The sequence below is a fragment of the Mytilus trossulus genome, chromosome 2 (genome assembly GCF_036588685.1).
Source record: "Mytilus trossulus isolate FHL-02 chromosome 2, PNRI_Mtr1.1.1.hap1, whole genome shotgun sequence".
NCBI lineage: Eukaryota > Metazoa > Mollusca > Bivalvia > Mytilida > Mytilidae > Mytilus > Mytilus trossulus.
The window spans coordinates 11,089,921-11,355,120 of NC_086374.1; the positions used below are offsets into that span (position 1 = coordinate 11,089,921).

The window sequence follows — 265,200 nt, forward strand, 5'->3', positions numbered from 1 at the left end:
TATAAGGGTATCTAGTTTTAAATATGTTTCCGATTATCCCGTCTGCAAACAAAGATGGCCGACATGGCTATGAAATTGAACATACGGGTAAAATGCAGTTTTTTGGCTTATATCTCTGACACTAAAGCATTTACAGCAAATTTGACATGGGTTGAATGTTCATCAGTTTAAGATCTATCTGTTGATCTAAACTGTTGTTGTATTGATGCCCCTCAACTAGTTATTAAAGGAATTTTTGCAGTTTTTGGTTATTATCTTCAATATTATCATACATTGTAGATAATGATAACTGTAACCAGCAATCATGTTCAGTTAAGAAAGATCTACAAATAAGTCATCATGACCAAACTGTGACGGTCCATTGGCCCCCATTAGGAGTTCAAGTATTGCCCTGTAAAGTCAAATAACAATTTTTTGTAATTTTTTGTAATCTTTTACAAAAGTCTTCTCCTGAAACAACTGGGACAAATTTCACCAAACTTGGCCATAATCACCCTTTAGTGTATTTAGTTTAAAACGTGTGTCCGATGACTCTGCCTGTCAGCAACCTTGCAGTCATGGCTTAAAATAGAACATAGGGTGGAATGCAGTTTTTGACTTATCTCTGAAACTGAATAGAAGCAAAAGTATAACGGTTGCAGTATTTCATGCATCAATCGTAAATAAAAATATCAAGTGAGCGACATAGGCTCCTTAGAATCGCTAGTTAATATTTTTGGCAGTCCATCTCATCTAAGGGGGGTCATCTAAATAAACGATATCGAGTATTAAATACATTTTTAAATATCTATCTATAAAGTGTTTTGATATAAATCATGTGTTTATACGAGTCATTGCCTACTAGATATAAAATATTAGGTAAGTAAGCTATCGTAAATCAGTAAGATAACAATATTAATCAAGTTAAAAACATTTTCAAATGATTTATCAGCTATTATATATTTTGACCTTTCATTAATAGGTTTTGATCATTTAAAATTCTAAAAATCAACAAACAAATCTCTAATTATAAAAATAATATTACAGATTTTTTAATTATTTTAACGAATTAAATGTTATGATGGTTATGCGTCAGTTAGAAAACAACAAAACGACACGAAGGTCATATTAAGGGTAACACCTCGATATGAAGGTCAAATAGAGAGTAAAGTCATATATAGAGTAAAACAGCTACAAGAAAGTCATATTAAGAGCAACACAGCGACATGGAGGTCATACAGAGAGCAATACAGCGACATAAAGGCCATATAGAGGGCACCACTCCCTTTTCAACAAGAGGCAGGTCTCTGAACAATATTCTTGGCCTAAATTCCCCATAGCTGAATTCACATATATCAGTTCTATTGAAAACTTGCCCAAAACTTATGCTACAAAATTTAATGACCAAAAATCATAAAACATTCATTGTGTACTTTTTATTCATAAAAGAAGATTTAAGAGTGAAACTATAATGAGGCAAAACCACACTTATAATCAGATATGGCATGTGTACATGGAAAAGTGCAGCATGTAATTGCGAACATCTCTTAAAATCACTACTGAAAAATCAATCATAGTTAAGATTAATAAATAGGTAATCTACTTATCACTGAACTAGTATATATATTTGTTTAGGGGTCAGCTGAAGGACTCCTCCGGGTGCGGGAATTTCTCGTTGCATTGAAGACTTATTGGTGACCTTCTGCTGTTGTCTGTTCTATGATCGGGTTGTTGTTTCCTTGACACATTCACCATTTCCATTTTCAATTTTATTTTGTAATTTCGTTCATACTTTTTGATCGGTTGATTTTAAACAGTTTCAGTTAAATCAAAAATAAAACAAAACAATCATTAAGCAGTTGAATATTCCATACTCTAACATACCTAAAAAAAAATATGGTCATTACTGAAACAGTAGGGTCTAAATGTACTTTACATCTTGAACAAAAGTGTGTAATTGTCTTATAACTAGGTATCGGTTTTCGTTCATTTTGTTTGTTAAAGAACATTAATTAGTTTTCTCGTTTTAATTGTTTTATATTTGTCATTTCGGGGTCTTTCATAGCTGAATAAGCGATATGAGACTTTGCTCATTGTTGAAGCCGTATATATGTTTTTCTTAATTCAGGTCATTTATGTGCTTTGAAGTTTTAAATAGTATGTCGTGTATTTTGTTTAGGGGCCATGCAGATGAAGCCCGACTCCGGTTGCAGGATTTTCTCTTGAGTATTATACAGTGTACTTACTTCAATTGACCAATCAGGTATGCTCATTAATAAAAGGAAAATCAATAGACATACGATGGAGTGGCATACACTTTGGTCCTACTTGGGTTTTTTTCTTTGTTTTCTTATATTGTTTTCTTTCATATTGTATCTATGCTTATGTTTAGAAGACGTATAAATACTGTAACACTTTCTCACTTTTGATAAAATCACAAAATTTAACTTTAATAGATAGAAAGCACATTATGAAAATTGATAGATCTACTCGATACGTAAACAATTTTATTCTAGTGACGAATGTCTTTGAAACCCACTGGAACATTTAATTTAAATCAAACAAGATATATACGAATATAAAAAAAAGAAGGATTAATAGTTCTTGTTATGACGTAGGATTGTCTCCATAATTTGATTTGTTTTGAATCCAGTCTAATGGATTAAAAATATTTAAAAGACAATTCGTTTTATAAATTTATCGTACCATTCCGATAAGGTTCAACGTTTATTTTCCCCGAAGCAACTACAATTTATATTTAAGTATTGTTAATTAAATATCTGATGTATTTATCCATTTGATTTCAGTTAGAAGGTACGTTGATTAGGATACATTTGTCTTTCTTCGTTTAGAATTAATTTCTTTCTTCTTCTTTTTATAGCGTATTGACAATAATCATGTTAAAATCAACTCGACAAATTAATTTATTTCAACAATCTACAGATATGTCTTGTGATTATCTTTGTACCTCCAATTTGCTTGCAGCAAGATGCTTTAACGAAAAATTGTCAATTCGATGTAACAAAAACTGTTTAATTACTTTACAAAAAACACTTAAATAAATTTGTTATATTGAAAAAAAAACCCAGACATAAAGTTATGTATTATTTTAGGCATTTGAAGATGCAGCTGAAGTTATTGGTGATATTCGTTGCCTTGTTTGTCTTGTCAACAGCAAAGTCCAGACGAAAGACACATAAACAACTTGTGAAAGATTGTACTGAATATGGCAAGGAACAATTGTCACACTTTAAGAAGAAAAACCAAGAAGGAGAAGGTTTGTGTTTAATTTAAAACATGTAGATTGATAATAATAAATAAAAGTCGGCATTCTGCGAAATAAGCTAAATGAAAAGTTTAGGAAACTTTACCTTCATAAAACTAGCTCTGTCAGTCATTTTGGAGCTCAGAAAATAATTATATTTGTATCAGCAAATTTTATTTAAACAATGCACTGGCATGAACTTCATTTCACCAAAACATATATTTTGGAGTTGTTTTCTTTCATTTGAAACAATTTTTTGTATATTATATTAGCCACTCTTTCACTTGCTATATATTGAAACTAAGAATGGATGACAGACATATTTTTTTTATAAATTTGATTTAAATAAACTAAATCTTGGTATCATATGTTTAATAGTGTATCTTCAGCCGTTTTGTTTGTCTGAGCTTTTTTTATACTAGTATTTTTTTTCTCGAGTGTTACCTGATGAAGCTTTAAGGTTTTGCCAGAAACATATAGTGGGTGTCTGGACTTCAATATCCGTGTGATTGAATTGCATCCGCAGGTGATTGGCCTTCGGTATTATCCACTGGTGATTGGCCTTCGGTATTATCAACTGGTGATTGCATGGACCTCAGTATCATCCGCGGATGACGTGTTCATAACGGGAGAGCAATGGTTTAGTGGTTAGTGCATCGGACTCTTATCCTGTCGACGTATCTGGTCGCGCTTACTTTGTATATTCTAAATGGATTTACGAGATATGAACAAAGTTAGTACTGTTAATTAATTACTATAAATTGAACGCTGCTGTTTTTGCTTTAGGTTAGCATGGTTGAAGTTATTTAATTTGAGGATGATTTTCAATAGTAATTTCTTTTTTGATCTGATGCTATCAAATGTTGTATATTTTTTTGGATACCAAGACTTTTTTGTTTTGAACATTCAAAGCGATTGTTATTCTAAAAACCAAAAAAAAATGCTCACATACTACAAATAAAAATAATCACCGTGCTATTTTCAAACTTTCTAAAAGTATTCTTTCAGGTACAGCCAATTCTTTGTATATAATAAAATAGTAATTTGTAGTAACGAAATAATTGACTTTTTATTTATCAGTGATACTTTTATATAACGTCCATTGAAATAAAAAAAAATCATTGAAGACACGTGTCATGGTGAATAAGTTCGGATATCAAAACACCATAACATGGTGCCAAAGGAACCCTACCTGACTGTCGTGTTAAACTGACATATCTAAAAAAAAAAAAAAAAAAAAAGGAAGGAACAAACAATGCCGTTTATATTTGTTAATAACTTTAGGTAGTATATTAAGAGAATTCTAGATTTTTAAACTATAATGATAAGTGCTGGTTCAATTTATCAATTAAATGGAATTGAGACGGTCCTGTGATTCATAATACTAGCAGAACAGGTACAAGTCTGCTAACCAAAAAAGTGAAATTGGTGCTCATATGAATATACCTACCAATTGCAGATAAACTACGCCGCTGAAAAGTATACTTGAATTTTCATTTTTCATTTTTTTAATACAAATAAGGCCGTTAGTTTTCTAGGTTGAATTATTTTGAATTGTCATCGGGGCCTTTTATAGCTGACTATGCGGTATGGGCTTTGCTCATTTTTGAAGGTCGTACGGTGACCTATAGTTGTTAATGTCTGTGTTATTTTGGTCTCTTATGTATAGTTGTCTCATTGGCAATCATACCACATCTTCTTTCTTTTTATATAAAATGTTGTTTTGGAGAAAATGTTCAGTTTTTTTAATCCCTCATTGCACCTCCAGTATATATATCTTTCATTCACCTTTCGCGTTAAAGAAGAAAGGTTTATATGACTTGCAGCAAATAAGTTTGCAATCAGATTTTCGAGTGTTAATTTGATTAAGTTTGAAAACTTATGGTTGACAAAATTATGTGGAAGTGTAGTGTAAATGGTTAAAAATACAAAACGTGTCTACAAAATTGAAAAGACCATTAAAAGCACTACAATTGTTTAATACATCCAAATAATATTTTAAACTCCGAAAAAGTTAATGTCGCTTTTGTCACTTTTGTATATGCTTTATTACAAATTACAAAATAAGTTTTTTCGCAGTAGTTTAAAAACACTGAAGGTTTAGTTGTACTAGTAGATCAGATACTATAGAGGCCAAATGTGACCGTTTGAATTAAACTATTTACCGGTTTTATAATAACATGAGTAATACGATGAGTGCCTATGTGGAGCAGGATCTGCTTGCCGATCCGGAGCACCTGAGGTCACCGCTAGTTTTTGGTGGGGTTCTTGTTGCTTAGTCTTTAGTTTTCTAGGTTGTGTCTTGTGTACCATTATTAAAAACATGTTTTGTCTGTTTGTCTTTTTATTTTATATCCATGAAATTTTCAGTTTATTCTCTATCTATGAGTTTTACTGTCCCTTTGATATCTTTTGAAAAATGAGTTTAGTTGTGTGTCAATCTAGTTTCAATTGCTTGTTCAGGTGGTTTGATAAACACAAATGTACGTGATCTATATACTGTAAGTAGCTAGAGGTTATTTGATCTTGACTTTCATAAACGGTAAAGCTCAATTCTTCTTGTTCCATTCGTTAATTGTTATACTATCATATGTTCTGTGAAACGGAATGTCATTGACATTTTAAGAAGTTTATAATATTTATGGTATACCGTATATTTAGAATAACAACGATGTATATTGTACGATTTGGTACATAACCTCGGGTTTTCTTCTCATCCTCATAAAATAACATTTAAACTTTCATTCTTAATCGGCAAACATCGCCTCATATCCCTGTAAGAAAACACTATCCCATATTCCTCGCGTACGGTAGCCAAACTCACCATTTACCAAAGATATGAAAACATTACCTTCAAATATCCCTTGACATTTAGATAGTCTAGAACTAGATCACATAGTGCAGACAAGTCATACACTTTCATATTCGTAATAAATGCCAACCTCGGTACATTATGCAGATTTTTTTTAAACCCTTACATAGACAAGTGAAGCAAACCGTACGCAGACTTGAAGGCACACACGATCCCCCTAACCCAGGACAGTGGTGTAACAGTAAATGATTTAATAGTAAAATATGAGCACAAGTCAATTAAAAATGACATAACTGATGACTTAAATGTTGTTTCTTATCTTACTTATTCAAAATATATGTTGACAGGTCAGGCAAATACTATTTCTTGCCAGTAAACTTCTTACGTATCACAATAATTAAGAATAAGATGAAATGAAATTCAGAATCTTTTTAAAAATAAAATCAATTCTGGTGATCTAATAAAACACATCGTTGCTAAATGTGCCGCTTCACCGAGTAGTCAATTCTAATAAGAGATAATTCTATACTGTCTGACCAGATCATTTTTATGATTATTTTTACATGGTTTTGAGCGGTCAGTATTGTATAAAACCCTCTCTTATACATTGTAACGTATGACAATTAGTGATTTTTTTAAGACCCCATAGATGTCATGTATTTAAATTTGTCAATTTTGCAATTTTACCTTTTTATTAAACGTATAATGCTATTTTTATTTGAAATCAGATAACTTGCAGTGTGTACATAAATGTCAAAATGATTTACAAAATGATCTTCAACCCGATACTAATCAGATTTACACGTATTTTATATGATGTAATTCCAGTAGTGATTAAATCTATTGTATGTAGCTCTCCGCCTACTAACCAAGTTTTATAGAAGTACATTACGTACATTCGAAATCATATACCATAAAGTGAAGAATTACACATTCATCTTTTTCTTATACTGAAAATAAAATTTACAAATTAAAAAAAAAATGCTCACCCTGCTTCCTTCATTTAAGAATTGAATGCTTCTTTTCTTAAATTCATTGGGATGTAAAAGCAGTGATCGAAGTTCATTTTTATGAAGTTCGGAAGCACTTCATTATAAAGATATGCGCACGATCAACGCTATTACAACCCTATGAAATTACTAAAAGAAGCATTCAATACTTATAATTACATTTTTTTGCTATAATCATGTAAAATCAATTTTTATTATTTCTTTCTTTACGGCATAACCTGTGGTCTATTTTGTTATAGCACGTGTTATCATGAATGATAAACTTCATTGTGATATGAAGGTGAATTATAGTATGGCGTACAAGCGTTGTTATCCGATCAAAATAACGGATTCTTCTGAATCATACATGTAATATAATCAGTATATATGCATGATAAAATAATTCCGTTACAAACTAGATGAGAAATACAACTTTGAAACTCATACAGGACATCTAATGCATTAACGATTGTTATGAGCATCCCAAACCAATCCAATAGTTTATATCACAAGAATACACAGAAAAGCCAAAGAGGAAAACAAGTATTACATTATGACTAAAACAATATGAATACATGTTGGAGATTGAGTTAGCACTGACGCAAGTTTGTTGTAGTTTACTCAGTGATAGTTGTTACTAAATATAGTATTGTATTTCTCATTTCTGTAGATATACATGCGCATTCGTTTGATGAATTGAGATGGAGAAAGCAAGAGTCCAGTGAACTAGAGTATGCAGCTATTCTCACGTTAGAAGCCACAAAGAAACTTAAAACAGAGTAAGTACACGTGAACTAGAGTATGCAGTTATTCTCACGTTATAGTCCAAAAAATGAAACTCAAAACAGAGTAAGTACACGTGAACTAGAGTATGCAGTTATTCTCACGTTAGAGTCCACAATGAAACTCAAAACAGAGTAATTACACGTGAACTAGAGTACTAGTATGCAGTAATTCTCACGTTAGAGTCCACAATGAAACTCAAAACAGAGTAAGTACACGTGAACTAGAGTATGCAGTTATTCTCACGTTAGAGTCCACAATGAAACTCAAAACAGAGTAAGTACACGTGAACTAGAGTATGCAGTTATTCTCACGTTAGAGTCCACAATGAAACTCAAAACAGAGTAAGTACACGTGAACTAGAGTACTAGTATGCAGTTATTCTCACGTTAGAGTCCACAATGAAACTCAAAACAGAGTAAGTATACGTGCACTAGAGTATGCAGTTATTCTCACGTTAGAGTCCACAATGAAACTCAAAACAGAGTAAGTACACGTGAACTAGAGTATGCAGCTATACTCACGTTAGAGGCCACAATGAAACTCAAAACAGAGTAAGTACACGTGAACTAGAGTATGCAGCTATACTCACGTTAGAGGCCACAAAGAAACGCAAAACAAAGTAAGTAAACGTGAACTAGAGTATGCAGCTATACTCAAGTTAGAGGCCACAAAGAAACTCAAAACAAAGTAAGTAAACGTGAACTAGAGTATGCAGCTATACTCACTTTAGAGGCCACAAAGAAACTTAAAACATAGTAAGTATACTTGAACTAGAGTATGCAGCTATACTCACTCTAGAGGCCAAAAAGAAACTCAACACAGAGTAAGCACACACAAAAGGTTTATTGCTGTTAATAAAAATACTCATTAGAGTTACATTTAAAATGAATAGGGAATAATTGATATATTTGACATCAAAAAATAATTTATTTGTCAAAAGAATTTTATATTATCAGTAAAATTGAGAAAGGAAATGATGAATATGTCAAAGCGACAACCACCCGACCATAGAGCAAACAACAGCCGAAGGCAACCAATGGGTCTTCAATGTAGCGAGAATTCCCGCACCCGTAGGTGTCCTTCAGCTGGCCCCTAAAATATGCATAATAGTACAGTGCTAATGGACGTCATACTAAACTCCGAATTATACACAAGAAACTAAAATTTAAAATCATACAAGACTAACAAAGGCCAGAGGCTCCTGACTTTAGACAGGCGCAAAATGGCGGCGGGGTTAAACATGTTTATGAGATCTCAACCCTCCCCCTATACCTCTAGCCAATGTAGAAAAGTAAAAGAATAACAATACGCACATTAAAATTCAGTTCAAGAGAAGTCCGAGTCCGATGTCAAAAGATGTAACAAAAGAAAATAAATAAAATGACAATAATACATAAATAACAACAGACTACTAGCAGTTAACTGACATGCCAGCTCCAGACCTCAATTACACTGATTGAAAGATTATGTCTTCATCATATGAATATCAGGTACAATCCCTCCCGTTAGGGGTTTAGTATCATACTATCATAAAATATATGAGAAGAACATAACCCGTGTCATGCCAACAACTGTTTTTTTTTTTAAATAAATGTGTTTAGTTCCGATGCAAAGACCCTATCAGTGAATCAATGTTAAAGCCAAAATATGCAATCTTTAATGACCTGACAACAGTATCGTAACTATATCCTCTTTTAATAAGTATATTTAAAGGTTTTGTTAGTTTCTGAGGAGAATACTGACATTTTTGTGCTTTATAAAGAATATTTCCATAAAATTTTGGATGTGAAATACCTGAACGTATAAGATGTCTGCATGTTGAGTTATATTTACGAATTATTTCCTTATACCGGTGATAAAATTTAGTAAATGTTTTGACCAGTTTGTGATATCGAAAACCCTGGTGTAATAATTTTTCAGTAATACATAAATTTCTCTCGCTAAACTCTAATACGTTGTTACATACACGAGCGAATCGTACAAGTTGAGATATATAAACACCATAAGATGGTGACAAGGGAACGTCACCATCTAAAAATGGATAATTAACAATAGGAAATGAAAAATCATCTCTTTTATCATAAATTTTTGTATTAAGCTTCCCGTTTATGATATAGATATCAAGATCGAGGAAAGGACAGTGGTCATTGTTATCATTAGCTTTATTTAAAGTAAGTTCTACAGGATAAATTTTTTTAGTATACATACTGGAATTCCAATAACTTGACGATATACGGAATCTCCAAAGCGAACAAAAATGTTATCAAGTAAAAATTCAAGTGCATAAATAGTATCAAAGCATGTCCAATTGACATAGTTCTTTTGTTTATTGCTACTAAAAAATGATCTAAAAGAGTTTGAACATATGTACTCGCATTCCGACTTTTTAAATGCCCAGTTAATTAGGGATGTGATTTTTTTCTTAATAAGAATATGAGGCAAAGTGGTATATAGGGTAGAAAAATCCAAACTTTGAACAGATTCAAAATCACCAATATATGCATGCAATTTATCAAGTACTTCCAACGAGTTTTTGACACTCCAAAAGTAATTAATTCCACTATTTTCAAAGGCCTTATTTGAACAATTTATTATCAGGTTTTTTATTGTACCAAGTGTACTAGTAAGTAAAACAGACAATTTAGTAGTTGAACAATGGCTAGAAGATGAAATAAATCTATATTTGTAAGGTTTTTTGTGCAGCTTCGGAAGCCAGTACATAGTTGGGACTTTCATTGTGTTTGGTTCTGCTTGTAAAGAAGTAGCTAAAAGTTTATGTTTGTTACAGATGTCGTTTTCTGAAAATGAAGTCAGTTAGGATGTTGGTGAATTCGTGATTTCCTTTAGCAGAACCTCTATATAAAATTTACGTCAAACAATAATGATATTATTAGCAGCTTTATCAGCCGGGACAAAAACATATTCCTTGGCTAGTTCTGTTAGTTTATTTTTGATACGCGAAATAGGGTTTTTATAGTTTTTGTTGAGAGTAAAATGTTCTTCTTCATTTTCTTATATGTAAGTCGTTTTGTCGTTGTCTGATAATTGGTATACTGTCCTTGGACATTTTCTTTACAAACAAATACAAAAAAAAATAACACGACAAAAAGCATATAATGAATAACACTTATTTCTACATGAATTGTTCTATTATTTCTACTTAAATAATATAAGAAAAATGACAGATAGGTATTCTCAATCATAATTGGCTGAAGGAATGTCAAGGGAATCGAGCTAAAAAAATCCCTTGAATAACAAACGGACGGTTTCAGACAGATATAATGAACTAATATAAAAACATGACCAAACCTAGTTTGTTAATCTTTTCTAAGTGACTTTACGCCCACATCTCTTTTTATTTGTATAAAATTGGAATTAATTGACCTACCAAAAATCAACAACTACTTGGAAACTTCAAGGTTATCTTGTAATTTTTTGAAGAACTGAAATCTGAGCAAAAAACGATGAAGAAATTGAAAGTGTTGCTCTATTGGAATTTATACGTGCTGAAGATATTTTAATATTTGCATTTTTTCGTTATTATAAATATTTTTTTTGATAAATTCTTCGTGTTTACACTAATGCGATATGTTAATAAGTTATATTCACAAATCGTATTTGCATCATTCTGACGTGTCTGAATTGATTTTTATTGAGTATACAATTTAAGCAGTTTATCTTGTTATTGTGTACAAAATTTCATAATGTTAACTATAAGTATAAACATTTAATTACATTTTATATAGTTAAGGTGTAAGAAATAGAGATATGCATTACAATGATACGAAAACAAGGATATTTTTCTCAGATTTCTATTCAAACCTTGATGATATATATATGCCTGTTAACTTCTTTACTTTACAGTACTGGGATGTGTTTATCTGAACTTCAGAACGACCCTGAGTTGTTAGAGATCTGGAGCAGTCTTGTTGACTGTAGAAATTTCACGGGCACCTGTGATGAAAACTATCCATACCGCTCTGCCGATGGGTCTTGTAACAATGTTGATTATCCTGAGTGGGGCAAGTCATTTACACCCCAGGAACGATTTGTACCTGCTCATTATGAAGATGGTATGTATACCTAGTTCTTTGAGTGGGGCAAGTCCTTTATATCTCGAGCAATGAGTTATATCTTCTCATTACTGTGGATTCATTTATTTTCTTTGGTACCAATTTTTGTGGATTGCAGAAACCTTGCATATTTGTGGATATGTGATTTCGTGGTTCTGCTAAAGTCTAGATACAACTTTATAGAAATTTGTATTTCGTTGTTAATTTAAATTCGTGGTTCTCCTGTACCAACGAAATACACGAAACTTGGTATCCAACTAATATTAATGAATCCCCAGTATGAAGAGGGTACATAAACCCACGCATCTAAGTGGTGCAAGTCATTTTCACCTCAGACAAGATTTATACCTGCTCGACATAAAGATGTTACGTACACTGGCAGATCCAGAAATTTTTTTGTGTGGGGGCCGCTGACTGCCTAAGAGGGGGCCGCTCCAGTCACGCTTCAGTGATTATATATGCAACCTAATTTAAAAAGGGGGGCCGGGGCCACTGCCCCGCTAAATCCGCCTTTGCCGTACATGTGATTATAAGTATATCTTCAACTTTGTACTTTATTTGTCCTTTTTAATTTGTTGACATCGAGCATCACTGATGAGTCTTTTGTAGACGAAACGCGCTTCTGCCGTAAATATTTTAATCCTGGTATATATGATGAGTTTATTTATCTCTTTGAGATCCGAATATGGGGACGTATAATAGACATACACAAATAATCGTTTTTACATTTTAGCATGTCATTGAGATTTGTAACTCTCTTTGAGATTGTTCTTAGTAATGCTTAGATAAACCTCCATACCCCAACTATCTCCTTAATATACATCTTGAAATAAGTCACACAAAAATACTGAACTCACAGGCGAATTCAAAAAGGAGAAATCCAAAAGGAACTGAAAAAATCAAACGCTATATCAATCAACGAAACATTTTAATTTTCTGTATTCAGAACAAATAAAAATAAGCATGCACACTTTATTTAATGTTTTGATGTATGATTTAGATGAATGTTTTGTTTTAACCACTGTCTCGTTACAGGTACAGAATATCCTCGGGACTATGATCTACGTAGCCCTCGATTGATCAGTTATAAACTGTTCAATGATTACTTTTTTCATTTCCGGTATAGAATATCCACGTGACTATGATCTTCCAAGCCCTCGATTGATCAGTAATAAACTGTTCAATGATTACTTTTTCATTTCAGGTATTGATTATCCACGTGACTATGATCTGCCTAGCCCTCGATTGATCAGTAATAAACTGTTCAATGATTACTTTTTCATTTCAGGTATAGATTATCCACGTGACTATGATCTGCCTAGCCCTCGATTGATCAGTAATAAACTGTTCAATGGTTACTTTTTCATTTCAGGTATAGATTATCCACGTGACTATGATCTGCCTAGCCCTCGATTGATCAGTAATAAACTGTTCAATGATTACTTTTTCATTTCAGGTATAGATTATCCACATGACTATGATCTGCCTAGCCCTCGATTGATCAGTAATAAACTGTTCAATGATTACTTTTTTCATTTCAGGTATAGATTATCCACGTGACTATGATCTGCCTAGCCCTCGATTGATCAGTAATAAACTGTTCAATGATTACTTTTTCATTTCAGGTATAGATTATCCACATGACTATGATATACCTAGCCCTCGATTGATCAGTAATAAACTGTTCAATGATTACTTTTTCATTTCAGGTATAGATTATCCACATGACTACGATCTGTCTAGCCCTCTATTGATCAGTAATAAACTGTCTGTCTCATTTCAGGTATAGATTATCCACGTGACTATGATCTGCCTAGCCCTCGATTGATCAGTAATAAACTGTTCAATGATTACTTTTTTCATTTCAGGTATAGATTATCCACATGACTATGATCTACCTAGCCCTCGATTGATCAGTAATAAACTGTTCAATGATTACTTTTTCATTTCAGGTATAGATTATCCACATGACTACGATCTGTCTAGCCCTCTATTGATCAGTAATAAACTGTCTGTCTCATTTCAGGTATAGATTATCCACGTGACTATGATCTGCCTAGCCCTCGATTGATCAGTAATAAACTGTTCAATGATTACTTTTTCATTTCAGGTATAGATTATCCACGTGACTATGATCTACCTAGCCCTCGATTGATCAGTAATAAACTGTTCAATGATTACTTTTTCATTTCAGGTATAGATTATCCACGTGACTATGATCTACCTAGCCCTCGATTGATCAGTAATAAACTGTTCAATGATACTGGTGAAGGTAGTTATGACAAGAGAAAGACTGCAGAAATGATGGCATGGGGACAACTATTGGCTCACGACTTTGTATTAACACCAACGATAGGTATGTACTAATCGCTATTTTATATTTGATTTAAGTGCGAACTTATATCGGTTTTTTTCTTCTCTTCCAGGGTCCTCGGTGGCCAAGTGATCTAAGTATTTCTACTACTGTAATCACAAGCCAGTCAACACTTAGGTTGTGAGTTCGAAACCCGGTCGTGCAAGTGCACTTAACTCTCATCTTAATTGACTAGGATTGTCAGTTTTACTATCGAATGTCGGTGGTTTCACCCGGGCAATCCGGCTTCCTCCACTCTCTAATAAAGGCAACAGTAGTATACCGCTGTTCGAAATTCATAAATCGATTGAGAAAAAAACAAATCCGTGTCACAAACTAAAACTGAGGGAAACGCATCAAATGTAAGAGGAAAACACGACACAATAGAAACACACCATTAAAATGTAACGCACACAGAAACGAACTATAACATAGCAATGGCCATTTTCCTGACTTGGTACAGGACATTGTAAGAAAAATGGTGGATTGAACCTGATTTTGTGGCATGCCAAACCTCTTGCTTTAATGGCAATGTTAAATATATCATTAAAAAGTCAACATTTCATGACAGGGCTACCATAAAAATAAATGGGAGAACATATAAGACAGAGAAACACACGAAGAATAGCTACCAAACGGCACAAGGTCTAAAATACAACACGTCAGACGTGCGTCTCGTCCACACAAGACTAACCAGTGAGGCTCAGATGAGAAAAGTTCGAAAGCCAAAACAATAACAAAGTTGAAGATCATCGAGGACCAAAAGATCCAAAAAGTTGTGACCAATACGGCTAAGGTTTTTTGTCTAGGATAAGAACATCCTTATTATTTAGAATAATTCATACATTTGCACACAGTAAATTATATAAAATGGCTATATAATAGATATTTATGATAAAACCGAAGTGGTGACTAACTACATAATAAAAATGGATACATAGAAAAAATAGCCAAAGCCATCAACGCACTTAGTGATGTCACTTTTGATTTTCTAAAAATATTTCCCAAAAATAAGTTAGTGGTGCTTAAAAGGGGCGTTAAAACACAAAACCAAATCAGTCAAATCTTCTATTATGCGTTTTTCAATGCTGTGTATGCAATTTGTCCTAGAATTCTCAAGCAATTGAACTATGTTTGTTTGTAGCAAAAGTGGACTGTTGTGACCAGGCAAATGAAGACAAGTAAGTGAGATAAAAAGACATGTACGGTTTGAATCAATAAGTCTATTTCATGATTATGTAAAAAGAAATGTGTTATGAGTTAGTTCGTCAATTTGATTTTGTTTTTGGTTATTCATTGAGCTGTACATAGACAAATTGAGTAATCCTAGACAAATACCAGAAGAGCACCGATATGAGATACTAAAATCAAATCGAAAAATATTACAAAAAAAGAAGAAAAGAAGCAATGCATGGTAATATTCAAAATTTAGTAAGTTGATGTTCCCATTCCAACCGATTTACAAAAAAAGAACACACACGAAGCATATGAACTTGAGGGTATATAATATTTTTGTCACCAGTTTTCCTACACAAATGTTGTTTTAAAGTCTTGTTCTATCGTTACTTATGAATTATTGTAACTTTAGTCCTGCTTGCTTCACCATTGAGGTACCAGAAGATGATGCCCATTTCAAGTCTACCTGTATGAACTTTGTACGGTCGTCTCCAGCTACAGTAGGATGTGTTCCAGGTAAATACATACTTTATGACTCAAACAGACAATCAAGCTCATGTTAAACATATCCGTTTCACAGTTTAAAGGTATAATAGAAATAGGACCAGAAAAATGGTTGATTGGTGTAGACAAATAATTCGAATTATTTTCGACCAATCAAACAGTTTTAAATTACTATTGATCTAATGATCACATTATAAATGGACGGTACGTAAAGAACCATCATCTAAACGTAGTGCATATGACATCAACATTTTCCTTGTTGGTATTCATCAGGTTGATCCTATACTTGTCATAACATGACAGGTTTGTATATTAATAAAGGCAAACAGTTATATACATGTATTTAAATTGATGCCGGTTTTTGCTTTAAATTAAAAAGTAGAAAGAATATCTAAGTTTTATAGAAGTGAATCAAAGTCTTAATGTACAAACGTTGACAACGGAAACAGATAACAGTATGAATGAATTAACAAAAACCATTAAGATAGATGGGTCTCATGAAATGAAAAACAAATTTTATGCCGCTAAACAAAATAAATGTAACTTTATTTCACATTCCTTTCAAAAATACGTTGATATGAGTCAGGAACCCTAATATGAATGATAGGGGGAAAATTGTACCGAACAGAAGATATTCAGTATTTTTTTATATGATTTTCTTCATTTAGATTAAAGTCTCACAAAATGAGTTGCATCCCTCTCTCATCTAGACCGATTGTATTCTTCTATCTTAAAATTCAAGATGGTAGAACACAACCGAACCGATTTTTCTGAAATCGGCTACGTAAAATAATTTGAAACTAAGCGTGAGAGGGCTTTATAAAGTTGTTAAACATACTCATTTCTTTTCCATAAGTTTATCCTATACTAATATACAATAACTTGTTTCTTTTGAAGGACATAGGGAACAAGTAAATGAATTAACCGCGTACATTGATGGTTCTATGCTGTACGGATCTACTAAGAAAGAGATGGACGGTCTACGAGAGTTTTCCGGAGGTTGGCTTTTATTCAAATTAATGGTGTTTATATTTCACTAGAGAACATCTGTTTATATGTAACTTCAATGATATTGTAGCCAGTGTTTGCTGTTATCTGAAAATTAAATTCTATATTCTTTTTCTCTGTATATATTAGGCTTCAATATATATAAGAAGATGTGGTATGAGTGTCAATGAGACAATTCTTCATCCAATTAACAGTTCACAAAAGTAAACCATTGTAGGTAAAGATACGGCCTTCATTTGAATTTCTCTCATTTTCGCCGACAATAGGGGTTTTGTGAAGCGTATTTTGTATGTTTGTGTTTTGCGTTAGTACGGAAAGTTATGGTTACTTGTAGACTGACAGATAAATTACTTTCCTTTTGAATGAGATTCATTATAAGCTCTGTAAAGTTAACCGTTAATTTTAAATAATCATTTGTACCATTTATCAAGAATCATCATCATCATCATCGTATTTGTCTGTGTTGTTAACTATAAAAAAAAAGAAGATGTGGTATGATTGCAAATGAGACAACTATCCACAAAAGACCAAATGACCCAGACATTACCAACTATAGGTCAGCGTACGGTACATTGTTTTCTACCGATACAGCCGCGCTTAATAATACTATCATGTGTTTCAATGCCTCAAGTAAAGTTTTTGTTTTGAAGGTCGAATGAGGTGTACAGATACGAATCTGCTACCTGCAAATGCTGCTGGAATGTGTCTGAAGTTAAACCCGAATGATGTCTGTCAAGCTGCTGGTAAATATAGTTCTACAGAATCTTCTGACTGCTTCGATAAAAATTTACCGAAACACATCTTTATAGTTTCTAATGTTTATGTCGATCCGTATGATCGTCAAACATTTGTGATAATCATTGCAAAACTCCTTCTAGTTTCGGAGGTCAACGCGCTGTTGCAAATAATTGGTTATCAATCCTTTTAAAGTTTCAACGTCAACACGCTGTTACTTATTTGATATCAATCCTTTTGAAGTTTTGGGTGATCAACACGCTATTGTTAATTTGTTATCAATCCTTTTGAAGTTTCAATGTCAACACGCTGTTATTATATATTTCTAAGCAAGGAACATTTTTAGGAAACTACAAAAATAGGAAATATATGTAGATAAAACGAAAGAGTCGATTATTCTATTTTCACTTTGATACAATCGATATTTTGAACTCATTGTTTTCATATGAATTATGCTGTATTTATATTCTACTATAAATAGGCGATAGCAGAGTAGATGTAGTGCCAAATCTTGGAGGAAACCATATTTTGTTGATGCGAGAACATAACAGGATTGCAGATGAACTTACAGTTATAAATCATCATTGGGATGACGAAAAAGTTTTTCAAGAAACACGTAAAATTGTAGCCGCAATGATACAACACATATCCTATAATGAATATTTACCTGGTGTAATTGGTCCAGATGCTATGACCTATTATGACCTTGATTTATCACCATCGGGACATGATGACCCTTACGATCCAGATTTTAATCCATCAATCCGAAATGCATTTGCCGCTGCTGCGTTTCGGTTTGGACATTCCCAAGTCATGCCAGAACAAGCCTACCTGTTCCATGATTATGTCTCATTTGAACACTATCCCCTGGAAAAAGAGTTTATGAATACACACATGATACAAAAACAAGAAGGGAAAAAAGTACCAGCCTTGATGAGATGGTTGTCATACGATAAAGCCATGGATACTGATAGGTACATTTGTTACTTACAATTACTACTAAGCCTTGGATACAATAGGTACATTTGATACTTACCATAAATACTTGAGAGACTAGCAGATTGGTACTTTAAAACAATATATACGTTTGGTAATCTTGTGGTTCAATCAATCTTCATGTTTCGTTTGGACTTCCTTGGTTTGCTTCAGGATTACTTTGAAACGTTTCTGAAACAGTTCTTTGTGTACTGAATTTATTGGTTGCATTTACATCTATGTTGTTGTTTGTGTTCTTATTTTCTGTCTTTGTTATCCTCTGTATTGAAAACATGTGCATTTACGCTTCTTATTTTGGTACTGTCGAGAGTGAAAATGATATGTATAAATGGTTTATCAATAAAAAGTTATGTACAGATGGTTGATGCATTAAAATGTTATATACCGATAATATAAGAATGTATGAAGGTTTATGAATCGGTAATGTCTTATTATATAAGATACCAACACGTAAGATTGATGTTTTCACAGCTTATTAATAGAAATTAAGCTTATTATTAATGGTCATGAACTCAAAATTGTCATTCATTAATACTTTTAAAACCACTATTTTAATAACATAGGCATCGAATGTTTTAGAAAACCACATATTTTTTAAGTTTAAATTTTTGGTTTGAAATGAAATAGCAATGATAGATCTCACATGTTCAGAGAATCTATTTAAAGTAGAACGACGAAATCACATTATTGAAAAAATCTGATAGAAAAATCGAAAAACGTGTACATTTTCTCATTAATGTAGTTTTATTATTCAGGTTTATTTTAACTTTATCAAATGTTGCCACATTAATAAACAAAAACATCTTTCGTTTACAGGTTTTTCGTAAAAGAAATAAGAGATCTCCTGTTCTTGAAAAATGGCAAGAGTTCCGACCTTCCAGCCATAAATATTCAGAGAGGACGAGATCACGGCCTTCCATCATACAACGCCTTCAGAGAACACTGTGGATTATCGACTGTTTCACAGTGGAATCCTAATGCACACGAGGGGTTGGAGGATCATAGATGGAGTGTAACACGGATATTGAAAGATCTGTACCAGTGAGTTAACTGATGATATAAAAAGGGGTGTGGTATGTTTCCCCACTATCCACTTGAAGTGGTAGTAAGCAATTATAGGCTAGCGTACGACATGGAATTTCAATAATGAGAAAAATCCATGCGTATAGTCGGCTATAACAGGTCCAGAAATAAATGATATGAAACTTTTCAATTTGGAAAACTAATGGAACGGCATAACAAAATGACTGATGAAAAAACAAATATGACTAACCTAAACTAACAAAAAGATCTGTACTTCAGGTTCTTGACTTGAGAAAGGCATATAAAGAATATTTGAATAGTTGTCTTAAAATATCAAAAGTTTTCTAAGTCAATAGTTTGATCCCCGTGTGAAGTATGTTGTATGTATGAAGATTGGGTGATATGTATTCATGAGCATCAATGAGTTCGAATAATTCAAGAAACTAATGTAAGGTAACACATTTAATCTTGTTGTAAACACTTATGTGTGTCTGCGTCTGGCGTACTAAATTATAATCCTGATATCTTTGATAACTATGAACACCACTGGGTCGGTACAACTGATGGTGGACGTTTTGACCCCGATGGTATCACCCGCCCAGTAGTCAACACTTTGGTGTTCACATTAATATCAATAATGTGGTCATTTTTATAATTTTCCTGTTTACGAAACTTTGATTTTTTTGAAAAAGTAAGGATTTTCTTATCCCACGCATGGATTACCTTAGCGGTATTTGTTACAACGTTTTGGAATTATGGATCCACAATGTTGTTCATCACTTTGTACTTGTTTGGCTTAAACATATTTTGATATAAGCGTCATTGATAAGTCTTATGTCCACGAAACGCACGTCTGGCATACTCAATTATAATCCTGGCACCTTTGATAACTATTTACACCACTGGATCGATGCAACTACTGGTGTACGTTTCGTCCCCGATGGTATCTACCGCCCAGTAGTCAACATTCGGTGTTGACATGAATATCAATAATGTGGTCATTTTTATAAATTTCCTTTTTACAAAACTTTGAATTTTTTGAAAAGCTAAGGATTTTTTTTAATCCCAGACTTAAATTACCTTAGCCGTATTTTGCACATTTTTTTTGGAATTTTTTATCCTCAATGCTCTTCAACTTTGTACTTGGTTGGCTAATTAAATATTTTGATATGAGCGTCACTGATGAGTCATATGTAGACGAAACGTGAGTCTGGCTTATAAATACACCTTATCGCTATTTGTCCGCCAATACTGGAAATCACACAGGTTCCCGGTTTTTTTTTTACATCATAAAACAAAATATCTGACGCCACAATGGAAAAGTGATTGTTGTATGCGTCAAAAGGTCAAGCGGCCGGGTCGGCCGGCCGAGTAGGCTAATAGCGATAAGGTGTATTATAAGCCTGGTACCTTTGATAACTAATATGTGTGTCTGTTTACACTTTGGTTATAAGCAAAAAAATCAAAATATTATATCTTTTGGTTATAATGTACGTTATGACTTTTTGTTTAAAGGATTTCTTTCTTATCAGACTATTTCCCGCTTATTTCGGTATTCCTGTATATTTTCCGCTGTTTAATACCGGATTTCTTTAATATAATGTTGTCCCGTATATTTCCCACTGTTTACAATTTTTTTCGTACATTATATCACTGTTTTACAGGAATGTGGAGGACATTGATTTGTTTGCAGGAGCTATCACAGAAAACAAAATTCACGGTGGACTTGTTGGACCTACATTTGCCTGTCTAATTGGAGAACAATTTGAAGCTTTGAAAAAGGGGGATCGATTCTGGTATGAGACACCAGATTCAGCAGTTGGCTTCACTGACGGTAGGTTTGTTTAATATAAATATAGTATTAACGAGCTTTAATTGATCATAAAAACTGTCAGAAAAAATATGTCATAGAATAACTGTTGTAAACTATCAAATCTACGTATATATAACGAAAGATGGAGGATAATAGAGGTATATTCGAGTTCCTTAGGTGACGACAAATAACTGACAACGTCACGGCAATTTTTTTTTTGCTTAATCAGACCGTTAGTTTTCTCGTTTAATTTTTTCTTCTTAAAACTTTATCATATTGTGACCTTTATAGTTTATTCAACGGTATATGGTTCGTTCTGTTTGAAAGCTGTAACACGACTTATGTTTGCTTAATTACAGGAAATTTTATCTGTTTTGGATATTGTTGGAAATCATATCCCCTCTCTTTTTTCATTTTTTTTTTAACTATTCTAGTATTCAGAACAATCATAAGGCTTACTGTATGCATACCTTTGCATTGACCATTATCTAAGAACATATGGTGATGTATCCCCTAATTAACTTTCCATTTGATTATTTTTACAGGTTGAAATGTTGATTTTTCATTTGCTGTCTTTCAAACTTTCATTCCCTGTTTTTTTAGTTTAATTTTTCTTTTCAGTTCAACCTGTTTTTGATAGTTTTATTTAAACTGTTGATTTAAATAAATAATATCAAAGAACCTAAAAACTTAAATTGTTAGGAAAAATTTGCTAGAACGAATGTTACAAGTCAAAGTTATAGTAAAATTTACGCATTTTTGTAGGCATATTGTAAAAGTCGGGAGTTTCTTAAACTTAATTTATATGATTTTTTTTTCAATATTTATATGGAAAATAGAAAACAAAAATCTAGTTTCTAAGTTTGATGTTTTATATTTCAGATCAGTTGCGTTCAATAAAGAGAATAAAGCTATCAAAGATATTCTGTGAGAACTTCGGTTTACACCAAATCCAAAGAAACATTTTCAATGTAGTATCAGACTGGTAGGTACATTTAAGAAAATCACAGAAATTAGAACACCTATGACAATAATGTTGTAAACAGGTAAACAAATATAAATAGGAATCGAGTCAAATAGACAAATAAAGCAGACTTTGAAAGCAGGCCAAGAACTGGTTATATAGCAAGAATGAGTTTAGACTTTTATTACATGTTCAGAATTTCAGTATGTTTAGACTACAATCTAGTAATTTCGATTTAAATTCAAACCAATTAAGAATGTTCCAGTAAAACGTTAATACAGTCAAGTACAAAAAGTTCCAATTTCATACTTTTACTGGTCAGTAGAAGTGCAATTTTATAAAATAAAATGTGCGATGAACAGATTTGTTTTATTTCAAATGAATATTAAAAGGCAGAGGATTGACCGACCATATAACTTATTTTAACCTGCCAAATGTAGTGATTGTCATTGGTTATCACTAAACTGTTGTTTTTTTTTTTTTTTTAAAGAAAATAGGGTGGTGTCTGTATATATTTTGTTGTCTTTATGTCTTTTTGTTGATTTATTAAGTTACAGTTTACTAGACTCTGTGTTTCCTTATGATGGGCATGTTGTAATGACTCTTTTTTTTAGCTCACCTTGCCCGAAGGGCCAATGAGCTTATGCCATCACTTGGCGTCCGTCGTCGTCCGTCGTCTGTCGTCGTAAACTATTTCAAGAATCTTCTCCTCTGAAACTACTTGGCCAAATACTTCCAAACTTTAACTGAATGTTCCTTAGGGTATCTAGTTTATAAATTGTATCCGAAGTTCTGATCTATCAACAAACATGGTCGCCATTGCTAAAAATAGAACATGGGGGTCAAATGCAGTTTTTGGCTTATATCTCAAAAACGAAAGCATTTAGAGCAAATCTGACATGGGGTAAAAATGTTCATTAGGTCAAGATCTATCAGCGCTGAAATTTTCAGATGAATCAAACAACCCATTGTTGGGTTCCTGCCACTTAATTGGTAATTTTTAGAAAATTTTGCAGTTTTTGGTCATTTTCTTGAATATTATTAAAGATAAAGATAAACTGTAAACAGCAAAACTGATCAGCAAAGTAAGATCTACAAATAAGTTAATATAATCAAAATTGTCAATTGACCCCTTAAGGGGTTATTGTCCTTTAATGACAATTTTTCACAATTTGTTCATCATACTTGCTAACTTTAAAAAATCTTCTCCTCTAAAACTACTCAACCAAATTCAACCAAACTTCAACTGAATTATCAGTAGGGTGAATAAAATAAAGTTTGTGTTTTATTTTCTATTTCGTCAAAAAACATGGCCGTCATGGCTAAAAATAGAACACAGGGTAAAATGCAGTTTTTGGCTTATATCTCAAAAACTCCAGCATTTAGAGCAAATAAGACAAGAAGTTAAAGTATTTATTAGGTCAAGGTCAGTCTTGAAATTTTCAGCAGAATTGGGTAACTGGTTTTTCAGGTATAATGCCCCTGAATTGATGATTTTAAAGAAATTTTGCAGTTTTTTGTTATTATCTTGAATATTATTATAGATACAGATAAACTGGTAATAGCAAAAATGTTGAGCAAAGTAAGATCTACAAATAATTCATTTTGACCAAAATTGTTTATTGACCCCTTTTAAAGGAGTTATTGCCCTTTAAAGACTTTTTTCACAATTTATTCATCATGTTGACTTACTTTTAAAAATCTTCTCCCTTGAAACTGCTGTATCAATTTCAGCTAAACTTAGGCTAAATAAGTTTCAGAGTGTCTAGTATAAATTTTATATTTTATTTCCTTGTATGTCAAGAAACATACCTTCTATGGCTAAAATAGAACATAGGAGAAAATGAATTTTTTTTGCTTTTAAAGAAAATAGGACGATTCAAAGAACATTTAAATAAAATTGAAAAGCCAAAATAATCATTGATGAGAGATTTAACCAAAAAAATTAAGGTGAGCGATTCAGGCTCTTGAGAGCCTCTTGTTTAACTCTATATTGTTTTGTGGTTTTGTGATTTGGTTTACTCTTATTTGTTAATTCAAGAAACAAATTACAAGCGTATGTTTCTTTAAAATAGGAAAACAGACAAATTCAAGATGAAGTTATGTCCAGATTTATCAAAGTAGATTAATTATGATATCGCAAGTAACTACAAAGTTTTAATTGATGATTTAAATTAAAATAGTTACTTTGGCTTATTGTATAATCAAGCGAATACCTGAGATCACAGCTAGTTTTTGGTTCGGTTCGTGTTGCTTATTCTTTAGTTTCTATTTTGTGTCATATGTACTTTGTTTGTCTCTTCATCTTTTTTATTTTAACCATGGTGTTTTTAGTTTATTTTCGATTTATGAGTTTGACTGTCACTCCGGTATCTTTCGTCCCTCTTTTATAACATTTATCGATATTGTGTATATAATAAACATTTGTTTTTTTGTTATTAATTTCAGGAACGGACTAGTACTTTGCTCTGATTTACCCGATATCAACCTACAGTTATGGCGGGAACATTAGTGAAATCAGACAATATGTTGTATAACATATTTAGTGCTATGCTATAACAACTTTTCCCTGTTCATGTTCCACTGTAATTGATACTGTGATATAGAAAATGAAAATACTACAATAAAATCATAGTTTTCTAAATAATGAGTTCTAGTTTTTGAAGACAACTAAACGATTTTGTAAACAAACATGCGAAACCCTAACAGCATATAAAACCCAATACGTGATTCGTATTTTCCTGTCCCAAGTCAGACTCGGGAACCTGTTATTTAGTTGACTTCTTTTGTTGTTGTCATCAACATTTGTTTTTTAGTTTTTTACTGTAATGTCAATCAGGCCGTTGATTTTTTTATTTGGACCATTGCACATTTTAACACTTTGGCCTTTTTAATTTTACTTCATTACTGAAGGCCGTACAGTGACCTGTTATTGTTTTCGTCGTTTTATCGTAATAAAATGGCCGTACAGACACAATTGATTATGAATGAAAAACAAATCTGGCAAAGTTATAGACTTTTTAAGAAAAGTTACATAACCAAAACTTTTATAAATAATTGCTTGGGGTTTTGAATTATCGTATAATTTCTTATGTTGGATTACAATTGATTTTATTGCGCTAACTTCTCCCATAATGAGATAATAATAGAATTTGATGCATAATTACACCTTATGTAAGAATCCTGGGTTTTGATTGGTTGATAGCCAGTGAGCTTTTCACCAATTTACTTATCAAATGAAAATCGACATTTTTAAACAGCGCCGGGGTATATGTAAAACGGATATGCCTTTTTTACCCTCTCTGCCGTGGTATTTGCCAAAAATACTCTATCCGACTACACGCTTGTAATGTCAAGATCATCAATGCGTTTTGTACGTTTACAATTCGGTGTAATTAAACAGATACAGTATGCTCCTGAGGGGTATTTGCGAAAAATACCAGTCTTGAGAATGAATTTCCCTCGTGTTACGGCTCGCGATATTAAACATTCTCTCGACTGTTATTTTTTACAATATTTTTATACCCCTCCTAAAACATGATATATCTGTTTAATATCATACAAGTGAGAGGTTTAGCGCTATGAAACCAGGTTCAATCCCCCATTTTCGAATTAGGAAAATGCCTGTACCAAGTCAGGAATATTACAGTTGTAGTCCATTCGTTTGATGCGTTTTATTTTTTGACTTTGCCATTTGACTAGGGACGTTCCGTTTTGAATTTCGATGGAATTCAGTATTTTTGTTATTTTCCTGTCTAAACCAACAATAATCCGATGTCTAAACCAACAATAATCCGATGTCTTAACCAACAATAATCCGATGTCTTAACCAACAATAATCCGATGTCTTAACCAACAATAATCCGATGTCTAAACCAACAATAATCCGATGTCTAAACCAACAATAATTCGATGTCTAAACCAACAATAATCCGATGTCTAAACCAACAATAATTCGATGTCTAAACCAACAATAATCCGATGTCTAAAGTATGTTTGCATTTTTATATATTGAGTTATGTTTACATATTTATCACACATTTTTTGTCAGTTTATTATAGATTTTATGGAATTAAATTATAATTGAAAATTTTATAAATCGTACAATTGAGAATGGAAATAAGGAATGTGTCAAAGAGACAATATCCCGACCAAAGAGAAGAAAACAGCCTATGGCCCCTAATTAGTTTTCAACCGTCAGAAAATCCTGCATGTTGAGGCGAGCAACAGCTGGTCCCTAAACACAAATGTGTATTAGTTCGGTGAAAGCTTTTCGGACATTATTTAGGCTTTTTCCTGTTGTCTGTTCGAAATCAGGATATTTTTCAAAACGTTATATAATCACTTTTCTCACCTAGAATTACTACTTTAATATTGTAACTTCTAAGGTTGTCAAATTTTTCATGACCAAAGAAACTAGAGGCTCTAAAAAACCTGTGTCGCTCACCTTGGTCTAAGTGAATATTTAACAATGGACACAGATTGATTCATGACAAAATTGTCTTTTGGTGATGGTGATGTGTTTGTAGATCTTACTTTACTAAACATTCTTGCTGCTTACAATTATCTCTATCTATAACAATAGTTTCTGTGGAAAATGTTATTGAAAATTGTTAAAAATTGACTTTGACGAGCAATAACTCCTTAGGGGGTGAATTGACTATTTTGGTCATGTTGACTTATGTTTAGTTCTTACTTTGCTGTACATTATTGGTGTTTACAGTTTATCTCTATCTATAATAATAATCAAGATAATAACCAAAATAACAGCAAAATTTCCTCAAAATTACCTATTCAGGGGCAGCAACCTAACAACCGATTATACGATTCATCTGAAAATTCCAGGGCAGATAGATCGTGACCTGATCAACAATTCAACTTCCTGTCAGATTTGCTCTTAATGCTTTGGTTTTTGAGTTATAAGCCAAAACTGCATTTTACCCCTATGTTCTATTTTTAGCCATGGCGGCCATCTTGGTTGGTTGGCCGGGTCACCGGACACATTTTGAAACTAGATACCCCAATGATGATTGTGGCCAAGTTTGGTTAAATTTGGCCTAGTAGTTTCAGAGGAGAAGATTGTTGTAAAAGTTAACGCAGGATGACGACGGACGACGGACGACGACGGACGCCAGACGCCAAGTGATGAGAAAATATCACTTGGCCCTTTGGGCCAGATGAGCTAAAAAGTTGGTTATCAACTGGTCTTTTAAGAAGTAGCTCCTTCTGTTTGGGTTACAATTCGTAACGTATTCACGGAACCCAGTGTCTCGACTTCTTTCTGAAGCTAATAAGTGTGTAAGGAACTTTAACTGCAGACTGTATGTAATGTTAATTGGAAGAAAAAATTTGTCCATATATAAATATCAAATAGAAACTTGAGCTCTAAAGAGCCTGTGTCGCTCACCTTGGTCTATGTAAATATTAAACAAAGGACACAGATGGATTCATGACAAAATTGTGTTTTGTTGATGGTAATGTGTTCGTACATATTGGCCCACCCCTGTGACGTCATATTACTTTACTAAACACTCCTCTTGCTGCTAACAATGTATCTATCTATAATGCACTTTGCCCAGTACTTACAGAGAAAAACATTTTGTAAAAATTTACCAAAATTTATGAAAATTGTTACATTTTACCCGTATATTCCACTTTTAGCCATGGCAGCCATCTTGGTTGGCAGACTGGGTCACCGGACACATTGTTTTAAACAAGATACCCCAATGATGATTTTGGCAAAGTTTGGTTAAATTTAGCCCAGAATTTCTAGAGGAGAAGATTTTTGTGAAAAATTACAAAAATTAAAGAAAAATTAGTAAAATTGACTATAAAGAGCAACTACTCCTTAAAGGGTCAATTGACCATTTTGATTATGCTGACTTATTTGTAGATCTTTCTTTGCTGAACATGATTGCTGTGAACAGTTAATCTCTATCTATAATAATCTTCAAGATAATAACCAATAAAGGACTGCCCTTTAGCGCATGATACGCCCGTTGCTCTTTTAACTTGTCTTTTATGCTTTAAATGAATTTTTATGATCAACTAGAAATAGTGTGAGCCGTGTCAAATACCTCTTCCCCCCAAATAATAAATAAAAATGCACAAAAAATTGGCACTATTAAGGTCAATAGATATAAACAATTTATCAAAATTGCATAAAATTTTGTCTTTTACTGCCTTTTTTATTTGCCTTTTTTAAAGCATAAAAATTCATAACACGGAAATGTAAAATCTGAAATTTATAAAAATTGTAAGGGAACTTACATCAATAGATATAAACAATTCACCAAAGTTTCATGGACATTGGTGAAAGCCTTTTTGAATTATTGTCCGAAGTGTTGAAAATCCCCTCTTTTATGAATAAAGCCCCATAAATCCCAAACTTAAAATCTGAAATTAAAAAAAAACGAAAGGGAGCTTACGTCAATAGATATAAACAATTCACTTAAGTTTCATGGACACTGGTGAAAGCCTTTTTGAGTTATTGTCCGAAGTGTTGAAAATCCCCTCTTTTATGAATAAAGCCCCATAAATCCAAAACTTAAAATCTGAAATTAAAAAAAAACGAAAGGGAGCTTACGTCAATAGATATAAACAATTCACTTAAGTTTCATGGAAATTGGTGAAAGTGTTTTTGACTTATTGTCCGAAGTGTGGACGACAGACGGTACGACGGACAGACGGACGGACGGGACGGACAGACGGACAACGGTATACCATAATACGTCCCGTCTAAAAGACGGGCGTATAAAAACAGAAAAAAAAATCCTTAACATTACCAATTCTAGGGCAGCAACCAAACAACGGGTTGTCCGATTTATCTGAAAATTTCAGGGCAGATAGATCTTGGCTTGATAAACAATTTTACCCCGTCATATTTGACTAAATGCTTTGGTTTCAGAGTAATGAGCCAAAATCTACAATTTATCTCTATTTTCTATTTTTAGTCATGGCGCTGGGTCGTCTTGGTTGTCTGGCCAGGTTACCGGACACATATTTTGAACTCGATACCCCAATGATGATTGTTGCCAAATTTGGTTTAATTTAGCCCCTTAGTTTCAGAGGAGAAGATTTTTTGTAAAAGTTAGCAGACGACGCCGGACGACGGACGACAGACGACGGACGCCAAGTGATGAGAAAATCTCGCTTGGCCCTTCGGGCTAGGTGAGCTAAAAAAGGAAATATCTTACAAATTTTCCTTCTAGATACTAGCTTTTAGTCATAAACAAGCTTCTGTCCTAGGTTGGTTCAAATCCAGGATAGTTTAAGAAAGTTATTAAAATTTCTAAAATTTTAACCACAGAGTGAATATTTGTGGACGCCTCCGCATCCGCTGAGGACGTTTTGAACTTTCCTTGATTTAGGTATTTTTGCTATTTTTACTTTGAATACATGTGTCCCTTTATTCAACCGTCTACCAAAGACAAGATTATACTCATGACCCACGAAAAATTCAATCCATCGTAAAGATAGTAAATTAAATGTCAAGTTACTTCAGTTGCATTTTTTTTAAATAATTTTGTTTTCGTGAACACCATTCCTTTTTTTAAAATGGAGAAAGCCATTTTAGTATGCTCTTCAACATTTATTTTTTGTTACTGTAGCGTCACTTATTAGTCTACTTTAGACGAAAGGATGCCTTGCGTACAAAAGCCTTGTGTCCAGTTACTACCACTGCGTCGATTACACTGCTTCTGGAGGTGTCCTTCTGTATGGGATCACCATACTTGTAGTCAGTAATCAGTGTTGACATGATTCACTTTTAATATGATCATATTTATAAATAAACTGTTTAAAAAATAATAGTTCGTACAAACAAAGATTTTTATTAACGTTTTAAACAAAGCGTCATAGGGTTGTTTTTTTTTGTAAACGAATTGCGCGTTTGGCGTACAAAACTATCAGCTAGGTATCTTACACCCGGATATTTAGAATAGATCCAGTAAATATCTTAAAGTAACTCAATCATATTTAAAAAAAAAAACAGTTCCAAGTCTCTGGTTCTTTATTTCATCAGAACTACACCGGAATACATTGCAAATATACGTTTCGTTAAACTTATTCCTGCCACAAACTGAAATCCAGGCCAGTCAAGGACGAACAGTTACACAAAGGATTGGCACTACAAAAAAAATAAGCAATAAGTGATATCATTGAGATTGAAACATTTTAATTAACATTATTTATATTTTTAATTACGACCTCATAAACAAATGATTTTATTCAGGATATAACTTAGCTACGAAGTGTTGTGATGATATCCGGAATCAAAGTTACATTTTGTAAATAGATAATGCATTTACTGGTTATCTAAGATCTACCAGGGATTCCATAACAAAAATGTACACATCAAAATATTTAGTTTCCCAGAAATGTCGATCCTTGAAGGTTAACGAAGATAAAGAAGAGACAATCACAGTTTAACTGTGTAATTAAATTTTAACCGCTGATTAAAATTCTGTTTATATGCTGAGTGCCTGATGTTTGTCTTATCTAATGCGGGGGTCTAATTATATGACATTTAGGCTCCTGCTATACTTTCTATCTATAATTAACAAGCACAAACACATCCTTTTGAATCGTCGGCAGGTTTAACACGTGTGTGATCTTATATCTTAACAGGTTTCTGTTATACTTACTTATTATAATTAACAAGCACAAACACATGCTCTTGAATTGTTGGTATGTCAAAAACTTGGCACGTCAACTTTGCTAATTTCACCTGTTTAATAGAGTTCAGTTGATCTGCAAAATAAACACACATTATTTACCGGGTTTGTATTAACATGACCAACACGACATGTGCCACATATAGAGCAGGATCTGCTTACCCTTCTCAAGCACATGAGAACACCCCCAGTTTATGGTGGGGATCGTGTTGCTTAGTCTTTAGTTGTCTATGTTTTGTCTTGTATACTTTTATTTGTCTGCTTGTCTTTTTAATTTTTAGCCATGGTGTTGTCAGTTTATTTTCGATCTATGAGTTTGACTGTCCCTCTGGTATCTTTTAAGTAACAGTATGTGCCGCCGAAAAGAATTTAACCCAAAGAAATCATATGAAATTTCGAAAGTAAAGGAAAAGTATGTAAACGCATACATGTATATAAATGTCATGCTGACATGAAAAGAAATAATGTATCTTGATGGATTTTTACATAAATGCTACACTAGTGTGGTTTTGTTTTGTCAAAACTAAAAACATACAGCCTCAAAATGCGTGAATCTTTCATTTGTTACCAAGACCTTCTTTGGCAACATTTTTAGGAATGTTGGTTCTCAAAGCTCTTCCACTTCGTACTTTTTTGGCCTTTTTAACTTTTTTGGATTCGAGCGTCACTGATGAGTCTTTTGTAGACGAAACGCGCGTCTGGCGTATAAACAAATTTTAGTCCTGGTATCTATGATGAGTTTACTGATCCAGTGTTAACATGTTTGGTCTTTCATACCAATATCGATCACTAATTTGAACTTCTAACCAAGTGTACGCACGATTTGTGTATCATACCAAAACCTGTCACTAATTTGAAATTCTTACCCAGTGTAAACATGTTTGTTCTTTCATACCAATATCGATCACTCATTTGAACTTCTAACCAAGTGTACACACGATTTGTATATCATACCAAAACCTGTCACTAATTTGAAATTCTTACCCAGTGTAAACATGTTTGTTCTTTCATACCAATATCGATCACTCATTTGAACTTCTAACCAAGTGTACACACGATTTGTATATCATACCAAAACCTGTCACTAATTTGAAATTCTTACCCAGTGTAAACATGTTTGTTCTTTCATACCAATATCGATCACTCATTTGAACTTCTAACCAAGTGTACACACGATTTGTATATCATACCAAAACCTGTCACTAATTTGAAATTCTTACCTAGTGTAAACATGTTTGGTCTTTCATACCAATATCGATCACTCATTTGAAATTTTTACCCAGTGTACACACGATTTGTATATCATACCAAAATTTGTCACTCATTTGAAATTCTTACCCAGTGTAAACATGTTTGGTCTTTCATACCAATACCGATCACTCATTTGATTTCTTACCCAGTGTACACTCGATTTGTATTTCATACCAAAATCTGTCGCTAATTTGAAATCTTTACCCAGTGTAAACATTGTTGATTTTTCATACCAATATCGATCACTCATTTAAAGTTCTTACTCATTTTCTTCATTTGAAAATGCCTGTACCAAGTCAGATATATGGCAGTTGTTGTCCATTCGTTAGATGTTTATATCATTTGATCTTGTCAGTATTGATTAAGGACTTTCCGTTTTGAATTTTCTTCGGAGTTCAGTATTTTTGTAATTTTACTTTCTACCCCGAGTAAAAATGTTTGGTCTTTCATAACAATATTGTCACTAAATAGAAACTCTTACCCAGTGTAAACATAATTGGTCTTTCATACAAATATTGATCACTTATTATAAAGTCTTACCTAGTGTTAACATGTATGTTCTTTCATACCAATATCTTACACTTATTACGAAATCTTAACTATTATAAACATAATTGGTCTTTCGTACCAATATCTTATACTAATTATAAAGTCTTACCTAGTGTAAACATGTTTGGTCTTTCCTACCAATATCTTACACTAATTATAAAGTCTTACCTAGAGTAAACATGTTTCGGTCTTTCCTACCAATATCTTTTACTAATTATAAAGTCTTACCTAGTGTAAACATGTTTGGTCTTTCCTACCAATATCTTACACTAATTATAAAGTCTTACCTAGTGTAAACATGTTTGGTCTTTCATTCCAATATCTTACACCAATTATAAAGTCTTGCCTAGTGTAAACATGTTTGGTCTTTCCTACCAATATCTTACACTAATTATAAAGTCTTACCTAGAGTAAACATGTTTGGTCTTTCCTACCAATATCTTACACTAATTATAAAGTATTACCTAGTGTAAACATGTTTTGTCTTTCGTACCAATATCTTATACTAATTATAAAGTCTTACCTAGTGTAAACATGTTTGGTCTTTCCTACCAATATCTTACACTAATTATAAAGTCTTACCTAGTGTAAACATGTTTGGTCTTTCCTACCAATATCTTACACTAATTATAAAGTCTTACCTAGTGTAAACATGTTTGGTCTTTCCTACCAATATCTTACACTAATTATAAAGTCTTGCCTAGTGTAAACATGTTTGGTCTTTCATACCAATATCTTACACTAATTATAAAGTCTTACCTAGTGTAAACATGTTTGGTCTTTCCTACCAATATCTTACACTAATTATAAAGTCTTACCTAGTGTAAACATGTTTGGTCTTTCATTCCAATATCTTACACTAATTATAAAGTCTTGCCTAGTGTAAACATGTTTGGTCTTTCATTCCAATATCTTACACTAATTATAAAGTGTTGCCTAGTGTAAACATGTTTGGTCTTTCATACCAATATCGATCCCTTATTTTAAAGTCTTACCTAGTGTAAACAAATATGGTCTTTGAACCAATATCTATCACTAATTATCAAGTCTTACCCAGTGTAAACATGCCTGGTCGTTCGTACCAATATCGATCACTAGCTCTTATCAGCGAGAATTGTTTGATGGATAAGCAGGTAAATGTAGGTCCAAGGATACTTCCTCCGGCTGACTCTTCTGTCATAGCCCCTACATAAAGGTCGATGTCGTCGGCATTACTGAAAACAGTCAAGTATACTATTTCATAGAAGAACCTAGGTATCATGCTTATTGACGCATAGAAAAAATTTCAATACACACATGAGTAATTTATATAATTTCGAAAAAATAAAGGTGTAGGGTCCATTATTCCTGTACTTGTTTTTCTAAAGGGTCGAAATCTGATTGTTGCCAAATCCTACTGAAATTCGATGTCTGTATTATACTCTTAAAATACCTGTTCACAATTTTACACATACGTTGATTTATAATGCATATTCAATAAAACATATCTTCCTATATCTATGATGTCAAATTTGCATTGACGGACATGACTAAACACAATGCATTAATATAGCATCACAAAGACAATATTTAAATTTACTTCCAAAATTAAGTTGAATATGGTTATGTCCTTTCTATAAAGTTGTGGTTTTTGTAAATTCAATCGCACTTAACAATTTAACGGCTTGCTCTGAAATAAGTATAGTATTGTTAAAACCTTCACGAACCCACATTTGGCGGTAATATCATCAATTATTTGAAAGTTGAAAACGTTTGAAAATAATTGAGGAGAAATTGGCCACATTCTTTGAAGATGTGCTAGAGAATGTTTTAAATGGCATTTTAAGGTTTCTAAAAGTTTAGTGTCCATGAAAGACGCGTTTGTCATCAATAGGGAAATATGTGTCATGTAGCAGCTATATCTTAATATTAGGGGAAAACAGGACAACAAAACTAAAGGTACAAATGTAGAGGGTCATGTAATGAAATTTCGTCTGAAGCTAGTAAATCTGCTACACGAAGTCATACTCATTTGAAAGTCTTGACTATTATTGGCATAGAAAACTTAATTGAACCTTCTTATGAGTTGTATATATTAGTTTTGATGGCATGTGTGTCCGTGGAAATATTTTACAAGACCTTTATAACTGACAACAGATTGCACAATAGAAGAGGGGGGCCCTCATAGAACAAACCGGCTGTTGGGACCCATTCATTAGAAGATAAACAAATTGTGTTCATATTATTTAATTTACTGGTATAATTTAATAAATATGTCAAATGTATTATTTAATTTATAACTTTCTTTCAAAAATGCACACAACGGCTGCAATAAAACATACTGCATAATATATATGGTAAATGGGCAATCCTACATACAAACAAACCAAGAAATAATTGAATAATTTGTTTTGTTACAGAAAAGTTCGAATTAAAGGTCAATTAAAATATTATAAGATATCTCTTTCGTGATGAATTAATTCGTCATTAAATTTTCTTTATAAAAAAACAAACGTCTAAGTAATTTCAATGAGTTACAACCTGAGTTTTAAACATTATTCTACTGTAATAACCTGTACAGATTTCTGAGTGCATTTGACGATTCCCAGTCGTGGTCCTCCAGTATAAAATCATCAAAGGACACCGGTTTCAAGCCACAAAAGGTTCGGAAATGATTGTAAGTAGATATACCATGGTCTCGTCCTCTTTGTATGTTACGGGCAGCCAGATCTTCACCTCCAAACAGATAATTACGGTATTCGTCTTCCATAAATCTATCAATGAAAATACTAAAACATTCACAACATTACTAATCGTTATACACCCGACGACTTTTTCAAAGTTTTAACCAATGAATTGTCTTATAATAATACGATTTCAGGATGATAAAGTATGCTAGTTTTAAAGGGGAAACTTCAATTTAGACGGATTACTATAAAAATAGAATGGAACGGAAGTCAAGAATAAGTTTTAGCATTGCTGAATTTGCCATTGAAGTTGAGATTGTTATTGAATAATATTCTTCACTCGGTATGATATTATTCACCGTCAAATGCAGATCGAAATCGTTCACTGTTGCTGTTAATACGTTGTAGTGTTAAACCTCGTCCCAAATACTTGACGAGGATTTCAAAGTGTAAGTTGTTCCTTCTTTTCAGCAAAGGAATTTTTTTTTATCATTCTTTCATTTCTTGGGATAATTCAATTAAAGCCAACTGTTCAATATTTAATAATATCAACAACATTTCCGTTTTGTACAAATGAAAACGGAATATTCTAAATTAAAAGAATTTAAAAAATAATAAAAACAGATTATCAAGATGTTTGTAAATTCACACTTGTGAAGTACAAACACGTCAATGAGTCAGCAACCTAAAAATAAAAAAATTACAAGACACCTATAAAACAACAAGACACCTATAAGACAACAAGACACCTATAAGACAACAAGACACCTATAAGACAACAAGACACCTATAAAACAACAAGACACCTATAAGACAACAAGACACCTATAAGACAACAAGACACCTATAAGACAACAAGACACCTATAAGACAACAAGACACCTATAAGACAACAAGACACCTATAAGACAACAAGACACCTATAAAACAACAAGACACCTATAAGACAACAAGACACCTATAAGACAACAAGACACCTATAAGACAACAAGACACCTATAAGACAACAAGACACCTATAAGACAACAAGACACCTATAAGACAACAAGACACCTATAAAACAACAAGACACCTATAAGACAACAAGACACCTATAAGACAACAAGACACCTATAAGACAACAAACACATTAAGCTGTACATGTGAATAAAAAGTACTGAACACCGAGTAAAATTCAAAACGGAAAGTCCCTTATTAAATGAAAAAACTCAAAGCTGAAACCAATTAAACGAATGGATAACAACCGTCATGTTCCCGACTAAGTACATGCATTTCCTCATGTAGAAAATTGTGGACTAAACCTGGATTGTATGAGTACATAGTTCAAATCAACCAATCAATTATGGATTATATGAAACAGCTGTGATTTTCTGCAATTACATCTTTTATATAAATCTTTATAGTTGATGTCTGTATAACTAGTAAAAGCTTTTTGTCTCAGTTAAAAGTTAAACCCACCATTCTTCTTCTCTTCTTTCCGTTGGTTGATATTGTCGATCGTTTGGTTTGGTTAACTACGATGCAGTTCTATTTATTTTTAATTATCCTAGGTTTTCGGTATTTGTTAAAAAAAAAATAGAATAAAACCCCAAACCCATGAAGAAATCAAAAAGCACAGTTCCTTATTAAATGGCAAGATCAAACATAAAATCCAATGGAAAAAAACTGTCATATTCATGACTTGGTACATGCATTTTCTAGGGTAGAAAATGGGGGATTCAAACAGGCTTTATCGCTAGCTTTTAAGACAGTCACATAAAATGTCACCACCAATATTAACAACGATGTTGGAATAAAACAGAAATATAATACATTTTGATATTGTTTTGCATTATTGACATATTTGATTTGTCAGAACGACTTACCTATCGTTCTTCATAGATTTGTCAGGACGACTTACCTATCGTTCTTCATAGATTTGTCAGGACGACTTACCTATCGTTCTTCATAGATTTGTCAGGACGACTTACCTATCGTTCTTCATAGATTTGTCAGGACGACTTACATATCGTTCTTCATAGATTTGTCAGGACGACTTACCTATCGTTCTTCATAGATTTGTCCCAAGACATCCACCTAACATACGCAGTTAAATTCAGTCCACCATTAGCATACAACATCTCAGAACATTTAAACGTATCTATAACAGTATACCAGTCCATAAGACAATGGTCATCCAGCAAATACGCTTGATGAGCAGGCAGAATAGAGTGACCCCATCGAAATGCAGCTCCCAGAAATTCGTTTCTGATCTGACCATTGACTGTGGTGTTATAATCATCTTGATATCCAGTATCATTTACACATAGCTTGTTGTTTTTGGAAAGGTAAGGACCTAATACTTCTGGCAGATACTCTTTATAAACAATGTTTTGAAACAATGCTATGAGAATTTTTCTAGCCTCTTGATAGAGTTTCTCATCGTTCCAATGAGGATTGATTTCAGTTAAATTGTCTGCAATCCAATTGTGCGCTCTTACCATTAACAAATGAGTTGCTCCAATAAAGTTAATATTGTCAACCCTGGGGTCACCTGCAAATAATTATAACTATTTTACTTTGCATCACAATGGAAATTTGAAGCATGTGCCCTTATATACACCTTATCGCTTATCCCGGATGACCCGGCCGCTTGAACTTTTGACGCATAAAACAATCACTTTTCCATTGTGGCATCAGATTACGGGAACCTGTGTGATATCCAGTAATGACGGACAAATAGCGATAAGGTGTATTATTTTCCACCTGAGAAATTAATCAATTTAAAGTTGTAGGACAGATGTGCAAAAATAAACTGCATCGACTAAATTAAAAGTTCAAACATCTGAAACTAATGGAAAACAACTTTCATATTGCTGATATAAAAAAATCTGGTTTCATAGATAGCTAGTAACCTCTCTTTTTGACAGTCGCATAAAACTCTATATTACTGTAAAAGCAGAAATTTTCGTAGGGGATTTAATTTCGTTTATTTCGTGGATAAGAAAAGTACATACTAGTATATTGACAACAATGAGTATATACATGTAGTGGTCTAGGCCTATCAGACATTAAGGCCCCTCGGACAATCGGTTCAGCCGGGTGGGATGTTCGGTTTTTAGAGAATGTATAGAACGGTAACGCTCTTTAAAGTGTCCGTAGGTAGACAATTTTACGGCAACATTTATGTACAATGCAAATATGTTTTTTGTGGAAATAAATATTTCAAAGCTTTTATCACAGTTGATATATTTTGCACAACCCATCGCGTTGGTTTAATGTGGCATTCTCGAACTGAATATATCACCATTCATTTATAAAATCCAATTATTCCCTTGAAGAACTTGTGCCGTCAAGACAAACAGACAAACAATAGTACACATGACACAATAAAGAAAACTAAAGAATAAGCAACAAGAACCCCACCAAAAACTAGGGGTGATCTCGGTGCTCCTATATAAAACACACTTGTTCATTATATAGGATACCATTCATCTTTATCCGTTGGTTGGTACTTGCTATATATTTGTGTGTACACAAAGCCAGCTCAAATGCAAATTTCTATAAATGAACCATTGAAAAAATATTGTGTATCGTAAGAGTTTTTCGTTTATGTTAAATTCAACTTTAGTTTAACAAAAGTTGAAATTTTTTAAAAGAAAATAACGTTGATCATGTTTTTTCTAAACCTTTTTAGTCTCTTTTTTTTTCCGGCCCTGGTGACAATTTTGTCGCGAAAGATGGACAAAGCTTTCATCAACATTTAGGTTCCGTCTGTGATAAATTTGTTTTAAGACACCAATACCTTTGTCAAACCATCATGGAATTTTATGAAATATGGACAAGGTTTATGATTAAAAGATATTATCAAGAGCAAATCATAAATGAATATATTTATGTTTCATTTATCCGTATTGTACAGATAATTTAACTTTAGATTTATGAGTTTGACTTTACCACTGGTATCTTCTGACTCTCTTATACATATTTTAGTTGAAATGAAAACGGTAGTAAATATTAAAAGTGAGATAAGTTCTTTTTATACCTGTTTTTTGACAATATCCGCTTCCGTTTTTCTTTTTCATGGGACATTCTATTGTATCATTTCTTTCTGGTAAAAGATGTTGTCCTTGTTCACTTATTTTAACATTTAGTCTTCCTACAAATATAGCAAGTTTTGAAAGTATCAGTGAGATTCTCGGTATATCTTATTCGAGGTTGTTATAAATTACACCTATGAACCTGTGTAAACACTACGTTTTCACTGTGATCTACTAATGCACGATCGATACACATGCAAGGGGCCATAGGGGTTCCAAAAATTTGAAATTGAAACAAAATACATTAAAGCTTTGGGAAATGATTAAAATATGATAACGAATGTTTCTGCCTCGAATTGATAACATGTACACAAGCCATAATATAAAAAAAAAATATGTGGTATGATTGCCAATGAGACAACTATCCACAAAAGACCAAAATGACACAAACATAAGGTTGTTCTGAACTTTCATCTGTTTTGAATTGTCTCTTTGTTATATTGTCTGATTTTTGTCTGTTGTAGATTGTCAGTTGTGTGTTGCCTCTATCAGGATTGTCTCATTCATTTTTTGTTTTAACAGTGTCCGTAGTTAGCTTTCTTGATTTAGTTTCGCGATATTCATCATTCGGTTTATCAACACGTTTGTTACCTCCTGTTAGGTTTCTCAATTCCATCGCTTCCTCGTCAGAATTACCATAGGTAAGAGAGAGATCAATATAGGCTGTTTGAAAATTGTTGATTTCTTTATAGTTATCTACAATGGAAAATTATAGTTTAACATCAACATTAAGTTGTATTACGATCTAAAGGTGCTCATAATCATAAAAAACTAGTTCAAAGATAATTTTCAACTGTAAGATAGACAATGTTCTCTATATCTACAATGCAATCACCACTCTCTATGGGGAAAGACCTCATGAGCCATATGAGTGAAATTGGACCCTCTCCAACGCCAAATTTAAGTCCAGACGGGATTTAGGATCATAAATATTCAAAACTGGATGGCAATACAAGTTAGGGTCTTGTCCGGCAATTTGAAAAAAAGTAAACATGTAGAACTTTCAAACAGATAATGAAAGATCGACAAAAAATACATAGTAACCGATCTTATATCCGAAAACGGCAAGGAAACAACATAAAAAACGTCAAATTTAAAAAAAAAAAAAAAAAAAAAAAATCAACCTTAATGTATTCTGCAGTTTAAACATATCCTACATTTTTTTTCTATAAAATGTTTTTAAGGTATTATTTTCCTTTCTTCTATCATTTCCATGGGGTTACCGAACTCCCTTTCATTACATCAGCCGTTGAAAGGCTGTTGCTGACGGCGTTTAACCACTCACAACGTGATAATTCATCTGTGGTCCGATAAACTCACCTAGAGGGTTAGTACTATTTGGTAGGCATCCTTTAGTACCAACAATTGAACGTGTAAAATGTTTACACTTCACTGTGTAATACTGGTCCCAATCCGGTACAGCAATTGTCAAACATCGTTCACTGTAAAAACACGGAAATAATAATAACATGTACCATCAGGAAAATTCAAGCTAGGATAACCGAATTTCGAACGAAAAATCGAACATATTTTATCAGTCCAAATGCAATGGCAAATAAAACACTCTTCTTTTAATGAAGGCTTGAGAGCAATTACAATGCAATTTCCCATATGATTAATTTTTCTATTGGACATAAATCTTTTAAAAATAATTGATCGGCACTGATTTTCAAAGTTGCCCCAAATATTGTGCTTATATGAACTGGCAAGAATTGTACACGTAAGAGACATAAAATGCAATATTCCATAAAAGAGATATTTGGTTACTCTTTTAAGCATATTTAATCAGCACTGATTTTTAAATTTGTCTTGCTGATATAAACATATGATATAAGTTTCATAAAAATCTTTAAAAAAGTATACACAAGAGAGCGCTATCAAAGCAATTTTAAAAAATAAATAATATTTCCAAGGGGCATTTGTATTTAAAAATAGTAGGATGGCATTATTTTTTCATTTGTCCGAGACATTGCTGATAATTTTATACTTATAATATAAGTTTTGTGAAAATCTGTCATTTGAGAGCGGCCCAGTATTTATATATAGCCCAGGTGGTCGTGTGGTCTAGCGGGACGGCTGCAGTGCAGGCGATTTAGTGTCACGATATCACAGTAGCATGGGTTCGAATCCCGGCGAGGGAAGAACCAAAAATTTGCGAAAGCAAATTTACAGATCTAACATTGTTGGGTTGATGTTTAGACGAGTTGTATATATATATTTCTCTAATTCTATGGAAATTTATCCCTTTCTGAACCCATTGTATAACAAAAATTTAATCAACGTGTGGTTGCTGGTGATCTCAAAAGATCATTGGATGATTTTAAGGGTCATGACCTTTTTAGCTAACTGAATGAATCAAAATATGATAACAGGTGTTAATGAAATTGACAACTTCGTGCAATGTGAAAGGCACTCGAAGGGGATGTTCGGTTAACAAAAAAGAAAATGTCTTTTTAATCATTAGAGAAACAGATTCTTACATAGTTACTCGTGAATTATCGGATTTATCCAATCTCGATAGTTAAATTATCAATTTTAAAGTCCTCGCCGAGACGGCTCGGACTTTAAAATTGATAATTTAACTATCTCGATTGGATAAATCCGATAATCCACTGGTATCAATGTAAGAATCTATATATATTTATCAAATGACTAAATAAATCGATTAATCTTACAGGGCGATGGATCATGTACTAGTAATATGATTCAGTACACTACAAAATATAATGTATAACAAGTCAAAAAGGGAACAACAAAAAAAGTTACATAACCATAAAATAGCTATAAAATGAACAAATATCAGATATTTCGGATAACAGATATCCTTCTTCGGTAATAGCATGATGTCAATCATGTCAATATATTCAAATTGAGACACTATAAAAATCTTGAAAAGTTATACATTATACAATGTAAGCGAACATCACAGACGCTGTTACAATTTTAAAATTTCGCAAAGACTACAAAGATATGCCAAAATAAAAAAAGAGATTTTTGCGTTGTGAACTGGCTCAACTCTAAACATTCAAATGTGGTGACAGTTGAGATGTTACAACTGCATGTATAGCATTCCCTAAATAAAAAACAAAAAATGCCCTTACCGATCCAAGTTGATATAATATTTCAAATTTGACAACGGTAGAACAATTGCAACATATATCCGCCCCGCAATTCGTCGCTTGGGGTATACAGCAGACGAATAGGAATTTAATTGTATTCGTTAAGTCTTTCTTACAGTGACGGAGTTTGATATTTAATGTACTGCAGCGTAATGGGTTAAAATGAATAGTGTTTGAAATATTTGTGAACCAAAGTAACCAAATATTAAGTAAATACGAAAAAAATACTTACTCGCCATGATTAGTTACATTACAGCAATCTTTTGGTTCTAAAATACAAATATACATAAATAACTTTGTATTTCTCCCGTTTAAGCTATACCTATGTTAATTTTTTTATATAGATAAGACCGTTGGTTGTCCCGGTTGATTGGTTTTACACTAGAAATTCTGATCCCCTTATAGTTTGTTGTTCGGTGTGAGCCAAGGCTCCGTTTGAAGGCCGTACCTTGACCCATAATGGTTTACTTTTATAAATTGTTATTTGGATGGAGAGTTTTCCCATTGGCACTCATACTAAATCTTTCTATATTTATATTTAATTGTCGTTCTATATATTCAAGCAAAAACAATTGAACGATGTATTTTGTCATTGTGTACCATCAATTTCATTCATTATAAACATGTTTAGTCATAAGAAACCTCAAATTAAAAAAAAATATGCATATGTTTTTTATAACTAAATGGATAGTTTTCATTATACAACTTGTTTACATATACTTTTTTCTGCGGAAAATTCTTTAATTTGTCCACATTTAGGAGAAGTTTACTTCTTTTTAATTGCTTGCTTCCAGGAAGCAATTCGCCGACATATTTTCCGTATGCATAGTGACCCGAGCGTAACCCTCCTCGTACAAATCCGGTGACCACAATACGCATGGGTCTGTCATTGAAATAAACAAATATCTGATTAAACATGTTAAACACGTGCTCAATACCCATGCTTTTTGTGATTTGTTTACTATAAGGTGACAATCGGTAAAACGCGGCTTCAAAACACGGCATTTAATGAGCGACCATATTTGTTAAATCATAACAAACAGAGAGAAAAAAAAATGACGATTATATGATATTTTTGGGAAAAAAATGATAAAATCGTGCACAGAGGACTTAGTTTATGATGATTACATGCATTGGTTCAAGAATTGGAAAAACATTATTTTTCACCACTCACTCGTTTCATATGATTATAAAGTCATATGAAACGAGTGTTTGTAAATATGTCGGCGAATTGCTTCATGGAAGCAAGCAACTAAAAATAAGTAAACTTCTTCTAAATGTGGACAAATTAAAGAATTTTCCTCAGAAAAAAGTATATGTACATAAGTTGTATAATAAAAACTATCCATTTAGATATAAAAAACATATGCATATTTTTTTTTAATTTGAGGTTTCTTATGACTTAAAAGAATTGAATGAATTAGCTGGATAGAACCCTAGGAATATGATATATTAATGTTGACGAAAAAACTCAAGAAAAGCTCTATTAGTGTTTGTCCTTTAACAAAAAGTTTGATTGAGACATTCAACACGAAGCAAAAGCTCAAATTACAATGAAACTAAATTTAGTCTCCTAGTACTAATATGAAAGTATGTTTTCTTTCTTTCTGGATGATAATTACACAGCACATATGCGTTGAAGACTCCGGTATAAGATCAATAATATACCATAACCAGAATAGAAAACATATGAATACTGAAATAGTTAACTGAAAAATAATGCAAAAGAAAATTTACAAAGGCTAAAAAAGACAGACAAATTAAAAAAAAATACAAAACGGATAAATTCTGAAATACAAAACTCACAAATACTTAAACAAAAAACTGACAAATACAGAAGAAGAAAACTGACAAAAACTGAAGGAAAAAATTGACAAATACTGAAATACAAAACTGACTAAAACAGAAAACTGAAACAAAAAACTGACTGAAACAGAAAACTGAAACAAACAACTGACTGAAACAGAAAACTTAAACAAAAAATTGACTGAAACAGAAACCTCAAAAACACTGAATAGAAAATGAATAAATACAGAAATAGAAAACTCACCAATACTGAAATTGAAAACTTATCAACACTGAAAAGAAAACTCACAAATACTGAGATAGAAAACCTGCAATTACTGACTTAGTCTCACAAATACTAATAAAGAAATCTGACAAATACTGGTCAACTTGATAAAAAAAAATCTTTTTATATCAGAAGATATTTTTTAATATAGCCTAGTGTTAATGTATCTTCATTTGCATTCATGTTGTTTGACAGGTGGGTCTTAGGTCATGGGCTAAAAACTGTCCAAGCCTCAGAATTAATACAGATTTACCTTTATACTTTTTGATGAGTACTAAAAACTGTCCAAGAGAGAAGTTTGATATAGAAAATGTACCTTTAGGTTGTTTGGTGAGTCCTAGGTCGTGGGATAAAAATTGTCCAAGCCACAGAAGAGATGCAGTGTGCTTTTCAGACCAATGTTGATTATGAATGGCATCAAATACTTCGTTGCTGATCTCACGGGCACTTTTCAGGTTATCTGATCGTGGAATATTGTCGCTCGTGCTAGTTCCTAAAATACAAGTATTATATAAGAAATTAGAAAAAAAAACAAAGAAAAAAATATAGAAATTTTACTCTTTAATCAAACCAACTTTGTTACTACTGTAACACACATGACAAATATGTATCAGACGACGATTGTGTTTTAATTCAGACGGTGTATATTCCTTAATCCTGTATTAGTAAAAACGTCTCAGGACTTAAAGACATGGGTTCATAGCAATTTGTTAAAAAGAATTTCTAGTGTAGCCTGTTTCGTCTGTCTTTCTTCTGGTATTTCAGTGCCAATGTCCCTTCTTTGGATCAAATGAGTTTTCGAATTCCTTTTTTGAATATATGTGAGTACTAATTCTCATCCTTTTCATGTTAACGTTTTTAGTACCTACTGAGAATGACGCATATCTTACCACACACAGCTGGATATCTCTTCTATCACTTTGTTATATTACTGTTTTTACTTATAATAATTGTGAAATTGAAATTGATTACCAATTTACTTATCACACTCCGACGATTTGTTTTTTTCCGGTGGAATAATACGAAATATACAAAATTATTCCTAACATTTACTCTCTCTTGGATTGGAACATAATTTTTGACATTTCCCTTTTCTCGGTTTAGAACATACTTTGATATAGACAAATACGCGGGTAATTTATCAATGTGGGTGTCTTGCATGTTGAGATCCACGTAACTAAACCTCCGCTCTCATCCAGTGATTTATACCCGTATAGCGTTTCCAGTTACGATTCATTGCAGCTTAAATGTTAAAAACAAACGGGTATTAATACCATCATTAAATTTTGATATTTCTTATGATTTTTTTCAACACATGGTCAGTTTTTAACTATTCAGGATACAATTACGTCTATATATCTAGCACCAGAAAGAACAATGTACCAAGACAAAGCCTAAATTGACTATCGACTGCATGTCATCAATGATTTAACTGCGTGTAAACATTAGTTTTAATCCATAGTATTTTTTTTATTTGTGGAATAAAGTGTTCATAGATACCAGGGTAGAAATATTGTACGAAAGGCACGCGTTTCAATTATAGTTGACCTATCGAAGCTATCAAAGGATAAAACGTTTTCATGTAGTAATTTTTTTTCTGATAAAACCATTGCAACATAGACTTCAAATTTACAATTTGATACACAATGAAATCACATACCCGTTTTAAACATAGGATCAAGAAATCGTAACTGTACAGTGTCGGCTGCACCCCAGCTAGGATTGTCAAGATTATTACATGTACCATCAATTGTTCGATAAGGGGAATCGACACATGGTAGACCCTCATCGCAAGTTCGTGGAATGGTTGTCCCATCAAAATTACTACAAAATATTTTACATAAACAGCAATACAATTACTACCTGAGTGACAATTTGAATTGTAAAAAAAAACAAGATAGTATTGACTTCTTTCGTTTTGTTATTTTATGGTTGAATTTATATTTCATTAGTTATTACTCGATAAAGATGGCATTGAAAAATAGATCCTACAGATAGCCGCTTCTGACTCGATAAAGTGGCATTGACAAATAGATCGTATTGATGGTCAGGCTACACACTCGATAAAGGTGGCATTGAAAATTGGAGTATATTGATACTCAGTCTACTTACTCGATAAGGTGGCATTGACAATTGGAGTGTACTGATGGTCAGTCTATTTACTCGATAAAGGTGGCATTAAAAATTGAATAGTACGGATGGTCAGTCTACTCACTCGAGAAAGGTGGCATTGACAAAAGGATCGTGCGGATTAAAGTCATGAGCATCATAGTAGACAGGCTTCCATATTTCATTATTGGCATCCCATTTAGTATTTTCTGGGGGTTGATAAGAGCCAGAACCGTTCACTGTGTGTTCTTCAGTTACAACTCTGGGTTCCTCAGTTACAACTTCGGGTTTCTCATCTGCAAATACACATATAATTGTAAGTTATTAGATAGCCCATTTAAATAACAGTTTTATTAACAACAGTGTATATGACACTGTGATTTTTAACTATATGTATTACTATTGTTTTCGTTTCATCGAGGAAAAAATAACAAAATTATGAACTCCAAGGCAAATTCAAAAATTGAACGTCTATAAAAACCATATTCATCTGTCGTCTCGACTCTGCCTATACTGTTTGTTTTATATTCACCTTGTACACTGTGCTAAATTTTCTTATATTTACCTGTACACTTTGCTCATGTTAATTATATTTACCTAACCACTTTGCTCATGTTTATTGTATTTACCTGTCCACTTTGCTCATGTTTATTATATTTGTCTGTCAATTTTTCTCATGTTTATTATATTCACCTGTCAACTCTGCTCATTTTTGGTATGTTTACCTGTAACCTCTAGTCAAGTTAATCATATTTACCTGTCCACTCTGCTCATGCTTATTGTATTTATCTGTTGATTTTGCTCAAGTTAAGTATATTTACTTGAACACCTTGTTCAAGTTTATTATATTCACACCTGTCCACTCTGTTCAAGTTTATCATATTCACCTGTACACTCTGTTCAAGTTTAGTGTATTCACCTGTCCACTATGTTCAAGTTTATTATATTCACCTGTCCACTCTGTTCAAGTTTATTATATTCACCTGTACACTCTGTTCAAGTTTATTATATTCACCTGTCCACTCTGTTCAAGTTTATTATATTCACCTGTCCATTCTGTTTAAGTTTATTATATTCACCTGTACCATCTGTACTGGTTATTATATTCACCTGTCCACTCTGTTCAAGTTTATTATATTCACCTATACACTCTGTTCAAGTTTATTATATTCACCTGTCCACTCTGATCAAGTTTATTATATTCACCTGTACCATCTGTACTGGTTATTATATTCACCTGCCCACTCTGCTCATGTATATTATATGTACCTGTCCACTCTGATCAATGTTATTATATTCACCTGTGCACTCTACTCATGTTTATTATATTCACCTGTACACGGACTCCACTATGCTCATGTTTATCATGTTCACTTGTCGAATCTGCTAAAGTTTATTATATATACCTGTCCACTCTGATCAAGTTTATTATATTCACCTGTGCACTCTACTCATGTTTATTATATTCACCTGTACACGGACTCCACTATACTCATGTTTATTATATGCACCTGTCTAAATATATATTTACCTGTCCACTCTGCTCATGTTTATTATATTCATCTGTCAACTTTGCTCAAGTTTATTATATTCACCTGTACACTCTGCTCATGTTTATTATATTCATCTGTCAACTTTGCTCAAGTTTATTATATTCACCTGTACACTCTGCTCATGTTTAATTATATTTACCTGTACACTCTGCTCCAGTTTATTATATTTACCGGTACACTCTGCTCAACATTAATTATATTTACCTGTCAATTCTGCTCAAGTTTGGTATTTAGCTGTCTACTCAACTCATGTTTATTTTATTCACCTTTACACTTTTCTCCAGTATTATATTTACCTGTCTATTCTGCTCCAGTTTATTTTATTTACCTTTACAATCTTTTCCACAATAACCTTCATTACATACACAGAATATGAACCCAGTGTCTTTTTTCACACATTGTCCATGATTACAAAATGTTTCACCCTCTGTACAATCTATAATGATATATAATTATACAGTTTAAATATTTGAATAGTTTTTTTCTTCTTCAAAGAGCTGTTAATTAATAAGACATACATGACAAGAGTATAGGTCGTTGATGGTCTTTTTATGATTTGTTTAGTTGAATAAGCATTTTCAGGTGAATTTCAGTTTGTTCTAATGTTGTCTTTCTACTTCAGTGTCAAATGTTCGTGTAGGCTGAGGTTCAAGAACTTTTCTTACCCTGTCACTTTTTATGCATTGAAAGTCAAAACCATCATTTTTTTAAGATGCTTACATTTAAGGCATTTAGGTTATGGTTATCTCATTGAAAATCATACCATATCTCCGTATAAGTAAAATTGAGAATGGAAATGGGGAATATGTATTTGAAAGAGACAACAACCCAACCACAGAGCAGACAACATCAGAAGATCACCAACAGGTCTCCAATGCAGCGAGAAATTTCCGCATGTAAATGAATGTATAAAATCCAAACAGAGCGCCAAGAACGAGAGGTTAAATATCAAATATGATGATATGGTTTGACTCATTTACTATGTGTATCTATGCTATGCAAATATGCCTAGTGTATACAAACACACCCTTTTATATAAAGAATAAGACTATGAGCTATGATTGTCAATAAGTTTACTCTACACCAGAGACCAAGTGACGAAGCAGTTAACAACTATAGATTATCGTACGGCCTTTGACATTGAGCAAAACCCATATTTACATATTTACACCACTGGGTCGATGCCATTGCTGGTAGACGTTTCGTCCCCAAGGGTAACACCAGCCCAGGAGTCAACACTTTGATGCTCTACAACTTTGAACTTGTTTGGCTTTATAAATATTTTGATTTGAGCGTCACTGATGAGTCTTATGTAGACGAAACGCGCGTCCGGCCTATTAAACTTTAATTCTTGTACCTTTGATAACTAATTGCATAGTTAGCTATAAAAGTCCCCGAAATTACAAAAGTTAATTAATTCATAAAAGAAAAAAGTAGAATCACAAAAACTGTTTGATTTATGTATAAAACAATACCGACAATAGTGAGAAGATATTGACTGCTTACGATATATCTAAGTTGTATAAGATTTTCCACTGTGGTGTTATGAACCTACTTTGAATTTTGATATTGGTAAAATTGAGAATGGAAATGGGGAATGTGTCAAAGAGACACAATCCCGACCATAGAACAAACTACAACAGAAGTTCATCAATAGGTCTTCAATGAGTCTACATTTCAAACTGACATAATCAAATTATTTCAAAGTGTAATTGTTGAGGAAATAAAGAATTTGGCCGTCAGTTTCATCCTGCAAAATAGAATGACTTTTTGGAATGTTGTTACGCAAAATTTAGATTTTTACTGAAAAAATCTGCTCCTATGCGTGTTATATTTCCAGATGCCTTTTGTTTCATGTATATTTTGTCTATCAATTACTTACCGTTAGTAGTACTGCAGTTCGGATTCTCAATAAGGTTATTGCATACACAAACTGGAGTATCTCCGGAGTGTATCAGAACACAAAATTCATCCGTAGTACATCCAGGCTCATTTATAAGATGACAAGCTGAAAAAATTATTCATTGAAACAATTATAATATTTATACGATTCAAACGGAAAAAAACGAACAACATTGTGGTGGTATGCTTTCTTCTGGCGATTGGTACTCATGTAAATCAGAATACATATCTTATTGAAGTATGTGTGGTAACCACATCATTCACAAGCGAAGTCAACGTCCAAAGCGTCCACAAAGACGGCAGACGAAGTATACATATATATCAGAAAAGACGAAAATAGAAATCAATGAAAGTAATTGGATACATGATTGCTGAAAGGAGTCAAATATAAGTACTAGAAAATAACCTCACAAAAAATGAACTGCGAGAAATTTTCAAAACGAAAGTCCCTAATCAAATGTCAAAAAAAAAAACCTCAAACACATCGGATGGATAACAACTGATATATTCCTGACTTGGTACAGCAATTTTCTTATGCACAAAATGGTGGATTGAACAGGTTTTATAGCTAGCTAATAAACTCGTACCAGGATTAACATTTTATGTTTACCTTAGACCACGGTTTTCGTCTACTAAACGAAACCGTGCTAATCTGCGCTAATTAACTAAAAATATTGACTCTTGATTCGTTTATTTAAAAAAATGAAAAACTTAATGTTGAATTTCCGGTAAAATAAGGTAATTACTTACGGTTATTTTCGTCTGTAATGACGTCAGTTGCAACTTTGGGTTTCTCAGTTACATGCACAACATCTGCAAATATACATACAATTGTAAGTTTTTAGATAACAGTTTTATTAACAAGAGTGTATATAAAACTGTAATTTTTAACTATCTGTATTACTATTGTTTTGGTTTCATCGAGAAATAAATAACCAAATTGCCGAACTCCAAGGAAAATGCTCATGTTATTATATTTACTTGTCCACTCTGCTCATGTTTATTATATTTACCTGTCCACTCTGCTCAATTTTATTATAATTACCTGTCCAATTTGCTCATGTTTATTATATTTACTTATCAACTCTGCTTATTTTTATTATATTCACCTGTCTAATCTGCTCATTTTTAGTATATTTACCTGTAAACTTTAGTCAAATTAATTATATTGACCTGTCCATTCTGCTCATGTTAATTGTATTTATCTGTCTACTCTGATCAAGTTTATTATATTCACCTGTGTACTCTTCGCTCATGTTTATTATGTTCACCTATCTACGGACTCCACTATGCTCGTGTTTATTATATTCACCTGTCGAATTTGCTCAAGTTTATTATATATACCTGTCAACTCAGATCAAGTTTATTATATATACCTGTCCACTCTGCTTAAGTTTATTATATTCACCTGTCAACTCTACTCAAGATAATTATATTTACCTATACACTATAGTCAAGTTAATTATATTTACCTATCCACTCTGCTCCAGTTTATTATATTCACCTGTGCACTCTGATCATGTTTATTGTATTCTCCTGAACCATCTGTACATGTTTATTACATTCACCTGTCCACTCTGCTCATGTTCATTATATTTACTTATCCATTCTGCTAATGTTTATTATATGCACCTGTCAAATCTACTATTGTTTACTATATTCACCTGCACACTTTGCTCAAGTTTATTATATTGAACTATACATCTAGTATATTTACCTATCTACTCTGCTCACCTTCATTATAATAACCTTTCTACTCTGCTAAAGTTTATTATATTTACCTGTACACTCTGATCATGTTTATTATATTTAAATGTCTTTCTGCTCATGTTTATTATACTTTCCTGTACACTCTGCTCAAGTTTATTTAATTGATCTGTCCACTTTGCTCATATTTATTATATTTAACTGTCCACTCTGCTCATGTTTATTATATTTACCAGTAAATTGCTCAAGTTTATTATATTAACCTGTTCACTCTGGTTATGTTTATTATATTCACCTGTACCATCTGTACATGTTAATTATATTCACCGGTACAATCTGTACATGTTTATTGTATTCACCTGTACAATCTGTACATGTTTATTGTATTTACCTGTACACTCTGCTTAATGTTAATTATATTTATCTGTCTACTCTGCTCAAGTTTAATATATTTTCCTGTCTACTCTGCTCTTGTTTAGTATATTCACCTGTACACTTTGCTCAAGTTTATTATATCTACCTGTACACTCTGCTCCAGTTTATCATATTTACCTTTACAATCTGCTCCACAATAACCTTCATTACATACACAGAATATGAACCCAGTGTCTTTTTTCACACATTGTCCATGATTACAAAATGTTTCACCCTCTGTACAATCTATAATGATATATAATTATACAGTTTAAATATTTGAATAGTTTTTTTCTTCTTCAAAGAGCTTGTAAGTAATAAGACATTCATGACAACAGTATAGGGTCGTTGATGTTCTTTTTATGGTTTGTTGAGTTCCGCAAGCATTTTCAGGTGAATTTCAGTTTGTTCTCATGCTGTCTTTCTACTTCAGTGTCAAATGATAGTGTTGGTTGAGGTTCAAGAACTTATCTTCCCCTTATATGCATTGAAAGTCAAAACGATCGAATTTTTTTAAGAAGCTTACATCTAAGACATTTAGGTTATGGTTATCTCATTGAAAATCATACCATATCTCCGTATAAGTAAAACTTAGAATTGAAAGGATCTACATTGACAGATTCTATGATACGGATTATAATTGTTTTTACGTCCACCTACATCTATTTAACACATATGACTTAAATTCGATGGAGTCGATTGTTGAACTACTTCACCTCAAATGAATAATCTTCGGATTCTCAAATACATATTTAACAAGAATAAGTTTTAACATATTCTATTTGTTCAAAGCAAAAAGGATAGGACACAAGTGAAATATACTGTCACTTATAAAGTCTTCTCCACGATACAATATGTATATAATAATACACATGGAATATATGAGCATGCATTATATTATATAAACATCATAAACATTGCTAAACTATACGACAAAAAAGAAATGAAGAAAGCCTGAACAACAGAGATTAGGATGATGATGATAATGATGCTGATATGCGTTTTACCTATGTTGATATCATACTACGGTGGAGAGGGAACGAAGAAAGAATAACAGAGATTAAGACGGTGAAAATAATGATGCTGATATGCGTTTCACCTATGTTGATATCATACTTCGGTTGAGGGGAAACAAAGAAAGAACAACAGAGATTAGAATGGTTAAGTGCGTTTCAATTTTTTTAGCAATTTGGACGTTTTGGTTATAAGAAAAAGTTTCTTTTCCAAAAAAAAACATTAGTTTTAATTTCAAATCGCAGACTTCTTAAAGTCAGCTGAGACAATTAAACAGAACCGCCCTTTTGATTAATTAGAAAAGATAATCAAAGACAAAATGACGAAAAACATTAATTTTAAACCCCCACTTGCATGTTGAATCAGATAAATTATACTGTGAGCTCTAAACATGTCACAATTCCTGTAAACTTTGGTAATATTATATTCAATTAATAAGGACCATAGAAATAATGTTTCAATTGATTATCATTCCGAATGACGTGGTGTTTTGAACCTACTTTTAATTTTAATATTGATAAAATTGAGAATGGAAATGGGGAATGTGTCAAAGAGACAAAATCCCGACCATAGAACAAACTACAACAGAAGGTCATCAATAGGTCTTCAAACTGACATAATTAAATTATTTCAAAGTGTAATTGTTGAGGAAATAAAGAATTAGGCTGTAAATTCCAGCCTGCAAAATAGAATGACAATTTGGGATGTTGTAACGCAAAATTGAGATGTTTACTTAAAAAATCTGCTCCTATGCTTGTTATATTTCCAGATTGGTTTTGTTTCATGTATATTTTATCTATCAATTACTTACCGTTAGTGGTACTGCAGGTCGGATTCTCAATAGTGTTATTGCATACACAAACTGGAGTATCTCCGGAGTGTATCAGAACACAAAATTCGTCCGTAGTACACCCAGGCTCATTTATAAGATGACAAGCTGAAAAAAATATTTTATGCTTTCTTTTGGCGATTGGTACTCATGTAAATCAGAATACATAACTGAATCAAGTATGTGTGGTAACCACATCATTCACAAGCGAAGTCAACGTCCACAACGTCCACAAAGACGGCAGACGAAGTACACATATATATAAAAAAAATAAGAAATTATAAATCAATGAAAATAATTGGATACATGATTGCTGAAATATAAGTACTAGAAAATAAAATCACAAAAAATGAACTTCGAGAAATATTCAAAACGAAAGTCCCTAATCAAATTTCAAAATATAAAACTCAAACACATCAAATGGATAACAACTGATATATTCCTGACTTGGTACAGTAATTTTCTTATGTACAAATGTACAAAATGGTGGATTGAACTTGGTTTTATAGCTAGCTAATTAACTCATTATAAATACCAGGATTTAAATTTTATGTTTACCTGAGACCACGGTATTGTCTACTAAACGAAACCGTGCTAGTCTGCGCTAATTAACTAATAATATTGACTCTTGATTCGTTTATTTAAAAAATTGAAACACTGAATGCAGAATTTCCAGAAAAATAAGGTAATTACTTACGGTTATTTTCGTCTGTTATGACTTCACTATAGGCTGCACGAATTCCTATCGTTAGCATCATCACCAGTGCAATCATTATGCCTTGATCTGTACGCTTTCTAAGACCACTTATTTCAAGCAGCAAAAAATGTGTAAGATCGTATTATACAAATTAAACGGTATATGCTGACGATAGAAATGCAACGACAACACACAGAAACATCTGTCTAGATGGCAACATTTGTTTTAAACAGCGTAGGTTTTACAATATGTGACAAATCATTACTTCGTATAGTTACAATAGTAATCGCTGAGTAAGCAATACATCTTTTTTTAAATATCTATACCTTCATGTAATCAAATTTTATTTTTCTCATTTTTTTTTTTTGGGGTAACGTTAACTTACCATTTTTTTTTTAGAACATGCGTAAGCAATATCGATTTGAATAAGGTAATCTTTATTGCGAAACGCTCATATGTATTTCGTTATCACTAACTATATTGAATATTTGTATTCTGAATTTAGAATTACTAAGTAACTCATCAGAAATAACTGTTTCTGAAAAAATGTTTTCAAAAGATACATCATTGCGTAAAGCACTAGAATATAGTGGGTCAAAACTTACTGTATCAAATTATCTTAATATATTTGCATTGTAGTACAGAGTTCTGCACGTATTTTTGGGAAACTCTCGATATTTTCTGCTGACTGCTAGAAAAATAGGCGACAAATACCAAATGGATATTCAAACTCTACCGTCATTTAAAAACTTAAAGGGGCAATAGCTACGAGATATAAAATACTAGTTTTGTCTATGAAATTCCCATAAGACTTGTGATATAAAATATTATCCAAAATGAGTAAAAAAGGTAAAATGATTTAAAAGTGATACATTTACTGCATTAATTTGGTAGGCCATATCAAATACGAAGTTGAACGCCATTGAAAAAAACAGAAATTAAAACAAGTTTATCTTTGCCTCAGTGTAGATAAAAACTTTATAGATTTCAATTACTTCCGTATCCTTTAAATAGTAAATAATTAGGAAATGCACTGATCAATGATATTTAATACCATCAAAGAATTGCAGTTACTAAGTAAGTGATAACATGGGGATGGAACGTCTAACAATAGTGGTATCGAACAAGTTGTTGTTAAAGATATCAGGCTTTTAACCATGCAAGTCAGACGAGCCTTTCGCCAGAGTTTTTAGTGAAAAGGTTATTTGTACATTGCCAAAAAAAAGCACAGCATTTTATCTATAAGCCCCGAAATAGATGTTTTACTTATTGTTTTGAAATCTTTAATATTACAGTGATTGTTGCCTTTCAATTTAAATAACACCAGGATGTTCACAGGCACTTGTCTAAAAACAAAATGTTTTATATGTTGTGTTATATTAAGGTATATAGGATATATATGTTCTGAGACCGCTGCTGGATAACTCGGACTAAAACAAAGTCGGACTATAACAAAATCGGACTATAACTAACTCGGACTATAACAAACTCGGCCTACCATTATTTATATGCAGAAATATATTGAACAAACTCGGACTACAGTACGATTAGAAGATTGTAATAAAAAATACTTATATATTAAAATAAATATACGAATTTATGAGATTATAATGAATATTTTTGTAAAAAAAAATCGTATATAGAAATGATTAGTATTTGTTATATGAGTTGAATTAGATATGTCTAAATGAGGATAATTAACTTACATTGGAAATATTATTGTGATTTATGATGTTTATTGACAAAAGATATTTTAATGAGTGGCGTGTGTTCGTGTTTTTATTGTGTTTAATCCTTGGTGTTTATGATTATAGTAAATAAACAAAGAGAAATTTGATTGACAGTGAATGGCTTCATAACAATTTCACTAATCTGTAATGGATTCAGCAATTGAAAAGTAATTATATTCAAATGGTCACATCAAACAGATACAATATTTTTAATTAATTGTTTGTTGACATGTACATCTATTGAAATAAAATTTGTAAACCCTATGTTTTCTTTATTAAATAGTATTACATTGTGCAGATAAATCACACCAAGAGACCACCATACAAAATATGATCAAAAACCAGAAATGCTACAATTCACTGAATTGTCTTATAATAATTAACACAACATTTATAATAATAAAAAAAACCTGAAGTCCAGTCATAGCCAATACAAGACAAGACACATTTAATTGGATATTTAGTACCCAATTTCGTGTAATAACAGATAGATTTGTCCTGACTTGGGTGATTAGATAGGTGTCAACAGTACACGTGGCATGATGTCATAATCAATTAAGATATGCATATAATAAAAACATATTCTGAGAGGGACATTATTACAAAAAGTAATACTGAAAAGACAAATCAGTGGAAATTTTTATAAATGAATTTCAAAAAGATTTTTTTTTGTACTTTTATTTTAAAAATATCTTGTTAACGTATTTTTTTTATCCCCTTCAAAAAAGTTAAAAAATAAATTATTTAATTAATTGAAGATAAAAATTCGTTTAAATTAAGAATTGAAAATTAATTTCGAATAACAACAACAACCAACATTATACTTATATTCTTCTAGTAGTCCGAGTTTGGTATAGTCCGACTTTGTTATAGTCCGATTTTGGGAAGCCGAGTTTCTTATAGGCCGAGTTTGTTATAGTCCGATTTTGTTATAGGCCGAGATATCATGGATTCTCTGAGACAAGTGCCTATGAGGATGATATCAATGATAATGTGATTTTTCCTGTGATTTTTCCAAATTCGTTTTGGCTGATTCGTACTAATGTCTGTTGATCATTAAGTAGTTGATTGCTGGATAGAATATAAGATAGGAAAGGAATAATCCATGAATAGACAGATACAATAGAACTTTAAAATTGATGATAGTATCTGTAGGCATATTTTTTAGGCATTCTTACCAAGCACTATGTTGTAGTGTCGTCTGTATTATACATTTCATTCAATTCAGTGCTGAATGGTCTTTTAACATACATTGTATAAATATAGATTCCACAACTGCAACAAGTGTGTTCCGATATTTCTCCACTCGAGACAGTTAAATTTTAATAATTTAATTTTGGATGTAACGCGTCTCCTGATTGGCTGACGTTATTTTGTTACGAGTCCATAGATATAATTCAGTCATGTGACCCTGACGTCATCAACGTTTTTTCATGGTTTTGAGTTCAATGGTGAAATCTGTTTCTCTTATGATTTTATCCTTCCTTTTCATATATTTGAGGAAAGTTGTGTACTTTTGATGTGACGTCAGCAGGCATCTTCCTACCTATTATATTTTTCAAGATAATATGCAAAATGAACATAGAACAACTAATCAAAATAATTGACTGAAAGAATCTACCTTAAACATAAACTGTTATCATAGAGATTTGTCTCGCCTTTTTGAAATTTTAATTATGCAAATGTTGAAATTAAAATGACAATATTTTAACATGTTACATAAGTTATGCAATTATGCAAAAGTCAACAAACAATGAATGATTTAAGTGGCTAAACAATCGCAATGCAATTGAGATGTGCCAATGATCATACAACTGCATACCAATTCCATTGACTAATTATAAATCATTCCCCTTAAAACTTCCTAAACACAAACATATTAGACCGTTGGTTTACCCGTTTCAATGGGTTTACACTAGTAATTTTGGGACTCTTTATATCTTGCTGTTCGGCTCCGTGTCGAAGGCCGTATATTGAACTATAATGGTTTACTTTATAAATTGCTATTTTCATCTTCCGATACTTATTTGTAAACTATGGAAAAATTTCAGAGTCATTGAACCATGAAGAAGAGGTGGGCTAATATAATCTCCTTGGACATGGTTCTTGCAAATGCCAATAAATTTGCACACCAAATATCATTGACTCAACATCATCAGTTCATCTCTAACTGATCTTATCACAAATTAATACAAGTAAACTCAGCAAAAGTTTCAAAGTCAATAGATAAAGAAAGGCAACAGTAGTATACCGCTGTTCAAAACTCGTAAAGCTATGGACAAAAACAAAATCATGGTAACAAACTTAAACTGAGGGAAACGCATTGAATATAAGAGGAGAACATCGACACACCATTAAAATGTAACACACACAGAAACGGACTACGCAATAGACCGTAAGTTAGGGGGCAGAGCCAAATTATCTCCATAGAAATAAGATATGCCAATGCTTTCACAACTACATACCAATTAACATTGTCCAACCACTAATGGTTCCCCTTGAATTCACCTAATCACGAATTAATACATGTTAACTGAGCAAAAATTGCCAAAGTCAATAGACCATGACTCACGGGGCGGAGTCAAATTATCTCTATGGCAATGAGATATGCGAATGCTTATATAACAACATAACAAATATCGATGAACTACCACTAGTGGTTTACCATTAACTGACCTTACTTCAAACTAATACATGTAAATTAAGTAAAAGTTACATAGTCAATAGACCATGTCTGAGGGGGAAGGGCCAAACAATCTGCGTGGACATGAAATGTGCCAATGATAATGCCACTACATACCAAATATGATTGACCTACCACTTGTGGTTCACAATAAACTAAACCTTATCACAAACTCATACTTTGTTGACACCACCGCCGCCGACGACGGTAACAGCATACCTATGTTTCGCTTTTTGTTGTTTCTTTAAATTATGAAAAAAATCACAAACCAATTTTCACCTCAATTATAGAAAGTTGTAGGCTACCAAGGTTCAACTCTCAAAAATCGATTAAGAATAAACAAGTAAGGTTACAAACAAAAACTATTGGAATAACATAACTATAAAAAGTCGAATAAATAAAAAAAAGAGTAAGTTTCAAATTGGACATTCCATAATCGAATGTCAATATCAAAAGCTCAAACATATCAAACAATGGACAAACATTATCCTATTCATGACTTGGTACATACATTTTCTTATGTAGAAAATGGTGGATTCAAACTGGTTTTTATAGCTAGCTAAAACTCTTACTTGTGTGACAGTCGCATAAAATTCCATCATATTGACAACAATGTGTGAACAAAACCAACTGACAAAGTAGGTAAAAATGTCAAAATAAGTGTACAAAAGTAAACATTGTATTATTATCTAAATCACTATAAAAAGAAATAATTTGTTTTCAAAGAAAAACAAAAAAAGCATTTTAGTAAATACGAAATACAAAAATGGAAAACTAGCGAGACTGCTGCGTATATATATTCACTGGCAATAGTAATTATATAAGTATATAAACATTTAAGAGATGTATATAAACATATGTTGATATAAAACTATCTGAAGTTGATTATTCATTATGTCTGACAAAATATGTTGCATTATAATGATTTTACAATAATCCCTAATCGATTGCTCATCCTCAGCTCAAATTTTCCATATGATACTAGAAAGTGAAATTTTTATGTTTATAAATAGTTATCAAAGGTACCAGGATCATAATTTAGTACGCCAGACTCGCATTTCGTCTACATAAGACTCATCAGTGACGCTCGTATCAAAATATTTATAAAGCCAAACAAGTACAAAGTTGAAGAGCATTGAGGATCCAAAATTTAAAAAGGTTGTGCTAAATACCTTAGGTAATCTAGCCTGGGATAAGAAAATCCCTACTTTTTCGATAAATTCAAATATTTGTAAACATGAAATTTATAAAAATGACCACGATATTGAAATTCATGTCATTACCGAAGTGTTGACTTCTGGGCTGGTGAAACCTCGGAGAGTAAACGTCCACCAGCAGTGGCATCAACCCAGTGGTGTAAATAGTTACCAAAGATACCAGGATTATAATCTAGTCACCAAACGCGCGTTTCGTCTACATAAGACTTATCAGTGACGCTCATATCAAAATATTTATAAAGTTAAACAAGTACAAAGTTGAAGAGCATTGAGGATCCAAAATTTCAAAAGGTTGTGCCAAATACGGCTAAGGTAATATATGCCTTGGATAAGAAAATCCTTAGTTTTTCGATAAATTCAAACTTTTGTAAACAGGAAATTTATAAAAATGACCACATTATTGATATTTTTGGTGTTGACTACTGGGCTTAATAGTGGAAAATTTTATAAGTTGTACAACAAATAAGATGAAAACGGGATAGTTGTAAAAGTAAAATAGTTTAAAAGATTCGAATCTATTGCTTTTTACATATTTTTATATGGCTAATGACAACAATTTACATTCAGTTTTAATACTTTAAGGATGCTTTGTTCAACTTAAAGTTAACCAGCGTTATCATTAAAGGTCTTTAAAATACACTTGTCGATACTGAACACAAAGTTAATATCTTGTTTTGAGCAACTAATGATGTCGATAAAGAGGGGCCCTGTTGAGCAAGAGTGTCATTAGACTAAACAAGTCAATAAAGGGGGGCGAAAGATATCAAAAGGATATTCAATCTCGTAAGTTGAAAACAAAATTTTGTTTTAAATGGCCTTGAACTAGCTGTCAGTAACTACAAGTATTCTGATATCACTGCCTAGTGTGTTTTCCGTTTTTTGGATGAACAAGTAAATGTTTTCGTCCACTAATTGTATTAATTAGATGTATTTGTATTTGTATCAATCTGATGAGTTCAACCTTTTTCCACTGACTTTTGAAGTATGTTTTTATATAATACTGTTACACCACTGTTCTGGGTTATGTGGAGGGCTGGGCGCCCACGAAGATGTGTAACCCCACCACATTTTGTGTATGCTTGTCCAAAGTCAAAAGCCTGATGTTCAGTGGTTGTATTTGTACATGTCTACAAAAAAAAAGACATAATCGGTAAAAATGTCAAAAATAGTGGTACAGCAGTCAACATTGTGTTATAATCTTAATCACTATAAAAAAAAATGTAACAAACAAGCACAAAAATGCATATATACAAAACTCATTAGCAAAAATGAAAAACAAGAATACACAAATTAACCATAGCCCAATAACACAATAACGGGATGCAAAAGTACAGAGCCAGGTCATATATACCAAAGATAGAAACACAATCAAGATCGGTTCAGTTTGTGTTCAGACTGTTAAGTAATGTTTTATGCTTGGGCACATCATTATTCTACTAAATTGATGAGAAGCAAATTTCCCTCGAGTGATTCAATCAAAATCTCTCCTTATAGCATGGGGTATAATAGAAACAGGTATATGTCACCGTATATGGCTTTAAACAATCAGACAACCACATACTGTATAGATTATACGTTCACATTATACATACGTCCGACGCTATAGATATTGCAGAAATGATTGAAAGATGAACAACTGAAATCAACACAACCTAATTTGATATTCTGTATACATGATTTGTTATAATGCGTATCCATTTTTGGGGGTTTAGGAATACATTGTCCTATTAATGTTTACAAATATCCTTGTATGATATCGTTAAACAATTAATAAATATGGTTAGGCCTATTTTGTTTAACTTATATGAAGTCAGTGTAAACTAAGGATGATAACAACTGCTGTACAATGTTGATAAAATAGGTTATTTAGATGATAACAAAATCAACAGACAGTTTATGAATTTTATAAAATTTATTTCATGGTAAGTTCTTGTTTAACCCCGTGTGAAAGCATTGCATATGGTTTTTTTCTCAAAATATTCGATAACTTTGATTGGCAAAAGCACTCTGAATGCATTCTCAATGCATTCAAAAATTATCATTTTATCTCTCAACATATTCTTATCTCAAAATAAAATGCGATATGTATGACTGTATGTGCTCTCCTAGACAAAATTACAACACTGTATAGGAAAAGAAACAATCTTATCACGTTATTTTTATTGTAAAAAATGTTAATACAAAAAACGATTTTTTTTTCTTTTGTAATTGTATACGGTTTTAAAACCATAGATCATATATTCACGTTCTAGGTATGAGTACTCCATACAAAATGTGATTCGGGTAGCGCTTTTGGACCCAAAAAATTACACAAAATGATAACTCAGTTCTTAGAAAATGCCTAATGACCGTTATGAAATATATATAGGCTCTGCATGAATGAATACATAACTTTTCATAACTAAAATTCATTTATAAGGGATACACTTTTCAAAGTCCGTTTGTTTATCATATGTTTGTTTACCTATGACGATATAATTAATTTAGTATTCTAAGTCGTTAACACAATAAAACATGTCTTTTTATCTTGTTTCATATGTAATGTTTTATTTACTTGTCAACAAATCAAGATCTAAGTTATGATTTAATAAGTTTTGCTATATGCATGAAAGTAGCGAAAACTGTGACGTTAGCAGCTCCCGTGAGAGAATCGGATCTTTCGTAAATTACGTTTTTTTTTTAGATCGTTGAAGGATAATATAGCCTTCTAAGTGGGTTTATATGAATATCAAGATTGGTTTTAGTATGTTTTATTGGCCATTTTTCTTTTTGGGCCCATGTATTGGCTTTTATGTTCCTTCTTTAAGAAACCTTAATAGTTATCAAAAGTACCAGGATTATAATTTTATACGCCAGACGCGCGTTTCGTCTACATAAGACTCATCAGTGACGCTCAGATCGAAATAGTTAAAAAGCCAAATAAATACAAAGTTGAAGAGCATTAGGATCAAAAATTCCCAAAAGTTGTGCCAAATACGGCTAAGGTAATCTACTCCTGGGGTAAGAAAATCCTTAGTTTTTCGAAAAATTCAAAGTTTTGTAAACAGAAAATTTATAAAAATGACCATATAATTGATATTCATGTCAACACCGAAGTGCTGACTACTGGGCTGGTGATACCCTCGGGGAAGAAACGTCCACCAGCAGCGGCATCGACCCAGTGGTGTAAATAGTTATCAAAAGTACCAGGATTATAATTTTATACGCCAGACGCGCGTTTCGTCTACATAAGACTCATCAGTGACGCTCAGATCGAAATAGTTAAAAAGCCAAATAAATACAAAGTTGAAGAGCATTGAAAAAGAGATCTGGACGAATTATACGTAAAATAAAGGTTAATATTCTAAGCAATAAATGCTATATTTCTAAGGGACTGCTACATGGGTTTTTTAAGAAGAGGAAGGCATTTGAGCCTGAATCATGTAATATTTTATTTCTCCCGCCTTTGGGTCATTTAACGGATATTATCACAGATTTTGCTGTTTATTATGTGAAATTTAAAATCGTATTTTACATTTTAACTAGTTAATTTTGAACCCAAATTCTTGTCAGGTAAAAGTAGATTGAAAGAGGTCATGCTTAAAAATAATAATGTATTGTCTTTCACCGTGACTATACGTAGTCTACTAGTGGACAAATCCTTCCTATGGTATAGGTGTTAGAACAAGATCGCTTGCTGTCATTCTATCGACCTTTTGTGTACGGTTAATAGTGATAATCGGCATGTTATTATTTTGTCAACATTAGTCTATCAGGGTCACTTGGAAGTATGTTAACTAAAGGTAAGTTTTTTTTTCCGGTCGATCCTCCTTCGCTCAATTTTAATATGTCAAAATGTCTATAAATACATTTTTTGCAATCATGCATGGAATAATATACTTTTAGTTTGAGTAGTTTTTATCAACCATCAGACAGGAAGTAATGTTAACCTGTTAATAACCCAGATACATACCTAACAATTGACTATACTACATTTATACAATATATTTATACACGTACAAGAGGTACTTTTATAAGTTATGTTGCTGTAGGAAGGCTACAAGCAAACAACTTCATGAACATTCATAGATACGTCAAATTAGTTTACCACATCCGAAATTAAAAGACAGGCTATATCTATATATACACATGGAAAAAGTATTGCAACACCTTGATTTTTCAAAACTTGAAAAATCAGCCTCTTTTTTTGTATGATATACAATAAGATATTTGTAGAAATATTATTGAAACATAGTTTATGATAACATTGGCATTGAAACGAACAAAAAATGTTTGAAAAAAAAATGATTTATATAACCACAATTTTAATAACAAAATGAAGTGTTTTTTGTACAAAAAAATGCATTTTTCAACTTTGACTGTAGTCGAACTTTACCATGTCAGACATTTCAAAATTAATCTTCAGATGACTGTTCACATCATGGTTGATCGTTATACGCCAAAGAATTAGTACTTTGTGTGCAGCCTCCATTCAAACGGATAACCGCATCTTAACGTCTTCTGATTCCTGCCAAAAATCAACTAATTTGTTGCTAAGGTAGCAGCAACCATTTCCGATGAAGGGAATTGTTTATTTCATGATGTGTTTGAACTGGTGTGTCCTTTCGCGCACTTTTCGCCTATATATGCTCGATATGATTGAAATCTGGGCTATGATCCGTCCAAGGAAGATAATCCGAATTCCAATGGAACAATGAATCTTCCTCCACGATGCTAAATTTCAACTTAAGCGAGCTCTGCACTACATTGGATACGGAAAACTGTGTGTCTGTTCGTAAGCAAAGGTCTCCGAAATGGTCTTATCGCACGATAACCAGTAGGGATGAGTCGATCTCAAACAGTTCTTGTTAAAAGGCTCTTGTATGCCCACCACTCTCTTTTTGGGATTGTATTGTATGCAATGGGTTTCCTTCTGACCAACCTTTATTATGGCATAGGGGGTCTTCCTTATCTCGGAAGGTCTTTAACATCGTTTAGTGCCATTTTGTATTCTCAAAACGACTTATAGTGGAATGGTGATGACCAACAATACGTGCAGTTATTACAGCGACATCCCTGCTTCTCTCATGCTGATAATATGTCATCTTGCTGCATTTTAGAGTTGTCGAGGACCCATTACAGGGGGTCAATCACATAACTTTAAAAACTTGGTTATTTAAAATGTTGAAAACAATGAGGATGAAAACATCTGTTTTGCTGTTTATAGGTACAGTAGCTGCATGTGCAGATAAAAACTTACCGAGTCGATATATATTGATTAAACTCAGGTAATACATAAATAATGTTTAAGTAGTTCTATTTTACCAAATTATTTCACAAAAAAATAAAAAGTGTTTTTTTAATTTCAATTTCAATTTGGTGTTGCAATACTTTTTTTCCATGTGTATATAACATGTTTAATAAACGTAAATGTTTACTGATCATTCAAGATTTCCTACCGAGAGCCTTTAGTTCTCGTTGGATATTTCAGCTTCGTCCACCAATAAAAACTGACCGCCAACGAAATAGGACAATAGTATGGAAAAGTGGCGTTAAACAATAATCAATCAATCAATCAGACAATCTTTCCTAAAAACTGATTATCACCTGATCATATTTCAATCCGTATTCTGTTTACATGAATACTATGCATATAAAAATAAGGCTCTTATTGACATTGACCACATGGGTTTAGTTAATTTATATACTTCTTATCGCGGTGGTTTTTTTCCGTTTTACTTTCATTAAATCATTAAGCAAGTAAACTGTAGCTACAACATTTATATGTTATGTATATCGTGCACTAGTGAAGGGACCGGATTTAGGGAGTAAGGAGGAAATCACCCTCTCCCACTATGCATAGGACACCGTTGTGTGCTACACTATCTATGGTCGTATTGAAATATATTGTTGTTTCTTTAAAATTTCATTGATTGTTAGACAGTCGCGATCTATTTAGAATTGTTAAACAGTGGCGATCTGTTTAGAATTGTTAATCTGTCGTTGATAGAATAGATTATATGACCATTTGCGATCAAACAATTTCATACGTCTACTTGAGATCATGATATGGAATTAAATGTGACGACAACCAACTACTCACAAAATTACAGCCTCCTAATGTTGGTCAGGTTCATATATAATATGGCCGTGAACATGTTAACGAGCGTTCAATCTTCACTTTAACCTTGGACAATGGTGGAAACATAAGACCAAATTAGAGAGAACTATATTCCACATAAGTCTGGTCTTGCGTAAATTGAAAAATAGTCCTTTTTTATTTACAACATTTGACTAAAACGATTCAAAAGATCAATTTGTATTATTTCTGATAATTATATGTTGTTATGTTACAGACTTGATGACATAAGCCATGATTGTAAACAGTTTATCAAGAAGAAACAAGATTTGTGTTTATCTTTCACACTTTTTCACAACTGTGGTAGGTTTTTTCGAGTAGTTTAGTATACATGTGTGGGTTTGAATATTTGTTAGGAGGGCATTTAAACAACATCGAATGCAAGACAAAACAAACGTTGAAGCGGTTACACAGTGATGATTGAAAAATTGTTTGTAAGTTTGTTTCAATAATAACATTTTCTACATCACTGTTGACGGAGACAGTCATGTTCTAAAGCATACAATTATTTCAGTAGTAAAATCACAAACATTCTGTTCTGCGAGGAAAATTCAAAAACGATAGTCCCTTATCTAATTGCAAAATCAAACGCTCAAACAAATCAAACGAATGGATAACAACTGACATATTCTTGGCTTGTTACAAGTCAAATATGGTGGATTAAACCTAGTTGTTTTAAAGCTAGTTAAACCCTCTCACTTGTCGCATCAAATTCCATTATATTGACAACGATTTATGAACAAAAGAAACAGAAAAAAATAGTTAAAAATGTCAAAAATAGAGTTCAGCAGACACATTTATGTTGAAGCACAAAATGATATATCGCCCAAGCATATCAGCAAAAGAGTTAAGACAGGAATACACATATTTACCCAAATAGTACAATAACACAATGACGGGATGTATGAGTACAAAGTTACGTCATATATGTATCAAAGAAAGATAATAAAACATATGGACAAGGCATATTAGCAAAAACGAAAGACAAGACTACAAAAATGTTTTTTCAATAGCATAATAACGCAATTTATAAGTACAGAACAACGTCATAAGTATCAAAGAAACACCAAAAGGCTTATAGACATAAGGCATTTAACATGTACCTCTCTCTCTTATATATATAACAATATTGCTTCTGTCTCAAAATTCCTATGGAGATATGATATATGTTCTTTTCTATTCTTGAATTGCCACTATTGTCAAATGTAACATAATACATTTTCTCTGCATTCAGCACTGAAATATTAAAGGGCTGTGAAAAGCGAATCATTATTTCACTATATTTTATATTTTGTTATATATCTCGTAGCAAGTGCCCCTTTTATGAAACTCTGGACAGTTCAGTTCTATCACATCTGTCCATTAAAAAATATACACGTATGTTGTTTATTGATTTTTTTTTAGGGTGCACGCATGTGGTGGTTTGGTATTGGTCTATTCATTATAGAAGTGACTCCAGATTCATTGCAGTTGACTGCAATCTACGGGTTCAGTAATGGTGGTGCATTGTTACTCTTGTCGACATTAGTAGGAGATATCATTGACAGAACAGCAAGACTTAAGGGTATATTGGTATCTAGTCGTTTAAATACAAACCCAATGTGTTCTAATCTTCAATCTGATTTTAAAAGCTGTGTATTTATAAAATCTTGGAGGCTATCTGCTCTTTTTAAACATGCTACGGCTACATCTGTACTTTTTCACATTATTGCCTTCATGAACGTAAAAGTTTAATTGTGCCAGTTAAGCAACATGACTTCTAAAATAATTGTTCCAAGTAATCTTCATCTAAGCATTGTGTGAAAGACAGTTTATCACAAGACGTCATAATTAAAAAAATGATGTAGCTTCAAGGAAGGATAGTTCAGATGTGCTTAATTTCCACGCTACTGTGCAGAATAGAGGGACCTCATGGGTTTTTTGATTATGTGATTACTTGGCCGTTTTTTTAATGATTATTTGATTATTAAGCCAAATATTTCATGATTATTTGATTACCTAGGACTGTATTTTTAGTTTATGATTATTTGATTACTAAAGATAAGCAAATATTTAATGATTATGTGATTATATTGGCAAAAAAATGGTGATTATGTGATTACTAGGACCCCCCCATGAGGGGCCTCAGAATACAAGCACATTCGATATTATCTCTAATGTATGAGATAAAACGACATACTGTCATATCATTATTATTCATTGGATACTAATTTTCGTGGTTTTCGTGGGTACAGTTAACCACGAATTATAAATTTTCTTTAGGCTTTGTATTCAGAGTTTGGCAAACAATGAAATCTAATGTTCATAAAAAATTGGAGTTTTCCTGAATTGGCGAAAATTGATACCCACGAAAATAAATAATATAAACTTTATATAGCCAAGATCAAATGGCAAAATCAAAAGCTCAAACACATCAAACGAATGGAAAACAAATGTCATATTCATGACTCGGTACAGACATTTCCTTATGTTGAAAGTTGTGTTTGATGGTTAGCTAAACCGCTTGCAAGATAGTCGTAAAGAATGTCATTATATTGACAATAATGTGTGAGCAAAACAAACAGACATATTATGTTCCATTGTCAAACATAAGGGTACAGCAGTCTACATTGTCTTATTATCCTCGGCTTTTAATCGTTATCTCTATAAAATAAAAATAACTATTTCAACAAAAGATATAAAATTGGTAGCCTTCAGATGCAAGAAATCAGATGACATGCGTCAATGTTAACCTGTCATGGTTAAAGTTGAAGTTTGTATAGTGTAACAGTCTTGTGGTAGTCTAACTAATTACACCTTCTTTTTATTCGGATTTTACACCATATTTTCAGTTTTGATAAGCGCACTTTTGAAGGATAGATTTGTCTTTTTCAGCTGCACGCATAGCCTTGTTTCTAAATAATTTTGGGATCGCCTTGTGTTGTGTAGTTGTTATCTTTGTCTTTACTTTTCGTCCTGAAATTGAGACAAAGCTTCCAGAACAAGGACTTCTTAAGTTATGTTTCACACTGATTGTTATTCTTATGATATTTTCAAATGTATGCAATCTTGGAAGAACCTTGGTCATGGAAAGAGATTGGATTGTAGAAATCTGCAATAGAAAGACAGATAACATTGCTAGTAAGTTAACTAATTATAACAAAGTAAATAGATATAAGAAGATGTTGTATGGGTGCCGATGATAATGCTATACATCCAAGTCAAAATTTGTGAAAAGTAAACCATGATAGTTAAAAAAACATGGCATTCAACACGGAGCCATGGCTTACACTGAACGGCAAGCTAAAAATTGCATTGTGTGCGTATTAAAGATCATAACTTTGCAATATGGTTACAATCGTTCTTATACACGTTAAGATGACGATTAACCGTGTTTTTTTTTTTAACCTTGCACACGAAATAACATACCTAGAAAATCAAATTGCGTGTTTGCTATCTATTTTTATATGTAATATGTATGTTTATATCGGGTTATATGACCGTCGATTTGTGGCTGTCATCACGATGGTTAAACATATAGAGCATATATTAGAATATACCCGAAATGAGGACACTTATCATCGAGTCCATGCGCTGTCAACTGTTTAGACTTTCTGTAATTCAGACATACGCTTAATTGTGATATAAATCAAACTGAGGATTTGAATCAACTCGTGGACCTAATTGTTACATCAAACTCCCCTAAAAGCATCTAAATGATGTATAAAAAGGGATATCATCAATAATTTAAATATCGAGAAATTCCATACGTGGAACACTGAATAACAGTTGCGGTTGATGTTATAACACAATAGATTTATATTTACATGACATCTCGAATATTTGGAATCATTCAAATATTGTGCGCGGGAAAACATTTTTGAGTTAAGGTTACTCCAAATTGAATACTTGTTTGTTATTTATTTATTTTTTTTAACTTTTTTGGTACAAATATTTCAGTGATGAATACCAAAATTAAATGAAAATGTAGTTCACAACATTTGCAGGTAGTGACGATTATCTAATTCGAAGATGTTGTAGCTAGCATTTCAACTTAGAGTGACATTGCTTTACATTTTTTTTTATGCTAATGAAAATAAAAATTCGGCTAAGTCTTTTAATGAATTTCAGCTGTCTGATAAAATCATCACGAATTCTTTGATATTGATTAAACACTTATTTGTTAATATCTTTTAACTTACTTATGTAGTTTGTTTACGACCTTGCACTAAGGACTTGTTACCACGTTTTGAAACATATATTTTAAATGCATGATTAACACCTGTTTTTCGTGTTTCATTCAATTTCGTAAAGTATAATTTGTATTTAAAACTAACATTTTTATCTGATCATTTTGTAGCAATGAGTGCCACATTCCGTTTCATCGACTTATGCACGAACGCCTTCGCACCATTATTAACAGGCCAGCTAATGACATATGCATCTAGTATGTACGGTGCTGTTTTCATTGGTTCTTGGAACATCTGTGCGTTCTTCATTGAGTATTGGCTTATTGGAATGGTTTATAGAATGAACCCGGCTTTACATTCTAAGGATTCAACTATTTATGGTATGGTAAGTTTATTTCTTTTTGTAGGCAAACCACAGATTTCATATTTTGAATAGTTCCCCTTCCAAGCATATTAATATTGCAAAAATACAAATAATATGAAATTGTCGCCGGTTTACTCATACATTTTTCGATGGATTTCCTTAAAATTAACGAATTTGAATAGAAGTGTCATTCTTATGCCAATCATTTAGTTGATTTGAAAGGGGGTTTTGCATACATATGTTACATTATGTTTTTGTCTCTAGGAGAACCCTGTCTCCTAAGTGTTAGCGTTAAATGAGCGCATTGACCACATTCATCATTAAAATAGTAGTCGTTGTGAAACTCAAAATTACTTACGAATGAGAATGACAATATCAATCCATATTTTCAATGCAGTGTTTATTATAAACTATACTAGAAACAATAGTAATCAGTTTGTGTAGGTAACAATCGGATGCGAATCACATTTTATAAATTTACTAATATTAATTCAACTATTTTTTTTCTTTTCATAATACAGAACTTGAGGTGATACAGAATGAGGAATTAATGAAACCGTCTACAGGTCATCTGGAAAAAGAAACTTCTACTACAGAAAAACAACTAAAAGAGAATGAAACTTCTACCTCAGGAAAACAACTAAAAGAGAATGAAAATTCCGTGGAAAGTGTTCCAATAGCAGATCAAAACATGAACAAGAGCCCTCAGAAATCAGTGAAGTCTCCTGAATCAAATAAACAAGTGTCGTCTTTCGTTGGAAAATTGTTCTTCAGTTTTATTGCATTATATAGAGGGTGGCGCCATTATATACAATATAAAGTAGCAGTTGCAGGCCTAGCATTAGCGTTTCTTTACTTCACAGTGCTCGGTTTTGATAATATAACTATTGGTGAGTTTGTTTTAATAAATTCAGTAAGTATTAATTAAGGGATTGTGTATTTAGTAAGAGAACAATAGCATGCTTGTAGGTTAACTGTTTATTACGATTTTTGTCTAAACAGTAAATATTATCCGAGAGTCTAGACGTATGTTGATTCCGTCCGTCACTTTCAAATTTATGTCTATGCAAAGAAACTCATCAAAGTTAGGAGGCTTATAGAAAGTGTCGCCAGACGAGCGTTTTATCTGCATAAGCCTTGTCGAATAAAAAAATAAAAAAAATAATACTAAGTTAAATAGGATATCAAAACCGAAAATTTCCACAAAATAAAATTTTCGTAAGATGGCTTTTTTGTCCGAGTGTAGATTTTTTTCCTGGTTTTTTTTCGAATCATTCAACATTTTATTAGTTTATATTTACAAAAAAATTACATATCTTCAGTGATATTTCCTGCCAACATAAATAAAGGCAACAGTAGTATACCGCTGTTCAAAACTCATAAATCCATGGACAAACAAATAAAATCGGGGTAACAAACTAAAACCGAGGGAAACGGACCGAGCATCAGACAAAATCCCACGAGAATAACAAATATAACATCAAAACCATTAAAAACATGAATTTGGGATAGACAAGTACCGTGACACGTCTTATCGCAATGTGAATTTACACTAAAAAATAAGAGAAAACAATCGACGCAACGTTAAAATGTAACACACACAGAAACGGACTGCAATATAACAATGGCCATATTCCTGACTTGGTACAGGACATTTTTAAAGGAACAAATGGTGGGTTGAACCTGGTTTTGTGGCATGCCAAACTTCGCACTTCTATGGCCATGTGAAATACAACATCAAAATGACAACTCAATAAAATAAAATTGAGAATAGAAATGGGGAATGTGTCAAAGAGACAACAACCCGACCAAAGAAAAAAAAGCAGAAGGTCACCAACAGGTCTTCAATGTAGCGAGAAATTCCAGCACCCGGAGGAGTCCTTCAGCTGGCTCCTAAACAAATATATACTAATTCAGTGATAATGAACGCCATACTAATTTCCAAATTGTACACAAAAAACATAAACACCACAGGACTACAATATAGATAAAATGGAGAACACAATTGACTAAAAAACACACGAACAACAGCCAACAAAAGGCAACAAGTTCAGAATTTCAATACGCCAGGGTGCATTTTGTCCACACAAGACCTACTAGTGACGCCCCGATACAAAAGTTTGAAAGCCGAAACAAGTACAAAATTGAACAGCATCGAGGACCAAAAGATTCAAAAAGTTGAGCCTAAAACGGCAATGATTACTGTTTTGGTGATACATTTGGTGACGAAACGTCCATTAGCAGTGCATTAGCAGTGCGGTGTAATGCTCACCATATATACATGTCTTATAATTTGTTGCGGAACGAATGCAAATTGAAAATACCACAAAACTTGTAACAACTCTTTTGTTAAATATTGACAGGGTTTTAGCAGTTAAGTCTATTTTAAGTATCAAAATTGTAACATAAAGATTTCATTTTTAATGGCCCAATATTATGTTTATTCTTATAAAATGCAAAATGAAAAGGTTACGATAATAAACTCACTTTGCACATACTCTGCATTTGTAATTATATATACCTTTATTTTCTCAGGGTACGCTTATAGTCAAGGTATGACTGAGTCTATTTTAGGTATTATCAATGCAATATCAGCCTGTTTTGGTATTATCGCATCTGTTGCCTATCCATTCTTACGTAAACGTGTTGGGCTGGTGAACACTGGTTTGATTGGCCTAACTTGTCAAATATCATGTTTAGCGTTATGTGTTGTCTCATTATGGCTACCAGGTGGAACATTTGGACCGGCGTCTGACGTTCAGATGTCACGTGTTAATGTTTCTTGCACAACTCAACTGTATATCAACACTACCTTGCCAACCAATGAAACATCCTGTTTTGACACTATCGCCGATAAAGGTTTTGCAGGAATGTCAACTTCCCTTATTGTTCTGTTCTCTGGAATTTTGGGAGCACGATTTGGTGAGTAATGTACGTTGTTAGCCTTAAGATAAAAGAAAATCGATGTTTCTGTTGTTCCGATTGTTTTCCCCTCATAGCTGATATGTTTCCCTCGGTTTCGTTTAGTGACCCGGATTTGTGTTGCTTCATCGATAAATGTCTATAGATAAATGTCTATTGAACAGCGGTATACTCGTGATTTATTTAATTAGAAAATGGTTTAGGGTTAAATTGGCAGACATATATGAATTGTTAATTCATAGAAAACAGAACTTGTAAATATAGAACTTAAGGCTTGTTTGTGATACAACTACCAAATACCAACATGTACAGTTATATATTTATTATAACGTACATATCAATTTCAAACAAACTCAACTTTATCATCAAAGTTTAGTACCAACAATCATGATTAATATTTAAGACAGTCAAGTAAAATAGACAATGATGAAAGGATTAAGTTTATGGAAATGGATTTAGATATTTTTTTGTCGAAATTTATCATGAAATATCAGGCAACACGTTAATGTGATAGTGAAAGCAATCCTTGACTGCATAAGGCTGTATTTATATAAAGACTTTGCTTTTTGTTGAAGGCCGTACGGCGACCTGTATTTGCTTACATCTGCGTAATTTTATCTCTGGTTTATAGTTTTTGTATTGGCAATATTGCCACATCTAGTAATTTGTCATATACTAGTCATCAGAACATTATATTACTGTTGCCAATTAAAATAAACTTCAATTGGTTAAAGCGTGTGATTTCTTTATAAGAACTTTGGAGTTTGTGCGATTCCATCAATTTTAAGTTGTTTTCTTTACCTTTATTTGTATAATAATATTAAAGTAAATGAAAATTGGTGAACTGCTGGTGCTTAGACGTGTCCGACATTACCTGCAGATAATAATAGTTCTATCAAATACAAAAAGAAAGTCTCATATATTAATAGCAAGGATTGCATGCACATTCAGAGAAATCTGTACTCGAAAGACCTTACATATTCGATAAAAACCTACTTCGAAGGTAGTGAAAAACTCTTCAGTGACGATTCAAATTTATGAAAGACATTTTGAACATTTTGTTTGATATAAACCAATTATATGTAAAACGGTAGTAAATTCTATAGAGGCTGTTCATAATAAGGAAAGATTTAAAATCTTTGTGATTTAACGTGTTTTTCTTTGAATTTTTAGGTGTCTGGACTGCTGATTTAGTTATAACACAACTGTTTTTAGAAAGTGTAGACGAATCAGAGAGAGGTCTAGTGAATGGTTTTCAATCATCACTCAACAAATTGATGGACATGCTCAAATTTGTAATTGTGATGTTTATATCCGACCCAGCTATGTTTGGGTATCCAGCCATAGTTTCGTATTGCTTTATTTGCTCTGCCTGGTTGTTATATGCTGTTTATAAAAAGAGAACAACGGGAAACATACTGTGTAAAGGATGCTTGTAAATCTGAATGAACATCATTATACATGTGCAAAATATACATAAAGTTCTTAACATGAGGATCTCAGGCATACAGTTTTGTTTATCATAAAATATCTACGTAATAACTGTCTGCTTAGTTAAGGCAATTTAAAACATGTGTGCAGAAAATGAATTATTAAGCACCTCTGAATTTCGATAAAGGAAAATAAAAAAAAAAACACTTTAATATTAGACATCATGTCTTGGTATTAGTTGGAAATCTAAGGTTACCACTGCCAAAGAAAAAATTTTGCACATTACAGTTTTTACTCTGTTATTTATAGTTACACATGTTTGTCTATATTGAGCTTGTTTTAAAGCTCTCACCACGAAAGTCATACCATAAAATGTTACCTATTATGTCTGTTTGTTTGTTCACGCATCGTTGTCAATATAATGGAATTTGATGCGACTGTCATATAAGTGAGAGGTTCAGCTAGCTGAAAACCCAGGTTATATCCACAATTTTCTGCATAAGAAAATGCCTGTGTCAAGTCAGGAATATGACAGTTATTATTCATTCGTCTGATGTGTTTGAGCTTTTGATTTTGCCATTTGATTAGAACTTGTATCTAGAAATTGACAAAGAGGTTCGGTTGAAAACAAAATTTTACGACAAAAAAGAGGAATTCGGCTTCCCAATCGTGACCTTTATATTTTAAAACCAAAAGTTTCAAATGGTGAAGTTGAAATCATCACTTCGTAAATTTTCGGACGCCATCACGAGTTGGTTGACCGTTATGGAATAACCGTTTCACAAATGATATCGGATATGTTCCTTACGTCGTAACTACTAACCCCTTCTCTTTCATGAATTTGACCTACCGAATATACTTTTTACCGGATGTGTAATCACATAAGCAACACGACGGGTGCCACATGTGGAGCAGGATCTGCTTACCCTTCCGGAGAACCTGAGATCATCCTTAGTTTTTGGGGTTCGTTTTGTTCATTCTTTAGTTTTCTATCTTATGCCATGTGTACTATTGATTGTCTGTTTGTCTTTTTCGTTTTTAGCCATGGCGTTGTCAGTTTATTTTCGATTTATGAGTTTGACTGTCCCTCTGGTATCTTTCGTTATGACAGATGCATCACGAGAGGTGCAACATGAAGAGCATATCTGCGTACCCTTTCGGAGCACTTGAGATCACCCCAAGTTAAATTAGGGTTTGTGTTGCTGATGTACCTTTTTTTTTTAAGTATTTGTGACTTTTTTACTTATTGTGTCTGTTTGTCTTGTTCACACATCGTTGACAATGTAATGGAATTTGATGCGACTGCCATACAAGTGAGAGGTTTAGCTAGCTTTAAAACCAGGTTTAATCCACCATTTTCTACAGAAGAGTACCGAGTCAGGAATAAGATAGTTGTTATCCATTTGTTCGATGTGTTTGAGCTTTTGATTTTGCCATTTCATTAGGGACCTTCCTTTTGAATTTTCCTCGAAGTTCACTATTTTGTGATTTACTTTTTCCTAATATATATTGACAATCCGATAAATATCCTACTTTAGATATAAATCCAAAGTTCAAAAAGCATATTCCACAATTGGTCAAACGCTATTTCATTACTGTTAGGACGGTAATAAGTATCTTATTTTTAAACTAATCTATAAGAAGCCCCTTGTGTGGTTCATTTTTTAATAGATGCTTGCTCTGTGTTCAGTTTATTTCATGCGATACTTAAACAAAAACACGTAGATATTTGGCTGATGTTACGTATTGTAGTTCGTGGACATGGATTACATACTTATTTAATGTTGGTGGTCTCTTTCTTGTAAGCACAGAACAATTTTCTGGATGAAAACCCGATTTGTTTTCATAATTCCAGTTTGTTACCTTTGTCTTGATTGTGGATACAATGGTTGGAAAATTTCATGTCATAATTTTTCTTTTTGTGTTACATCTTCTCTTGATGAAAAATCTCTCGGAAGCCAAGAATTAATAATGAATTCCCTCCGATTGAAGGGGATTGTTATTATCGCACCTGTGGTGTTCAATGTAGCTTCTACGTGCAAAATACCATTGTTGTAACCATTCAGTAGAGGGTGACTTTGCTCTCTCTATATAGGTTTAGTTAGCTATAAAACCAGGTTTATTCCACCATTTTCTAAACAAGAAAATGCCTGTTCCAAGTCAGGAAAATTACTTGTTTTCCATCGTTCGGTGTGTTTTGAGCTTTTAATTTTTCCATTTGATAAGGGATTCCGCTTTCAGAGAAAAATAGTGGCATGATTTACATACAAAACCATGAACGAATTACAAACGTAATATACAGCAACAAGATATTCTTTTTCTTCAAATAGAAACCTTTAAACAAATGTTGATATTTCCATTACCAGATTCAGGGTGAGATTAGCGTTCCTGTGTCTTACATTGGGCAAGAAATTAAAAATAATTATTGAAAGGCATAATAAACATTATATAACTCCTATAATTATTCAAATCTTGTTTGATCATTTTTGATCTTTTAAGAAATAGAACTATTGAATAGTTTCCTTTGATATCTTTTGACTATTATCAAACCTTTTTTCCCCATAGCAGTGAGGCGAGTGGGTTAAGGTAACAAAAGTATATCCACTTTATACTAGATAAACCTAGGATCATTCAATCTAAATTATCATTAATAAAAATTGTGACAACAAAGCAAAGTGATGGCAAAAGATAAAACATGCCCAATGTATATAATAGTGTACACACAGAAATGTCTTGCCTTCTATACTTATCATTGACATTATGTCAATAGTCCTAAATAAAAACCTTTATTACATGTGTCACATAAACTTAACGTTGACAAAGAAAAAACATTGACCAATGAACTGTGAAAATGAGGTCAAGGTCAAATAAAACCTGTACGACTTACATATAGATCATACAATATTTCCATACACCAAATAATTAGTTGACCATATAGTATTAAAACATACCAAAACTCAAAAACTTAACTTTGACCACTGAACCATGAAAATGAGGTCAAAGTCAGATGACACCTGCCAGCTAGACATGAACACCTTACAATCATTCCATACACTAAATATAGTAGACCTTTTGCATACAGCTCAAGAAAAACAGACCAAAACAAAAAAACTCAACTATAACCACTGCATCATAAAAAAGAAGGTCAAGGTCAGATGACACCTGCCAGTTGGACATGTTTACCTTACAGACCTATTGCTTATTGTATCTGAGATATGGACTTGACCACCAAAACTTAACCTTGTTCACTGATCCATGAAATGAGGTTGAGGTCAGGTGAAAACTGTCCGACTTGCATGAGGAACTTGTATTCACATACCAAAGAAAGTTATCCTATTACTTATAATAAGAGAGAATTTAACATTACAAAAAATATTACATTTTTTCCCCCAAGTAGTCACTGAACCATGAAAATAAGGTCAAGGACATTGCACATGTGACTGACAGAAACTTGGTAACATGAGGCATCTTTATACAAAGTATGAAGCATCCAAGTCTTCCACCCTCTAAAATATAAAGCTTTTTAGTAATTAGCTAACACCGTCGCTGCCAAATCACTATCCCTATGTCGAAAATTCTGCAACAAAAGTCGCAGGCTTGACAATATACTCTTCAGAGATACAGGCATTTAAATTTGTACGCCAGAAGCATTATCATCATCATAACCCTCATCAGTGATGCTCAAAACAAAAAAGTTAAATTTACTGCTATTACTGGAATATACTGCTTTCATTTTATGCTATGGGAATTCAAATCACTAGTTTTAAAACATATTTTTCACAATATCAATAACACAGATATAATATAGATTTTTTTCTATGTATAAAGTAATTTAATACAAAATACAAATTTAGGTTTATTTTTATTTAACAGATCTATAACTAATTAAACAGAGAGTAAAATTCATATCAAGAATAAAATTTGGAACATGTGAATATATAAAACATTGGTAAAACAAAAGTTCTAATAAATCAGAGCCATTTTAACATTTTATATAAGGGCCATTTAAACATTTTATATATGTTAAACTCTATGAGGTGAACCAACGCCTGTGTGAATCATTTCAATAGAGTCTATTTTATATATGTTAAACTCCATGAGGTGAACCAACGCCTGTGTGAATCATTTCAATAGAGTCTATTTTATATATGTGTTTTACTATGGGAGAAAAGCTTTAATATGTCTAAATCTTTGGACATTAAGCTACAAATAATATACAAATAGAGACTTTTTTTTGTATTTGTTTGCTAGTTTGTTGATGGTACTTGATGTTTACAAGATCATATTAAACATTCAATAATCTATATATATAAGTTAATTTTGGATGTAACGCGTCTTCTGATTGGCTGACGTTATTTTAATTTAGTAATATGACCGTGACTTCAACGTTTTTTCATGATTTTCTACAGTTTGAAATGGAATTTAGAATTAAATTATAAGAAATGAATGTAATATTTTTTCTGTCTATTCAAAATAACATAAAAAAGGTGGTACACACTGTTAAATTACCAGCTACACGCGTTATTCAGTGTGCACCACATTTTTTATGTTATTTCTTCATAGACAGAAAAAATATTAGTCATTCCATTAGTAAATATTACTTTTTAACCATTCCAAATGTCAGTAATGTTTGTAAATGGGAATGCCTGTACCAAGTCAGGAATATGACAGTTGTTATCCATTCAGTTGATGTGTTTGAGCTTCTGATTTTGCCATTTGATAAGGGACTGTTCATTCTGAATATTCCTAGGAGTTTGGTATTTTAGTGATTTTACTTTTATTTCAGAAACTTGTAACATGGTTACTTTTTTCCTCACAACTGGTTATATCTTCATTGATGAAACAATAAAAGTATCTGTCTCCATGCATGTATTGATATATTATACAAAGTATGCCATTCTACATCTACAGTTTTCAATTGAAACAGAGGATTTATTTTAGCTTGCCAAGAATGATATGATATATATTACCTTAGTTTGCTCATAAAGCACTAATGTTATAAATTTGTAAACAATGATAATTTGAACATTAAGATAAGACATTAAAAATTGATTTCATTGAAACATGGCCAGTAAATACTACATTCATGCTTTTTTATAGCAATAGTATTGTTAAACATTCTTATCCTCGACAGCCTCTGTCTATTTGTAATTACTTTCAAAATATAAATAGACAAAACACTAATGATACCATAATATGGTAATAATATCTATGAAAAAAATGACTGATGAAGTTTAAAAGGAAGTATATTTGAATCTTTTTTCTTAGTGAAATTTATTAAGTTGGTTTAAATGTTAAAAAGAAAACTATGTTATAGGAAGCAGCAGAACAAATAGTGAATACATAAAAATATTAAGGGTTAAAGTAGCTCCAAGACCAATCCAACAGATAGGTGCAAATTCCGTTAAAACAAAGTCTTACAATTAATCAATTAAATATAAAATCAGGAAAAGGTAATGTAATCTGTTTCATACCAACATGTAGACTTTAAAATTATTAGAAAGACCAATTCTAAATGATCCATTATCAAATTGACTGAACAACTAGGTCAATTTGAAAAAAGTCACTAAAATTTAAAAAAAAATCAAGGACAATTACAGTGCATTGCTATATTAGCTTTTGAAATATAAGTTACAGATTAAAAATTGTTTTATATTATAAAATAAATTTTGAAATTAAAATTCTAAAGATAAAATAAGAGTTAGTCATGTTTACAAATAAATTATATATGATTTCACACTCTTAAAAAGAGCCAGTAAAACTAAAGATATAATTGCTAAACTATGGTTAAAAGTAAAATCAAATAACATATTCAATTTTACAATGGTGCTTTTCGACTCTCCTGCTATATCTGTTACTACACTCCCCTCTCATCTTCAAACTGAAATACAAACACAAAAACAATTATGTAACATGTTACAATCAGGGATTTTAAGTCTTGGGGCAAACATGACAACAGTTCAAATTAAGTTTCAAAATTTTAACATAAAAAATTCTTTGAGGATTAACATATTCACCTATATAAGTATATAAGTCAAATTTCTACTTCTGATTAGATTGAATACCCAACAAAAAGTCTTGGTTTTGGTTGACAACATACAAGTAAAGCTACATCATAGCTATACCCATGGGCATTCATTGCTCATCTATTCATTGACTTGAAACATTATTTCTAAACACTCAAGAAGAATTGAAATAAGCCATAGCACTTTTGTTTAACCCATTTTGCTCTAACAATGTAGTTCTTTGACTAGCATCTTCAAATAAAACAAAGCATGGCACTTTTAAAAATATTGACCATGAGCTTCAAAATGGTCCTTTCATCTTAACCTTTTCATATCAGTATTGAATACATTGGATGTAATAGTAAAGATATCAGCTGTAATATGGTCCTAATACCTTTACCATCAGATCAAATAATGTCAAGACAACTTGACCATCAGTCCTGATGCCTTGAATGACAATAAATATATACTTCCTTTAATAATTATAGAAATAAAATAAAATAAATACCTGATTTTCTTCGTTGTAGTCATCACCATCTTTTGGTTCAATCTGGAAAATAATGAAAAACTTTCTAATTTCAAAACAACATAAGCTTTTGACATATGTTTTTGTATATCAAATTATGATACACAAAAGTTGTCCTATTTTACTTCATACTAATATAACCAATGGTGTTTATAGTCATAATGAGGAATTTAATTTGTACGACTCCTGTACATGGCAATAAAAATATACACATGCCTTCATGAAACAGGTTTATACATGTATTCTAGAACACAACTTTGACATCGCTGGTAAGTGACTGAATTAAACTACATACGCCTTATTTTTTGGCCAGATTTTTTGAATTTGTTTTGTCAACTGATAAAATCACACTGATTTATAAGGTGCATAGTTTTCTCTGCTTTCAAAATTTATCTGTTTTAAACTGTACTGATTTTCTGACTACAACTAGAAACAACATGTGACACATACTATTGGTATCAATTCAAGCCTTAACTTTTTTTAATTAACTTCAAAGAATAAAAATAAATGAAAAACAAACTATTACCTTTATTATAACAGTTTGAATCATTTCAGCATAATTTTGGATATCTTCTTTGTCCGTCTCCACAAGTCTATCATTCATTGGTCTCTGGTCTTTGTTTTCTACTGAATCTATTCTTGTTCCTAATAATGTACTATCCTCTAACCTTTCTGTTTCTATAATTATATTTGCCACAAAACTCAATATGAACTATACTAATATTGTTTTCTAACAAACCTGTATTTGGAACTGATTAAGTTTCTTGAAGGTTTTGTATCTTTGAGGTGAGATATACTTTATGTTTGTTTATATTGGTCCCAATTTATTTCTTTACCTTTTACCACCATTTTGTTTTTTGTCCATAGATTTACGAGTTTTGAACAGCGGTATACTACTGTTGCCTTTATTTACATTCTAATAAATCTAAATCAACAATTATGTATTCAATATTTCTCCAATTTTTGTGCTAATTTTCACATTTCTTGAGCAGTGCGAGAAAAATATTTCTCATCATTAGTGAAATATCTGTTCTCAGCAAAAGATTCTCAGCAAAAGATTCTCAGCAAAAGATTAGTCAAAACTTGATTATGACGTCAAAATTTCTTGGTTTCTTCAGAATTTTTTCATTGTGACATCATGAAAAAGACAACCATGCCTGATAGGTCGCTTATAAAGAACACAACTTTCAGAAAATCCTTGAAAAAGAAAGGAAAAAATCATTACAGAAAGCTATTGTGCTTTGAGAGGAAAGTATTTTGTTTAGCATAGCACATTAAAGGTTGGCCTATGTTCATGTGCTGCTAGTCTTTACACAGCTCCAACAATTAATCGAATAATATCAACACTGCTTGGCTGAGAAAAAAAACCATATCTTTTAAAGGATACCATAGTAATGTTTTATTGTCTTACCTCGTTGTGTTTGTTCTGTTTGCTGAAGACTCTTTTCCTGAACGTTTTCTTGAGACTGACAATTTTTTATCTTTTTATGCTTTGGTACTACAGAAGACTTGTTATCCATACTAATTTTTCTCTTCTTTGTGCTGGTTTTAGCTTTATCAGCCAAGGATTCTCGTTTATTCTCCTTTTTGAAATTAGACTTAGGTTCATAATTAAAAGCATATTCTTGTGACCGTGCCGGTCTGTCCAGCTGTAGTGAAGTTTCACCTTCTTCAATAGCGATATTCAATGATTCTGCTCTGCAGACTGGGATTTTGTATAATTTTTCCAGCTTTGATTTTTCTGATTTCCTTGCACATTGAAGAGTTTCCATAACATACTCTTCAAATGCTCTTTTGCCATCAAACTTCATTGTTGAGGAACTATAAACCCAACCTGTCTCACAAGTATCACCAAAATACTGTACATGGTACATTCTAGATCTACCTATAATGAATAAATAAAAGTTACATAAAATTCTTACATCTACCTGTACATACCTGCCAACTTTCACGATTTAGGCGTGTACTACACGATTTTGACCCTTTGTTACGATTGCACGATCGTGTTCCTGAAAAACCCTTTAAAACACGATTTGGTGAAAATCTACACGAAAAATATTGTTGTTCCCGATTTTGAACTGTGTCCAATGGAGGAAAATCGTGTTCAGCCAATCAAATTGTGTGTTTCTCATGATCAAATAAATCAGCCAATCAAAAACGTTTTCTTTCAAGATTATTTTAACATACTAGATATTGAACTTGAGTTGTATTCCTCTGTTTGTTGGTCAGAATTGTAAAAAACGTGAACATGGCAAATGATTTTTCAACTGCAAGGAGGTTCTTACACAGAATAAGAATAAAAGCATGGCTGATTGACAAACTTCAATGATGCAGTACTACCATGAAGATAATAAATAGTAGTTTATTCACTAATTTATTGACATTACATGTACACTTGCTGTAACATAATTTTATTTATGTATTCAATCATTTAAAGTATAATGTACTATTCATTATTTTTCACATGGACCCCCACCCCCACCCCACCCCCATCAACATGAGGAATCCCTTAAATGAGGGACTACCCTTAGTCAAGGGGTCACTCTTGTAAAAAATAAAATAGAAAAATGTAGATTTATGAACTTAAAAATGGGAAATTCTGACATTAAATTTGGAACAGCTTTTCTAATTGAAGAGTCCTATTATTTTGAATAATAAAGAAGATAAAAATCCAAGAACATAACAAAATTCTTGGAAATGTGTTGACCATATTATACCAGATAGATCATGTTCTTTGGGAAAAGTTTCTTCAAATAATATGAATGTGTGCTCATTTGTACTTAAAATGTGGTTTTTAATGTCCTAACATTGAGGGGGGGGGATCCCTAGGTGTTGTTCCTAACCTGATAAAGGTCCTTCTTTGTGTATAATTTTAAATTGGAAAAGTGAACAACTATTTAGTATCCTTACACATGAAAATAATTCCTGGTCTTACAGCTACATGTTCATATTTTGTGCTGATATAATAACTAGAATCATGCAAATAAACTTAAGAAAAAGGCATGTAAGCTCATCTTACAAATATGACACTTTTTCTAGACTACAAAACAGCACGCGCAAAATAGTCGTCGCAAAGAATTGTAACCTTTGAAATTGTTGTCGCGCGCTAAAACCCCCATGGGCATTTTCAAAAGTTGGCAGGTATGCCTGTATTGAATAAATCAAAGTCACAAAAGATTTTGACAGATCTACAACATTTGGTCTCTGGTGAAGGGTTGTCCAATTGGATATTTTAAAGAAAATTCAAAAAAAAAAATGCATGTTTTTTTATAACTCAATGGATAGTTTTCAGTATAAAACATTTTGTAAAACTTATGTACATATACTTTTTTCTGAAGAAAATTTATTTATTTATTCATATCAATGTATCCCCCCCTCCCCCCCGGATATATTTTCCGTATGCAAAATGACCTCAGTGTGACCCATCTCGTAAAAATCCGGTGATCACAATACGCATGGATGTCTTAAAAATAAACTATTACAGCTAATACATTAATTCTAGCAAGACAAATCTTTGTTTGGCTTGCTTGCTTTGCTTGTATCAATGTTTGCTCAAGCATGGCAATTAAGATAGGCGGGGCTTCAGCTTGTATACATCATACTTAAATTTTATTGGACAATATGTTTTAGGTTAAGGACACTAAATTTTAAAACATCACAGGATGACAAATATAAAGCGCAATCGTAGAAATGGAAAGCAAAAAAATGATTTTTTTTTCGAAGATAATTATGCTTTTTCATCATTCAACTTAAAAGACTGTTGTCAAGTACTTTTAGTACAACAAAATAGCTATTCAAACACACCTACTCTGATTTTGTGATTCATTACATAGGTATTTCATTTGACCCATATATTTCATCTTTTAGTGCTGTGATTTTTTTATGTTATAAAGTCAACCTGTAGCTTTGCTATATAAAAATGATAGAATCTGAAGCGAGATGATGTATCAAATGTTCTTGCTTTGTACGTTTTCAAGACAAAATATTCATCCCAAACACACCCTAACATAAGAAGGTGCACTCGATTTTCTCTTTTTGATACAATTGTTACCAATTTTTTTATTTTTTTTCTTGAGTCACATAATGGAAGGGCAGATACGGAAATAACTGTAATTATAGATTGATATGTTCTCCGTTCATGGTAATTTTAAAAAATCGGAGGGTATGCATTTTCTTCATCCAACTTGATAGATAACCATGTCGTCGACTTGGACTTGATATCTTATTATTAACTTCTGTAAACGATAAATTGAAAACTTATGCAAATGGCTTTTTTTTTACAATAAAACACTTCTTATAATATTTGAGAAGAAAATTGTTATTTTATTTGTTTCTATTAGTTTTAAAAAAAAATTGTTACTATAGTAAACATTACAGAAAGCATTTATCGCCTTCTCTATAAACAAAGTATAATCAGTTTGAAGGTTTACACGCAAAATAAACTCATCATAGATACCAGGACTAAATTTAGTATATACGCCAGACGCCCGTTTCATCTACAAAAGACTCATCAGTTACGCTCGATTCCAAAAAAGTTAAAAAGGCCAAATAGAGTACAAATTTGAAGAGCAAGCAAAAATTAATCCAAAGTGCGCAATATTCAATAACAATGGACATAATAAATAAAAGGGATGAATTTAGTCATCCCTCCTTCTTAATTTATCCCTTTTATTAGAAAATCTAGTGCACCTTGTTATGTTAGGGTGTGTTTGAGATGAATATTTTGTCTTAAAAACGTACAAAGCAAGAATATTTGATACATCATCTCGCTTCAGATTCTATCATTTTTATATAGCAAAGCTACAGGTTGACTTTATAACATAAAAAAATCACAGCACTAAAAGATGAAATATATGGGTCAAATGAAATACCTATGTAATGAATCACAAAATCAGAGAAGGTGTGTTCGAATAGCTATTTTGTTTTACTAAAAGTACTTGACGATAGTCTTTTAAATTGGATGATGAAAAAGCATATCTTTAAGGAAAAAAAAATAAAAAAATTTGGCTTCCATTTCTACAATTGCGCTTTATATTTGTCATCCTGTGATGTTTTAAAATTTAGTGTCCTTTAACCTAAAACATATTGTCCAATAAAATTTAAGTATGATGTATACAAGCTGAAGCCCCGCCTATCTTAATTGCCATGCTTGAGCAAACATTGATACAAGCAAGCCAAACAAAGATTTGTCTTGCTAGCATTAATGTATTAGCTGTAACTGAATTTACATGTTAAACATGTGCTCAATTTATGTGCTTTTTTGTTGATTTTTTGTCGATTGTTGACAAACAGTTGACAATCGTTAAACTTCGGCTTCAAAACACGAACTTTAATTACCTGCCAATGTTTTCACAACAACACTGACCGATTGAAAAAAAAATTGACGATTATACGAAATTTACACGAAAAAAATTATAACTTTGTCCACAGAAGACTAAGTTTATGATGTTTGTATGCATTGGTTCAAGAATTGGAAGAACACTATTTTTCACCCGTCACTCGTTTCTTATGACTTTAATATTTTCCTTACTTTAAATTTACACGAAGAAGGTTTTGAAGGATCATGTGTAACCCCAACTTGCTCCACTATTTTCTGTGATTTACTCACTCTTCTTAACAGAATAAAAAAATCACTCAAAGATTTCAGCTGATCTTTTTAATTAGTAAAATCCAGACCATTCAAAAGTTCTCGATCCGTTCCCGAAAAACTACCAGATACGAGAAAAAAGAAGGAGAGATCTGGAAACAGAAGCAACCACAGAAACATACAAAGAAGAAGCAGTCCATCACTAAAGATTAACATTCCATACATAAGTACACAAAGTTAAAGTAATTTGGAATACCAGGCATTTTACTTAGAGAAAAAGGGAAGGAACCAGAACCAAGATGAACCACATAAACCAAAAACCATATTTATAAGGAAAAGCTTGATCCACGGATATTTTATTAGCAAAATTAATTTTTATGAACATATCTACCAAGATTTACAATTCCCAAAATTGCGGCAATCATACACTTCACCTTTTACTAACTCAATGGAAGCAGTACCTCCCTCGGAGCGAAGCCAGTTGAATTGGTACAGGATGGCCAATGGGGTGTTGTCTAATTTGGAAATGAACTGACATTTTATGAGCTACTTCCATCATTTCTACAATATTACCACTAGAAACCTCTATGAGAACCACTACACAGATGTGCAAGAATAGCAGCTAACCACATCGTTAATAACTTTATTGACTAACTTTCACTTTTAACTATACTAGATTTTTATTTTACTTTCACTTTCACTTTCTATTTATATCTATAATGTCGTCATAACAACCTCTATTGTTCGGCGAACCACACAACCGCCAAATTTGTACTTCACTGTTTGATTTCATGTATAATATTGTCCTGAAGACGCCACGCTTGTTGGCGAAACATGTCAACCACAATAAGTTAATCACCATGAGGTAATTGAGGGGTGTTGTTGTCTTTAATGTCGTTTAATTAGTAAAATATTAAACTTGCCTTGCATTTTTGTGTAATCCCCACACTGTTTCTCCACAGCTACCATACATGGCCACCAAGGATGTCCAGATACTTTTGACCACAGACAATCACCTATTGACCATTCTATTGGCTTGGTCATTTGAGGAGAAGATTTGACTATTGGTGCAGCTTTAGTGTCTTCTTTCTTAGTTACTGGGGATGTTTTGATATCATCTGGGAAAACTTTTGGTTTAGGCTGTCTCTTTTCTGCAACCAGTTTCTCTTGAAATATATTTTTAAATGTTTTCTTTTCAGGTGATTTCAGGCTTGTCAGTGATGAATTATCTGGTGCAGTCATAACAGCTGACTCCGATTTGGCTTTTGATTTAAACATTTTGACAGCTAGTTTGGGTGGTGAATTATCTATTGATTGTTCTGTATCATCTTCTTTCTCCTCCGTTTCTTCTTGTTCAGTGGCAGAGTCGTCTTGTGATATTATATCATCAGAGTCTTCCCCTTCACTGGCAGTGTCTGACTTTCTTCTTTTTACTCTTTCATATTGCACAGCTGCAAAACAAACAAACATCTGATTATGTAAAATGTACTTAACAGGTCTCGATGCAATTCAATCAAACCTTTTTTGAACAAACATCAATAGACCATGGTGCAATTGACAATTGACAATTTTAATTTATTGGTATTTGACTTTTCACGTCATGCAAATTGATCACAGTACAGGAAATTTAAAACTGAAATATACTCATCATTTCGGGGCATTTTATAGTGGACTATGCAGTATGGACTTTGCTTATTGTTGAAGGCCATATGGTGAACTTAATTTGTTAATTTCTGTGTTATTTTGACTCTTTTATGGTTACACACCATTATTCCGACAGCCCATTAGTCTGACAGCCCATTGGTCCGACAACCCATTAGTCCGACAACCCAATAGTCCGACAACCCATTGCTCCGACAGCCCAATACTCCGACAGCCCACAAGTCCGACACTTATCAAGTCAAGTATTAGGATATCAGGGTAAAATAAAACTTGTCTGTCTGTATTATTACGTTTAGATATGTAATAATATATTTTAAGAACGTATATATAACATAAGGCTGAGGTAGTTCGAATACTTTCTATACACTCAATTCGAAATCTGTATATAGCATAGAACAGAAAACATTATTTCACTTTCCAAATAAAAGTGTATATAAACAGCATATAAATCAGGAACAACCAGTGATGGTGAATGCTACTGATGATGCTCCCGCACAAATACTTCGTTGTTGAGTTGTGAATCTGAAAAAGCCTCAAATCGTATAGCTGACTTGCATAAGCCTTGAAAAATCATTGTATTGTAGTTCCTGCGAAAAATGTTACGAAAATTTTCACCTTGGCTGTCATTTGAAAAGTGTTCGGTAAACATAAAATTGTTGAGTAATGAAATCTGAAAACGTATCACACGATATAGCCGACCGTTCAATAAACCTTTCAGAAATCCTTGAAATGTCGTTCATGATAAAGATGCAACGAAAATATTCATGGGATGGACGCACGAACTGACGGACTGGCTGACTGACGAGTGGACGGTTGAATGGACGGACCGACAGAGGCAAAACAGTATATTCCCACTTTTGCGAAGCTGTGGTATACTGATTGGGTCAACATTAAGACTTAACAATACTATAAATATAATTATCTTTATAACACCGTAAGCCTCAGTCACAATCGGAGCCAATACAAAAAATAAAAAAAATAACAGTTAGTATCAAACCATGTACTACATAATTCAAAAGAACTAACAATATAATCATCATTTGTTTTCCCCTGTTATAGTAAAGTTTTTTTTTGTGTTTACATCGAAGATTTATCATATTTACTTAACTTTTCAAAGTTCTGACATGTGCTAGATTGAGTATGCTGAAAGAGTTCCTCCCTCAAATTTTGATAATGTGAGCATTCGATTGAAAAATGACGCGCATCCTCAACTTTATCAGCTGTACAATACGATTTTTTGAAAATCTGGCATTTTTAATTTTTAATGTAATGGGTGAACACCGATTCTTAATTAACATATGAACTTCCTTTCTTAAAATCAATGATATCTAAATATTTTTCTACTTGAAAACAATCTTTAAATGAAAAATAAGTGTCAATGCCACAAAAACCATAATGTAGTAATTTTTACAATTAGACAATTTGAGAAAGACACAAGCAGGATAAGAATGTCACACATTGTCTTAGATTTCTTACTAGCTTGTTATTGGCTTTATACTGCACTCGTTATATTTGAACAGTCAAAGTACGTTGACTGTATATTTCGGCTATGTCATAAACAGTCACCGACTCGATATCACTTTTCCTCATGAATATTTTTAAAAATAGAAGTTGCCGAAATGTTCATGTCCATCATATTTGTTTTTCGTAATAAGTTTTGTTGGAAATCATTAGTCCTGTACTTGCTTCAACCATTATAAAAGAGGCATATTTTTCTAGATCTTGAAATAAGCTCGGGATATGAATTGGTATCACTACAAATAAATTGAGTGTCATCTCTCAGACTATGTCTGATCGATCGCCTTTGAGAGTGCTGTGTACTGTCTCCGTATTTCGTGGATTCAAATTCCCGAACATGATACCGTATTCATAATTGGAATTGCTAATCTTTTCTGAGCACATATTTCGTCCTAGTTGTCATCTTATTTTTAAGGAATTGGGTATGTATTTGTCTCTTTGTTTTTCTCAATTTGACTGACGCTTCATTAGTCCCTTATTTCTGCGACAAAATTAATTTAAATAAAACTCAGATGAGTGAAACAAGGGGTAGAAAGTCACAGTTGCAACCAAAGAGGGCGGGTAGTGTTATCCAACTCCGATATATTAAATAATTTCTTTATGTAGCTAAAAGTGCTCTCCCTTGACACCATTTGCGAGTATGGTCTTGAGGAAACGATGATAGTCCGTCGGACGGGGACGATAAATGGCTGACCCGTGTTAAGAGAGAGCCATATCTCTTGCACGTTAAAGACACCCTTGTAGATTTCGAAAAAGAGTAGGCATATGCCGCTACAAGGCAGCCCTCGCACCCGCAAATTGGAAAGGGATTAATATAAGTTGTAAAACTTGTTTCCCAATCCACTATAAACAAATATGTTTAAACTAATAGTGATGAAACCTAACTCCCTTGATACGCGAAAGGCGGTAACCGACTATCTAGTGAAAGAAGGTAGATCAAGTCACACACACAAAACACAGCGAACTAGAGCAGCACAGACTGACAGTGGACACACAAATGATGAAATGTAAAGAAAAAGAAAATACCAAGACACGTAAAACAAAAGAAGGACAAGGGTATGGACTGAGCAGTTGCAATAAGCATGTGAATCAACTTCAATATACTGAGACTTATATCCCGCATGGAAAGAATAATTGGGATCAAAAGGGACAACCACAAATATTACAGAGAACGGAGTTTGTCTTTTTTAGAGAAAATTTACCCATACACATAAGAAAAATGCATTGTCGGAATGATGGGCTGTCGGAGTAATGGGTTGTCGGAATAGTGGGTTGTCGGAGTAATGGGCTGTCGGAATAGTGGGCTGTCGGAGTAATGGGATGTCGGAATAATGGTTGTCGGACTAATGGGATGTCACCCTCTTTTATAGAGATGTCTCATTGGCAATCATATCACACCTTCTTATTCTTATAAATAAACTGGAGCTGGTTTAGAGATAGCAGTTATGACCATGTTGACAAAATATAGCATAACAAAACATTCAAGAAAAAGAAAACGTAAACACTATCTAATGGAGAAAATTACATGAAAACAAAATGAGTTAAGTAAGCTATCCCCCTTGTTTGGAGCAAACAAAACTTACACATACATTGCTCCTTTGAATACTTCCACAAATGGAAATATAATGTATACTGTGTAATACAGATATGAGGAGTAATAAGTTTGGCTACAAATAATGAAAAAAGTGCTTTCACAACCATAGATATAAACTTTAGATTGATAATACTCCAGGCCTTGCGGTCATAAAACTTTCAAGCACGATTTTTGTACTCAGACTCAAGAATCAACCAATCAAAATGCTGGATTTCATGTTTCGAGCATGATTTTGTGCTCCGAGCACTGGGCAAAGGTTTATGACTTCAACCCCAGGAATCATTCTGATTCTTTCACCGACTTCTATGAGTCATCAAGGTACCTATGAAGGTTAAAATTGGCAAGAAATTCATACAATGAAAAGCTATCAATAAAGTCCATTTTTTACCCCATAGGCATTTTCTTTATTCAAAGTTGAAAAATTCATTCTGAACATCTCCAGAGATAGTAAAAGCAAAATCAAAATTTCATTTGTAAAGTATAAATGAGTTTACCATTAGACTTTCTATTCTGTAAGTAAGCATTGACATCACTAAACCCACTCTCTCTGGCTAAATGTACAAGGATTCCAGTACAAGCTTTACCAGCTCTCTTCCTACAGAAACTACAATTACAGATCCCTCTGCAAGGTGGGCATATCCAGTCCTAATAATAGAAATCATAAACAATTATAAGTTTACTTCAAACCACTCCATATCTATCAAACACTTGTTTATTTTACATTGTAAATTTGGAGACAATAAAAAATATTCTATCAATTTAAAACCAGGTTCTTAATGCTTAATTAGATTCATTTCATGATCATCACTAGTTGACCATTTCATAATATGTATGTTACAGATAAGGACTTATCAATTTGTTGTAATTACAATCCTGTTTTTCTTAGATTGTCATAAATGAAATAGGTGACAGCAATTGAACAGAAACTGGTTATCTTTTAGACATCATTTCATTTCTTGGTTGTGCTTATAAATACAATTTTTTGTGTAGTGTTCTATGGACTGTATTGTTTGGGATTTTTTTCCCCGATAGCTATGGCGTTTTTTCCGGAGTGTTCTTTTCAGTTTACATCCCTTATTGTTTGTGTGTATGTACACCGAAAAAAAACATAATAAAAATTCAAATGTAGAAATAAGGATATTTATTAGATTCTACCGACTTGCATGTTAATTTCCTCATAATGTATACCTTTTGGTATTTGGTCAGGTTGTTGTCTCTTTGACACATTCCCTATTTCCATTCTCAATTTTACTTAGTATTTAAAATACTACATCATGTTGTGTTTTTACCAAGGTTTTCTTATTTAAACCCTCTATGACTACAAATCTATTAAATCCGACTATACATCCAATACACTAGGAGTACTTACAGGATCTTTGAGAGCACCCTGTGCATCTTCTCCATATCTGTTTCTCAGGCAAGGTCCACAAAACTGGAAATATAACAAAAATATAATTATATGTCTTCAAATAAAGTAAAAAATTGGGCACTGTTTGTGGTAAGCTGCATCAGCACAAAGCAGGGGACAAAAATAATGTTAATTTTCAAATTACATGCATCAAACTCTTCTCAAAATAAAGCATGATAGATGCAATCACTAGAAATTGAAATTGAGATCATAGGTATTATATATGCCAATTAAAAACTCAATAAAGGTAAATGATGTAAGTAATTTCCGTAAGACAGGTAACTATTAATGTGAAGATTCTTCTGTCTAAAATCATATACATCTCTCTCTCTCTCAAAAGAAATGTTCTCACCTGACCTCTAACTCCAAAGCAATGACCTTTTCTACAAATTGTTTTCATATCATCAGTTTTCTGTCTACATTGATGGCAGGTTGTACCCTACAGTGAATGAAGAAAAATCAAATATCAAATCATATCAAGAACAAACATCAAGGTCTATTTTATTTTATATTTTATAAATATCAAACTTGCATAAGAGTAGAAACTTAATGTAGCTGAAATGCTAAATTTTCTGTCATCTTTTTAATATTTTAAAATTTCAGAGTTGCATAGGTAGAAAAATAACCATTAAAGAAAAATAGTTATGACCTTGACCTTTGATATACTAACCAAAAATCAACACTGAGGATAAACTTGCTCTTTATACAGGTATTCTCAAGCTTAGCTTGGTAAATGTTGGACATATAGTTCCAAAATATATAACTCTACAATTTATCAAATGTATATCAGTATAAGTTTAATCTTACATAAAAACTATCATATCTCTTATCACTGACAAACAATGCTACTCTAGATAAATCCTCGTCAGTGATTTCATCAGCTGACCGATTGTCACGATGAACACGATGTATTCTTTTTGGCATATCATACTCCTAAAAATAAAATAAGATGAACATTAATGAATGTATTATTTTCCTTTAGTTAAACAAATTTCCTGATCCTCCCTGATGATAACAATTGTCTTTGAAAAATGCTTATCTATAAAAACTAACAACTCTAATTCAACTTTATTTTCATTTTAATTGGGACAACATCCCTAATGGTAGTGTTGGATAATCGGTTGAAATTACCAACCGATTATCTATTACAATCGGTTGACAGCAACCAACCGACTATTGGTTATAATCGGATCATAATACTTTGCCCTTTTTTTTTTAATGGAAATCATGTATTTAGTCTCATTGTACATGTCTTATGTGTACATTCCATATCATTGCAGAGTTTATATATTCATATTTGATCTTTTGTTTCCTTTTCATATTCTTGTGTACTAAATTATAATTCTGGTACCTTTGATAATTATCTATTCAGCAGTTAAAACAATGAATTGTCTTGATAAGAATCAAGATTCATATTGAACATATTTTATCTCATAATTACAACATTTATTACCAACAGTGACACTAACATTTCTAAATTTCAATGGTGTAACTCACAAAACAATTTCAATAACATAGCTGTATGAACATTTGAATGCTTCTAATTAGGAAAAGATATTGTGTATAAAGTTTTTAATTTTTAGAAATTTAAAATTAACACAAAAAAATAAAATAATGCATTTGCATTATAAGATATACAGTATACAAAGGGTATTAAGCCATTGTCTGTTAATTCGTGAAGAACGCTTTTTTTCACTTTTGTGATCATTAATTTTTGTGAATTGTGTCATTCGTACGTCTGAACTTATAATTGTAAGAATGCAGAATTATTACATAGTTGAACCGTATCCAATTCGTGATTCTTATATTTCTATAAATGGCGGACAAATTTCGGAAAATTTACAACAATAAACGATGTTTGGAAAATAATTTGGAAAGGAATATGACGTTTTTGATGCAACACATGGATACACATTTCTAAAAGGCAATTTGCAACACGTTCTAATGAAGCAACGAAATTATTTTGTCTAAAATCAGAATGATTTGTACCGCTCTCAAGTAACAAGTACTGGAAATGAAAAAGTATTTCATACAAAGTTATTAATGTTAAATAACCTTCCATCAATCTGCAAATGCTTTTGTCAGGTTTATAAAGAAGGAAATTGGTTTATTCTTTAATTATTGGATGTTTGACATTGTTACTGTCATCGATTGGTTAATATTGTTTGACTGCGCATATAAAATGCAAACCGTAAAACAGACCGGAAGTTGACAAGCTAAAGGTCCGGAAACTTAAACGACAATCGATTGAACAAAATCCCAATCGATTATCAACATTGCAAGGCCCAACCAACTGATTTCCAACTTATTCCGATCATCGGAACAACACTACCTAATGGGCCTCGAAATGAGGAACTCAAAAGTCACGTGTAAAGAAAAAATATCTGTGTTGTGATATTGGACATGTTTCTATTTTTTACAAATGACTGAACTTAACTATTTGTGGTGATTAGGAAAATAGAGGAACATAGAATAAATGTGTAAAAACTATGGAGCTATTAAATGTGTTCAAAGTATTAAATTTTCAAAGAACTTCTTGTGTTAAAAAGAGGATATTTTACCACAAGGAGCTGCAATACAAAAGGATGATTTGGGTATGCTAATTTACGGAAAAAGTAATCTCACTTCGTACGCCGAAAATTTAACCACATATGTGAAAATGTCACAGCTTCGAATCAACCTATCATACATATCCAAGGTTTACAATATGGACTGAGCTACAGGAAAAAACTTTACCATTACCGCCTATGTAAAAACAATTAAAGATTTTGACCCAATTGATAATATAATCTAAATACATTCACTGTCTGTACAAGGAATATTTCTGTGGTAACATTATAAATACAAACCTCATCACTGTTTTCATCATTTCCTCCTGTCTCTTGATTTCTTCCTTTGTTGAAAAAGCCAAACCTAACTTGCAGGGACTACAAAATAAGACAAATCTCTTGAAAATTATTGGTTATCGTGTCTGTAGTGATTAAAGCATTCATTTTACCTTACTTTAAATCGCATATTAAACATAAAATGCTGTGTGCCACACTTTGTGTATTCAGAAAAATCTGTTAAATATTTTTTTTAACAACAACAATGCTTATATAATCCATCAATAAGGAACAACAAAGTCTCATATTTAGCCTCACTTTTTTAAAAGTCAGTATATTTGCAAGTGTATGCAAGAACATATCAAAACATGAACATGTTAACAGACAATTTTGTTGTGCAATTTAATATGATATATGTTGTAGAGTGCCCTGCTTTCCAGACAATAAACATCTTTTTTTGTGGTCCTCTGTGGTTTGTTTCAAGAAAATATTTATGTGCCTATCCAACATTACCATTTTCAGTGTCAGTCTTTTATTGACATTATTTTGTTCTTAACACTTACACTAGCTGATTCTGACGTAGAGTCTGATGAAAATGATGAAGCCGTGGACGACAGAGAACCACGTCGCCCTCTTGTTCGTGGTGGACTGTAGTTCATTTGGTTACATCTTCCATTTCGTGAAGGATTTCTCCGTGGTTCATAGTCAGAGCTATCTATTGACCTTGATTTTATGTCTCTGGGTTTCTGGAGGAAAAAATAGAATATCACTTTTCATATATGTACTGCAAAAGTAAAGAAACTCATGATAATTAATTTTTGAGTGATTGATTTCTTTTAGAAGAAATGTAAAGGTTTCAGTGAATATTTCATGTGAAAACTATTTCAATAATAGGTTGATGAGCAACAAAATACAAATGGGTTAACAAATAGTGTATAAGCATGTTTGATGCCTCTAGAAGCAGATTTATAATAAATAATTGTAAAAGAATAAAGTACAAGAAATATCACCAGGATAATTGATGTACATGTCTGATTATAATATCCGATCAATGACATCTTTTAAAATATTTTCTTTTAACAAGATGTTGCATCTGAAATGACATTCTAACAAGTCAATTTCTACACTGAAATAAATTATCACTTGTTAATTAAAAATCAATACACTTTCACAGTACTTATCTATAGCTATATGTATACATAAATACTCAAATGCTGTTGAAACATTTTTATTGAGGACATATTGAGATTTTGTTTTTTTATTTTAGTTTCAACACTGATATTTTAGGCAAAGTCATTCATATTTTGTTTGTAAAATCTGACTCCTTAACTGTAATCTAATAAATAAGTTAAAACACTATTCTGAGTTCATTGAAATCTATGCCAAGTCTATGCATTTGTTCACAGGCCTATCAGACTAGGCTAACAAAATGGTTTTAAATCTGTTAGAATTTCTACTACAGGCCAATCTAATACATAAACCTTCTTAGAAAAAAGCATCTGGTCTGTGCCAGTATGGCCTCCCAAGATTTATCATGAAAACTGAACAAGCTTTCCTTACATTATCTATTTATATGTGCAGTGGGGGGTCAAATCCTACTTTAACATGTTATTTGTAGAGTGTACACTCTTATGAAAATGTGCGCTATGTTTCAACTTAACTTGATGTGACCACAACCTCAGGGTATACTTTCTTCGCCAAAACTCTAACTATAGAATGTACTGTTTTCAAATTATTTTGTTCAGTGACCAATAAAATCCAGTTGTCAACTCAGTAATTTGGAATATAATTAAAAAATTCCACAATGATGGATATGTGTACTAAGTTCTAAGTTAATAATCATGATAATGTGACCACAATTTGGTGTTGAACATCATTAATCAACAAGTATTCTGAGATTATTGCATGGCAGAACATATTCCCCTGCCAATCAAAATTCATTGTACAGGAACAAAAATGACTTTTTTCATGTGAGAAATGACAAATCTTTGGGAGGCCTTTATGAAGACTAAAAAGCAAGATAGGTAGGGTAACTGGAACCACACATATATTTTTATTTGGCCATAAAGTACACAAGAAACAAAACTTATCACAAAGAAGAGTTTAAATGTCTTGTCTGCTTTACCCATCATGATTAAAATTTTAATGTATGTCTGAAGTGTGCAATATGAATGTTTAACTACAAGTATCATATGAGCTTAAAACCTATTTACCATCATACCTTAATTGGCTTGATCCTTCCTGGTACCGGCATCTGGTTTTTCAAGTCAGCCATCAACTTTTCCAACTAAAACAAAAATATAATCTTGAGATCAAATTTAAAGTTTTTGTAGATCTTACTTTGGTGAACAGTATTGCTGTTTACAGTTTATCTCTATCTATAATAGTATTCAAAATAATAACCAAAAATTGCAAAATTTCTTTAAAATTACCAATTTGGGGGCAGCAACCCAACAACCAGTTGTCTAATTCTTAAAATTTCAGGGCAGATAGAAATTGACTTGATATCAAATTAGCCCCTGATCAAATTTGCTCTACATGCTTTGGTTTCAGAGTAATAAGCCAAAATCTACATTTTACCCATATGTTCTAATTTTAGCCATGGCTCATTGGCTGCCATCTTGGTTGGTTGACTGGGTCATAGCACACATTTTTTAAACAAAATACCCTAATAATGATTATGGCTAAGTTTGGTTAAATTTGACCCAATAGTTTCAGAGGAGAACATTTTTGTAAAAGATTACAAAAATTTAAGAAAAATTGGTAAAAGATGACTGTAAAGGGCAATAACTCCTTTAGGGGTAAACTGACCATTTTGGTCATGTTGACTTATTTGTAGATCTTACTTTGCTGAACATTATTGCTGTTTACAGTTTATCTCTATCTTTAATAATATTCAAGATGATACCCAAAAACGTCAAAATTTCCTAAAAATGACCAATTCAGGGGCAGCAAACCAACAACCAGTTGTCTAATTCATCTGAAAATGTCAGGGAAGATAGATTTTGACCTGATAAACAATTTTACCCTGTCAGATTTTTGTAAAACGACAACGCCAAGTGATGGGAAAAGCCTTTGGGCCATTTGATCTAAAAATTAATTAGAATATTTACCATAACTCTGTTGTCTTCCAAGTTTCGATGTCGTAATTCTTCATATTCACTGGTAGCCATAGTGATCAGATATACCAACTCTACTTGTCTGTAATATCAATAGAAATAAGAATAACTGGAATAATTTTAAAGCAGAATCTTACGTAATTGATTTACTGTTTCCTGCATGTTTAAGTTGACATATATATTTATTTACTGTTTCCTGCATGTTCAAGTCGATAAAATAAAATAAGCAGATGATGTATGGTTCCCAAGCACAGAACACTTCAATAGTCCAAATGAGTGGAGTATAGGACTATCAGTACCATATCCTATAGTCAGTATTCTTAAACAATAGCTAAAATATTAAATCCCTAAAGTCATGATGGAAGTGACAATTGTAATTACAGATATTTTAAAGACTATTATATTATCATAATTAAATAGGTTTATATTTTCACACCTTTATTATTTTAAAAGGAAAAAATAATCAAAGCCTTAAAGGCTGCTAAAGCAATTGTTGCAGGTTTATTTTTTGTGTTACTTTTATCTTTCATCAACATGTCAAAGATTTAAACATAACAGAAGTCTTGTTTTAACTTTTAAAAATCTCGACTTATCCAGCAGAAAGTAATTTTCACAATGTTTTACATTTCCAAAGGAGATGACACATTTATTCGACTTAAAATGTTTAAGGTGGAGGCACATATATTCGCTAAAGCACAGGATTCCTGATGAAAATCATAAAGTAGAGTGTTTTTTTCTGAGCAATCATTTACATGACAACCAACCAGTCTCCATTATCTTTATTGTAGATAGTCCAACAGTTGTCCCCTTATAAGGCAAAAAAAAATATAGTCTTGTTTCCTGCTACCATTTTTAATATTTTTTCTCTTCATTTTCAGTCAAGGGTCTAACTTAAATAAGTTATTAAAGAAAAATAACAAACATGTCGTTATTGTGGACTAAAATATCAACATACTGTAATAATATATATGAATGTCATGTATGTCAGTATGTTACATGTTTCAAAGGGACAATATACACTACAAACTTTATTTTGTTAAATTTTTCACAAGTTCTATTGAACAGATATTATAATTTTCTTTATGTACACTAAACTTTGCAAAAATAACGCAGTTCATAGTTTACCAATCAGGCCATAACAAATAAAAGGTTTGTTTGCCCAAATGCTACCTACCCAGAAAAAAGCTGCCTACTCAAATTCTTTTATTGTCCTGATTTGAAGAAGTTTTTTTTAATCAAATAGGCATGAAGACTAATAAACATCTGATACTTCAATTTAAAAAAAAAAAAAAAAAATGCCTTCCTACCTACAAAGTCTGTGTAAGCCAAAAAAGTGTCCCATGAAATTGTGTCCTCTAGAACATTATTTCACAGTTCATCTGTGAAATTTTGTTCATGGGACAGAATATCACATTTGCTAACTATAAAATAGTGTCTCCCTTAGTGAAAAATTGTCCCTAGTACTTGCACATAATTTCATGGATGTTTTTTTAAAATATGTCACAAAGGACAATATTTCATAGTGTAGCTATTTTTTTCTGTCCCTAAAGAAGGGAAATAATTAAGCAATCATTGAAATTTTTTAATCAATTAGTTAAATCATAATTGAAATTAAAATAAAGACAACACAGATGTGAACAAAAATGGAAAGTGATGAATATAAACAGCTGTATGACCTTTCTGTGTGATGATCAATATCCTCCAGAGTTTGAAAATAATGAAAGAAGATCATTTAGAAGGAAGGTAAAGCAGTTTCAAATTAAAAGCAATGAAATGTATTATATACATGTTGACAAGAAAACACAAAAGAAAACATTAAAACTTGTAATTCAAAGATGTTAAAACAATTCAAAGATTCCTATAAAAAAAGAAGATATGGTATGATTGCCAATGAGACAACTATCCACAAAAGATCAAAATGACACAAACATTAACAACTATAGGTCACGTAAGACTTTTATGCAATATGCAATATGGACATGATTTCACTATGAAAAAATGTTCAACGAAGGTCACAATAGAATCTCTTGTCAAGGGACACTTTTACATAGAAGTGGACAATGTTTTATAATAAAATTATGTCCTGGACCAAATTTCATAGGTCATATCTGTGAAATTTTGTCCATGGGACATCATTTCATGAGGGACACTATTTAATCCTACATCTCAACCTTTGGGTAGGGTTTGGGCAAACCAAAATATTTTAAAGTGTGGCCTCATGCATAGTACACCTATGTTTTTACAGAGAATATATTCCTGCAAATAACCAAAGGGTGTTAATACAGCCTCTCTACATCTCTTTAAAGCCTTTGCTCAGACATATATCACAATGTATTTCAGATGATCAGAACTAGTAATGAGGCATTGCCAATATTTTATTTCTTTTAACAGAATGTCTAGATCTAGTGCCTGTGACAGGAAGGAACTCAATACCAATTTCATTTTTAATAGTTCTTTGATGCAAGATAAGATAAGATAAGATAACTTTATTAGCACTAGCACATTGACAATAAATAGTTATGGCAGCAAATAAAAGACTAACTACAATAACATATATACAATGAAGGAGTGACAGTGGATATAAACAATTGTAAAAAAATTATGAAAAAATTGCTACCTGATGATAATGATGACAAGTGTTTCTTTGTTTTCATTGAATTTGACGTCACAACTAAAATCCTTAACAACAGGACCAAAATCGGAAACGTTAAGGTATTTCTGTTTCTTTTTCAACAGATTTTGAAGTTAAAAAATGTTTGAATTAAAAGAAATAATTCATACAGACTCTGTCATCTTTCACAGACATAGGTTATGTCTGCCTCAGATGGAAGCTTGAGCTATAATGTTGGCATTGTACAAGTTCATACATTTCCTAGAATGAGGGGGGATAGGACCTTTATCAGGACTTTAGGATCGAGTTTTCAAGGTCGGGATTTCAGGTTTGACCCTTTCGGGATCTGGGAATTCTTATTTTCAAATTCATTTAAATTCGGGGTCTCAAGATTTCAGGGTCAGGGCCCCTCCTTTCCCCCTTTTTAGAATGCTTATGATGTATTGACACTATTTGCAACGGTCACTGATAATTAGTTCAGGAAGGATTTATTTCCCACTTATTTTCAACTGGCTAGTGATCTTGTAGCAGGGAAAGTGATAAGACTGAATACAATTGTCATTATTTCGATTGTTGTTATACCCCTCCCTTTTTTGCGGTAAGATAAACTTTTTTTGTCACGCCCCTTTCCAGCAAAAGCTTGGATATTACCGATAAAACCTTATTTAAAATGTATACTGTTTGATTCTACGTATATCGACAAGCAATCGATTTATTTCAATACTATTTGATACCTTTTAGTTTTACGAAAAACAACACACTGCACTGTAGAGTTAAAGTTGCACACGTGTGTCGATTTTCCCGGGTTAATATTCCAGCTGGTTACCGGTTTGTATGTACCACTGCAATCCCCAGCAAATTAGAGAAAAATACCAGTTACTGGCAAGACTAAGTTTAGACTCGTGTCGGTAAGGAAATGTCCAGTGTCCGGTATTCTTTTAACAGTTTACTCCTCAATAAATGCATCTTGCTTTTGTAAAGCAGCTAATTCCCATATGCTATAAGTAAAGCTAAATGTACAAGGATGATGCTATTGATTACATAATTGATTGTTTGAGAAAAAAAAATATTTTGAAAAAGAAAAATCACAAAAATACTGAACCCCGAGGAAAAGTAATAACGTAAAGTTCTTAATCAAATGGCAAAATCAAAACCTCAAATAACAACTGTCATGTTCCTAACTTGGCACAGGCATTGTCTTATGTAGAAAATGGAAGATTATGAATATGACCTACCAAACTAGATTATTTACCAAGTTTGTAATAAAATGAGCAACACAACGGGTGCCATATGTGGAGAAGGATCTGCTTAGGTAGCAATAAACAGTTAGGAAAAAATATTAAAATTTGCCCTTATAAATTTTAACATCCCCTTTTCATTGCTTTCTTGCAATATCAAGCTTACTGTTTGTGTCATATATGGGCATATGTATGTAATCACAATCTTCCATAGATTTTATATCCAGTATATAAAATGGTAAAGTATAATTCTTTTGGGTATATCCATGGCAACAAGTCTGCATTTATTTGTTATAAAATATTGCAAAAAAGGGGGAAAAGATGTCAAATATTTCCCGAAAATTTGACTTAAAGTAGAATTTCAATCACTTGAAGTAATACCTTTTCTGAAACTGTGTACATTTATCATTCAGCAAATCCAATGAAAACCATATGTCTTTCATCTCATTTTTTTGTAAAATTGCGTCAAAACCTTCGTGTAGAAAAAAGTTTTTGTAAACATTACATTAACTTCTGGAGCAATTACTGGTCTAGCTATGAAAATACAGATTGTCAAACAGAAAACAGCCCATAAAACATGTAAAAAGTAATCTTGATGCTCTTATAAACCATCTTTGAAGGCTAAATTAGCACTCAGCTGTCTAAAAATGAATTTTATTACACAATAACTTTCCTATTTGAAAAATCCACAGGGGCCAAAATGTGAAACTAATCTCCTAACTGTGTATTGCTACCTTACCCTTACAGAGCACCTGAGATCACCACCAGTGTTGGCTAGTTTATAGTTTTCTATATTGTGTCTTGTGTAGTGTTATTTGTCTATTTTTTTTTGGTTTTAGCCATGGTGTTGTCATTTTTTTTTAGTTTGAATTTCCCTCTGGTATCTTTCACGAATCTCTTATCCCTGGTTTTATAGCTGGCTTAACCTCTCACTTGTTTGACAATTGATCAATTTCAATTATATTGACAAGGATGTGTGAACAAAACAAAAAGACATTATAGGTAAAAATGTCAAAAATCATTAGAAAAATCTGGCCCTTACTTGACTGCAATCATCATTATGGCTTCCTGATTAAATTTGTTTTGATCATATCTGACTGTGGCTTTATAAGAGGTTCCACAGAACCCTGACTTAATTTTGCCCCCTATTGCTTCGGTTTGGTTGAAATTGTTTATTTTGACTGCCAAATATAAAAAAAGAAGATGTGGTATGATTGCAATTGAGACAACTATCCACAAAAGACCAAAATGACACAAACATGAACAACTATAGGTCACCGTACGGCCTTCAACAAAGTCGATTTATGAGTAACATTAAGGTGGGGAAAAGTTTTATTATTCTTCAAATGCTTTTTCATAAGATTGATATATTCTGCTAAAAAAATAAGTTTCAGGAAAACATTGGAAAAATCTTTTCAAAACTTTGGAAGGTCTTTTTATCATGAAAAATCTTGTTCCGAAGATTCATAAAATTAAAAAAGCTTTGAGAAAAAATTATAAAGGTTTAAAACTCTTTAACCAGACTGAAACTAAATGTTGACACAACCATGAAAATCGAACATTGACCAATGAAGCACCAAAATAAGTTCAAGGTCAGATGATACCTGTTAGACAGACATATACAGCTTATAATTACAATCCTTCTGTACAACAAATATAGTTGAGCTATTGCTTATAGTTTTTTTTTGGGGGGGACAAAAAAACTTAACACTTGGCACTGACTGACATGTACATCATAAACTATTTCCATACACTAAATCTATAGTTAAGGTGGTACCCAACACTTTCACTAAAATTAATTTGGCTTGTTTATTTTTCATAAAATTTTAACAATGTATTGACTTTGACCCTTTGAAAAAAATATAAAAAAATCAAAAATTTTGAACCAACCGTTTTGTCAGAAAATTTACACTGGTTATATAGAATTTTGACAAACTTCAATTTTGATCATTGAGAAGCTTAATATTCCCTTTACAACACAACGTAATTAAAATGTTTAGCTGACTTTACAGAGTTATCTCCCTGTAGTGTTAGGTACCGCCTTAACCTATTGCAAACTGATTTAGAGAAAAAGCCCAGAACGAACTTTGACCACTGAACCATGAAAATGAAGCCAAGGTCAGATGACATCTGCCAGTTGGACATGTCCTACACCTTACAATCATTCTATACACCAAATACATTAAACCTATTACTTATAGTATCTGAGATATGGACTTGACCACCAAAACTTTACCTTGTTCACTGATCTATGAAATGAAGTCGAGGTTAAGTGAAAACTGTTTGACCAACACGAGTACCAAACAAGATACTCGCATACCAAATATAGTTATCATATTACTCGTATTAAGAGAGAAATTAACTTTACAAAAAATCTTCAACTTTTTTAAATAGTCACTGAATCATGAAAATGAGGTCAAGGATAATGTTGATGGGATAGACAAAAACTTCATTACAAAAGGCATCTATATACAAAGCATGAAGTATCAAGGTCTTCCACCTTTTAAAATAAAAAGATTTTAAGAACTTAGTTAAGTCAGCGCTTGATAACTACCCCATGTCAAGTTTTTTGTGACAAAGAGTCGCATACTAGACTAAAATCAGCAAACCAAGATCTACATAAGGGTCAAGATAATTAAAAGAGTCCATGGTTTTCATTTTCCCCAAAAGTAAATTTCTATAATTTATGCTTAAATGATGATTTTTATGACCAAACTGCTAGGCGAGGAGGGCTTTCAGTGTTACCCTTGGATGTCTGTCCAATCAGCTTACTTTTGTTTCCCCACTCTTTCCTCATCCTTATTTTATGATACAGTCTTACTTTTCAGGTAGTACTTTAAATTGCTGATATCACTCAATTACAGTAATATGTTTGAATTCTTTTCCTTTTCTTGATGTTGTCTGTCTTGCTTTCTATTTATGGGTCTTGATAGCCCTGACATCTAATACTACTCCACAACCATAAAGTGACAATAATAGCTTACTAGTATCATAAAGTCGTGCAAGTTTACCATCAGAAAACTTCAACTCTCCCATATTTAGTACATGTCATTCTCTTTGCAGATATGATAAGCTTTTGATGCAGTGTAATTTGATCAATTTGTCAATGTTAACCAGATTAATTACTAAAGCAATTCAAGAACGTGTAAAGGTGCCTAATATTTGTGAACTTGTTATGTTGGCTTCTTGTCTCATTGACACATACATTATATTCAAGTAACTGAATTGTTGTGTATTGATATTTTAAATGTTTTATTCCATTTGCAGACAAGATCATGTATTAATATAACTAAAATAGCAATATTCTAAAATAAACAATTGGATCTCCATCATCTTTTATTATAGTATTTTATTTTAATGTTCACCAAGTCATAACAAAAGCTTATACTAGCCATATATGCTAACCAGATGCTCCGCAGGGCGTAGCTTTATACGACCGCAGAGGTTGAACCCTGAACGGTTGGGGCAAGTATGGACACAACATTCAAGCTGGATTCCGCTCTAAATTTGGATTGTGATTAAATAGTTGACACAGCAAAGGTTTCTGACACAGAATGAATGTATTCAAATGAACTTAAAATTTTTGTTTTCTCTTAGAGCAATTCACTATGCTGTTGAATATTAATCCTCTCAAAAAAATGTTTGAAGAAATTTTCTTTTTATTTATGAAATTTCAAATGAGAAAAATTGAACCCAATTTTTTAATCACATCCCCCTTTCCCTTATTCCAAAACTAATTTCAATTAAAATATTCTAATGGAGTTTGCAACAATTACTACTCATTTAAATACATCATAAAATATTAAGATGTAAAAAAACTGCTTGTTACAAATGTATCACTGAATGGTAAAGATTATTTAAATTTATCAGTTGGTAGTAAAAAGTGAATATACATTGTATATTATATATAACAAAGATTTAAGTTGATTCTGGACAAAGAAAGATAACTCCAATTTAAAAAAAATCTTGCAGATATTTCTTGCTTACTATACTGGACAAAGAAAGATAACTCTTAATTAAAAAAAAATTGCAATTTCACAATATTGTGAAATTAGATATTTCTTGCCATTGCACAATACTGTGCAATTGAAAAGACTTGCTATTGCACAATACTTAATATAATAATTTTAGATCCTGATTTGGACCAACTTGAAAACTGGGCCCATAATCAAAAATCTAAGTACATGTTTAGATTCAGCATATCAAAGAGGCCCAAGAATTTAATTTTTGTTAAAATCAAACTTAGTTTAATTTTGGACCCTTTGCACTTTAATTTAGACCAATTTTAAAACTGGACCAAAAATTAAGAATCTACATACACAGTTAGATTTGGCATATCAAAGAACCCCAATTATTCAATTTTTGATGAAATCAAACAATGTTTAATTTTGGACCTCGATTTGGGCCAACTTGAAAACTGGGCCAATAGTCAAAAATCTAAGTACATGTTTAGATTCAGCATATCAAAGAGGCCCAAGAATTTAATTTTTGTTAAAATCAAACTTAGTTTAATTTTGGACCCTTTGCACTTTAATGTAGACCAATTTGAAAACGGGACCAAAAATTAAGAACCTACATACACAGTTAGATTCGGCATATTAAAGAACCCCAATTATTCAATTTTGATGAAATCAAACAAAGTTTAATTTTGGACCCTTTGGGCCCCTTTTTCCTTAACTGTTGGGACCAAAACTCCCAAAATCAATACCAACCTACCTTTTGTGGTCATAAACATTGTGTTTAAATTTCATTGATTTCTATTTACTTTAACTAAAGTTATTGTGCGAAAACCAAGAATAATGCTTATTTGGGCCCTTTTTTGGCCCCTAATTCCTAAACTGTTGAAACCAAAACTCCCAAAATCAATCCCAACCTTTCTTTTGTGGTCATAAACCTTGTGTCGAAATTTCATAGATTTCTATTAACTTAAACTAAAGTTATAGTGCGAAAACCAAGAAAATGCTTATTTGGGCCCTTTTTGGCCCCTAATTCCTAAAATGTTGGGACCAAAACTCCCAAAATCAATACCAGCCTTCCTTTTATGGTCATAAACCTTGTGTTAAAATTTCATAGATTTCTATTCACTTTTACTAAAGTTGGAGTGCGAAAACTAAAAGTATTCGGACGACGACAACGACAACGACGACGCGGACGACGACGCCAACGTGATAGCAATATACGACGAAAATTTTTTCAAAATTTGCGGTTGTATAAAAAGTAAACAGTTCATAGAGATACAAAAAAGCCAATGATGGGAAAAGTTGACACTGTTATTTTAAGACAACAATTGTCATAAATCTAACACATCACTAAGAAGTTTTAAACCACAAATCTTTTGTAAGATTAACAGAAAACTAGAGGCTCTCAAGAGCCTGTGTCGCTCACCTGTTACTGTATTTACTGATGTTGGTCATCTTGGTTGGTAGGTGGGGTCATTAGACACTTTTTTTTTAAATAGATACCCTAGTAATGATTGTGGCCAAGTTTGTTTAAATTTGGGCCATAGTTTCAGAAATGAAGATTTTTGTACAAGTTACAAAAATGACGACAAGTTGTTCAATATTGACTATAAAGGGCAATAACTCCTAAAGGGGTCATCTAATAATTTTGATCATGTTGACTTATTTGTAGATCTTACTTTGCTGAACAGTATTGCTGTTTACAGTTTATCTCTATCTTTAATAGTATTCAAGATAATAACCAAAAACTGCAAAATTTCCTTAAAATTAACAATTTTAGGGCAGCAACCCAACAACGAGTTGTCGAATTCATCTGAAAATTTGTGAGGGGAAATATCTTATTCTGATGGACATTTAAATCTTGAAAGATTTGCCCTAAACGTCTTAGTTTCAAATATATAATTCAAAAACTGCATTTTACCGCTATGTTCAAAATTTAGCCATGTCGGCCATTTTGTTTGGTAGGCGGGGTCATCTGACACATTTTTTAAACTATATACCACAATGATAATTGTGGCCAAGTTTGGTTAAATTTGGCCATGTAGTTTCAGAGAAGAAGATTTTTGTACAAGTTACAAAAAATGACGAAAAGTTGTTAAAAATTGACTATAAAGGGCAATAACTCCTTAAGGGGTTGACTGACAATTTGGGTCATGTTGACTTATTTGTAGGTCTTACTTTGCTGAACATTATTGCTGTTTACAGTTTATCTCTATCTATAATAGTATTCAAGATAATAGCCAATAACTGCAAAATTTCCTTAAAATAACCAATTCAGGGGCAGCAACCCAACAACAAGTTGTCCCATTCGTCTGAAAATTTCAGGGCAGATAGATCTTGACCTTATCAACAATTTTACCCCATGTCAGATTTGCTCTAAATGTTTTGGTTTCAAAGATATAAGCCAAAATATACATTTTACCCCAGTGTTCTATTTTTAGCCATGGCGGCCATCTTGGTTGGATGGCCAGGTCACCGGACACATTTTTAAAACTAGATACCCCAAGGATGATTGTGGCCAAGTTTGGTTAAATTTGGCCCAGTAGTTTCAGAGGAGAAGATTTTTGTAAAAGTTTACGGACGACGGACGACGGACGCAGGACGACGGACAACGGACGCCAAGTGATGAGAAAAGCTCACTTGACCTTTCAGGTCAGGTGAGCTAATAAATGACATACAAAAAGGGTGAAACACACTTACATATTCTACCAGAGATAAGAATTATTCACTAAAATTTCTATGGAGAATTTCTAAAGATATAAATGTTCATTGTGGCAAACCAGGATTTAATGGACACATAGATGATTACTTCTCATTTCATCAGACGATTTTTTTCTTCTAATTCTACACAAGTTCAACAAACAAAAGAAGATACAACATAAAAAATTCAGATAAACACACATCTATCCTTCAAATACACTAATGTTCAAAGACTATACAACATTACACATGGTACATGGTTATGGGTTTTCATTTGATAGTTTGCTTGACAATTATAAGCTGCTCTTGTGTCTTATTTTATTCACTTTGTTCCTGTGAAAGTGTACGGTGGTGTTGTCACAGCTTTTCTCTGAAAAAGAAACATTAAAAATAACAATATATTCTTATAAAATTCTGAAAATAATAGTCATGTGCATTATCAAGTTTAATAAAATACTAAAAATGCATGAAATATTTGCCACTGGACAGTTAACAAGCAATAACCAAGCCTTACATTTTTTCTGGAGTGTTACAAATCTATAGTAAGTCCAATAAGAAAATAGCTTAAAATGTTATTATATGACTAAATTTTCCTTTTTCTTATTCAATGGCTTAAAGAATAGGAAATTAATTTAAATAAAACATTATATTCACTAAGGCAAAATTTACAAGAGGTTAATATAAGATTTGGAACAGCGTCTGTGTACCCAAATATAGATTTTCCCAGGCAATGTCAATGACGTAGGTTTATGATTTCAAGTAAATTTCTATTTTTTTTTTTTTAAATTTCTTGTTTTCAGTGTATTTTTCTTAACTTCTTGTTTTTGATGTAATTGTTCTTAGTAAACTTGTTTTAACAATTTCGACTTGTGAACATTAGCAACTGCAAAAGAACATGATATATTACTTATAGAACAGGCAGCAGTTCTAACAGTATCTCAAGCAAATTCTAGAAAATAGAAGGATAACAATTCATTCATAAAACAATTGTTGACTTTTGATTTCAGTTGATAAAATGATTTATCAATGCCAGAGTTATAATATTCACTATCAGCCGTTGGCCTCGGTGAATACAACATCTCTGGGTTGATAAATCATTTTATCAATCTCATCAAAAGTCAATATTACAAATTGTATATTGGCTTGTGTTTTGTTTTTTTGCATTGTTTTTTTACCCTGCAAAAAATATTTTTTTCTTCAACGAGATTGAATGCATACTTTGTTTTGTAAAGTTGTGATTCAACTGTAGTAATGCATCAAATAAAACAAATGATTTTCTATGATGGATGATGAGTGATGGTCATTTAACATTTAACATTCTCTAAGAAAGTATATCAGTCACTTAATAAACCTAAGCTTACCCATCTAAATTAAGACGATTAACTATGTCTCTTATAGTTATTATAAGACTTTGATGTTCTTGTGGACTTTCTACTATTATGTTATGTAGTTTGGCCATGTAGGAATCAACAGTTTCTACTGATGGAAGCTCATTTGAACCTGAAAATAGAAATGATAAATTATTTCATGAAGTTCATTTATTTTATTGGTTACTTTTTTTAATGGATTGTTTTCACATAGAGATTTAATTTCATGTCTTACATAAAGATAACAAGATATTTGTATGATTGCTAATTTTTTATGAATAATATAAATTAATCTAGCCAAATGCATTTTTTTTTCAAAAAATGTCATTATACAATGTTTAGTGTTAGCCCCGTTATTACCTCCCTTGTAACTGTATTGTATGCCATAAATAGCAATAAGAATCTTATAAAATTGAAAATGGAAATGGGGAATGTGTCAAAGAGACAACAACCCGACAATAGAAAAAACAACAGCAGAAGGTCACCATCAGGTCTTCAATGTAGCGAGAAATTCCCGCACCTTGAGGCGTCCTTCTTATATGACATGATTTTTTATAAAAAATCAATTTGAACAGTATAAAAAAAAAATGTAAAAATAATATTCTTTTGTAAATAGAAGTTTTAAACATACTTTCCACATCTATCACATACATGTATAAAATGATTGTCATAACATTAGAATGACATAAATACCTGGTATTGGAATGTCAGCAAAGTGTGTAGATAACGTTGACCGTAATGAATCAAGATGTTGTGTTAATGCACAATTAGAACTTCTTTGTTGTACAGCATCTATTTCTAACTTATCAATGGCTTGCTTCATATTTTCTATATGTTTACTGAGGATGGCATTTTGTTCCTCGAGTTCAGTAGCCTGTTTTCTAAACTGTCGTAGTTCTCCTTCTCTTGCTAAAATTGGACAAATTTAATATATAACTAAACAAAGCACTTTTACAAATACAGCTGAGCATGTTGTGTTTAATATACTGTGGATTCATTGTTATTCGTTGTATACCAATTTTCATGGGTTTTATGGGTACATGTGAACCATAAATTCAAATGTTCAACAAATATCATATTTTCAATAGGCTTTGTATACAGGGATTGGCAAAACCACAAAAGCAAATATCCATGAATATGCAAGTTTTCAGCAATCCACGAAAATTGATACCCATGAAAATAAATGAAATCACAGAAAATGAAAATAACTGTTCCTATAAGCAAGTTCAATAAATTTGTAATGGTTGCAGTGATCTGTTTCATTTCAAGAAATAGTTAATTTGTTATACCGTTAGTTCAATAAAGGTCTGAATTGATCTTGGCAAATTGTGCTTTAATAGGATTTTCCCTAATGGCTCTGCCTTTGGCTTTAATGGCTAGTGTAGTTTTGGCCTTGACCCTTAGATGCAGTGACCTCAAAATCATTAAGCATCCTAATTTTTTTTTATTCAATAGTATGGCACACACTGTTAACAATTACTCCACTGAAACAACTATCTGAAGTGAAGTTCCCTATTTTATTAATACCAGAAGTTCAGGGATTCTTCAGGTAGATAAACTGCATATTGTTAGTTGTTTACAAAATATTATATTACCATATATGAAGTAAGCTTGCAATCAGTATTTTATGTAGCAAAAGTGAAACCAAAATGACTGATAACTGATGAATAACTAATGGACTGGTTAAAACAATGTAACCCTGTTTTTGTTATGAGTGGTATTTTGTTATATAAAAATGAATTAACTTAAGCTTGGTAGGAATTGTTTGTCTACCTACATTTATTATAGTCAAGAAAATCCTCTGTAAATATTGGTATATCAAATGTTCCTGGCTCTGTTTCATCTTTAATCTGTTAACATAAAAACATTTATAGTATATTAAAAGTTGTTGTATTTTCATTAGGTTCCAATGGTCGAACTAGAAATTTTTGCTGAGAAACTTATTTCAGAGTTAAATTTTGAACAGCATTACAACAATCAATTTTTGTAAATCAGTATTATATTCAGCATCCAATTCAATCTTGATATACTGTATTCAGACTAAAACTCTAATGGTTCATTGTTTGCCAATGCCAATCCAATTTACAATGCATCTGTAAACATCCTAACAGGCAAGTGTCAAATATTTGTTATATATATTTTTATTCATATTAAGCCAAGGCATTACCATGGCACAGAAAAATATGCAGTTATACAACAGCTCTAGTCACAGTGTTGTCACATCAGATAACAGGTTTATTACATTTTTTCTAGAGGTTATTGATGTGTAAACCGGGGCGGTTAACTCACAAACTGTATAAAAGTCCGAAGGACTTTTATGTCAAGTTTGTGAGTTAGAGACCCGGTTTACACATCAATAACATCTAGAAATCAAAGCGCTGTAAGCACTGTAGGCAGTTAACCAAAAACCAAGGCAAACATAATTATGAAAACTGTGGCAATGTTACTTCAACTTTTTTTAAAGATTTAAAAGAACAAACATTAAACATTCATATATAATTGTGCATTTATGTTCATTTAATGAATTAAACATTAAGGCAAATAATTCATATTTTATCAAGGTTTTTAATAGCAACGCACATGATCACGAATGGTCATGAGTCTTTCGTGAGTCACAGTAGTACACATTTAATTGCAATGATTGCAGTTCTTCTAGTTGAGCGTATTTGTTCGTATTAGGTGACTGTTAGTAGTTCAAGTTGACTTTAGTACGAGCTTGTAAACGTATGAATGGACTTGCTTCCCTGGAAAGAAAACTGAGTTTGTGTTTTACAGTAAAAAAGTTATCAGACACAAATCAGACAAATGTTTACTACTACAGGGATCAATGGTGAGGTCTGACTGACCTGTCCATAGTAAATGTAAATGACTCCCACCTTCACCCCAAGTCCATGATGTCTAAGTTTGGAATACAATTTTAATAACAGGTGTTAGGGTCTAGCAAAGTGATATGCATATGTGTCGCCTATGAGATTGACCTTGTATGTCATTCAATCTTTTTGAAATGAAAAACAGGAATGAATATGGTTTAAGCGTTGGTATCTAAATCTTTTACAAGTTCTCAAAACACACACAAGAGGGTGTGGGGTGACCCTAGGGACTACCCCTATTTTTCATTTGATTTTTTATATTGTCCCATACATGAATATATATGGTTAATGGGTGGGGATCTCATCTGTTTCTAAGTATCAAACAGGAGTCGGTAGGGTGACCCTAAGGACTCTCCCTATATTTCATTTGATTAGTTCTCATACATGAATATATATGGTTTAATTTAAAGGTGGGGATCTCAACTGTTTCCAATTTCTCAAGGGACTCCCCCTATATTTCATTTAATTAAGAGTTGGGGATCCAAAATGTTTCAAAGTTTTTAAACATGAGGGGTAGGGTGACCACAGGGACTTCCCCTATAATTCATTTGATTTGTTATATAGTCTTTTACATGAGTATATATCGTTCATGTGCGATGATCTCGAATTTTTCCAAGTTCTCAAACATGAAGGTGTACAGTGACCATAGAGACCCCCTTATAATTTATTTGATTTGTAATATTGTCCCATACATAAATATATATTGTTTAAGATTGTGGATCTCGACCGTTATAAATTCTCAAACAGAAAGGGGTAGAGTGGCCCACGAACTTCACCTATATTTCATATGATTTGTTATATTGTCCCATACATGAATATATATTGTTTAGGGTGGGGATCTTGACCGTTACCAAGTTTTGGTCATTTTGTATTCTTGTGGGTAGTTGTCTCATTGGCAATCAAACTACATCTTTTTTTTATATAAGAAACTTCCAGCTATTTTAACTGACCTATCAAAATTGAGAACAAAAAAATACCCCTTAAAATTGCAGTAATATGTTTAACTTGAAAAGCATTTAACATGCATTACCAACATTTATCACTGATAAAAAAAAATATACTGTTACCAGGAACATATATATTGTTAGATAAACTGTTCCCAGCTGTCACTTGTATTGGATTTTAACATTGAAATTGGTGTACAAAATATTTTCTGCTTTTTCTTTCTTTTAAACAATTTTGGTTTTCAATTCTAGTGTTGATATTTATTTACCATGCATAGCTGTATTTTGTCACCTGTCTGGATTTTTTTAGTTGGTAGCCCAAAAACCCAGGATTACCCTTATCCGCTTCCGGAATCGGATCCGATATTGTAATATCGCGGCAGCCATTTTTTTTACAATATTGTTTTTGACAGAAAGTGAGATACGATTTTACTCGGATTTACACATTAATTATTGGCGATTTTCTGTATAGAGCTAGCGGTTGAACAAATTAAACATCACTGTCATGAATAGTAATGATGAAAATAAGTTTGAGATCATTTTTCAGGAAACTTTGGTAAAAATGTTTGCAAAGTTATTTTTTTATTTTCTTTCAAGGTCCGTCGTGCTTAGCTAGTAATTAAGTAGAAAGTCCGACTGCAAAAGTGGAAGGTCACAGATCCCCGGACCACCGCTAATTTGAACCCCTGCGTCCAAATTAAAAAGATACTTAAATTTCGTCTCAGTTCTAATTCAAAATTGCCGCCAACAGCGTGATCAGTTGAACTTATATAGGTAGTTGACTACATATTGACGACAAAAAATATTCCTACGAGTTTTGCAATTTGGGAAATCTTAACTACTTGTCTTTAGAGATTTTCGGCGATTGAATATTTCATACATTTGTTCTTAAACATCTTAGCCAAATGCTCAGGGAATAATATAAACTACATAAGGATCCCTAATGAGCTCTACTTCCTATGTGCAACTTCAAAACTTTTGGGAAAATCGACGATCATTTAAGGTTTTTCTGGTCATATTTTTTGTAATCCAGAATGAAAAGTATGAAAAAACTGTCCAATAAGTTATAAATAATATAGTAGCCAGCTAGATGATAACAATGGCACGTGTTTCAGCATTTATTGGGTAGCACACAAATCCAGAGTGCTCGCATAAGGCAGCTTAACTGCCTAAAAATGTGTTTAATCCTTATAATTCTTCAGCGAAACATATGCGATTATTAATTCACATTATTATTTTGATGGCTACTATATGTACCATCAGAAGCACAATGGCAAGTCGTAACTAAGGAGTACGCCGCCATCTTGACTTTCTAAAAATTTAAATGTTTGATAAATGAAACAGACTCTAAAATGAACTAGCACCTACCTCAAAAACTTCATTTTAATTAGATACTATCCAAATTTGAAGCATACAAGTAACGAAATAATCTTCCATCTGAAAGTTTTCAATCGTATGACGTCGTGTTTTGCCATGACATAAATTCGCTAAATCATTCGTGAAATTTCCTGATTTTATTCAAATTTTATTTTTATACATATTCGGAGCTTTAGTGCATTTATTTCATTTCTTTTCTTTTTTTGGGTTTTATATGCATTTAAATAGAAACAACTGTTATGCAATTGTTTTATAATCTCAACTTGCTGAAAATCCCAGCATCCTTGCTAGAATGTGTATCGCGCATGAATAGATTACAAAAGTAGTTTCGGAAACATGGTTTATCGAAGTGTAAACCAAGAGAAAAATTCTACTTGACCAATCCAATTCAAATATTTATAGATATGCAAATGATATAAGAATTATTTATATATGGTGACAATTTTGGTTGCATAAACTATTTGTCATGTGATCTGACTATCTGCAGCTGTTAACTGAACATCAATACTAATTTTTGGAAAATCTATCTAAGATTTTCCAAAAAATCTGCATAATATTTAGATTGTTATTCCCCATAATTACTCCTCACCTCAACTGTATTGTTGTAACTATCATCACTGACATCCTCTGTAATATAAACAAACATATTTGTTAACTATAACTTGGTTACTGTAGTATAAACAAACATATTTGTTAACTATAACTTGGTTTCTGTAATATAAACAAACATATTTGTTAACTATAACTTGGTTACTGTAATATAAACAAACACATTTGTTAACTATAACTTGGTTACTGTAATATAAACAAACACATTTGTTAACTATAACTTGGTTACTGTAGTATAAACAAACATATTTGTTAACTATAACTTGGTTACTGTAATATAAACAAAAATATTTGTACACCTTAACTTGGTTAATGTAATACACTGGTCACAATATTTTTTCACTAAGTACAAAGTACCTTAATTACTTTGAATGGCTCAAATGATCTTGCTGGTCAATAGCATAACACAATTCTTTCATAAAACTAAGTACTTACAACAAATATCAAACTCTTCTAAAGCATTTCAGTACAATGTTCTCGATTTTGCTTTTGATAGCATTCAGAAAATCTTTGTAAAGTCAATTATTTTTCAGAATCAGACAGCTACTGGTGTTTTCTTGAGGATTTAAACTTTTATTAAATTTTGATCAAATGATTTTTTTTATGAGGATCGCACGATTTAACTTTTTAAGTAGTATTCTTTTTAAAAGGTATGAATACCAAATATTTTCCTAGCCCCAACTGAACTTATTTCTCATTTTGAACTTTCTACTTTTGAAAAATATGGAATTTCCATAGGATTGAAGATTGCTGGTGGATTAAAAACTAGGCTAAATTCAGTACTCACCTTTTTTTAACTTCTTGTTTAGAAACGAAAATTTGCAGTAAATATACTGCTGATGGCCATCTATGGTGTGTAATGATTTTCAGGAGAGACAGAAATTTTACAGAATTTACATGACTAAACTATAGTTGCTTACATCAGATAGTTGAAAACATTGCATTACTATAACAGTACCTTTCATTCTTTTTTCTCTGAGTATTTTGAACTGTTTAAATGCTTCTGTTTTCTGATATGCCTCCATTTCTTTCCAGTATCTTTCTTTGTCCTTTTCTGCTTCATCCAGATATCTCTGGAAAAAAATTGAGGAATTTAGTTTTTTTCCTCATATTTTCATATAAAGGACAGAATACTACATCTACAAACATATTTTTTTCCCATTTGAAAAACCAGTACACATTTACAGCTTAAGATTTTGAAAGGTCATATACAAACAATTGTTTTACCAAAACATTCAATTAAGCTTGGACATTTTACTCTTCTGTTAAGGAAAACCAACAATACTTTTGACTCAATATATAAGGTAATCATTATGTCATGTATGTGTTTTTTTCAGTTGTTATCATCAATAAGTATTTTTCTTTAATGGTGATCAGATGTTATTAACCCAACAAATGCCATAGGTCATGTTTAGGAATCTGTGTCAGATGTTCAGACTCCTTGGTTATTTTAAACTATGATACAGGGTTGAATATTTTGCCCCATAACACTCAATTTTCTTTTCATGTCAAGCTTCAATTGCTCATAAAAAGTCATTACCAAATTTAAATCCATTTGAGACCAAAATCATACCAATGCAAACCTAAGTTAAAGTCCAAGTCAGCCTTAAGCTTTAAGCTTCATTTTTTCATAATTAAATATCTCAAATAGGATCATATGGTATCAACATTTTTAGCTAATTATAATCCTTCACTAATGTTCTTCTGAATTAATGTAACTATTTTAAATTCTAGATTTCTTTAATTTCACCTATAATAGTACATTCTTATGATATTACTATCTAACAACATTCTCAGGCATGTTTCACTTGTTATTAATTGGTGTGGAATGGGAGATAACTCTATATTCTCTGATTTACTCCCAAAAGTCATAGGACTGGCATATAACTGTGTTTCATGTTAAAAGTTATAAGTTTTAATTTATTTCAATTTTGAAGTTTATTATTCTAGCTACTTTTGACTTTATTAAACTTAGATATCAATGAATACCAAGGAATTAAGCTTAGATATAAATATAATAATTATTTGTTTCCATGTTGTTGTATTTAAATTTAGATAAAGTTACATTGTGTGTCAGTATTAATTGTTTTTCATGCTGTTGTATTTTAACTTTAATAGACATTTAAATTACTTGTTTTTCATGCTGTTGAAGTTTGCTCCATTCACTCCCAAGCAGTCTTGTTAGTTCAGAGAAAGACAGGTTTGGGTTTTCTTTTCTCATCACTTCTCTTTTCTCGTTCAGGAAGCGTATGTATCCAGATAGTGCTGGTTTTGGGGCATTACGATCTTTCAGTTTCTTTCTTTTTTTCCCTTTTGGCCATCCTCCTTTCTTTGTTTTCTGAAAAAGGAAAATCTGGCAAATACAACAATCATACATTTAATGCCTGTAATTCAGTGGTTGTCGTTTGTTGATGTGTTGCATATTTGTTTTTGTTCCTTTTTTTGTACATGAATTAGGCCATTAGTTTTCTCATTTAAATTATTTTACATTTGTCATTTTAGGGCCTTTTACAGCTGACAATGCGATATAGATCTTGCTCATTGTTAAAGGCCGATAGTGACCTATAGTTGTTAATTTCTTAGTAATTTGTTCTCTTGTGAAGAGTTGTCTCATTGGCAATCCTACCACATCTTCTTTTTTTAATACATCCATGTCCAGCAGACAAAGGATAAAATTTTACAGTTATATAAATATTTATTGCTTTATACTAGACTGACAGGCTGAATCATATTTTATTTGTCCTTATTCATAAATCAACGTGAAGAAATGTCAAATTACTAAGACAAATAACTCTTGTCTCTGAATTAAACATTCTTTTTTTTATCATCACTACAGTAAAAATAATAAACATCAAATATCAATTTGAACTTCTTTGGTATGTAATTACTAGGCTTGATACTAAACCCTGGGCCTCTAACACTACATTTAATGTTGTGTGTTCTTAATCATCATTTACAAGTAAAAGTCCTTTTCAGTAGTCATTTGTAAAATATGGTTAGCGCAATTCAACATTCTATCATTTGATGAGTATAAAAATCCTATCAACAATATAAGTTTACAGAGAAACATAGAATATAAGTCTTACCTCTGACTGTGTTTCATTTTCTGATGCTGGTATGTTTGCCACTGAAAAGACATTTATAATACAAAGGAGTTAAGTACAACTTATAAAGCTTTATTGATTGATTGTTGTTTGTTTCATGTTAAGCTGCAAATAGTTCATGCATACAACAGATGAAAACACATTATGTATCAAAGTCTGAAAAAACTGATGTATGATAAAGATATTATCTCCAAACAATTTTTTCCCCTATATTTTCAGTACATTTATAAAGTCTGCCACCTTGGCCGTTAATGCATTGACGTAGTCACTTTAAAATTCATAAAGACTAACATATTCATTTCCTAAAAATATCAATTAAATGTTTGGTAAATATTTGGTACTCAATTCAAATTTAATTTTCCCTAACAATTTTGCTCTTTTTTCCAAGAGCTGTTGATTTTCAAAATTAAACATAATAAAATTATTATTTACAACTCAAAAGACATTGTTTAAACACTTCAATGACTTTAAAGTTGGGAATGTCAAAAATTTATGAAAAGAGGAACGATCATGAAGATAGAACCAAAACCAAGCTGAGTCCAAGTAAGCATCATCATACTCTATGTAGTAACATATTACTATATATTAAGTTGTATGTTCATTTATATATAATATTAGTTCATAAACATTTACCTTGTTGTAAATCTCCAAGCTGTGGATTTGGAAGAAAACTGCCATCTTGTGAAGCAAACCTAAAAGAAAAATCCTTTAAACTTAACAAAATCTTATTAATAATACATAGCTTTATGTTTATCAAAAGACATAATAATTTGATATATCACTTGTCTTTACATTTAACACTACATGTGTATTCTCATTTCTATTACATTACAACATGTACAAGAGTACAAACAATCAAAGCATTTTGTTTAAAATTAATTACTCAACATAATCAATAAAACATGAGTGCTTAATTATAGTCACCATTACTTACAAGGATGTACATGTATCTGATGTTTTGCACATTTAAAACAATAACATCATTTATACTGGTCATGAAAACTCATTTGTACAAGAACAAAATGTAAAAGCCCTTTTTTTTGTGTTCTAGCATGTTATCACAAACACGTAATTCTAACTGCTAGCAACTGCAGACAAATTTGCTCTTACTCTAAAAGCTATATATGCAGACAAGGGGTAACCATAATAGTACACAAGACCATGCATGCAGTTATGTTTATTTAATTAAACATTAATTAAATTATGTCATTAGTTTTCTCATTTGAATTGTTTTACATTTGTCATTTCAAGGTCTTTTATGGCTGACTATGTGGTATGGACTTTGCTCAGTGTTGAAGGCTGTACTGTGATCAAAAGTTGTTAATTTTTGTGTCATTTTGGTCTCTTGTGAAAAGTTGTCTTATACCACATCTTCTTTTTCAAATGCACCTTTCAATTATAATATTTCTGTAGTAAACAAATGTAACAATGAGTTGGTACATTGTATATTTCATGTTGATATTTTAATGTGATATTTACTAGAAAACTATCTGGTTGGTCGTCATTTGTGTCATTGTGTTACAGAGGTAGAAAAGTAGAAATCAAAGTTGTATATTTAGTGGTACCAGTATCAAGTGTACAGTTTGACAATAAATGCTATTTTAATATCATTTCACAAAAATACAAAAATTCCAAGTGAAATTTGAAAACATATTTATAACTTACGATGCATCAACAGTTAAATCTGTACTTTCTTTAGACACATCATCATCAAAGCCTTCAAACCCAAGCTTCAAACCAGACAAATTACCTGGCCCTGATCCATAATCCATACCTGTAAATATAAACAGAGGTCATGCAATTCTTTCAAATTACCTGCCCCTGATCCAAAATCCACACCTGTAAATATGTACTGAGGTCATGCAACTCTATCATTTTACTTTTCTTCATTTCAATTTTCCATATGAATAGATGATGTTGGATTAAGAACAATATCAGGGTTAACGTTCTAGCTAAGGAATTTTGAAGGCGAGTCCAGGGACTCGTCAATTTTTGCCATGGTGAGTCCAACAGCAAGAAGAATATATTTCATTGCAATATAATGTTATATTTTAGTTTCCATGGAATAACAGAGCAATGAAATGACATTACATTTAGTTTACTTTTTAAACTTTTGCTATAAAATGATGATTTTTGTGTTTAACTGTGTTCAGTGTATACAAAATATTTCAATATTGATGTATCTGTGGATTCACCAGTTTTGAAAATGGTAAGGCCAGACAGAATTTGATGAGTCCAGGACACATGGACTCGCCTTAGCGAGAACCCTGCTGAATATACCATATGAGAAATCTAAATTCAGTAATTTTTATGATTATAAAGGGGCATTACCCAAGAACAGTTAGCACTATCTGTATTATGTGGTAATAAGCATTGTGTATAAGTTTCATAACATTTGGTTGATAATTCAAAAACAGTAAAAGTGAAGCCACCAAATTTCCAACTTGATCTGTAATATGTGATAATATTTATTGTGTATACTTTTCACAACCATTGGTTGAGGCGAACAAAAAAAATCTGTATCTGTATTAGGAAATCCCTCCTTCAAAGGAGCACTTTGTAATGAATAAGTCTATATACACTTAGTTTGGGAATATAAAAAAATAAGAAAAAAATATACGCCCTGTGGGGTGTACATAGGCTACAGTTTCTGACCATTACGCTTGCTGGACAGAGAGGTCTTTAAGAGTTCATTTTTTTTTAGCATGCAAAGCATAGCACAGTTTTCTGGTTATATTTACTACCATAAAGCAATTGTCAGTGGATTTGCATCTACAACCACAAGCACATAGCAGGGGCGGATCCAGTCATTTAATAAAAAGGGGGGTTCCTAACCCAGGACAAAGAAGGGGGGGGGGGGGGGGGGGGGGGGGGGGGTCAGTCTACATGTCCCCATTCAAATGCATTGATCGTCCCAAAAAAGGGGGTTCCAACACCAAAACCCCAACCGCCCGGCCTGTGGATCCACGTCTGCAAAGCGGGTCTAAAATGAGTTGTGCGTCTATTTAGGGGTGACATCAAAAGTTCAAAGAAGGATAAAAGACTTAATACACATAGTTTTTTCACTGACCCCCTACCCCCCTCTTAACTCAATTTGGGGAAAAATGATTGACCCATATGGATACATGTAACAAATCAATGTTGGATAACCAAATCTTGCAGCAGTTCAACCCCCCACCCAAACTATTTGAATTAAGTTTTTTATCCTTCATTGATCTTTTGATGTCGTCCCTTACTATGTTAGTAAAATTTGAGCATTTCATACTTTCTACAGTTACAAAAAAACTTTCCAGTTCATGCTTTAATGCTTTGAAGATAGTAGGTTCCTGTTAGAAGCTTGAATTTTGTTTGAAGACAACTTATATATCCTGAGTTGATGTGCAAACCGGTAGGTCTTTTCACCACCGAACACCCCAAAAGTTTATTATTTTGTCTTTTATCGTTGTCAATGTGAATTAAATATAATATTCAAGTTATTAATTCAACAAATCAGAAGATTTAAAGTCCAAATATCTACAGAAAACAGAAAGGAAGAGTCTTAAAACACCCCACTTTTTGAACTCTGCTGACCCTCATGGACACCTCAAATATAATTTTTCCCCAATTTTTCTTCTAACTCTTCAGCTATAAAATAGTTGTACTATTAATAATAAAAGAGAAAAATATCAAAATCTAACCAATGAACAGAGATCCGGGATACTTGAACTGATTAATAATTATGATTATCGCTATTTTGTGCATTTTTCCTTTGATCTTTTTTTGTGATTATTTTCCATTTCATGCTACTCGCTTGAGATGGAAAATTATTGCTAGAAACTAAGGAGGCACGTGGCTGTTGCTAATGAAATTGACATGAAATTGACAACATCGTCAAAGGTAAAATAGCGATAAACAGATTATCATTGGTAATCTCAACTCGATTGCTTTCTTGCTTTCGCCATCTTGGCTCAAGCGAGAATATCAATCTCGTTGAGATGATCAACGATAATCTATAAATATATTTGAATTTAATAACACACACAATGTAACTGGAAAGTGATGAATCCGGAGACGTTTTTGCTAATATTGATTTTCGATTTTAACATACAAATGATGCCCAAAAAAATAAAAAAAATGATTAAAATATATGTAATTTAATTTATTTTATCGTTTTATTGTATAATATCAAACTTTTTCTTAGTGGTGTTTCAAGTGTTCAGCAGTGTTCGGTGGTGTTCGGTGGTGAAAAGACCCACCCTGTGCAAACACTGGCAGAAAGGATAAATGTTTCGCCAGAGTAAATTATTAGTAGATACTGCCAACTGCTTTTTTGACTAGTGTTTTCCATCGATTTTAATTGACCAGATTGAGCATTAGATTATGTGCTAAAGGTAGATTATATTGCACTAGAATGCATCTTGTTTTTGAGAACCAGCTTTGAGGGTAGAAAACCAGACACAACTTCACAAGTTTCCACTTTCCATTTTATTTGAGGAAGGCTAACTTTTTGGTATTATGACCATTCATCTGTTCATGGCCAGGCTGGGGAACAGGGTAGTCAAATGCTCAGTGCCGAAACAGTGAGTGACAGTACAGTGTAAGTGTGCTAAATCTTTAGTAGATTTATAAATACAGATACAGCAAGTAAGTATTGATGGTAAAGGAGTGTAACACCCTGCACACTTTCATGTTCAGAGCAACGCAGATATGCATGTCATATCATATTCTAACAGTACATACCTTTTTATAATAAAGAAAACGTTCAAAAATAAAGTACGGGAACAAAAATTATAAACAATGGCTAAAATGCTTTCTGAATAAAATGTTTATGGTAAACCCCGAGACACCCCGAATATGGTACAACAGAATCCATGATATCTCGGCCTATAACAAAATCGGACTATAACAAAATCGGACTATAACAAACTCGGCCTCCCAAAATCGAGTTATTAGTATACGCATAAAAAGTGGTTGGACTGAACTGAAGGACTGCAACGTCACATTAATTTTAACCAATGAAATGTGCTGTTGCAATAATGTACTCTTCAAAAAAGAAAATACAAAAGAACTAAGGTTAATAAATAGAACAACTATATAGATACGAAGTTACTATACACATCTATTCATTAGTATTTATGAACAGGTAGGTTCTGTAGATAGATATATAAATATGCACGAATATGCATCTACTACAATGACAAAAAGGAAGGATTGTCTTTGTAAATTTATATGTTTCTGGCACATATCCATTAATTAATCCCGAATGGCAGTGCACAAGGACTTCACTTCACTCTCCCAGCTCATAATTTAGCTGTTCTTTTGATATCGGAGGAATTTTCGCCCATTCACGTTCCAGTGGAGGATCAAGGGGAGAGGAGGGTTCCAGGGGTTGGAAACCCCCTTTTTGAGACGATCTATGCATTTGAATGGGGACATATAGTTGGACCCCCCCCCCCCCCCTCACCAGGATTGGGGTTCTGGGGTTGGACTTCCCCTTTTTTGGGACGATTAATGCATTTGAATCGGGACATGTAGTTGGAACCCCCCTTTTTAAATGGCTTGATCTGCCCCTTGCATCCTACATTCGAACCCAAAGTCTGTTCACGCCCAAATTTTATTTTAATTATCCTATACTATGAAATACAAATTGCACATTGTAATGTCATATTTTATTTGTTTTGTAATAAAAATGATCGGCTCAAAATTTTATTGGTTCTGTTTTCTGGAAAGTGTATTGTTATAAATCTTTTTTTTTACCGACACATGCAGTAAAATGTAGTAAGATCATTATTATTATTATTATCTATTGAATTCATTTTACGCACACATGAACCACTTTTGATATGTGTTAAATTGCTAGTTGATCCCAAATTTTATAAATAACGTTTAAAAATATCCGGTTACAGGAAGAGTCAAAACCTAGTTATCTATGGCACGCCGTTTTTATATTTATTCAAATTTGAAGATATTTTATTTATTTAACAAGATATCTTATTAAGTATTAAGATATGTTTAATTTTTATAAGATATCTTATTTAATTTGAAAGTAAATAAGATATCTCTATTAGTTTATAAGATATCTATATAAGTTAATAAGATATCTCTATTAATTAATAAGATATCTTATAAAGTATATAAGATATCTTACTTCTTTATAAAGATATCTTTTAAATACATACTTTATAAGATATCTTATTAATTAATAGAGATATCTTATAAACTAATAGAGATATCTTATCAACTTATGGAGATATCTTATAAATTAAATAAGATATCCCTATAAGTTAATAAGATATCTCGAAAAGTTTATAAGATATCTCGAAAAGTTTATAAGATATCTCTATAAGTTAATAAGAGATCTCTAAAAGTTTATAAGATATCTCTATTAGTTTATAAGATATCTCTATAAGTAAATAAGATATCTCTATTAATTAATAAGATATCTTATAAAATATATAAGATATAGATATCTTACTTCTTTATAAAGATATCTTTTAAATACATACTTTATAAGATATCTTACATGTATTAATTAATAGAGATATCTTATAAACTGATAGATATATCTTATTAATTAATAGAGATATCTTATGAACTAATAGAGATATCTTATGAACTAATAGATATATCTTATTAACTTATGGAGATATCTTATTAAGTAGATACGATATCACTATTGTTAACTATATAAAAGATATCTTATATAGTTAATAAGATATCTTATAAATTAATAAAGATATCTTATAAATTAATAAAGATATCTTATATTTCAAATAAGATATCTTATATATTTAATAAGATATCTTATTTAATAAATCAAATATCTCAATTTATATATAAGATATCTCATTTTGTTATTAAGATATCTCAATTAGTTTATAAGATAACTTATTTAACTGAATAAGATATCTCGAAATTGAATAAATATAATAACGGCGTGCCATAGTTATCATTGAAAAAACTCCAAAATATCTTCCCTTTAACAAAAATGCCTTTTTTTGGCATTAAAAATGAAATATTTTTTTAGAATTAATAATTCTATTTTATTTTTAATAAACATGTATTCAGTAGAAAAGTATACATTAAATTGACCAATATCTAAAGGAGAAAGAGGAGTCTAATGATGAGGCAGTTGAGCCTCAAGTGGCAGATCCAGAACTTATCCTAAAGGGGGGGGGAGGGCTCTGACTGACCTAAGGGGGCCCTCTCCAGTCATACTTCAGTGATTCCCTAAATATTCAACCACATTTTTCCCACAAAAAGGGGACCCAGTCCCCCCCCCCCCCCCCCCCCCCCCCCCCCCCCCCCCCCCCCCCCCCCCCGCCCCTGGATCCGCCTAAGGCCTCCAAAGAAGGTATTGTTTTTAAGTAGAAAAGGCAGTTCTAAATCACTAATTTTAATCTTATTTTACTTGTTGCAGTCCCATTATAAATAACATGGAACTTTGTACCCCAGTTATATGCCAATTTTTGTTTTGTATACAAACATTTTAAACCTCATCTGGTCAATGAAATTAGTTTAATTGAAGTCTGAAGCTTGATTATCAGTTACTGAATAAATCAAAAGCTCAAACATATTAAACAAATGAATAACCATACCACTGAACCATATGCCTATTATTTTCTTAATTTTTTTTACTGTATGAGTTATAGTTTTCGTATAATTTATTTATAGGCTAGGACTTGGATGAGTCTGTTCAGAGAAGAAGAACAGCCAAGTTTTATATGTATGTACTTAAAGGGCAACCAAATAAGATTTAAAGGTTAGTTTTTAACTTGTATACTATAATTTCTTATTATTTAACATAAAAGGATAGTATATTAAAAAAAAACACTTAAAATTGTTTGAATAATGATTTGTTTACAAATAGACCATCTAAGAATTGAAAAATTATGTTATATGTCAAACTGCTTTTGTAATTTTTAATGGAGTCAATTACGAATCTCATTATTTTGATATCTTAAATTTTGAGTATAGCAATAAGAGTATATACGCCCTCAGGTATGATCATAAATGATAGTTTTTTATTCATACTATATTCTCTCTATTAATTTAAATGAGCATTTGGTATTGAATTATTACTCAATAATCATTTCATTTCTTTTTCAGTATCCAGTGAAGGTCTTACAAAGATAGATGATATTTCACTGTTATAAAGTAAAGGGACAAAAGCTCAGAGCAGCTATATTATGATGTACCATCAGTGCTCTTTCAACAGCTGCATATCAATAAACAGATAAACATATGAACAATTTATTCATGATAAGGGATATGCCCTTGAAATAACATTTTATAATATTTTGTGATAACTTATTGAAAATGTGAGACTTGATTTGTCAGAATTTTGATATAAATCAAGAGTTTAAAATGATCTTGGTCTTGAACATTAAAAAAAAAATTGATTTGAAAAAAGTTGAAATGTTAAGCAAAGAACAATAACAATTTGCTAAGGAGAGAAAGAAAATTATGGATAAAATAAGAGATATACAACAATGCAATAATTTCCAAAACTGATGGAGAACTGCAAATTGAGTTATTAGATATAGGAAGATGTGGTGTGAGTGCCAATGAGACAACTCTCCATCCAAACAACAATTCAAAAATTAAACCATTATAGGTTAAAGTATAGTCCTTTATGCAACATTTTTAGCTGTATTAATTAGCTTCCAATCATGTATTGCTGTTATGAAATATTTCTGAAGTAAAACTAGTGAAAATGTTATCAAATATATAAACTCTGTATTATGAATGAGATTTTCAGTAAAACTGAATAGATTTTAAATTTAGGAAGCTTGTAAAACAATGGAAGATTTTGTTAAAAAATATTTGAAATCATGAATTATAGATATGTTAACAAAGTAACAATCCTTTTTCATCTTTCAAATTTCGAAAACAAGTTTCCAATTCATTGTTTCAATTTCCTAATGGCTAGTCTGATTGTTTCTTTATAATTTGGTATAGATTCAAAATTTAGAAGTAGAGGTGTTTTCGAGGTGTTTCTGACCATTACCAAAATAGATATATTCCCTTTGTCTATTTCTTGATTTTTTATGATGTGTATATATTGTGTCTGACAATTTTGCATATGTGAAGAATGACATTTATAATGTATTCATATTTTGACAAAAAAAAACACATTCAGAAATTATTTAGTACAATTTTGTAACATTTGTTAATTGTAAAAATTATTAAAAGAACTTAAAAATCATAATCTGTCTCAACATTTCTGTACAAACATCACCAGTCCTTAATATAGTACCTAGAACATCTACTTTCCTTGGTCAGTGATATGTAAAGATAAGAAAGACTGTTGTTAAGTTTAAGGACCTAGAACATCTACAGTCCATGATCACATAATATATGATATGGACTGAGGGACATAAATATGTAAAAATAAGATCGACTGTGGTTAAGTTTAAGGACCAAGAACATCTACAGTCCGTGCTCACATAATATATGATATGGACTGAGGGACATTGATATGTAAAAATAGAATATACTGTTAAGATTTAGGACCTAAAACATCTACAGTCCATGGTCACATAATATATGATATGGACTGAGGGACATTAATATGTAAAAATAGGATAGACTGTGGTTAAGTTTAAGGACCAAGAACATCTACAGTCCGTGCTCACATAATATATGATATGGACTGAGGGACATTGATATGTAAAAATAGAATATACTGTTAAGTTTTAGGACCAAGAACATCTACAGTCCATGGTCACATAATATATGATATGGACTGAGGGACATTAATATGTAAAAATAGGATAGACTGTTGTTAAGATTTAGGACCAAGAACATCTACAGTCCATGATCACATAACATATGGTATGGACTGAGGGACATTAATATGTAAAAATAAGATAAACTATTGTTAAGTTTTAGGACCAAGAACATCTACAGTCCGTGCTCACATAATATATGATATGGACTGAGGGACATTGATATGTAAAAATAGAATAGACTGTTAAGATTTAGGACCTAAAACATCTACAGTCCATGGTCACATAATATATGATATGGACTGAGGGACATTAATATGTAAAAATAGGATAGACTGTTGTTAAGATTTAGGACCAAGAACATCTACAGTCCATGATCACATAACATATGGTATGGACTGAGGGACATAAATATGTAAAAATAAGATCGACTGTGGTTAAGTTTAAGGACCAAGAACATCTACAGTCCGTGCTCACATAATATATGATATGGACTGAGGGACATTGATATGTAAAAATAGAATAGACTGTTAAGATTTAGGACCTAAAACATCTACAGTCCATGGTCACATAATATATGATATGGACTGAGGGACATTAATATGTAAAAATAGGATAGACTGTTGTTAAGATTTAGGACCAAGAACATCTACAGTCCATGATCACATAATATATGGTATGGACTGAGGGACATTAATATGTAAAAATAAGATAAACTATTGTTAAGTTTTAGGACCAAAAACATCAACAGTCCATGATCACAAAATATATGATATGGACTGAAGGACATTAATATGTAGAAATAAGATAGACTGTTGTTAAGTTAAAGGACCTAGAACATCTACAGTCCATGATCACATAATATATGATATGGACTGAGGGACATAAATATGTAAAAATAAGATCGACTGTGGTTAAGTATTAGGACCAAGAACATCTACAGTCCATGGTCACATAATTTATGATATGGACTGATGGACATTAATATGTAAAAATAGGATAGACTGTTGTTAAGTTTTAGGACCAAGAACATCTACAGTCCATGATCACATAATTTATGATATGGACTGAAGGACATTAATATGTAGAAATAAGATAAACTATTGTTAAGTTTTAGGACCAAAAACATCAACAGTCCATGATCACAAAATATATGATATGGACTGAGGGACATTGATATGTTAAAATAGAATAGACTGTTAAGATTTAGGACCTAAAACATCTACAGTCTCTGATCACATAATATATGGTATGGACTGAGGGACATAAATATGTAAAAATAAGATAGACTGTGGTTAAGTTTTAGGACCAAGAACATCTCCAGTCCATGGTCACATAATTTATAATATGGACTGAAGGACAGTGATATGTAAAAATAGGATAGACTGTTGTTAAGTATAAGGACAAAACATCTACAGTCCATGCTCACATAATACAAGATATGGACTGAGGGACATTGATATGTAAAAATAAGATAGACTGTTGTTAAGTTAAAGGACCTAGAACATCTACAGTCCATGATCACATAAAATATGATATGGACTGAAGGACATTAATATGTAGAAATAGGATAGACTGTTGTGAAGTTTTCGACCAAGAACATCTACAGTCCATGGTCACATAATATATGATATGGACTGAGGGACATTAATATGTAGAAATAAGATAGACTGTTGTGAAGTTTTAGGACCAAGAACATCTACAGTCCATGATCACATAATATATGATATGGACTGAAGGACATTAATATGTAGAAATAAGATAAACTATTGTTAAGTTTTAGGACCAAAAACATCAACAGTCCATGATCACAAAATATATGATATAGACTGAGGGACATTGATATGTTAAAATAGAATAGACTGTTAAGATTTAGAACCTAAAACATCTACAGTCTCTGATCACATAATATATGGTATGGACTGAGGGACATAAATATGTAAAAATAAGATAGACTGTGGTTAAGTTTTAGGACCAAGAACATCTCCAGTCCATGGTCACATAATTTATAATATGGACTGAAGGACATTAATATGTAAAAATAGGATAGACTGTTGTTAAGTATAAGGACAAAACATCTACAGTCCATGCTCACATAATACAAGATATGGACTGAGGGACATTGATATGTAAAAATAAGATAGACTGTTGTTAAGTTTTAGGACCAAGAACATCTCCAGTCCATGGTCACATAATTTATAATATGGACTGAAGGACAGTGATATGTAAAAATAGGATAGACTGTTGTTAAGTTTTAGGACCAAGAACATCTACAGTCCATGATCACATAATATATGGTATGGACTGAAGGACATTAATATGTAGAAATAAGATAGACTGTTGTTAAGTTAAAGGACATAGAACATCTACAGTCCATGATCACATAATATATGGTATGGACTGAAGGACATTAAAATGTAGAAATAGGATAGACTGTTGTTAAGTATAAGGACAAAACATCTACAGTCCATGCTCACATAATACAAGATATGGACTGAGGGACATTTAAATATTTAAAAATAAGATAGACTGTTGTTAAGTTAAAGGACCTAGAACATCTACAGTCCATGATCACATAATATATGATATGGACTGAAGGACATTAATATGTAGAAATAGGATAGACTGTTGTGAAGTTTTCGACCAAGAACATCTACAGTCCATGGTCACATAATATATGATATGGACTGAGGGACATTAATATGTAGAAATAAGATAGACTGTTGTGAAGTTTTAGGACCAAGAACATCTACAGTCCATGATCACATAATATATGATATGGACTGAAGGACATTAATATGTAGAAATAAGATAAACTATTGTTAAGTTTTAGGACCAAAAACATCAACAGTCCATGATCACAAAATATATGATATAGACTGAGGGACATTGATATGTTAAAATAGAATAGACTGTTAAGATTTAGAACCTAAAACATCTACAGTCTCTGATCACATAATATATGGTATGGACTGAGGGACATAAATATGTAAAAATAAGATAGACTGTGGTTAAGTTTTAGGACCAAGAACATCTCCAGTCCATGGTCACATAATTTATAATATGGACTGAAGGACATTAATATGTAAAAATAGGATAGACTGTTGTTAAGTATAAGGACAAAACATCTACAGTCCATGCTCACATAATACAAGATATGGACTGAGGGACATTGATATGTAAAAATAAGATAGACTGTTGTTAAGTTTTAGGACCAAGAACATCTCCAGTCCATGGTCACATAATTTATAATATGGACTGAAGGACAGTGATATGTAAAAATAGGATAGACTGTTGTTAAGTTTTAGGACCAAGAACATCTACAGTCCATGATCACATAATATATGGTATGGACTGAAGGACATTAATATGTAGAAATAAGATAGACTGTTGTTAAGTTAAAGGACATAGAACATCTACAGTCCATGATCACATAATATATGGTATGGACTGAAGGACATTAAAATGTAGAAATAGGATAGACTGTTGTTAAGTATAAGGACAAAACATCTACAGTCCATGCTCACATAATACAAGATATGGACTGAGGGACATTTAAATATTTAAAAATAAGATAGACTGTTGTTAAGTTAAAGGACCTAGAACATCTACAGTCCATGATCACATAATATATGATATGGACTGAAGGACATTAATATGTAGAAATAGGATAGACTGTTGTGAAGTTTTAGGACCAAGAACATCTACAGTCCATGGTCACATAATATATGGTATGGACTGAGGGACATTAATATGTAGAAATAAGATAGACTGTTGTGAAGTTTTAGGACCAAGAACATCTACAGTCCATGATCACATAATATATGGTATGGACTGAGGGACATTAATATGTAAAAATAAGATAGACTGTTGTTAAGTTAAAGGACCTAGAACATCTACAGTCCATGATCACATAATATATGATATGGACTGAAGGACATTAATATGTAGAAATAGGATAGACTGTTGTGAAGTTTTAGGACCAAGAACATCTACAGTCCATGAACATCTACAGGACACATAATATATGGTATGGACTGAGGGACATTAATATGTAGAAATAAGATAGACTGTGGTTAAGTTTAAGGACAAAACATCTACAGTCCATGCTCACATAATACAAGATATGGACTGAGGGACATTAATATGTAAAAATAAGATAGACTGTTGTTAAGTTAAAGGACCTAGAACATCTACAGTCCGTGATCACATAATATATGCTATGGACTGAAGGACATTAATCTGCATTTCCATTGTCAAAATAGCGGGACGTTTTATTTGTCTAAAATGCTCGTCTCTCAACCCACAAGAATTACAAGATACTTCACAAGAACCTATTAACGAACATCTAAAGATTGAGTTTACTGCACTTAATTTGGTCCCATGAACAGAGGCTGGAATGAACTTTTGTCTTGGAAAAGATGTTCAGTTAAGCTTCTGCAGTTCAACCAGGGTCTTTCGTTAAGAATTTGGCCTTTCATCAACCAGTATCATATGAAGTGACATTCATAATACCACGATTTAGATATTTTTCAAGTCTTGTGGACAACTGTTACAGTAACGAATAAACGAATAACCTATGGTAGAAAGGAATTTTTATAAAAAAAAAAATAGTTGTACAGTTCATGTTTTGAACAATAAATGCCCTAATAAACTTGGAAAAATTGTTGAGGTAGGAGTACAAAGATAAGACACCTTAAAGGAGCACTAGCTACGATATATATAAAAAAAATAAAGTATATTTTTTTTAGATTAATCATTAATTAAATTGGAATAATGAAATAATAATTTACTTTTAGCAATCAATTTGCTTTAATTTTGTTGAAATAAGCGATTATACATAATTTTTGACTGATTCACTTGCAAGTGAAAACGTCATCATCATTCTAACCGGTATTCATGTGAACTTAATTTAACCCCCTAGCTAGAGACTGACCACGCATGCATTGTACGTGAACTGGTTATTTAAAGAAAAAAAATGTCAACAATGAAAGTGAAACTACGGTAAATCATTTGATTGCTAATTCGATCCACATAAATCATTCTTATACGGTTAAAAACAATGAGAAACTTATATTTTTAATCTATAAATTCAAATCAAACAGACCTATAAAAATCCAATTGCACGTGCTGGTTTAACCTATTCATATCTTTATTTGTGTTTACATCGCTTATATGGTCATCTGAGGTCAAATGATAGTTAATTAGATGGCGTCTGGATTTAAATACACACGAAACGAACCTACATATCATCTACTCCATGCTCTGTAAACTGTTTATTTTAAACGTTTGATAGATTGGATAAATGTTTTATATTGCTATTAATCAAATATGAGAATTTGAGTCAAATTGGTGACCATGAATTTGACAGCTAGTGCCCCTTTAAGCGTGAAACTATTCTTGAAAATAAATTAAAGACCGTAACTACCATGAAGACAAGGGCCCAGGCAACTACCTCACTAAAATTTCAACATTGGCCTTCTTTCGTGTATTTTTTTTACAGTAAAATACGAATTATAGTTTTTTGTTGTTCTGTCTCAAATTTAATTTCTATATCTTGTCATCAATATAACTCGGCATCTAAACGGTCGATGTTTCTCGAACAAACACAATAAAGGTAATCATCATGATTCTCTGGTTAAAGCAGGCTCTTGGAGGTAAGGCCAAAAGCAATACTGAAGGTGAGGAAGTCATTGTTCTATATTGAAATAACCAATGTTGTAAGTGATCACAAAAGGGTAAAGAGTTTTTGTATTGTATATAACTTCATTGGAACTAATCCAAAAACTATAAACAGACTGACAAATCAAGTACTGTCGAGCTAAACGGTAATGCGTTCGGATTCAAATAACGTTATAATATGATTTTAGAACAGCAACCATTTGCCAATAAAGAAATAAAATCACCAACATCCACATATCTACAGAAAGGACCGAACGTGTTTTTCTTATTTCAAAAGATAATTCTATAAATTTTTGCACCATACATTTATTTTATTGAACTCGCAAATCTTACTGACTTTTGCGTAAAAAATTGCATGTCCGGCGTAACATTTCAGATTAAATCAAATGCATTTCTTTATGTTCCGTTGTTATTTAGCACATACAATCTGCGAAATTTAGTGTGTCAGTTTCCTACTAGATTTAGATTATAACACCATACCCGTTTGTTGTATTGGCTGAAATGTGAAGCAAGCCTACAACGAAATATTCAGCAGAGGAACCTGTTAATGAGTTTTAAGGAAAGTTTATCAGAACTTCAGTTTTATTATTATCCATATAAAATAATCAAATCATATTAAAACTATACTCAATAGAAAGTGCAGAAAAAGAAAAACATTTTCAAAGTTTCAAATATAAAAAAAAACTTTTTCTTGAAGCAGAATTTAAAAAAAACCGAATGTCTAGCCACTATGTCCAAACCGGCGTTATTTTTGTCCATTCCTTAGGTGAAACATGTTGTATTAATACTAAATGTGCATTTAGAAACTGATTAGAATCCGAGTTACAATCGGTAATTATCTTTCTATAAAAGAATACTTGATTAAGGTTGAAACTTCGATATAAATGAATGAAATGTGCTGTCAGAGTGAACATGAACTGAATAGTCATGAAACATTTGCCACTGGACATGAGACAAAAATCAACTACCAATCATGTATTCAAACCCTTATGTCCATGAATGATGACACAAACAACAATATTTGTAATTGCATATTCACAAAGCAACACACTTTCTGTAATTATCGGTTGTCTTTTAAACAAACCAAATAAACATGCGACATGAAAATAAATCTATCAACACACTCCATTTCTCTAGACATGGACACTGTCACAGTAATGTACTTGTTTTCATTATTTCTTTTTACCAGTACATTTTTGGCGGATTCTTTACGGAGAACACACCAAACTATACAAAATTCTGTTTGGTTCACCCCTATTTTAAGTGTTTAATGTATTTGCTTTAAATAATTCACACTTCAATAAATACAAAAATTGTTGCATGAAGACACACAGAACTCAAATGTTCTTCCCAAACAAATTATGTATGTACCACACCGAATCAACTTAAAATCTTACATACAAACTTTTATTCAGTAAAACCTAATTGGAGCCTTAGGTTTATTATTTCCCTCCTTCGGGAGAAACACATAGTAGCGTATCGCCATGTTAGTTATTCGACAAAACTTAAAAAAGTGCATTTAGTTTTACAAAATGTTCGCTACTCGGCACCTCAGTCAGATTTTCTGAATTTGGTTTGAGTAAATATATGCCATTATTTCCACTAATACCAACCAACCTTGATATTCCTAAGTTGCATTACCTGTTCTCAATCATTCAATGGACAAAGCCAATGAGTTTGATATCTATTTAAAATTAAAGTGGGAATAGAATTATGGTAACTTTTGCCTTTACAATTAGCAGTAAACCCTAGGTGCATGGGACGTCCGTTTGTTTGGTCGAGGTATATAATTTTCCACAAATGTCAGAGTGTGACGTTTTATTCGATGCCTCGTGTAGAGAGAGTATCAGGCTCTCTGCAGGTTATGAAATATTGCAACAAATCTATGAGGGGTGGTCGGTAGCCTTTTGCAAGGCAAATGTTTGTCCCTATTCAATATACGTTTATCATCCAGCAGCACTTCAAGTTTCATTGACCTTTTTCACCCCGGATGGTATCTATTATAGTACCTGACCGTTGTATTTATTGTTAAATTGTTTACACATGTTATATTTGTCACTGGACATTAAGCAAATTATAATATTTTAAGTACTTCATGAATTATGTTATTCTAACTATGAAGACTCACATGAGGATAAGTTTTAACTAATGATATTATTCTCTTGAAATAAAGATAATGTATTTCTTCGTTCATTTTTCTTAATTTGCTTTGTCTATTATATGCCTTTTCAGCTCATCTGGCCCACCACTTGGCGTCCTTCGACCTGCGTCGTCCGTTATCTTTTATAAAAACCTTCTCCTCTGAACCTACTGGGCCTAATTCCAAATTCAACCAAATTTGGCCACAATCATCATTTAGGTATCAGCTTAATCAATGTGTCCGATGAACCGGTCAATCAACCAAGGCGGTGGCTGGCATGGTTAAAAATAGAACATAGGGGTAAAATGTAGATTCTGGAATATATCTCTAAATCCAAAGGATTTAGAGCGAATCTGAAATGGGTTTAAATTGTTTACTAGACCAAGATCTATCTGCCCTGAAATTTTCAAACAAATCGTACAACCCGTTGTCGGGTTGCTGCAACTGAAATTTTAAGGAAATTTTGCAGTTTTAGGTTATGATCATAAATATGATAAAAAATAGAGCTAAACTGTACGATCTACAAAGTCAAACATGACCAAAATTTTCAATTGACCACTTGATTTTTCTTCTCCTTTGAAACTACTGAGGAAAATTTAACCAAACTTTGCCACAATCAGCATTATGGTATCTAGTTTTAGAAATGTGTTTGGTGACCCTGCCATCCAACCCATATGACAGACATGGCTAAAAATATAACAAAGAGGAGAAATGCCGTTTATGACTTTAATGTCTGAAACTAAAGCAAAAAATTAACGGTTGCATTATTTCATGCATCAATTAATCAAATACAAATATCAGGAAAGCTACACAGGCTCTTTGTAGCCTCTAGTTGTGTTTCCTTGTTACATGTTTGTTGTTATAGAGATTATAACACACTTTTGACTATTGTACCCCTATTTTTGACATTTTTAACTATCATGTTTGTTTTAAAATGTTCACATATTGTTGTTAATATAGTGAAATTTTATACGGCTGTCACCCAAGGGAGAGGTTCAGAGAATATGTACATTATGTAATGAGGGAATAGGGATGAGTTACAGTACATATATTGTTCATCTGTAAAAATGCTGATGCAACTGCTCTTAAATCAACGTTTATACCAAATTATTAGGTTATGAATCCAAGCAAGAATATATTTACTGGCTTGCTGTCTATATGCAACGTACAAGTTCAAAGGAAATTATGAAATATTTAAACTTATTATACCAATTGTCCTTTGTGATATACTATGTATTTATGTTTCGTCTGTCCTGTCTCGCTATGTATTATCTCATGTTTGTATATATTGTCCTCTTGTACATCTGTATGAGTCTGAGGTTATGAATAAAATCTTCAAAAATCTTGAATCTTGAAACTATTTTTATAAAACCAGATTTAAACTACCGTTTTATAAGGAAATGATTTTTTCCAAGTCAGGAATAACATGGAAGTTGTTATCCGTTCATTTGATGAGTTTGGGCTTTTAATTTTTCCATTTGACTAAAGACTTTCCATTTTCTTCGGGTATGGTATTTTCTTATTTTACTTTCTATATTGTTCAATTATATCCGTGTCGGACTAATGGGGTGTCAGAATAATGGGGTTTCGGACTAATGGGTGTCGGAATAACGGGCTGCCCCGATCCAGGGCCAGCCCCGTTATTCCGACACCCCATTTTGGATCAATCTGTTCTATGATCGGGTTGTTTTCTCTTTGACACATTCCCCATTTTCATTCTCAATTTCTTACGGATAGATTTAACTGTTTCAGTATATCTCTGACAGTCAAAGACATATATAATGTGTATCTAGGACTGCTGAGTTTGTCTCCCCTTGATGTACAACACTGTCTACGGAAAGATTGAACTGTTTCAGTATATATGTCTGACAGTCAAAGACATATATAATGTGTATCTAGGACTGCTGAGTTTGTCTCCCCTTGATGTACAACACTGTCTATGGAAAGATTGAACTGTTTCAGTATATATGTCTGACAGTCAAAGACATATATAATGTGTATCTAGGACTGCTGAGTTTGTCTCCCCTTGATGTACAACACTGTCTACGGAAAGATTGAACTGTTTCAGTATATATGTCTGACAGTCAAAGACATATATAATGTGTATCTAGGACTGCTGAGTTTGTCTCCCCTTGATGTACAACACTGTCTACGGAAAGATTGAACTGTTTCAGTATATATGTCTGACAGTGAAAGACATATATAATGTGTATCTAGGACTGCTGAGTTTGTCTCCCCTTGATGTACAACACTGTCTATGGAAAGATTGAACTGTTTCAGTATATATGTCTGACAGTCAAAGACATATATAATGTGTATCTAGGACTGCTGAGTTTGTCTCCCCTTGATGTACAACACTGTCTACGGAAAGATTGAACTGTTTCAGTATATATGTCTGACAGTCAAAGACATATATAATGTGTATCTAGGACTGCTGAGTTTGTCTCCCCTTGATGTACAACACTGTCTATGGAAAGATTGAACTGTTTCAGTATATATGTGACAGTCAAAGACATATATAATGTGTATCTAGGACTGCTGAGTTTGTCTCCCCTTGATGTACAACACTGTCTGCGGAAAGATTGAACTGTTTCAGTATATATGTCTGACAGTCAAAGACATATATAATGTGTATCTCGGACTGTTAAGTTTGTCTCCCCTTGATGTACAACACTGTCTACGGAAAGATTGAACTGTTTCAGTATATATGTCTGACAGTGAAAGACATATATAATGTGTATCTAGGACTGCTGAGTTTGTCTCCCCTTGATGTACAACACTGTCTACGGAAAGATTGAACTGTTTCAGTATATATGTCTGACAGTGAAAGACATATATAATGTGTATCTAGGACTGCTGAGTTTGTCTCCCCTTGATGTACAACACTGTCTACGGAAAGATTAGACTGTTTCAGTATATTTCTGACAGTCGAAGGTAATCTATATATTAGTCACATTGATGCTCTTGATAGTTTTCTGTTCGGTGTGAGCCAAGGCTCCAGGTTGAACACTGTACAATGACCTATTATGGTTTACTTTTACAAATTTTGACTAGGATGGAGAGTCATTTCATTGGCACCCATATGACAGCTTCTAATAATTATCTTATAATACCTTGATAATTAGCTTAAAATGTGTTTTGTGATTTTATTTCAATTATTCATCATCAATTTCTTTGTCGGTTTAAATCTATAAGAATATTTCTCAACACCTTACTGTTTCTTTAAAGAGATATATTATTAATTTGTATATTTTGACTAATTTGATTCATTCCAGAATAAAGTCACATGTTTAACAATTTATTCAAAGGTTGACTGAAAAGGGCAAATTAAAAAAGTGATATATTTGTTGACTTTAATTGTTCTTAAACTGTAGTCTAAAATGCAGATCTATTTGATATTTTTTAGTGTTGGATGATAGATTGTTCCAGTCTTGTATAGTATCATAGACAAAGCTGTTTTTGAACAGTTTTTAATATTTGGTATAGAATAATCAGTATGTGCAGCACTTCCAATATTATGATTATTCAAATAAAAATTTTCACATAAAGACTGTGTATTAGATACATAATTTAATCAAAGTTGAGTAACTTAATCTTTTACACATAGCATATTAACATTATCTAAAAATCACATGTAATTCTAAACCCTGGACCCAGACCAAGGAAGTATCTCACCAACTTATTCTATACAACTTGCAATTTTCTTGTTATCCCTCAGCCCACACTAATATACCATGAAGAACAAGATTAATCGAAATAGCATTGTATCGGAGTCGATGCCAGAGTCATCCTTGATATAGTATGGAAATATTTGGCATTCTATAGAAAAAACTCTATATTGTAACACAGTAATTTTTTTGATGTTGGAAACTATTTGTTCACAATATTAAAAAATAATAATTATGAGAACTCCTAAATATTTGATAAAATCTGACAATCTTATAAGGTGATCATTACATTTTACATGAAAATTGATATTTTGTCTATTTTTTTTTTTGAAATGCTGTTTTTACTAGAATAAAGAGTGTATATCTTTTTATCAACTATGTGGAAATAATGTCTGCATTTTTATGAGTATGTTAATAAATAATCAACATAAAAAAAATCATTTATGTCTTAATCAATATTGATTGACATATCATTCATATATGTTAAAAATTACAGTGGTCCAAAGATACCTCCTTGTGAGACAGTTCCTGTGCCTATCATGGATTCTGAATTTTTGACATAACATATTTAAATGTACAAATTAAATTCTATCAATAAGGTAAGATCTTAAATGGTCTACAGATTAGTCTACAGATTGAACACCCATAACTTCAAGTTTGAACATAAAATATTCAACAGATAATATAAATATATACTTTTCAAATTCTTGGTTTTTATCACATTGAGAGATTTACCTTTTAGGATTATTAAAAAACCAGGAACTTTAAGGTGGTATCTAACACTACAGGGAGATAACTCTGTAAAATCAGCTTAACATTTTAATTACGTGATGTTGTAAAAGAATATTAAGCTTCTCAATGATCAAAATTAGTGTTTTGTCAAACCAGTGTAGTTTGTCTGATATAATGTTTGGTTAAAATTGTTTGAAATTCTGAAATTTTTGTCAAAGGGTCAAAGTAAATACTTTGTCAAACTTTTAAGAAAAGTAAACCAGCCAAATCAATTTCAGTGAAGGTGTTGGATACCATCTTAAAAAATTATTGCAATTATCTTATCAAGATATAAAAAAAAACAGACTAAAGATGACATAGTCAACATTTAACCATATTGTTGTAATCTTATGATGAATGATATTGATAAATAGTCCTGAAAGTAATAGATGTGTGTTTTTGTTCATTACATACTAAATAATAAATTGATAAAGAGTCTAAACAGTACAACCAATTTATCTTTCCAATGCATTGTTGTTTTTTCCGCATACAAATAATTTAATATGGTTAAAAAAGTTATTTCTTGTCATGTATGACACTGTATCCTTCAGTTTTTTTTATCTGGCTATTAAATTGTTCTACCACTTGGCTGCTTAGGTCTTTGTATTGTGGAAAACTTCTCATTTCATAGCTATCACTGCAACCTGCAATACAGGATTATAGTCCAAAGTATAGAAATTGAATGTGCTTCTGTTGACAATATAATAATGAATGTGATTATTTGAAATGTACAATAAGTCATGTTTATGCTATGATGAAGCTGGCTATATTGATTTTTATTAATATATTTTAATGAATTTCAAGAACAGAATATAAATTTGAGCCATCTTACATTCAAATCATTTAACAAATATTTAGCAAGTAAGCATGAAAGTGAATTTAAAAAGAAAAAGAAAAGAAATAGCTTATAAAGCAAAAATATATTATGACAAAACAAGTGCTTTTCAAAAAATGTCTTGGGCTAAGGCTATTAACTTACCAAAATGATTATCCCAATGAAATCCATCAACTTTGAACTGTGTATTTTTGAAAAAGTGTGGATCAAGATTTAAGCAGTATCAATGAAGATTGCAGGCATTGTCATAGATGATGAGTTCAGGAGCTGAAATAAAAAGTCTAGCTTTAAACATACAGCTAGATTAAAGAAATGAGTACCACATTTTGCAAATTACCTTCCAATTTTCAAGCATTGGGATAAATAACAACAATTTCTAAAATTAACATATCATATTGCATATAAATACCTACAACAAATATATTGTTTGAAAAGCAGGTTGTGACTAACATTTAATATGAAATGGAATATTAATTTGTATGGTGTAAATAGGTAAACATAGAAGGGAGATAATATTTACAGTCCTACATACATATTTTATATGTAGAGAAGACTGATAACCTTAACAAGAATCTGTAAATAAGTAAACATAAAAGGGAGATAATATTTACAGTCCTATATACATATTTTATATGTAGAGAAGACTGATAACCTTAACAAGAATCTACAAACAGGTAAACAGAGAAGGGAGATAATATTTACAGTCCTAGATACATATTTTATATGTAGAGTAGACTTATAACCTTAAAAAGAAACAGTATATAGGTAAACAGAGAAGGGAGATACTATTTACAGTCCTACATACATATTTTATATGTAGAGAAGACTGATAACCTTAACAAGAATCAGCAAACAGGTAAACAGAGAAGGGAGATAATATTTACAGTCCTAGATACATATTTTATATGTAGAGAAGACTGATAACCTTAACAAGAATCTACAAATAGGTAAACATAGAAGGGAAATAATATTTACAGTCCTAGATACATATTTTATATGTAGAGTAGACTTATAACCTTAACAAGAATCAGCAAACAGGTAAACAGAGAAGGGAGATAATATTTACAGTCCAAGATACATATTTTATATGTAGAAAAGACTGATAACCTTAACAAGAATCAGCAAACAGGTAAACAGAGAAGGGAGATAATATTTACAGTCCAAGATACATATTTTATATGTAGAAAAGACTGATAACCTTAACAAGAATCAGCAAACCGGTAAACAGAGAAGGGAGATAATATTTACAGTCCTAGAGACATATTTTATATGTAGAGAAGACTGATAACCTTAACAAGAATCTACAAACAGGTAAACAGAGAAGGGAGATACTATTTACAGTCCTAGATACATATTTTATATGTAGAGTAGACTTATAACCTTAACAAGAATCAGCAAACAGGTAAACAGAGAAGGGAGATAATATTTGCAGTCCTAGATACATATTTTATATGTGGAGAAGACTGATAACCTTAACAAGAATCTACAAATAGGTAAACATAGAAGGGAAATAATATTTACAGTCCTAGATACATATTTTATATGTAGAGAAGACTGATAACCTTAACAAGAATCAGCAAACAGGTAAACAGAGAAGGGAGATAATATTTACAGTCCTACATACATATTTTATATGTAGAGAAGAATGATAACCTTAACAAGAATCTACAAACAGGTAAACATAGAAGGGAGATAATATTTTCAGTCCTAGATACATATTTTATATGTAGAGTAGACTTATTACCTTAAAAAGAAACAGTATATAGGTAAACAGAGAAGGGAGATAATATTTACAGTCCTACATACATATTTTATATGTAGAGAAGACTGATAACCTTAACAAGAATCTACAAATAGGTAAACATAGAAGGGAAATAATATTTACAGTCCTAGATACATATTGTATATGTAGAGAAGACTGATAACCTTAACAAGAATCTACAAACAGGTAAACAAAGAAGGGAGATACTATTTACAGTCCTACATACATATTTTATATGTAGAGAAGACTGATAACCTTAACAAGAATCAGCAAACAGGTAAACAGAGAAGGGAGATAATATTTACAGTCCTAGATACATATTTTATATGTAGAGAAGACTGATAACCTTAACAAGAATCTACAAATAGGTAAACATAGAAGGGAAATAATATTTACAGTCCTAGATACATATTTTATATGTAGAGTAGACTTATAACCTTAACAAGAATCAGCAAACAGGTAAACAGAGAAGGGAGATAATATTTACAGTCCAAGATACATATTTTATATGTAGAAAAGACTGATAACCTTAACAAGGATCAGCAAACAGGTAAACAGAGAAGGGAGATACTATTTACAGTCCTAGAGACATATTTTATATGTAGAGAAGACTGATAACCTTAACAAGAATCTACAAACAGGTAAACAGAGAAGGGAAATAATATTTACAGTCCTACATACATATTTTATATGAAGATAATCTTGATAACCTTAACAAGAATCTGTAAATAGGTAAATACAAAAGGGAGATATTATCTACAGTCCTAGATACATATTATACAGGCACATTTGTACTTTTGACATTAACAATAACCTTTACATATATAGTCAGGCATACAAGGGAGATAATATTCACAGTCTTAGAAATATATTAAAAAATTCTGAAAGTTAATGTGAATTTTTGAATGCAAATAATGTGATTGGACCTTTACCAGAACCTTTAAACACATATAGATATGCAAATCCAGATTCAAAATTGTGCCTAGACTCACAAGGATATTTATCTTGACATTATCATAGAAAAGTAGATTTAGATCTTTCTGTTAAGTTTTTTTGTAAATATCAATTTTTATGTATACATGTAAGTGTCAAAAAGGTGGTTTATATTACTTTGATAAATGTCTTTTTAGCCTTGTGAGTTTCGTCCCTTTCTAAAATAAATTAATGTAAGTTCATATGCAATTGGGACTCATCAGTAGGCATTGCATATGATTTCAAAAAAAAATATTGAATGGGATCAATTTTAGTCTGTCATCAGTGCCATTCTTGTGTTTGTAGTCATTATCCCAACTATGCAGATTTCAGTTAATGTTAGTCCTTTTCCAATGAAATCCCTAAAAGATCTGTAGTTGTACAACAATATGCCCAATAACTTGAATAGCAGCCCCAGACAAAGAAAAATTATACAAAATAAACAATGTTGTTTTGATCTGAGCGTCACTGACGAGTCTTATGTAGATGAAATGCGCGTCTGGCGTATTAAATTTTAATCCTGATACAAAATGAGCGTCTGGTGAATTAAATTTTAATCCTGGTACATTTGAACCTTTAATAACGATTGTACATGATATTGCGAAAAAAATGTGACATTTTTAATGCAAAACATGAACAACAAATTACTTCTTGGAGTGCGAAAGTGAGTTGGGCGCGAACGGACATGATACCTTCTGACATACACCTTTATATCACTATTAGCCTTCCCAGCTGGCCGACCTGGACGCTCGACCTTTTGACGCATACAGCAATCACTTTTCCATTGTGGTGTCACATATTTTGTTTTATGACGTCAAAAATTTACGGGAACCTGTGTGGTATCCAGTAATGGCGGACAAATAGCGATAAGGTGTATTGACTCAAGATGCAGGATTTAATGCATCATTGAAGAACACTTAATAGCCTTCTGCTGTTGTTTACACTTTAGTGTGGTTATTGTCTCATTAGCATATTCCCATTTCCTTTCTCAATTTTACTATCGGGAGAATTTTATCAGGGAGTTGTTTACAAAGCAAAAAAACACGGTCATATATTATTATTACAATTAATTATTTTTACATCCAATGCTTCCTTGGTGTCAATCCACAAATTATTTACCTTCATTTCAGCTTGAAACCATAAGAGTCAATAGGTGAAGTTACTTTCTTATTATATCGTTTTTCAAATTCAATTTAAAATCAGTACTCGATAGTTCTATTTATTAACCCAAGATTAAAATTCTTATTATTTTATCTCACCTCTGAAGAGTACATAATTGCAACAGCGAATTTCATTGGTTAAAATCACTGTGACGTCGCAGTCCTTCAGTTCAGTCCAACCACATATTTTACGCTTGCTAATAACTCCAAAATCGGACTATAACAAACTCGGACTATACCAAACTCGGACTACTAGAAGAATATAAGTATAATGTTGATTGTTGTTGTTATTGGCAATTAATTTTCAATTTTTAATTCAAAATGAATTTTTATCTTCAATTTATTTTTGAACATTTTTGAAGGGGATAAAAAAAAATACGTTAACAAGATATATTTAAAAATATAAACACAAAAAAAGAATCTTTTTGATATTCATATATTGAAAAGTTACCACTGATTTGTCTTTGTTGTATTTATTGTAATAATGTCCCTCTCAGAATAAATTGTTATTATATGCATATCTTAATTGATTAAGACATCATGCCACGTGTATAGTTGACACCTTTTTAATCACCATAGGTTAAACAAACAACTGGCACATGTACTGTTGACACCTATCTAATCACCCAAGTACCTGTTATTACACGAAATTGGGAACTAACTATCCAATTAAAAGTGTCTTGTCTTGTATTGGCTATAACTGGACTTCAGTTTTTTTTGTTATTATTACAAATCTTGTGTTAATTATTGTAAGACAATTCAGTGAATTGTAGCATTTCTGGTTTCTGATCATATTTTGTATGGTGGTCTCTTGGTGTGATTTATCTGTACAATGTAATACTATTTTTAAGAATAAAGAAAACATAGGGTTTACAAATTTTATTTCAGTAGAAGTTCATGTCAACAAACAATTAAAACATAACAATGATTTCGTCATTCCATAATCTCTAATATTTGACCATATTTCTTATGAAAAATATGAGGCATATATAAAACACAAGCACATTTTAAAGTCAAAGGTATTTTGTCATCATCTATAAAAGCATGCAGATATGAATGGTCATTGTCAAAGCACACTTAAAGCAAACATAGCACATTTAAAGCACACATAGCACATACAAAACATACAAAACATGCATAGCACATACAGAATTCTGAGTCATATCTGAGATAACATGCAAAAATGAATGTTATTGTCAAGGCAAGACGAGTTTAAACATCGACAGGAGCAATTAACAGCTAGTCATTGGACGGACCGTAGATGTTGCCACAATCACGAAGTAGACGGGATGCTGTGATATCACCTTCTGTATACTGGTCCCATAACTTATGAAGACGACCTTCTAGCTCCTTGTAGCGTGTGCGTTGGTTCCTGAGGACCTGTTCTTCTGAAACTAATCGGACTGTAAGAGACACAAGCTTGGCTTCACGATGAAGTGCTGGCACTAAGATAATGGTGAAACTTAATTAATATAAATTATATTTACCTTGCTCAAAGTCGGCTACAAAACCCTGAACTTCTGCTGGTCTGAGAAGTACTTCTTTCAGCCTCTGAAAAACCTGTTATAAAAAAAAAAAAAAACGGTAATTAAATTCATTCTAAATTAGATATCAATTGAGTTCAAATATGCAAATAATAAACTGTAAAATGTACTACTTATACTAATAAATTAAGTATAAATTTATATAATTAATTGCAGAAACAAAACAGAATTAAAATGACAAGTCTTAATCAGTCAATACTTATAATAGTTGTAAAAATTCATATAAGATAATGAGTAAATTAATGTTATCAATAGTTATATTTATATTGTTATATAAAATAAATAATCAGTATTGTTTATACAATCATTATCATATTCCTGGAGGATATTGTAGTCTATGCTAATTTCATTTGATCTGGGGTTTTTTTGTGTTTGTTAATTCATTACTATAATTTAAAACATATATAAGAAAATTATTGATTGTACTTACAGCAACATAATCTCTACCTTTACGCCGGGACATAAGGCAGAAAACTAGAGGGATCTGCTTGTAACTGTCACCTTTGTGGATGAAGGCATGGATCGACCAGAGCTGGGCAAAGGGATCTGCAAGGATCTTGAAGGTGCCGTCACAGAACCACCGCTTGGCTTGTTGCAGGATCTGCAGCTGGTTTGGGGAGGCAAACATCAAATGTCGCTCGTTGTCGACGTGTACGTCACGGCTATTGGTACTTTACGGAACGGAACGGAACGGAACGGAACGGAACGGAATTTCATTTAAGGTATCCAAAGGGGGCATTTATCAAAATTTCGAAAAATCTTTAAAACAAAACAAACTTTAAAATTTCTGTGTTTTACGGTTTTCCATATACAAATAACACAAATGAATACTTAATCTCATCTTCACAGGTGAAATGTGTAATAATGTATAACATCGGGAACTATTCTGTAGATGAATATGTCGGATTGTCCTGATAAATTATCATGAAATTAACGCATTTGCAAGTCATGCATTATGATATCTAGACTGACCTCACGTCGTCCTTTCCGACGATGATTAGAAACATTGGTTCTGATTTTAACTTTTTAAATTTATTATTCCGTTCCGTTCCGTTCCGCAAAGTACCAATTGCTCTGAGGAATTGGTATTTAACGGAATCGAACGGAACAGACATCTTTAATGTAATTAAAGCAGAATGATAAAAAAAAATTGTCTGACACCTCTTTTTGCATGAGTGGTATGTGTTTTAGATAGCATTTTCGACTTGATCAATAATAAAAAATTTAACACAAAGGCAGGTTACACAAAAAGTCTTTCTCCTTCCATCGGTAATTATATTTTTTAAAAGAGGCCTTCCACCTCTCGTTCCGACGATGATTAGAAACAGTAATCAAGTTGAATCTGATTTAAACTTTTTAATTTATTATTCCGTTCCGTTCCGTTCCGCAAAGTACCAATTGCTCTGAGGAATTGGTATTTAACGGAATCGAACGGAAACAGACATTTATAATGTAATAAAAGCAGTATGATAAAAAAAAATGTGTCTGACACCTCTTTTTGCAGAAGAAATAAGTGTTTTAGATAGCATTCCCGACCAGATAAATAATTAAGAATTTAACACAAAGGCCGGATAGACAAAAAGTCTTACTTCTTCCATTCGTAATTATATTTTTTAAAAGAGGCCTCCCACCTCTCGTTCAGACGAGGATTAGAAACAGTGATTAAGTTGAATCTGATTTAAACTTTTTAATTTATTATTCCGTTCCGTTCCGTTCCGCAAAGTACCAATTGCTCTGAGGAATTGGTATTTAACGGAATCGAACGGAAACAGACATCTATAATGTAATAAAAACCTGTTCTTTATATTCCTTATAAATTTTCTATTTGTAGACTGCCTACGGATTTATATTGCTCTGATGGGAACTGAGATTAAGGGGGCCAATGGGGGGGGGGGGCCTGAAAAAATATATTTGTTTTTTATTTCAAGTCCGATTTTGATGAGTTTTTTTTACATTAAATTCCTGATAAAAAGCCATGCCTGCCGGGCATTTTTCACATTGCACGTTCCGCAAAGTTCCAATTGGTCTGAGGAATTGGTATTTAACGGAATCGAACAGAAACAGACATCTACAAATGTAATAAAATCAGTATGATAAAAAAAGGCTGACACTTCTTTTTTGAATGAGTGGTAATTGTTTTAGATAGCATTCTCGACCTGATCATTAATAAATAATTTAACACAAATGCAGGTTACCCAAAATCCATCCATTCCTTATTATATTTTAAAATTTTCGGGAAAAAAATGATGAAATGGGCAAAAAAAAGTTGTCGTTAATTATTAAAGTTCGGAATGAGATGCTACATTTGTATGTCTAAAGTAATGTTGATCCTCTTGGTATTCATTTGAATGTAAGTTTTAAATTGTGCTAATGAATATCATGCATGTGTATTTAAGTTAAAAAAAAATGGAAAAAAATGTCTTGAATAAAAACAAAGCTCTCGTCAATTATACCCGGCGTCATTACAGTGGTTACAACTTAAAATATCAAAATCAACCTTTTATTAAATTAGAAGTCCGCAACTTTGACAATATACAGTGCGAATGACATAAGCTTTTGATGTAGAAATACAAGTGTACTTAAACTATGACAGTGTCAAATTTTTAATTACTGTAACGGTTATTGGGTTCGGGATTGTGTACTTGTTTTTATGTTGTCCGTTCTATAAATAAAGTTTGAGTACTGCAGACGTCTTTTTGTCACAGCCAAGCTTTTTGTAGATCTCTGCTATTTGTGGTGCCAAATAGGACCCACGTTGCTTGAGAAATGTTTCAGGCATCACACTGGTGTCAGAAGTGTCGACTATTGTGAATTTATTCGACTGAGAAGTTTGGAAATTCATCGGAAAGTTGCCAGTTTGGAAAACCACGTGAGTTGACGATTGGGCGATCCAGATGCGGATCCCTGTCAATCACAACCCAAACATAATTATTCCGGTGAGATCGTATGATTTTTATACTTTAAATACTGAAAATTGTTTTAATTTTACAAAAAATTTAGCTGACGAAAATTTGCATTTGAAAAAAAATAATTCCGGTGGCTCCGACCTCGTCACCAAATTACCGGACATACAAAAACATTTTTATTTTTTAATTTATTTTTTTTTAGTCAAGATTTGCATTTTGTATCATAATGATTTGCATATTTTTTGACTGTTTCATGTAATACGTGTTTTTTAAGTATTACAGATCGAATTTAGAAAATAAAGGACTTATGAGTGAAACTGTTCTACACAACTATCTCAGGTCTATTCCACTGGTCATCACACAACAGACAAAATATTAATTTTCACCTGCTAAGAGACGGGCTTCATCCTAAAAGAATATGGGCACAAAAGTGGTTCAGAAAATTACCACTTGACATATGCCAAGAGTATTGGTTAGATAGGGAATCATTTTCAGTACACGTCGATCCACAGGATTGAAAATTACAATCTTTTATAAATTGCAATTTAATAATAAACAAGAATGACGATACAGTAGTAGAGACGGGTTCTTATCGAAAAGTCAGCGAAGATTCCCCGCCAAATGGTGATCAGTTGGGTATAAAAATGCTTAACGTGTTAGAAAGAATGGGGAACGACATGGGAACCTTGGCTGACACCATGACATATGTTTAGAAAACAGGATGAGGTTTCTGCCAATACAATGCAGCTACTCTACCAACAAAGTAGAAGTATAGAAGAATTGAACAATACGTTTTTGCAGAACCGGGAGACATCGAAATCCGACATTAAGAGCACAGGAACTAATACTTCCGGTTACACAGTTGACGATTTTTCTGGGTCTTCTATTTGTCCAAAGTATGGATTATATGATGGAAATAATGAACACCTAGACCCTAAGTTAGGCGAAAACAAACCAGTTGACAGTTTCGCGTTGGCCAAGAGAACAGTCACCGACAATCTCTGTTCGGTCAAGATAGCAAGCCGAAATCGGATTTACAGTTCGGTCGTGGGAACAGTCCCAGACCACCTTCATTTAGTTTAGATAATCAACCAATAGGATATTTGCAGTTCGGTCGAGGGAACAGTCCCAGGCCATCGTCCCAGAATACAGATGATGACATACAGACCGGAAGTTTGCAGTTTGGTCGCGGGAACAGTCCCAGACCAAATGCAAATTCACACACCATTGTCATCAACACAGAGGGATACAACAACACAGAATTTAGATGATGACAGACAGAACGGGAGTTTGCAGTTTGGTCGCGGGAACAGTCCCAGACCAAATACTAATTCACACACACCATTGTCATCAACACCAAGGGATACCACAACACTCCCCCCTTTTAAACCGTTGTTAAGCACTATAGAAAGATGGGAGTCTAGGTCGAGTTCTATGAACACAAATAATAGACAAGATTTGATAAGAAACATACAACCTTCGTTTTCTAGTGATATTGAAGCTACAGTAGTAACAATACACAGCAGACAAGACAAAAAGTACCAAAGAGTGACGTTCCCCACCAAAAACTTCCAACATTCGACGGGAAGGATGATTATGAGGGGTTTATTATCCCATTCAACAGGGCAGCTAGGAGAAACGAATGGACAGAGGAGGAAAAGTTAGATAGGTACATTGAATGCCTGCGAGGACAGGCGAGTAAATTTATGACCGCAATTCCTCGACAGGAAAGAGATAGTTTTGAATCCATTTCGCGTCACATGGAAAACAGGTTCAACCGAAAAGAGCCCCCATCCACTGCACGAAAAAAACTATCTGATTTAAGACAACACAATGAAAAGAATGAAGAGCTTGCTGAAGAATTAAGACGATTAGTCTCAAGAGCATACCCAACAAGTAGTATCGAGTTACAAGAGGAACTTGCAGCGGAACACTTTTTGAAGGGCCACAAGTACGCCAAAATAGCATATGAAGCTTTAAACCACCAACCTAAGACTGTATCTTCAGCACTAGATATTGTTGTACAACTACAACACAATTATCATGCAGGGATGTTGATTATAATACAAAACAAAGGACCAGACGCGTTACGTGGAAAGATGAAGAGGAAAACAGTACTGACCAATATGAAGTGATGGACAGCGTTAGGCAGTTGGTAAATTCATTTCGGAAACCAGATAATCAAACATTACAGAATGAAATCAAAGCACTAAGAGATCTTTTAGAAAGGGCCATGCTGCATGATTCAAAACCAGCTACCTTGACAGCACAGTCAACGGGATGTTATTTATGTGGCGATAAAAGCCATTTCAAACGTGATTGTCCCAAAAGATCACGATCCCCCAGCCCTATGAGAAGACAAGATACTGGTGCTGATTGTGAATGGAGATATATTATCAAATTGGCAGAGGACAAGATTTACTCATTCCAATTCAAGTCAATGACAATAAGGTCGATGCTATTGTTGATACAGGAGCAGATGTAACGGTACTTTCAAGATCCTTTGCAAATTGTATTGATTTGAGCGGTACTACCGGTATAAAAGCTTGCTTATTTTGCAGAAAATGGGAAAGAAATGGAGGCTGACATGAATAGTGTTGCAAAGCTTCAACTGGGTAAAAAGGAGATAATTTGGAAAGTATGTATTGCCCCCATAAGAGATGATATTTTAATTGGAATAGACTTACTGAAAGAAGTAGATGGTATCATAATGGCCAAACAAGGTGATCTGCTGATAAATAATGAGCTGATACCAGGACGGTATCGAAAAGAAAATGATTGCCAAATATCAATAGTGACGGCTGAAATGGAACCCACTTTAGATACTTTAAAGCCCATGGACGAGACAGATGTATATGGAGGAGTTGAAAGTCTAAAAGAAAGTATTGTTGATGTTTTAGACCCAGCTTCCTTACAAGACAATAACAACACTGGGTCGGTTTTAGTGGAAACTCGCCTACAGGATAATCTTGAAAAAGATAATGTTTCAGACATGGACGAGGTAAGTGCGATTGGTTCAAATGTGCCACATGAGCCGAGGACACAGGCTCCAGACTCAGGTGGGTTTGAGAACAAGAATATTAAGCTTTCGCAAGAATTTGTTGTCGAAATTTCAGATGCTTATGATGCGGCTAACGACGATAAATCTGATAGTTCAAAGAAAGAGAATTCACTATTTGAAGACTATATCATATGTTCATTAGAACAGACGATACAAAGTTTAGATTCGGGCAAGAATTCAACCAAACAAGATGATGAATCAGAACAGAAGGAGATTATATCACGTGATTCGGGGACACTGAGTCCAGTCTCAAGTGGTAGTAAGACCCATGCAAACGTAACCAAGAAGATAGGGTCTCTCAATGATGCTTTAAATCCAAAGATTTCACCCAAGATGGATGACAGTTCAGATTCCAGTGAGTCGAGGACACAGGCTCCAGACTTACCTGGGAATCATCAGATGACAAAAGAAAAGCACCCACCTAAAATCAGTCGATATGGACGCAAAATAAACCAACCCTTACGTTTCAAAGATTGACAAAAACATTTGTGCAAAAAAATAAGAGATATTCTTATTGAGAACTGTCTGTTTATGAAGAAAAGGGGGAATAGTGTAACGGTTATTGGGTTCGGGATTGTGTACTTGTTTTTATGTTGTTCGTTCTATAAATAAAGTTTGAGTACTGCAGACGTCTCTTTGTCACAGCCAAGCTTTTTGAAGATCTCTGCTATTTGTGGTGCCAAATATGACCCACGTTGCTTGAGAAGTGTTTCAGGCATCACATTACATTGTGTTAAACTCGCACGTCAATCTTTTGTCTGTCAAGTTTTGATCACTGTTTCTAATCATCTTCGGAAGGCCCCTTTTTTAATTTATAATTACCAATGGAAGTAGAAAGACCTTTTGTCGAACCTGTCTTTGTGTTATTTTTTATACGTCCGTCAATTTTGACGGGACGTATTATGGTATACAAATGTCAAGTGTCCGTCCGTCCGTCCGTCCGCCCGTCTGTCCGTCTGTCCGGTGTAAACATGTCGCACCGTAACTTGAGAACGACTTATCCAAATTTCATGAAACTTAACATAGTTGTTTCTTATGATGGTCAAATGATCTATAGGTTACAATACACCATTAGATTTTATGGGCGCAGCCATTTTATGAGCATAACATGGTATTCAGAATTAAGAGTATGGCGAATCCTGATTGGTCGATATGTGAGCCCGTTATTTTTTATTATTAGAGACTTGGTGCACTCTGCTTCATACCAAAGGCAAAATCAAAATTATTCCTTAGCCTTAAAGGCACTGAGATGACTTTTCAACGCTAGGACAAGACACGTATTTTTAAGGGCAAAATTGATAGGCATGGGCGATAAGTAGAAAATACGCTAAGAAAAGCAACGCGAACCTATATTTTTTGGACCAAAAAATACTGTCCTAATAACTTTTCTTTGATTCTAGCAAGGTTTCGTTAACAAAATCAACTTTCTAAAGTCTGTATCTCGAAAAAGGCTACCATTGTCGCCTATGGGGAAATTAATTGTTTATTTCAATCTGTATACTTTTTTGTGAAAATAAGATTACAACTTTCTGAGTTACGGCACTTTGTAACTAACACAGGGGTGTGTTTTTTCACATGTCGCACCGTATCTCAAAAACGATTCTTGATTATGGCTTAAAACTTTAAATACTTCTTAGTTATATTAATCTTAATATCTGTATACTTTTTGGTGATGATTAAAAATTTAATTTTTGTGTTATTGAGTTATTAAGGGGGGGTTTACATGTCGCACCATATCTCAAAAACGATTTATGATTATTGCTTAAAACTTTACACACTTCTTTGTTATATTAATCTAAAGATCTGTATACTTTTTGGTGATGATTCATTTTTATATTTTCGAGTTCTTGAGTTTTTTGTAAAAAAAGAGGGTTTTTTTCACATGTTGCTTAAAACTTAACAGGCTAATGTTGCGTCGGGTTTCCAAATACATCTTGTACAATGATGAATCTTCCTATTGAGCGGGAATAAGGAAGGAGTCAGGATATACTAAGCATGACATCCTGTACAACCCTGTGTTATTCAAAAAAGATTTATGTTTTTTCACAAGACGACGGGCGTATCATGCGCTCATGGCGCAGCTGTTTATTTAAATATTGATCAAGTCGAAATGCTATCTAAAACACTTACCACTCATTCAAAAAAGAAGGGTCTGACTTGTTTTTATCATACTGCTTTTATTACATTATAGATGTCGGTTTCCGTTCGATTCCGTTAAATACCAATTCATCAGAGCAATTGGTACTTTGCGGAACGGAACGGAACGGAATAATAAATTAAAAAGTTTAAATCAGATTCAACTTGATTACTGTTTCTAATTCTCGTCGGCACGAGAGGTGGAAGGCCTCTTTTAAAAAATATAATTACCAATGGAAGGAGTAAGATTTTTTGTTTTTGTCTAAGCTGCCTTTGTTTTAAATTCTTAATTATTTATCTGGTCGGGAATGCTATCTAAAACACTTATTTCTTCTGCAAAAAGGGGTGTCAGACACATTTTTTTTATCATACTGCTTTTATTACATTATAAATGTCTGGTTCCGTTCGATTCCGTTAAATACCAATTCCTCAGAGCAATTGGTACTTTGCGGAACGGAACGGAACGGAATAATAAATTAAAAAGTTTAAATCATATTCAACTTGATCACTGTTTCTAATCCTCGTCGGAACGAAAGGTGGAAGGCCTCTTTTAAAAAATATAATTACCAATGGAAGAAGTAAGACTTTTTGTCTATCCGGCCTTTGTGTTAAATTCTTAATTATTTATCTGGTCGGGAATGCTATCTAAAACACTTATTTCTTCTGCAAAAAGGGGTGTCAGACACATTTTTTTTTTATCATACTGCTTTTATTACATTATAAATGTCTGGTTCCGTTCGATTCCGTTAAATACCAATTCCTCAGAGCAATTGGTACTTTGCGGAACGGAACGGAACGGAATAATAAATTAAAAAGTTTAAATCAGATTCAACTTGATTACTGTTTCTAATTCTCGTCGGCACGAGAGGTGGAAGGCCTCTTTTAAAAAATATAATTACCAATGGAAGGAGTAAGATTTTTTGTTTTTGTCTAAGCTGCCTTTGTTTTAAATTCTTAATTATTTATCTGGTCGGGAATGCTATCTAAAACACTTATTTCTTCTGCAAAAAGGGGTGTCAGACACATTTTTTTTTATCATACTGCTTTTATTACATTATAAATGTTTGGTTCCGTTCGATTCCGTTAAATACCAATTCCTCAGAGCAATTGGTACTTTGCGGAACGGAACGGAACGGAATAATAAATTAAAAAGTTTAAATCAGATTCAACTTGATTACTGTTTCTAATCATCGTCGGAACGAGAGGTGGAAGGCCTCTTTTAAAAAATATAATTACCGATGGAAGGAGAAAGACTTTTTGTGTAACCTGCCTTTGTGTTAAATTTTTTATTATTGATCAAGTCGAAAATGCTATCTAAAACACTTATTTCTTCTGCAAAAAGGGGTGTCAGACACATTTTTTTTATCATACTGCTTTTATTACATTATAAATGTCTGGTTCCGTTCGATTCCGTTAAATACCAATTCCTCAGAGCAATTGGTACTTTGCGGAACGGAACGGAACGGAATAATAAATTAAAAAGTTTAAATCAGATTCAACTTGATTACTGTTTCTAATTCTCGTCGGCACGAGAGGTGGAAGGCCTCTTTTAAAAAATATAATTACCAATGGAAGAAGTAAGATTTTTTGTTTTTGTCTAAGCTGCCTTTGTTTTAAATTCTTAATTATTTATCTGGTCGGGAATGCTATCTAAAACACTTATTTCTTCTGCAAAAAGGGGTGTCAGACACATTTTTTTTTATCATACTGCTTTTATTACATTATAAATGTCTGGTTCCGTTCGATTCCGTTAAATACCAATTCCTCAGAGCAATTGGTACTTTGCGGAACGGAACGGAACGGAACGGAACGGAACGGAATAATAAATTAAAAAGTTTAAATCAGATTCAACTTGATTACTGTTTCTAATTCTCGTCGGCACGAGAGGTGGAAGGCCTCTTTTAAAAAATATAATTACCAATGGAAGGAGTAAGATTTTTTGTTTTTGTCTAAGCTGCCTTTGTTTTAAATTCTTAATTATTTATCTGGTCGGGAATGCTATCTAAAACACTTATTTCTTCTGCAAAAAGGGGTGTCAGACACATTTTTTTCATCATACTGCTTTTATTACATTATAAATGTCTGGTTCCGTTCGATTCCGTTAAATACCAATTCCTCAGAGCAATTGGTACTTTGCGGAACGGAACGGAACGGAATAATAAATTAAAAAGTTTAAATCAGATTCAACTTGATTACTGTTTCTAATTCTCGTCGGCACGAGAGGTGGAAGGCCTCTTTAAAAAAATATAATAACCAATGGAAGAAGTAAGACTTTTTGTCTATCCGGCCTTTGTGTTAAATTCTTAATTATTTATCTGGTCGGGAATGCTATCTAAAACACTTATTTCTTCTGCAAAAAGGGGTGTCAGACACATTTTTTTTATCATACTGCTTTTATTACATTATAAATGTCTGGTTCCGTTCGATTCCGTTAAATACCAATTCCTCAGAGCAATTGGTACTTTGCGGAACGGAACGGAACGGAACGGAACGGAATAATAAATTAAAAAGTTTAAATCAGATTCAACTTGATTACTGTTTCTAATCCTCGTCGGCACGAGAGGTGGAAGGCCTCTTTTAAAAAATATAATTACCGATGGAAGGAGAAAGACTTTTTGTGTAACCTGCCTTTGTGTTAAATTTTTTATTATTGATCAAGTCGAAAATGCTATCTAAAACACATACCACTCATGCAAAAAGAGGTGTCAGACAATTTTTTTTTATCATACTGCTTTAATTACATTAAAAATGTCTGTTCCGTTCGATTCCGTTAAATACCAATTCCTCAGAGCAATTGGTACTTTGCGGAACGGAACGGAACGGAATAATAAATTAAAAAGTTTAAATCAGATTCAACTTGATTACTGTTTCTAATTCTCGTCGGCACGAGAGGTGGAAGGCCTCTTTTAAAAAATATAATTACCAATGGAAGGAGTAAGATTTTTTGTTTTTGTCTAAGCTGCCTTTGTTTTAAATTCTTAATTATTTATCTGGTCGGGAATGCTATCTAAAACACTTATTTCTTCTGCAAAAAGGGTTGTCAGACACATTTTTTTTTTATCATACTGCTTTTATTACATTATAAATGTCTGGTTCCGTTCGATTCCGTTAAATACCAATTCCTCAGAGCAATTGGTACTTTGCAGAACGGAACGGAACGGAATAATAAATTAAAAAGTTTAAATCAGATTCAACTTGATCACTGTCTCTAATCATCGTCGGAACGGGCTGTTGAAGGCCTCTTTTTTAAAATATAATTACCGATGGAAGGAGAAAGACTTTTTGTGTAACCTGCCTTTGTGTTAAATTTTTTATTATTGATCAAGTCGAAAATGCTATCTAAAACACATACCACTCATGCAAAAAGAGGTGTCAGACAATTTTTTTTTATCATTCTGCTTTAATTACATTAAAGATGTCTGTTCCGTTCGATTCCGTTAAATACCAATTCCTCAGAGCAATTGGTACTTTGCGGAACGGAACGGAACGGAATAATAAATTTAAAAAGTTAAAATCAGAACCAATGTTTCTAATCATCGTCGGAAAGGACGACGTGAGGTCAGTCTAGATATCATAATGCATGACTTGCAAATGCGTTAATTTCATGATAATTTATCAGGACAATCCGACATATTCATCTACAGAATAGTTCCCGATGTTATACATTATTACACATTTCACCTGTGAAGATGAGATTAAGTATTCATTTGTGTTATTTGTATATGGAAAACCGTAAAACACAGAAATTTTAAAGTTTGTTTTGTTTTAAAGATTTTTCGAAATTTTGATAAATGCCCCCTTTGGATACCTTAAATGAAATTCCGTTCCGTTCCGTTCCGTTCCGTTCCGTTCCGTTCCGTTCCGTAAAGTACCAATAGCCTACGTCACCAATGATGAAGTCATTACACTGCAAGTAGTCAGTGTCCAACTAAAAGAAAAAAGAAAAATTAATCAATGTTACAAAAGGAGTTATTTTAACGAATAATGTTAAGTTAAATACCGCAAAGCTTAGTTTATGGACGTATGAAATAACGATTAATCAATGTTACAAATCATCTGTACTGTATGCCGATCTATGCCTTTTTTCCGTATAAATATGATTTTCTTGACGTATGCAATTAATAAATTTGTTGCTTTCATTTATTCATTTTACAATATACGAATACCTTTAAAAAAATCGGTTAGTCTGAAATAAACAAATAAATCTACTCACGACAAAGGTAAGGTCTTGTGGTTCATCTGGTCTGAGCTCTTCGCGTACGCTGTTCGCCATTCTTTCTAGGTTCTTGACATTAGGTAGCTGGTGATCTTCAGGCTCTATGTGTTCTAACATCTGGCTATCTACTATACGTCGTGCTGACTTGTGTATGTCTCGAAGACTTTCTGCTTTAACCTACAATAACAAATATCAAGAATAAATAAATGCACAAAAAAAATATTAAAATCAGCTATAAAGTCTTAAATCGTATTAAGTTTGCAAATTCAATTATAGTTTTTATATCGAAATTAACCGTCATATTCAAATGATAGTTTTTAACGACCTTGACTAGCTAAACAGCCCTTGCACAGTAGGTATCAAAGTTTTCATTATGAATTATATATAGTTATAGGAAGATTTGGTGTGAGAGACAACTCTCCATCCAAATAACAATTTTATGTTAATGTACGGCCTTCAAGACTGAGCATTGGCTCACACCGAACAAGTTCTTATATCAAATAAATCAAAATAAATCTTAACTTATAAATTAAGCTTTCATATTCAGACATACCTCTTTTCTTACTACTACTTTCTTCAATGCACCCTTGTCAGCTTGGTGTATGTGTTGTCTGCTGTTCATCTTATAGTCATTGCCTTTCTGAGAAACTGTTGCTGGGCAGTTGACAGTCTTGGAGCGCTTGGAACACCTCCAGTACGTGAAGTCACCCTTTGACGACTGAAATTTGAAATTAAAACATATTAATGTTAATCATCAATACAACATTTGAATGAATGAATGAATGACATACCATGCAGCTTTTACATAATAACATAATATGATCGTAAGAGACTTAAAAGAAGCCTGTAGTTAATTTAGTAGTTTGAGATTATTAGGCCAATGACAATAATACTTTGGTAAAAATTATGTTCGTACAAATCTGTAAGCTGGACAAACAAGAACAAAATGTTATTCATCTTCAACAACACATATTTTACACCATTCGCATATAACACGATTTTCTCAAGGAATATTTATATAACGGCCAACTATCTTTGTCATAAACTTAATAGTAAGATGTCTTACCTTTTTTGTATATTCATACCCATCACTGCTCACCAACTTAAAACGACCACGCTGGGAACCTTGGTCAACCAATGTGAAGGTTACTGGTATGTCTGGCAGAATGGTGTTTGGTAGGTCTGGCTCAAGTAAGGAACTACAAATAAATTTCTAATTAGATATCAAGTACATAAATTAATTGATAAATAGTTTATTCGAGTGCAACCTGGAAATTATACTCGTTTGAATTGTTTTACATTGTCTTGTCGGGGCCTTTTATAGCTGACTATGCGGTATAAGCTTTGCTAATTGTTGAAGGCCGTACGATGACCTATAGTTGTTTATGTTTGTGTCATTTTGGTCTTTTGTGGATAGTTGTCTCATTTGCAATCATACCATAGATAGTGAAGGTTCTGTTGAGGTTGTTGGTAGAATTTGCTGCGGAGATGACAGAAAGGTTGAAGGTACCGTAGTCTGGTATTGGTTGGTCGGAGACGTCTGTTATCACTGTAGAATTTACTGGACCACTGAAAGAGGATAATAAGTTATTAAAGATTTATATATTTAACAGATACAAGTTCATTAATGCATTAAAACGTATACCAACATTACTTATACAGTAACATATAGTTGAACACCCTGCACCATTGATCTCTGGTTGGGTGTTTGGTCCTCGGCAATTATACAACATTTTCATAGAGATTTCTATATATACATACACTAATGAAATGCTATGTTTGAAAAAAAAGGTATCCACTCTGGTTAAATATGGGGTCTTTGACAATCATATAACATCTTCATGTTTCAAGTTTTTATTAAATGTAACGCCAAGTTTGTTTTAATTAAACATGTATCAACTTTAAAATTTCAACATAAACACACTATTACAATTGTATTATACATAAAGAGTGAATGCCTACCTGATGGTTTCTTCTTCTTTATCATTGCACTTGGTACAGATGAAATTAACGGTCTCTTCACTTTGCATCATAGAGCGATACTCTTTCATTGTAATACCTGAAATGTTACAAAATAATTTTATTACCAGAAGTCACATATACAACTAAATATTATTTATAATGTAAACCAAAGCTTCTTTTTTAAAAGTTTTTAAAACATTTATACTTTAATGTTTAATGTTTTTGTCATTTTGGTCTTTTGTGGATAGTTGTCTCATTGGCAATCATACCACATCTTCTTTTTTATATTCAAAAAATAAAAGAAAAATTCCAAATATTATTAAACCCTTATAAGCATCTTTTATTTTTGTAATACTTCAAATAAAGTCGTTGAAATATATAATACACACACATGTATAAATACGATAAGTTTTTGTTGTATAAAAAATAAATAAAAAGCCTGTTTATATAGGAAGCTAATACAAAGAAGAAGCACCTTACTGAATATTTTAATTTCCTTATTTAAAAAGAATTTTCAAGCAAGATTTTTATGCATAGTAATACAACTAAAAATAATTTTTAATGGAAATCAAAGCTCCTTTTTTAAAAGTTTTTAAAACATATATACTTTAAAAATACTTCAAGTATAGTCGTTGAAATATATAATAAACACACATGTACAAATACGATAAGTTTTGTAGTATAAAAAAAATTATGGGTTCATATAGGAAGCTAAGAATCAGCTAATACAAAGAAGAAGTATCTTACTGAATACAATTTTAATTTCCTTATTTAAAAAGAACTTTCCATCAAGATTTTTTTATTTATAGCAAATAAAACGTTTATGAGTAACAATTATGAACAAGAAAAATATATAGAAGCACTTACCAGTATTGCAAACTCTGTGTTGCCACAAACTACAGGAATCACACTGTAAGGCATGTTGCTTTGTTGTAACTTTTCTAGAACACTCGACGCAGTGGTCGGTACCCATGTTGAAAATGATAATGGATTTTTTTTTCATGTTATTTTATAGAAGTATTTGGTAACTAAGATCAAAGAAATCTCTGTTGTTTTTTCAATTTTACTCCAAATCTATTTTTGGATACATGTATAATAAATGTTTGCCTCGGCTTGCCTTTCTAAAAACATTGTATCTGTTTGATGTGACCATTTGAATATAATTACTTTTCAATTGCTGAATCAATTACAGATTAGTGAAATTGTTAAGAAGCCATTCACTGTCAATCAAATTTGTCTTTGTTTATTTGCTAATCATAAACACCAAGGATTAAACACAATAAAAACACGAACACACGCCAATCATTAGCATTTCTTTTGTCAATAAACATCATAAATCACAATAACATTTCTACAAGTATAAGTTAATTACCCTCATTTAAACATATCTAATTCAACTCATATAACAAATATTAATCATTTCTATATACGATCTTTTTTATTCAAAAATATTCATTATAATCTCATAAATTCGTATATAATTTTAATATATAAGAATTTTTTTTATTATATACAGAAAAAAAACAATCTTGTGATCGTAGTCCGAGTTGGTTCAATATATTTCTGCATTTGAATAATGGTAGGCCGAGTTTGTTATAGTCCGAGTTAGTTATAGTCCGATTTTGTTATAGTCCGACTTTGTTTTAGTCCGAGTTATCCAGCAGCGGTACAACCAATAACATTTTAAATTTATAAACTGCAACGCACAAGAATGTCCTAGAAAAAAATGTTATAGATCTACCTTTCCTTTAATCCTTGCCATTATTATATGATTTAAAAAAAAATCATATAAGAGATGCTTAAGGTGGTACCTAACACTACAGGGAGTTAACTCCGTAAAGTCAGCTAAACGTTTTAATTACGTTGTGTTGTAAAAGGAGTGCTATATAACCAGTGTAATTTTTCTGATAAAACGGTTGGTTCAAATCTTTTGAAATTTTTATATTTTTGTCAAAGGGTCAAAGTAAATACTTTGTCAAAATTTAAAGAAAATTAAACGAGCCAAATTAATTTTAGTTAAAGTGTTGGGTACCACCTTAAGTGAATTTCTGTGGTTCAGGATGACGCCCCCAAATGAGAGTTACTGACTATGGTCATTTAGTTGATCAGTATGGTTCAATTTGATAAAAATAAACTAAGAAACATCAATGATGAGTTATTAACTTGCAAGTGAAAAAATTGTGCTCATTGTATCTGTATTCATGCTGAGATTACTATGTGTTATAGAAGTCTCAGATTTGTGTGACCATCAATTAACCCCCTAGAAAGAGATGGATAACTTTGAATTATGCATGTTAGTTAAGTTATAAAAAGGAAAAGAATGTCAACATTGAAAGTGAAACTAAGGTAAACTACTTGTTTGACTGATTCCATCCCCCAAAACTCATGTTTAAACAGATAAAAATTATGAATAACACATTTTCTTAAACTTCAATGTGAAATTAAACAGACATACAAAAATCTAATTGTGACAATTTCACTTTCTATTTATATCTAAATATATGTTTATATCGCTTATATGACAATTGAGGGGGGATAGGACCTTTATCGGGACTCCAGGATTGGGTGTTTTTAAGCTCTGGATTTCGGGATTGACCCTTTCAGGATCTGGGAATTCTTTTTTTCTGATTTTGGGACGTTCTGATTTACTTTATTTAAATTCGGGACATTGGGATTTCGTGTTTTTAAGCCCAGGATTTCAGGATCAGGACCCCCTCCTATCCCCCCTCACAATTGGCAGTCTTCAGAGATCTTCAATAGTTAGATGGCCTCTAGACTAAAATATAAACAACACTATGGTACATATTATTGAGCTTCGATATATTTTTGGTAGGGGTGTGCCATTTTTGCCTCAAAAAACGTACCCATTTTAATATAACATTCACTGAAATTTAGTACCTATAGTTATATAAATATTTAAGAAAGAATGACCTATACTTATATACAATATTTAAAATATGACGTTAAAACGTTATTGAAGATCAAATCAGGAGACAAATTTCCAGGGTTCATTCGGGAACTTATTTGAAAGGTGAAATTAATAATTGACCATTAATAATATAAGATTCTCAATAGCATATTTATATGATATGTACATTATACCCCAAATCAATATACAGTTTTCAAACGTAAATGCATTTTAATATAGGATGTCATTAAAAAGGAGGGTCATTCTTATATAAAATCTCGCAAAATTATGACCCATATTTTTGGCACATCCCCGTATACCCAATAATTGGAAGTTACCCCCCCCGTGATTTGCTACCAGGGATGGATTTTGGATTTTGAAAAAGGGAGAGCAGTCTTACAAGCCAACGTATGGAGTGATAATTTTGAAAAGGTTTATGCATTTATTATATAATTATGAACCTCCATAAGGGGACCAGGCCCCCTGTCCCCTTCTTACCTTCAATAGACTGGTGTCTTTACGCTATGCCATGCTCTTAATCATTAGTGGTAAAATAATTTCAAAAAATTAAAAGACATTAATAAATATCTATCATCCACTACCAATTAAAACAAAACGACATTAAGATAAGACAAAAGACAACTAGGTAAAGGACAGATAATGAAGGCAGGCTCAAAGGACAGCAACATCATAAACAGGAACATAGGATCTTTTTCAAATGCCAAGAATAAATTTACTTTTGAAAGATTACATAATATTTTCATTTTGCTTCAAACTACAAATTTGCAAGTTGTTTATCAGCAACACCAGACAAAATTAATGATCAACAACAACCCCTTTATAGTCTTTGTCATAAGAGAGTATGTAATACTATTAAGCTTAAATAAAAATTAAGGACAATTTATGAACTTGATAGCTTTATAAATGACGTAAGGTTATTGTAGATAGTGTAAGTGACATTTGTTGATAAAAAGTTAATGTGCACAAGAAAATGTAAAAGGTGTTTTAAAAATAAAGGTGAAGTAATGTCTTAAAAACCTTTATGAATACCAAAAGCAATTTGTTGTAATGTAGTCTTGTGGCTGAATGTATTTTTCAAGCTTTTACTGGCTATCATGTTATCTATGTTTCTGTGTAAAGTTTTGTTTATGTTTGTCTTTTTTTTTACTGGCTATGGTATTGTCCCTGTAGTAATGTTTCTTCTTTAACTGATCTTTTTTTAATTGGTTTCTTTTCATCTGTGCAATTATACTGTGAACTTATTTCATCTTTACTTTTGTAGCTGTTATATAAATTGATATAAAACGAAGTCAAATTTATCTTAAAATATCATTTATTGTAAATAATTCATTAAAATAATTCTTTAATCATTTAAAGCAATAAATCAAATAAATATTATAGAAATAACATATCACATTTATTAGTCTTTCAGTTAAATATTGTTTACAACATAATATCACTTCGGGTCAGACAACATATTTAAGGTTTAACAAATTTTTTACAAGTTGAATTATAAGAGAATGTTTTTAACATGTTCAATAAGTATTATTGGCACAAAATGAGAAAGATTAATACATATTTGTTTAAAGCACTACAATTGAAATCCACATTTACTATACACAAAATGTTAAATTAATAGCATGAAATCATATCTGGGGTACTAAGTTTATATGGATTTTGAGATAAACATTAACCAGAAGTTGAAATGTTCAACATAGTAAAATTTCTTATAGTCTTGTTTGCAGAATCTGAGGAAACAACATAATCATACATCAAGGACAATTTAATTTCTCTCTGATTCAAGAAAACTGGTATCAATAAAATAAAATTAAAGAATCACAATATCTTGACAATCAAAGTCCTATTTCTCTGCAAAACACATCAAAAATGTCATCAAAGCAAGCCTGAATATCATACTCCTTGCAATGACTATGAAAATCATAAAATCAATGCATATAGATTTTCCCTTTTTGAGGAAAAACAGAGTACATGTAAGTTTCATTTAAATCATTTTGATATGATCCCTATGCTCTTTGTTTGTAAGTTAATTACACATTATAGCTATTAACATTTGATTTCCCCAAGATCATATATTAAGTTTATTCAGCAGTATGATGTTCAGCAGTAATAAATGTATATCACAGAAATCAAAATATATCTATAAAACATTCTGTATATAAACTATGAAACACATGTAATCATGAGCAGTCACTCTGTGACAAATGTAACAGATTTCAAGTACAGACATTACACATTATAAAAATAAACAAAAGGTTGCAATTTATGTACTTGCACTAGTTATACTCCTATTGTAATTCAGAGTATAAAAAAAACAAGCAGAAAGGCTTCTCACCAAAGAAATGAATGACGAACATAATCAAATTATTTATACACACAGAATAATAGTCGACAATATATTTCAAAGGCATTTAATTATAGAAATATAAAATAGCTCTGTGGATAAACATGCATGATGCTACCATTTATCAAATTAAATTGTTTATTATTTTCACAATTTCTAAAAGAAGTATTATTTCTTATAATTATGTAAATTCTACAATAAATCAATCTAAGTAAACTCAAGTTACTGTATAAAAAAAATCTAAAATCTTGCAATGAAAGTCCCTGAACTCTGGAGTTACAAACATTGAAAACCTAAAAAATCAAAATGGAACTTTTATCAATCCCCACATAATTATTTGGAGAATATCAATCCAAGTTACTGAAGTTAGTGCACTATTTGTGAAAAACAGCCTTAAATGTTATTTAAACTCTGGAACAACAAACCAGAAAATAAAAAAAAAATAAATAAAAAGAAAGTTTCTTTTTCATCAATCCACAAATTAAAGTGAAGTTTGAAGGAAATGGATAGTTGACGAAGTGCACAATTTGTGAAAAATTGCCTTGATTTTAAGGGTCTAAGTTCAGTAACTCTGAAATAAAATAGCCAATAACAAAAAAATTACAAGTGAGTGTTTTCATCCATCAATTCTAATGTTATGTTAAATTTATGGGAAAATTGGGAGAGGCATATTTGAGTTTATTCATATGAATTGTTGTCACACAGACATACATCATATGGACAAACATTGGCATACCATAATACATCCCGTCTTTTATGCTCATATATTTAAACTTATCAGCATCACACAGTTAACCAAATATGAAGTCATTTTTCAGAAGTACTTTAAATATTCTTGGGCAAACTGACAAATAGACCAACACGAAAATTGCAAAAAAGACAATTAAGGAATAAAACAATTTCTTTGATAAACATTCTTTCATTATACATAAAAGAAAATCACAAGTAATTTATGGACGGACATCTGAAAACAAATCTAACCAAGACATAAGGGTATGACATTCTATAATAATTAAATAGGCTTTCACAATTTCATTGATCAACAAAAACACTACATTAAAAAATAACAATATTATAGACAGAAAATATATAAAAAAAACATATTTTTTCCAGAAAACTTGACTATACCATCAAAATATAAAACTTAAGCATGATAAAAAGAGTGTTTTAATACAACTTTACCATGGCACAGTTTTCTTTTTAGTCAGAACAGTGTCAGAAAGTAAACAAGAATGTGTCCATAGTACACGGATGCCCCACTCCCATTATCATTTTCTATGTTCAGTGGATCGTGAAATTGGAATAAAAAATCTAACTTGGCATTTAAAATAGAAAGATCAGAACCTTAGGAACATGTGTACTAAGTTGATTGGATTTCAACTAAATCAAAAACTACCTTGACCAAAACATTTAACCTGAAACTTGCACTATCATTTTCTATGTTCAGTGAACTGTAAAATTGGGTTCAAAAGTCTAATTTGGCAATTAAATTAAAAAGATCACATCATAGGGAACATGTGTACTAAGTTGGAAGTTGATTGGACTTCAACTTCATTAAAAACTACCTTGAACAAAAACTATAACCAGAACAGACGGACAGAAAGACGGACGAATGGAAGGAAGGACGAAGGGAGGGATGAACGAACTAATGGACACACAGACCAGAAAATATAATGCCCCTCTACTATCACAGGTGGGGCATATTGTAGGTGGGGCATAAAAATCTGATCGAAATTAATAGGCATAGCATTTAAAAAGATATCTTTCAAATTCAGGAAGACAATTTGATAAATAAAATATGAGGTGCAATATGGTATATGATACTTGCTGGACTCCTAATAAACCAGTCATTCTTTAAAGAATGAGTCTAAGTACAAATGGCAGACATTTTGAGCACACAGATGAATGAAACAACTGACAAAAAGGTCGCCCAACCATGCTTCTCTTAGCAGGGGAATAATAAAGATAACACCATGACTTTATAAGACCTTTTAAAAAAGATAACCAAAATTCTTAAAAAAATGAAGATTTTTTATTTTCAAATTTGATTACAAATTAATCTTTCCATCACCTAATGATTTTTTGTGCACCCTTTCCCAAAAACCAAACAAATTGCAGTATTTCAAATTGATACAATGAATAAAAATGTTAAAATAAATTCTGCAAATAAAAATATCTTTACAAGGATATTATTTCTGGAAATTCAACACATAAACAGTTTCAATCCTCAATACATTTCTCTCAAGTTTACAGTTTCAATCCTCAATACATTTCTCTCAAGTTTACAAAGTTTTCTATTACATTAAACAGTTTCAAACTTTCAATCCTCAATACATTTCTCTTAATTTTACAAAGTTTTCTATTACATATCTGTAAAAAGTGTACACATGGAGAAAGTATTGGATATAAACTGACAAAATCTTTACAATATCTTGTAGAGTGGTTGACTTTAAAGGAGGTTAAGGATTTGGTTATTAAACTTCAGAGATGGAAAAACATGTGAATTAACTATCATTAAACATGATCAATTATGTTTCTTTTTAAAGAAAATCAATGATGTGAAAAATTATTTATCATTTCTTGTAAGTTTTGTAATATTCTGAAAATAGAAAGGTAATCAAATAAAGTCTTTTCTATGCATTACAAGTTTTGCAATTACCTGTTACATTATTTGAGAAATTGTCCACATAAAAGAAAGGATTTTTTATGCATGTGTAAGAAACTTACTCTTCAATATTTACTCAGGAAAGTTAGATTAATATATCTCTTATTATATTCTAATGTAAGGAAATGAATGAGATAAAGTTTTAGTGTACATATATAATGCAAAAAAATCAAATAAAAATTAATTTACAATCAGTTTAAAAGTAAATTGGAGTATCAAAAAATGACTGAATTTCTTCCTACTTCATATTGAACTGTAAATTTCTTTATACAATAAAACTATCCGAGTTATCTCCCCTTAATCAAGATTTTAAAATTTAAATCATTCACGCTTAGTGTATTATACTGTATTTGTTGTTGCTAGTATAAGAAAGCCTGACAATAAATAGTATTCCTGTATACACATGCAAGGTTTTACAATTTGGTTTTGATTGGTCCCTGTATTATATACAAAAAAAGAAAAATTTGCTTGATATCATAACTAATGAAGTTTTTAAACATTCTAAGAGGCACTTTTGAAAAAATGTTAATATAAGCCAAGCCTTTTGTCCCAGATTAGGTGGAGAGTTGGGAACCCTTTAAATTTTTAACCCACCACATTCTGTATCTTTTAGCTTAATTATCATAAAGTACAAGCATCACCCAAAATGACTTTTAGCTAGTTAATTGATAAAAACAAAATACTCTTTACTGTTTCAATATCTTTTTTGGCAACTGTTGTGCTCTATAGTAATTGTATATATGTTCTAACCATGTTCAAAATCAAATAGTCAACTTTCACCATTTTACAGAATTTACTGTCATTTCATGGCTGTCAAAAACATAAAAGAGTATATTTCTAATTGAAGAAACACATTTTTTGGTTAAAATACATACATAGTTTCGAATGTATTGGCCCCCACTCATTAAATTGTTTTTTGCTTATGATATTTAAATAATAATCTGTACCTATCATTTGCTGTTATTTCTGACTCAAGAGAGTAAACAACTGTCATACTACCTTTATCAGTAATATTTCATTCAAATTTGATGTCTAGTTGTACTATTTGATATGACGTCTAATTGTACTACAAAATGTATTTGATTTGAAGTTATTCCTTATCACTGATTTTTTACAAATATACAAGATGATGCATTTTATAATAGCAATATCTTCTTTTTCTAATTCAATAACTATAATAAATTAATTTCTCCTTTTATCCATCCATTATTGGTACATCTTGTGCATATATTTGTTCATACTACTACATTTACTATTCCTCTACAAATTAATCTCAGCAATAAACACCTAGGTACAAGCTATGCAGCTAAATGTCTTAATCTCTCATTCAGATCTTTTTCTCTTTGTAATAATGTCTGAGAGTGCTTTCTGTAGGCTTCAAATTCCTGCAAAATAAAAATATAAGTGTTAAACTTGCATTATAAACAAAGTCTTAAGGTAAATTCCTGCAAAAAAAAATATAAGTGTTAAACTTGCATTATAAACAAAGTCTTAAGGTAAATTCCTGCAAAATAAAAATATAAGTGTTAAACTTGCATTATAAACAAAGTCTTAAGGTAAATTCCTGCAAAATAAAAATATAAGTGTTAAACTTGAATTATAAACAAAGTACAAAGGTATTGTGAAAGTAGTTATATTTGTCAGTATCAATTTTCGGGGTGTGAGAAAAATTGACATGATCCTGGGTTCTTGAATTCATGGATTTTAGTTTTTGAAAGAAATAAAATTGGGTAAAAAATATTGTAGCCGTCTGTAAAAAATAAATTGTGGAAACAAGAAAAACTGTGAGGTACTGACTTCTGCTACATGTATCTGTTGATACCCCCTCCGAAATATTAAGGTAAAACAGAATTTGACGAGTGATGAATCTCAAAATCCATTGCCCGATAAAGCTGAATTTCAGTAATCTTTGTTAAGTTAAATTTCTGAGAAAAATGTGACGAAAGTTTTCAACTTGGCTATCATGTGTAAAATGATACAAGTTTTTGGTAAACAGGAAGTTTTCGAGTGGTGTTTCTCAAAACACATCACACAGTATAGCTGACTTATATAGACCCTGAAACCAAAATTCAGAACTCCTTGTCAAATAGTTCCTGAGAAAAATGGGACGAAAAAATTTCAACTTGGCTATCATGTGTAAAATGATACAAGTGTTCAGTAAAAACAGGAAGTTGATGAGTGATGAATGTACAAAGGCATCACACAGTATAACTGAATTATATAAAACCTGAAAACAAATTTCAGAAATCCTTGTTAAGTACTTCCTGAGAAAAATGTGACGAAAATATTCATGGGATGGACGGACTGATGGATTAAACACTGGATGGATTGACAGACAGAGGTAAAACAGTATACTCCCACTTTTTAAAGCAGTGGTATAATAATCATATATTGTCTTATGATAATTTGTGGGACATTGTAAAATAACGTGTTTTTTTCTCTTACTCCTTTCATTACTAAAATATATATATCTTGCATTCCCGCATCGAAATTTGCTGATTTAATTGAAAATCTAGACCTATTGTGTTCTGCTATTGAATAACCAAGATGAAGTACCTCCCACAATACCTTACTTTTGGAAATTTTAAAATGGAAGAACAGTAGCAATATATATTACTTACTTTGACAACTTCTGTATATTTATGACCAGCATCGGACGCCTCTTCTCTCAGTCGTCTCACTTGAAGGTTGGCATTAACTGCTGTTGCCTCTCTTCTGCAAGGGCAATTTGAAATATAAATTCATAAAACAATAACAACAAAAACAGTCTCTTGAAAGCCATAACACAATAGGAAACATCATGAGTCACTGTAAGGGAGACAACTTCAAGGAAGTCAATAATTGACTATGTTCACATCATATTAATATAAAGATAATAAATCTTCTTTAATATACTTTAGGACCACAATGAAAATATTTATAGCAAATAAAAGAGATTGACTTGATTTTTCTTTCATCTCATAGTCACAGTCAAGCTGTCACTGTCTGTTATAACATATTGACTGTATTTTCACTAGAAGATTCAACTTACTCAAATTTTTCTTCCATTGTTTGAACAGCTTTCTCCATGTCTTCAATCCTTTTTTGTAATTTCTTATTCTCTGTTTGTTCTCTCTGAACATAGATTTTATATATATATATTAGTATGACCATTACAAAATAAATGGGGAATGTGTCAATAGGACACAGATGATGCCCCTAATTGTATTATACATGTATATAAAGTTGTAAATGGACATAACTCAGAAACTTTGAAAGTGATGCTACTCATATTTGAGTTTTGTGTTAAAAAGCATTAGAGTGGGGTGCGCATATTTGCCGTTTTATAATTTTGAGTTGTAAATACTTCAAAAGATGGCTGAAATGGAAGAAATATGCCGGTAACTAAGATTTTTATAACAAATATGATTTTTTTTAAACTACGACAAAATTGCAGCACTTACCGCAAAGGACTGAAAAACCGATAACGATTTTGGGCCAATTTTCTTAATGAATAACAATATTTCAAAGTTGTATTTCTTAGTAAATCTTTGACTGATTGCCCTAAATTTCAGTTCTGTACACCTTTAAAATGTCTGCTATTGCCATCTATAATAAATTGATTTGAAAAATGCCACTTGTGGGGCTATGCATATAACCGTACAATTTAACATTAGATGAATGGGAAATGGTTTTGTGCAGGAGAAAAGTATGCAATTAACCGAATTATGCTATTAAGCAGTATGCAATTAAGTGGAATCTACTGTACATGTATTTAGTTTAAGCAAACTTAAATAAGACAATGGAAACGAAAAATCCTGCATATTTTCTATTTGTAAAGGGGCATAACTCTAGAACTGTAAAAGTGATGCCACTAAATATTTTTTGGTAATAAGCATTGTGCATAAGTTTCATAACATTTAGTTGAGGCAAACGAAAGTAGAGAATGGAAAAGAAAAATATAGCAATGTTTCCATTTGTAAAGGGAAATAACCCTAAAAAGGTGGAAGTGACACCTCCAAAATTCAAACTTGATCTGATTTTTGTGGTCATAAGTATTCCATATAAGTTTCATAACATTGGCTAAACTAAAGATAATGTCAGGATCGAAAAATTTGTAAAGGGGCATAATTCTAGAAAAGTAAAAGTGATGCCACCAAAATTCAAACTTGATTTGTGCGATTGTATCAGTGACACATACCAAACATTTTTCTTCAAATATAATGCATGGTACTTATATGAATGCTTATCAATTTTATACCTGTACTATCTTTCCTCTCTGCATAGCAAGATCTAACAATTCATCCTTTTCCTTGGTTAGTTGCTGTATTCTATGTTGAGACTCCACATCTAAGGATTTTCTACCTTCAATCTGATTCTGTAGTTTGTAATTAGCACCTTAAATAAAATTAATCAGCTTCAATTTATATCTTTCTTTTATTTCTATATCTGAAATACTGTATTAGGTATATCAAGATCTGTTTACCTTATGTTTTTTATAAAATGAAAAGATATATTTCTTTTCCTTAATTTTACCATAATTTTTAATATTTTCATAATTAAAAAAAAAATAGGAGAAGTTGTTTGTCTATTTGACTTTTTCTTTTTGGCCATGGTGTCAGTTTATTTTCCACAAGTATGAGTTTGAATGTCCCTTAGGCATCTTGCACCTCTCTTTTGGTCAATTCTGTATAAAAGAACATTCTCAAATTTACAGAAATATGACAAATCTGAAAAAGTTCATCCCGGTAAGCTTATCATCAAGTGTTAAATACCCTTTAATCTTTCCTCTGAATCTTGTAACTTGCTCTGTAACATTTTAACTTCAGTTCTGTAGTTTTCATTCACAGTTTTTATCTCATTCCGTAAACCATCTTCTTTACCTTTCATATCTTGTTGTAGCTGTCTGATAATTAAAGGGCACAAATATTTAGAAAATATGACTATGATGACTTTTCTATATTTTGAACATACATTATGGTTTAAAAGATAACCAAGCACATTACTATAAAAATAAAGATTTTGATTTTTTTCATTTTATATAAGTTTGATCTCAATTCAAGTAAAAAAAAATTGTGACTTTGTGCATCTCTCAATTCATACCAGTCTTCAGTTGTCTTATTTTGAAGTAATCAGAAAAATTTATGTTCGGATAAGCAAACTGCTGCAAAGTGTAGGAGAATATATAAGATAAAGTAAGTTAGCTTACCTGTTTTCAACTTCATAAACATTTGTATTTGGGATTTTCTCTCAAATATACATGTACCTATCTAATATCTATTATGTGTAAAAAGAAACATGTGAAGTAAACCAAGTCCATCAAAATATACATGCTTATGTAAATTTTATAATAATAAAAAGAAAATGAGACAAACAAGTGCTAAAGATGTCAAATGAGGTTGAACTATTGACCAGCAAGCTCATAATACATTATAGATTTAGTGGGGAAACAAACTCAAAAAGACTGCTATATATAATATCAAAACATACATGAGTATTTCAAACTAGACAAAAGTCACTACATTTATTAATATACATGCACATATTGACTTCAATTTTTCATTACCTGTGCTTTTGTTCCAGCATATTATACTGCTCTTTAAAACTTGATAATTTTCTTTCCATTTCTGCAATTTGTTTGTCTTTTTCCAAAACAGCACCTGAAAATATTCTTTCATTTTCTTCCCTGAGACGAGAATTTTCTATTCGTAATTCTTGATTTGAACGTTTGTATTCATCCTTTATCTTAATTAGTTCTTGATGATTAGAAGCCAAGTCATCAAATCTTGCATTTAATATGTTATATTTTCTGATTTCACCATCCAACATTTCCTGTGCATTTTCTCTGAAGTCCATCATTTCTTTGTTAATTTTATCCAAAGTTTGTGATTTTCTTGACACATCATCCGCTCTTTGTTTTAATATCATTATGAGTTGTGACTGTTCATCTATACGAGATCGTAACATAGCAGTTTCTGTCTTGTCATCTTCTGACAAAGATTTCAACTTGCTCAGATTTCTCTGCATATCTGACATGTCCTGAAATGAATGAATTGTTTATTACCAATACATGTAACATTTATGCAAAATACATACATTTATGATTGAAGATTCAAACAAACTGTTATGGCAAAGCTATACATTAAATATTATTGACCTATCATAAATGATTCCTGTTTTAATAAAACTGACCTAATCCCAATTTGAACATGACACTAAAGTTGCATGAACAATAGACCATGACTGAGAAAGCAGGTTTTTTACCATTAGTATTAGATTAAAGTGACCTAAACACAAATTTCAACAAAATCTTGACAACCAGCTGCTTCACCTGAAATGGCATATACTGTACATGTAGTCCAACTGTGGCTGAAAAACAAGTCGCAAGGCCTTTGTTTATATGACTTATTTGTAAAAATGTTTCATTTTAGATAACAGACATAGAATTTGCATGCAGTTAACTGAAAACAAAACACACAAAATCTTAAGAACAAACAGTACATGTATATGTACATTTACATTACATCGTACATATAAAAATATTTAACTTCATTATGTTCATCAAAAAGCATGGTTACAAAACATATTTGTTACATGTATACATATGCTTCATACAGCAATTATTTGGTTAAGTGTAAAATCATAACCAAAAGATAAATCAATACTCACAGTAAATTTTCCATAACAAGATTTTGTCTGTCAATCAAAAGCAATACAAACCGTAGTAAAACAAAATCTGGTTAAATGTATATATTTTTTGAACTCCTGCACTTCATGTACATTTGAAAGTGGTCATTATAAACATGTAGGCATGATACATTGTAATGATAAAGGCTAGAAACTTTATATACTTTTGCTTACAAAGTTTAGTCACAGTACAAGAAATCTGAAATGTATTTATGTACATGTATGTATACAATTTAAGGTTTAGAAATAAGATCCAGATGAAAACAAAATATATGAAGTAATATAATATTTTATAATTATAAGATTTAATATAATAGTTATATAAAACACATGTTATGTTAGGCTCTGATCCTGTCAATAACGTTATAGCATTAGTTTGGTATTAGTTTTCTGCTTTGCTTTTTCCAATCATATTGTGTTGTAAAATATGCCCTTTATGAGTTCTTGATTAGATTAATAAAATTCTTATCTTATCTATCTTATCTTATACGTAGGCCCCTAGTACTACTACAGGACGATTGAAACTTCATTCTCATTCCTGCAGCATACAATTATTCCATAATTAACTGATAAATGGATTTATTAGCCTGAATGTCAAATAAATATCTCAGGAAAATCAGACATAAAGGGTTTGGCACAGACTGTCAATGTAAATTATGTCCATTAGGACTACATGTACAGTACATGTATATTGTATCAGACATACAGGGTTTGGCACAGACGCTCAAATTTTTCAGTCTAGGGCTGGGCAACAGTCATAAAACAGGGGGTTTTGCCAACCCTGCTTGGGTTCCTATAAAATATTAACGTCATAATAAAACATATCTGTTACACTGCTACATTTTTTAACCACGGAAAAGGAATAGTTGTTTAAAAGATGTCAACAGTTAAAGCATCACCAATTCTCAGGAAAGTGTCGCAAATAGCAGGGAGTTCTATGGGTTCTGTTGTAAAAAGATGCACCCTAAGGCCTAACATGATTTTGAAAAAATTAACTTGGGAAGACTAATAGACATTTGAAATTGATATTGTACACTGATACATGTACATGTACATCCTGTTTTCACACTTAAATATTCGACTTTCGCATATCACGGTTTAAGAATTCCCAGATCAAGAAAGGTTCCATCCCAAAATCCTGAGCTTAAAAACACCCGATCCCAGAGTCCTGATAAAGGTCCTATCCCCCCTCTGCCAATGGCAATGATACCCACTGCAATAGTCCGAGATTACTGTGACGTTGAAGAGCTGTTTTGCCAGACAAGCTGGGGCTGTGGGACGTCAGAGGTCGTCCCATATCAAAAAGTGGATATTTGCCCACCCAGGTAGGTGAAACTTACATAAATGAAGAGATAAATGAAAAATGAACAGATTGATGGCCAATTTATATAATTCCAAGGCTGTCAGTCGGCACCAGAAGCAACGAAGCAGCGCATCTATTTTTTGTAGGGCAAATATCCACTTTTTGATATGGGACAAGCTCTGACGTCCCATGGCCCCAGCTTGTCTGGCAAAACAGCCGTTCGACGTCAGAGTAATCTCGGACTACCACTGCAAATATAATATTAATCTGACTTGGTCCCAGATGAAAACAGTATTCTATTTAAAAGTTTATCACTATCATTACATACAAACAAATATTTTACCAAACATAAACACTACACTTTTATTTATTTTGTTTTTTTCACCTTGTTACTGTCAGAAACCATTTCTCTAATTTCTTTAGGATTCCTTGTGTTTGATGCCATGTCTTGTCCTAGTAAAATACTAGAAAAATTCTCATATAGAAAGGTTGTTTGGTGAGCAAGAGATGATTCCATAATTAAAATTAAGCAACATATTCCACTTTTCTGTTAAAAACAAGTACGAAATAAAAACGGCGAAACGGCTACCACAGAAACATGACGCCGGAAATGCCAGATATTTTTACGACAAACAGTTACGATTTGATAAATGATAATATTGAAAAAAGTTATGTAATTGCAGCAGGATATACATACAATACTATTTTTTACCTAACCAATTAAATCATGTTATTTTTTTTTTAAGTTCACCTACATAAATATTACGACACTGCATGGGAGGTTACTCCATCTGCTTTCGTTTTCGGAAAAAGAAAGTCAGAGATGTTTTTTTGGTAAAAACTGGGGCCAATAGGGATCAATTGAGTAAAAGTGGGACCAATATTGACAGCCCCAGGTAAAAATCACGAACTCAAATTATGAGCAGAACAAAATGAAATATTGACAGAAGAATATATTTTTTTCATATGATTATGAAAAATTTACACTTTACAGTAATTTTTGGCTAAAAAATATTAAAATCAATCAAATAACACTTATTAAGCAATACTTTATTGACAGTGTCTACACGTTCCTGCATGTGGGGATGTGTAGACAAATTGGCCCTTGTAGGCTACGCCGATCCGCATTTGATTTTATGACAGGCACTTTAGTCTTTAGTCTTTAGTAAGTGTCCCAAATGACACTGTAAACACTTGCGTACGTTTCCTCTTTTGTAGTTTCTTCACATACATCATGTATGTAATGTTCACTCATGTAATTAATTGAAATAGTGGCTGCTGCATAAAAATTTTTGACTTAATTTAGATTTGGAATTATAGTGTTTTTTACTGTATAGTGTCTTTGAATCTACCAGACTCCGTCAAATAATTTTTCAGATGGCACAATATCTCATTTCGATTGTCTCTATTAATGTCTTCTTCATCGATTCCTAGTAAGGTGTCTAAATCCATATGTATATTTCCTGTTATAAAGTAAATAGATGTTCTCGTCCTCTCTCTAGCCTCCTCATAGTTAGAACAATGTAAAAGGTAGTGTTCTACAGTTTCTGGCTCTCCACAGGAACAGTTTTTGTCTGTTGATGGTATGATTTTGGATTTATAATCATTTAGATCACAATAACCTGTTCTCAAACTAGTAATAATTGAAAACGACCATTTGGATGGTAAATCTTTTGGAATTTTTTTACAAACTTTTTAATGATAGTTATAATAATTTCTGCCATGTTGACTTGATTCCCATTGGTTCTGCCATTTTCTTAAAACACTTTCTCTTGCTGCACGTTTTATATCCTGCCTGGTTACTTCTGATGGTTCTTCTATTTTTTCAGCTTCTTTAGCTCCTTTTTTGGCCAGTGAATCAGCAATGTCATTTCCTTGGATATCAGCATGACCAGGTGTCCATTCAAAATTTAATGGAATTTCATTCATCTTTAATACTTTCATGTTTTTCTTAATTTCTCTTATGACTTTGATGTAATTTTCTGATTTCCAGTTTAAAGTTAAAATTCCAATGGAGGTCTGACTATCTGAAAAAAAGTGTAATTGAGTCTGTGTTTTGTCTTTTTTCTGATATTAAAAAGTGGTCAACAACAAGTTTAATGGCGATCAGTTCTCCGAGTAGTATTAATCCTTTCTTGGATACAGCTTTACTAATTTCAATTTGTGGTTGATTATTTGATGGAAAAATGACAGCACCTGCTCCTACAGGGACAGGACTACCAAGACAGGACCCATCAGTAAATGCTATACATGAATTTGCTGGAATGCTGGAAGATGACTTAGTTTTTCCATTATTATGTGTTTTCCAACATTTTTTTGGTCTGTTGATCTTGATTTGGAATTTCCAAGGTTTTTCCAATAATCTGGAGGAGATTTATATCTTTGTAACCCATTAAACTGAAATTCTGCTTCTATACCATTTACATCAACACCTGTACATACCTTCATGTCTTCTGCCTGAAGAATCATTTTTCCCACTGGAGATACATATTTTTCAGGGATGTCAATTGTTTTCCAATCATCCAGGATTTGTTTTATTGGAATAGAGATATCATATGAGTTAATTTTTGCAAGTGTACGAGTTGCAATTTCTTCTCTACGCAGATGTATTGGTAGGATTCCAGAAACTACTTCCAAAGTCTCTACACTTGATGTTGGGGTAACATTAAGGCATATAGCTAATCCCTTTCGTTGAATTTTGTTCAGTTTGTCTGTTATATTGGTTTCACAGGTCAGCCAAACACTACTTGCATATTCTAGGGTGGAAAGGACAATACTTTGGTAAATTTGAAGTAGAATTTTTGTAGAGACTTTTGCAACTCCTTTCATCCTTTGATCATTCTAAGTAGGCTAATTGCTTTATGTGCCTTTTGTTCCACATTTTCGATGTGTTTGAGAAATGATAGTTTTTCATCTCACGTGACTCCTAATATTTTTGGATTACAGTTATATTTAAGCAATTTACCTTCTAGTTGTAAATTCATTTTCTTTATTGGACCATTCCTTGAAAATATACAATATTCTGTTTTCTCAATACTCAAATTAATTTTCCATTTTTTGGTCCAATCCTGGATTATGTTAAGATCCTTTTGTACCAGTTTCTCCATGTCATTCAAGTTCTTTCCATTTATCCATACAGTACCATCATCAGCAAATTTACACTTTTTACATGATAGGTTAGCAAAAATGTCTTTGATAAAGATATTAAAAAGAAGTGGAGCTATAACTGATCCTTGTGGGAGACCTATTTTGGTTTCAGCTACGGTTACATGGAAATGTAACAATAATAAAAATATTATTGTTACATTGGAGACTAATTGCCGGAATGCATTGTTGGGTAAAGAACCGATTAATTACGAATGTAACAATAATTATTGAGGCTACGGTTACATGGCGTTATTGTTACATGAAAAACAGCAATGTACGATGGGGCTATAGTAATACATGAATATGTACTAATGATTATAAAAGTTAAAGACATTTATTTTATATACAATATATACAATAATAACATACAATTTCTTGATTTTTTTTTATTTACAATGACAGTTTCTACATATCCAGCATTTTTTGTGTCCAGTCATTGAAGTGTTTTTGGGAGCATGTTCAAGTCCGACAATTTTTTTATGAAACAACTCCAAGTTATATTGGTTAAAAAAGGGGGGAAAATACCTTTGGTTTGGGTGAGCTCCATCTGATTTTGAAAAGAAATTATGTCCTCCATGGACGAGATTTAGGATGGATACATCACCGTAACATGTATACAGAAGTTCATAGTATTTAAGTTCACAGTTAGCAAACTTTGCTTTTGATGTATATATGAAGTTGTAGGTTTGTGTCTTGATATTGTTTCAGTTTCCTTTCAAACGCATCCCAAGTTTTAATGTTTTCACCAAATACAAAATTGTTAATAGGAATCTCTTTGTCCATTGTTCAAAGTATAATGACAGTTATAAAAGTAGCTGTGCAGTTAAAGACTTAGAAGGGCACACTTTGTTCAGCCAGAGTTCTCAACAACAAACCATCATTAACTATATTTTTCGCCTTTGGCACTACTTATCTGAAGTAGCATCTTTAAGAACATCAAAACCATTAATACTTAAAACCATTAAAACACCATTTGTTGAATAATGATATTTATTTTTCATCATTATAACAAGTATTATTTAGTAAATATGAAAGAATTAAGCAACAAAACTATAGAACTGATTTAAGTTTGATAAATCTATCGTGCATTGCTGTTTTTCATGTAACAATAACGCAATGTAACTTTAGCCTCAATACTTATTGTTACATTCGTAATTAACCAGTTCCTTACCCAACTTTGCATTCCGGCAATTAGTCTCCAATGTAACAATAATATTTTTATTATTGTTACATTTCCATCTAACCGTAGCCAGTGCCTTTATGATAAACTGTCACATGATCCAGAATGAAACATGAAAGATACACGAAAATTATCAGTTATTTCTTGATTTTGTGATTCAGGGAACAGTCAATATGTTCCTGTGCCAATTCCATGAATTCAGTGAAGAAAAAATATATAATAAAAATTTGTATTAATAAGTGGGTCTCATTAGGGTCTAAGCGTGACGTGGGAATTCCGATTTATTGTAAGCGTGACACGTGAAAGTCAAATTATTGTGCCGTTAAAACGGGAAATAAAGTCTAGCGGGACACGGAAAATTTAAAAAAAAATGAAAAATGCTTACATACATAGAATAAGCAGGATACAGGAATCTAACAGTAAGCGGGATCTGGGATTAGAACCCCCCAATGAGACCCCTAATAACTGTATTAGTAATTAGTGTGACAAAAAAGTTTAGTATGGGACTTGAACTAAAGTGTGTATCTGTGTGTGTGTGCTTTGTTGTTGGGTATATAAGTTTCAGGTCGTGCCTTTCACTTGTAAATGGACGATATATGCCAATTATACTCTTTAACAGGGTTGCACTTGAAATCTACTGGTAGTGTGATTAAGGGAATCCTGGTCACATTTATAAATAAATAAATGGATCCTGGTGCAGTCTGAATGAAGTGTTGTAAGTGAACATAAACACGAAGTCGAATAAAAGTTCAATACTGTATTATTAAAATCACATGACTTTGTATAACACAATGTACATCCAACTTCAGGCTCAACAATACAGGTCTCCTCTTTACCATATAAACGTTACTGTCCTCTCCTTACTTTAAATTCTCTCTCCCCCATATCTCACACTCTTCCTCTCTTTTATATGACTCTTACAAGCCTGGAAACAAATATAGACTTCTAGGGCAACCAGGCTCCTTGTACTCCATGCTCCAGAAATCCAGGTGCTCCAGTAATCCTGGTTCCTAGTGTTCCATGCTCATTACAATAATTTACTAGGCACCATATGCAAATCATTAGAGCTCATAAGTCAAACAAAGAAATGTAAATGTAACTCTTAATTAATATAATTTTTGATGATCTGTATTAAATGGCTATGTGTGAAAATACAGATGCATGTTAACCTGATACAATGAGAAAACACACTCGACCTAACATTTAAAAATGTTACAGTAGTAAGAAAAATTGAAATTAAATATAAATGCACATTAAAAGAATAAAAGTATACCAAATTTGAATAAATATATTTTTAAAAAAAGAAGATGGGAGTGTGAAAGGTATTTTCTATTGAAAAAGGAAAAGTAACAAAAAATTTGAAATTTATTTAAGAAAAGACACTGACTTTTTAATTTGAGGCATGTTTTAAGATCTGGAGCAATTTTCTGATTTGTCTGGCAAATGGGATGTAATCGAAAACATTTAGCCTGACAATAAGATTAATACAAATAGTATAGCTGTTTGTTCATGGTCTAGTGGTTAAGACCAATGGTTTACCAACTTTTTCACACACTTCTCTGGTATCCAGACTGTTGTTTTAAAATAGAATGGGTACTTTGGGGTCTCTGTTGGTCAAATTTGTCCCCAACTTTGACCTGGAGATCAATCTACTGATATGTATCTCTTTGGTTTGTCTGTTCCCACCAAGAGTCCTGGTGGTACTCTCCAAGTACCTTGGCTTCCTCCGCCATGATAACAAACTTCCCAGTGTCCTTGCACCCTCTTTGTGTCGGGTTGGGATTGTCCGAGCACCCCCTCTGTGTTGGGTTTGGATTGTCCTAGTACCCTTTTGTTTTGGATAGGGATTGTCCTTGTAAATACTGTTGTTAATGCGCAAGTCCATTAATCCTGTAAAAGAGTGTACATGGATTACTCTATACTCTCACAGCTCTAGGAGTGGTTCTCTGGATTGTGGAGGACTCTATCAGTATATGCATATGTGTTGAAGACTGTACTTTAACCTATAATGATATACTTTTACAAATTGTGACTTTGATGGAGAGTTGTCTCATTGGCACTCATACCACATTATATCTATATATATTGTTTTCAGGTGACGTTCTTTTTAAGTGTCTGATGAATGACCCAAATGTAACCTTCAAACTTTTATGTTTCCTTTGGATATTAATGTACAGAACATGGCTGAAATCCGTTAGAACTATTTTCATTAGCACTTTGATACTTAATCTACCCTTCAACCTTTAAAAGATAGTGCTGTTACTGTACAATAAGCTACAGCAATGATGGCACCCTTAATATCCCTTTTAAGCAAATCATAAACAATCAGAAATTTGTAACTCACAGATTTTATCAATGCATCAGACATCAGACTCAGACTTCTCTTAAACTGAATTTCAATGTGTGTATTGTTATGCGATTACTTTTCTGCATTGGCTAGAAGTATAGGGGGAGGGTTGAGATCTCATAAACATGTTTAACCCGCCACATTTTTGCGCCTGTCCCGAGTCAGGAGCCTCTGGCCTTTTTTAGTCTTGTAATATTTTAACTTTTAGTTTCTTGTGTACAATTTGGAGTTTAGTATGGCATTCATTATCACTGAACTAGTATATATATTTGTTTAGGGACCAGCTGAAGGATGCCTCTGGATGCGGGAATTTCTCGCTGCATTGAAGACCTGTTGGTGACCTTCTGCTGTTGTCTGCTCTATGGTCCGGTTGTTGTCTCTTTGACACATTCCTTATTTCCATTCTCAAATTTTATGTATATATTGTATGAGAGATTTTTAATAAAACAAAACATACTTTATCATTTGGCCAAATTTAGAAGTTAGTGTGCTTTATAATTTCAGAGGCAAACAGAAAACTGGCAAATCATGAGTCTTACAAAAGTACTTTGGTCACCAATCAATAGTGATAAGTTTCTGAGCTACTGTGGAACCAAAATAAATCTTTATAATGTTATAAAATATGAAGAAAAAATAGGCTCGCATGGAACACAAGGTTTGTATAACTTACTTTTCTATTTGAAAAATGCTTTCTTGATGTGTTGTAACTGTTGTTGGGTAGTAGTGATCTAAATGTTGTATACTGCATACATCTTCTTTATTATAATTTACAGGAAATACTTTTTGCAGCAAGAACGAATACTTATAATTTAAGGTATTACTATAATTAGATATCATATTTGTTTTAACATATGAAATATCTGAGATGTTTATTTGTAGGAAAAATATTATCAGAAGATTCAGTGGCTATACCTCAAGGAGAACAGTTGGAAATTAACTTATTAAAGGTAAAACTTTACTATCCCCTGAATAGCTATACCTTAGGGAAGACAGTTGGGGATTAACTTATTAAAGGTAAAACTTTACTATCCCCTGAATAGCTATACCTTAGGGAAGACAGTTGGGGATTAACTTATTAAAGGTAAAACTTTACTATTTCCTGTATAGCTATACCTCAGGGAAGACAGTTGGGAATTAACTTATTAAAGGTAAAACTTTACTTTCCCCTGTTAAGGGCATACGATACAGTTACAGGGGAGGGTAATGCCGTTGCTAACGTAAAATGTTATTTTAGCGACGTCAAACTGTGATATATCGGGAAAAGATGCATTTTTCGACTGATTTTTATCATTCAAACTGATTTAAATTGAAAACTAGTTCATGGACCCCCATTTTTCAAAAAAGCAATTTGTTTCATTTTGCAGGGAGATTATGTGACCCAAATTTTATAAAACTGTAAATAGAGGATTTTTTTTAATTTTGATAAACATGCAGCAAAAAATGACGTGTTTTCCTCAATTCATGAACATTTGATAAATATGAGATATTTCTGAATAAAACATGCATAATTTTTTACGATACTTATAAAATACAGAAATTACAGATTATTGAACAAAAAACAATTTGTGTTTATCTTTTATAACAAAAAAGTTATGTCTTTCCTTCGAAAAAGAAATTACGGCCACAAATCTGAATTTTGAGCAAATATACAAATTTTCGACCTCATTTTACTCAAAAAGTAGCACATGAAGGTATATTTTTTATTACATATTTGATTTAATCAGGTAAAATATAGCCTATATGCAAATTTTCACGAACTTGTAAATACAGGATCAAAACTGTATCGTATGCCCTTAAGCTGTACCTTCGGGAAGACAGTTGGGGATTAACTTATTAAAGGTAAAACTTTACTATCCCCTGTATAATTGTATAGCTATACCTCAGGGCGAACAGTTGGGGATTAACTTATTAAAGGTAAAACTTTACTATCCCTGTATAGCTATACCTCAGGGAAGACAGTTGGGGATTAACTTAATAAAGGTTAAAATTTTATCTTTTTTATTTTAACATGCAAAAAAAGATAAAACAACAGTACTAGATTTGAAGTCAAGTTTGTTTCTACTTATGTAGCATTTAGAAAACAGCAACAATCGTGACACAACATTTACACAATTTTGGTTAGAAAGAAATGCGGCCATAATCTAAATTAAAATTCAAAATTAGATTTTTGATCCCATTTTCACAGTCAACTGAACACAGAAAATTATAGTGTAAGTGGGGCATCCGTGTACTTTGGACACATTCTTGTTTATTATGATTGAATAACTAAAATAAATATTGTTTTACAGACAGTTGAATGGTGTCCAAAACCAGACCATGATGACATTATAGCATGTGGACTGGTCAATGGTAAAGTCCAGTTAAGAAGGTATATGAAGCCTATTTAAACATGTTAAATACGAAAAGTCTACTTTTTTTATTGTCATTGACTGTTATTTAACATTTCTCATAATTCCAAAACTATATAATAATAGAATACCATGCTCTCTGCATGCTAAGCAACTCTTGCAGCAGCCTTTTTTCAAAGGTCTCTTTAAATGAAATGTTGCAAAAGAAATCTTCTGCCTTATTCAACATCTCTCCTATTTCAACTGGCAAGCCAAATGTCCTAGCCTTCCTCCAGGATAACATAATTTGAAGATCATACTTTTTGATAGTTGAAATATTATTTTAACTATTCACATACTAAATAGTTTCATATGGAATTATTTTATTTAGATATATATATACAGTGCCTTCTTTATCTGTATTGTTTCCTTTTTCTTTGTAGTTTTGATAAGGACAGCAATAGTGACTTGGTTGACAAGGAATTTGGTAAGAACTATAACACACATTAACTTTACTAAGCAAGTCCAACGTTTATAAAAGTAGCCTTTTATTAATTATATTACATGTACCTCCTCACATAAAACAAGATTTTTTTTCAAAAACATACAAATGAAGATGCTTTTAGTTGCAGATTAGAACATAATTTAAGACAATGATTATTTGTTTTTCAGTACCAAGACATCCAAGGCATTGTTTATATTTATTTTGGAACCATATGGACAGTAGTTTGGTATGTATATGAATATAAAGTGAAAAACAATATTTAGTGATTTTTTTTCTTCTATAAGATATTAACATGTGTTGGCTTTCTGCTCACATATCTTGACAAAAGAACCATTATATCATACAGTACATGTATTAGTATATGAGCCTTACAAGTTACTTGAAAATGCATATGAGTGACACAGGCTCTTTAGAGCTTCTAGATAAATTTTTCAGCAATTTTATTTTGGACGTGCCTCCCAAACATTGTGGATTGACAATATTTAGTGGAGCATTATAACATAAATTGTCTTAAAAGAGGGACGAAAGATACCAAAGGGACAGTCAAACTCGTAAATCTAAAACAAACTGACAAAGCCATGGCTAAAAAATGAAAAAGACAAACAGAAAAATAATAGTACACATGACACAACATAGAAAACTAAAGAATAAGCAACACGAACCCCACCAAAAACTTGGGGGTGATCTCAGGTGCTCCGGAAGGGTAAGCAGATCCTGCTCCACATGCGGCACCCGTCGTGTTGCTTATGTGATTACAAATCCGGTAAATAGTCTAATTCGGTAGGTCAAATTCATGAAAGGGAAGGGGATTGTAGTTATGACGTAAGGAACATATCCAATATCATTTGTGAAACGGTTATTCCATAACGGTCAACCAACTCTTAATTTAGTCTATAACATGATTAAACAGTACTACATGTATTATTATTTTAGTTGGCTGAGGGATTAGACAAGTCAAGAAATGATAGCTGTATACTGATCTGGAATGTTAAGTCTGGTGGAGAATATGAACGACAGAGATATAGCTCTAATACTAGTGAATCTTCATCTATCTACAAACCATTCTTAGAAATAGGTAAACAAATTATACATTACATGAGATATAGCTCTAATACTAGTGAATCTTCATCTATTTACAAATCATTCCTAGAAATAGGTAAACAAATCATACATTACATGAGATATAGCTCTAACACAGTGAATCTTCATCTATCTACAAACCATTCTTAGAAATAGGTAAACACATTATATATTACTTGAGATATAGCTCTAATACTAGTGAATCTTCATCTATTTACAAACCATTCTTAGAAATAGGTAAACAAATTATACATTACATGAGATATAGCTCTAATACTAGTGAATCTTCATCTATCTACAAACCATTCTTAGAAATAGGTAAACAAATTATACATTACATGAGATATAGCTCTAATACTAGTGAATCTTCATCTATTTACAAACCATTCCTAGAAATAGGTAAACAAATCATACATTACATGAGATATAGCTCTAACACAGTGAATCTTCATCTATCTACAAACCATTCTTAGAAATAGGTAAACAAATTATACATTACATGAGATATAGCTCTAATACTAGTGAATCTTCATCTATCTACAAACCATTCTTAGAAATAGGTAAACAAATTATACATTACATGAGATATAGCTCTAATACTAGTGAATCTTCATCTATTTACAAACCATTCCTAGAAATAGGTAAACAAATCATACATTACATGAGATATAGCTCTAACACAGTGAATCTTCATCTATCTACAAACCATTCTTAGAAATAGGTAAACAAATTATACATTACATGAGATATAGCTCTAATACTAGTGAATCTTCATCTATTTACAAACCATTCCTAGAAATAGGTAAACAAATTATACATCACATCAGATATAGCTCTAATACTAGTGAATCTTCATCTATCTACAAACCATTCTTAGAAATAGGTAAACAATTTATACATTACATGAGATATAGCTCTAATACTAGTGAATCTTCATCTATTTACAAACCATTCTTAGAAATAGGTAAACAAATCATACATTACATGAGATATAGCTCTAACACAGTGAATCTTCATCTATCTACAAACCATTCTTAGAAATAGGTAAACAAATTATACATTACATGAGATATAGCTCTAATACTAGTGAATCTTCATCTATTTACAAACCATTCCTAGAAATAGGTAAACAAATCATACATTACATGAGATATAGCTCTAACACAGTGAATCTTCATCTATCTACAAACCATTCTTAGAAATAGGTAAACAAATAATACATTACATGAGATATAGCTCTAATACTAGTGAATCTCCATCTATCTACAAACCATTCTTAGAAATAGGTAAACAAATAATTCATTACATGAGATAGATTAATATGTGTAGTACAAATATTCAAGATGCATGTACAATATGTTTAATCATTGTTATTACTCACAAAATTGGTGCACATGACCATAAATGAATCCACAGTTTTTTATTTCATGAATGAAAGTCTGTATACAAGCCCTTTGAAAATATGTATTATGTTGAACATTCAGATTTGAGGTTAAGCATTTCTAACCAAATCCTTGAAAATAGGAACCCACGAAATGATAAAGAATCAATAGTATGTAATGATACAATGGTTAATTTATGGTATGAATATTTGTTTCAGGTAATTACAATGACATGACTGCCTCATTTAGTTGGTTCCGTAAAGATAGCAGATTATTTGTATGTGGAATGAACAATCGACATCTTAGGATATACGATCTCAGGGGTAAGGCATTTATATATTTTAAATTTTGTCAAATAATTCGTATGTGGAATGAACAATATAATAATATCCGGAAGCACAATATTTCAACATGATCATGGGATACTGTACAAGATAATTGGTACTATGCATGTGAAATGAATAAAATTAAGAATGGAAATGGGGAAAGTATCAAAGAGGCAACAACCCGACCATAGAGCACACAACAGCCTAGGGCCACCAATGGGTCTTCAATGCAGTGAGAGAAACTCCCACACCCGGATGAGTTTTTTTGAGATCTCAACCTCCCCCTATACCTCTAGCCAATGTAAAAAAAACAAACACACAACAATACGTACAAATGTAGATGTATCAAGATATTTAATCTCCAAGAATAATCAGTTTAACAAATGGGTTTGATAGTTGTGTTGGTGGTTCTGCCAGTTGTTTTTTATGCTTTCACTGTATAAGTCTTATTTTTATTTTTTTTTACATATTCTTGAATAAAATTATCATTTTATATTTGTAGATGCGAAAGAGCCAAAACAATCAACAACAACAAAACTTATCAATGGTGTGGTCACAGATCCTAAAAATCAGAACAGAATAGCTTCTTTTCATGAGGTAATTTTATGTATAGGGCTTTGTACAGATCCTAAAAATCAGAACAGAATAGCTTCTTTTCATGAGGTAATTTTATGTATAGGGCTTTGTACAGATCCTTAAAATCAAAACAGAACAGCTTCTTTTCATGAGGTAATGTTATGTATAGGGCTTTGTACAGATCCTTAAAATCAAAACAGAACAGCTTCTTTTCATGAGGTAATGTTATGTATAGGGCTTTGTACAGATCCTAAAAATCAGAACAGAATAGCTTCTTTTCATGAGGTAATTTTATGTATAGGGCTTCGTACAGATCCTAAAAATCAGAACAGAATAGCTTCTTTTCATGAGGTAATTTTATGTATAGGGCTTTGTACAGATCCTAAAAATCAGAACAGAATAGCTTCCTTTCATGAGGTAATTTTATGTATAGGGCTTTGTACAGATCATAAAAATCAGAACAGAATAGCTTCTTTTCATGAGGTAATTTTATGTATAGGGCTTTGTACAGATCCTAAAAATCAGAACAGAATAGCTTCTTTTCATGAGGTAATTTTATGTATAGGGCTTTGTACAGATCCTAAAAATCAGAACAGAATAACTTCTTTTCATGAGGTTATTTTATGTATAGGGCTTTGTACAGATCCTGAAAATTGTAACAGAATAGCTTCTTTTCATGAGGTTATGTTATAGGGGTTTGTTCAGATTCTAGTTGCACCAATTAACTTCTTTTTTTTAATCAGATTAACTTACTGTATGCTTAATTCAGTTAAAATATTACAAAATGCGAGTTATAATTATTGCGTTTACAAATCTGTCGCATTATTCGCAATAATAAAAACATCGCAATAATTTCTGAATTTACAGTATAAGTTTGGTGTAAAAGATAATTTGAGCAGTGCAGGTTTAGGTTGATGGGTATAGTACTCAAATTATACTGGAGTAAGAATTGTGTTCTTAATGTAACAGCAAAGTTTAAACATGAATGTTTTGTTTTTCAGAACAATGTGTCAGTTTGGGATACCAGACATTTTGATAAACCTGTATCCTTTAGATATTACAATGATTCACATGGTTTTTATAGGTTTATGAATTTTCTAGAGAGTAATATTCATAGTTATTAGACAATTAGGCTAAAGAACCAAGATATTGACAACTTGAACAATGAGCAAACCCAATACCATCTAGTAAGCTATTAAAATCATTTCACAATAAAATGTGGAACAATATACAGTCAAACCTCATTGTGTCGAACTTGGTTGTGTCGAAAACTTGGATGAGTCGAAGTAATTTCTCGGTCCCGGCATAATTCCCGTTTGATCAATGCATTTTAACCTCTGATGAGTTGAACTTGGATGATTCGAATTCTCTGTTAAGTCGAGGTAATTCTTAAGTCCCGTCGATGTAAAATTGATGTAAATTGACCTTGATGTCTCGAAGTTCAAAAATAAAATAAAATCGAAAGAAATAAAAACTTTACAAATAAAATTCATAACGGATGTTTTTCTTGTTAAGCCTATTCATTTCAAGAAGTGATTTAAGCTGTGAAAACACACTTGTTTGTAAAACAGTTAAAATGACATGTTTATGATGACCGCTAATCAACACCTTTGTTGATCGTCCAAACAAAACTTGAATGTGCTGAACCTATTTCACTTGGTATAAAAACGAAAGGAATTTTAAAGACCCAAGCTGAGATTAAATTAATCATTAGAATAAGAACAATAATTAAAAGGATTAAAATATTTTATTAATTATTATGAGTCGGTCTTTCTAATTATAATCTATGAACACTGTTCACATTCTTTAAAGATTAGTTATGAAAATATTTTCGCGAATGATTCCATAATTTATAGTGACTGACCTTTGTAAATATTTGTGTATTGATTTTATTTGTGAATGTTGTGTGTTGAATCTCTAAAAATACGGAACATAAATACACAATCATATATTATCATATCAAAAAAAAGCACAATGCTCAATAAACGTGAATCTAGTTTAGAGATATCACATATTGGTTTTTCATACATTTCAAATATATGACGTCACACTCGACCTTGGATGAGTCGAATACTTTCGTCTGGTCCCTTCGACTTCGACACAACGAGGTTCGACTGTAGGTGGAAAAAACAACAAAAAAAATCATTTTTAAAACAATGGGAAAATATATATGACAGACAACAAACAACACTGAATAATAGGCTCCTGATTTAAGACTGTATATGGTTAGATAAAATATATTTGGGTTTGCTCACTGATTTGTAACAGTCTAGTTTTAATGTATCAAAATTGTCTGCTTATTATCAATATTTTTTTGTTCTGTACTCTAACAGTGCTTATGATTCATTTGTATAGTATATTTCTTAACTGCAAGATTTTAACATTGCAAGAACCCAAAAATATAGTCAAGCTGAGATGGTGTCCTACAAGGCAAGTATTGGCTTATTTAGTTACAATCCCAACTTGATAAAGCTATTCTGATTTTCTTTAAGACAAGTATAATCTATTTGGTTCCAATCAAAACTTGATAAAACTAAGATGGTGTAAGGTAAGTATAGGTTTTGTTCATCCTAAACGTGAAAAAAATGAAATATAATAAACTAATATGTATGTTTTTTTATCACTCGAAGGTATAATAGAAAAAATACATGTGCTCTGCTTTCATGTGAGAATGAAATATACCTTCAGTTGGACACAGAAACAAACCTTCTTTCTATATTCTAATTTCTCTGAACAAATTTCCCCACTATCTACACAGTAAGAAACAGCAAGCAATAAAAGGCCCCAAAATGATTAGTGTAAATCAATTCAAACAGGATAACCAACAGTCTTATCTATAGAAAAAATGAGAAACAAGAAACATATGAACCACACCAACAAAGGACAACCACTGAACAGGCTCCTGACTCAGAACAGACTCATTCAAATGCTGTTTGTTTAAACCTTTTAAAAGGTGCCAGCCTTCAACCTAACCTGAAACAGTAGTGTAACATTACAACATAAAATAACACACTGTAAAATATCAATTAAAATGCATAATTATCTCGATAGAAAAACATAAACAAGTAAATATATGTGACTATACTTAGAGATACAAACAATGTATACTCTTTACTGTATTGTTCTATTTTTCCAGGAATGGTTTTCTAGGAGTTTTATATCGAGAAAGTACTTCAGTCAAATTATATGACATCAGACACACTCCTCAAGGTAAGTACAATAATAAAAATAGTTCTGGGGTTTACCATTAAACTCTGGGTCAGATGGAATTTACTGATGTTTACTCTACTTAGGATTTATATTGTACATATTTACACTGTATATTTACACTGTAACTACTGTTGTACACAAATTCACTCTACTAAATTCAAATGATGATATATATCCTAAAAAAAAAAAAAATCCCCAGTTTGAAATTAACTTATCAAACTAACAAAGATATGAATTTGGATATAAATGTATCTATATAAATATACTGAAGTGAAATATCCAGGTAATTTGATTGGTCACCTTGACATGGTATAGAACCTATATACCCTGTAAACAAAAACTAAATTATGTTAGATTAGGACACTCCAGTATGAGATAATTATTATTTAGGCTTCACAGAGGATGTAGGCCCATATTCCATGTAAAGATCCTGAATAATATATCTGCCACTACATAGAATACTTGTACAATACATCTGATTTCTATCTGCGCACTGTCTTATTATAGAAGTTTTCTGTTACTCTAGGTATAGATGAACTTGAACCTAACTACATTGACAGGACTATATCTCGTAAGTAGAATCTATCTGTAATGTTTATGCACTGTAATTTGTCATTGCGCTTGTTAACAATATCTTTACCACTGCTTATTCATAGTCTCAAGGTTTAGTTTATGAATCTGTTTTTCTAATGGTTTTAAGAATTTTTTCTTTCTAGAGTTTGTAACTCATATTTGCACCATAATTCCTTCATTTCAACTTCCATCAGACCTACATTCAAGTTTTTGGAACTTGTTATTTAGGTTTCAGTACTTTTACTATATGAAAAAAATGTTGATAAAAGAAATTATCTTTAAAACGTTGGTTAATTATTCTAAAAATGAATGCGACGTCAAGAGGAAATCAAGTTGTTTTTGTACCATGGGGACACATTTTCGCCACAATGGCTGGTCATTTATAATTTTACTGAAGTACTTTCTTGATATGAAACTCCTAGAAAACCATTCCTGGGAAAAATATAACATATGTATGATATGGCCATCTTCATTATCTAGGTCTTTTATAAAAATGAATGTTTGTAATTACTTGAAAAGTTAAGAGATCATTTCTATACAATTCATCTCACTTATTTACTTAAAGACTGCATGATTGCCATATAAATCTGACATAAAGCCAAAAATTGTTAAAAAAACACCTGCTTATTTCTTTATATGTACGAATAACCTTAGAAATGAGGTAAAGAGGAATATCAATCATTCAACATTACAAACAGCCTTCATCATATACTTAGGCAAGTAATGGGTAGAGTCATACACATTTTACATAAAAATGAGAGGTGGATTTAGGGGGGGGCCCGGGCCCCCCCTTTTTGGGAAAAAAATTGTTTGCTTATATAGGGAATCACTGAAGCGTGACTGGAGCGGGCCCCCTCTTAGGTCAGTCAGTGGGCCCCCACTTATGAAAATTTCTGGATCCGCCACTGAAAATAGCAAAATGGCAAAAATGTGACTACAGCAATTATGCGCCACCCACTCTAGTTTCATACAGTTCTTCTATAAAATCATGCAAAACAAAACATTGATCAAATTGCTTGCTATGTTTGATTGGTTGTTTGCAAACAATATGTAGGCAGAGTTTCTGTCTGTTTTTTTTATATACCGAGATTTGATTGGACAATACGAATTGAAATAATGAATTTAATGTTGATTGTTCAATAGTATTCCAGTATATAGTAAACAGACTGAAATAGACTACCTACCTGTTGTTTACAAACATCCAAACAAAGATAGCAAGCAAGTTAATCAATTATTTGCTTTGCATGCTTTAATAGAAGAACTGAAGATGTGTTCTTTTATGTGGGATGTCATCATGCATGGTCACATTTTTTTGCTTGCACAATAGGATTGCAAGAACATTTAATGTACAGTTGAATTTTGACCAATGAAGAATCAAATTGGGAGAGCATAAATTGCTTAGAAGAAGAGAACAGATTCTTAATCATGTTTCTTACTAGAAATTCTGTATTTATGAGAATAGAATTATATGATCATGTCAAACTCAAATATTTTTTTGTAAAAATAAAAAAAAAAAATAAAAAAAAGTTTCAATGTAACTTTCTAATTTCTGTATGTTGGCTGTTTTGTCTTAATTTTCAAAACATGATTTTATTTCAGCTAACAGTGGTGGACAATATGTGACTGCCTTCAATTGGCATCCCAAACAAGAAAACAGACTACTGATTGCATGCGCAAATGGTGCTATCAAAGATATGATAGTACATGAAAGAATTCCTGTGGTAAGGTTTAGATATTTCAAAGTGTTAAAACAGTTTAAGGTGGTACCCAGGGTTTTCGCTGGCGGTCGCCATTTTTGCAATTTGCGAGAGAAAAAAAATTGGCGATTAAAATTCGTCATTGGCGAAAGAATTTGGCGAAAAAAATATATATCGATTTATTTTCACCCATCTTGTTTATTTTACTTTTTTCGGGTTTCTCTGACTTAACCGATCAAACAATACTCGGAATTCACCTTAAACTCGTTTGACAGAAAATCAATAATCAGCTGATTGCATTCATAGCTATCGACATCAAAGGACTAATTAATAAAGGTGTTGAGATTGTATGATATGACAAAATGATAGGGTTAAATGGCTTCTGTCACATGTCACAATAGGGATTTTATTAACCAATTTGCGACGCACGTGTTTGAAGTAAAATTTTTACGCTTCCTCTCCTTCTTTTAATCAAGGATTTGTATAGTAAGATCTAACTATACAAATCCTTGTTTTAATGAAAGTCCAGAAAAGAAAATTGTTGTTATGACGAAAAATGTCCAAAAGCAAGAAAGGTCTCTGATTTAAAACTTTATCATTTAACTTTCATTTAGATCTTTGATTTGAGTGGGTATTTCAAAGTCGTTTCAGTGACACGTGTTTCAAGCATATAGTTTTACTTATTTATTATGGTCTAGAAAAGCAAACTCGTTATGAAGAAATCTATTCAAAAGGTTGACATGAGAGCAAGCCTTAAATGTAATGACTACACCTTACACGAGGGATCAATTCCAAGTGATAAGATGCTTAGTTTTGTTATAAAAAAAACACTTCTAATTTAGGGGGGGGGGGGGGGGGGGGGGGCTGGAAATAAAGGAAAATTTTAAAAGAAAAGTATATTTGTGTTACTTGGCAAAAAAAATTATCAAGTGGCGAAAAATATATTGTTTTGGCGAAAGGGATGGCGAAAAAAATAATTGACCCAGGGGAAACCCTGGTGGTACCTAACACGAAAGGGAGATAACTCTAAAAAACCAGCAGAATGTTTTAATGACATTGTGTTTTTGATATATTAAGCTTCTCAAGATCAAAATAAGTGTTTGTCATACTGCTAAATCACAAGTGTAATTTTCTGATTAAATGGTTGGTTCAAAATTTTTGTAATTTTTATATTTTTGTCAAAGGGTCAAAGTAAATTCCTTGTCAAAATTTTAAGAAAATTAAACGATTCAAAATTTTAAGAAAATTAAACGAGCCAAATTAATTTTAGTTAAGGTGTTAGGTACCACCTTAATATATGATTTAAGGTGGCTCGGGTGTCTTCCTCCATCTTGGATTTTAAATAAGCAGATATCTTTGGTCTATATATTTGATGAAATGTGCAAATTTTGAGAGTTGTATGTAAATTATGTAAAAGACTTTTGATATAAATATAGAAAATTGTGTGTTTTAACATAACTTCAGTTGTAATTTTGTAAAAACGCCTTGTTTGTGTTTGATTAGATTTTTTCAAACTTTGCCAAATAAGGGGAGATAACTCCGATAAAGTAAATTTTACAATAGAAAGTGTTATGAATTTACCTATTTTGATATTTAGCAAGAAAACAAGTTCGGTGACCCCATTTTTTCTTTTGTTTATTTGAAAGCATGTTATAAGAGCAATATTCTCACATTTTATCTTAAAGTTCTTATAGTATGTTTTCGTTTTATCACACAAAATTTAATTTTCCATGAATAATCTATACAAAATCTGACAATTTTGCGCAACCTGTAGCGTGAAAAAAAGTCCGGTGACCCATACTTTTTAATACAGTTTTGAAAAAAGCATGATAAAAGCTTTATCTTGACAAGTTATCAAAAAATTCTGTCAGTTTTAATTAAGACGCCCCAGCCACCTTAAGGTGGTATCCAACACTTTCACTAAAATTAATTTGGCTCATTTAATTTTCCTAAAATATTTGCAAAGTATTTACTTTGACCCTATAACAAATTTATAAAAATTACAAAAATTTTGAACCAACCGTTTTGTTAGAAAAAATACACTGGTGATATAGCAGTTTGACAAACACCAATTTTGATCATTGAGAAGTTTAATATTCCTTTTACAACACAACGTAATTAAAACGTTTAGCTGACTTTACAGAGTTATCTCCCTGTAGTGTTAGGTACCACCTTAATATTTTTGGAAATGCAAAATACCTATTGGCGTTCAGTACATAAGAGATGATGATTGGTTAACCATTGTGATGCATTAACTTCTCCCATTTAGGTACTCATTGGATGGAAATAAATAGATATGTTTGCATGTAGTTAGTAATTAGTCTTATATCATGTATATTTATAGATCATATCCCATACACAGAATACGTTATACTCTAACTAACTAACCAGGTCAATGTTTACAATCTATCTTGTAGATATGGTCTCCACAGTTTCATATAACCTGGGGTAATGGAAAGAAATTAGTAGACCAGGAACTCAAATCTACAGACATATCACTTCTGATGAAAGAAAGAGCTTCTAAAGGATACGGGTTACAGGTATAGCTACTGTGTCTGTCTAAATCATACTTTAATCAAGTGTTACAACAGATCTGGAATTGATCTTACTTACAAAATTCACCTACATTTTCTCACAAGTGAAAAAATATCTAATCTTCTAATCTGATATATGGAGTGCCATCATTATACCTTAGTAAAAGAGTGAGAATGGAAATGGGGAATGTGTCCAAGAGACAACAACCCGACCATAGAGCAGCCACCAATGGGTCTTCAATGCAGCGAGATACTCCCGCACTCAGAGGAGTCCTTCAGCTGGCACCTAAACAAATATGTATACCAGTTCAGTGATAATAGATGTCATACTAAACTCTGAATTATACACAAGAAACAAAAATTATAAATCATACAAGACTAACAAAAGCCAGAGGCTCCTGACTTGAGACAGGTGCAAAAATGTGGCAGGATTAAAATGTATCTTTTTCAACATTTTGTCTTTGGCAATGCAGTTATATAAGACAAAGTAGATAATGGATTGACTAAAAAGCTAGGGCTTTAATTTTAGTTTGACATTGAACCATGTAATTATACAGATTTATAAGAATTATAAATAATGACCTGTAAGTGTCATTCACATCCATGATATATATATATGAGGAAATACTTTATCTTATTTTGTAATATTTTGATAGTCTTTACATTGTTTTCTGTAAACTGTCATTTAGTTACAACTGTATTTTACAGTCTGATCATGTTTTCCACAATGTACAACTAGTGAAAGAAGATGCCAAGCTGTATGGTATGTGGAGATGGTTATCATGTATCCTTTATACAGTCAGGCTATAACATCTATTTAACTTGTTTGAAACAGTATGGTTTAGGGAAAGTACTTAAAACAAACAAATGAAATAAAATAATAAAATAATCGGAAATATGATAGATGATGAATTGGATGATTATAATTAGACTGCATATTCAGGCCAAGAACAGGTTAATGTGATATGAATATAATTCCTTCTTTCTTCTAGACTGACAAGCTGAGCCAATTATGATGTGCTCCCTATAAATTTTCTCCTCAAGAATACTTTTTCAGATCATTGATTTTATGGACTAATAAACATTGTGGCTTTACATGTGTATAAGAAAAAGAAAACAGGAAGAACATTTGGATGCTACCTTTGGATTACCTTTTAAATTAATCATGTTACACGTAATTCAAATTACTTACAAATTTTGATTGGTAATTCTTTGAAGTCAATAGCTTATCATTCCTTTAACTGAAACCAGTATCCCATGATATGGTTGAAGAACCCAAATCTCAGGGTCAATCCTATAAACACAGTGGTGTATATCATCTGATGGACTTCAACAAAGGCAGTACCATGAAATATCAGTCATTCCAGTATACAGATGGTAGTACTGGTACCAAATACTTTATGAGACAGTATCTCAGTGAAGAAAGGTCAGTATTACTTGTACCAAATACTTTATGAGACAGTATCTCAGTGAAGAAAGGTCAGTATGAGACAGTATCTCAGTGAAGAAAGGTCAGTATGAGACAGGATCTCAGTGAAGAAAGGTCAGTATGAGACAGTATCTCAGTGAAGAAAGGTCAGTATGAGACAGTATCTCAGTGAAGAAAGGTCAGTATGAGACAGGATCTCAGTGAAGAAAGGTCAGTATGAGACAGTATCTCAGTGAAGAAAGGTCAGTGTGAGACAGTATCTCAGTGAAGAAAGGTCAGTATGAGACAGGATCTCAGTGAAGAAAGGTCAGTATGAGACAGTATCTCAATGAAGAAAGGTCAGTAATACTGGTACCAAATACTTTGTGAGACAGTATCTCAGTGAAGAAAGGTAAGTAGTACTGGTACCAAATACTTTGTGAGACAGTATCTCAGTGAAGACAGGTCAGTATGAGACAGTATCTCAATGAAGAAAGGTCAGTAATACTGGTACCAAATACTTTGTGAGACAGTATCTCAGTGAAGAAAGGTCAGTAGTACTGGAACCAAAAACTTTGTGAGACAGTATCTCAGTGAAGAAAGGTCAGTAGTACTTGTACCAAATACTTTATGAGACAGTATCTCAGTGAAGAAAGGTCAGTATGAGACAGTATCTCAGTGAAGAAAGGTCAGTATGAGACAGTATCTCAATGAAGAAAGGTCAGTAATACTGGTACCAAATACTTTGTGAGACAGTATCTCAGTGAAGAAAGATCAGTAGTACTGGTACCAAATACTTTGTGAGACAGTATCTCAGTGAAGAAAGGTCAGTATGAGACAGTATCTCAATGAAGAAAGGTCAGTAATACTGGTACCAAATACTTTGTGAGAAAGTATCTCAGTGAAGAAAGGTCAGTATGAGACAGTATCTCAATGAAGAAAGGTCAGTAATACTGGTACCAAATACTTTGTGAGACAGTATCTCAGTGAAGAAAGGTCAGTAGTACTGGAACCAAAAACTTTGAGAGACAGTATCTCAGTGAAGAAAGGTCAGTAGTACTTGTACAAAATACTTTATGAGACAGTATCTCAGTGAAGAAAGGTCAGTAGTACTGGTACCAAATACTTTATGAGACAGTATCTCAGTAAAGAAAGGTCAGTAGCACTGGTATTAAATACTTTATGAGACAGTATCTCAGTGAAGAAAGGTCAGTATGAGACAGTATCTCAGTGAAGAAAGGTCATTAGCACTGGTACCAAATACCTTACGAGACAGTATCTCAGTGAAGAAAGGTCAGTAGTACTGGTACCAAATACTTTATGAGACAGTATCTCAGTGAAGAAAGGTCAGTAGCACTGGTATTAAATACTTTATGAGACAGTATCTCAGTGAAGAAAGGTCAGTATGAGACAGTATCTCAGTGAAGAAAGGTCATTAGCACTGGTACCAAATACCTTACGAGACAGTATCTCAGTGAAGAAAGGTCAGTAGTACTGGTACCAAATACTTTATGAGACAGTATCTCAGTGAAGAAAGGTCAGTAGTACTGGTACCAAATTCTTTATGAGACAGTATCTCAGTGAAGAAAGGTCAGTATTACTTGTACCAAATACTTTATGAGACAGTATCTCAGTGAAGAAAGGTCAGTATGAGACCGTATCTCAGTGAAGAAAGGTCAGTATGAGACAGTATCTCAGTGAAGAAAGGTCATTAGCACTGGTACCAAATACCTTACGAGACAGTATCTCAGTGAAGAAAGGTCAGTAGTACTGGTACCAAATACTTTATGAGACAGTATCTCAGTGAAGAAGGGTCAGTAGCACTGGTATTAAATACTTTATGAGACAGTATCACTGTGAAGAAAGGTCAGTATGAGACAGTATCTCAGTGAAGAAAGGTCATTAGCACTGGTACCAAATACCTTACGAGACAGTATCTCAGTGAAGAAAGGTCAGTAGTACTGGTACCAAATACTTTATGAGACAGTATCTCAGTGAAGAAAGGTCAGTAGTACTGGTACCAAACCCTTTGTGAGACAGTATCTCAGTGAAGAAAGGTCAGTATGAGACCGTATCTCAGTGAAGAAAGGTCAGTATGAGACGGTATCTCAGTGAAGAAAGGTCAGTAGTACTGGTACAAAATACTTTATGAGACAGTATCTCAGTGAAGAAAGGTCAGTATGAGACTATCTCAGTGAAGAAAGGTCAGTAATACTGGTACCAAATACTTTGTGAGACAGTATCTCAGTGAAGAAAGATCAGTAGTACTGGTACCAAATACTTTGTGAGACAGCATCTCAGTGAAGAAAGGTCAGTATGAGACTATCTCAGTGAAGAAAGGTCAGTATGAGACTATCTCAGTGAAGAAAGGTCAGTATGAGACTATCTCAGTGAAGAAAGGTCAGTATGAGACTATCTCAGTGAAGAAAGGTCAGTATGAGACTATCTCAGTGAAGAAAGGTCAGTAGCACTGGTACAAAATACTTTATGAGACAGTATCTCAGTGAAGAAATGTCAGTATGGGATTATATGGCCCTAACCCCTAATCATGGTTCATTGACTTAATAAGTTTTGCTTAAATCAAATGTGTTAATAGGTTAGTTTAAAGAGAAATACTAATGATTAAACAATGGTATTAAGTATGCAGTTCTTTACACATTGGCATTTCTCACTTTCATTGAGATAATTTGGGACTGCACCTTCAACATGTTTCTTTGACATTGAATATTTTGCACAGTTAACATGTTTAAACATTGCCATTTTAATTTCAACATTTGTATTATACTATCAAATTTACATATAGGCGAGACATATCTAGGTGTCAGCATTTTATTTAATCTTATCATGTGTATTAATACGTAATTTACCTATTTTTAGAGACAAGGTTTTACAGTTGTGTGGCTGGGGTAACAGTGATAACACAGAAGGGTTAAATCTTTTTCTCAAAGAGTAAGTGTGTTGTTCAATATTGAGTTAAAAAGCTTTTTAGCATACCAGTAAACCTTTTCATACCATTTTAAAGATTCATCCCAAAATGCTACTTCAATTTGTTAGTTCTTATTTTTTTTAATTACAATTATTAAAGAAGAAGAAAGTAAATCTTTCTAATTTTCAAAATTCTCCTGCAAATTTTCATTGAGAATAGAGATAATGAATGTTTTGGTTTAAAGTTAAACCGTTCATTTTATATTCTATATATTGACCAGTACTATTTTAGATTACATAAGAATGGACAGACATCCAAAGCTGCAGCCATAGCACTGTTTAACTTGAAGTTTGGACAAACTATAGAAATACTCAGCGGAAAATACAAGCATCAAACAGAAGGTAGGGTTCACTCTTCAAACAGGATGAAAACTTTAGTTCAAAGATAGATTTTTTCTTCTATTTCCTGCCTCTTGCCATATGATCCAGTTACATTCCATTGTAATAACTATAATCAGATCAAATATTTTGTGGGTCGGTGCAGTGCATGCTTTTTCAATTATTATGATGTCAATCACTCAAGAATTCTTAATTGCACAATACTACAAGGATATTACATCATTATATACGACTAACATCACACCAATTCTGAAATAAGCTGAATTACATAATCATAAATGCATTTTATTTTATGTGTTTTATTTTATACATTTATTTTAGTCTTGCTTATATGAGGATATTTAAAATGATTTTTTTTCTTATCACTTTTTGTGCCTACTAGTTGTCTAGAAATCAGCTCATTTTAACAAATTATTTTGTAACTCCCAACCCAGACCCCCATTATAGATGGTGAAACTTTTACAAACAGAAAGTATGGGATGAATTATTATTTAATAAGTTGTATAATTTTCTATTTTACAGACAGTACAATGATGAATGCTGTTGCCATGGCTATATCAGGTTACTCAGAAGATAAACAAACATTATGGAGGAAAACCTGTTCCGCATTACTACACAAGTTAAATGATCCATACCTCAGAGCAATATTTGCATTTTTATCATGTGAAAAAGACAATTATCAAGAAATTCTGGTATACTTTGAATATGTTTCATGCTAAAAGGGAATAATAATTTTCTCATTAGTAATTAAAGTTACTAGTGCAAATGTACAATAAAAGTAAATGAATTGACAGTTACTGTTGATTTCCACAATATTATAGGTTAATTTGTGTTTCCAGCTATGGATAACTATTCCGGTTTCTGTTTTTACATAATATTATATTGATATTTCTTTCAGAGAGTGCTAAAAGTGGGCACTGGTGTTAAACACCAAACAATCATTCAAAAAATGTATTTCAAAGATTTGGGGATCTACTACTTACAACAGTCGTATAAAGTATCAATGATGAAAACAAATCACAGATTGAAACATTTTTTTGTGTCTAAAAAGAATAGGATATAAGATTTTTAGAAGTAAACAAGTGCTCTTGAGAAAAGATATTTATGAAAATGACTTACTGCTTTGTTTAGTATAACTAAAAAAGTGACACATTTGGGAAAAAAGATATACATGAAAGCCTCGTATTATAATATTATATGATATTTTAGGATTTGATTGTCTACAACGATTGTTTCCTTTATTTGTAGGACATGAAGGATCTTAATCTATGTGACAGAGTGGCTTTTGCTGCACTATATCTTTCAGACAGTAAGGTAGGCCATATACATACACTATAAGTGATGTCTTTTTAAAACTAGTTTCAGAAGGCACCCTTTTGAAGAGGCAAACTTTTAGTCATGAGTTCTATATGTGGAGCAGGATCTGTTTAGTCATGGGTGTTACATTTGGAGCAGGATCTGTTAAGTCACAGGTGCCACATGTGGAACAGGATCTGTTTAGTCAAGGGTACTACATGTTGAGCAGGATCTGTTTAGTCACAGGTGCTACATGTTGAGCAGGATCTGTTTAGTCACAGGTGCTACATGTGCAGCAGGATCTGTTTAGCCTGTGACTAAACAGATCCTGCTCCACATGTAGCACCTGTGACTAAACAGATCCTGCTCCACATGTAGCACCTGTGACTAAACAGATCCTGCTCCACATGTACCACCTGTGACTAAACAGATCCTGCTCTACATATAGCACCTGTGACTAAACAGATCCTGCTCCACAACTAGCACCTTTGACTTAACATATCCTGCTCCACATGTAGCACCCATGACTAAACAGATCCTGCTCCACATGAAGCACCTGTGTCTAAACAGATCCTGCTCCACATGTAGCACCTGTGACTAAACAGATCCTGCTGCACATGTAGCACCTGTGACTAAACAGATCCTGCTCAACATGTAGCACCTGTGACTAAACAGATCCTGCTCCACAACTAGCACCTTTGACTTATCATATCCTGTTCCACATGTAGCACCCATGACTAAACAGATCCTGCTCCACATGTACCACCTGTGACTAAACAGATCCTGCTCTACATATAGCACCTGTGACTAAACAGATCCTGCTCCACAACTAGCACCTTTGACTTAACATATCCTGCTCCACATGTAGCACCCATGACTAAACAGATCCTGCTCCACATGAAGCACCTGTGTCTAAACAGATCCTGCTCCACATGTAGCACCTGTGACTAAACAGATCCTGCTGCACATGTAGCACCTGTGACTAAACAGATCCTGCTCAACATGTAGCACCTGTGACTAAACAGATCCTGCTCCACAACTAGCACCTTTGACTTAACATATCCTGTTCCACATGTAGCACCCATGACTAAACAGATCCTGCTCCACATGAAGCACCTGTGTCTAAACAGATCCTGCTCCACATGTAGCACCTGTGACTAAACAGATCTTGCTCCACATGTACCACCTGTGACTAAACAGATCCTGCTCTACATATAGCACCTGTGACTAAACAGATCCTGCTCCACAACTAGCACCTTTGACTTAACATATCCTGCTCCACATGTAGCACCCATGACTAAACAGATCCTGCTCCACATGAAGCACCTGTGTCTAAACAGATCCTGCTCCACATGTAGCACCTGTGACTAAACAGATCCTGCTGCACATGTAGCACCTGTGACTAAACAGATCCTGCTCAACATGTAGCACCTGTGACTAAACAGATCCTGCTCCACAACTAGCACCTTTGACTTAACATACCCTGCTCCACATGTAGCACCCATGACTAAACAGATCCTGCTCCACATGAAGCACCTGTGTCTAAACAGATCCTGCTCCACATGTAGCACCTGTGACTAAACAGATCCTGCTGCACATGTAGCACCTGTGACTTAACAGATCCTGCTCAACATGTAGCACCTGTGACTAAACAGATCCTGCTCAACATGTAGCACCCATGACTAAACAGATCCTGTTCCACATATATCACCTGTGACAAAACAGATCCTGCTCAACATGTAGCACCCCTGACTTAACAGATCCTGCTCCACATGTAGCACCTGTGACTAAACAGATCCTGCTCAACATGCAGCACCTGTGACTTAACAGATTCTGCTCCACATGTAGCACCTGTGACTAAACAGATCCTGCTCAACATGTAGCACCCATGACTAAACAGATCCTGTTCCACATGTGGCACCTGTGACTTAACAGATCCTGCTCCAAATGTAACACCTGTGACTACAAGGATCCTGCTACACATGAAGCACCTGTGACTTGGCAGATCCTGCTGCACATGTAGCACCTGTGACTATACGGATCCTGCTCCACATGTGGCACCTGTGATAACTGATCCTGCTCCACATGTGGCTCCTGTGACTTAACAGATCCTGCTCCACCTGTAGCACCCGTGACTTAACAGATCCTGTTCCACATATATCACCTGTGACAAAACAGATCCTGCTCAACATGTAGCACCCCTGACTTAACAGATCCTGCTCCACATGTAGCACCTGTGACTAAACAGATCCTGCTCAACATGCAGCACCTGTGACTTAACAGATTCTGCTCCACATGTAGCACCTGTGACTAAACAGATCCTGCTCAACATGTAGCGCCCATGACTTAGGTAGTAATACACAGTTAGAAAAAAACTTAAAATTGACACTCATAATTTTTAAACATCCTCTTTCCCTTCCTGTCTAACAAAGAAGGCTTTATATGTGTGTTATGCATGTATATACTTGTAGAAAGAAAATCTTCCATAGATTTGATTTCTAATGGTTATAAGGGTGAAATATAATCCCTTTTGGGTGTAACCATGGCAACAATCTGCATTTCTTAGATACAAAATATAGCAAAAAAGGGGGGTGAACATGTCACAAAAGTCTCCAAAATTTGGTCTAAAGGAAAATTTCAATGAATTACAGTGATACCCTTCCTGAATCCATAGGTTTATATCTATCAAGTGGTCCAAAAAAAATCATATGCCTTCCTGCTCGTTTTTCCATAAAATTGAATTGAAAAGATTGAATGCAAAATCTTTGTTGATAAACACTACAATAATTTATGGACCTATGAACGGTATGGATAGGAAAATACGGACTGTCAATCATAGAAATGGCCTATAAAACATGTTAAAATCAATCTAAATGTTCATATAAACACTCTAAGAAGGCTATATTATTCTTCAATTATCTAAAAATCAATTTTATTGTAAAAAAAACTTTCATATTTAAAAAATGGACAGGGGCCATAATGCGAAACTAACTTCTGTGTATTGCTACCTTAACAGGTGCTACATGTGGAGCAGGATCTGTTTGGTCACATGTGCTATATGTAGAGCAGGATCTGTTTAGTCACAGGTGCTACATGTGGAGCAGGATCTGTTTAATCACAGGTTCTACTTGTGAAGCAGGATCTGTTTAGTCATGGGTGCTACATGTTTTTCTTTTCTTGCCATGGTGTTGTCATTTTATTTTCAACTTGAGTTTGAATGTCTCTTTGGTATCTTTTTCACTTTTAAATGTGTAATTGATGATTTGTATGTTTAAGCTTCAAGAGTTTATGGAATCATTGATAAAGGAAGTGAAAGAAAATGGAGATTTGGATGGTTTGTTGTTAACAGGTATAGTCTTTAATAGTCTAATGAGTTACAACTATTCAGGCACTAACCTTAATCTTATGGTGACTTATAGTGGCTAATATCTTGAGATAGGTGAAGTGAAGGAACCGGCTAAAATTTCAGGCCGGTGTGGCAAATATGAAAGACACTAATGATTTTCAATTTTAGTTCTGACATCTTTTTGCAAATGAACTATCATATATTATACATTGAGTGTTTTAATTCTAAATGTATATTGCAACATAAAATTATAGTACAAAGCCAAAGAAATTCTTCTTACACTTATCTTTGCATATAGCTTTAGTGTTGTTTTTGCACTATGTCCTATAAGAGTATTGTTGCTTTTTTTAATAAAAAAAAAATGTTTTGTGAACTGCTGACAGTGAAGTAGACATGAACTGCTGACTGTGAAGTATACAAGGAAGGAGAAAAGATTTCTGAAACAAATTCCATAGAAAAAGATTATCATTAAAAAATATCATAAAGATTCTAATAAAATGATTTTTTATTTAATTATTTAGAAACATAAATAACTCTTAAATAAGAGAACACAAGTTTCATATTACATTTTGGTGTATTTAGGTTTAACAAGTGATGGTATAGACCTATTACAAAGACACCTAGATAGAACTGGTGACATACAGACTGTAGCTTTAGCCATTGTTTATAGCTTGCCTTGCGATATTACTAAAGAAGACAAAGAAAAAGTGGTCATGTGGATCCAATGGTAAGACTTTATGTGGATAACTATTGCAAAGAATAAGTAATGTAGATTATTTAGTGGATGTGATGTGTGTTTCTTTATATTGGATACGTAATGTGGATCTAGTGGTAAGATGTACGGTAATGTGGATTATTGTTGTATCAATTCGTGACCTCAAACTGAGACAAATTCAAAATTTCGACCTCATTTTACTCAAACAGCAGCACATGAAGGTATATATTTTTTTACATATTTGATTAAATCGGGTGAAAAATAGCCTTCAGCAAATTTTCATCAAACTTCAATATGGGATCAAAACTGTATCGTTTGCCCTTAAAGCTTCTTTTATAAGAATAGTTATCAAAGGTACCAGGATTATAATTTAGTACGCCAGATTTACGTTCCATCCACATAAGACTCATCAGTGAGGCTCATATCAAAATATTTATTTTAAGAAATTTGTTTTGAATTTTATATGTAAGATGAGCGTATATTTCTGTGAAAAGTGATAATACATACATATGATATAATGAAAGATAACTTTGGTCATGCTTTTAATTACTACAAGATATCATTGAGTTGCTGAAACATCATCTCCATCCATATAAGTAATCTAGTACTACAAGAAATATCCACCATTTACTTCCAGCTACAGAGAAATGTTAGACAGGTGGCAGCTGTGGCACTACAGGTGAGTTATATTTATTTATCTAGTATAAGACGGGTGGCAGATATGGCATTAAGGTTAAATATATTTAGTTATCCAGTCTTACACAGGTGGCAGTTGTGGCAGTGCTGTTGCACAGCATCGGATATTAAGTATTCTCAGTTTAAACACATGGCAATTCAGGTGACTTATATTTAGTTATCTAATGTTACATAGGTGGCACTTGTGGCAATACAGGTGAAATATATTTAGTTTTCTTGAACAAGTATGTCAGGAAATGGAGAAAAACAAATCGTATTTTTGTTGTCGGGTAACATTGATAAGACTGAAATATTAGTACTAGAAAGTGTTTCTTCAAATTTATTTGTTATTCTGACATGAGATTTCTGATGCCATATTGGAATATTTTTAGGGACCATTATGCTTTTGGTCAATGTGTCTATCATCTGTCAGTCTCTGTCCATTGAGATGATTTCAGGTTTGTTTATCCTTCCATCCATGTGTCTCCTTGTTCATCTGTACATTCCATGTGATGATATCAAAGGTTAAAGTTTGGGTTAAATGAAGTTGACAATTCAGTTGAGGTCACATATATGTGGTTGCATATGTTCATTATGAAGTTAACTTCCAAGAATAAAAATAAAGTATTGCTTTTGCTAGGATTTCACAGTTCTTAAGACATACACATGTGCTAACAAAGCAGAGTGTCCTAGAACAGAATATTTTTAATTTTCAGTTAAAGAATTTTAGTTCCAAAGATTTCCGTTTATAATTATAAAATTCCTTTATTACAGAGCCAAACTTGACATCATTTGGCACCATAATGATATTAGTACCAGAGTACCATCGCAGGCTTTCATCAGTTGTAATTTCTGTGGCAAAAGTATTGCCTGTAACCTGCCTATGGTACAAAGATCTTTACCTTTTATGTCAGGTCCTATGGCAGCTAATTTTAACAGACCAAAGGTATGTTGAACTTGTCTCTCTTTGTACACTGCTAAATAATCTACTGTTATTATTTATAGAATTTTATCAGGATCAAAGTTCATAGTCATGGACAATTACTTTTTGGTTTTACAAATTCTGCAGATTCTTTTAAGTGCTGAAAGAGACACATCCATATCAGATTTTTTTTCAAAGATAAAATTACACACATTGTCATAATATTTTTATTATTTGCTAGTTACACCTTCATCAGGCAATTGCATATAATGGCCAATCTTTGTGTATAAATGTATTAAATATATATATTTCTCAGGTAACAGGTACATGTTATATTTTACAGGTAACCTGCTGTCCAGGATGTAGGAAGCCATTACCTCGTTGTGCACTGTGTCTAACAAACTTAGGCACCCCTTCAGGTACAGGGTTGTACCATCATAAGGAAAAATTGGGTAAGTCAACATCCATATCTAACAAACTTAGGCACCCCTTCAGGTACAGGGTTGAACCATCATAAGGAAAAATTGGGTAAGTCAACATCTGTATCTAACAAACTTAGGCACCCTCTCAGGTACAGGGTTGTACCATCATAAGGAAAAATTGGGTAAGTCAACATCTGTATCTAACAAACTTAGGCACCCCCTCAGGTACAGGGTTGTACCATCATAAGGAAAAATTGGGTAAGTCAACATCTGTATCTAACAAACTTAGGCACCCCCTTAGGTACAGGGTTGTACCATCATAAGGAAAACTTAAGAATGTCTGTATTTCCTCTTTTGTTATGAGAATTTTAAATTTAGTTTTGAAAAATAACCTCTTAAGAAAAGATGGAGAAGATAATTATAGAGCAATACAAAATTTGAAGGAGAACAACACCATGGCCAAAAGACAAAATATAGTTTTCAAACACCACAAAGGATAACAAAGATTTATTGAAACAAGCCAAATTAAATGTTAGTATCTTCCAATATTCCATATTTATTATGTTGTAATAACATTATTTAATAAACCTTGTGTATTTTTTGTGGTCTGCTAATCACAAAATGTTAGAACCAGTATCATCCTTGAAATAATGTATTTATAATTTCAGGTTTAGACAGTAAATTATCTCCCTTTCAAGACTGGTTTTCTTGGTGTCAATCTTGTCGTCATGGTGGACATGTTTCCCATTTATTTGAATGGTTTGATGAACATTCAGAATGTCCGGTAACAGGATGTACATGTAATTGTGTATCCAGAGATCATCTAGAAAGACTAAGTTTAAAAGCAGTGGTGTGACACAAAATAAAATTTTATATATTTCTTGCAATGTTCTCAATATGTCACAAGCTTTAATATCAAACAGTTGTTGTTATTTCAAAATAAGTATAAATTATGGAAACTTTCCATTGAAGTTTATGACTATAAAAATAAATGTAAGTCTATATTGTATGAAAGAGAAAACTATTCACCAAAGATCACCGACAGGATAAATAATATCTACTTTTTTACATTTAAAATTGATAGATGTTAATAAAAAAATCACCAATCCCAAAATCTGTTGGAAATTTGCTGAAGAGTCCTTTATATATCCATCCTTCTTCCTTGACAGTAATATTTGGTGGCTTTACTTTCCACTCCTCCTGTTTTGTCATTTTATTAATGGGAAAATGCTAAATTTGCGATTTTCATTTCTTACTTTTTTGCCTTGACCAAATTTTGTATAAATTATACACAGTACTTTTTTACACCTAACACAAATCACTTTTGACTCTGATGGCGACACTTTCACCATTCACCAGACCTATATGTCTCTTTGGTAATGGAATTAATTTTTTTTAGTTTACCTAAACCAATTGTTATTTTACACAATGCTTAATACCACCAACACAGATCAATTTATGTCCCTTTATAGATAGAAAATGATGAATTTGTGGTAAATTTACAATTAGAGGCATCTGTGTCCCACATTCTTCTTTTTTTTATTTTGAGAGGGGTCAGCTTGTTGTTTTTTTGCCTCTGTTTGTGCATCTTTTTAATCCCCTTCCTCATCAGATTGGGTATTTAAAACTTCACTTATCCATCCATCCAAAATTGGTTTCCATTTTCTTACTTTTGTTTGCCTTAACCTATTATTATGTAACTTATACACAATGTTTATAACCACAAAATACAGATCTTGGTCAAAACATTAGTAGTAAATGAGATGCCAAAGATTCCAAAAGACATCAAAACTCATATAAATTGAAAGCGAACTTGACAATGCCACGGCAAACAACAGAAAATGATGAAAAGGCAAACAATATTACACATAACAGTATAGAAGACTTTACAAGTGAGCAACACTAACTGCACCAAAAACTAGGCCGTTGTTTTTCTCCTTTGAATTGTTTTACATTGTCATAGGCGACTATGGGGTAGTGGCTTTGCTCATTGCTGAAGTCCGTAGGCAAAGCTATAGTTGTTAACTTCTGTGTTATTTTGGTCTCTTGCAATTATACCGCATCTTCTTTTTATATCAGGTGCCCCACACGGGTAAGGGTCATCAAGTAAGTACAAACCTGGAGATAAATCTAATTGAAAGGGTCACACTAGACGGGATTGGGGTAATCTTAATCATAATGTGCAACCATATTTATAAAAATTGTGCACACACTGAAATGTCTCACCTGCTTTAATTATCATTCAATTATAACAAGTCTGTAATATGAAGATTTTACTACAAAGAGAAGAATCACAAAAACTCAACAATATCAATGTTTTATGAAAATGAGGTCTCAGTCAGATAAATCATGTCAGGCAGACATGTCCATCTAACATTATGTCTTGCACCAAATATAGTTAACCAATAATGGCAACTGCTTATAGTATCTGATAAACAAATAAAATTACAAAAACATTATCATTATAAACCAATTAACCATGAAAATTAGATAAATTCATACAAACCCTGCCAGACAGACATGTACACCTCATAATTGTTCCATATGATGTCTGAGAAATAGAACAAACCTCAAAAACTCAAAATTGTCCAATGAACCATGAAAATGAGGTCAAGGTCAGGTAAAACCTGCCAGACAGACATAACACTTCACAATGTTTCATACACTTAAAAATAATTGATCTATTGGATACAACATCTGAAAAATAGAATTACTTAAATAGTAAGCACAAAAACTAAAATTTGTCCAATGATCAACGAAAATGTGGTCAAGGTCAGATGAAGCCTGCTAAGGCTACAAGACGAGCATGTTCCCCCGACAATCATTCAATTCATCAAATGTATAAGCTCTTTAGCGTATGATATCGACCAAACCATAAACTAAACATTTTCCAATAAACCATGAAATTGAGGTCTAGGTCATAAGAAACCAGAGTTGGCCAGTCACATGTTCACCTTACAATCTATCCATACACCAAAAAGTTGACCTATTGCTTATTGTACTGTTAATTCAATTATTATTGCAAGGTTTTTATTAATGAGGATAGTGCGACTCTCTAAGTATCACAATAAGTAGAAGTGAATTTGTACATGCTAACTTTTAATTGAAGAAATGGCCATCATTGTAATTACAACACATAACAACAGAATAATCAAATTTACATAACTTCATTTAATTCAAAAGAGATCAACAGTGCAAAATCAATAAATAAGGAAAAACAGTAAAAAATAAAGATCGTTATATTCCTAGGAATCAACAGGATTTGTGGAGAAACTAACTCTTATATTTGTATGACAGTTTTCCACTACCAGTATTGTAAATATGCCTCTGTATCAAAATAATTAACAAATGTTCAGCAGCAAGGTTTTTTAGTATGGACCTGCTTTATTTCTCTGAGAAACAAAATACTAGTAGTAAAAAATAAAATTCATGATTGCCTGCAATTGAAAAAAAATAACATAAATTAAAATAAATTAAACCTTAATCACACAGTGTGCTATTGATCTCATATAATATGCAGGAATTGTATCTTGTGTCTGAAGTTTTATTATTTACCTTCAATTCAGAACTCTGATCCATCTTATAATCTGAATGCTGGATCAATTACTAATAAATCACTTATATATATCAAAATCTTTATCATAATTCAGATTAAACTAACTGTCTGGTTTAAAAAATAAAAGCCATAATTGCACCATAAAAGTTACAGATATATTTATTCATTGTTACAAAAGATCAGACAGTTTTACCATCTCTACAAGGTATATAATACATAATCCAATGTCACATGTACTTCACATGAAAATAACTAACCATAGTCCATTACTACTACATGTAGTAGATACTTGAAAAGTAACATGCAAATATACATGTATATGACAAATTATCAATATCTATTACACAGTAATGATAAATAACATTTTTTAACCTAGATGTATCATTTTAAAACTAGGATTAGAAGAATAAAGCATATGTGGTGCATTAAACACTGCACAATAAATGGTAGTTATTCTACCAATTTGATCAACAAAATATTAAAGCTACAGAAATTAAACCATTTGCCGATTTATTTTATTTTTTTTAAATATTCTGACTAGATTTATAATGGTAGATCAGAACTATCTTTTGAATATAATTATAATAGACAACAATGTTGTCATTGGTCCTTGACAAAACAAAATATGTTGCTAAATTCAAAAGATTAGAATCAAACATCCAAGGTTAAATTCTTGTTTCATATATAAACAAAATATAGTATCTTAACGTAGGACTGGATAAATATTGACAGAAATTAAAAATGCTTAACTTATGCAAATTAAAACTTAAAAATGCAATTTTTTACTTCAAACTCTAATGCATATAGCAATAATAAAAACATCGCAATAATTTCTGAATTTACAGTATACGGAATCTGTTGGAATGGTTTTTTTTTAACATTTATATTATTGTTTAAATCCAATGAATCATGGTCTTGTAATAAAAGTAGGTATTTTGTTAGTGTAAGACAAACATATTTTTGTGATAAAACTTATTCAATTTTTTTTCTAGAAGGGTAAGAAAAGTCAAAATCTTAAATCACAATATTTGAAAGATTTTGGTATTGGGCCTTACTTATCAATATGATCAATTAATTTAAATCAAAATTCTTATGCCATATTTTTTATGCCAAATCAGTCTCTTAATGCAACTTGGCCTTTAATGACAATAATAAAACAAAATCTATGTACCACTACTAGGAGGTGTTTAACAACCTTGACTGGCTATCATGCCCTCCCACAGTTGGTTTGTGAAATATAAACATTATGAAATACACCTAGATAATTTAAAATTCTACAATCCAGCAGGTTTTTTTTTTGCCTACTTCTACATTGCTGTCATACTGGCATGAAGCCCTTTTATAAACCTGGCCAAAACTTTTAAAAAAACGGTGTATCAAAGGAACCAGTTTGACTCTTAAAAATTTGTTGTCAATAATAATAATTTCATAATTTCTAACATTTTTAAACAATTTAGACATTAAAGATTGGAACAAGTTTTTAACTTATGGTTCCAATCGCTCAAACACCCAACCATCTTCTCCTATATGAGTTAATTTCTCATCAACTTTTTCTCCAGGTGACTGTCTTCTGAAACATATTCTGTCATGAAGTCTAGTTGTTTGTCCTTGCCAAAACTCAAATAGATCTGGAGTTACTAGGTATCCACCCCTGTAGAAAATATCATATTAATTAGCATTTATCTGATGTATGAATCTCCCATCCCTGTCTAAAACAGTATACATGTATAAACAAGCATACAAAAAGTAATACATAATGATAACTTAAATCTATAAGATGAAATGTGTGTCTTGCGTAAAATAAAATTATAATCCTGGTGTCTGTGAAGAGTCTATACTTTTGCTAATCCAATTCAATGATCTAATAGTTAATTTGGCATGGTAAAAACTGTCATGAACATTGATATATAATTAGAAATGAGACTTAGGTATAATCTCTGGGTAACTTACCAGCAGTCAGGTTTGGGTATTGTCTTATCTTCATCTTTATACGTTTCCGACAAGGATTTGAATCTATCACTTATTGTCTGCAAAACATTTATTCAAAATATTAATCATCAAAATATTGTTTACAATAGCATGCATTTACTCCAATTTTAGCTCAGCATATAACAATATTACTACAGCATAGTGAAACATTCCAAGCACTACATAAATCAGGACTTTAAGTAGGTATCACAGGTCATTTAGGGATGATAAATAAAATATGACCAAAGTCCATAACTACAAACAAAATGGTCAAATCAAAAAGATGGTACAATTTGGTGAATTGCACATGAGAGCAAACAATCCTACCAAGTATGAGAACCTATTGTCCTTTGGTCTCAGAGGTGACACTCTAACAATACTCATAACAAAAGTCCAATAACTCCTGTTAACCCTTACCATGCTGAGTTGTTTTCAGAAATTGTCTAAATTTCGAGTATTTGCAAAAATATGCAAATGAGCTGTACCCTGATGTTGATGCATACTGATTGCAATAAATCTGAAATAGGGGATCACGGGGTGGGGTGGTCGAGGTCAGGAGGCGGGGAAGCGTGGGATGGAATTTGCCCCAAAGTTGGTCCTCAGGTGCAAAAAGCGTCAATTTTGACGTTTTTCTGTTCTTTTTCTCGACCTGTAAGTCAGAGAGATGCCAATAGATGCATCCATCTGTAGTTTACAAGTAGCGTGGACACCAGTGAACACTTTTATCACAACAGTTGTTAGGTCGGAGTGAAACTGATCTGGGTTCATCAGTGTAAAGAAGGTCATTTGCACCAAAATTCACAAAATTTTTGACTTTTTTCCAATTTTGAACTTTAACTGGATTTGCAACCGGAAGTAGTCGTTTCCTCGGCGTATTTTGATAATAAACACGACCAGTCGTTATGTGCCTTTAGGTTAACAGTATTTGTCAAGGTTTCAGTCCTCTGAACTCCGTGATTCAGACCTTGAAGGTAAGCCCACCCCTCCAAAAATCCAATTTTGTCCGATATCAAACTTTGAAGTTAGTATTTGAGCTCAAAATGAATATTAAAAGTGAGAAACATGACATGAATAGTTTCAGATTGAGTAAACGTGCATACACTACGAATTAAATGGTATTACGATGACCTCTAAATGTATGGAGCGCCATTGATGCCAAAATAAAGGTAATCTGGGTACGGCCATAATATTACGGCCCCCGCACGACAAGGGTTAATATGGTCGTATCAAAATGACAGTATAATATGATCAACTACTCAGTACTTCAATAAATGGTCAAAATCCCTTTACTCCATTTCTAAAACTAGTCAAATATAAAAAAAGTACCAAGTATAAGAGCTTTCTGTCAAATGGTTATAAAGGAATTCCTTTCACAAGGTGTTGTTGTTACATTACGCCAACAAATATTCTTAGTCCCATAACACCTGTAAAATTGGTCAAATCAAAATAGTGGTACAATACATGTATGTTCAACTACACATGATGGCAAACAATCCTTCATAATACAAAAGTCAGGTGTCATTGTTTCAATACCAAAATCTAATGGTTGAAGTCCATAATTCCTGTAAAATGTGGTTCATTTCTGCATTGATCAGTCTTTAAGAGAAACTACTGCATTTCCAAGTAAGATGAAGAATATTTTGTTTTTTATTTACCTTTCTGCTATCTACAATACTGCCCTGGTTACTACTTAAAGCACCAAGCTGACTTGGTCTTGGTCGGGAATTAAAATATTCTTCAGATTTTTCTTTAGACAATCTGGATACTGACCCTTCAACTCGTATCTGTAAACAAAGTGTGTAAAATTAAATCTACAGAAGGAGCGCTAGTAAATTACACAATGGAACCATGTTTGAATGTGTTGAAATTTATTTTAAGAGTACATGTCAATGATCAGATTATAGAGTGACTCCAAGGTTACCGTATCACAATTGAAATAACTTTTTATATTGCATATCTACTCTCTGCGACATATTTGCAGTACTCATAAAACTGGTAACATTACAGCATTATGATTTTAGCAGAGTATATACATGTATATATATATTTCTCTAATTCTTTGTCAATTTATCCCTTTCTGCACCCATAGCATAAAAAAAAAATTAACATGTGTGGTTCCTTTGATTTCAGTACTTCATTGGTTAAAATCTGATTATGACGTCGAAATTTCCTTTGAAATTCCTATTGTGACGGCATGAAAAAATGCGACTATGCCTGATGACGTCACATAGAAAGAACACATCTTTTTGCAGATCATTCGAAAAGAAGGAATAAATTTGCCTGCATAATGCTAGAAAATCATTAGAGAAACAGATTCCACCACCAAATTTTGTGTAATACGATATTTTTCCACTCGACAGTTAAATTTTAAATATTTAAAACACTTGGGCAAGCCTCACGTTTTAAATTTGAAAATTTAACTGTCTGGAGTGGATAAATATCATACTACACTGGATGCAGTGGTAGAATCTGTATATATACCCTCTACACTAAAGGAGTGAAAAACTCAATTAACAAAAGCATGAAATGACACAAGATATACCAGATATATATATATATATTAGCGAGTCTATATTGAAAACTACGTTCAAACTTATGATTGCGTTGGATAAAAACAGCAATTTTTATTATATGTGTGCGTGTAAAACAAATTCCATTGTAGAAGGGTCTAAAAACAGGCTTAAACAGCACAAACAATATTTTCCAAAAGACCAAAAAAGTGATATATATATATATGTATATACATGTTTCCTTCTATAATTATGTAATTTAAAATTCAAGCAATCATTTCATGAAGAATTAAACATTAAACTCAGTACACTTTGCTTATATACAACAGGTAATACTTACACTTCTTTTTAATTGTTCCCAATAAAACATGCAAGAACATCTTGGGTTTTCTTCCTGAAACAAAATGTAACATTGTACATTCCAATTACAACAGCATTACAAAAATCTCTTAGCTGTATATTAAAGCTTTCTTTAACTAAAACTTAAAAGTTCATTTCTGTCTCTAGAAAATAAAAATGTGTAAGGGTTCTACAGAACCCAGTGTCTCGCCTTAGTTTGCTGTTAATCGCAGGCTCAACAAAAATAAGATGAAAAAATTAAAATATTCCTCTTGATACTATCTTTTGATTATAAGAGACTTCTGTCCAAGTTTGGTAAAAATCCAGGTCAGTTTATGAATCTAATAAATATTTTAAAACTTTAACTGCAGACACTATGTAATATTAACTGGAGGATAAACTAAGTCCATTTATAAGTAAAATACAGAAAAACAGGAATAAAATAATAATGTAGCAGTAAGACATACCAGCTCTGACTAAAATATATATAGCAGTAAGACATACCAGTTCTGACTAAGAATAAAGCAGTAAGACAAGTCAGTTCTTACTAAGAATGTAGCAGTAAGACATACCAGTTCTGACTAAGAATGTAGCTGTAAGATGTACCAGCTTTGACTAATAATGTAGCAGTAAGACATACCAGTTCTGACTAAGAATATAGCAGTAAGACATACCAGTTCTGACTAAGGATGTATTAGTAAGACATACCAATTCTGACTAAGAATATAGCAGTAAGACATACCAGTTCTGACTAAGGATGTATTAGTAAGACATACCAATTCTGACTAAGAATAAAGCAGTAAGACATACCAGCTCTGACTTAGAATAAAGCAGTAAGACATACCAGCTCTGACTTAGAATATAGCAGTAAGACATACCAGTTCTGACTAAGAATAAAGCATTAAGACATACCAATTCTGACTTAGAATATAGCTGTAAGACAAGTCAGTTCTTACTTAGAATGTAGCAGTAAGACATACCAGTTCTGACTAAGAATGTAGCAGTAAGACATACCAGTTCTGACTAAGAATATAGCATGCGCAGTAAGACATACCAGTTCTGACTAAGAATAAAGCAGTAAGACCTACCAGTTCTGACTTAGAATAAAGCAGTAAGACATACCAGCACTGACTTAAAATATAGCAGTATGACATACCAGTTCTGACTAAGAATAAAGCAGTAAGACATACCAGTTCTGACTTAGAATATGGCAATAAGACAAGTCAGTTCTTACTTAAAATGTAGCAGGAAGACATACCAGTTCTGGCTAAGAATGTAGCAGTAAGACATACCAGCTCTGACTCTGACTAAGAGTGTACACATGTAGCTGTAAGATGTACCAGCTCGACTAATAATGTAGCAGTAAGACATACCAGTTTTGACTAAGAATGTATCAGTAAGACATACCAGTTCTGACTAAGGATGTATTAGTAAGACATACCAGTTCTGACTAATAATGTAGCAGTAAGACATACCAGCTCTGACTAATAATGTAGCTGTAAGACATACCAGCTCTGACTAAGAATATAGCAGTAAGACATACCAGCTCTGACTTATAATGTAGCAGTAAGGCATAACAGTTCTGACTAAGAATAAAGCAGTAAGGCATAACAGTTCTGACTAAGAATAAAGCAGTTAGACATACCAGATCTGACTGAGTATAAAGTAGTAAGACATACCAGTTCTGACTAAGATTAAAGCAGTAAGACATACCAGCTCTGACTAAGAATGTAGCAGTATGACATGCTTGCTCTGACTAAGAATGTTCATTTTGTAGCAGTAAGAAATACCAGCTCTGACTAAGAATGTAGCAGTAAGACATACCAGCTCTGACTAAGGATGTAGCATTAATGCATACCAGCTCTGACTAAGAATTTAGCAGTTAGGCATACTAGCTCTGACTAAAAATGTAGCAGTAAGGCATACCAGTTCTGACTAAAACTATAGCAGTAAGACATGTCAGCTCTGACTAAGACTATATCAGTAAGACATACTAGCTCTGACTAAGACTATAGCAGTAAGAAATGCCAGTTCTGACTAAGATTGTAGCAGTAAGACATACCAGCTCTGCAGCTTTTCTGCTGTTGTAGTTAGTATAAAATACAATTCCATTCTTGTCAAAGCCTTTCATAAGTACCATTCTGACAGATGGACTACCATTTCTGCAAAATACAATTATAATTAAACACCTTATTTAGATGGTGTCTACTATACACAAAAAAATGCTGATACATAGTATCATAGTCATTGCATGGAAAATTGTTTAGATTAGGAGGCTGTGAGTCAAATTGAGAATTTAAATCAAATCAATAAACAAGAATGTGAAAGGTAATGACTGTAAAATTTTGATGTCAAATAAATCAAAAATATCTGACGCCACAATGAAAAAGGGATTGTTGAATGACGTCAATAGTTCAAGCAGAACAGATTCTAGAGTCAGCCATGAATAGCAATAAGGCCTAAAAAAAATCTGTGTTTCCAGTAACATCATTTTGAAAAATAGGGTCAGTAGGTCGGAATTTCTGACAAATTTTTTTGACAATGTAACCAAAACCTGGAAAATTATCATGGTTTTTCCTAGTCCTGGTCCATAATTAGTTTCAAAAACCGGAAGTCTGCCATTTCAATGTTTTTAAAGCACCTGCTGTGCAAATTTCTTGGATTTTAACCTATTTGGAATACCATTTGACATTAATAAAATGTTTTACTGGCTTTCTGTGCCAGTAGAAGCAAGATAGATGAATTATTATGTCAATTAACAGAAGCCTGTGTCAAAAACAGGGTTGGTTGATACCCTTTTTTTTAAAGATCCAATAAAAAAATAAGGGTCAGGGCTAAAAAAAACAGGGTCTGTTTGGTTACCGGGAAATCAGATATTTTGTTCTCGGCCTAAGGTGTATAGTGCTTCTTACCATTGTGTATAAGTGAGGTGGCGCTACCAAACTTCAATCTCGAACTGTATTTTGTGGTTATAAGTATTGTGTAGAAGTGTCATAACATTTGATTTGGTTGAGGCAATCTTATGTTAGAAAACGGAAACCAAGTTTTGGATAAATGGACATCCAGATGGACCCACTTAGTATTAACAAATGGAGGTACAGTCAGACAAGGGTAAAGTCTGAGATTATTCTGACGTAGTAATCTAGGATTAACAAGGGCACTATACACCTTATCCCTATTTGTCCGCCATTACTGGATATCACACAGGTTCCCATAAATTTTGATGTCATAAAACAAAATATCTGACGCCACAATGGAAAAGTGATTGTTATATGTGTAAAAAAAGTCAAGCAGACGGGTCAGCCGGGATTAGCGATAAGGTGTATTGCATCCTCCCCTTTGTCAAGCCATAACTAAATTCATGTTTACTTTGTTGCTGTTGCCAGTGCCATTGCATTTGCTTCCTCAATATTTGGTTCTAATTTGGCTTCCTCAAACCAGTTCTTAAACTGTAGAAATGGTTCTCTGGAAACAAGGTCGTCAACATCAAAGGCATCCCCATGAGTTCGATATGGAGCACGCATGTCTGAGACACCACTAACCTCTGCCATTGTGCGAGAAAGATAAATCAGCGGATTTGTAAAGTGAGCTAGTAGAAGTTGTGGAGATATACCCCTAAACAACGCCAGTTTCATCCAGTCTAGAACGTTACGAAATCATCTGTCAAAGTTGAAGAGAGTAACTTCCCTTGTGAATTTTATTATAAAATGTAGAGTCAAGTCAGGGAATAAATTGAACAATAATCCGAACCGGTCTCACTAATTAGCGACAACAAGAATTTTAGCGACAACAAGCGTCAACAAGCGACAAGAAGCGAGAAGCGACAACAAGAATTATTTTAGCGACAACATGCGACAAAAAACTATTTAGCGACAGGAAAACATATTTTTTTTAATTTAAATTAATTACTGCAATAAATATTAAAAGAATATTATGCAAAAGAACATAATTTTAGCCACAAGAAAGTTCAAATAGATAGAAAAAAATGAAACATTATTTACATATTTATTTTATCATCTATTATGTATAACAGCCAGTATTACGTTTAATTATTGTAATATGAGATTGCGTTTTCTTGTGTTTTAGAACATATTATTTATATCTTATAATTTGTTTTTTAAAACTCTTTTCGTGCATTATATATTAAGCCCGCAAAATGAATAATTTGTGCATCATTGTCCTGAAAATATTGACACAAATTGTGAAATACAAAAGACTGAAATCAAACAAGAGGAAAAGAAAATTGTAATGTTAATGTTTTCATCTTTTTATTTGTTTATTGCCTCATTAAACGATATTTATCATGTTTATGCATATTGATTGAAGATGAAAGGAAATTAATGACAATCTTGAGTTTTCAACAGGTGTTCACTATTTACAATGATTGTATATTCTGGCGTATGTCATTGTATAGTCTCACGCATGTACAAAGTTGAAGGTGTTAATTGGATGTTATTGTACGCGCGTCGTTAATCTCATTTGATGTTTGCTTTGTCACAACAACTGTTTTCCAGGAAAACAAACTTAAACGCAAAGGGAAAAACACAAACCCAATAATAATGGGACCAATTTATTTGCATTGGAATGGTGCTTGCCACACCTACCAACGTTTTTTTTACTCATATTGCCTCAGTGCTTGATACAACAATAAGTGATACCTTGCTTAGTTATAGCAATCTTGTGATTGGTTCAGATGAGGAAAAGGCTTTAGTAAAAGCTATCAAAGACAGTTTTCAAACATCTGAACTCACATTGTGCACTTGAGTGAAAATGTTACAAGGCATTTGAGAACAAAGGTTGGAGTAAATGACAAGAACGCAAAACAAATTTTATCAGACTTATTTGGGGATAACGGTTTGATAGAAGCAGATACGACGGTAAGTTTTCCTTACAAAAATGGAATAACACAGGCGTTAGAAAAACGGTATCATATCTTCAATCCGATCTGGCTTTTATTAACACTTTAGGTATACTCATTTATGTTACTTTCAAGTTTGATATCATTTGCCTTCCTTTGAAGCATGATGGATATAGCTTGGAATGCTCAATACGTGAATTATATATACTAAATAATATCCGATAAGACATAAGTTATCCCAGGAACATATACGTACATTAACATATTAATAGGTATACCAGGCTGTTCCCATGCAGGACTGAGGTTATCCTAAAGTAAAACGTACCGTGACTCCGAGGAAAATTTAAAAATCAAGTGAGAGAGTGGAATTTTTTAAAATAAGACGCCAAAAAGAAATTGATGAGTAGATTTTAAATATAAATGGATTTCTAATGTACAAATTACATTATTTATAAAGCATAAAAAATCACACTGCTACATCATCTCCTCTGTTGAAAAAATGACTTCCACATGATTTTATATATGAAATTCAACTAACTGATTATTTTGATAAAATATTTAATCCATTTTTGTGTGCATTTAGACGTGGACATGGATGTCCGACCACACTTCTCAGAGTGTTAGAAGACTGTCGAGAAGCTCTTGATAAAAACCATTACATTGCAGCAGTATTAAATTTTATGGATCTTTCTAAGGCTTTTGACTGCCTGCCTCACAATATTATGCTAGATAAATTATCAGCATATGGTTTAACCCCCAATGCAGTTGCTCTTTTAAAGTCCTATTTATCTAATCGAAAACAGCAAATTAAAGTCAACAATGGTCTGAGTGGTTGGGCTGACATCCATAAAGGCGTACCACAGGGTTCGATACTAGGGCCATTGTTGTTTAATATATTTATAAATGATATTTTTCTTTTTATTAAAAATGGTAGTTTATATAACTATGCAGATGACAATACCATATCTTTTTGTACTCCAGATTTCGATTTATTAATTTCAACTTTGGAATCTGATTCAAAAACACTTAGTGAGTGGTTCAGGGTAAATAAAATGCAAGCAAATCCTGACAAATTTCAAGTTTTGGCTGTTGGCAAAAAGACCTTTGAGAAGAACCCATCTATACATATTCAAAATTCGAACCTCACATGTGAAAAAACAGTAAAATTATTAGGCATTGAAATAGACTATATCAGCTAAATTTTGATGTTCATATCAGCTCAATCTGTAGGAAGGCATCACAGCAATTAAATGTTTTAAAACGTTTAGGCTCATTTTTGGATAGACTTAGTAAACTTACTATATTTCATACTTTTATTCTTAGTAATTTTAATTTTTGCCCTTTGGCATGGCATTTTTGCACTGAGAAAAATTCCAAAAAACTAGAAAAAGTGCAGGAAAGAGCACTCCGTTTTGTTTATGAGGATTTTACCAGCTCCTACGAGGACCTCTTACTTAAAGCTAAGGTGCCTTCCTTGCAGATCAGACGGATAAGAACAATGGCTCTAGAAACTTTTAAAATTATAAACAACATCGCTCCTGTGTGCTTACAAAATTTGGTGAATTTTAAAAAATCTAAATATTCTTTCAGGTATGTAAATATTCTTGAAATTCCACAGGTAAAGTCAACCCGTTACGGTAAAAAATCGTTCAAATTTGCTGCTGCTACTTTATGGAACAGTCTTCCAAACCATTTCAGGACTGAAAACAGTTTTTCACATTTTAAAAGTCTTGTTCAGTCCTAGAATGGTTTGGAATGTCACTGTTCTGCTTGCAGATAATTCTTCAACTGTTTTATTATTTATGCTGCTTATTGGTTGCTCTGGTCAAGCATGTTTTACTTCATTCTAAAATTTGTTGATTATTTTTATTGCATGCTATGTATGTGAGATTTCAACTTTGTATTACAGGTTGTTTTATATGTCAAAATGCACTGTTTTTATGTTATTTATATGTTTTTATATTCGGTCAAAAGCTCCTTAGAGCTTGTGTTGCTTATTTGTACTCATGCCGAATCAAAATAAAGTTTTCTTATCTTATTCATCAGATAGATATGTCCTATTTTCGGTGCAAAATATAGTTGGCATACATTTTGTGTCCGGGAATACGTTATAACGTGTTATGGCTGTTATGGCTTCACTCAAAAAGAGTTCCAATATAACAACTTGTATATCTATATATAAACATACAATAAATAGTGAATACAGTAAATAGTTATCAAAAGTACCTGGATTATAATATAGTACGCCGGACGCGCGTTCGTCTACATAACACCCATCAGTGACGCTGATATCAAAATATTTATAATATAAAGCCAAACAAGTAAAGTTGAAGAGCATTGAGGATCAAAAATATCAAAAAGTTGTGCCAAATACGGCTAAAGTAATTAATCTATGCCTGGGATAAGAAAATCCTTAGTTTTTCGAAAATTCAAAGTTTTGTAAACAGGAAATTTATAAAAATGACACCATTATTGTTATATAATTCTTATATCATTTGCATATCTATAAATACTTGAATTGGATTGGTCAAGTAGACTTTTTCTATTGGTTTACACTTCGATAAACCATGTTTCCGAAACTACTTTTGTAATCTATTCATGCGCGATACACATTTTGGCAGGGATACTGAGATTTTCAGCAAGTTGAGATTTTAAAACAATTGCATAACAGTTGTTTCTAATCTAATTCATATATAACCAAAAAAAAAGAAATAAAATAAATGCACTAAAGCTTCGAAAATGTATAAAAATATAATTTAAATAAATTTCCGGGAAATTTCACGAATGATTTTGCGAATTTACGTCATGGCAAAACACGACGTCATACGATTGAAAACTTTCAGACGGAAGATTATTTCGTTACTTGTGCGCTTCCAATTCGCATAGTATCTAATTAAAATGAATTTTTTGAGGTAGGTGCTAGTTCATTTTAGATTCTGTTGCATTTATCGAACATTTGAGTTTTTTTAGAAAGTCAAGATGGCGGCGTTCTCCTTAGCTACAACATGCCGTTGTGCTTTTGATGGTACATATAGTAGCCATCAAAGTAATAATGTAAATTTATAATCGCGTTTGTTTGGATGAAGAATTATAAGGATTAAACACATACCAAATTTTAATGCAATTATTTTGTAACAATTGTTCTGAATGGATGACAGCAAGCGTAAAATTCTCTATCTCCTTGTCTGTAACTAAGGAAGCCGACATTTTGAATTTCGCCGTTTCAGAATCTAAAGCATCATGGGTAATTTCATTGTTCGTACCCCAAAGTGAAAATAACGTTACGTCATTGGTTGAATTTCAATTGTTTACAACGTTTTAAACCAATCAAAACGCTGTGGTGTACGCTTTAAGTTTTGAAAAAATTACCCAGGATGCATTAGATTATGAAACGGCCAATTGACATGTTATTTCTACAATAATAAACGAAAAACTCATTGTTGCGCCTAAAAATCTTCTGTTTATCAAATTTTATTACATTCTGAAGCGGCACAGAAGCCTGATACCGCCCGGTGTTTATAAATAAAGGCAACAGTAGTATACCGCTGTTCAAAACTCATAAATCCATGGACAAAAAACAAAATCGGGGTAACAAACCAAAACCGAGGGAAACGCATTAAATATAAGAGGAGAACAACGACACAACACAGAAACAGACCAAGCATCAGACAAAACACCACGAGAATAACAAATATAACATGAAAACCAAATACATGAATTTGGGATAGACAAGTACCGTGCCACGTATATCTCAAAAATAAGAGAAAACACAAACGACTCAACGTTAAAATGCAACACACACAGAAACGAACAATAATATAACAATGGCCATCTTCCTGACTTGGTACAAACACTTTTAAAGGGGGAAAAAGTGGTGGGTTGAACCTGGTTTTATGGCATGCCAAACCACGCACTTTAATGGCAAAGTTAAATATAACATTGAAATGACAACATAATATTACAGGACTACAATACAAATAAATAGGAGAACATATTAGACAAAGAAAAACATGATTAATAGATAACAAAAAGCATCAGGTTTAAAATTCAATACGCCAAAAACGCGCCTTGTCCACACAAGACTCACCAGTGACGCCCAGATATAAAAGATCGAAAGTGAAAAACTTGAAGTACAAAGTTGTACAGCACTGAAGATCAAAAATTGAAAAGGTTTCGCCAAATACGGCATTGTTTTTATGCCCGGGGTAAGAACATTCTTATTATATAGAACAATTCATATACTATTGCAAACAGTAAATTTTATCAAATGAATATGAAAGAGATATATATACACAAAGAAACTGAAGTATTTTTAAAAAACGTTTGACGCCAGAAGCATACCTGTGACGTCACCTAGTGTAGGGACCAAAGAAGATAAGATCTTTTCGCGGAATTTTCTTTAATGAAGATTTTATACTGAAATAATGATTGGAATTTTAATTATAAACTTGTTTTGCATTTGAATAGAGATAACTGTATTGTATTTGAAGCTTTACGGACGTCCATCGTCGCCAGGTAAACTAAATTTGCGACAGTAAAACTACCGATGGACGTCCTTAAAGCTTCAAATACAATACAGTTATCTCTTAAATGTTGACTACTGGGCTCAGTGGTGATACCCTCGGGGACGGAACGTCAGTAACCCAGTCATGGTTGTTTCTTATATAAGACTTAGGATTCAGGCCGACACAGCTGGACATAAATTGAATTATTGCATAGCAATATAATATTTCCCACAGAAAGTAACCAAAAGTTAGCTCTCAATAAATTCAAATATTACATTTAAAATAGTGCAATAAATGTACAAAATCCATGACGTCATCAACGACAAAATCTTAGCCTATTAAGGGAGCTACCATTTGATTTTTATGGGAGGGAGCTAGGATGAAAGGAGTAGGTCCGGTAAGACCCTTCTTTGGCCCCAAAATTTGGCAGTTTTACAAAATCGTTAAAATGTAAAGTTTTAGTTATTTATTGGATAGTAAAATGGTACTGCTACATAAATATGGGCTGTTTTTGACAATACAATGCACATATATTGGGTACTAGCACCATAAAGTCATGCTAAATTACTCAAATCTTAACAATTCCAGCATTTTACTTAAATTTTAGACGGTTTCCGTGTAAAACGAAAGTGGCCGCATTCGTGTTCATCCAAAATATTGAAATGGAAGTTGTATTTGATGATAATACATAACATATATAAAGGTTGAGGATGAACACGGATGCGGCCACTTTGGTTTTGACAAAAACCATCTGAAAAGTTACATTTTTTCGCATATTTGGTAGATTTTTCATATTTGAGCTTGAATCGGACCATTTTTAATGACGAAATAAGTTAAAAACTTTCACATAAATTAATCGAAACATATAAAATAGACACTTAAGTGTTTAAAAAGTGGTCAAAATCTTTCGTCAGATGAAACTGAAATTTGAGGCCAAAATCGGTCCTTACCGGACCTACTCCTTTGAAAAATATAGGCAGGACAGGAGTTTTGAGTAAAAAAAAAAAGGCAGGATGAGACACTTGCAAAAAAAAAAGTCAGGATGACAATTTATGTAAAAAAAAGTCAGGATAAACTAAAAAAAAAAAAGCAGGGCCGGATAGAGTGAAAAATAAAAAAAAACAGGACAGAGATTACAACTTACAACTTTAAAAAAAATGCCGGACAAAATTTTTCATCCTAGCCCCCCCCCCCCCTAAAAATCAAATGGTAGCTCCCTTACTTAAACCAATGTTTACTTTCCAATATTATATTGCTATACAATAAAAGGGTTATTGCATGAATATTGGTGAATATTGTCCCTCATGGAACATATATTGTGCAATATAAAACTCTACTCGGGGCAATATTCCCCAATATTCATAATTTATCGTTGTTTCCGTGTGTCCGACTACAAAATGCATGTCAATATAAAAAAAGAACATGTGGTATGATTGCCAATGAGACAACTATCCACAAAAGACCAAAATGACACAAACATTAACAACTATAGGTCACCATACGGCCTTCAACAATGAGCAAAGCCCATACCGCATAATCAGCTATAAAAGGCCCCGATAAGACAATGTAAAACAATTCAAACGAGAAAACTAAAAGCCTTATTTATGTAAAAAAAATGAACGAAAAACAAATATGTTACACATATAAACAAACGACAACCACTGAATTACAGGCTCCTGACTTGGGACAGGCACATACATAAATAATGTGTCGGGGTTAAACATGTTAGCGGGATCCCAACCCTCATCCTAACCTGGGACAGTGGTATAACAGTACAACATAAGAAAGAACTATAAAAATCAGTTGAAAAAGGCTTAACTCATCAGATAGACAAAAAATACAAATGGACGTGGTATGTTTTGCACCGGAACCTTGTCACTAATGTCATCAGAGAGAGGGGGCAAATTATGTTAATCTGTTTAAAATTAATGGCCTTTTCAAAGTGTGGTTTACTGTTATCTGAGATTTGTTGTTAACTGTTTTGCCAAAATCGAGGTGTTGTTAACATGTTAACTATGCCCCCTCACCAGAAATGTCTTCCCCTCTCCAGAAAGCATGGAGTCCTCGACATGATGGAACTCTAAAGTTTACTCTCCATAATCTTCATTAGATAATGGTTTTGGAAAGCTGTATTTCTTGTTATCAAAATGTAACATTGGCTGCTTTCTGTAGTTACCAGTTAACATTCCTCAACCAGTCAGGCTGTGTCTTGGCCTGTTTGGATATGGCGACGTAGTCCTCGAGATAAGATGTTGGTCTGTGTACTCTCTGCGGCCTTGTAACTGATGAATATAGTAAAGACAGAGGTGGTTTATGCAATGTAGGACGTTGTCATTGTAGTGGTGGTGTCGGCTGTTCTACTAATATCTGAGCTTTTGTGGGTACATAGATATAGGAAGATGTGGTGTGAGTGCCAATGAGACAACTCTCCATCCAAATAACAATTTAAAAAGTAAACCATTATAGGTTAAAGTACGGCCTTCAACACGGAGCCTTGGCTCACACCGAACAACAAGCTATAAAGGGCCCCAAAATTACTAGTGCAAAATCATTCAAACGGGAAAACCAACGGTCTAATCTATATAAATTCATCTGCCGGTCCAAGTGACGTGTCAGTCAGCACACCACCATCTTTCATAACTGAAGTGTCATCTTCATTCTCATGACCCGTCGCTATATCAATACCATCGTCAACATGGTCACCTAAAGGGGTTAGTTCTCCAGAAATCATAATATTTGCAGGAAGAACGTCCTCTCCAAAACCAGAGCCCTGTCCTCCCTCAATACTAGCATGGCCGTCACCCGTAGCCTTGAGAGTCCATGTTCCACTCCCACACTTGTAGCATTATTGTCACAGTTACTCTGTTTGGTCATCTCAGACACTTTCCAATTGTAATGCTGCCCATCCGACTCTATCATATCAGTCTGCTTGATGATTTCGGTTGTTTCCTGATAGGCTGTCTCAGTTTCCGCATGGCTAAAAGCACAGAGTCTTTCCTCTTAAAATTGCAGAATCTGTTTCTTTATTATTCGGCAGGAATCCAATCGAGAGAAGAAGGTTTCTTTATAGTGTTCTCTTCTTTCCCTCTCGATTTTCTTTGTGAACCACATACACTGGTATGTCACTGTTAGGATGTATAACAACTCGGTACGGGAAACTTCCCACTTGTGTGCAATCTTATGTTCCCATCGAAGACTTCTCTTCTCTCAAGTACTCTATCGCAGGGTTGTATAATGACTCGGAGCCTCCTCTTCTTGCCATAAGCTGCCCTCTGTCTTTCTTTTAATGCTCTTGCTGATCTTGTTGCTATCTCGTTTGCCTTATTTAGTCGCTGTATAATGGCATCAACATACTTCGTTGCTGGTTCTTTCTTTCAGCTCGTGTCTAAACCAAAGACACTGGTAATCTTGGTGGTCTACCAAGCACCAAGTAGTATGGTGGGAAAAAAAGCCAGTTGTTGTATGTCGAGAGCAATTGTGTGCATGGACGAGTCGAGCAATATGCGACTTCCAATCCTTCTTTTTTGTTGCTTCAAGGGTACCAATTATACCGAAAAGTGTTCGGTTGAAGCGTTCTTACATGCAAATCCATATAGAATGATATGGCGCGGTTCTCGACTTTTCCATTCCAGTGATGTGACATAACTCTTTGATTTTGTCGTACTCAAAGTAAGAGCCTTGGTGAGATTGTATCCTCTTCGGCAAACCATAGTAATCACAACAAAGAATGCTACTGATGTTGTTTCTGCAGTCTGGTTTATAATTGGAACAGCTAAGGTATATCGGGTTAAATGGTCGGTGATAACCAGTTAATTTTCATAGCCGCCTTTAGATTTCTCTAACAACAGATAGTCCATGCTTACAAGTTCCAAAGGTAGAGAAGACTCGGTGTTAATGATTGGTGCTTTCTCGTTGACTGTTGTTTTGCGCCGTTTACATCCAATTTCCTTCATCTCTGTTCATACCATACCATACAAATGTATCTCTGACTAGTGAAAGTGTCTTGACACAGCACTGGGATCCCATATATCATGAAATATTATAATAATTGTGATAATTTAGACTCCCGGTAGAACTTGTTGTCTTTCTGGCTCTTGATCAATGTTAATACCTCTTTACAGTATGCCATCTTCTAGTATAAGCTTGCAAAAGTTGTGGATAAGACGGATGTCCCGTGGCGTTCTTACTAATAGTATCTGATGTTTGTTTGGGTTTATATGCTCTTGTATAATAGTTCTTGCATAACCGTGTCGTTCTTCTGTGCTGATTTAATGTTGACCATAGACTTAAGTGGCAAGGAACATATGCTGTTGTCGTTGACATTGATATACATTGCAGGTTTGACTGAACGAACTGCAATTTACATATGACATTCACGAATTCCGTACACATGCTGGACGTGTTGGATTTTACTAGCAGTGCTGGTAAACTTGACATGCCATGAGCATCCGCGTTGGCTTCATCCGGTCTGTAGAAATCGTATGCTTATATATAGGGTATTTCCGTTCTGATTTACATATTCCGCGACTAAATTATGCTGGTGACTCTTTTCGTGTTGTCTTATACTTAGTAGAGTACAGCACCAAGTCCTAGCATTGAAGTATCTGTATGCAACTCAAAAGGTTTGTTATACAATAGTATCGTAAAATCGTTAAAAAAAATACTGGCCTCAAGCTGTTAATAGCTTTATCTTGTTGTTCACCCAATATCCAGTGTGTGTGGCGCTGACCTTATCACTGAACTAGTACACATTTTTACTAAGGGGCCAGCTGGTGTTGGATTTTTCTCGCTTTGTTGAAGGCCATAACTTAGCTGGATCAGACTCGATATAGATCTTGGAGACAATGTGGTCAATATATTTCGCTTTCTCTTGAAGAAAGCGCATTTCTTAGATGGAAACTACAATCCACTTTTCTCTTTGGGACTTTCTCGAGACGTTCTAGGTGTTCCTCATAGCTGTCAGAAAAAAAAGTTATGAGGTCGTCTGGATATATGAAACAGATATTGAGATGCATGTCGACTAGGATATCTTTCTTTATTCCCTGGTATGTTGCTGGGATGTTGACTGACAAGTCAAAATGTAAGATTAAACTGATAGAATACTAGCGGTCCTGCTGTAAAGGCTGTTCTCTGTTTGTGTGATTCTTCCATCTCTATTGGATGATATATATACTTCATATCAAATACGACATAAAAGCGGTTTCCACCAAGTGCTTCTAAGGTCCCTTTGTTCAATGGAAAAGCATATTAATCACGAAAAGCCTGTTTGTTTAATTTCCTACAATCATTGCAGATTCTTAAGCCTTACCTCCCATCTTTCTTTCTACACATGACACCATTCGATGATCATGGAAAATGTGGTCGACAGATGATACCAGGTGCCAGAAGATGGTTGCGAAATTCTTTGAACTTTCCTGATAAGCTGTGTTAAATGGCCTTTCATCTTTCAAGTCTATTCGGTGGTGAACTCTATCAGTGTGACTAAGATTGATGTCAGTGAAGTACCGAAGATCTATCTAAACTGACGAGGTAGCTGCTTTCCCTGTTCCCGTTGTTCATCATTATGTTGATCAGTGAACTATGAAATGATGCCAAGGTCAGGTGGACACTGTAAAACTTCACATGTTTTGACATATACTAGTTTCTCTATAACTCAAATTAACTTATAAGCTAGCCATATTCAAAATTAAAAAATTGTAAGGGTTCCGCGGAACCCAGTGTCTCGCCTACTATTGCTGTAAATCACAGGCTCAACAAAAATGAGGAAAACAATCAATAAAAATATTCCTCATGATACTATCTTTTGATTGTAAGAAGCTTCTGTCCAAGTTTGGTAAAATCTAGGATAGTTTAATGAATCTAATAAATGTTTTGAAAACTTAAACTGCAGACTGTATGCAATATTAACTGGAAGAAAATCTATGTCCAAATTTACTTCTGGATACTATCTTATAATCATAAATAAGCTACTGTCCAAGTTTGGTACAAACCCAGGATAGTTTAAGAAAGTAAACTTTAACCACAGAGTGAATGTAATGTTTCCCCGCAGAAAAACTAAGTCCATTTAAAAGTAAATACCGAAAAAATGGATTTTTTTTCACAAAATTTACTTCTGGATACTATCTTATGATCATAAGCAAGCTTCTTTCCAAGTCCAGTTCGTACAAACCCAGGATAGTTTAAGAAAGTTATTGAAATTCTAAAAACAATATACACAGACAGACAAATTTCAAAATAGTGGTTATTGCCATAGGTTATAGAGGACATCCACAGATGAACATAAACAAATAGAACAACAGCATTTCCTTAAACTTTGTCTTTTAATAGCTTTGATCTTTGAAGTTTAGAATCAAGTTGACGATAACAGTGCAACACTAGTTTCCTGATGTTAACATCACATACATCAATGGGTAAGAAACTGATGAATATCCAAAAGCTCCAGTAGGGGAAAGAAACTGATGCAATGACATAATATCCAAAAGGAGTGTGCTTGAGAGCTCCAATAGGGGAAAGAAACTGATGGAATGACATAATATTCAAAAGGAGTGTGCTTGAGAGCTCCAGTAGGGGAAAGAAACTGAGGAAATGACATAATATCCAAAAGGAGCGTGCTTAAGAGCTCCAGTATGGGATAGAAACTGATGGAATGACATAATACCCAAAAGTAGTGTGCCTGGGAGATCCAATAGGGGAAAAAAACTGATGGCATGAGATAACATCGAAAAGGAGTGTGTTTGAGAGCTCCAGTAGGGGAAAGAAACTGGTGGAATGACATAATATCCAAAAAGAGTGTGCTGGAGAGCTCTAATAGGGGAAAGAAACTGATGGAATGACATAAAATCCAAGAGTAATGCCCCTGTGAGCTCTAATAGGGGAAAGAAACTGATGGAATGACATAAAATCCAAAAGGAGTGCCCCTGGGAGATCCAATAGGGGAAAGAAACTGATAGAATGCTATAAAATCCAAATGGAGTGCCCTGTGAGCTCAAATAGGGGAAAGAAACTGAAGTAATGACATAAAATCTAAAAGGAGTGCCCGTGGGAGCTCCAATAGGGGAAAGAAACTGATGGAATAACATACAATTCAGAAGGAGTGCGCCTTGGAGCTCCAATAGGGTAAACAACTGATGGAATGACATACAATCCAAATGAAGTGCATCTGTGCACTACAATAGGGCAACCTCTACTATACCTACAATGTATTACAGATAAACAGATGTACTTCTTTCCTTTTCCTAGTGGCACTAAAGAACAAAAGTTGTTGTTTATTTCCTTTTTATAAAAAAAGTAAAGATAACTTTTAATTCAGAGTTCAGTTTAGTACAGTAGTAAATGTGTACAGCATATATATACATATCCTATATAAAAATAAATTATTAACAACAAAACAAAAGAAAAAGTAGATTTAGCACACACATTGTATACATATAAACACCAAATAACAACAGGAGTCATATTAATATTTATTTAAGGCTTTTCTCAGCATCTCAAAAAAATAAATATTGATGGACTTTCAACTCATCTCCCTCTGTTTTCAAATTACAACAAAAAAGTAAGAAAATTGTATATTTAGTGGCAATAAATTATGTTGTGTCAGAGAAGATCTTTGCTAAGAACTACAATGATAGATGCAAAGTAGTGGACAGGTGTAGACATTTTATCTTGAAAAATCTTTCATACTTCAATCTGTCAGAAATTTTCTGAATATGCAAGAAGACATATTGAAATAATTTTTAAAATATAGATCTAGACTTTAGGGGTCACTTGCTCTTTGATCTATGCTACTGGTATATAAACTAGAGGCTCTAAAGAGCGTGTGTTGCTCACCTTGGTCTATGTGCATATTCAACAAAAGACACAGATGGATTAATGACAAAATTGTGTTTTGGTGATGGCAATGTGTTTGTAGATCTTACTTTACTGAACATTTTTGCTACTTACAATTATCTCTATCTATAATGAACTTGGCCCATTAGTTACAGAGGTAAAAAAAATGTTAAAATTTACAAAAATTTGTGAAAATTGTTAAAAACTGAGTGTAAAAGGCAATAACTCCTTGAGGGGTCAACTGACCATTTTGGTCATAGACTTATTTGTAGATCTTACTTTGCTGAACATTATTACTGTTTACAGTTTTTCTCTATTTTTAGCCATGACGGCCATCTTCATTGGTTGGTCGGGTCATGGGACACATTTTTTTTAAACTAGATACCTCAATAATGACTGTGGCCAATATTGTTAAATTTGGCCCAGTAGTTTCAGAGGAGAAGATTTACAAAAATTTACGAGAAATTGGTAAAAAATTACTATAAAGGTGAAAACTCCTTAAAGGGTCAATTGACAATTTTGGTCATGTTGACTTATTTGTAGATCTTACTTTGCTGAACATTATTGCTGTTAACAGTTTATATCTATCTATAGTAATATTGAAGATAATAACCAACTAGAGGCTCTAAAGAGCCTGTGTCGCTCACCTTGGTATATGTGAATTAAACAAAGGAAGCAGACAGTTCATGACAAAATTGTTTAGGTGATTGTGATGTGTTTGTACATCTTACTTTACTCATGGAAGTATTATATTGACGTCAATATAATACTTCCATGCTTTACTGAACATTCTTGCTGCTTACAATTATCTCTATTTATAATGAACTTGTCCGTGTAGTTTCAGTGGAAAATGTAAGTAAAAATTTACAAATTTTATGAAAATTGTTAAAAATTGATTATATAGGACAATAACTTCTTAGGGGGTCAATTTACCATTTTGGTCATTTTGACTTATTTTTGAGTCTTAAATTGCTGTAAATTATTGCTTTTTACTGTTTATCTCTATCTATAATGATATTCAAGATAATAACCCAAAGCAGGAAAATTTTCTTGAAATTGCCAATTTAGGGGCGGCATCCTAACAACGAGTTGTCCGATTCATCGAAAAATTTCAGGGCAGATAGATCTTGACCAGATGAAAAATTTTGCCTCGTCAGATTTGCTCTAAATGCTTTGGTTTTTGAGTTATAAGCCAAAAACTGCATTTTACCCCTATGTTCTATTTTCAGCCGTAGCGGCCATCTTGATTGGTTTGCCAGGTCACAAAACACAATTTTTAAACTAGATAGCCTAATAATTATTCTGGCTATGTTTGGTGAAATTTGGCCCAGTAGTTTCAGAGGAGAAGATTTTTGTAAAAGATTACTAAGATTTACGAAAAATTGTTAAAAATTGACTATAAAGGGCAATAACTCCTAAAGGGGTCAACTGACCATTTTGGTCATGTTAACTTATTTGTAAATCTTACTTTGCTGAACATTATTGCTGTTTACAGTTTATCTCCATCTATAATAATATTCAAGATAATAACCAATAACAGTAAAATTTCCTTAAAATTACCAATTTAGAGGCAGCAACCCAACAATTGGTTGTCTGATTCTGCTGAAAATTTCATGGCAGATAGATCTTCACTTAATGAACAATGTAACCCCATGTCAGATTTGCTCTAAATGCTTTGGTTTTTTAGTTATAAGCCAAAAACTGCATTTTACCCCAATGTTCTATTTTTAGCCATGGCAGCCATCTATGTTGGTTGGCTGGGTCATCTGACACAATTTTTAAACTAGATATTCCAATTATGATTGTGGCCAAGTGTAGTTTCAGAGAAGAAGATTTTTGTAAAAGTTAACGACGAGGGATGATGACGACTTAAAAAGGCCAGGTGAGCTAAAACACCAAAATGAGATTCCCTTATCTCTAACAAGCAAATGTGCAAAAACTATGAATTGAATGATCATATATTAAGGGGAGATGTTGTCAATTGACCTCGTCATTTCACAGGGAGATGTTTGCCCTATTTGTTACAGTTTAGATATTGCAAATTCAGAAATTATTGCATACATTTATTATTGTGATTCTGTCATTTTAGACTTTTGTGATTTTGAAAAAAATCAAATTGAGTTCATATAAAATATTTCAAAATGCGAGTTTAAATTATTGCGTTTACAACTGTGTCGCATTTTTCGCAATAATAAAAATCTCACAAAAAATTCTGAATTAACAATAGTTAAAAGTTGAACAAATGCAAAGAAATGACAATCACTCTGGTTCACATCCTTTTGTGCCACATGAGCTAAAAATGTGTAACAGAACTGAAACCCAAAATAAGACTTAAAAATATAAGCAATTCTTAACGTTACCGATATGGCCTGAAAATATATTTAAGTCCTGCCTTCAACAATGACACAGACACATAAACTATAACTTAAAATTTGTAGTGAAACAAAATATACATATATTATCATATCATACTTTTCATACATGCAATTAATAAATAAACATAGCGTAATTGAAATATATGTTCAAACAATTATGCAACAAAATAGTTAAACTACTAAAGAATATAGATTCAACTGACATACTTATCACCAAATCAACTTCATATCTGCGTTATTGAGGTACACTACTTGGCTCTAAATCTACTATGTTATTGAAGTACATCATTGAATCATGCATACAAGGATTGTATTTATGCTAGGTCATTGCTTCATGTTTTCTTAATTTCTGTATATGACTGTATAGCGGGTTATTATCGTGGATTGCAAATTCGCCAAAATAAATTCCTGCAATGTAAAGCTGCACATGCAAAGGTATTGATCAAAGTTTTGAATCTGCCAACATAAACACCGCCAAAATAGTTTGTATACTTTATTCAACGAAAATCGCGAAAATTTTACACCCGCGAAAATAACCAGCTATACAGTAGCTTAAGAGAAGAGAAGACTTGAATAACAGAAGCAAGTACTGCCTGTAATAATCATACTTTTAACAAAATCAGAACAAATTATGAAATATAATGAAGGAACTTCCTTCCAACATTCCTATCAAGTTTAGTTCCAACTGAAGCCAAGCAATTTCAGAGAAGTAGAGATTAATTCAGAATCTGCTAGACATAATAACTGCTGTCTATCACACATAATTCACAATAAAATAAGAGAGTTTTCTCGTAATATATTTTACATATGTCAGTGTTTATTCAGTGGAGAAGATGTAAAATGATTGGTTTATCTATGGTATTCCATGTATTGTGTTTGTCATATTGTTAAAAAAAAATCCAAATAGTATGGGAAGAATAGATGAAAATGTTGCTAAAAATTCATCAATGGTATTATTCAACACAAAATGATGGCAACAGCTCACACTGACTTAAAAGAAAATTACATCTAAAATATAAAATAACAATTTGTCACTGTTCCATCACTGATTAATCCACTAATCATATGGAAAGTTTGTAATAATTTACCAGATCTCTGAACAATAATTACAGCTAAATCATCTATATCTAATAATGCAATAAAGTAGTACTTACTAAACAGACATATACATCTCTACAACATGACCAACTCTCGTTCACTTCATAGTCATTATCAGACACACATTTATACAAAAACCTTTATAAACACTGGAATGTATCATTTATATAATTTATAGTTAAACATATCAAGTTAATATCTACATTTCCCCAAAAACTCAAATTATAATTTTGTTCATACATTTGTATTTATCAATAATAAGTATAACCTGAGAATTACTAAATAGCGAGAACATTAATTCCTTTACATAACAAATTAATTTCAAATTATTTTCCTCTTCAGTTAAGATAAATCTGAAATTTATGACTGTCAAAAATGTTCAATCTAGATAAAGACTCAAGTAAAATCTAACAAAAATATTTTTTAAATAAACAGACGAAATAAAAAAAGAAGTCTTTGATTACAGCTGATTGCATTGAGTGTGTAGGCAAAGGTAGTATCTTTGGTTAGCTTGCTTGCTAGATGAACCTTGGTCATTATTAGTTTAGGTAAACTACCCTCCTTTAAGAGTAGACTAGTCTGACAGATAACAAATCTATCTGTCTTGGACTAGGCGACTTTGAAAGGAGGGTAGTATACCTTACCTAATAATGAATTCACAGTTCTGCTAGCAAGCAAGCTAACCAAAGGTATTATCTCTGCCTACACACTCATCGCAACTGGATGTAACTGTCTCAGATCTTTATGCCAGCTGATATGTATCAGATCTACATGTTTAGTGGAATCCATTCATCCACCCCCAGATCTTGTTAACTGAAACATAGTACAGTTGCTATCCACCACCAGATCTTATGATTAACTGAACCATTATCCATAGTAGAGCTGCTATCAATCTTCAGATCTGTGAGTATGTTGTATTTGCTTTACATCCTTTGCTCACAAACACAAATCCATCCTGTAAATAAAAAAGAAGATGTGGTATGATTGCCAATGAGACAACTATCCACAAATGACCAAAATGACACAAACATTAACAACTATAGGTCACCGTACGGCCTTCAACAATGAGCAAAGCCTATACCGCATAGTCAGCTATAAAAGGCCCCGTTAAGACAATGTAAAACAATTCAAACGAGAAAACTAACGGCCTTAATTATGTAAAAAAATGAACGAAAAACAAATATGTAACACATAAACAAACGACAACCACTGAATTACAGGCTCCTGACTTGGGACAGGCACATACATAAATAATGTGGCCAACTTCAGTCAACTCCAATATAAGCCAACTTCAGATAATTTACTTCAAGGTCCCTTTCATGGAGCTACAACTTATAATAGATATTTCATAGATTTTTTACATGTCCCACTCCAATTGTTACCTAGTTTGGAGCCCCACCCCTTCAAAATCCTGGATCTGCATCTGGTTTTTGTTCACCACTGCATCAAGTGTGTTACGATATTTCTCCACTCAAGACAGTTCACTTTTAACATTTAATCATTTTAAAGGGCGAGGCTTATTGAGAAATATCGTAATTCACAAGTTTGAGTGGTTGAATCTGTTAAATAAGTCAAAATTTCAGCTTCAAACCTTATGCAACTTACAGTAAAACCTTAATTAACTTTAAAGGCAGTATAGGCTATTCTAAACATGACACAATAATCTATTATGTAATTCACCGAGAACTAATAAATTGATTTTATGATCCTAACAACCCCTTCTAAATATTCATGCAGTGCTAAAAATAATGCTGTCTCCTTACCTTTATCAATGAAGGTAATCCTTTCCAAAGTTCTAAGTTGGGTACCATTTCTACTCCACTGGCACCTCTCATAAATTTCATAAATAGTACACCTCCTACTAGATAAATTATCAATACTATGAAAAATCTGAAAAAAAATGTACAAAATATATCAGAATGAGAACTCAATAATTCATAACATACAGTTTCTGTTTATTATATATTTAAACAGTTAATAACCTGAAACAACCAAAGTTTTAATGCTCAACAAAGCAAGAACAAGTTTTATTTTTCCTACATTTCATGAAAAAAAGTTTGATGTTAACAATCTCTTCTAACAGTTATAGATTTATATTTTTTAAGTGACTTATAGGTCCAATGGGCCGGGTGTACAACTATTGTATTGACAAATATTATTATTATACTGTATATATACACAATGTCACTATAATAAACAAATTCGTATTCGTATTCGTATATCAATTTCTATCAATATTTTTTTATCTAATTCACCTTAAAAAATGATTTCCTTTTTCATTTTAGCCAAAATACTAACATTTAAACCCCCTCTTTTATAAAAAAAATGTGGTAATCTAATAATCACATTTGAGATGGCATCATATTAAAATTGAATCAAACTTAAAATACATATTCTTTACACACTCTTTTCGAATAACCTTCGCAAACATCAAATATTTATTGTAGTGTATTTGTTACTGAAAAACAATACTAAAATACTGTTTTGATTTTTTTTTTATAAAAATTCATCATAGGTTGTCTTTTTGTCCTCTGTTCAATGAATCATCTTTTAAAAGCACACAAAAAACCACAAGGCAAAAAAAATCTTCTTAAACAAGTGCATGGGCTGTTCAGATGTTGCAGTTCAGTTTGAACTCTCAGCGGTGATTACTTTAGTTTTAATATGAATAAAAGCACTGTTCACATTTGCATGTAACGTGTCACAAATTACCACACTGTCTTTTCCACAATTTTTGTTCTTGAGCTACAGAAATGAACAAAAGAGACTATACAGAAATCTGCTTCTAACAAGCAATATTATCATTCCCTAAATACATGCTTAGTTTATAGATACTTACATAAGTAGTAAAACAGAACCAGTTGATAGTCCTCCACTTTCTCCTCCATTAATACAGGCATACTGTGTTGTTAGTTTAAGGACCTGAAACATATAAGTATGTGTCCTGTAGTGGTCAGTCATATATAAAACAGATAAAATGGAAGCATAACTTTGCATGATTTTTAAAACAGTTGCTGTGTCTGCCATTTGTTTCCTATGATTCACTTTAGTCCAGTCAAACTAAGTTTATTGCAACAGAAAATTTGTTAGTATTAATCTCTAACATTTAGTCCCAAAGATACACTGAAAAAAGTCCCATAAAATCTAACTTAAGGAAAACTCAAAATCAGCATATATAACATTTAAAAGGGAGATAACTTTGCTAAAATGAGTCTTTTTTGTCAGTTTTTGATTGACTTTCTTAAAATTCATGTAAAGTATGATACTTTGACGGGGTTATAAGTTTGTATTTGACTACATTGTATAATCTTCTGTTCATGAAATGTACAAAACCGAAGTGTAATGGGTATTTTATTTTTTTTTGCACATTTTTCATTAAAGAAATTGCAAATTTATGGCTTTGTGACCATTTTGACAAATAGTGTGAATATATGTCTGCTGAAGCAAGAAGACAAACAAACATTACATAATTAGTAATATAAATAATTTATAAGTTAATTGATCATCATTCAAGAAATAATCAATGTACAAAGTTAGTTTTTAACTGGACAAAAGAATCAAAAGTTAGACAGACTTTGTTAAACACATACATATATCCCTATATTTCCTGTCTTTGGGCTATCATCTTTGACAAATTCCAATTCATTTTTATTTCCACATACAACTTGTATTATTGTAGTCCTGAAAAATATTTCAATAAATAAAATTAGAAATGAAAACTTGGTCAACAGTTATTACTGTAAGTTACAATTGTAAACTTTGAGATTTTTGTTACCATATCATAATGACCTAAAATAAGACCTTTGACATATCTATATCACATCTTCTTATAGAGGTAAATAATAATGCCAGGATAATATGGTGTTTTTGTTTTTTTTGAATATACAAAATTGTAAATATATATGCAATTTATTTCTATTTAAAATCCATGAGACTTCAATCCAGTTCTATCAGTCATGATTTCATTTCATTACAATGTAACTTGTAAAATATTTAGCATAATAAGCAACCATATAACTTTAATCTGTCTCTTTGTTCTTGTCTGTCTCAGTATTAGTTGCATTATAACTACTATAACTACTAAATGTGATACATCATACAGTAAATTTATTAATGGTGTGTGCATTTATGTGATTGTTGAACAATTTAAACAAATGAAAGGTTGATCAGTATCAGAAATAGTCTTTATTTCTGCAAAACAATTCTGAAATATTTTTTGCTTAATAAAAACATCATAAAGAATTGTTATTTTAACATATTAATCACAAGACAGAATTTATTTACATTCATCCAATTTCCCAATATCAAATGTGTATTTAGTTACAGTAGAAGTTTTGCAATTCTATCTTAATATTACCTCTTAGTGTGTTGAGGATCACCACCAATACATTCAAATTTCATGCTCAAAGTTCCAGCTTTAAGGTCACCTTGGAATAAAGAACCAGTCTCTTTCCCTGCACAGTATTTTTTGGGGGTTGCTGCATTGTCTTGTTGGCATACCTGAACAAGTATAATAACTAATGATACCTCACCTATTCAGTAACTGTTTTCATTCTCAGAGGATATATCAACAATACTTATATGTAAACATGACATTAGGAGAATGCAGTATTCAGTATACCAATCCTTGCGATAGACATCTGTTATGAAAAACAGAATTAACTGTGAATATTTTATTGTTGAGAACACTATTCTAAATTGACACAGAGATAGGTCTTGCCTGCATATAATTTGAAAGAAAATGCAAAAATTGCAATCAAAAGAGCAAATTTTTAACATGTAAAGTCAATGAACCTTGTCTGAGAAAAACAAAGCTAAAACTTCTGAGCATACCATAAACTTTTAACATGCTATCTTTTCAAAATTAGGTCTGGACTTAGAGGAGGTGGAACATTAAGCAACAATTTTAATAGCAAATTTTCATTTCATTGATTGCCATTCATATTCTAGTCATTATCCTCATAAAATAATTTTAAGTACATACATAAAGCCTACCAAAATCATGAATGGCTTTCATGGGCAACTCTGATTAGGAATCGGCAATTGTTTTAAGATTTTATGATTTTAGTTTGTTTACATGTCTGCAATTATTTTATACTACTTTTGTGAGGTTTTATGTTGATATTTGATCAAATAAATCTATCTATCTTTCTTCCACAGAGGCAATGAGTTTACTATAGATTCTACTACTGCATCCAGTGTAATACAATATTTATCCACTCAAGACAGTTAACTTTTAAATATTTAACTGTCGAGAGTGGAGAATTATTGTATCACACGAGATTTGGTGTTTGAATCTGTTTCTCTAATTATTTGTAAACAATATGCAGCCAAATTCAATCCTTCTTTACTTTTGATCTGCAAAAAAGATGTGTCCCTTTTTATTCGACAGGTCTCCATTTCTAATACGAAAATTCAGCGGAAAGAAAGAAAACTTTTAATTCAAAATCCAAATTTGAACAATGAATAACTGAGATCAAACGAACTACAGGTTGATTAAACAAAAATAATCAACAGGTCAGGAAAAGGACAAATCAGTTAAGAATTTGTAGACATCAATTCAAATGCCATTTGATAAAACATTTGTTTATGCAATAGGTGTTGTGAAAGGACAATGCCTTTTGAACATGCTTAGTATATTATTAACTTAGACTGTAAATGATAATGACTTACTGCTATATCTGTTTCTCCTCCTCCAGTATTACATACAGTCATTGGGTCACATGGGTTATATATATATTTATAACCACCTTTTGAATCTGTGGCTACCAAACTGTAAAACAAATATGTGATAGGTGAATGATTAAGCATATAATCTCTACACTTACTAATATTTCATACACAAAACATTCTTAATCTTAGTCGTCATTTGAGATCAGCTTGGGCATGCCAAGCTGATCTAAAAAATCTTACAATCACAATCATAGACCACAATAAGGGTGTGTCAAGGGCCAAAAGACTTGCTCTGGAAAGGTTTGGGATAAGAAAGCTAAGGACAGTTTCCTCAGAGGGCATAAATGAAAAAAAATAGAATGTCAGTCACTCATTTTCCCTACGATCACTCATCTTCCTGACATCACTTGTTTCCAGTAACTACGGCTTTCTTACTTGAAACTTACAGTTTTAAGGAATCTTTTAATTTTACTAGTAACAGGCTATTATTTGAACTTGGAATTTTTCTTAATTATGGAATTTGCTTGATTTCTTGCTATTGAAATTTTTTATAAATTCCATGTTTATTTTGTACTGAATTGTTCTGTGCTGCGCACAACACTTTCTATTACAAAGAAAATATTATATTTTCAACAGAATGTACTGTGCCGCGCACAACACTAACTTACCAAAATACATTGTATGGAAAATGTTATGAACTGCTCAAATGTTTATAATACCAAATAAACATGGAATTTATTAAAAAAAAATTAAACACAATTATGCAAATTCCATAATTAAAAAAAAATCCAAGTTCAAATAATAGCCTGTTGAGTTTAAATACCAGGGTTCTTTTCATTTAGTAGGGATGTTCAAGAACGCATCCATGTTCAATTAATTAACCTTTAATAGCCAAAATTTATTATTATTTATTTTATTTCATCATTATCAACATGATCAAACTGCTAATTATTTTGGATGATAAATATGCAGCCTCTGTTTGACATATTTTACCAGCGTAGATAAAGAAAAGCATAAATGTACCTGGACCTTAGTTTATACACTGCACGAGGAAGGGTCCCCGTATTTTGATTGCAGGATTTGAAAGAGTTATGTGATACTCTTTTATAAGAGTCTATATGTTGCAAAGTCCCGCACTCTTAAATTTCTTTCATAATAGCAACATTATTCATTTTCTAAAATAAAACAGGATATACATTTTAAATGTAATTGATTTACTGTAGATATATACATGATATAGAAGACAAAATGTATACAGTACTGGACAAATCAAGTATAAATAAATATTTTTTCAAATACATATTTCCATATTTCGTAACTCACAATTTTACCTTCTTAACTCCAAACTGCACTTTCATTACTCGCAACTCATCCTTTGTAACTCACAACTCGATCTTTATTACTAGCAACCTGACTTTCATAACTCACAACTCAACTTTCTTACCTCGCAATTAACCTTTGTAACTCAGAACTTTACCTTTGTAACTTGCAACTGTATTTTCGTAACTAAACTTGCAACTTGACTTTTTTAACTCAAAACTTGTTACTCAACGATAAGAAACTCTCATCCTAATTGACCAATCTCGAGTTCGATGCCTTTCCGTCAAAAACTCTGCTTTTAGTGAATATCATTTGGGTGTTAAGGGGCATCCTCACTTCCATTCCAATGTTGAGGGAGTGGTTGGAAAATAATTGAAGAGTGACAGATGAACTCAAAAGTGGTCTATTATATGACATACTAGCCGATTAAAAAAAAAAAAAAATAATTGTTAAGATATATTATTTATTCAAATGTTCTCTTATATCCTTGAGGCATCGTCCCCTGGTATCAACTGCATTCAAGTTCCCTATGATGCTTCCTTGTTTGCTTTTGATACAGGTAGGAAAGAGACATTTACACACATTTTACATGCCTATGGCCCATAAGGTATCGCCCCCTGGTGTCAGCTGCCTTTAGGAAACCATAATGCTTTCCTATTTGCTGCTGACACAGGATGAGTCATGGACATGTTTAATTTCTACTTTCTTTTTGGCTAATTATTATATATTTAATTGATCCAACTTTTTGTGTACTATACATATGTGGATATCTATTTTTCTTTTTTTCTTTTTGGGCTGCTTGTTTGTTATCTATATCAACCACACTTGCAATAAAATGCATTAGTATTAAAAAAAAAAACATACTATAGATTCTTTATCTACGTATTCTTTAAGAGCTTAAATAGTTCTCGTTTAACTTTTTTTTTTTTTATCTCATTGTTTGTATTGTATTATGAAAAAAATATTGATGTTGTAATGTTTATGCCCTTTGGGGCCCATAATTGGAAATAAAAATATCTTATCTTATCTTATCTTATCTTATGATCCATCACCCCATAAGATTTATAGTTGGCTATTATTCAGTCATTTTATATATATAATCAGATCATATGTTTTTGTAGGTCATATGAATTTGTACTAGGCATTTTTAAAACATCTAGCATGAAAACAAGGATCCGTTGGATAAATCTGTTGTAGAGTTGTCACTGACTCAGACGTACTTAAAAATAGTCCTAAATGTATATACAAGAAAAAATATCATCATCTGTCTTATGTAAGCAGTAATTATTCAGTCTTTGTAGATCGTTTGCTTTCAATGATTTTTAATTGGATATCTTATTTTTAAAAATTCTCTTCAGAAAACACTTCTGGAAAGTGAAAGTCCATGACAGACTCATCCAGAGTAGCTATTTTACTGTTGTAGTTACCTCGGATTGCTTGGGTTAGACAATGGCCTTAAATTCAACACAAAGTTAGAAGACTCTGTTCGACATGAACAGCTGTTGATTTGAGTACATGATTCTGCACTCATCACATCAGTTAAAACTGATATGAAAGCTACAATACAAACAGACAAGTTGATAACAGCTTCCATCATGTGGTCATGTGCTTATTTACTTCCGGAAAAGGTTCACGTGACGGGATTTTTTCTCTCTAAAAATAGAATCACATGGCGACTAGTTTACCTTAGCTATGGAACTACAAGAATTTGTTCCAGTAAGGGTCCAGACTTTCCATGAGAACTGGCCAGAACTAGAGGTTCCTTAAAATTTATTTAGGATGCAAGCTCTGTCGACATGTAGTTATGAAATTAAGATACAAAAACTTGGTAGAGAAAATTACCAGGGGCGGATGCAGGAATTTTCGAAAGGGGGGGTGCTAACCCAGGGCAAAGGGGGGGGGGGGGGGGGGGGGGGGGGGGTGCAAAACATATGTCCCGATACAAATGCATTGATCGGCAAAAATAAAGGGGGGTGCGCACCCCCGGAACCCCCCCTCTGGATCCGCCACTGATTACAGACAATAAATAATAAATAAGATGTATACTTGCATATATATATGTATACATTTTGTATATCTGCGGTAGTACTATATAAATTTTCAAATTCGATCATTGCGTTCATGCACCTTGCAGTCAAATCAATTAACAGCAGTTAAAAATTAGATCTGATGAAGTTTGCCTGGTAACATACCTGAGGGCGATATGGGGAAGCAGGACAAATCTCCCCACTGGCAAATCGCCCCACTTTTTTACCAACTCACCCCACTTTAAAAATAACCGCCCCAACTGATTTACCAAATCCCCCCACTTTTTAAAACATTGCCCCACTTTAAAAAATCGGCCACTTCTTTATAAAGCCCAAAGGTGTCAGTATTCACCTCAGAAACTTACAAAACCTTTGAATAGACTTATTAAGAAGGGATATAATTACGATACTGTTATGAAGTCATTAAAGATTGCATATTTTGGCTTTAATATTGATTTACTGATAGGGTCTTTGCATCGGAACTAAACACATTTATTTCTAAAAACAGTTGTTGGCATGAGTGACACGGGATATGAACTTATGTTCTTCTCATATATGTTATGATGGTATGATACTAAACCCCTAACAGGAAGGATTGAGCCTGATGTTCATATGATGAAATCATAATCTTTCAGTCAGTTTAATTGAAGTCTGGAGCTGGCATGTCAGTTAACTGCTAGTAGTCTGTTGTTATTTATGTATTATTGTCATTTTGTTTATTTTCTTTGGTTACATCTTCTGACATCAGACTCGGACTTCTCTTGAACTGAATTTTAATTTGCGTATTGTTATGTGTTTGCTTTTCTGCATTGATTGGAGGTATAGGGGGAGGGTTGAGATCTCACAAACATGTTTAACCCTGCCGCATTTTTGCGCCTGTCCCAAGTCAGGAGCCTCTGGCCTTTGTTAGTCTTGTATTATTTTAATTTTAGTTTCTTGTGTACAATTTTGAAATTAGTATGGCGTTCATTATCACTGAACTAGTATATATTTGTTTAGGGGCCAGATGAAGGACGCCTCTGGGTGCGGGAATTTCTCGCTACATTGAAGACCTGTTGGTGACCTTCTGCTGTTGTTTTTTTTATTTGGTCGGGTTGTTGACTCTTTGACACATTCCCCATTTCCATTCTCAATTTTATTACTAAATTCATCCTGGTTAATAATTTATTAATCTATATATATTGTCATTTTCATTTAAGTGGGGTGAGTTGGCAGGAATAATGGTCAGAGAACACAATTAATTCGTAGTGCATTTCATTTAGAACATAAATGAAAATTAAAAAAATCCCACCTGCGCTTTCTCAGTGAAATTTTTGCAGTGTGTTGTACTACTTTTGGGACAAATTATATCAAAATTATAGAAAACTTCATCACCTCTAACTCAAAATATGGAAAATTTTGTGTAGGGTGTCTTGAAATCTTTTGACAGCTTCCGAAGTGCTAATTTTTAACCTTTTTCAGCTCGACCAAATCACTACTTTCTTTACACTAAATTCTGAACCCAATTTTTTTTTACAGTGTAACTTCACCCCCCTACTTACAATTTGAGGCATTAAACATGGAGAAATAAATTGGGAAGGGGTATAAAAATTATTGGCAAGTAACCGACTGTTAACACTAGGGACTATATTTGTGAACAACGAAAATCAAGGGACGACAATTGTGGTCTCGGACCTAATATTAACGGAATTTAACCCATATACAATGGAATAACATCTTTTTCCATAAGTGGGGCGAGTTGGCATTACTAAAGTCATCCTGGTAAATAATATATTAATCTAGATTTTACCTTTTTCCATTTAGTGGGGCGAGTTGGCAAGAGTAATATTAATTGGATTTCACACATTTCACAAGTAGGGTGATTTTTTAAAATGTGGGGCGATTTGGTAAACCAGTTTGGAGCGTGTTTTTTTTAAGTGGGGCGAGTTGGTAAAAAAGTGGGGCGATTAGGTGTGGGGTGATTTGTCATGGATTCGGGGGATAGCACCTTTATCAGGACTCCAGGATCGGGTGTTTTTAAGCTTGGGATTTTGGGATTGATTCTTTTTGGGTCTGGGAATTCTTTTTTTTGGAATTTCGGAACGTTGGGATTTACTTATTTAAAAGAGAGCCGTGGTGTAGTGGTTAGTGCATCGGACTACTAACACAGAGGTTCCTGGTTCGATTCCCGTTTGGGATGAAAATTGCAGGAACTCAATTTTCGGCTCTCCCTTGACACCATCTGCAAGTATGGTCTTGAGGAAACGGTGATAGTCCGTCGGAAAGGGACGATAAATGGCTGACCCGTGTTAAGAGAGAGTCACATCTCTTGCACGTTAAAGACACCCTTGTAGATTTCGAAAAAGAGTAGGCTAATGCCGCTACAAGGCAGCACTCGCACCCGCAAAGCGGAAAGGGATTAAAATAAGTCCCAATCCACTATAAATAAATATGTTTAAACTAAACTTATTTAAATATATCAGGACCTCAGGATTTCGTGTTTTTAAGCCCAGGTTTTTGGGATCAGGACCCTCCTATCTTCCCTCATACTTGCCAACTTTTCAAAATGCCTATGGGGGTTTTGGGTGCAAGATGGCTGTCATAGTTCCCTTCAAGGGGGCCTGCAAATACATTTTAATGTTGTTTTTTGGCTTCTTCCTACTTTTATAAGCCGAAATTCATTGTAAAATTAATTGTTTTGTTTAAATTGTGGACAAAATTGCTCTTGTTAAATTTCAATTTGGGAGCCTCCATGGGGGAAATCCCCCGCAAATAGTAACAGTTGGCAGGTATGGGTAAAGACATTCGGGAGCGTAGCCACACACACTTGTCTCAGAAAAAAAATTACTATAATGTACCTTTATATAACACAAGGTACTTAATAACCTCACGAATTTGAAAAATGTCAGCCGGTAGCGAAATTCCGTTATATGCCTATTTCTAGGCTGTCAACCCCACTAAAACTTGTTTTCTTGTAATTCTGACTTAATTATCTTCACAATGGTGTATAACATGCCTACTGTTGTTGTCAGAATCATCTGTAGTGTGGCTGGATTGCTTCCCTTAGAAAAACTTAGTAGATAACGGTACTTAGTCAGCCGTAAGCGGTTGAGCTAAGGAAGTACTTCGTTAGCTCAGTTAGTTACCGCGCTGCCTTGTAACACAGAGGTCCCGGGTTCAAGTCCTGGTGGAGACAATTTTGTAATGAAATTCGTGCTCTCCGGTTACATTGGCGCCCAACAATAATAAGCCACGGTTAGAAGAATTACCTAGCCAGGTTAAAATGTAAATATAAAATAGATGAAAATATCATCATTATAGAGTATAATGACTCTTGAGGTGGGGGAAGTGTGGCAGGATTGCTTCCCTTAGAAAAACTTTGTACATGTAGATAATTAGTCAGCCGTAAGCGGTTGAGCTAAGGAAGTACTTCTTTAGCTCAGTCGGTTACCGCGCTGCCTTGTAACACAGAGGTTCCAGGTTCAAGTCCCAGTGGAAACAAACAATTTTGTAATGAAATTCGTGCTCTCTGGTTACAGTAGCAATCCTACCCAAGTATGTCAATCCTAATTATTTCGTCTACCGACGACAAAAAAAACATAATTTAACAAAAAATAAATACATGCATGCCCATGAAGGCCATACATTGACCTATAATGGTTTACATTTTTAAATTGTTATTTGGATGGAGAGTTGTCTCATTGGCACTCACACCACATATTCCTATATCTATCTATAAATTTAGAACAATCAGATACAACTTTGTCTGACTGAAATCATTTCATTCTATTTTAAACATGTTAAAAATGCTAGCCAATTTCATATCAATTTTTATACAATGTACTGCTTTGTGAGGAGTATGCAGTAGTTGTTGAAAGTTAACTGACATTAAATTTTAATCCAAGTTTATTGCCAGATTTGTGGTATTTTACCAGAAAACACCACCAACTTACTGGTTGATTCATATGTTTTTTGTTTGATACCAATATTTCATGGATATCATTGGTACAGGTGAACCTCAAATTAAAAAATATTTCAAAGAATTCTAATGCAAAACCAGGAAATCAAATAACCATGAAAATTGGTACCCATGAAAATAAATAAAACTATATAAGAATTATGTATTATGATGGTTTATTTATAGGTGAGAGTATATAGGAATCAAGAAGGAATATCTACAAATGAAGTCTTTGAAAAATCTACTTTTATGTTAAGTATGTAATATATATTGACCTGTACTACAATTAATTGTTTGAATACTATTGTTTTCATCCAATGATTGAACTTGTAACTGAAGAGCATGATTTGTTACCCAAAGTAATCCTAAACCCCCTGCATAGGTAGCCACAGCTCTACTAACTTAACTAAATGAGTATTCAACAGTACTAGTGCAGCTGATGAAGGACGATAATATTGTCAAGGAAAGTACAGCTTACCCTCGCTATCTTAGGGGAGGCATTATACCATTGTGACAATTTACACATCAAACCATGCATGCTAAACTTATTCAATCACTATTGAAAACTTTAAATTTTTCCTGTACAAGTGCCAATTATAACAGTAGATACAAAAAAGAAGATGTGGTATGATTGCCAATGAGACAACTGTCCACCAGAGACCAAAATAAAATAGACATTAACAACTATAGGTCACCATACGGCCGTAAACAATAAGCAAAGCCCATACCGCATATTCAGCTATAAAAGTCCCCAATATGACAATGTCAAACAAGAAAACTAACAGCCTTATTTATATAAAAAAAATGAGACATGTTCTCATTGACAATCGACCAGTCACATACCACCTCAGGAGTTATCATACTACATGTATTATGACTCTTTACAACTTTATCTAGATATAACCTCTAACCACTTTGGATTTTTGAGTTGTGCACCAAATGTAAAAGTAAGGTATTATTACATCTAGAAAATCACATAGTCACCTCTCCAAAATGAGACCAGGATCTATGTGCTTGAAGTGTGTGCTCTAATCAAAGGAGTCAAAGGAGTACTCTCCTAGCTAAACATATATTATAGCTTGTTTAGTACACAAATGTATCTACTACCCAAGGGAAGTAATCCCATCACAGATTATGTTTCTTGCAACTGGTAATATGTTAAGAAATTGATTACTAGTAATTGGTTGTTTCCAAATGCAAACTAAGTTATTAAATTAAATCTGCATACACTACCATTGATACAAAATAAGAAATACTGCTGAATTACTACATTTTTTTTTTAAATAATTGTTTTGTTTTATTGTCATGATTGTCATAGCTTTTTGGGTGTGTACATTTCAGACTTGAAGCAAGCCAGCGTTGAACATTTTTCCTTATTTTTGTTTGGAAAAAAGTTGAACAAAAGACTGAGAAATTGTGATTATCTCCCTTTAACACATGATAGTAAGTTATAATTAAAAGGAAAATATAAGCTCACATTTTAATTTGAAGCGTTGACATGCTATTGAGAAAGATTTCACATTGAGAAAACATAGTTAGGTAAAAGAAAATGCTTTGATATTTTATTTAAACATTGAACCAATGCTTGATAAATCTTCTATACAATAGAATTGTACTATATAAATAATCCTAGTTTCAGTTGAAAAATTAATAAAAAATATGCTTGCTCATATTTCAAGCTGGATAAGAACTAGAATGTTCAATAACTCATATTATTGTCGAGCCTTCGACTTAAGTCGAAAAAGCGAGACTAAGCGATCCTACATTCCGTTGTCGTCGGCGTCCACAAATATTCACTCTGTGGTTAAATTTTTTGAAAATTTAATTACTTTCTTAAACCATACTGGATTTCTACCAAACTTGGACAGAAGCTTGTTTATGATCATAAGATAGTATCCAGAAGTAAATTTTGTAAAAATAAAATTTTAATTTTCTGTATTTTATTTATAAATGGACTTAGTTTTTCTGGGGGGAAACATTACATTCACTCTGTGGTTAAAGTTTTTAAAATTTGAATATCTTTCTTAAACTAAACTGGATTTCTACCAAACTTGGACAGAAGCTTGTTTATGATCATAATATAGTATCCAAAAGTAAAGTTTGCAAAAATAAAATTCCATTTTTTCTGTTTTTTACTTATGAATGGACTTAGCTTTTCTGCGGGGAAACATTACATTCACTCTAAAGTTTTTAAAATTTTAATAACTTTCTTAAACTATCCTGGGTTTGTACCAAACTTGGACAGAAGCTTGTTTATGATCATAAGATAGTATCCAGAAGTAAATTTTGTAAAAAAAAATATCCATTTTTCCCGTATTATACTTTTAAATGGACTTCAGTTTTCTGCCAGGAAACAACACATCTGTGGTTAATTTTTTTTAATTTAATAACTTTCTTATACTATTTTAAATTTGTACCAAACTTGGACAGAAGCTTGTTTATAGTATCTAGAAGGGAAATTTTGTAAATATTTGGTACCTGTGTATTTGTATTTTATATGAATTTGGTTAAATATACTTACTGGGAGTTACAGCAGAAGTAGGCGAGACACTGGGTTCCGCAGAACCCTTACAAATTTTTGATCAACAAATCACATGTTTTAATTCACAAAGATTTTAAATACATTGTGTTTAAATCAAGTATATTTATATTTATAAAGCTGTAATTTTTCAGGTTTATTCTTAAGAAAATGGTGTTTTGATGCTAGAACTGAAAAGAAGTTGTTAAAAGATAAGGTAGCCTGTCACTTGATTTTTAGAGAGGCAGAAAGGAATATAGAGAATGGTATGTAAATTTGAGAGATAGAAAAGAATATCCTTAGTAGTATATTAATCTAAGAGACAGAATGAAATATCCACTATGGTTTCAGAGAGACAGAATAATTTGTTTCTTCATATATTATATAGATATAACAAGATGTGGTATGAGTGCCAATGAGACATCTCTCCATCAAAGTAACCATTTATAAAAGTAAACCGTTTAAGGTCAAGAGCCATCTTTTACACTGAGCCTTGGCTCACATCGAATAGCAAGCTATAAAGGGCACCAAAAAAATACTATTGTAAAACCATTCTTCTCTTATATTTCAAATCATGTTCTCTTTTTAAATCTCACAGAAAAATCAGTCAGTGTTAAATATGGATGGCAAATGATGTATATGTTCTTCTTTGAGCCTCTTGTAGAGGAAAGGAAATTTGACATGTAAAACACAGCTTTTTTAAAATCACAGTTAATACAACCAAAATAAAGAAGATATACTTTCACTGTTTCACAGAATGACTACAAAATATGAAATCATCTGATCAATAAAAAAAAAATTATATAATTTTGTGATATTTCTTTTAAACATGAAAGAAATAAATGCTCTTAAACATATTTAGCAAATAAATAATGGTTACATTTTGTTTATAGGTTTCTTGAAACCAAGTGTTGATCAGATAGATTTACTTGAAGGTATGTAACATAAAAAAAATGACTTTTAATATCAAAATTACTTTTGTTAGCTCACCTGGGCAACAGGGCCATGTGAGCTTTCCCACTACTTTGGGTGGGATGTCTGTTGTTGTAATCATCCGTTAACTCTTACAAAGATCATCTTCTCTGAAACTGTTTGACCAAATTTAACCAAACTTGGTAAAAATCATGATTGGGGTTTCCAGTTTAAAAAAAGTGTCTAATGAACCTGCCTGTCAATCAAAATCACAGACTTGGGATAGAAATAGAACATTAAGGTAAGATGTATGCTTTTTCTATTAATTTGAAAATCTGACCCTGCAAAAATGTTCAGAATGCTGAACTCTATTATCTACTTACATCAAAACTGTCAGACAATTTCTTATTGAAGTTATTGCCCTAAGATAACAAATTCTACTACTTTTTTCTATTATCTTGAAAACCAAAAAAGAGAAACATAAGACTGCAAAACTGATTAGCAAGACAATTCTCCAAACAAGTCAAAATTTTGGAAATCCTCAATCAACTCCAATTTGAAGATCTTGTCTAGCTGATCACTTATTCTGTGTAAATTTCTATTTATATATCGTACCAAAAATGGAGAAAAAAAATTGTTAGAAAATACTGCTATAGCATACTTACTGTATTACAACATCTCAATATTTATAGATTATCGTTGATCATCTCAACGAGATTGATTTTCTCGCTTGAGCTGGTACAGCGAAAGTGAGAAAAGCAATCGAGTTGAGATGACCATTGATAATCTGTTTATCGCTATTTTACCTTGGCGACGTTGTCAATTTCATGTCAATTTCGTTAGCAAAGCCAGGTGGCCTCCTTAGTTTCTAGCGATAATTTTTCCATCTCAAGCGAGAAGCATGATATGAAAATTATCACAAAAAAAGATCAAAGGAAAAATGCACAAAATAGTGATAATATCTTTTATTCCCTTTGAGAAAAAACATAAATATTTTTATTCCATATTGGTATTATTTTAGTAGGTTTCTCTTTATGAATTGGATTTTGAATAAAAAAGCATATTCACCTGAGAAAGTGTTATTCACCGCGCTAAACGTCACACGCTAAACGTCACACGCTTTTACATGCAACGTTATGGTATGGTAAAATGTTTCATGTAAAATTTGTTTTGGTATATGTTTGTCATCAAATACATTTTCTTTTCTCGGAATATTGAATAAAACAATTACTATCTTTTGTTTTGGTAAATATGGGGTTTAATTGACTTTTGAAAAACTGATATTCACTTCGGCCATCGGCCTCAGTGAATATCAGTTTTTCAAAAGTCAATAAAACCGCATATTTACCTCATCAGAAGACAGTAATTGCTTAATATTTGTAGAATATTCTGATGAGAGCATGAGCGTGAATATTTATATTAATAGAATATTCTGATTAGAGCATGAATATTTATATTTGTAGAATATTCTGATGAGAGCATGAATATTTATGTTTGTAGAATATTCTGATGAGAGCATAAATATTTATATTTGTAGAATATTCTGATGAGAGCATAAATATTTATGTTTGTAGAATATTCTGATGAGAGCATGAATATTTATATTTGTAGAGTATTCTGATGAAAGATTCAGGTGTGAAGAGAAATATGTACTATTGTGTCATTCCATACCAGATTATTTTGATGTACATTTTGAAGACTGTATAGTGTTAAAGAATGAGGTAATTCAGTCATATATTTTAAAGTAGAAATCACTTTTACAAAATTTTGTATGTTTTAAGTAAAATGCATTTAAAAGATTTATGCCAAAAGTTGTATTTAACTTTTTTTTAAACAGGGCTACCAATAATTTTTCTATAGACACCTTAAATTTTCTCTTTTTTTGTAAAATACATGTATTCGATTGGATATATTATTGACTTTTATTTCCTCTTATACAGAGATTATGTCATAACATATATACACATTAGAACAAAATACAAAAAAACCAAACATATTTAGACAGTTCAAAGTATCAAAGGCACATATTTAAGCAATTTTGATTGTCGCTAATGATCGATCATCAGTTTATCGACAAAAGAGTTTGCATGTGCTGTAGACATGCTGGACACAGACTTTTGAGAATGCAATACTCTCGTCGTCATCAAGCTCGTATATAGTGTCACAGGATAGAATAGTGGCTGTGAATTCTAGAGGCGATAGGCTGTCCATATAGACACTAAACTGTATTGGGTTTATGTTTATAATGTCTCTCCACATTTCATTTATCTGTAATGAAGAACAAAATCACAAGAGCATAGTATATGTTCTAAAACGTTTGTAAACAGTTTCCCGCATTTTTCAATAGGAGTTGTTCAGCTTCAAAACGAACAATAGCACACAAGTCGATAATGTACTTTGACGCTACTCTTAGATCTGGATATCTTTTCGCAATTATCCATGCTTTATGTAACTTAATGACTGGATGGATAAGTTTGAAAAAGTTAAAGTCACTGTCGTTTGAAATCCTTTCTAGCCACTTCAATTGATGTAGATGTGGTATGATGCCAATAAAACAGCTCTCACAAGAGACAAATTGACATGCAAGTTTTAAGATTTTTTAAAAACAATAAGTTAAAAAATACCAACAGAAGCTCCATGACCAAATTATAAAAAAATTAGTGATGAAAAGACAAACATTCTACAATTAAGATTTTTTTTGAGAATAATGAAGTCACTGTTTTGTAATCCATCTTTATAATTTTATAGAATGAATGTAAGTGCCATGTTCAAGTAAATGTCTCTCATCTGAAGATTAATATACCAGGTAAATTATATTATATCTTTTTATTCACAAAATTATTGACACGAAGGATCAGTGGTGCTGCCCTTCCCTAAATTAAACTGGACAAATTGTTAATTCTTTTGACTACACTGAAAATATTCTAGCACAAAATACATAACATGTCTGATAACCACAGCTGGATTGTTGCAATGTTTGATATGTATACCCGCAAGACCCCTGAATTATCATTGAAGTTGTGGAAAAATTACATCAAGTGGTCAACATTCAAATTAGAACAATAGACTTGGTGTCTATACAGACACAGTACGTTCAGCTTTACATATAGCAGGGAGATAAGTCATTAATTAATATAAGAAAGACTTTTAAAGTAAAGACTATAAATACTGTGGATTCAATATACTTCTTTGGATTCAATATACTTCTATGAATTCAAATGTTCATGGATTGTATTGGTAAATGCACGCCACATATTTAAATGTTCAAGGAAAAAGGAATTTCCTAGATAGACTTGAATGCAATTTTTTTTTCTCACAGAAATACAATTTTTCTTCATTCAGGAAATTTGGTACCAACTGAAATAGAGAAGTACACTTTTTTGTTATTTTCTGTATGCATAATAAATTTCCTTTTTTTTGCAATTACTTTCATGTTGATATGGACTAATATGGTGTTTTTATTACTCTTCGATATTTAAAATTTCAGATGTTGATGTGACAGTATTACCATGGTTCTGTGTTAAACAGTGGACATATGAAGCCCTCCATAAAAGGATGATATTTGTTTACATTGATGGCAAGTTAATGGATGAAACCATAACAGTTATCACAGACCAGGTGGAATATCTGGCTGATGTCATTAATCAGTGTTTCAAAACAATTCAGGTAGATTTCTGTACCTCACTAACTTTTATTTTACCATTATATATCATACTTTAGAAACTCCACCTTTTCAATCATTTCTCATTTAATTTACTTTTCCTTACAATAAAATACAGCCTCAGCAAATGAATGGATGAATTGAACCAATAAAATCTTATTGGTCCAATTTTAAGAAAAAAGTGAAATCAATGTGAAAGTGGAATAATTTATGTAATTTTCACCAGAAAAAAATAGATTTCATTTTCTTTCTAAAAATAGTTACATATATGTAGTTTCTTTCAGTTTGGAGTAGTTGGAATTGAATTATTTGACCTGATGTAGCTTCCACAAATCATCAGTTGAAGGTTATAACAGGTATCAATATATAAGTTCCTGTTGTTAAAGGTCATTAACCATCTAGACAAACTATAAATTCTTATTTATTTGAACTCTGGAAGAAAGTCAGATCTGTAAACAGTTTTATTTCTTTTATATTTGTAGAAAGAAGAAAAGGATACACCTAGATTCTATTCTGACATGGTTTCTAAAACAGAAGAAGGCAATATATCATATCAGAATCCATTGTTTGATTGTGAACAGACTCAGCTACATTATAAAAGTCAGCATTAATAAACTGATCAGCCATTTCTTGTTAAAAGTACTAAATTACTAATTTTATTATCATTTGTTATTGCCTCCACAAAGTTTAAGTGTGGTGTACTGTTTCCAGCATGTTTAAAAAGGTGTCTTATAGACAACTTACAATACAGAAATGTTGAATGAATAGGAATGTAATTTTGGAGGAGGTAGCATTTTGCCATTTGTTACAGCATTTAAATGAATGTGCTATCAAATTGTTTATTGAATTTAGAATAAGTAAACCACTATTAATGAATCTCATGCACAGCCATATGTGTTCTCAAATTGCTGGGTTGTTTTCATTATTAGATATGCAAGTTAATGTAAGCATATGACAATCAACTTTTATATATTTTACATGATGTGATTTTTTTATTTAATAGTATTGTTTCCTTCCTAGTATTTAGGATTGATGAATGTATTTACCTTAAGAATGCATTTAAAGAAATAAGAAAGTATTAGATCTACCATCATTTTTCATTCTGACATTTTGTTTGAAATTTTTTGACAGATTCTTCTTTTTCATGTTCTTCTTTGTAAACTTGAATAATGATGTTATGCAATTATTGTAACTCAAAGATTTGAAGGACTTGTGTCTTTAACTCACTTCTATTTCTATCTGCACAATAATTCATACAGATTATCTCCCCTGAGCACTTTTTTTTTTTTATCAATTCCTGACATCATGTTTTGTATTTTGTTTGAGTCTATAAGAAGACAATCATATAATATAACATCATATGCATTCTGTAATTTTGTAATTTTGGTATTTACTTATTTATTTCTACCTGATGAGAGATTTTTACTGATGCCCCTGAACACTTGTTATTCTGTCAAGCTTAATGAACTATACAGTTACAAAATTATGTTTTTTTATGATAATCCAAATCCCCTGTTTCAATGCTAAATACATTTGTTTCAAGTTTTGTTAAACATTTTTCTCTTATCTTGTTTATACAGTAGTGTAATAGGTATTTATTCTAGTAATATCATGTTTTAACATCTTTAATAATAGTTTGTTACCCTTGCCAAAAAAAGAGAGACTCATTGATTTGTGAAAAAGACCTTCATTCTATATTATACAGAAAATATCTTTAAAAAGAAGGAAAATGTATAAATAAATTTTAATTCTTCTTTTTAATAATCTGCCCATTCATTTTGTTAAGTGGATCTACTGAGATAATTGTTCAGTATATGATCCTTTTTTTGTTAAAGAGTTATTGCCCTTTACACTTTTATACCTTTATGATTTTTATTAACACATCTCCTCAGAGCTTATGCTGGTCAAATGTAAATTTATCATACTGTTAAATGAAACATATTTTATAGTGTGACTAACAAGGTTTTATATTTATTGTGTGAGAAGGTTTTTATATATACAATGTACTTCTTTATCCATATTGAGGGGAAGGTGACTGGAGTTTAAAGAAATTCAACCTCACTCCTATGCAAAATAATGTAATTAATTTCTATGCAAACTGTGATATTTTGATTTGTATTGTTATTTATATATTGTTTCTAATCATGTTCTGTTTTAGATTTATACATGAAATAATCTCTAGCTTTTATATATACAAAAATATAGTTTAATTAAAAATGGAAAAGATTTTTGTTTTGATTTTATATCTCTACAGACTATACTTATTCCAGAAATCAGATCAAACCATGTAACGGTACACAAATTCTTAATTATTTCAATCTGTCAGTTACTTTTTGATCAGGTGATGTGTTCTCATTGGTTGGATTCCTTCATCTGTCATCCTTGTCATCTTCTTTCTTTCCGTTGTTGTCAAACAGCTGTAAACATTTACTTAAAAATCTTCTTTGAATCTACTCAGTCATTCAGAACCTAATTTTGTCAATACTGTTGAATCTAATTAATAATTGTGTCTGATTATCCTGCCCGCCTACTGACATGGCAAACTTGGCTTAAAATGGAACAGAAAGGTTAAGGCAAATTTTGCCAATTATCTTGAAAACCCCTATAGATAGAGAAGATCTGAGAAGGCAACATTTTTAGAACTAATATGTACCTACTATCCATTTTACAATTTACTTAAATTTGATCAATAGGAATTGAAAAATAATCTGTAAATTCAGAAATTATTGCGATGTTTTTATTATTGTGAAAAATGCAACAGGGTTATCATTGCAATAATTAAAACTTGTATAAAACAAGCAGGATTTTTCAGAATATCACAAAAATTAAAATTGCATTATAGTCTGACATGACAAAATCGCAAAAATAAATGCATGCAATAATTTTGTATTTACAGAAGCCGAATTTACACCACAAAATCTACTATGAGTACAGACAAACTAATAATCAAGGAAGATATATAAAAGTTGTTTATAATCTAGGTTTCAGAAAATTAAAAATTTAACTGGATTTTGATGTGAATTTTTTTCCATTCTGTAAAAGATTAAAAAAAAACACAAAAAAACACACAAGTTTCATTTAATTATTATGGTCCACTCAGTTACACAATTTAAATCGCCTATATAGTTTGCAGATGTCAATTGTCCTGCTATTGCTGTGACCAAAATAATTGAGCGATCCCTACAAAATTGACATTCCCCACTAGCACAATACCAAGGCATACAAGAAAATGTAGAGACCCTCCTAAAAATTGTTGTGGAGCACTAGTAAAATACCATCATATGCAAAGAAATTGATATCACAAAACTTATGCTTCTGCTGTAAAACTTTTCAACATTTAGTAAAAGTTGGAAACTTTATGATAAACTCTCTTGATGTCAGTGCAAATTGTTTTGTAAATGGCATACCTTACATTAACAGATGCTGTAACAAGAATATTTGAGAGTGCACTATTTAAGGGGCCCAATAAAGATGCCTTTATTATCTTATTACATACAGATACATAACATAAAGGATCAAAGACCCAGGTTCTGGGTTTCATACTCCTAAGACATCAGTAGAGTTGGATTTAACATGTGAAAAAGACATAGAAAGCACAAACTTTAACCTAAATCAAAGTGCTTACACTTACATTTGTAACACTGATAGGTAAATGTTGCTTTAGTTTTTCATTGGGAGTCAAAATAGAACATTGCATTGTAAAACCGCAGATTGTAATTGACTCAACTACATATATGCATGGACAAATGAAGATAACTCCAATTTTTCAGTTTACTTTAACAATGACATCATTGATATTTTTAAAACCGATTTTAGATTACTGCAACATGCACAAATTTTGTAATTTTCATGACGAGATTTTATCATATTGCAACTTGAATATCCAAGCATACCTTGCCACATTTTGTATGTATGTGCATGTCCCGA

At 32.4% G+C, this 265,200-nt stretch overlaps 11 protein-coding genes and 2 long non-coding RNA genes across 21 annotated transcripts; 5 read left to right on the forward strand and 8 right to left on the reverse strand.

Annotated features, from left to right (window-relative positions):
- Positions 1-2,672: 2,672 nt before the first annotated feature.
- Positions 2,673-25,117, forward strand: LOC134706470 (peroxidase-like protein). 2 transcript variants are annotated; one of them, XM_063565438.1, is made up of 14 exons: positions 2,673-2,793; positions 3,093-3,256; positions 7,716-7,824; positions 11,696-11,904; positions 14,099-14,260; positions 15,402-15,438; positions 15,846-15,949; positions 16,835-16,936; positions 17,596-17,688; positions 18,162-18,654; positions 19,493-19,717; positions 21,364-21,533; positions 22,395-22,497; positions 24,925-25,117. In XM_063565438.1, the coding sequence occupies exons 2-14, from the start codon at positions 3,103-3,105 to the stop codon at positions 24,986-24,988; spliced, it is 2,025 nt and encodes a 674-aa protein (XP_063421508.1). In that variant the 5' UTR covers positions 2,673-2,793; positions 3,093-3,102; the 3' UTR covers positions 24,989-25,117. The 2 variants fall into 2 exon arrangements, with proteins under 2 accessions (XP_063421508.1, XP_063421509.1); XM_063565439.1 differs by lacking the exons at positions 2,673-2,793; positions 3,093-3,256; positions 7,716-7,824 and adding an exon at positions 8,374-8,382.
- A 5,233-nt stretch (positions 25,118-30,350) lies between these two features.
- Positions 30,351-55,270, reverse strand: LOC134706471 (peroxidase-like). 2 transcript variants are annotated; one of them, XM_063565440.1, is made up of 18 exons: positions 55,112-55,270; positions 54,397-54,522; positions 52,710-52,817; positions 51,201-51,263; positions 50,431-50,556; positions 48,877-48,984; positions 47,102-47,291; positions 46,547-46,710; positions 45,203-45,379; positions 43,048-43,084; positions 41,017-41,138; positions 40,288-40,392; positions 39,642-39,755; positions 37,658-38,150; positions 35,504-35,704; positions 34,005-34,165; positions 31,122-31,227; positions 30,351-30,604 (listed from the first exon to the last, which is right to left on the reverse strand). In XM_063565440.1, exons 1-18 carry the CDS (start codon positions 55,185-55,187, stop codon positions 30,541-30,543), a joined length of 2,541 nt encoding a protein of 846 aa, XP_063421510.1. In that variant the 5' UTR covers positions 55,188-55,270; the 3' UTR covers positions 30,351-30,540. The 2 variants fall into 2 exon arrangements, with proteins under 2 accessions (XP_063421510.1, XP_063421511.1); XM_063565441.1 differs by lacking the exons at positions 50,431-50,556; positions 51,201-51,263; positions 52,710-52,817.
- A 7,313-nt stretch (positions 55,271-62,583) lies between these two features.
- LOC134704898 (solute carrier family 40 member 1-like) lies at positions 62,584-76,066 on the forward strand. Of its 2 annotated transcripts, none has more exons than XM_063563684.1 (8): positions 62,584-62,663; positions 67,077-67,162; positions 68,264-68,423; positions 69,734-69,979; positions 71,199-71,408; positions 71,914-72,282; positions 73,928-74,314; positions 75,488-76,066. In XM_063563684.1, the coding sequence occupies exons 2-8, from the start codon at positions 67,094-67,096 to the stop codon at positions 75,751-75,753; spliced, it is 1,707 nt and encodes a 568-aa protein (XP_063419754.1). In that variant the 5' UTR covers positions 62,584-62,663; positions 67,077-67,093; the 3' UTR covers positions 75,754-76,066. The 2 variants fall into 2 exon arrangements, with proteins under 2 accessions (XP_063419754.1, XP_063419755.1); XM_063563685.1 differs by lacking the exon at positions 62,584-62,663 and adding an exon at positions 64,363-64,523.
- Positions 76,067-79,588: 3,522 nt separating this feature from the next.
- On the reverse strand, positions 79,589-103,464 carry LOC134706472 (hepatocyte growth factor-regulated tyrosine kinase substrate-like). 2 transcript variants are annotated; one of them, XM_063565442.1, is made up of 14 exons: positions 103,335-103,464; positions 99,984-100,071; positions 99,092-99,157; positions 97,434-97,616; positions 96,895-96,972; positions 94,853-94,978; positions 94,398-94,484; positions 94,007-94,069; positions 93,132-93,282; positions 88,787-89,314; positions 83,688-84,161; positions 82,803-82,954; positions 82,259-82,300; positions 79,589-81,626 (listed from the first exon to the last, which is right to left on the reverse strand). In XM_063565442.1, exons 2-14 carry the CDS (start codon positions 100,041-100,043, stop codon positions 81,603-81,605), a joined length of 2,034 nt encoding a protein of 677 aa, XP_063421512.1. In that variant the 5' UTR covers positions 100,044-100,071; positions 103,335-103,464; the 3' UTR covers positions 79,589-81,602. The 2 variants fall into 2 exon arrangements, with proteins under 2 accessions (XP_063421512.1, XP_063421513.1); XM_063565443.1 differs by having other exon boundaries at positions 83,688-84,157; positions 88,783-89,314.
- Positions 103,465-110,467: 7,003 nt separating this feature from the next.
- LOC134706474 (high mobility group protein 20A-like) lies at positions 110,468-125,599 on the reverse strand. Its single transcript, XM_063565444.1, has 11 exons — positions 125,488-125,599; positions 122,434-122,542; positions 121,402-121,460; positions 120,751-120,791; positions 119,796-120,002; positions 118,623-118,737; positions 117,645-117,682; positions 113,642-113,714; positions 112,558-112,773; positions 111,859-111,997; positions 110,468-110,867 (listed from the first exon to the last, which is right to left on the reverse strand). The coding sequence occupies exons 2-11, from the start codon at positions 122,538-122,540 to the stop codon at positions 110,855-110,857; spliced, it is 1,008 nt and encodes a 335-aa protein (XP_063421514.1). The 5' UTR covers positions 122,541-122,542; positions 125,488-125,599; the 3' UTR covers positions 110,468-110,854.
- A 223-nt stretch (positions 125,600-125,822) lies between these two features.
- On the forward strand, positions 125,823-129,958 carry LOC134704899 (uncharacterized). The gene is made up of 3 exons (XR_010105430.1): positions 125,823-125,890; positions 128,422-128,509; positions 128,857-129,958. It is a non-coding gene; the product is annotated as an uncharacterized LOC134704899 (long non-coding RNA).
- Positions 129,959-141,855: 11,897 nt separating this feature from the next.
- Positions 141,856-143,833, reverse strand: LOC134706475 (uncharacterized). Its single transcript, XR_010105624.1, has 2 exons — positions 143,719-143,833; positions 141,856-143,383 (listed from the first exon to the last, which is right to left on the reverse strand). It is a non-coding gene; the product is annotated as an uncharacterized LOC134706475 (long non-coding RNA).
- A 5,091-nt stretch (positions 143,834-148,924) lies between these two features.
- LOC134704838 (uncharacterized) lies at positions 148,925-164,958 on the reverse strand. Its single transcript, XM_063563619.1, has 9 exons — positions 164,161-164,958; positions 163,294-163,390; positions 162,762-162,900; positions 162,398-162,544; positions 161,885-162,049; positions 161,329-161,508; positions 160,996-161,043; positions 149,443-149,664; positions 148,925-149,028 (listed from the first exon to the last, which is right to left on the reverse strand). The coding sequence occupies exons 1-9, from the start codon at positions 164,294-164,296 to the stop codon at positions 148,936-148,938; spliced, it is 1,227 nt and encodes a 408-aa protein (XP_063419689.1). The 5' UTR covers positions 164,297-164,958; the 3' UTR covers positions 148,925-148,935.
- Positions 164,959-167,602: 2,644 nt separating this feature from the next.
- On the reverse strand, positions 167,603-179,831 carry LOC134706476 (coiled-coil domain-containing protein 89-like). Of its 2 annotated transcripts, XM_063565445.1 has the most exons (8): positions 179,583-179,823; positions 177,877-177,903; positions 176,774-177,246; positions 175,983-176,113; positions 175,469-175,605; positions 174,260-174,342; positions 173,850-173,943; positions 167,603-172,613 (listed from the first exon to the last, which is right to left on the reverse strand). In XM_063565445.1, exons 1-8 carry the CDS (start codon positions 179,712-179,714, stop codon positions 172,527-172,529), a joined length of 1,164 nt encoding a protein of 387 aa, XP_063421515.1. In that variant the 5' UTR covers positions 179,715-179,823; the 3' UTR covers positions 167,603-172,526. The 2 variants fall into 2 exon arrangements, with proteins under 2 accessions (XP_063421515.1, XP_063421516.1); XM_063565446.1 differs by lacking the exon at positions 177,877-177,903 and having other exon boundaries at positions 167,604-172,613; positions 179,583-179,831.
- A 101-nt stretch (positions 179,832-179,932) lies between these two features.
- LOC134706477 (GATOR2 complex protein MIOS-like) lies at positions 179,933-213,109 on the forward strand. 2 transcript variants are annotated; one of them, XM_063565447.1, is made up of 27 exons: positions 179,933-180,031; positions 186,376-186,526; positions 186,751-186,818; positions 188,160-188,239; positions 188,642-188,685; positions 188,871-188,929; positions 189,637-189,778; positions 191,384-191,488; positions 191,994-192,088; positions 193,069-193,110; positions 194,442-194,497; positions 195,204-195,277; positions 195,804-195,848; positions 197,450-197,571; positions 199,965-200,087; positions 200,790-200,865; positions 201,333-201,507; positions 204,367-204,438; positions 204,707-204,816; positions 205,336-205,505; positions 206,062-206,127; positions 209,386-209,458; positions 210,038-210,182; positions 210,808-210,849; positions 211,620-211,791; positions 212,111-212,219; positions 212,858-213,109. In XM_063565447.1, the coding sequence occupies exons 1-27, from the start codon at positions 179,972-179,974 to the stop codon at positions 213,043-213,045; spliced, it is 2,664 nt and encodes an 887-aa protein (XP_063421517.1). In that variant the 5' UTR covers positions 179,933-179,971; the 3' UTR covers positions 213,046-213,109. The 2 variants fall into 2 exon arrangements, with proteins under 2 accessions (XP_063421517.1, XP_063421518.1); XM_063565448.1 differs by having other exon boundaries at positions 179,974-180,093.
- Positions 213,110-215,340: 2,231 nt separating this feature from the next.
- On the reverse strand, positions 215,341-224,266 carry LOC134706478 (pyridoxine/pyridoxamine 5'-phosphate oxidase-like). The gene is made up of 6 exons (XM_063565449.1): positions 223,932-224,266; positions 222,625-222,724; positions 220,564-220,617; positions 219,369-219,497; positions 217,696-217,772; positions 215,341-217,396 (listed from the first exon to the last, which is right to left on the reverse strand). Exons 1-6 carry the CDS (start codon positions 224,195-224,197, stop codon positions 217,231-217,233), a joined length of 792 nt encoding a protein of 263 aa, XP_063421519.1. The 5' UTR covers positions 224,198-224,266; the 3' UTR covers positions 215,341-217,230.
- A 12,917-nt stretch (positions 224,267-237,183) lies between these two features.
- On the reverse strand, positions 237,184-249,818 carry LOC134706479 (cation-dependent mannose-6-phosphate receptor-like). The gene is made up of 7 exons (XM_063565450.1): positions 249,646-249,818; positions 246,899-246,998; positions 245,583-245,725; positions 244,816-244,906; positions 244,065-244,147; positions 242,989-243,115; positions 237,184-242,180 (listed from the first exon to the last, which is right to left on the reverse strand). Exons 1-7 carry the CDS (start codon positions 249,813-249,815, stop codon positions 242,121-242,123), a joined length of 774 nt encoding a protein of 257 aa, XP_063421520.1. The 5' UTR covers positions 249,816-249,818; the 3' UTR covers positions 237,184-242,120.
- A 44-nt stretch (positions 249,819-249,862) lies between these two features.
- LOC134706481 (uncharacterized) lies at positions 249,863-263,487 on the forward strand. 3 transcript variants are annotated; one of them, XM_063565451.1, is made up of 9 exons: positions 249,863-249,976; positions 254,369-254,438; positions 255,524-255,625; positions 256,856-256,966; positions 257,594-257,635; positions 259,224-259,333; positions 260,361-260,418; positions 261,100-261,278; positions 261,756-263,487. In XM_063565451.1, the coding sequence occupies exons 1-9, from the start codon at positions 249,911-249,913 to the stop codon at positions 261,882-261,884; spliced, it is 867 nt and encodes a 288-aa protein (XP_063421521.1). In that variant the 5' UTR covers positions 249,863-249,910; the 3' UTR covers positions 261,885-263,487. The 3 variants fall into 3 exon arrangements, with proteins under 3 accessions (XP_063421521.1, XP_063421522.1, XP_063421523.1); XM_063565452.1 differs by lacking the exon at positions 257,594-257,635; XM_063565453.1 differs by lacking the exon at positions 255,524-255,625.
- The last annotated feature ends 1,713 nt before the right edge of the window (positions 263,488-265,200 follow it).

Bases quoted from the DNA above. Each gene is read 5' to 3' on its own strand.
- LOC134706470 (XM_063565438.1), top strand. From the start codon at position 3,103: ATGCAGCTGAAGTTATTGGTGATATTCGTTGCCTTGTTTGTCTTGTCA. The intron at 15,950-16,834 runs GTAAATACATAC...TTTCTTTTGAAG, and splicing joins TACAGTAGGATGTGTTCCAG to GACATAGGGAACAAGTAAAT. The intron at 16,937-17,595 runs GTTGGCTTTTAT...TTTGTTTTGAAG, and splicing joins TCTACGAGAGTTTTCCGGAG to GTCGAATGAGGTGTACAGAT.
- LOC134706471 (XM_063565440.1), bottom strand. From the start codon at position 55,187: ATGATTGCACTGGTGATGATGCTAACGATAGGAATTCGTGCAGCCTAT. The intron at 54,523-55,111 runs GTAAGTAATTAC...TATTTTTTTCAG, and splicing joins CATAACAGACGAAAATAACC to CTTGTCATCTTATAAATGAG. The intron at 39,756-40,287 runs GTAACAAACGTG...CTATATTTGTAG, and splicing joins ATTGAGAAACCTAACAGGAG to GAAGACTAAATGTTAAAATA.
- LOC134704898 (XM_063563684.1), top strand. From the start codon at position 67,094: ATGATTGTAAACAGTTTATCAAGAAGAAACAAGATTTGTGTTTATCTT. The intron at 67,163-68,263 runs GTAGGTTTTTTC...ATTTTTTTTTAG, and splicing joins CACACTTTTTCACAACTGTG to GGTGCACGCATGTGGTGGTT. The intron at 71,409-71,913 runs GTATGGTAAGTT...TTCATAATACAG, and splicing joins TAAGGATTCAACTATTTATG to AACTTGAGGTGATACAGAAT.
- LOC134706472 (XM_063565442.1), bottom strand. From the start codon at position 100,043: ATGGCTACCAGTGAATATGAAGAATTACGACATCGAAACTTGGAAGAC. The intron at 94,485-94,852 runs GTAAGATTAAAC...CATTCACTGTAG, and splicing joins AGAGATATGATAGTTTTTAT to GGTACAACCTGCCATCAATG. The intron at 81,627-82,258 runs GTATTTATTTTA...TTTGTATTTCAG, and splicing joins ACTACAACGAAGAAAATCAG to TTTGAAGATGAGAGGGGAGT.
- LOC134706474 (XM_063565444.1), bottom strand. From the start codon at position 122,540: ATGGATTATGGATCAGGGCCAGGTAATTTGTCTGGTTTGAAGCTTGGG. The intron at 121,461-122,433 runs GTAAGTTATAAA...TTTTTCTTTTAG, and splicing joins GATTTAACTGTTGATGCATC to GTTTGCTTCACAAGATGGCA. The intron at 111,998-112,557 runs GTATTTATGTCA...TTCTATTTTCAG, and splicing joins TGCTGACATTCCAATACCAG to GTTCAAATGAGCTTCCATCA.
- LOC134704838 (XM_063563619.1), bottom strand. From the start codon at position 164,296: ATGAAAAAAAAATCCATTATCATTTTCAACATGGGTACCGACCACTGC. The intron at 163,391-164,160 runs GTAAGTGCTTCT...GTAACATTTCAG, and splicing joins ACACAGAGTTTGCAATACTG to GTATTACAATGAAAGAGTAT. The intron at 162,545-162,761 runs GCAAATGAGACA...ATATCTAATTAG, and splicing joins TCACTATCTATGGTATGATT to AAATTTATTTGTAGTTCCTT.
- LOC134706476 (XM_063565445.1), bottom strand. From the start codon at position 179,714: ATGGAATCATCTCTTGCTCACCAAACAACCTTTCTATATGAGAATTTT. The intron at 177,247-177,876 runs GTGAGTATTGAT...CATTCATTTCAG, and splicing joins CTTGTTATGGAAAATTTACT to GACATGTCAGATATGCAGAG. The intron at 176,114-176,773 runs GTAATGAAAAAT...TTTAATTATCAG, and splicing joins ATGCTGGAACAAAAGCACAG to ACAGCTACAACAAGATATGA.
- LOC134706477 (XM_063565447.1), top strand. From the start codon at position 179,972: ATGGGAGGTTACTCCATCTGCTTTCGTTTTCGGAAAAAGAAAGTCAGA. The intron at 195,278-195,803 runs GTAAGTACAATA...CTGTTACTCTAG, and splicing joins CATCAGACACACTCCTCAAG to GTATAGATGAACTTGAACCT. The intron at 205,506-206,061 runs GTATACTTTGAA...CTTTATTTGTAG, and splicing joins ACAATTATCAAGAAATTCTG to GACATGAAGGATCTTAATCT.
- LOC134706478 (XM_063565449.1), bottom strand. From the start codon at position 224,197: ATGAAACTGGCGTTGTTTAGGGGTATATCTCCACAACTTCTACTAGCT. The intron at 222,725-223,931 runs GTAAACATGAAT...TGTATTTTGCAG, and splicing joins GCACTGGCAACAGCAACAAA to AAATGGTAGTCCATCTGTCA. The intron at 220,618-222,624 runs GTATGTCTTACT...ATTTTGTTTCAG, and splicing joins GCAGAAAAGCTGCAGAGCTG to GAAGAAAACCCAAGATGTTC.
- LOC134706479 (XM_063565450.1), bottom strand. From the start codon at position 249,815: ATGATGGAAGCTGTTATCAACTTGTCTGTTTGTATTGTAGCTTTCATA. The intron at 245,726-246,898 runs GTAAGTCATTAT...ATACTTGTTCAG, and splicing joins GAGGAGAAACAGATATAGCA to GTATGCCAACAAGACAATGC. The intron at 243,116-244,064 runs GTAAGTATCTAT...ATTTTTTTTCAG, and splicing joins GGTTCTGTTTTACTACTTAT to ATTTTTCATAGTATTGATAA.
- LOC134706481 (XM_063565451.1), top strand. From the start codon at position 249,911: ATGGAACTACAAGAATTTGTTCCAGTAAGGGTCCAGACTTTCCATGAG. The intron at 255,626-256,855 runs GTAAGTTATAAT...GTAATTTTTCAG, and splicing joins TCTCCCTTTAACACATGATA to GTTTATTCTTAAGAAAATGG. The intron at 261,279-261,755 runs GTAGATTTCTGT...TTATATTTGTAG, and splicing joins AGTGTTTCAAAACAATTCAG to AAAGAAGAAAAGGATACACC.